Raw genomic sequence first — 288358 nt, 5'->3', positions numbered from 1 at the left:
CCTATGCCCGGCCAGAGTGGAGTTTGAGGCAGTTGTGGGATTTGGATTGCATAGAGCAGAGATGAGGGATCCAGGTGAGGTGATGGTCATTGGTGAGGCCAACGTAGGTGAGGGTAGGGGAGAGGGGTACAGGAAGGGAGCAGATGGTAAGGGAAAATCAAGGAGCATGAAGGAGCGAATGGTACGCCCTATGGTGATTGCCTGGCTCTCTGAAGGATTGATTTTCAGGAGCCACTGGTTACACCAAGCAGCAAAAAGGTCAAGGTGATTCTGGAGAAGACGTTGGGACCGGTGAAGTGTGGGAGCAAGGGCAAGGGAAAGGCAGTGTCAGACGCATACTGCAGGAGGTGTACTGGAAGGGAGATTGGGGCATATCTGCCATGTACAGGAGGTAGAGGAGAGGGGAGAGGATAGAGCACTGGGGCACACCCAAGAGCAGTGTTGCACTTAGTGCGGAGTGTGAGGCTGATGTCCTGTGTAGTGATGGGAGTGTTAAGTTCAAACGGTGGTGTGTGGCCCAAGTATTGGAAGCCAGGAGCAAGGGGAGGAACAGAGGTATTCGTACGGTCCATGGCGTCCGGGAAGAGGGAATAATCAAACTGGGGATAATCTGGGATGGAAAAAACGTCGGAGAGGTGGGAGGCAAAGTGGTTGGCCTTACTGAGGTTGTCAGGAAAGGGACGGTCATCAAGGAGGAGAGGGTACTGGGACGGTTCCCAGTAAGGTGGGGGAAGGCAGACCAATATCCGGAAAAGTTTATTGGGAGCATGGTATTGAGTTGTGTACATGTCTGTCGCCAAGCACGGCGTTTCTTCACAGTAGGCATGTTGCGGATGTGTCGTCGTAATTGCCAGTGGCAGGTGAGTGTGTCCTGGTCACGAGTGCAGAGTAAAGAGGGGTAGAGGGTGGGACTCACAAAGGAGAAGGATGGCCTGTGGGGACAGGGCTGGGTTGTGAGGGTGGATGGCTTTGGTAGGGATGTGGGTGGTGACGGCGTCAGACAAGGTCAGGTGCAGGAAGGCAGCGGTGCAGTAGATGTCATCAGGAGATTGGAGGGTAAGGTCGTGGCGTTCGACTTGAGTGTGTATGGAGTCCCAGTAGGCATCCCAGTTGGCACGGGGGTAATCGTGGACAAGTTTAGGAGGGAAGTCAGAGTGAGGAGTGGTGAGGGGATGGTGACCATCAGAGATGGTGAGGAGGGCGGGAGCATGGTCACTGCCAATGAGGTCAAGGACATCTTCGGTGATGTGCCCAAGGAGTTTGGGAGAGGCTAGATTAACATCAGGAGTGGTACTGGATTCAGGTCGGGTGTGCTGGGGAGGGGAACCGGGACTTCCTGGAGGGTGGTGATAAACCACTGACACTGCTGGAGTTCGGCAGGAGCACGGCTGTGGATATTGAAGTCAGCGGCAATCATGTAGGTGGAGAAGGTGCAGTCAGTGTGGGACAGGAAATCGTATGGGATGGGGGCACATGTGGCGGTAAGGGTGGGGAAGAAGAGGCTGAGAATGAGATGCTCGGCAGCTTGTTGAGGAGAGGTTGGTGCCAAACAGGGAGGTGCTTAAGGTGGTCGATAGCAACTCCGCCATACACCAGATGGTACGGGTTATAGGTCCAGTGAAGGGTGTAAGGAGATGTGGAGACAGAGATACGGGGTTGAAGGTAGGTTTCATTTAAGATGAAGGCATCCACGTGGTGCTCATGTAGTGTGTGGAGGAAGAGGAGTTTGTGGGTGGGCAGGGAGCACATATTGTGGTACAGGATACTGTAATGTTGTCGAACCATGGGAGGGGAGATTTAGATGAGGCTGGTGAGGGGCTGAAGGTGAAGTGGGCCTGGTTGTGGGAGTAGGCGGCATAGATGGAACAGGCAGTGGGGGCGACTTGGGAAAGGGTGTGGGAGTATTGGAATGGGTGGATGTTTTGGAGGACAATGGTGATGAAACGGATGATGTCCTCTGCAGTAGGAGGAGGGTGGAGCGAGTTGTTGGGGTGAATGGCGTCATTGATGGGATGGACAGGGACGGTGAGTTCAGGGGTGACAGGAGGAGGTTTTGCTTTATATTTCTAGGAGTAAGTGGGATGGGGTTCATTACCAGTGTTACAGTAGGAGGGAGAGGTGAGGTTGGGGCAGTGAGAAGTTTTGCAGTAGGTGACAGGTAAGGGGGCTCTTGCAGGTGGTGGTAAACTGGTCATTGTACTTGAGACAGCATTGACAGTGGTAGGATTGGACGGGGAAACGGGAGGAGTCCACTTTATGACAGCAATTGTATATGAGGGCTCCCTCTGTAAGGAGGGAGGAGGAGGATTTGGTGAATATCCGCATTAGGTAAGTCGGCCTGCACCATTAAAGATGCGATGAGCTGAGGGGATTTCAATGTTCGGATGGGAGTTGAGTTCCACCAACACCTCAGCCTCCGTGAAAACGGGGCTAAGCTTTGTGATCACAGCGGTGAAGGTCGGCGGACGCCAGGGGGGTTGCGACTGGCTGAGAGAAGACGGGGTGTGGTAGGGGGTGAGGGTGGCTCATTGACCAAATCGGATACGTGGGATTTTGGAGAGGAGATAGGTATGGAAGGAAGCACTGGAGGATTTAATGAGGACCGAGTCCTTGCGAGGAATGAGAAGGGAGATGGGGGCATTGGGGAGGTATTTACGGATGGCCAGAGTAAGAGTGCGAGTATCAATAAATTGAGGTTCAGGATTGAAGAGGATGAAGGTGTGGGTGGAAGGGTTGGCAGGGGTGGGGGTCGGGGTCGCGTCCATGGGGGTGGGTGAGTCACAGGGATCAGGGGTTTTCTTTGTGGAGAGGGCGGGGGAAGGGTCTACATTAGGGCGTTTGGAAGGTTTCTTGACAGGGTGGAGAGGGAGCTGGGGGATGAGTTGCAGGGGTAGATGGCGGGGGACAGGTCGTCCCTGAGGGGCGGAATTAGAATTTATGGACGGCTTGTATCGTGTGGTACAAGCCTAACGGAATGATTATGTTAGTTTGTGTGGCGTGGGTGACTGCACGCCCATTACTAATCGTGGACTGCTTTTTACAATTCAGTCTGTGTCATTGTAGTTTCTATTCTTGTTTCATCGAATGCAGTAGAGAAATCCTCCATTTCACATGCATTCGCCTTGCTAAATTTCTGGCCACTTACAGTTGATCTCCCTTGCACCCATAATAATGCCTGTCACTATAGCCTGCTTCCTGACCCACTTATGTATTTTGTTGCCTCTACCAGTAATTCCCACACATAACTCCTCATTCCTCTCAGACGAGACTCGTTTACGCTGGGGCAACATCTTGCAACATTGTGGCATGTTACGGAAATGTGGTGTGCGTTGTCCAGTAGTGTGCTACGAAAGGCATCATCTTACAACCTATGTTGCATGCGGCAGGTTAATTTATATCAAAGCAACAGAGTTTGTGCCACTCTAAGTCGGTCTTGGAGGAGAATGATTGTGGCAGCTTCTGACTTGGTCATCACACATGCAGCTAACAATGGAAAGGAAACGATGGTGGAAGAGAAGAATATTTAAAGAAGGCCCACGAACGAGTATACTAGGAGATCTAGCAGCAGAAGATGGTGCATTATTTAGTAATATTACGAGAATGTCCAATAAAGACTTCAGTTATTTGCTACAGTTAACTACACCTCATATTCTAAAGAAAGATACCAATTGCCAAGACAGTATTTCATCAAGAATTCGACTGGCCATCGCATTACGATTTTTAGCTGCTGTGGAAGCGTAAAAGTCACTAATGTACTTATTCGCTGCATCATATACTGCTATTTTCCTCGTAGTGCCAGAAGTGTTGGAGAATTAGACTACATAAATGTAAGTCACCACACTCAATTTCGCTTTATTTAAATGATTTTTTATTATCATTTTAAGTAAGTTATCATTTTTAAGAAAGTTATAATTAAATATTGGTACAAAGTATTTCACTTATTTTTTAAATCGCAAAAACTGATGGAGTCCTTCTGACGTACCTGGTACTTCAACAAATTCTTCACTCTCACCAGCATAATTGTCAACGTTTATAATTTCGCAGTTACCTTCTAGACAGCTTATTTCTGCACTGTTTTTCGGCGATGCGATGCCGGGAGTTCGGTTCTCATACTCCCCAAAAGCTGCTTTGAACAGCACATTTCCCGTGATGTGCTTCACATAATGTTTGTGTTGTTGGGGGAAATTTTCTCATTTGATTGGCGATGAACTCTCCATACACACTCCATTCATCTCTGCTGATAACAGTTCTTAAAATTTGATAAGCTTCCTCAACTCGAGAATCTCTCTACTGCCTTAGCTGTTCTTTTTTTGGATTTAGTAATTCTCTTTCGCTGTGTTTCCTCAGGAGACTTAGTCGGTGTTGGAGGCACATTTTCTTCAGATGGCTGACTTGTGTCTTCATCTTTTGTTTCTGTGTCCTCTGTGTCGTCATTCTGAAAAAAAATAGGGAAAGTAATCATAATGTTTTATTTTTCAGATTCCAAAGGATACTGAAGAATGGAAGAATGTTGCCAGAAATTTCGAAGTGAAGGCAAACTCAGCTCACTGTGTAGGAGCCATAGATGGCAAATATGTGCACATTATATGTCCTGCCAATACTGGAAAAGAATATGTTAACTAGAAAAAAAAATTAGTATCGTCCTTATGACGACTGCAGATGCAAATTACTCCTTTTCAATATGTACATGCCGGTTGTCAGGGCCGCATATCAGATGGAGGAGTTTTTAAGAACACTTCGTTTCAAAAGGCGTTAACGGAAAATAAATTAAACATTCCTCCCCCAGAAACAGAAAAGATTGTAACAACTACAGAGGTATCTCTTTAATCAGCGTTGTGGGTAAAATCTTCTCAGGTATTGTTGAAAGGAAAGTGCGAGTATTAGTTGAGGACCAATTGGAAGAAAATCAGTGTGGGTTTATGCCTCTTAGAGGTTGTCAGGACCAGATCTTTAGCTTACGGCAAATAATGGAGAAGTGTTATGAGTGGAACAGGGAATTGTATCTATGCTTTATACACTCCTGGAAATGGAAAAAAGAACACATTGACACCGGTGTGTCAGACCCACCATACTTGCTCCGGACACTGCGAGAGGGCTGTACAAGCAATGATCACACGCACGGCACAGCGGACACACCAGGAAACGCGGTGTTGGCCGTCGAATGGCGCTAGCTGCGCAGCATTTGTGCACCGCCGCTGTCAGTGTCAGCCAGTTTGCCGTGGCATACGGAGCTCCATCGCAGTCTTTAACACTGGTAGCATGCCGCGACAGCGTGGACGTGAACCGTATGTGCAGTTGACGGACTTTGAGCGAGGGCGTATAGTGGGCATGCGGGAGGCCGGGTGGACGTACCGCCGAATTGCTCAACACGTGGGGCGTGAGGTCTCCACAGTACATCGATGTTGTCGCCAGTGATCGGCGGAAGGTGCACGTGCCCGTCGACCTGGGACCGGACCGCAGCGACGCACGGATGCACGCCAAGACCGTAGGATCCTACGCAGTGGCGTAGGGGACCGCACCGCCACTTCCCAGCAAATTAGGGACACTGTTGCTCCTGGGGTATCGGCGAGGACCATTCGCAACCGTCTCCACGAAGCTGGGCTACGGTCCCGCACACCGTTAGGCCGTCTTCCGCTCACGCCCCAACATCGTGCAGCCCGCCTCCAGTGGTGTCGCGACAGGCGTGAATGGAGGGACGAATGGAGACGTGTCGTCTTCAGCGATGAGAGTCGCTTCTGCCTTGGTACCAATGATGGTCGTATGCGTGTTTGGCGCCGTGCAGGTGAGCGCCACAATCAGGACTGCATACGACCGAGGCACACAGGGCCAACACCCGGCATCATGGTGTGGGGTGCGATCTCCTACACTGGCCGTACACCACTGGTGATCGTCGAGGGGACACTGAATAGTGCACGGTACATCCAAACCGTCATCGAACCCATCGTTCTACCATTCCTAGACCGGCAAGGGAACTTGCTGTTCCAACAGGACAATGCACGTCCGCATGTATCCCGTGCCACCCAACGTGCTCTAGAAGGTGTAAGTCAACTACCCTGGCCAGCAAGATCTCCGGATCTGTCCCCCATTGAGCATGTTTGGGACTGGATGAAGCGTCGTTTCACGCGGTCTGCACGTCCAGCACGAACGCTGGTCCAACTGAGGCGCCAGGTGGAAATGGCATGGCAAGCCGTTCCACAGGACTACATCCAGCATCTCTACGATCGTCTCCATGGGAGAATAGCAGCCTGCATTGCTGCGAAAGGTGGATATACACTGTACTAGTGCCGACATTGTGCATGCTCTGTTGCCTGTGTCTATGTGCCTGTGGTTCTGTCAGTGTGATCATGTGATGTATCTGACCCCAGGAATGTGTCAATAAAGTTTCCCCTTCCTGGGACAATGAATTCACGGTGTTCTTATTTCAATTTCCAGGAGTGTAGATCTAGAAAAGGCATATGACCGGGTTCCTTGGAGGAAGTTATTGTCTGTTCTACGAGATTATGGAATAGGAGGCAAACTTTTGCAAGCAATTAAAGGTCGTTACATGGATAGTCAGGCAGCAGTTAGAGTTGACGGTAAATTGAGTTCATGGTTCAGAGTAGTTTCAGGGGTAGGCAAGGCTGCAACCTGGCTCCACTGTTGTTCATATTATTTATGGATCATATGTTGAAAACAATAGACTGGCTGGGTGAGATTAAGATACGTGAACACAAAATAAGCGGTCTTGCATATGCGGATGACTTAGTTGTGATGGCAGATTCGATTGAAAGTTTGCAAAGTAATATTTCAGAGCTAGATCAGAAATGGTATGAAGATTAGCATCTCCAAAACGAAAGTAATGTCAGTGGGAAAGAAATATAAACGGATTGAGTGCCAAATAGGAGGAACAAAGTTAGAACAGGTGGACAGTTTCAAGTACTTAGGATGCATATTCTTACAGGATGGCAACATAGTGAAAGAACTGGAAGCGAGGTGTAGCAAAGCTAATGCAGTGAGCACTCAGCTTCGATCTACTCTCTTCTGCAAGAAGGAAGTCAGTACCAAGACTAAGTTATCTGTGCACTGTTCAATCTTTCGACCAACTTTGTTGTATGGGAGCGAAAGCTGGGTGTATTCAGGTTACCTTATCAACAAGGTTGAGGTTACGGATATGAAAGTAGCTAGGATGATTGCAGGTACTGGTAGATGGGAACAATGGCAGGAGGGTGTCCACAATGAGGAAATCAAAGAAAAACTGGGAATGAACTCTATAGATGTAGCAGTCAGGGCGAACAGGCTTAGATGGTGGGGTCATGTTACACGCATGGGAGAAGCAAGGTTACCGAAGAGACTCATGGATTCAGCAGTAGAGGGTAGGAGGAGTCGGGGCAGACCGAGGAGAAGGTACCTGGATTCGGTTAAGAATGATTTTGAAGTAATAGGTTTAACGTCAGAAGAGGCACCAATGTTAGCACTGAATAGGGGATCATGGAGGAATTTTATAAGGGGGGCTATGCTCCAGACTGAACGCTGAAAGGCATAATCAGTCTTAAATGATGATGATGATGATCCTCCCCCAGAATCTCTTCCAGGAAGAGAGAATTTGACTCCTTATGTTTTAGTAGTGGACGAGGCATTTCCACAGACCACAAATGTAATGAAGCCAGGGCTGGCGCAAGGCACTTTCCGAGGGGCGGCAAATCTGCTGGCCCCCTCGCCCCTTTGTTTTTTTAGGTCAAACTCAACATTCACGCCGAAGAGGAGAGTCGGAAACAAACCTCGGAGGTAGCGGCTTCGGGAACTGTGGCATGGCGCCTCGGCTACCTGCCTGCTGCCCCTGTTGAACAAGGGGAGGGAGGAGGACTAATTTGTTCCTCGCCACTGTGGCAGCACCGTCGTGCTTACGCCGGAGGAACAGAGAGGGGGAAGCAGTCTGGCGTAGACGCCAGTATTCTGACGAGTTGAGCGCCGCCAGCCTGTTACGCGCCGTGCGTTTACTCACAACTAATTTTGCAGAAGACGAAATCTAATTTGGTAATTCGAATGCAGTGTTCGATACTGCGGTTACACGTTAAGCCTTAAGCAAGTTTGCTAAGACCTTCAATGGCAGTTTCCGAGTGTTTTATTCTTCCCGCATTACGGAAAAAAATGGCCGAACATTACTACAGTCAAACATGTCCGACACCTACAAATGGCTAGAAGTATTCCGAATGGGTAAATACGCTGCGAGTAATTACAAGGGATAAAGATATTTCTAATAAGCCTGGCATAAGTTGGGTTTCGACGTATTTTTGAAAATTTTTGCAATCCGTTTCTGAGTGATAGTCGGACGTTTTGGTTTTTCAGCCACCAAACACCTGTCTCCGCCAGCATGAACAACAATTAAACCCTGACCGGCATTTTTGTTTGACGATACTACTCGCACACTATCACTTTGCCAACATTTATTTACTGTATTATGCATGTGAATTCATGTTTCATCTTGGTCTCTTTGATTCTGATGAAAACCTGACACAGTATGGTCTTTTAGACAAATGCCCTTTCGTCCGCACAAAACAAAACGTTAATTTTGACACCTAAAACCAAAATCCGTAGACAGAACATTGCTTCTAAGGGTTCGTATTTCTTTCTATTGTTCGTAGTGCCATAGAAATTGCAGCCTGATAATACATTTATCCATATCATCAGTCACATACTCGTTGTGCGCTTCTTGCTTCTTCTGCTTGGGAGATAGTTTAACCGTAGCCTCGCTATACCTCATCACATGACCTAGTGCCTGGCACTGCCGCGTCACCACTTCACCTTTCCAGGCAATAGGTATTGTTGCGTTGTGTACAACGAAAACTACAGAATTCGTTTCGGTAGTTGGCCAAGGCAAACCTACGTTTCTAGCATTTGTAGATTTAGACAAAGCTTTTGACAATGTTGACTGGAATACTCTCTTTCAGATTCTGAAGGTGGCAGGGGTAAAATGCAGGGAGCGAAAGACTATTTACAATTTGTACAGAAAGCAGATGGCAGTTATAAGAGTCGAGGGGTATGAAAGGGAAGCAGTGATTGGGAAGGGAGTGAGACAGGGTTGTAGCCTATCCCCAATGTTATTCAATCTGTATATTGAGCAAGCAATAAAGGAAACAAAAGAAAAGTTCGGAGTAGGTATTAAAATTCATGGAGAAGAAATAAAAACTTTGAGGTTCGCCGATGACATTGTAGAGAGGATATAAAATGTAGACTGGCAATGGCAAGGAAAGCGTTTTTGAAGAAGAGAAATTTGTTAACGTCGAGTATAGATTTAAATGTCAGGAAGTCGTTTCTGAAAGTATTTGTATGTAGTGTAGCCATGTATGGAGGTGAAACGTTGACGATAAATAGCTTAGACAAGAAGAGAATAGAAGCTTTCGAAATGTGGTGCTACAGAAGAATGCTGAAGATTAGATGGGTAGATCACATAACTAATGAGGAGGTATTGAATAGGATTGGGGAGAAGAGAAGTTTGTGGCACAACTTGACAAGAAGAAGGGACCGGTTGGTAGGACATGTTATGAGGCATCAAGGGATCACAAATTTAGCATTGGAGGGCAGAGTGGAGGGTAAAAATCGTAGGGGGAGACCAAGAGATGAATACACTAAGCAGATTCAGAAGGATGTAGGTTGCAGTAGTTACTCAGAGATGATAAAGCTTGCACAGGATAGAGTAGCATGGAGAGCTGCATCAAACCAGTCTCAGGACTGAAGGCCACAACAACAACAACAACAACAACAACAACAGTTGGCCAAGGGAGTCAAGATTGGTCAGAAGCACTATCATTGCGTTTCATAAGAACAGAAGAATTGGTGCGTCCGAATTTCTTGCAACTTCGGATGTAATAGGTAAGTGCTTTTCATTTAACATACAATTAGTATTGCGCATACACGTTACTCATAAGTTAGAATTTTTCTCCTTCAAGATTGCAGAATAGAAAAATTTATTTTTCTTGTGATGTGCTACTTCAAAAATTGGCAAGTCGGCAAATGAGCACGCGTCGTCCCAATAGCTAGAATGAAAATAAAGCGAAGGAAAGTGAAGTGATACGGCGATGACTATTATTACTCCTTACTCCATAATAAGACACGAAAGAGGTAACACGTGGAAATTACGAAAGGTGTCGAGTGTGTTGAATGTCAGTTCTTTGACATGAACAACCGCAGTGCAGTGAGTTAATACATTTCGACGAGCGTTAGTACCCATCGATGCCCGGGTGTGTATTTATTGCATTATTATGTTATTCCATCTCCTTATTCTTCCTCTCTCCATTGTCTTCCGCTCCACTCTTTGACCGTTTCACCTGCGTCTGTAGTGAAATTCGGCCTGAAATTCAATTTCACGCGGATCAGTTCTTATGACTTCATCTCCTGAACAGTGTATCCTACAGTAATATAATTTTCCGTTTACGTGCAGTGGAATATCAGGAAACTGTCTGTGAAGTGTGTTGCAAATAAAGTTAGTACACTGACATCAACAGTTAGTTTCACGTAATCGTTCTTTACAGTGTGGATCGAAACATGTCCAACGGTAGAAAAAGACTGTTGGCAGTGAATATAGGAAAAGACGGGCGCTGAAGGAAGATGACGATAAGAAGCAAAAGGATTCACTACAACGATATTCCAAGCCAAAGAGTGAACGACCTAACAGTGGCCAGGGTGGAAAAATACACTCCTGGAAATGGAAAAAAGAACACATTGACACCGGTGTGTCAGACCCACCATACTTGCTCCGGACACTGCGAGAGGGCTGTACAAGCAATGATCACACGCACGGCACAGCGGACACACCAGGAACCGCGGTGTTGGCCGTCGAATGGCGCTAGCTGCGCAGCATTTGTGCACCGCCGCCGTCAGTGTCAGCCAGTTTGCCGTGGCATACGGAGCTCCATCGCAGTCTTTAACACTGGTAGCATGCCGCGACAGCGTGGACGTGAACCGTATGTGCAGTTGACGGACTTTGAGCGAGGGCGTATAGTGGGCATGCCGAAGGCCGGGTGGACGTACCGCCGAATTGCTCAACACGTGGGGCGTGAGGTCTCCACAGTAGATCGATGTTGTCGCCAGTGGTCGGCGGAAGGTGCACGTGCCCGTCGACCTGGCACCGGACCGCAGCGACGCACGGATGCACGCCAAGACCGTAGGATCCTACGCAGTGCCGTAGGGGACCGCACCGCCACTTCCCAGCAAATTAGGGACACTGTTGCTCCTGGGGTATCGGCGAGGACCATTCGCAACCGTCTCCATGACGCTGGGCTACGGTCACGCACACCGTTAGGCCGTCTTCCGCTCACGCCCCAACATCGTGCAGCACGCCTCCAGTGGTGTCGCGACAGGCGTGAATGGAGGGACGTATGGAGACGTGTCGTCTTCAGCGATGAGAGTCGCTTCTGCCTTGGTGCCAATGATGGTCGTATGCGTGTTTGGCGCCGTGCAGGTGAGCGCCACAATCAGGACTGCATACGACCGAGGCACACAGGGCCAACACCCGGCATCGTGGTGTGGGGAGCGATCTCCTACACTGGCCGTACACCACTGGTGATCGTCGAGGGGACACTGAATAGTGCACGGTACATCCAAACTGACATCGAATCCATCGTTCTACCATTCCTAGACCGGCAAGGGAACTTGCTGTTCCAACAGGACAATGCACGTCCGCATGTATCCCGTGCCACCCAACGTGCTCTAGAAGGTGTAAGTCAACTAACCTGGCCAGCAAGATCTCCGGATCTGTCCCCCATTGAGCATGTTTGGGACTGGATGAAGCGTCGTCTCACGCGGTCTGTACGTCCAGCACGAACACTGGTCCAACTGAGGCGCCAGGTGGAAATGGCATGGCAAGCCGTTCCACAGGACTACATCCAGCATCTCTACGATCGTCTTCATGGGAGAATAGCAGCCTGCATTGCTGCGAAAGGTGGATATACACTGTACTAGTGCCGACATTGTGCATGCTCTGTTGCCTGTGTCTATGTGCCTGTGGTTCTGTCAGTGTGATCATGTGATGTATCTGACCCCAGGAATGTGTCAATAAAGTTTCCCCTTCCTGGGACAATGAATTCACGGTGTTCTTATTTCAATTTCCAGGAGTGTAGATCCTGAAAGTACAGAAACTAGTGGAGCTACTGCAGCTACATCTTTATCTTCAGGACATGACCAGAAAGTTGGCGAACACAGTACTGCGACCACCTCATACAGTAGCAATACTGATGGTGGGCCATCCACAACATGTTCAACAGACCTCGTTTGGACTCAAGTCCTGCTTTGTGACGAAAGCTCCGAGATTGAAACACCCGGCAGAACTGAAATTAGGCGACCCAATTCGGAAAATACCGGAGGAACATCAGCCGAGGTACTCACCACCAGCGAAGGGATTGAAGGCGACCCTAAACTGAAGGGCACAATTGACTCACATCCCGGAAGATGGCTGGAAATTATTACCGACTGCATTCGAACGACTTTGGTCATGCGAGGTCCTCCCGGGCGCATTAAGGAAGCTGAAGAATGTCCTAAAAACGTGGACAACCGGCATTTCAGCCCTGTGCACTACAGCTATTCTGTGAAGAATTTAGAAGAAGCAGATTGACATTGGTTGATGTACACAAAGAGCAAGGATGCTGTGTTATGCTTTTTCGTCATCTACAGTAAAAATTGCAAAGAACGTTATAAGTGACTGGCGGCACCTTGCTTCGTATCTTGAAAGTCACGGGAAGTCTACCGAGCATTTTAATTCACATAAAAAGTGGATCGTGTATTCCGAGCGACTGAAAAAGTCGCGAACTGTCGAAGCCCATCATCAAAGGCTTCTGAATACAGAAAGCGAGTATTGGAAAAATGTTCTTGAGCGCTTAATAGCAATAATTCATTTCCTGGGTCGGCAATGTCTACCTTTGAGAGGGAGTACAGATACACTCTTTCAGCCTGACAACGGAAACTTTTTTAATCTCTTTGAATTATTCGGAAAGTTCGACACTGTGATAATGGAGCACCTGCACAGAACAAAGCAAGGTGAAAACAAGGGTCATCATTATCTTGGAAAATAAACACATCATCTATAACCAACAACATTCTATTAATGATGAAACCTGCAAAGTATTACAGTATAATTCTGGACTGCACACCAGATATTTCAAAAGTTGAGCAGATGTCAGTTGTGGTACGTTTCGTCCAGGAGACAAGACTCGACGGGGTATACGATGTCCGAATTCGGGGGCATTTCCTGGGATTTCTTCCAGTGCCCGATTCTTCAAGCTCCACTTTGATGCAGGTCGTACTCAAGTTCTTGGAAGATAAAAAATCCTATTGTGTAATATGAGAGGGCAAGGACACAACAATGGAGCAAACGTGAAAGGAAAGAAGTCTGGTCTCCAGAAAAGAATTTCAGATATGAACAAGAGAGCATTTTATGTGTAGCAGTCACTCATTGAATCTTGTTGTAAACGGTGCCGCTATGTCTTCTAAATATGCTGTTCCCATGTTTCCGACAGTGAAAAGCTTGTACGACTTCTTCTCGTCCTCCGTTCGACGTTGGGATGTCTTGAAGAAGTATCTGCCTAACCTGTCGCTGCAGCCTCTGAGCGTACGAGGTGGGAAAGTTGCATCGATGCACTTACTCCTCTGAGGTTTCAAATTGGAGGCGTTTATGATGCACTGGTTCAGATATCAGAAGAATTCGATGGCATGACCGCTCATGAAGCAACATCTCTTGCTAATCAAATGAAAAGTTACACCTTTCTCACTTCTCCGGTAATCTGGTACGACGTTCTGCCTCACATCAGTGTAGTCAGTAAGACCCTCCAGACCATTGACATAAATGTTTCTGAGGCCGTGGAAATGCTTGAAAAAACGAAAGCATATTTTGAGACCTGCAGAACAAAAGAAAAGTTTGTGTCTTTCTTGACGGATTCCAAAGAACAGGCTACAGAATTACATCCAGGCAATCTAACGTAACCACGGATAATTGTTTCCTGGCGACGAAGTAAGAAGCCAATACACTTTACCTATGAAGGATGAGACAATAGATGACCCAAAAAACGTTACAAGATTGAATTCTTCTATTATCTTTTAGATGTAGTAACCACATCTTTGGATGAGAGATTCAATCAATTTAAATCTCATTGTGATTATTCTGATTTTTTCTACGATATCGGCGAGCTGAAGAACGCACCCCAGAAAGCTTGGACACAAAGTGTAGAAACCTCGCAGCGATTTTGCAAGATCATGAGTCAAATGACACTGATGCACTGTAGTTGAGGAAAGAACTAAAAGTGCTTTCAACATTGTTGAAACGTGGAATAGGTCCAGAAGAGACTCTAAAGTTTATAGGAAGATAATTTTTCCCCTAATCTTAACATTGCTCTGAGAATTCTCCTAACACTCCCAGTGACAGTTGCGAGTGACGAGAGGAGTTTCTCAAAACTGAAATAGATAAAGACTTACCTCCGATCAACGATGAGCCAAACTCGTTTGAATGATCTTGCAACAATATCGATTGAGCAAGAGCATGCAGAGGACTTAAATTACACAGATCGTGTGAAAGAGTTTGCACAAGCAAAATCCAGGAAGGTTCGATTTGCGTAGTATTTTTTAAAATTTTTATACAGGGTGTTACAAAAAGGTACGGCCAAACTTTCAGGAAGCATTCCTCACACACAAAGAAAGAAAATATGTTATGTGGACATGTGTCCGCAAACGCTTACTTTCCATTTTAGAGCTCATTTTATTACTTCTCTTCAAATCACATTAATCATGGAATGGAAACACACAGCAACAGAACGTACCAGAGTGACTTCAAACACTTTGTTACAGGAAATGTTCAAAATGTCCTCCGTTAGCGAGGATACGCGCATCCACCCTTCGGAATCCCTGATGCGCTGATGCAGCCCTGAAGAATGGCGTATTGTATCACAGCCGTCCACAATACGAGCACGAAGAGTCTCTACATTTGGTACCGGGGTTGCGTAGACAAGAGCTTTCAAATGCCCCCGTAAAAGAAAATCAAGAGGGTTGAGGTCAGGGGAGCGTGCAGGCCACGGAACTGGTCCGCCTCTACCAATCCGTCGGTCACCGAATCTGTTGTTGAGAAGCGTACGAACACTTAGACTGAAATGTGCAGGAGCTCCATCGTGCACGAACCACATGTTGTGTCGTATCCCGTATGAAATCGTGATAACGTGCTCCATTGAGCGTAGGTGGAAGAACATGGGGCCCAATCGAGACATCACCGACAATGCCTGCCCAAACGTTCACAGAAAATCTGTGTCGATGACATGATTGCACAATTGCGTGCGGATTCTCATCAGCCCACACATGTCGATTGGGAAAATTTACAATTTGATCGCGTCGGAATGAAGCCTCATCCGTAAAGAGAACATTTGCACTGAAATGAGGATTGACACATTGTCGGATGAACCACTCGCAGAAGTGTGCCCGTGCAGGCCAATCAGCTGCTGATAGTGCCTGCACACGCTATACACACTACGGAAACAACTGGTTCTCCCGTAGCACTCTCCATACAGTGACGTGGACAACGTTACCTTGTACAGCAGCAACTTCTCTGACGCTGACATTAGGGTTATCGTCAACTGCACGAAGAATTGCCTCATCCGTTGCAGGTGTCCTCGTCGTTCTAGGTCTTCCCCAGTCGCGAGTCGTAGGCTGGAATGTTCCGTGCTCCCTAAGACGCCGATTAATTGCTTCGAACGTCTTCCTGTCGGGACACCTCCGTTCTGGAAATCTGTGTCGATACAAACGTACCACGCCACGGCTATTGCCCCGTGATAATCCGTACATCAAATGGGCATCTGCCAACTCTGCATTTGTAAACATTGTTCTGACTGCAGAACCACGTTCGTGATGAACACTAACCTGTCGATGCTACGTACTGATGTGCTTGATGCTAGTACTGTAGAGCAATGAGTCGCGTGTCAACACGAGCACCGAAGTCAAGATTACCTTCCTTCAATTGGGCCAACTGGCGGTGAATCGAGGAAGTGCAGTACATACTGACGAAACTAAAATGAGCTCTAACACGGAAAGTAAGCGTTTCCGGACACATGTCCACATAACATCTTTTCTTTATTTGTGTGTGAGGAATGTTTCCTGAAAGTTTGGCCGTACCTTTTTGTAACACCCTGTATTATGATCAGTGTCTTGGTTATTTACTGTGTTGTTTCTTATTTTGTTCAACATTAAATAGTTATTGTAAATATTACTGTTCAAACAAAATTATCGTTAAATTGTAAATACATTTTGTTTTCCGTTGAATATATTATCTGTTCATAACCATTGAAAAATGTTTATTTACGTTAACTGTAAGTTCATGCCACGCGGGATTAGCCTAGCGGGCTAAGGCACTGCAGTCATGGATTGTGCGGCTGGTCCCGGCGGAGGTTCGAGTCCTCCCTCGGGCATGGGCGTGTGTGTTTGTCCTTAGGATAATTTAGGTTAAGTAGTGTTAGGGACTGATGACCTTAGCAGTTAAGTCCCATAAGATTTCACACACTCTTGAAAATTTTTCTAAATTCACAAGGCTTATTAAAACTAGCTAGATTTCTTCAATCAGGTTTGACTCCATTTTTGAGCTGGTGCCCAGCGACTGTTTTGTACAAATCTGAAGAGAATGTCACCAATCAGTCGAAATTTTTGTTTGTATTTACCAGATCTACATAGATTTCGGACACAGTGTGGCTATTCTCAATGCTTTGAGTTATGTTTACATCTATACTGCCATGCTGAATGTAACTGTCAACATGACGGTTTGGATGTAAGCACATATTAAAAGCTTTGAGACTGGCCACTCAGTGGCCGAAACCTAGGTAGATCTGATAAGTAAAAACAAAAATTGCGATTGATTGCTGACATTTCCGACAGATTTGTTTAAATAAAATTCCGCAAACGTTAAAAGAAAAACGGGAGGGGGGGGGGCGATAATTTAGCAGCTCACACGGGGCGGCACATGGGATTGCGCCGGCCCTGAATGAAACCGTATACTGGGCAGTTACCAAGGTCGGAGGAAAGATTTAATTATCGACTTTCTGTCACACGATGTATTGTCGAAAACGATTTCGGAATAATGTCTTCTGTTTTTAGAATGTTTAGGAAGCCATTATTACTGACAACGCTGAAATAGTTACAAAAGCTTGTACGTGCCTGCATAATTTTTTTATGACAAAGTGCAAGATCCAGAACTATTTATTCACCTCCAAATAGTTTGGATACTGAAGACGTAGATAATGGTGTAATTGCCCTTGGTTAGTGGAGATGACCTCCTCGCAACTACAGAGGCTTTACGAATTTATCAAAGGTACCTCAAAGACCTTCCTGTGATGCGTGGGCAGTTCTAGAGGAATTAAAAGAATATTTTATGACACCACATGGTAAGGTTGAGTGGTAAGAGAGATACCAATAGTATCATGCTGCGCCAATGTACATTAATTATATACGTACAACAATATATATTCATTTATGTAAATAAATAGAATTATATAGATGAACTCAAACTTTTTAATTACTTCTTTGTGTCGTCCACTGTAGTGTAATGTATTTCGAAACTACTGTTTATATCTATCAATTACATACTTATTCGATAGCATTTGGTAGAAGGTACTATATGTAGCCTATTCATTACAACAATTTTAAAAAGAACAGAATAAAATATTCTATTTTACAAATATACTTATTGATAATTTTGTTGCCATGGATTGGTATATTACAATACTCAGTTAAGTAATATAAATAGTTATTGAAATCGAGATTCCTACAATTGACTGTCCATTCCTGCACGTGGATCCGTAACATCTAATATTAATTTTAATGATTCATATGCGAACCATTTTTTCTGTACTGCCCATTGAGCCGCTTTTTTTATTCGTCACGGGTGTGTGTTTACGATGAAATGCACTTCTCAGATTTTTTATCTTCTTCCTCACAGCGTTCTCATCCATTTCAAATTTTGAAGCGAGATTTCGTATAATGTCTCTTTTCACTACATTATTTTTATAATCACTACATGTACAAGCCAAATACTGCTGAGTCTACAGTATACAATATGAATACACATGAACCGAATGGTCGATGGTTCCTATCACTCGGCAATTGCGAATTAATCTAGAAATTTATAAATTAAAGATTGCAATAAAATAAAATCTGCAGGTACTATCTTAACGACTTTAAATGATGAGTACGATAGTAGAAGTACTTTTGAGAATGCGGTATATTTCTGCAAAACACTCATTGGTGTGGTCGAGCAATTAAATTCAAAATGGTTCAAATGGCTCTGAGCACTATGGCTCTTAACAACTGAGGCCATCAGTCCCATAGAACTTAGAAATACTTAAACCTAACTAACCTAAGGACATCACACACATCCATGCCCGAGGCAAGATTCGAACCTGCGACCGTAGCAGTTGCGCGGTTCCGGACTGAAGCGCCTATAACCGCTCGGCACGCCGGCCGGCAATTAAATAAAATATAAGCTGAATAACAGGGAAAAAATAGATACCTACTGCACGTAATTAGTTATGAACAACAACATAGCTCGCGAGATATTCACTTCGAAACGCACACGACGTCTTCACTGCAGAAGCCACGGAAATCACACAAGAGCACAGGTCGGCACTCCGAAATATTTCTCTCTCTCGCGATCACGCGCAAACTGCTCCATTCCAAGTCTTTCCCGTGACTGTGCGTGCGCCGCGCCGCGCCATTCAGCACTTTCCGTGTCCTGTCCCGTTTTTATCAAGAAAAATCGGTGCTGTAATAAGACACTACACAATTTGTTCTACTGTTTATCTTCAAGCATCAATTTCTGCTGCTTTCTTTTCAGTATGTCTAACTGATATAATAGCACCAGCCTATGCAGCTCTGAATTGGACAAATTAACTGTCTCGCCGGTTTCCATAGTCAATGTACGCCGTTTAGACACTCTCATGCCCCAAAACAGGCGATTGAGCAGGTATGACGACTTTGGGGCCCATGAGATCCGCATGGTCAGCTACAACAATTTGTGATAGCTGCAAAATTGATTCTGGTTCGTAGAATGTGAAGTCTGTATCAGTCACCTCCGAACTCCCTGATGAAGCGATGATGTGGAACCACCTACTGCACAAGCTCCTAATAAAAATAAAAAATAAAACAAGTAACAGTAGTGTGTGTCACGATTCAGTTTCTAGTTAGTATATATAGCAAGCAGGTTTACACAGAAATATGGGAGGGGTTTGTCCAATTTCATGCATAGTACTCTGTGATACTTTTACAGAAAAGTGGTCATATATTAGACGAATTTTACCAAACATTGTTTCATTTTCACACGTTAAAAATAAGTATTTTTCTGAATCACAATTTCAAAGCATTAAGCACATAATAAAAATAACCGGAAAGCATGGAACTTACCAGGAACTCTGTGGATAGTTGAGTTTCAGTCATCTCCGTCCTAAAACATCAAAAATATCTGTTCCGAATTTTCAGGGAAATCTTTATGTTTCCCGTCTTATTTATATCCATCTTGGCCTTGATACGGGATTTCATATTGAGCATTTCCTTCATTATCTGCAAGTCTGTAATTTCTTTCGCAAAACTAACCCTGTAACGGTGTTGAATTTCTTTAATACAATCTGCTTCTCTCTTCTTGAGGCCAGAGTTTGCGATTTACTGATGATTGCTGTATAATCTTTTATAATGTTCACGAAGGCTGATTCTGAATCTTCCATTTCGGCACAGAAATAACGTCGAAAATACTTTCGGTATCACAAAACACACACAAACGAAACAAACTGAGAACCACAGATGTTCGAATTTAATCTCTTTGCTCAGAACCTACTCAGTAAGGAGGGGAGGTAGCAAGCCCCTACCACGCCGTAGCGGAGAAGCGAGGCAACTGTCCCCCGATTGAAGCAGCTGATAGCCGCCGTTTGCAGGGATGAATCCTAGTACTGGGGTTGTGATTTGAAGTATATGAGACCCAACAAGAGCAAATTGAAGCACAAATTAAACACATGTTGGTTTAAAAAAAACTGAGTATTCGAGTCTATTTTAAAAGTATACTTAAATGAATGAAGTTTCCTAATTTCCGAAATACACTCCCGGAAATGGAAAAAAGAACACATTGACACCGGTGTGTCAGACCCACCATACTTGCTCCGGACACTGCGAGAGGGCTGTACAAGCAATGATCACACGCACGGCACAGCGGACACACCAGGAACCGCGGTGTTGGCCGTCGAATGGCGCTAGCTGCGCAGCATTAGTGCCCGCCGCCGTCAGTGTCAGCCAGTTTGCCGTGGCATACGGAGCTCCATCGCAGTCTTTAACACTGGTAGCATGCCGCGACAGCGTGGACGTGAACCGTATGTGCAGTTGACGGACTTTGAGCGAGGGCGTATAGTGGGCATGCGGGAGGCCGGGTGGACGTACCGCCGAATTGCTCAACACGTGGGGCGTGAGGTCTCCACAGTACATCGATGTTGTCGCCAGTGGTCGGCGGAAGGTGCACGTGCCCGCCGACCTGGGACCGGACCGCAGCGACGCACGTATGCACGCCAAGACCGTAGGATCCTACGCAGTGCCGTAGGGGACCGCACCGCCACTTCCCAGCAAATTAGGGACACTGTTGCTCCTGGGGTATCGGCGAGGACCATTCGCAACCGTCTCCATGAAGCTGGGCTACGGTCCCGCACATCGTTAGGCCGTCTTCCGCTCACGCCCCAACATCGTGCAGCCCGCCTCCAGTGGTGTCGCGACAGGCGTGAATGGAGGGACGAATGGAGACGTGTCGTCTTCAGTGATGAGAGTCGCTTCTGCCTTGGTGCCAATGATGGTCGTATGAGTGTTTGGCGCCGTGCAGGTGAGCGCCACAATCAGGACTGCATACGACCGAGGCACACAGGGCCAACACCCGGCATCATGGTGTGGGGAGCGATCTCCTACACTGGCCGTACACCACTGGTGATCGTCGAGGGGACACTGAATAGTGCACGGCACTTCCAAACCGTCATCGAACCCATCGTTCTACCATTCCTAGACCGGCAAGGGAACTTGCTGTTCCAACAGGACAATGCACGTCCGCATGTATCCCGTGCCACCCAACGTGCTCTAGAAGGTGTAAGTCAACTACCCTGGCCAGCAAGATCTCCGGATCTGTCCCCCATTGAGCATGTTTGGGACTGGATGAAGCGTCGTCTCACGCGGTCTGCACGTCCAGCACGAACGCTGGTCCAACTGAGGCGCCAGGTGGAAATGGCATGGCAAGCCGTTCCACAGGACTACATCCAGCATCTCTACGATTGTCTCCATGGGAGAATAGCAGCCTGCATTGCTGCGAAAGGTGGATATACACTGTACTAGTGCCGACATTGTGCATGCTCTGTTGCCTGTGTCTATGTGCCTGTGGTTCTGTCAGTGTGATCATGTGATGTATCTGACCCCAGGAATGTGTCAATAAAGTTTCCCCTTCCTGGGACAATGAATTCACGGTGTTCTTATTTCAATTTCCAGGAGTGTACGTCTGCATAGAGAAGCGAAACTTAATAATGTAAGGCTCTTTCCTGACAAGGTGGAGGGAGTTTACATCGAGCTATTTGCATTAGATAATTACATGAAACTTTTTAAAGTAGCACACAGTACGATTATTATTTAATTCACGTAATTTTCCTGCCAGGTCCTGTTCGCTTTTTGCCGACTACTGTGTACATTTTGCACGCTTACTTTTGTTTAGCACAGTATTGTCTACACCCGAATTTCGGTATGATTAATTGTAAGAACCCATATCACTTTAAATACGGTAGGAATTTCATTCGCACATTAGTTTTTAACACTGATAGCACCTCTAAAAGTGGTTGAGTTTGCAACATTTGATCAAATATTTGACCGTTAAGGAAGTATAATCACCGCCTGACAAGACATGTTAAGTAACTAAACGCAATTATTTGACCTACCTCTGATTCATACCTAATATATATTTGATTAAAAATCTAAATACCTATCATGTGCCTAGTTCTTCATTCAGTTAAAGTTAGTACATTAACCCTGTTAGTATTTTTAGTAATTTATATGCAAATACAATATAAGTACTTGACATGCAACAAAGTACCTTTGTCTGTAATCTAACACTGCAACTTTTTCCCTATGTAGCTTGCAATTTTTGTAGCAGAAAGTTTATTAGATACAGCATAAGGTGTAAATATAGACATCAGGTTAGGCTACAGAACAATCTGCTGCCACCTACATTTAGCACTTGCATTAATTGGCTTTGCAAACACTATACCTTTTTCAAATGAGTTGGAAATCCAAATACTGTCGGTACAGCATCGTCCTTCAGTTGACGTCTATTTACATACTCTTCCATGTAACAATTCTCTTCGAAATGAAGAGAGCACAGAAAACGATTTGCTGTCGATTGGAAGTTCTCTCTGTGAGTAGCAACTATCCATTTCCGATTTAGAAAATCGTTTCTAAGGGGAAACCCAAAAAAAAAAAAAAACGCTCATGATGTATTATTTCTCCATGAAAATACTATATACAAGTAATAGAAAGTAACAAACAACCAGAAATGACTGACCTGTGAAATGTAACATTGTTTCCGTCTTCGTTTTTGCTTCCATTCTTAATGTTACAATTAAAAGAAGCACATGAACGAACCATGTTTACGCACTGTTTCCCTGCAAATGGCGGCTTCAATCACGTTCAATGTGGGGACGCGACACTAGCGCCAATGCGCGGTCTAGTTTTTATTTAGTAAGTCTATGGGAGGTAGAGAGAAAGTACTCCCGGGTCAGAGATTTTTTTTTTTTCCTTTATTGTGTTTCAATTCCCCATCGGGGCGGGCTGGCAGCAGCATAGGCGCTGCTCTTCAGCCGAAAGACAGAACAAAACAATAGAAGACATTGAAAAACAGCAAAGGAGAGAATAAGGTGAACATAGATATAAAAAAGGGGGAACAGCATGGAAGACAAAAAAAAAAAAGAAAGAAAAGAAACGGGGTGACTGTAAAATGGAGATAACAAAAAACTGTTTAAAAGTAGCACATATAAAAGCCACACACTGCGACGGTTAAAAGAAGACAAGGCACAGTATGACTGGAGCATAAAAGTAGCGACGGATGGCATAGCACATAACGTAACACTGACGGCGAACCTCAAGGCAGGACACAAGTAAAATCACATCTCTTGATGCACACGAGTAACAGCACTAAACACAACACTGATGTGGCACACTGATGATGAGCAATACAGAGGATCTGCCAGGCGCTAGGAGATGAGGGAGACCTGAAGAAGGGAGGGGGTGGAAGAGATGGGGGAGGTGAGCAGGGGGCGCACGGGAGAGTGCCAGGTAGGGTGGGAAGGAGAGAGGCAATTATGGGGTGCAGGGTCTCAGGGGAGGGGGGACGGAGGGAAATCCGCTCTGGGAGAAGGAGGAAAGAGGAAAGGGGGCCCTGGGGAGGGGGGGGGGAACAAGGCCAGGTTATAGTTGGAAGGAAGGTAGATGTCACGGCGAAGTTCGTCATCCGGGAGGGGGAGGCGTTGGAAATTGCCCTGATGAAGGAGATGGAGGGTGTGGAGGTGGAGAGAGAGAGGGATACAGCGATAGAGGCGTGGCAACGGGCGGGGGGTGGAGAGGAAGGAGGAAACCAGAGGGTGGGGGGGATCAAGCCTGCGAACAATGTAAAGGATGCGGAGATGTTGGAGGAACAGGAGGAGGTGGGGGAAGGGGATCAGTTCATACAGGAGCCGTGTGGGGGAAGGAAGGCAGATACGGAAGGCAAGGCGGAGCGCATGGCGTTCTAGGATTTGGAGGGCCTTGTAAAAGCGGGTGGGGGCGGAGATCCAGGCAACGCTGGCATAACAGAGGATAGGACGGATGAGGGATTTGTAGGTGTGGAGGATGGTAGAAGGATGCAATCCCCAGGTCCGGCCAGACAGGAGTTTCAGAAGGCGGAGGCGGGAATGGGCTTTCTGCTGGATGGTCAGGAGATGAGGGGTCCAGGTGAGGTGTCGGTCTAGGGTGAGGCCAAGGTATTTCAGGGTGGGGGTGAGTTGGATAGGACGACCATAAAGGGTGAGGTAGAAACCGGGTCAGAAATTATGGTTCCTAGTTTTTATTCATATGAAACTGAGAACTTTCTTTGAGAATGTTCTTTTACTCTGAGTATCAACTCTGGAGAATGTTCTCGTTTATTCATACAACCCAAGATCGCGCACGAACTCACTCAGCTCTGGAGCTAACTGCGGCCCAGTACTGCAACTTGCGGCCTGATGCACGGCGTTGTCTGTGCCGCACGAAGCGTGCAACGCGTAGCATGCGGCACTGTTGCATGCCACAATGTTGAAAAATGTTGTCCCTAGCGTAAACGAGGCTTCAGTGTAAGTTAGTGTGGCGTGGGTGACTGCACCTCCTCGAGTTTTCGGTTGTGGGGTGTTAGCGTCTGCTATTACAGTTTCTTTTCTTATTTCGTCGAATGCAGTAGAGAACTCCTCCTTTCCATCCAGCTACCATGCATTCGCCTTGCTACATCTCTTGCTCACTTGCAGTTGACTTCCTTTGCAGTCATAACAACTCCTTCCACTACAGCCTGCTCTCTGACCCACTTATGAATTTTGCTGTCACCCCCAGTAATTCGCAAACTTAACTCCTCATTCCTTTCGGAAAGTTCGGACGTTTTTGCTTAGTTTTCTAAGCCCTGTAGAGTTTGTAACGCCGGAAATGCATAGCCTGCTATTTCCATCTATTGTACTATTTTTTTTCCCTTGCTTTGTTACCTCAAGATATGACATTTCTGTCTCTTTGTATATTGTAATTGTTTTACTGTTTGTATATATATATTTATACATTTATGTCGATGTATAATTGGTTTGCTTCGTAAATATTATTTGTATTTTTACGCTGGGTCTTGCCTAGGGAAGACTGCTATCGAACGATTACGTCGATAGGTCGTGTGAAGAATCAAAGTGTGTAGGATCTTTGGTAGTGTTAACTCCGCCGCGTGGAGCGCGGGCTGAGCGGAGGGAGTCTGGCTGGAGTAGTGCGGTGGAGCAGGTGTGTTGTGTGAAGCTCCCGTGAGTTGCCGCGCTTTCGGGGTTTGGCAGCATGTAATTGCGCTCGACTTGCGATGATAGTTTCTGACATGGCGTCGCGGACGGGAAGCATTAGCTGGCGCACATCAAGAGCCCGTTTCGTCTGGTGACCGTGTCGAGAAGAAGGCGCGCCAACATCCAGCTTCTGCAACAGCGACGGCCGACAATGAGTGACTGTCGCCACCTCCTCGATCGACGGCTTCAAACCTTCAATCAACCAACAAGGAAGACTGGACGCACGTAAAGTTCTAGAACTGTATGGCAGACCTCAGCTTTTCAAACTGTTCCATTTTCGTCACTATAATTACAGCAACTTAGCATGGACGTTTGTTGCTCATTGTCCCAATTGCATTACCAAGCAGAGTCCCTTCCTTTTCCGAAATGAACCCGAGTGTCGTTGAAATTCAAACGCCAGCATTAAAGTAATATAGCTAACTCGTTTTCACTGCTTTAATTTCAAAATTCGGTTAAAGTATTTATAGCTGGCTACACTATTTAGATTACACAAGCACAAATTAAGAGTGCGAGTTTTGTTACCATATTTTAGCTTACCTGTGACTGCAGCTCAGCTTGGTACGTACTAAATTTTACTATTGTTAATTGTTCGGAATCATTTAATTCAAGTTCAAAGTTAAATCTCTTATTTCTAAATTGCGTAGATTCAAGTAGTTTTTGAAATGATTGTTGAGGTAGTCCAAGACTAACCGTATTTTACTGAATTTCGATGTGCTTCAGAAAGAAAGCTCACTATTAACTTCAGTCACTAAATTAACTTTCGATTTCCCGGTTTTATCAATTCTTTTGCTAAATTAAGTCAGGGTGTAGCGAAATTTATTACTTCTGACAAACTTTCAGTTTTCACACTACACGTGTCAACCTTCAGTTGCCACGCTTCTAGTGCTAATTATATGTGTAATAACCTTTCTTTTTCAGTTACTATAGTAATTGTCCTTAGGACTGGCGACCGTGATTTCCCCCAAATCTCAAATACCTAATTACCGCTAGTTAATTGTTAACGTAACGGCTGCACATTTACTTTCTTTATTAACTTTACCCCTTTTCAAAATTAATTTCCACCAGTTTCATTAGCACATTTCCTTTCATTTAGATGTAACCCTTTCCTCCATCTTTACCGACAGGTTAACTTCGGTGACGATTGCTTTTCCAAAACTCCCATTAGGTACACGCGGTTTCATTTTTCACTGTCATTAAGGTCGGTAAGTGAGGTGGAGGTTACACGTGGCGACCTGGTGACAGGACAATCTTCGGATTTGAGGTTGTTCTGGACACGAATTTTGCATTGTGCAAATCTCGTAACAAAGTACTGGTTACGTACAAGCCGTTACGTCAGCGAGAATAAGTAGTGGGAGTAATCCTAATTATATTTGAGATTTGTCATTTATATTGAAAATTATTAAAATGAGTGAAGGCAACAATTACCAAAATTTGGTAGACTTGGATACGGAACAATCGGTCGAACAGTGGGAAACGCGCACGGCGGTTCCCATTGTTCAGGGGCAGGCGGCTAGCATGAAAGACGCAACCGCCCAAACGCAACAAAGAGCAGAAATGGAATTCCAAACTTTAGAAAATGTTTCGGAATCGGAAGCGAAAATCAAATCTGTACCCCTTGATGATGAATACGGGAGAACATATATAGAGGAACCAGCTACGGAAGTAAAACCGGTAGTCTTCGGGAATTTAACTGATTTATTGAATGTTTTGATTAATGAAATCAAGAGTCAATCGGCAGAAATTGTAGCTCTGTCTGCCAAGCAAGAAGCTCAGTCTGCCAAGCAAGAAGCACAGTCTGAAAAAATTGAACAAAAGCTAGACAATCAGAACAAAGCTATTAATGTTGTTAACAACAATGTTGGAGTTGTTAATACATAAGTTGATAAAATCAAAGAAGATATTGTTGTAATTAATACCGAAATCGGTAATCTTAAACAGGAAATGATAGGCGTTCAGGCGGAAATTGCGAGCATAAATACTCGTTTTGATTCCGAAATTAGCAGAATCGAGAAAAGTGTAGGAGAAGCAGTTGCTCCGATCATCGAGAATAAGGTGACGGAACAAATTCAGTTAGTGAAAAAAGAGGATCAACAGAAGGTGGAAACTTTAAAGGCTTTAGTGTCCGAAGTAGACACTAAAGTGAGGGAGCAGGCTAATACCTGCGAAGAGAAAAAGAGGGAAGTGGAAACGCTTGCGACAACCACTTGCCAAGTAATTACGAGAGTGTCGGAATTAGAAAAGAAACTTGACGAAAAACAGAGCTATGTGCCAATCTGTGCACATAGTTCGGAATTGTTGACGAAAGAGGAGCGGTTCGACCCCTTGAAAAAAGGCGGTATACACGCGACGGATTTCGTTAAAAATTGTGAAAGAGTTTTACCCAGATCATGGACTAATGAGAGAAAAATTAATGCGGTTATTGATGTGCTGGCTGGTGATGCCAAGCGTTGGGGCTTAAACCTCAACATTACGAACCTGACTTTTGACGAGTTTAAAAATTTGTTTCTGGCTGAATACTGGTCAGAGCAAAAACAGCAAAGTGTCTGGCGCGAATTTGTCGTATCGAGGCCTTTCGATGCGAATTCGCGCGGTTCGATGAGGGAGTTTTGTGAGGGCTGGATCCGCAAGTTGGAATATTTGCGTGATCGCCGCACGGAATCCGAAATAGTCTGGGAACTCTACAAGAAGCTTGCAGATGATACAAAACGCTACGTAGGAAGCAGTTACAGGACAATCAATGATTTCCTGGAAAGAGTTGAGGACGAGGACAATTGGCGCAATAATCGCGACAGTGGTAGAGGCCGTGGTAACAACAACGGGTACCACCCCAACCATAACAACGATAACCATGGGAATAATGCATACCGCAGCAATAACAATAATGGTTCGGACCGTAATAACAATCGGTACAATGCAAATAATAACAGGAATGACAGAAACCAGTATCATACTAACGTGATACGGGCTTCGCAGAATAGTAATAACGCCAGAGGGTGTGATCAGCCGCCTCAGCAGCATCCGGGGAGCGTATCTGCTGGGACGAGACAGGGAAACCATTAGCCGCGCCGGTGAGGGGCCGACCGGGCGTGGAGAAATTTTGTAGGCCCAATAACAAGAGAAAACCCAGGTGTCGCCGTTATGAAAATTCCGTATGGAATAATCAACGGCGGGAGAGTGTGCCAGTGTTAAGAGAAAAGAGTGCGCCCACAAGTAGTAGATCAGCTGTATACATGGCAGTAGAAAATACATTCGCTGTCAGTGAGAACAATTTAAGTAGTGTTCCGGAAATCGATCATAAAGTGGCAGCTGTAATACCCACAGCGGAACTGGAGATTGAGTTTAATAATGATTCACAAGTGTTGAGAGAAGATCAGATGTCGGATAAAACGTCCGTCATCGAGCGAGGGGATGCAGAGAGGGATGAGGTCTGGTTAAGGCAGTTCGGTCGCTTATACGACGAACTAAGAGATTATAGGAGTCTGTATGGGAGAAGCGTTTATGGGGAGCGCGTGCAGGATTTTGCGCGTCTCGTCCCGCAGGAAGATAGTGTTTGTGAAATGATAGAAAGTTCTGGCCCTAACCGGCAGACTTTACTAGAAATAGTTTACGTTAATGGGGAGCACGAGCAAGATTCGTCGTGTTTCGTCCCGCAGGAGTTGGATGTTGAAGTAGTAACGGAAAGTTCTGGCCCTAACCGGCAGACTTTTCCGAAAGTTATAGTGTTAGAAGTGGCCGACCCATCCGACGCAAAACTCCAGTTTAAACATTGCGAAAGTATTGAGGAGAAAGATTACGAGAATTTTAGTGATAGCCGGACACGATTGGTAGAAAAGCACGTAGATTACAGCGTGTATGAGGTTAGAGCTGACGTTATACGGTCGGACGGTAGCAATGTGGGTTGCGCAGATCTAGAGGAAGTAATTGCAGGTACCACTGGGCACATTTCTCCAGGTAGATTGGCAGATGAGATCAATCTGACCGAAGAGGAATCAACGAAGGTGACAATTAATGAATTGATAGCAAAGCAACACTCACTAGTTGACGAGTTACAGGAAAAGGTTTCGGTATTGGAGGCGAAGCTACAGACTACGCCTCAGGACAAACGTGTTGAAATTAAAACTGTATGTGAACAGAGGCTGAAAAAGCCGCCAGATAAGCCGGATTTAGGATCAAAGCCGGATGGTTTTTTCTGGAATGACCTGGATATGGACGAGGATTTACTGTGGGAAAATAAAGAAACAGTCGGGGACAAGTGTAGACAGATAGTGGTGTCTGTTAATATGCACGGCCTACAACTAAACGTGTTGATTGACACCGGTGCAGAATTGAGTGCTGTATCTGGAAAAATATTTGAGTTACTGAAAGACAGACCTGGCATCGTAGTTATGCCAGTAACAGGAGTGAAAATTATCGGTGCTACTGGGAAGGCCAGTAAACCGGTCACAAAACAGATTTTTGTCAACTTCGAGATATGTGGGGCACGATTTGAACAAGAGTTTGTCGTCGTGCCAGACTTAACTACGGAAGTAATTATTGGGTTAGATTGGCTATTAAAGTATCGTGCAGTGATTAATTGCGAAAGCAAAACTTTGACATGTATGTCACTAGATAAAACAATGGTAGTTGGTTTTGACGAGGCAGGAGACGGTGTGCATAGGCAATACCAGCCTATACACATTGTTAACTGGCCGGATGACATTGACGTAGGAATGAATTTGAACTGCCGTAACGTGAGGAATTTCGGCATTGACAAAAGTGTAGAAAGTGAATTGGAAGAGATAATCAAATTCCCTCCACGGATTGACATTAGTATTGGTGTGAAAAAAGATCGTTTGCGAGAAGTAATGAAGCTAAAAGCCGATGCTCGCATACGTCGTCATGACGCTAAAACGCGTTTTGCTAAGTTTGCAATCGGAGACTTAGTACTTGTAAAAACTCATGAGAAATCGAGCGAGATAGACAATGAAATCTCTAAATTTAAGTTTGTTTATAATGGGCCATATAAAGTCATTGGTATACCTCACACAAATGCTTATTGCTTAGAGTATCCAAGCTCTGGAAAACGATTAGGTATATGGAATATTGTAGACTTGAAATTGTACCAACCTAGGATCGATTAATACCACACAATGGGTAACTTGTACAGTATGTAAATATAGAGTGTAAGATTTAAGGATGTGCCATGTTACGATGCTTTTGCCTGACCTAGAGGTCATTAAAGAAGTTGTAATTAATAAGTAATTAATTTTGACTAAATGATTTAAGAGTAACTGATTAGTAATCATCTGAAAAATCCAAGCTGCTAGTTTAAGTTTTCAGCTGAGTCACAGTAGATTAAGGAATGTAAATATGATATTGTAACTTGCTGTAATATTTCATGAATGTGTGTTTTTATTAGTCATTGCCGATGTACTTAGACGCTGTTTTAAGTTTCAGGCTAGTACATGCGTGTCATGATGGACAGTGTTGAGTTATCCGCTGTGATAGTGTTTATGGACTCCTTGAGATTACTCGGGAGTGAGTTTTTCCGAAAGAATTCAGTGAAACGGACGTTCTGGAAACGCCATTACAAGGGCGAGTGAGATCAAGCGTGCCGCACAGGCGGGCGCAACAATACTTGCGAGGCGAAGCCGCTGTCGGCTCTTGTGCCGCTGTCGGCATCCTTTGTACTTGCGAGTACGGAAGGTGGAGTTGTTTTTCTTCTCGGACAGCTGATGTGAAAGAATTCTGCTGTCAATATTTATGTTTTTTTTCGATCTGCTTTATTTTATTTTCTTGTTTAGCGTTAATTGGACATGACGAGAAAATTAATTATGAAAAGGTTACATAAAAATGTGTATTCTATGTAATTAATCATTAGTTTGCGTATTTTGATATACCTGTTTCTTATGACCATGTACTCTGATTAATTTTGCAAATAGTATTCCATTTCTTATAGTGTTACGAATTTTAATGATTTTGGAATAGCTAAACCATTTTCTATGTTTTTTATGAATTTTGATATGTTGTCAACCTGTTTTACTTTGTGCAAGATGACAGAGTGGAATAAGATTAGGAGTATCTCCACTCAATTATTATTGTATAAAAATTGGTTTATGATTAATTAGACGAATGCTAAATTTTTTTGATGTTTTGAGCGTATGCATTTCCGCTGTTTCTTTTTTGGGACATTTTCTGAGTCTGTTTACGTTACACGAACATCCTCAGACAATGTGGGGCACGTGTAACGCCGGAAATGCATAGCCTCCTATTTCCATCTATTGTACTATTTTTTTTCCTTGCTTTGTTACCTCAAGATATGACATTTCTGTCTCTTTGTATATTGTAATTGTTTTACTGTTTGTATATATATATATATTTATACATTTATGTCGATGTATAATTGGTTTGCTTCGTAAATATTATTTGTATTTTTACGCTGGGTCTTGCCTAGGGAAGACTGCTATCGAACGATTACGTCGATAGGTCGTGTGAAGAATCAAAGTGTGTAGGATCTTTGGTAGTGTTAACTCTGCCGCGTGGAGCGCGGGCTGAGCGGAGGGAGTCTTGCTGGAGTAGTGCGGTGGAGCAGGTGTGTTGTGTGAAGCTCCCGCGAGTTGCCGCGCTTTCGGGGTTTGGCAGCATGTAATTGCGCTCGACTTGCGATGATAGTTTCTGACATGGCGTCGCGGACGGGAAGCATTAGCTGGCGCACATCAAGAGCCCGTTTTGTCTGGTGACCGTGTCGAGAAGAAGGCGCGCCAACATCCAGCTTCTGCAACAGCGACGGCCGACAATGAGTGACTGTCGCCACCTCCTCGATCGACGGCTTCAAACCTTCAATCAACCAACAAGGAAGACTGGACGCACGTAAAGTTCTAGAACTGTATGGCAGACCTCAGCTTTTCAAACTGTTCCATTTTCGTCACTATAATTACAGCAACTTAGCATGGACGTTTGTTGCTCATTGTCCCAATTGCATTACCAAGCAGAGTCCCTTCCTTTTCCGAAATGAACCCGAGTGTCGTTGAAATTCAAACGCCAGCATTAAAGTAATATAGCTAACTCGTTTTCACTGCTTTAATTTCAAAATTCGGTTAAAGTATTTATAGCTGGCTACACTATTTAGATTACACAAGCACAAATTAAGAGTGCGAGTTTTGTTACCATATTTTAGCTTACCTGTGACTGCAGCTCAGCTTGGTACGTACTAAATTTTACTATTGTTAATTGTTCGGAATCATTTAATTCAAGTTCAAAGTTAAATCTCTTATCTCTAAATTGCGTAGATTCAAGTAGTTTTTGAAATGATTGTTGAGGTAGTCCAAGACTAACCGTATTTTACTGAATTTCGATGTGCTTCAGAAAGAAAGCTCACTATTAACTTCAGTCACTAAATTAACTTTTTGTAGCGAAATTTATTACTTCTGACAAACTTTCAGTTTTCACACTACACGTGTCAACCTTCAGTTGCCACGCTTCTAGTGCTAATTATATGTGTAATAACCTTTCTTTTTCAGTTACTATAGTAATTGTCCTTAGGACTGGCGACCGTGATTTCCCCCAAATCTCAAATACCTAATTACCGCTAGTTAATTGTTAACGTAACGGCTGCACATTTACTTTCTTTATTAACTTTACCCCTTTTCAAAATTAATTTCCACCAGTTTCATTAGCACATTTCCTTTCATTTAGATGTAACCCTTTCCTCCATCTTTACCGACAGGTTAACTTCGGTGACGATTGCTTTTCCAAAACTCCCATTAGGTACACGCGGTTTCATTTTTCACTGTCATTAAGGTCGGTAAGTGAGGTGGAGGTTACAAGTTTACAGTACAGCAGGCCGGATAATTTTTACTCTGCTGTTTATTTCTTTCCCTACCAATCTGATCATCAAACTCATTTATCATAAATATCAAAACTGCAGAGCTTTTATGACTGTTGTATTTTGATATCAAGTGCTAGATGAATGCCACGATTTTGTACTTTCGTTCCAAGTGATTTGGGTCTCCAATACTCAGATGATAATAGAAGGAAAAAAAAAAATTCGTTCGTTTATGGCTGGCTGTACGTCTGTCGTTTCCAATTATGAGTGACCAGTTGCGCAGAAAGTGGCGGACAAGCAATGCACACTATTACGTTATGAGAATGAGATTTTCAGTCTGCAGCAGAGTGTGCGCTGATATGAAACTTCCTGGCAGATTAAAACTTGTGTGCCGTACTGAGACTCGAACTCGGGACCTTTGCCTTTCGCGGGCAAGTGCTCTACCATCTGAGCTACCCAAGCACGCCCCGTCCTCACAGCTTTACTTCTGTCAGTACCTCGCGTCCTATCTTCCAATGAAACTTCCTGGCAGATTAAAACTTGTGTGCCGTACTGAGACTCGAACTCGAGACCTTTGCCTTTCGCGGGCAAGTGCTCTACCATCTGAGCTACCCAAGCATGCCCCGTCCTCACAGCTTTACTTCTATCAGTACCTCGCGTCCTATCTTCCAAGGCAAAGGTCCCGAGTTCGTGTCTCAGTCCGGCACACAGTTTTAATCTGCCAGGACGTTTCTTGTTATGTTTTGGTGGTAGGAGAAGTTTTTGTGATTTCAGATAGTGCCGTTCGAAGTTTGTTGGTAAGGGCCCTAAAACTTAAAAGGCGAAAATTCTCGATTCAATTTATATATTATATACGAGGTTCATTCAAGTTCCTTAGGCCTCTGATTTTTTTTCAAATTAACTACTCGCCCGAAATCGATGAAATTGGCGTTACTTCTCGACGTAATCGCCCTGCAGACGTACACATTTTTCACAACGCTGACGCCATGATTCCATGGCAGCGGCGAAGGCTTCTTTACGAGTCTGTTTTGACCACTGGAAAATCGCTGGTGAATGTGCGGCCACGGAGAGTGTCTTTCATTGTTGGAAAAAGCCAAAAGTCACTAGGAGCCAGGTCGGGTGAGTAGGGAGCACGAGGAATCACTTTAAAGTTGTTATCACGAAGAAACTGTTGCGTAACGTTAGCTCGATGTGCGGGTGCATTGTCTCGGTGAAACAGCACACGCGCAGCCCTTCCCGGACGTTATTGTTGCAGTGCAGGAAGGAATTTGTTCTTCAAAACATTTTCGTAGGATGCACCTGTTACCGTAGTGCCCTTTGGAACGCAATGGGTAAGGATTACGCCCTCGCTGTCCCAGAACATGGACACCATCATTTTTTCAGCACTGGTGGTTACCCGAAATTGTTTTGGTGGCGGTGAATCTGTGTGCTTCCATTGAGCTGACTGGCGCTTTGTTTCTGGATTGAAAAATGGTATCCACGTCTCATCCATTGTCACAACCGATGAAAAGAAAGTCCCATTCATGCTGTCGTTGCGCGCCAACATTGCTCGGCAACATGCCACACGGGCAGCCATGTGGTCATCCGTCAGCAATCGTGGCACCCACCTGGATGACACTTTTCGCATTTTCAGGTCGTCATGCAGGTTTGTGTGCACAGAACCCACAGAAATGCCAACTCTGGAGGTGATCTGTTCGACAGTCATTCAGCGATCCCCCAAAACAATTCTCTCCACTTTCTCGATCGTGTCATCAGACCGGTTTGTGCGAGCCCGGGGTTGTTTCGGTTTGTTGTCACACGATGTTCTGCCTTCATTAAACTGTCACACCCACGAACGCACTTTCGACACATCCGTAACTCCATCACCACACGTCTCCTTCAACTGTCGATGAATTTCAATTGGTTTCAGACCACGCAAATTCAGAAAACGAATGATTGCAAGCTGTTTAAGTAAGGAAAACGTCGCCATTTTAAGTATTTAAAACAGTTCTCATTCTCGACGCTGGCAGTAAAATTCCATCTGCCGTACGATGCTGCCATCTCTGGGACGTATTGACAATGAATGCGGCCTCATTTTAAAGCAATGCGCATGTTTCTATCTCTTTCCAGTCCAGAGAAATAAAATCGGAGGCCTTAGAACTTGAATGCACCTCGTAAAATGTCGTTCATGGAGGCCGAGGAGCCCGTAGAGCTTGTGGCCCCCGGGCACTGCCCTGCTTAGCTCTATGGTGTCTATGACACTGGATATTATACAGGGCTACTCATCTGTAAGGGAAAGCCAGATGTAACACAATATGTTAGAAAATGTGCTACAGTCACTAAATCACAGTCGCCGATTTGCTACAAATTGCTCGAAGATTAAGCAAAGGATGACGGCAGCTTCAGAAAATTCTCAAAAACGCACGTTTATTTGCGTTGCTGTACAATGAAGTTCAGGTGTGTGTTATTCTTTGGCAGAACTGTGCACCACAAACACTGCTCTGCTACGACCAGTAGCTTACGAAAATATAGTTTTGTAAGCATCCGAAAATTCTCAGAAATTTTAAATGAGCAGATTTAGGTATAAGCCTACAATTAACGATAGCGAATGTGCGAAGTTTCACAATATGACACTATACAAGCGGGTATTGTTACAATAAGTGCAAGATTACGCAGTAAAATATGCGAATCCAGAACTTTAAACTGAAACACTATCTTGAGTACGAGGGCTCACACGAAGACAAATTCCTAACTCGGCTTTTACAGCTAAATAAACGTGTGTATTGCATGGGTTTCTCACTTAGCTGATTCTGTGCACACTTCTGTTCTGGCGTGTCGAAGAACAGTGCAGCGTAAGTTCATCTGAATCAAAATCGCTAAAGTATACAGCACTGGCAAAGCAAGTCTTCTTCCTGCTGCAGCTAAAAATGCGAACGATTTGAAGCTATTCTCCAGTGTACATTTACTTCATGTTGTTTATTCGTCCATGTCCTAATTATTCTTATTTCTATCGTGAGTATTTTGTCGATGTCTGTTGTATTAGTTGTTTAACAGTTTAGACAAGAAGAGAATAGAAGCTTTCGAAACGTGCTGCTACTGAAGAATGCTGAAGATCAGATGGGTAGATCACGTAACTAATGAGGAGGTATTGAATGGAATTAGGGAGAAGAGGAATTTGTGGCACAACTTGACTAGAAGAAGGGATCGTTTGGTAGGACACGATATGAGGCATCAAGGGGTCACCAATTTAGTACTGGAGGGAAGCTTGAAGGGTAAAATGTAAAAAATCGTAGAGGGAGACCTAGAGATGAATACACTAAGCAGATTCAGAAGGACATAGGGTGCAGTAGTTACTCAGAGATGAAGAAGCTTGCACAGGATAGAGTAACATCGAGAGGAAACCAGTACCTGGACTGAAGACGACAACAACAACAACAACAACAGTTATTTTGGACATGGTTGCTGCTGCATACGTTATTTCTGGTTATGTATCTGTTTTACAATGTTTTAAATTTGCAGCTATAGACAGGCTTTTTTGTTGTATGTGTTTTTGCTAATGTAATTAACTTGTTAGGGTTTTTTAATTCTGTTTTGCCATGTTTAGATTGTGCATTATGATGTCACGTAAATATTTAAATTTATTAACGATTCTGATTTCCGGTTGTTCCACTGTAATTTTGTGGATCAGCTGGCATAATTTTTTTTTTTTCAAATGATATTCTGGGGCTGACTTTCTGTGCTATTTTTTATTGATTTACATAGTTTGTATTGTATTGTATTGTATGTTAACCGGGGACCTAGAAACGACAGAGAGGCTCCGTCCTTACCGCAGCCGCAGTGGTCCACAACCCCATGGCGACTACCGCAGTCCACTTCACCCCTCCGCCGCCCCACACCGAACCCACAGTTATTGTGCGGTGCATCCCCCGGTGGACCCCCCCCCCCCCCAGGGAACGTCTCACAGCAGACGAGTGTAACGCCTATGTTTGCTTGGTAGAGTAATGGTGGTGTATGCGTAAGTGGAGAACTTGTTTGAACAGCAATCGGCGACATAGTATAACTGAGACGGAAAAAGGGAAACGAGCTCGCATTCTCCAAGGCAGATGGAAAACCGCCTAAAATCCATCCACAGACTGGCCGGGTCACCGGACCTCGACACAAATCCGCCAGGCGGACTCGTGCCAGGGACCAGGCACTCCATCCCGTCCGGAAAGCCGTGCGCTAGACCGGCCAGCCTCGCAGGCGCGATTTAAGTAGTTTAGTGGTTCCTTGAACATTCTTGGCTAGAAGAGTGAAATCATCAGCAAATCCCAAACAGTTTAAACTGTTATAATTTTTCCCCACTTCCAATTCTCATGGTCTTTGCGTTATCCCTGTACCATTCTCTCATTACATATTCCAGTGAACAGTCAAACAACAATGGGGATGGGTGGGCCGCGTGTAGATGTCTGGGAGGTGAGTGCGCGAGATATGTTACTGTTTTCAGCTGTCTCTGACGTCTTGCCATGACAGCTCATTGCTACAGATTGGATCACGGTTTAAGTGTGTCGTGTTTAGTGTTTCTCAGTACATTGCAGTGGGCCCTGTCTTATGGGGGTATTTGCAGCTGCATTATCTCTGACAAAAATCAGAGTGAAAATGCTCAAATTTAAGTATGGTGCAGATCTCCACAACGTACCCAAGCATGTCAAAAATGTGTCCTTGAGTTCAGTTAGTGGCAGAGTTACATTTTTTTTTCCAAGCAGATGATATTTCTCCCATTTGTGAACACCTTCAAACTTTTACAAGTCATATCTCAAAAACTACTGAACATTCAGCAATACTTGTGTTTTCCTTTTTTTTAACAAAATCCGTCCCCCAATACTGAATTGGCTCAAAAGCAACTCTCGACATCAACTGGCAAACCACAAATAAAAAAACAACATCAACAACAAACCAATTCACCAGACACTACCGAAACCAAAACCCCAATAACACGAAAACCCAAAAACTCCAATATTCACTAGATCAATTAAAACACAAACGAAACACCACAAATATAAAACAGACAAAACATCAGAAATACTATAGAATAAACCCTAGCTTGTCTGCCAGCCCCCTCCCTCCCCCCTCCCCACATAAAACACGATGACAAACACCAAACTAATCACACCTAACAAAAACGCCACATGCATAAACAAAAGGAAAAAGAGTAACTTACTGAAAACAAAGCAAACACTTCCTAATGCACGTTAAGCACTGACTACCCACACTCAAATAAATACATTTTACCCAGTGATAACCAAGCCTCAAATGAATCCAATACCACACATTAAACTCAACATGTCAGCATCCATCACTAGAGGATGCCTCCAAATACAACACGGCATCTACAAATACGAACCAACTCAAAATCACTGCACCATAGTGACATCACAGACTACAACACTATAACATCACTGATCAAAGCAATCAGGTGGAATTGGGCACCTCCAATGACTCGTTTCTTTATAACTAAAAACGCAATACAAACACATTGTAAATGGGCATCATGTAGCCATCCATTACTACAAACTTGTTATTTGAATGTAAACTGAGTTTCGATATCATTACAGTCTGTCCTACAAGTGATCCATGGAGGATGAAACTAACTCTCTGATGGGGTAAACTCAAAGGTACAAAACTTACTACAACTGTGACAAGGATAAAATTGTACTTTTTTGACCATCATCGTTAATAGGTGTCCAAACTGTTGTGCATCCTAACGATTAAACCACCGAATCTAAACTGTTAATATAGTCTCCACAATGGATGTAGTATGTTAATGTAGTATTTATGACAATCACAATTAAGTGGCGAATTATGGTCAGACTAGGATTTAAAAATCTTTGAACCTGTAAAAGTTGTTTTTCTCTGTTACCTGGTTCCTCATAGCGTGTTTCAAACACATTTGTTCTCAGCAAGCGCCTTGTGTAAACTGTTGGTTTATGATGGCAAAAATGATTGGTTCAGTATCGAGTTTAAATTTTATTGATCCATCATCTCTCTTGGCATCAAAATGGTGTGGAGAAAAATAATTCTGGTAAAAAGTAAAATTAGTCTTAGCTTATCTCATTATGGCTGTTGTCATAAAGGTACAAAAAATTAACTGTCTATTACAATAATATTTAGAAGGAAAAAAATATGTTTATTTGTACAACAAGGAAACGTTGGACACATTACTGATACTGTCAATGATAACACACAATGTGCCATTCCTCACCTGTCACATACTAGTTGGGAATTACTCGAAAGTAAGATTTTACAAACAGACTAACTAATCATTTGTTGGCATTTAATTTTGGTTATGTTTCATATATAACATTTTACACACATACAGTGCCTAGTTTGTAGTTCAGATTGTTTATGGTAGTATAGAAACAACAATGAAATAACACTAAAATAATAATAAGTACATTGGCCTACCACTGCCATTATGGTTCAATTTTTATGTAGCAGTATTGGACTTTCACACACTGTTGCATAAAAAACCGAGAAGAAAAGGAAGTCTCCTGGATAGATGTTTAATGTTGTGTAGCACTGAAACTGCATATTTGTGCTATAAACAAGTATAAATACGAAATCCACCAAATGTGGTACAAGAGATATGTAAACAGAGACCGTGCTGTGCGATGTGCTTTCGTTACGCAATCTAAGCACAGCACACGTGATGTAGTCAGCTAATTACAGTGTAGTGGCAGCTTCTGCCTCTGAATGTATCAGGATGACCAAATGTAGCAGGAAGAGGTAGAAGGCACCATATTAAGACTCGTCTGAGCTTTCCAAGTGATTTATTGTTTCCAACTTGTAATGGTCACCTAGTTGTAGATATTCCTAATTGCTATAATCGCACTATTTCACTCCCATTTACGGAGCTTGTTAGCACTTGATGTTAGGTTGGCACCATTAAAATGCATTGTGGTAATCGCTGTTGCTTGCTGGATCGCTGCTGTGTCTCGATGCTGATGCTGGCTCTAAATCTGGTTGTCTAGGGTTAAAAACATGAGGTCCGGTGTTTTTTATGTGCTTTTGATGATAAAGAACGAGCGAAACCAACAAATATGTAAACTTCAAATATTTATTACTTTGGTGGCCATCTTAATCCCCCTGTCCACCAAAGACCATGACACAACACAAAGTAGTACTTCCTTTACATGTTCTTTGCATTGTTATCCACCTCAAACAATAACACACGAACACACTTTACCAAAGTGACATTCCGACTGCGCCCTCAACCCTTCTTGCTGCTTGTATTTATAACCTTGTCAAAGAACTACTAAAAAGAGATATAGTTTATAAGTCACATGTACATCTGTTATCATAATTTGTGCAGAAAAGTTATTAATTTGCATCTAGTGACATAATTGAACATGTTATTAAAATGACAGACAGATTTGTTGATTTGACAGAATAATTCTCTGTTACAAAAAGGCCGTTTTTTAGAAGTTTGTCAATTGACTTCTCTAATTTGCATAGATCAGTAAATAACATGAATTATTAAGAATTACATTGGTTTTCGTCTAAAATAGGATTGATTACGTGAATACTGAGTGAAAACGCTCCTAGTGAACAAATAGGTTTCTCTGGGTGATTTTTATTTAAGGAGATCCAAAATACCTAAGGTGGCCACTATTTTTCGTACTTCATATTAATTATTTAAGATGAACTTAGTGTTTTTACATGATGACATTTTCTGTATCAGTGGTCAAGTGATATTAACTTTTGTGTGGGTCAGTTATTCAGTATAATTTAATGGGTTGACTGTTTATGGAGACATGTTATACAATCATTGTTAACATACACAATAACTTTTCTATAATCATAAATACTCGTTAAACTGGTTGAATTTGGAGGATATCGCATATTTCGGTAAAGTAAGGCCTTTAATAGGTTCCGTTACAAACTACATCGCCGTGTTCCCCTCGATCTGCGTCACTGGGTCCCGCAATGCTGAGGACACCACTTGCTGTCTGTGAGACGGCTCGGTGTGGAATGGTTTCCTCAGTAGCCCGTGTACACACTCGTACGCCAGCAGAGTTGCAGTGTCGTCAGGATGCCAGCAGTCGACTCGATGGTCTGTGTCCCTGCTGACTCAGTGCTGCTTGGTGTGAGCCGCAAGTGGCCAGCTGCGTGCCTCTCGCCGGCGTGGCTGACATCGCAGCGAGAACAAGCGCCCGCGATCCGCGTCCGAATCGGCGGCCCTCACCTCAGGATACCTCCGGCGTGTGTCGGAAGCCAGGACACCTGCCCGCGATAGCGAGCCGTGGAGTTGCCCGCCACTGGCTGGCTGAGGACCCCGCATCAGCCTCAGAGGTTCGAACCAGGGACCCACTGTGGACTGGAACGCAGGCACCCCATCTGCTGCTGTGTGTAGCTGGTGGTGTGACACGCCCTGCCGCCCAGGATAGCTGCCACACTGGAATGAATCTCTTTAGAAACCCGCTCCTATTTATACATGGCTGTGAGCCTCTGTTTTGCCATACGCGCCACTTTGTGTCACGTACTGATAACACGATAGTTTGACCAGTGGGCCCCTTCTGCCTGTGATCTGCGACATGCAAAACTGCTATATATACTATTTCAGCCGTTTGATGGCCCTGTGGCCTCTACTCTACTTGGCAACTGTTGGTAAGTGTAACTCACTGCGATCTGGCCCACACATAGTTGTAACTTGTGCTCAGAATATTCCACAAAACTAACTTTCCCTATCCTAAACGGTGGTGCCACTACAACAGTGAGCATAACTGCAGTGTTCCGATTTAGCCAATGGCAAAGTGACTATTTCATAGCGCACACACAAATATAAATAAAGGAAAGAAGTAAGTAGCGATATGGCTTGATACATAATTTCCATTGTGCTTTTTCTTCATCGGAGACGTGGTTAGGGGTTTGCGGTATAAAGGGACCAAACTACAGGATCATCAGTCAGTATGGTTAGGCTGGGGTGTAAGACAGTATCTCAAACTAATGTGAATGAAGCAAAGAAATTTCTACTCTTGTTTGCTATAAATAGTCCTATTTGGCTCTTTTTTTCCGGATTTGTCGTGGTTTCCATATCATGATTTCCGTGGGTTTGGAACAGCTTGGACATAACAATAGAACTAAATCGTAGAATATTAAAGGAAAGGGGGCAGGGTGGTATTGTTACTAAACCATCACAAATTTTACTGCTGCATATTTTATTCAAAGGAAGTCATAATTTATAGTTTATGCTTTAGTTAATTACAAGTATAAGGTCTTCAGCAGTATGTCACAGACAAAATAAATACAAAATGTCCCATTTTACACAGTATACTGACAATTCTACTGCTCAAAATGTTGACGGGAACCACGATTTGGTACCAAGTGCAATCGTAAATTATAGGAGGGTTTAGATCCTGTAGTCTGTCCAAAATTACTTTACGGTCGACAGCGCAGATGGAAATGGTAGGTGGAAATCCGACACGGACAGCCCACCAGCCACATCACAGTTACATCATGGTTCACAGCAGATTGGTGTAGCATCAGCACCTGATCCTGTGCGAATAACCTTACGTTAGTCTCATGTATGAAATAGTGATGACACAATGACTGCCAAATGGCAAGGAAACAGGACTAAATAATCTGGAGTGAAGCATAATTACTGTTGGAACATTTGTTCAGAGTGTCTGTCTTTTTGATACAAGCCAAAAAGGTCAGTACTGTCTGCTTTCCACTTAGAAATCTTTCTCAGTGTATGGCCCACAAACAGGACTGGTAGTATACTTTTATTCAATCTGCCTATCGCACTTTCTTATTAAGCAGCGTAGCTAAAACCTAAAAAAATGCACATTCTAACATTGAAATTCTTCTACTTACATCCTTAATGGTACTTAAGATTAATAATAAAGACTAAATTTAGTAGACACTGATTTGATTTACGACTATTCTTAACATAAGCCAAGACATTCATATTAACCCTTTCCTGCTATTTCAGCATTATGTTTTGCAAATGCAATTTTTTTTCATAGTATCTCCGGTTTTGCTGCGTGTCTTCTGCTTTTAATGAGTTTCATAGTTACATACTTCAGTGATCGAAAATGAAGTTACAAAATCTTAACTTTGAAGAAGCCCACCAACAGTCATTTTGTGTTCCAATTTTCGTCTCTTAGTAATCAGGGTAATTTCCAAGAAAAGTTTGCCTATCGAACGCGCGGGCTTCAAACGACAGATATCGAATGTGCGATTCTAAATCGATCACGCGACTGCAGTGGCGGGCGTTATGGGCATGTTTATATTGGCACTACAGCAACGACAAAAGAAGAGTGTTTCTAAAATAGTTGTAATTACAAATGAAGCGACTTGCCTCACTCGTCGTCGACGTTGTCATCATGAGAAAGTCCATTTGATGTGAATGCTACAGGAAGCATTTACTTTTTACTGTAACCTGGGTAGACTCGGCCAGTGTCACGCAAAATTATTGGTAGAGCGTCACATTTCCGACAAAAATTCAAACAATTTTCTGCATTGCATAAGTATGGAATCAGAGTCTTCCACGTGAGGCACTCGGCCAAAGAAACATCTACAATACCAGACATCCCACTAACTACCATCATAAATCGTTTGGGGCTTCCTAGCATCTCACAAATAATTAAGTGATGGGCAGGAAATAGCGTATCTGTTAGAAATCACAATGATTCAGAAGTCACAGATATCACAATAACAACTTTACAAATTCTAACTGCGATTTCAGTCACAGTTAGCAGTCGTAAGTAGCATTTCACATTCAACGCCGTGAGCCATCTGTTGGCCGAATTCCGTACTGCTTTCTGCGATTTCAGTGACAAGTCGCGGCTAGAAGTCGCAAGTAGCAATTAAAAAGCGCAGTTAGCATTGCCATCTGCTGAGCAAAGTTTATACTACGCTATTCGCTACCGAGTCAAACTGCGATTTCTGTGACAAATCGCAACTAAGAGTCGCAAGTAGCAACTAAAATGAGCAGTTAACATTGTTTTCCTAGTGCCATCTGTTGACCGACGTACGTACTTCGTTATGAGAGCCTTGTGCCTCACGAGGTCGATGTGCTGTCTGTGCATATGAAGGGCTTATTTCAATAGTGGTACAAGTCCATTTTTGTTCATTTTGAGATACAGAGTCGTAAAGTTAAATGAGCGCTGAAAAATCTGCAGTTGAGATACCAGAAATATTCAAGCATATGGCTTCTTGCTAGAGATGAACCTTTATTTATGTTTGTTTGGATCATTAAGCCGTCGGCACATGGACCATGCTGTGGAACGTTAACGTTGAGCGTGCCGAGTTCAACGTGCTGCTGAACGTTCAGGAACGATGCGACGTGTGCATACGGTACGTGGGCCCCGATGTGGTATACGCGATCGCAAGGCACTCGAGCGGCAGTTGAGGGATGTTTCTAGTTCGTAAATCACACTGTTACTCAACGGGCGCACGTAAAATTCCCACGTTAGCTCTATTAAAACGCACATTTCCTCCATCGTCCACGAAAAGGAAAGTACCATGTCCAATCAATAAGGACACAGGCTTATAAAAGTTCCATTACAAACAGTGCGGTACAAATTTGGAATACTTCTCCGCATAAGATAAACATTATTTCATCATTCCCACATTTTAGTAAAATCCCAAGATCAGTCTTACTTGATCACCGTACCTACCCAGTAGCAGAATCTTTGCAACATGTGAATTACGAAGCGTAAAAGAAAAACGAGCAAAATATCTTTATACAAATAGCGCAAGCTGTCCTATAATTAAGCCAATCGAACATAGTCACTCCTCAAAAAAAGGTGAACTTATATTTATATAACATCAAATATTATAGCATATACTTATATTAATAATGAAGTATCAGAACTAAATAAAAACGCGAATGTTTAGGAAAAAAATTTTGCAAGTATTGGGTCGCGAACCACCACCTCTAGAGAGGCTTGTTACCAGACAGAGACGCTACTCATTACGCTAAACCAATAACAGGTTAACACATTTTTAAAATATTGTTTTACCTCTTGCTAAAAACGTTAATCGTAGATAATCATGTTGTTAATTGAAATTTAATTATAACAAATTGTACGAAGAACCACTCATTTTGGGTGGATCTACAGTGTGTCGCTGCCTTCAAATAGCCTACTCTCATAATACGCTCGTTACAATAATTCTCATTAATTTGTTGGAACGAATCACACAACTAACAAACGGTTTTCCAGTGATTCTCAATTTGCTGGTGCTCAGAAACGGCATATATACATATAGGCTTGAAATGGATGCTAATATGGCGCCTCACAACTCTATACTGAAGGGAGACGGCGTACGTGTGACGTAGGTGGCGTTCTGCCATCTCATTGGTCAACGCTCAGACGCACGCTCAGAATTTCTGACATGCCAGATATTGCTCTGCACGTTCGGAGAGACTCCCGAGCGTGCTATTCCACGCTATGAAGTCAGAAACTCAGCACGCTCAACGTTCGGATGCACGGTCCGTGTGCCAACGGCTTTAATTTCAGAAGCATTATGGGCAGAAAAGTGGAGGTAATGGACTTGTACCACTATTGAAAAAAGCCCTTCATATTATATGACGACATGCACATTCAGCATCAGTTATGGTTGGTCAAACACAGCTGTGACTCTGAATGTATTATATTAACACGAAGCAACTTTGCCTTTTTCTCCTGAAAACATCAAGTAACCTAAAAAAATGTGTTTGATTCTGCTTCCAATATGACAGTTTTGGTTAATACTCCACATGCCTACAGGACTTTGCAATGTTAACACGGCAGAACTCAGACATCTGTATAAGTGTAGTGAAATAAAAACAGTATTATTGAGTCATATGAATGCCTCACTTTTGTTCCGACACAGTTCAAGACTCTGGAGAAAAGTCTTACACCAGGTGTTCTACATGGCAACTTCACACACAAGAAGTTTTTGCCGACACTACTACCACCCACATAAGTAAGCTTTTCCTGTGTTACTTTCAAGTAATGCTCTTCAGCTATTCCTGATTTAACTGGAAGATCTGTACTTCTCACTTTCATATCAACAGCCTCAAAATGCATATTGTAGACTTTGGGATATGTTACAGGCCAGTGTCACAGCAAGATTGTGGAGAAAGGGGGGGGGGGGCAGCATGTCACTCTCCAACAAGTGTTTACCGATAAATAAGTGGCGGAAAATTACGGGTACAGGATGGCTTAACATGTGGAAAATGAGATTTTCATTATTTACTCACAGTATTTAACATTTATTATTCCTTTAAAATCGCATAACAACTTGAATAAAACACAGTTTAATTACTCGTGGCAATTTCGCCACATGTAGTTCGGGTACCTGTGAACATAACAATATGTTAGAATCCATTTTCTAAACACGAACTATTCCGGTACTGTGTGGCTACTTACATATTAATTACACTATTAATATTTTCACAGTTGTTTCTGTAATACAAAATTAAAGCCAACGGAAAAACAAACGTAAAACATACTTACCAATGACAGATTTGTTGTGATGCAATTTTCTGTGTGGACAGATGTTACTGTTTCATACGGTGGTATGTCACAGAAATCGCAGATGTCACAGAAATCGCGGAAGTAGCAGAAATAGCAGTGGCGGAGGGATACACGACCTAGGTTCCTGAACTGCGACAAATCACAGTTAAGAATAACAGATACTGAAAAGTAGCATTCACAGAAATCACTGATATCGGAAAGTCGCAGTTTAACCCATCACAACAAATAATTTATCATAACGCCCGCCATGACAGACGCGTGATCGATTTAGAATCGCATTTCGATATCTATCGTTTGGAGCCCGCGGCTTCGATAGGCAAACATTCTTGGAAATTACCGAAATCAGAATAGGTGAGTTACTACTACAGTTCAATGCAGCATCTAGAATTTTGACGAACGCAATAACAAACCGACCTTAATGACCGCAAAAAATTTCCTATTCAAAGATAACACTCACAATGCCTTCAACTGGATGTGGTAACTAGTCTTGTGCTATCTATCGCCATCTGCTCTACAGTGACTGTACACTGGAGCAAATACAAGCGAACGATCAGTCCAGATAACAATTCACTAGTAGATCTATCCAAGCGACATCCTTTCTTCCTCGGTTTGTTGTGCTACAATGCCTGAAAATGCAATACCGCAATTAAAAATTATAACCTTTCGAATATCTTCTATGAACTAAATTCTCTCTGTTTATTTTCTCGAGCTATATCTTCTCTCTTTGTTCATCACTCAGGAAACAAAAACATAAATTACACATTAACAACATCTAGGTTTCAGTTACTGCACTATTAACACAGGCCAGCCCGAGTGGCCGAGGATGTGTGTGATGTCCTTAGGTTAGTTAGGTTTAAGTAGTTCTAGGGGACTAATGACCTCAGTCGTTAAGTCTCATAGTGCTCAGATCCATTTTTGAACCATTAACACAGTTCCCATACATCACCATGATGTTTTGCAATATTTTGGAAACGTGCATGAATATTCATACTGTCTTGTGCAAATTTCATATAAAGTGTGATATTGGAGAGAGCGCGCGGCCCCCCTCCCCCTCCCCCCCCTGCCGCATCACGTCTAATATCATGGTTATGCAACAGACTGATCTGTAGCAAAACCCAATGTCTAGGTTAGGTAGAAAGATGGTAATTTGGGTGCAAATTAGCGAAGCCAAGTAATGTGACTGACCAGTAGCGTAGCCAAATGTTTACATTCTCAGCATAAGACTCCTTTCGTCAGAAAAACTAAAAGATAAAACTGCAAGTAAATTCAGTAAACAGGCAGGGTGTATCAAAAAGAATCATCTGATTTGGCACGTCTATATTACTGAAACTAATAAAGATATACAATAAATTTTGTTTTTTGACCTTTTCATAGGTGTTCAATACACCCCCTTGAGGTAAACGGCATATGTCAATATGGCATTCAAATTGTTCCCACACTGTAGCGAGCATGTCTTGAGTTACAGCTTCCACAGCTGTTCTTATGTGATGTCTCAGTTTGTTCATTGTTGCTGGCGATGGAGACACACAAACATAGTCTTTTATAAACCCTCGTAAGAAATAATCACATATAGTCAGGGTCAGTGGTCTTGGAGACCAGTGGTGTAAGGCTGAATCATTTGGTCCAGTGCGACCAATCCATCGTTCAGTAATCCTTCAATTTAAAAATTCTCGCACTTCCACATGCCAGTGTGGTGGTGCCCCATCCTGTTGGTAAATGAAGTCGTTCAAATCAGTCTTCAACTGTGGGAAAAGAAAGTTCTCAAGCATATCGAGATATATGCTTCGTTTAACAGTGTTCTCGGCAAAGAAAAATGGACAATACACCTTTTCCCGTGAAACTGCACAACACACATTAAATTTTGGAAAGTTCCACTTAAGGTGTACAACTTCATGTGGTTGTTCTGTAACCCATATACTCACGTTATAACGGTTCGCCTTTCCATTTAAATCAGGGCTTCACAACATACGTGCTCGCGGAGCAAGCTGTGAGCAACAAGGCGTGAGCACGGAGCAGCGCGAGCACGCTACCCCCACTACCGGACCACAGCGGAGATTGGGAGAGTCACGTGGGGCACACAACAGCTGCCGCCAGTCAATGTAAATCCGCTGCCACCTGCAGGGATATCACTCACGAATTATTACTGCGACAAATGAAACAAATAAAGGAGAATGTACACGTGCCACATAATTTCATTAGCTTAGTGTATGCCTCTACATTCGCATTAATTTGTGAACTGTTACACAATAAAAGGTGTCACTGAAGTGTGGGATTCTCGGTTATCTTGTACTTTTTGCCCTTTACAATTGCGTCTATGTTCGGAGTAATTGTTCTTGTGCATTGTAAGCGCAGCGTGCAGTTTAAATTTCGATCAGACAATGTGTTTCTCAGGCGCTTCTTGTTACATTTCATTGCAGAGAACAGTTGTTCACAAACATACGTGGAACCGAACATCGATATTATTGTAGCCGCCAGTTTGTGCAAACGAGGAAATCTATCCTGAGGGAAGTGTCTGTAGAATTCCAAAACGTTTTCCTTGTTCTGAAATTTGTCTCTGTATTCTCTGTCACACTGCAGGTCAATAATTTCTGGTTGCAGCTCAGGACGAATCTCTTCAATATTCGCTGAATATGGAGAGGAGAACAGATCAAAATCACTGTCTAGTGCTGTTAGATCTTGAAAGCGTTGATCAAATTCTTCCTTAAGGGCAACTAAACTATGTGAATAACGTTCACAGTCTTTGTGAACATCTTGCATGGATGATAATTTAGGAAAATGAGCTACATTTCCTGTTTCCAGCATACTCACCCAAAGCGTCAATTTCATTTTAAAAGCTCATATTCGATCTATGAAATGAGTAATTAGCAGATCTTAAGCTTGTAGTAAAATGTCCAAAGCATTCAGATGGCTAGTTAAATCTCCTAAGAACGCGAGATCACATTTCCATGAAGGCTCTTTCAATTCAGGAACACACGTTATTTATTTCCATGAACATATTTATCTCATCTAATACGAAAAAAAATCGATTTAATAATTCGCCACGACTAAGCCAGCGGACCTCGCTGTAATAAGGCAGGCTACCATACTGGCTTTCTAAATCCTCAAGAAAGCTTTTAAATTGTCTGTGTTCTAGCCCATGCTTCCTTATATAATTGGTTGTACGAACAACAACACTCATCACATTTTCTAGAGCGATACTCTTTGTACATAAGTTTTCCTGGTGGATCACACAGTGAACACATCTTATTTTATTCGGCACGGTCAGTTTTTGCATTTTCTCCTTCAACAGCGCAACAAAACCTGATTTTCTCCCTGTCATCGCTGGTGCACCGTCTGTAGACACTGAAACTAAAGAATTCCACGACAATCCTATATTTTCAACCCTTTCTTCAACACTACTTAAAATATCACCTCGGGTTGTAGTGTGCTTCATGGCTACTATGAGGTGCATTCACGTTCTAAGGCCTCCGATGTTTTTTCTCCGGACTGGAAAGAGATAGAAACATGCACATTGTTTTAAAATGAGGCCGCGTTCATTGTCAATACGTCCTAGAGATGGCAGCACCGTACGGCAGATGGAATTTTACTGCCAGTGGCGAGAATGAGAACTGTTTTAAATACTTAAAATGGCGACGTTTTCCTTACTCAAACAGCGTGCAATCATTCGTTTTCTGAATTTGTGTGGTGTGAAACCAATTGAAATTCAACGACAGTTGAAGGAGACATGTGGTGATGGAGTTATGGATGTGTCGGAAGTGTGTTCGTGGTTGCGACAGTTTAATGAAGGCAGAACATCATGTGACAACAAACCGAAACAACCTCGGGCTTGCACAATCCGGTCTGACAACATGACCGAGAAAGTGGAGAGAATTATTTTGTGGGATCGCTGAATGACTGTCAAACAGATCGCCTCCAGAGTTGGCATTTCTGTGCGCACAATCCTGCATGACGACCTGAAAATGCAAAAAGTGTCATCCAGGTGGGTGCCACGAATGCTGACGGATGACCACATGGCTGCCCGTGTGGCATGTTGCCGAGCAATGTTGATGCGCAACGACAGCACGAATGGGACTTTCTTTTCGTCGGTTGTGACAATGGATGAGATGTGGATGCCATTTTTCAATCCAGAAACAAAGCGCCAGTCAGCTCAATGGAAACACACAGATTCACCACCACCAAAAAAATTTCGGGTAACCGCCATTGCTGAAAAAATGATGGTGTCCATGTTCTGGGACAGCGAGGGCGTAATCCTTACCCATTGCGTTCCAAAGGGTACTACGATAACAGGTGCATCCTACGAAAATGTTTAGAAGAACAAGTTCCTTCCTGCACTGCAAGAAAAACGTCCGGGAAGGGCTGCGTGTGTGCTGTTTCACCAAGATAACGCACCCGCACATCGAGCTAATGTTACACAACAGTTTCTTCGTGATAACAACTTTGAAGTGATTTCTTATGCTCCCTACTCACCTGACCTGGCTCCTAGTGACTTTTGGCTTTTTCGTACAATGAAAGACACTCTCCGTGGCCGCACATTCACCAGCCGTGCTGCTATTGCCTCAGCGATTTTCCAGTGATCAAAACAGACTCGTAAAGAAGCCTTCGCCGCTGCCATGGAGTCATGGCGTCAGCGTTGTGAAAAATGTGTACGTCTGAAGGGCGATTACGTCGAGAAGTAACGCCAGTTTCATCGATTTTGGGTGAGTAGTTAACTCGAAAAAAGAAAAAAAATCGGAGGCCTTAGAACTTGAATGCACCTCGTACATTGAGGAGCTCCTCCCTCACCTGAAGATCTCTATTAACATTTCTAATAAATATGGCAAGCTGCGTTGTTTCAGTGATATCAACACTTTCGTCCAGAGCTAGAGAATACGCCATAAAATCTTTACAGATATTTGCAAGCTGGCTCTGGACGTCGTCTGCCATGTCCTGTATGCGACGCATAATGGTCATGTTAGAAAATGGCACAATTCGAAACTGTTAAACTTGAGATCGATACAAATGTTCCGCTGCAACTAGCAAATATTCTTTTATTAAATCGCCGTCAGTGAAGGGGCGCAGGGATTTTGCTAAAAGCAAAGCAATTTTGTAACTCACTCTGAGAGCTGCCTCAGTTGATTTTTCTTCGTCGTCCAGATCTTCTTCGGATAGCTTCCTTTTAAGTTTAATAACTTCCTGTGCACGATCTGGTCCATCACATTTTCCACTTCCGTAGTCTTTCGCGTGGTACGACATATAATGTCACTGCAAATTAAATTTCCTAAAAGAATTCAGTGTTTTGTGACATACTAAACATTTTGGAACACCAACTTTTTCTGTAAACAGATACAATTCCTCCCAATGGGGGTTGAACTGCGAAAGCATGGTTGGGGTTACACAACGGCGACTTGACATGATTCTTAACCAGCGAAGTGACTGTTAGAGCTGATCGTAGTACTTTAAACGTTTACACAGTCGGCGCGAATTCAATTGGCACGCTGCGGCCCTATTCAAACATGCGCGCGCATTTCCCCTTCCTCCCTACTCCGCGACCTTGCACCTGCTCGTGAGCACGTGCCTGAGCAGACGCGAGTACTCGCGCTCAAAACCGGCCAGTTGTTAAGCCCTGATTTAAATGAAATGTTGCCTCACACTAAACACCAAGCATGGAAAAACACTTATCATCCTCCACCTTGCCAAGAAAGAAATTGCCACCTTCACAAAGAGCTTGCAGTAGCTGAATTTTATATGGCTTCACGTGTAAACGTCGACAACACACGTGCTAGTAAGATTTCGGGGGGCATGTTGAGCTGTCAAGCTGCATGGTAAACAGATTTCTGTGGAGTCCTTTAAGACAGAAAACCTGTTTCTCAGAATTTTTCATGCCATCATCTAATGCTCTGAGCTGTGGGACGATCCACACCATACCTAGTGCAAAAGTTACACTGAACAGTTATTACTGACCCGCGCTGTGCAAAACGTAGAACACAAAACACTTTGTTTTCCCGTCACCATTTCCATTTTTACTACAACTGAAGTCGGCACACACTGCTGCTACCTGGGGAGTGGGGTGGGGGGGGGGGGGGGGAGGGGGGAGGGGGAGGATGTAAACCTCGAGTGTTTGCTCTTCCCAACAGTACGCTGTTCATGAACACACATCAAATAACATAATAGTTGTGATTTTTTAAAAATGGGATGGTTCTTTTTGATACACCCTGTGACCAAGTCTTCGACGAATAATTTGGTGCATCGTGTGCTGTCATATATCGTACACGGACAACATAAAATCCGCGTAAGTTTTATCCAGTTTTCATATGCAGATCAGTGATATTGCCACTTAAGCGTTCCAGAAATATTTTTACTCATTTCGCCACACGTCATAGTGAGAAATCTATTCATATTGGGATCACTCACGTGTTTAGCTGTCAAATTTGCGTGTACTTTAATGTTTATTATGTTGCTTGTTAATTTTCGTGACATATTCCTACGGTGCGTGTATCCTGCCACAAAAGAAACCATATGTCTGAAAGAGTGTCATCATTATTAAATGTTAAGATAAAGGCTACTCTCTTCACAAATACCATAAACAGAAGAAGGGGGAAAAAGTAATTATTCTTAAAAGTGGAAAAGTCAGTGACAATGGATGAAAAAAATGCATACGTTTTTGTTATTTGACAGTCAGAAAGGAAACGCGGTGTACAGCTGTAAAGGATAAAACAAATATCCAATATACAGTGATCAGCCAGAACATTAACCCACCTAGTATCGAAATAAACCGCGTTGATGTAGTCCTTACTGTTTCCAGTATTTTGGTTGGTTTATAATCATGTGATTTTGATTGCCTTACTTAGTAGCTGCCTTGTTAGACCTACATTCTTTGCTTGTTTCATATTCCCTTTCTTGTATGAAGATACTTCCTCATTGTGATGTGAAGTTATTTTATCTGCTGTTCATGTATCTGTACACAGAGAGGCAAAAGTTTCGAAAGAAGCTATCAGTAATGGAGACAGGAGAATTGAGGAGGGGACTTCCTGACACTTAAATCTATACTCGATGTTAACAAATTTCTCTTCTTCAGAAACGCCTTCCTTCCCATTGCCAGTCTACATTTTATATCCTCTCTACTTCGACCATCATCAGTTATTTTGCTCCCCAAATAGCAAAACTCCTTTACTACTTTAAGTTTCTCATTTCCTAAACTAATTCCCTCAGCATCACCCGACTTAATTCGACTACATTCCATTATCCTCGTTTTGCTTTTGTTGATGTTCATCTTATATCCACCTTTCAAGACACTCTCCATTCCGTTCAACTGCTCTTCCAAGTCCTTTGCTGTCTCTGACAGAATTACGTTGTCATCGGCGAACCTCAAAGTTTTTATTTCTTCTCCATGGACTTTAATACCTACTCTGAATTTTTCTTTTGTTTCTTTACTGCTTGCTCAATGTACACATTGAATAACATCAGGGAGAGGCTACAACCCTGTCTCACTCCCTTCCCAACCGCTGCTTCCCTTTCATGCCCCTCGACTCTTATAACTGCCATCTGGTTTCTGTACAAATTATAAATAGCCTTTCGCTCCCTGTATTTTACCCCTGCCACCTTTTGAATTTGAAAGAGAGTATTCCAGTCAACATTGTCAAAAGCTTTCTCCAAGTCTACAAATGCTAGAAATGTAGGGTTGCCTTTCCTTAATCTATTTTCTAAGGTAAGTCGTAGGGTTAGTATTTCCTCACGTGTTCCAACATTTCTGTAGAATCCAAACTGATCTTCGCTGAGGTCGGCTTCTACCAGTTTTTCCACTCGTCTGTAAAGAATTCGGGTTAGTATTTTGCAGTCGTGACTTACTAAACTGATAGTTCAGTAATTTTCACATCTGTCAACACCTGCTGTCTTTGGGATTGGAATTATTATATTCTTCTTGAAGTCTGAGGGTATTTCGCCTGTCTCATACATCTTGCTCACCAGAGGGTAGAGTTTTGTCAGGACTGGCTCTCCCAAGGCCGTCAGTAGTTCTAATGGAATGTTGTCTACTCCCAGGGCCTTGTTTCGGCTCAGGTCTTTCAGTGCTTTGTCAAACTCTTCATGCAGTATCTTATCTCCCATTTCATCTTCATCTACATCCTCTTCCATTTCCATAATATTGTCCTCAAGTACATCGCCCTCGTATAGACCCTCTATATACTCCTACCACCTTTCTGCTTTCCCTTCTTTGCTTAGAACTGGGTTTCCATCTGAGCTTTTGATATTCAGACAAATGGCTCTCTTTTCTCCAAAGGTCTCTTTAATTTTCCTGTAGGCAGTATCTATCTTACCCCTAGTGAGATAAGCCCCAACACCCTTACATTTGTCCTCCAGCCATCCCTGCTTAGCCATTTCGCACTTCCCGTCGATCTCATTTTTGAGACGTTCGTATTCCTTTTTGCCTGCTTCATTTACTACGTTTTTATATTTTCTCCTTTCATCAATTAAATTCAATACTTCTTCTGTTACCCAAGGATTTCTACTAGCCCTCGTCTTTTTACCTACTTGATCCTCTGCTGCCTTCACTACTTCATCCCTCAAAGCTACCCATTCTTCTTCTACTGTATTTCTTTCCCCATTTTTGTCAATCGTTCCCTAATGCTTTCCCTGAAGCTCTCTACAACCTCTGGTTCTTTCAGTTTATCCAGGTCCCATCTCCTCAAATTCCCACCTTTTTGCAGTTTCTTCAGTTTTACGCTACAGTTCATAACCAATAGATTGTGGTCAGAGTCCGCATCTGCCCCTGGAAATATCTTACAATTTAAAACCTGGTTCCTAAATCTCTGTCTTACCATTATATAATCTATCTGATACCTTCTAGTATCTCCAGGATTCTTCCATGTATACAATCTTCTTTTATGATTCTTGAACCAAGTGTTAGCTATGATTAAGTTATGCTCTGTGCAAAATTCTACCAGGCGGCTTCCTCTTTCATTTCTCTCCCCCAATCCATATTCACCCACTATGTTTCCTTTTCTCCCTTTTCCTACTCTCGAATTCCAGTCACCCAAGACTATTAAATTTTCGTCTCCCTTCACTACCTCAATAATTTCTTTTATCTCATAATACATTTCATCAATTTCTTCATCATCTGCAGAGCTAGTTGGCATATAAACTTGTACTACTGTAGTAGGCATGGGCTTCGTGTCTATCTTGGCCATAAATTATGCGTTCACTATGCTGTTTGTAGTAGCTTACCCGCACTCCTATTTTTTTTTATTCATTATTAAACCTACTCCTGCATTACCCCTATTTGATTTTGTATTTATAACCATGTATTCACCTGACCAAAAGTCTTGTTCCTCCTGCCACCGAACTTCACTAATTCCCACTATATCTAACTTCAGCCTATCCATTTCCCTTTTTAAATTTTCTAACCTACCTGCCCGATTAAGGGATCTTACATTCCATGCTCCGATCCGTTGAATGCCAGTTTTCTTTCTCCTGATAACGACATCGTCTTGAGTAGTCCCCGCCCGGAGATCCGAATGGGGGACTCTTTCACCTCCGAAATACTTTACCCAAGAGGATGCCATAATCATATAACCATACAGTAAAGCTGCATGCTCTCGGGAAAAATTGCGGCTGTAGTTTCCCCTTGCTTTCAGCCGTTCGCAGTACCAGCACAGCAAGGCCGTTTTGGTTAGTGTTGCAAGGCCAGATCAGTCAATCGTCCAGACTGTTGCCCCTGCAACTACTGAAAAGGCTGCTGCCCCTCTTCAGGAACCACACGTTTGTCTGGCCTCTCAACAGATACCCCTCCGTTGTGGTTGCACCTATGGTACGGCCATCTGTATCGCTGAGGCACACAAGCCTCCCCACCAACGGCAAGGTCCATGGTTCATGGGGGTAGGTAAATTGTATAGTCCGGGCTAAACAGTTGATAAGGGTAATGTGTTACTCCTGAAACAAAATTGGCTCGCAAAATGATGTAATAAAAAACATTGTGTTGTCAAACTACTAAAATCAAATAGTGAATTCTATAATTTTAATAGGGATTCCCATTAAGACTGTGTTTTGACCTATAAACCATGATAATTGTGCGCGAATCTTAATACTTGACACGCCTTTGTATGTTTACATTGTGATCAAGTACTTATTGTAGAGAATTTTATATATTTACTATGTACAGTGTTTGTGAGGTTTACAATAGAAGTGTAGGAGCATTCATCTCCAGACCAATATACATTATTATTTATTTCGATCCCGTTCTATTGTGAATTTCAGACTTTCCTACAGGTCACAAGCAGTGCCACAGATGTACATCTGCACCTTCATCTACGTCTACGTAGATACTCTGCAAGCCATCTATGGTGCATTGTAGTGCTTCGAGAATTTTGGGGTAAATTCTAGAAACACTTGGCTCTCCACCGTCTCGAACACCCGATATTTTAGTGACGGTGGTGAGAGAACCTTTTTATTGCACCACATGTATCTGTGTGTGCAGGAGGGACAGCTGTCACGAGAAGCCAGGAGCTGCATCAGACGAGCGGCCCCGACAACTTACGGCCACGTACACCTCGGAAGCCGTACGTGCGGTCCGAGGAGTAATCGAGTGACACTCTCTGACAGTGAAATAGCAGTGACTGTTGGGAACAAATGAAATATGTTTTATCTAGAGACCCATATAGACTCTGCTGTTTGACTTGCTAGGAGCAAGAACTGTTTTAACAGGGGTTATTAAAACCAAAAGAGACGGTAACGTTATATGTTAAGTACTAATGTTTTCCTGAAGTGACCGATTTGCGAGACTCGGAAACGCATGTGAAAATTGTGTAAAGAAGAAAATACAGCCAAGCTGATGAAAATATTCTGAGAGTAAGAGATCATTTCCAAAGTAGAGAAGTAGTTCAGTATAATTCCCCTAACTAGTACGATAACTTTGGAGAAGATCAGCAGCGCACAATACGTTAAGTCAACCGCGAGAGACGTGGAGTCTTGCACACCAGTACCACACAGTCTCTGGTCATCAGGAAAATGCTAGAGTAAGGCGGAGGGTACTCTGTACCACTACCAGGCATTTCCTTTCCTGTTACACTTGCAAATAAAGCAACTATCTTTATGCCTCTGTACAAGCCCTAATTAATCGTATCTTATCTTCGTGGTCCTTATGCACAATGTATATTGGTGGCAGCAGAATCAAGTGGCAGTCTGCTTCAAATGCCAGTTCTCTAAATTGTCTCAATAGCGTTTCTCGAAAAGAACGTCGCCTTCCCTGCAGGGATTCCTATTTGATTTCTCGAAGTATCTCCGTAACACTTACATGTTGTTTGAACCTACCGGTAACAAATTTATCAGCCTGCCTCTAAATTCATCTTTGTAATCTATTGGTATATAAAAACAAATCTTTAATTTTATTTCTACTGAAAATAAAGTAACTAAGTGAGGGTTCCAGAATGGAGAAACTACCCAAGTTTCATTTAGAATTGTAGTCCGAAACATGAGTTCAGAAGTAAACTTTTAAACTGGGTGCCACAGTTCTAAAATAACTTGCAGCCAGCCTCGGGTGTATGCAGTATGTACCATCCGATTTATGTTTATATTTGTTATCTGTCACGTATTTATGAGTGTAATCCTATTTCCTTGTTTTTCCAGGAGGGAAAAAGTAAAGTAATACCAGCTGTACAGGGGAATACACATTTCAAAAGATGGCAGACTGATAACGGAACGAGGCACAACAGAATGAGATCATCAAGGATTCTAGGTTTTGGCGCTGACACTGGCGGGTGACAGCAATGCTGTCTGCTAACTTTGTAATCTATTCTTGCTGCACACAATCGTGCTGTAGCTGAGAATTTGTTTGCTTGTGAGCCTTCTTAATCTTTATTTCAGCACTTACTCTGTTCCTGTGACACTCTGCAAGCATTACAGGATGACTTCATATTATTCCTTTAAAAAAACACTGAAATAAAAACAATGGTTTATATTTACAATAACTGGATAAAGTACAAAAATGATTTACATTTACAAGAGTTCAATAAAGTAGGTACAAAAATTATTTACATTTAGAATTGTTGCACAAATTAGGAAAATAATTTACATCGATAATAGTTGAACAAAGTAGAAAAATGATTTACACTGACAATAGTCAGACCAAGTTATTTATTCATATTTTGTAGTGTCACAGACTATTCTGTAGGAAATAGCACAACACATTCGAGGTTTAACTTAGCTGACAAAATCTTCTGGAAGATTTCTTAATGGGTAAGTTAGGTAAACAGACTGGACAGCCCACACTGTGGGAACTTCTGCGTGGAGATGGAGTAACCCGTGGATGGTTGGTTGATTGATTGATTTAGGAAGACGGGACCAAATAGCAAGGTCACCGATCCCATTGGATTAGGAAAGGATGGGGGAAGGGAGTCGGCCACGCCCTTTCGAAGGAATTGTCCCAGCATTTGCCTGAAGTGATTTAGAGAAATCACAGAAAAACTAAATCTGGATGGCCGGACACGGGTTTGAACTGTCATGCTCCCGAGTGCGAGTCCAGTGTGCTAACCACTGCGCCACCTCATTCGGTGGGGGTCGATTGTTGCTCATGTTCGTAGGTATAACCCAAATTACCCTACACGAGACCCCTGGGTGGTGCTGAATGAGCAACAGTGTCATAAGTGATATGCAATATGTCCGGAAACATAAGTAATAAATGTCCTTTTCAGGATCATTCAACTAGAGACGAGAAACACCTAGTTCGTATTATGCAGCTTAATATTGAAGGCATAAGCTCTGCCAAATGTATCTACAGAAACAACTGCATGAACTTAACATTGGTGTTGTCTACATTCAAGAAACACATACCAAAGATGAATAAGATCTTCAACGCAGAGGACAAATACCTGGTTATACACTGGTCGAAGCTATCCACCATCTACGATATGGAATAACCGCTTATGTGAAGTCAAGTCTAAACGGAGTGCATGTAATTGATTTACAGAAGCTAACCACATCTACACAATAGTAATCCAGATAAACGACTTAAAAATTGTCATCCTGTACAAGCCTCCAAGTGTGAATTGGACCTCCACAGTTCTGCCGACTTTCAATCACCCTTGTATATACACTGGAGACTTTAACAGCCATTGCACGGATTGGTGGTACAACACCGTAAATGTCAATGGGGAGTCACTAGCTCAATGGGCAGAAACTACCAGCATGCACTTGGTCTTTGACGTGAAAGACAAGGGAACCTTCCACTCTGCACGCTGGAATACGGATTACAACCCAGACTTGATATTTGTGTACAAAGATCAGCTAGATCGACCACTTAACGCCACTCGTTCTGTTCTGTCTTAACTTCGCAAACTGCCAACATCGTCCTGTTAGGAAAGAAATTGGTTTAAAAATTCCCCTTGTAAACTAAATGCCCCCTACCCAGACGGAATTTTCAACGAGCTAACTGGGACGGATTCTCAAAAGACCTCAACTCCACCTTCGCTGCGAAGAACTTACAGACAAAAGTAAACAACTGTGATGAATTCGTTAGACTAGTTATCAAAGCTGCTAAGTCAAACATTCCTAGTGGTTACAGAAAGGAATATGTGCTTGGCTGGAACCAAGAAAGTGAGGCTTTATATAAAGATACCACAAGTTCTAGAAATCAGAGGGCTCACAGCTACTCTACTCTTTAAACAAGAAGAGACGAGAGCAATGCGAACAACACTCAAATAAATGAACTTTGCCAAGTCAAGTAGGAAAGCACGGAGAGTCTTGAATGGGCTAACTGGCAAGCAACACCTCAAAAAGCCGTATCCCAAATTGAGTCCCGACCTCATTGCCAACTGGAAAGCAGACCTCACAAGGGCAAAGAGAGACAAGAATCGTACCAGAGCAGTAAAATGTAACCCCTCTAACCTCAAGCGCAGTGCCCCAAGAAATGAGCCACTTTCCAGGCCCTTCTCCATAGCGAAAGTAGAAAGTGCTGTCAAACAACTGAAAGTCGGTAAGGCTGCTGGCCCCGACAACATCTATAATGAATTTATTAAGAACATGGGCCAACACTGCATACGCTGGCTCAATTCGCTCTTCACTTACATACTCAAAGAGAACAAACTTCCCAGACAATTCAAACTGTTGAAAGTTATAGCCACTCTCAAACCTGGCAAGCCTGAAGACAGCTCTGAAAGCTACTACCCTATAGCACTGCTCATTTGTACATTCAAACTTTTGGAACGAGTCCTCCTAACCAGAACATCACCATTCGTCGAGGCTGCTACCCCTCTCCAACAAGCTGGCTTCGGACAAGGACGCAGCTGTACCTATCAACTTCTTGCCCTAACTACCCATATTGAAGCAGGTTTTCAAGGCCATCTGAAATACTGGTAGCTGTTACTTCTGTAAAATATCTGGGAGTATGCGTGCGGAACGATTTGAAGTGGAATGATCGTATAAAATTAATTGTTGGTAAGGCGGGTACCAGGTTGAGATTCATTGGGAGAGTCCTTAGAAAATGTAGTCCATCAACAAAGGAGGTGGCTTACAAAACACTCGTTCGACCTATACTCTAGTATTGCTCATCAGTGTGGGATACGTACCAGGTTGGGTTGACAGAGGAGATAGAGAAGATCCAAAGAAGAGCGGCGCGTTTCGTCACAGAGTTATTTGGTAACCGTGATAGCGTTACGGAGATGTTTAGCAAACTCGAGTGGCAGACCCTGCAAGAGAGGTGCTCTGCATCGCGGTGTAGCTTGCTCGCCAGGTTTCGAGAGGGTGCGTTTCTGGATGAGGTACCGAATATATTGCTTCCCCCTACTTATACCTCCCGAGGAGATCACGAATGTAAAATTAGAGAGATTCGAGCGCGCACGGAGGCTTTCAGACAGGAACAGGAAAGGGAGGTAATGACAGTGGCACGTAAAGTGCCCTCCGCCACACACCGTTGGGTGGCTTGCGGAGTATAAATGTAGATGTAGATGTAGAAATCAACAGCTGTCTTCACCGACCTGACAGCCGCGTATGACACTGTCTGGCAACAGGGACAGATCTACAAGCTACTGCAAGTTGTACCGTGTTGAGAAATTGTGGATCTAATATCCGACATGCTCAGTGAAAGGCATTCGAAGTGTTTCTAGGCAGATCTAAAAGCCACAAACGAAAACTAAATAATGGACTACCACAAGGATCTGTTTTGCCCCATCACTATTCAATTTATACATTAATGATTTACCAACCACAACATCAACTAAATTCATCTACTATGATGACGTCACACTGGTAGCACAGAGCAGTAACTTCGAAGATGGTGAATGAATTTTTACGGAGGATCTGGAGAAGATGTCAACTTTCTTTAGGAGCTTGAGATCGACCCCAAGCACATAAAAAACTCAAGTCTCTCGTTTCCACCTAGCGATTCGTGCTGCGAACTACAAACCGAGAGTTCTGCTCAACGGACAAACGTTGAGGTACAATCCTTCCGCAAAATATCTCGGAATCACTCTAGATAGAACCATGAGCTACAAAGAGCACATCACCGAGCTTTCTCGTAAAGTTGCTGCAAGGAACAACATACAACATAATCTCAGTGACACCACCTGGGGAACCTCTGCTGACTGTCTGCGTTTAACTGGCATCAGTCTCGTGTACTCTGTTGCTGAGTACTGTGCACCTGTCTGGTTGGAAAGTGTACATGTGAAGAAGGTAGACACGAAACTGAACGACACAATGCGCTGCATTACTGGTTCCGTCAAATCAACCCCTGTATTGAGTCACATCCCTCCACCTCACTTAAGACAGAAACAAGCTCTACTGAGGTAGGCCAAGAAAATTCCTGCATCACCCTCTCTACCACTGCACCAGGAGTTCTGTCATCTGCCACAGCAACAATTGTGATCAAGAAGACCGGCAAATGTTACTGCAGGACAACTCATCGCAGATGGTTTTGATCTAAATGAAAGCTGGACGCACGAATGGTCAACAAAAGCATTGGGAACAAGAGCCCGTCACCTTGATCCCACAAAGAAGCCAAAAGGTTTTGACCTACTGAGGAACCTCTGGTGCCGCCTCAACAGGTTCGGGACTGGACACGGTTGTTGTAACTACTTCAGGTACAAATGGGATTGTATCAGTTCACCAATGTGTGAATGTAATCAAGAAGAGCAGACAATTGAACATCTGGTCCAATGCTGTCCACTTCATTCGTACCCCGACGACTTGTTCACCCTCACACCCAGCTTAATTAATTGGTTAAAAAACACAGACTTAAAGGTTTAATCTTGTCTTATATGAGGAAAAGAAATGCACACTATTGTTGTAAAAATACAGTTTTCATTCTGCATGTGTGAAAGATTTACAGTGTGTAGATACATCCTTCCCGCTTGTTTTCAAATTTAGTTCAATCTGTTCCCATGAGTGGCGCCGTCACAGCACGTCTTCAAGATGGCTGCTACACTTGACGTTCGTCAGAAGCATACAGTTAGTTGGCGGGAAAGCAGGTTACGTGATGAAAGCGGGCACGGCAATATTGAGGATTGTCCTCGCAGCGGCAGGCCTCGTATTGCACACAAGCCAGACAGTGTGCAGAAAGTTAACGAATTGGTGACTGCTGACAGACGCATCACAGTGAACGAATTGTCACGCTATGTTGGGATATGTGAAGGAAGTGTTTGCAGAATACTGAAAGTGTTGACGTTAAAAAAGGTTTGTGCCAGGTGGGTTCCCAGGATGTTGACAGAGGCTCACAAAGAAACAAGAAAAAACGGTATGCAGTGAACTTTTGGAACAGTACAAGAATGGTGGAAATGAATTTCTTGGAAGAATTGTGACAGGTGATGAAACATGGCTCCATCATTCTTCACCAGAGATGAAGAGGCAATCAATGGAGTCGCATCATGAAAATTCACCCAGGGAGAGGGGGGAGGGGGGGAGGGGGGGGGGGAAATCAAAACCACACCTTCTGCTGGAAAAGTTATGGCTACGGTGTTTTTCGATTCCGAAGGACTCTTGCTTGTGGAGATCATGCCAAGTAGAATCACCATAAATTCTGATGCATATGTGACGACACTGAAGAAACTTCACGCTCGACTGAGTCGTGTTCGACCACATTGGCAAAAGCAGGATGTTTTGCTGTTGCACGACAATGCACGGCCACATGTCAGTCAAAAAATCATGGAAGTGATCACAAAACTTGGATGGACAACACCGAAACACCCGCCTTACAGTCCTAACCTGGCTCCATGTGACTATCATCCGTTTGGGAAACTTAAAGACTCTCTTCATGGAACAAGGTTTGAAGATGATGACTCCCTTGTGCATGCCACCAAACAGTGGCTCCAACTGGTTCTTCCAGAATTTTACCGTGCGGGTATACAGGCGCTGGTTCCAAGATGGCGTAAGGCAGTTGAGAGGGATGGAAATTATGTGGAGAAATGAAAATATTGTTCCTAAAGGAAGTATCTACACACTGTAAATCTTTCAAACATGTAAAATAAAAGACGGATTTAAAAAAAAAGTGTGCATTTCTTTTGGAGTGACCCTCGTATCATATGTATATTGTATAAAATCACTTGTCTTATATCAACTGTATATTGTATAAAATCACCATACAGTTAAATAAACCTTAATCACTAACCCAAGGATGTCATGTCAATGGCGCAGTACAGCTGTTAAAATACTGTCACCTGCTACGATGGGGCACCGCATACTCCATGCTCTGATGCAACGCCAGACATGTTCTCAAACCAGAGAATAGAACCGTGGACAATGCACAATTGGCATTTCTCTGGGCAGGGTATCAAATGGTGTCTATTTGGGCCTCAGGTGAAAATTTGGCACATTGTAAGGTGTTGGATTTTATGGATGGCCTACACAAAGTAATCAGAACAGCATTTGTATTTTAACTGTGGTAAAAGATCGAGTACAAGTTATTTAGAACACTGACATATGAGGGCAGTGAGCGTGCTCGAGGGATAATTGGCAGTCAGAATATGACAACATTTTTTCTGAGAAATCAAAGGAAACGAAGACGGGCATTGTGAACTAGCGAGCCACTTTGCAGTGCGTGGCTCACGGTGGTGTCGTTGGGGGTGGCCACATTCCAGAGTCAATGGCACAGCAGGGGATGCCGGCCTGCCACCTGAAAGCCATCTTTTTGCAGAACGTTTATATGGGCTCTGGCTATTGAGAGTCTGCTGAAAGTGGAGTGGGAAGTAAAGTCTGTTGTGTCGAAATGGCTCCAGCCCTGCCACAGTCCAATGGCCACAGCTTAGATGTGAAAAAACAGATACACACCGGTTCTTCTGAAAAACTAGGCAGGGTTGGGAGTTTTGCTGGAAATTTCCACTCAACTGCTATGTGGGTATTGTGACAGACAGTTCCTGCAGTTAGTTAACAATAAAAATGAAACAGAGAGTTAGAAAATTGACTAACAAAGCAAACTGCACCACTTACATGCGGAAGCAGCGTATTCAATGCTGGAGAAGGATGCAGCAAAAGCTATAGCAAACGAAACGTATGTTGTGATATGCACAGACCTCCAACAAGTGCTCTATTGTCCTACCCTTACCCATTCTGTGGGTTTCTATCAACATCAGCTGTCAACCTACAATCAGGGAATACATAACATTGGTGAGAATAAGGTGTGGATGTGTGCATGGCCTGAAACTGTTGCTAAGTGGGGATCAGTGGAAATTACTTCACGCCTTCTGAAGTACGTAACATCTACATTTTCAGTACTAAACCTGCGTGGAGAAATAACTTTAGTGGTGTGGTCAGATCGATGTACAGGACAGAACAATAACTGGAAAACTATTGTTTTGTATCAATATCTACTGAACATGAAGTATTTCACCTCTGTGGAGCAAAAGTTTCTTATCACAGGACACAGCTTTTTGCCTTGCGACAGGGATTTCGCATTGATTGAGAGAAATAAGAAAAACTACTCTGTGTATGAACCATTTGAATGGGTTCAGGTAATAGCTACTGCATGACCAAACAACTCGTTTCTGGTTTGTTACATGGAGCACGGCGATTTTACTGTTTTAAGCAGTATTGAAAAGCTTGTCCGCAAAGATCCAAAATGCAAAATAACAGATTATGTTTGGATGAAGATATCCTCAGTGCCGCAAGAGCTATAACTACTTACAGCCTCGGTACTCAGAAAACTTTGCAAAACGCTCCAGGGGTAAAAATAGTATTACCGTTCTGCTGGTGGTGTGTAGCTCGAATGACCTACCTAGACTTTATGGTGAGCCATTGCCTGTCCCTGCAGGAAAGAAAGCTAATCTGCTAGACACGTGTAGATATACTCCTGAAAAATACCGAGAGTTTTATGAGAACCTAAAGATAAAGTGAAGTGACAGTGTCACGGTCGGTCACGCGAAACGTACATTTGCAACAATACGTCTCATGTGCCGCGAATAATCGTGTTACACAGTGGGAACTATTAATAATGTTTCGTTTAAACTGCATGTGCAGTATTGATTCTGTTTTGGTTATATTCTTGTGAAATGAAAATGTGAACGTTCATCACTGCAAACCCTTCTTTTGTACCAATATTTCCACCTTCAGACAAACATTCAGAAGTTCCGACATTGTATAATGCAAATTGTATTTATGCCTAATCAGTAATGGACTCATTCCAAGGGATTCTGAACACTTTCTGCCATTTGTAAACCTGTTGCATAGGTAATGGTTTTTCGCACCTCCTGTACAATTTGTATTTTGAGAGTTACAACGTTTTTGCTGGCAGGTATTCATTTGTGATCTGGTGCTGTCAGTCGGAGAACAGCCTCTCTTGCAGCTCCATGCATAACTGCCAGGTGAAGAATGATTTAACACGGCAGAACTGAACCGAGTAGCAGGTCCGGCCCACTGATAGATGGCGACCGAATTATTTATGGAAATCTCGAGTATTCAGAACACCAATTGAGACATTGTACGCACTTGCACGTACTAAATACATAAGTACAAAAACCCACTGAGTCACCAAGGCACCTTAATATTTAACAGCTGGACAATGCACTAGCCGACACTGTGTTTCAACGGGGACGAAAATAATTCCAGAATGAAATTTTCACTCTGTAGCGGAGTGTGTGCTGATGTGAAACTTAGTAGCAGATTAAAACTGTGTGTCGGACCGATATTTGAACTCTAGACCTTTGCCTTTCGCAGGCAAGTTCTCTACCAACTGAGCTACCCGAGCACGACTCACGACTCATTCTCACAGCTTTATTTCTGCCAGTACCTCATCTACTACCTTTTGTGAAGTTTGGTCGGTAGGAGACGATGTGAAGTAAAGCTGTGAGGATGGGTCGTGAGTTGTGCTCGGGTAGCTCGGTCAGCAGAGCACTTTCCCACGCAAGGCAAAGGTCCCGAGTTCGAGTCTTGATCCGGCACACAGTTTTAATCTGGGAGTAAGTTTCAGAAAAACAGTTTTTTGGCATTACTTGGCAATTAGAAAGAGAACAAAATGCAAAATAAAGGGTTAAAGGACCCTAATCACAATCTCCTAAATAATGTTTGATTTGTGTGTGTGTGTGTGTGTGTGTGTGTGTGTGTGTGTGTGTGTGTGTCCACCAAGTAACTGTTTTAAAACTTTGGGAAGACTCTTTCTGTATGTTTCAATTGTTAGCAGTGCAGAAAATTTGTCGTACAACATTTGCCACGAACACCAACTATAAATTTTACTTTAGACTTTGATAAACTCTACTATTATCCAAGTTCCTTAATGCACATTTTACATTCCGACTTTTTGTAAGACGGACAGCACCTAAGCTCACCTTCGCAGTTCAGTACCGAAATGAGTTGTGTGTTTTGTAGATGTTTCATCTAGCACGACCCCCACAATGGTTTGACACTGCTACTCTGTTCCATTCTGTGAGGATCCACTGACAATTAGCGAAAATTGTCGTTAATACTCTTAAACAGAAGGAAACATTAAAATGTTGAAAAATATCTCCAGCCAGCAGAAATGCCACAATGCAAGCAGTTGCCCCATTTGTTAACAGCTCTTCTTTACATAACAACAAAAATGGTGGGTGCAAATTCAGTGTCTACCAACTTAGCAAAACAAAATAATTATCAGAGTGTAAAATGAAACTGTTTAGCACCAAGAAACACAAAACGACAGTATTTTAATTATTAGCTGCCAGTAAACTGACCACTTTATCCACAATGATGCGCCCCGAACCTGTGTTAACTGAGAAGTGTGTGAGGAGGAGACTCGTGTGCAGTCACAATTCTTTATCATTTTTCACTGCTTTTTCTTTCATGCCTCAATACAAGACAATCATTGCAACACTTGTGAACCGCTGCCCCATCACTGTAATGGTTACCACAAGTTCCATTATTCTCATTTCTTCTAACACTGATAATTTTTGTTATAGACTCTACTTTGTGGTAGCATAAACATCAGGCAACTTTTTCTTACACACAGTCCATTTTAATATGATTATCTTTTCCTTCTGCAGTGGATGCGTCATAACTTCACGCACAGTCAGCACAATTTACAAAACAGGATTTTGTCGAAAGTCACAAGTGAACAGTTGTTGCTAATAACTGAGATTCTGTGCCAGAGAAGGAAATTTGCAACTCACCATATAGCGGAGATGCCGAGTTGCAATAGGCACAATAAAAAGATTCACACAATCATAGCTTTCGGCTATTAATGCCTTTGTCAGCAGTAGACACACATACACACACAGACACTCATGCAAGTGCAACTTGCACACAAATCTGCAGTCTCAGAGAGCTGAAACTACACTTCGAGCAGCAGCACCAGTGCATGATGGGAGTGGCGACTGGGTGGGGGTTAGGAGGAGTCTGGGGCGGGGAGGGGGAGGGATAGTATGGTGGGAGTGGCGGACAGTCAAGTGTTGCAGTTTAGACGGAGGGCAGGAGAGAAGGTGCGGAGAGGGGGGGGGGGGGTAAGTACTGTATTTACTCGAATCTAAGCCGCACCTGAAAAATGAGACTCGAAATCAAGGAAAAAAAATTTCCCGAATGTAAGCCGCACCTGAAATTTGAGACTCGAAATTCAAGGGGAGAGAAAAGTTTTAGGCCACACCTCCATATCGAAACAAAGTTGGTCCATTATAATATGAGACACAATTTAGGTCGAATGGATGACGATACAGCTACAGTAGTTTGGTTCGAGTCGTAAGCTTAGCAGTTAAGCTTTACCAGGTAGCCATTGCTATGCGTCAGGCGCTCAGTCAGTATTTATACGGGTACCCTTCCTTTTTCGTGTGTTTCGTTTGGTTTGAATTTATTTATTATTTTTCTTTGATCTGATAAGTGCCGTTCTCTTTGTTATAGGTGTTTACGTCGCTCTAAGCTGAAAATGCATTACTGTACTGTGTCATGTATTGTTTGTCGCATTCTGATAATGTGTTTTTACGGCCGCTCACGGCATGGCTTGCTTTTGTGCACGCTACCGCCGCTTACAATTGAAAAAAAAGGGGAGAGAGAGAGAGAGAGAGAGAGAGAGAGAGAGAGAGAGAGAGAGAGAGAGAGAGAGAGGAATCGTCTCATTAGCGAAACAATGGCAAGAGACTGCTATTTGTTGTTACTTACACTGCTGCTTTCTTTGATAATGATCAACAAGAACCGAGTAACAGACTGCGTATGATAGAAGATGTTCTAAACAAGAGTTTAGCGAAAATTTTTCTCCGATTGAAAATCTTTGCAGATGCCTCTTTAGTACATTACATTCTGCACAGAAATTAGAGTCATATTAGATTTAAAAATCTAGTCAATTGCCGTGCTGCATTTCTGACTGTATCACTATTAGGCATAAGAATAATATGAATATAAACATGACATAATATGTATATTCTTCCGCGTTTGCTGTTCTCTCACTCGAGTTTCGTAGTTTATTAGGCAGACAGGATTTAAATGAGATAGCAGTAAACACGAAAGAATACATGGCAAATGTTTATATTAAAGAATACATAGCAAAATGTTTATATTCGTATTATTCTTATGGTGAAGAGAATACTGCATGTGATTCATAATTCATAAAAGTTCCTATTAGTAACCATCTCTTCTCATAGGTAGGAAAAAATTCAGAACGTAGAGTTGGCTATATTGACAAACATTCCAAACAGTCTTGGCAGTCAGATTTTTGTAGTACATTGAAATGCTGCTACCTTCGAAGATGAACAATACAATAATTGTACTTACTTCGTTGGATAATGTATGAAAATGCAGTGGTCGAAACTCGGGGCGGAGAAAAAAAAATAGTCTTCCACCTTTTTTTTTTTTTTTTTTTTTTTTTTTTTTTTTTTTTTTTTTTTTTTAATTTATTTACAGACGCAGAGGTTTTGGCGCCAGTATTTATCTTTGTGCCTGGAAAGCGTGCCTGTGTAGCGCTACATATATTCGACGGCAGAAGTTAGTTGTGGCAGTGCCTACCAACATTTTTCAGAACTTCCGCTTACTTTGCACTCGATTCTAAGCCGACGACGGTTTTTTGGATTGCAAAAACCGGAAAAAAAGTGCGGCTTAGATTCGAGTAAATACGGTAGTGGAAAGGAGAAAAATAAAAATAAATTAAAAAGACCGGGTGTGGTGGTGAAATGATGGCTGTGTCGTGCTGGAATGTGAACAGGGAGGGGGCTGGATGGGTGAGGACAGTGACTAACGAAGGTCGAGGCCAGGAGGGTTACGGGAACGTAGGATGTATTGCAGGGAAAGTTCCCACCTGCGCAATTCAGAAAAGCTGGTGTCGGTGGGAAGGCTGTGAAGCAGTCATTGAGATGAGGGATATCACATTTGGCTACAGGGTGGTCAACTTGTTTTTTGGCCAGTTTGTCGGTGGCCGTTCGTGCGGACAGAAGGCTTGTCGGTTGTCGTGCCTACGTAGAATGCGGCAAAGAGGTTGCAGCTTAGCTTGTAAATCACATGACTGGTTTCACAGGTAGCCCTGCCTTTGATGGGACAGGTGATGTTAGTGACCGGACTGAAGTAGTTGGTGTTAGGAGGATGTATGGGACATGTCTTGCATCTGTGTCTGTTACAGGGGTGTGAGCCACGAGGTAAGGGATCGGGAGCAGGGGTCGTGTAAGGATGGACGAGTGTATTGTGTAGGGTCGGAGGACGGCGGAATACCACGGTAGGAGGGGTGGGAAGGATAGTGGGCAGGACATTTCTCATTCCAGGGCACGACGAGAGGTAATCGAAACCCTGGCAGAGAATGTAATTCAGTTCCTGCAGTCCCGGAGCAACTTTCCTTCTCTCGTATTGTTACATTCCGTCCTGGATTTTCCACTGTTCGAGATTCTGTGCTGTTTCATATTCTCTTCATCGCTGTTCAAAGACTTTCTACAAGTCTCACTCTCTTACAGTTTTAAATCATTGCGTCAGCACACACTAAAAACTTATTTATCAGACTTGTCACAAATATTTTACACACGGCACTCTCTTACCACTATTTGTGAGAGACGCTACCTGTTTACACAAAGAGAGAACCTGTACACCACTTCAACGGCAAACGAGTAACCTCTGATCTGAATGTTTCATTACAAATAACACAACAAAAATATTTTTTCACAGGAGAACACTATTCTCCATTGTTTGTGCAGCTGAAAGCACGGATCCAGAGATTATTTCTCTACAAAATTTGCACACATATCTGTGGCCAGATTTATCATTGAAAATGGTTCATCGGGCCACTCTTCACGCAGAGAGCTGCTAGCACAAGCTGCCCTCGTAATACTGTTACGTCGTCGTCACCGCCCGGCCATCGTCACAACGCTGCTACCAGTGAGGGTGAGGCCTCGATACTCCCTGCAGTCTTACAGAACTTTTTCACAGGTAAGGCTGGTGCCAATCACAGCCTACAATTCTTCACCCAGTGAGGCAAGGCCACCATTAGTGTAGTGTGCTGTATCAACCTGCAAATATGAAAAGAAGTGTTTCTAATTATGATAAAAAATGAAGCAACCAATAATAAGGAACGAAGATTATATATATATATATATATATATATATATATATATATATATATATATATATATATATATGGTGTTACAAAAAGGTACGGCCAAATTTTCAGGAAACATTCCTCACACACAACGAAAGAAAATATGTTATGTGGACATGTGTGCGGAAACGCTTACTTTACATGTTATAGCTCATTTTATTACTTCTCTTCAAATCACATTAATCGTGGAATGGAAACACACAGCAACAGAACATACCAGCGTGACTTCAAACACTTTGTTACAGGAAACGTTCAAAATGTCCTCCGTTAGCGAGGATACGTGCATCCACCCTCCGTCGCACGGAATCCCTGATGCGCTGATGCAGCCCTGGAGAATGGCGTACTGTATCACAGCCGTCCACAATACGAGCACACTTGGTACCGGGGTTGCGTAGATAAGAGCTATCAAATGCCCCCATAAATCAAAGTCAAGAGGGTTGAGGTCAGGAGAGCGTGGAGGCCACGGAATTGGTCCGCCTCTACCAATCCGTCAGTCACCGAATCTGTTGTTGAGAAGCGTACAAACACTTCGACTGAAATGTGCTGGAGCTCCATCGTGCACGAACCACATGTTGTGTTGTACTTGTAAAGGCACATGTTCTAGCAGCACAGGTAGAGTATCCCATATGAAATCGTGATAACGTGCTCCATTGAGCGTAGGTGGAATAACATACTGACGAAACTGAAATGAGCTCTAACATGGAAATTAAGCATTTACGGACACATGTCCACATAACATCTTTTTTTTGTTTGTGTGTGAGGAATGTTTCCTGAAAGTGTATATATATATATATATATACACACACACACACACACACACACACACACACACACACACTTTCAGGAAACATTCCTCACACACACACACACACACACACACACACACACATATATATATATATATATATATATATATATATATATATATACAAGAAAGGACAGGAAAAGGGCAGATGACATCCGGTCTGTGACGAAGGTTAACGACATCTTAGAGAGAGTAGGTTCCTTGAAATGGCAGTGGGCTGGCCACGTCGCAAGAAGAAAAGACAACAGATGGACGAAGCTAGTACTGGAGTGGAGTCCGAGAGAGCACCGGAGGCCTAGAGGAAGACCACCAGACAGATGGGACAAAGACATCAAGAAGATCGCTGGTAACACCTGGCAGAGAACTGCCCAAGACCGTCCCACTTGGAGAAGACTGCTGAAAGCCTACCTGAATCCACGACTCGAAGAGGCCACATCATCTAATGATTGAATTGGCTGATGATGATGATGATGATGATGATGATATATATATATATATATGTGTGTGTGTGTGTGTGTGTGTGTGTGTGTGTGAGGAATGTTTCCTGAAAGTGTGTGTGTGTGTCTATAATAGAGGGAAACATTCCATTTGGGAAAAATATATCTAAAAACAAAGATGATGTGACTTACCAAACAAAAGCACTGGCAGGTCGATAGACACACAAACAAACAAACACAAACACACACACAAAATTCAAGCTTTTGCAACCAACGGTTGCTTCATCAGGAAAGACGGAAGGAGAGGGAAAGACAAAAGGATGTGGGTTTTAAGGGAGAGGGTAAGAAGTCATTCCAATCCTGGGAGTGGAAAGACTTACCTTAGGGGGAAAAAAGGACAGGTATACTTTGCCTTTACAAATGTCTGCTTGTGACTGTGTATGTGCGGATGGATATGTGTGTGTGTGCGCGAGTGTATACCTGTCCTTTTTCCCCCCTAAGGTAAGTCTTTCTGCTCCCGGAATTGGAATGACTCCTTCCCCTCTCCCTTAAAACCCACATCCTTTCATCTTTCCCTCTCCTTCCCTCTTTCCTGATGAAGCAACCTTTGGATGTGAAAGCTTGAAATTTGTGTGTGTGTTTGCGTTTGTTTGTGTGTCTATCGACTTGCCAGCGCTTTCGTTTGGTAAGTCACATCATCTTTGTTTTTAGATATATATATCATCGCCAGAGTGCAGCATGGTCACATGGAGTGAAAACGGCGACTCCCCAGCAGCGCGCACAAGCACTAGTGTGGTTTGCAGAAACAAAATCGCCGATTACTGCGCAAAGGAAATTATTGCCGTGTGAATGAATGTGGTCCACCTGATGTCAAAACAATTAAGGGGGGACGTTGATGAATTTGATCAAAAATGTCAATTTTTGATTTATTTTTTATTTGTTAATACAACTCACGGACAATAAGTTCCCAAAGTTTCAATATTGAAATCACATCCAAAGTGCCTGAAAATTAATTAAAAGTGTGACGTGGCCACATTAGCTGGTGTAAATATGTACATCTACATCTACATTTATACTCCGCAAGCCACCCAATGGTGTGTGGCAGAGGGCACTTTACGTGCCACTGTCATTACCTCCCTTTCCTGTTCCAGTCGCGTACGGTTCGCGGGAAGAACGACTGCCAAAAAGCCTCCGTGCGTGCTCAAATCTCTCTAATTTTACATTCGTGATCTCCTCGGGAGATATAAGTAGGGGGAAGCAATATATTCGATACCTCATCCAGAAACGCACACTCTCGAAACATGGACAGCAAGCTACACCGCGATGCAGAGCGCCTCTCTTACAGGGTCTGCCACTCGAGTTTGCTAAACATCTCCGTAACGCTATCACACTTACCAAATAACCCTGTGAAGAAATGTGCCACTCTTCTTTGGATCTTCTCCATCTCCTCTGTCAACCTGACCTGGTATGGATCCCACACTGATGAGCAAATTCAAGTATAGGTCAAACGAGTGTTTTGTAAGGCACCTCCTTTGTTGATGGACTACATTTTCTAAGGACTCTCCCAATGAATCTCAACCTGGTACCCGCCTTACCAACAATTAATTTTATATGATCATTCCACTTCAAATCGTTCCACACGCATACTCCCAGATATTTTACATAAGTAACTGCTACCAGTGTTTGTTCCCCTATCATATAATCATACAATAAATGATCCTTCTTTCTATGCATTTGCAATACATTACATTTGTCTATGTTAAGGGTCAGTTGCCACTCCCTGGGCCAAGTGCCTATCCGCTGCAGATCTTCCTGCATTTCGCTGCAATTTTCTAATGCTGCAACTTCTCTGTATACAACAGCATCATCCGCGAAAAGCCGCACGGAACTTCTGGCACTATCTACTAGGTCATTTATTTATATTGTGAAAAGCAATGGTCCCATAACACTCCCCTGTGGCATGCCAGAGGTTACTTTAACGTCTGTAGACGTCTCTCCATTGAGAACAACATGTTGTGTTCGGTTTGCTAAAAACTCTTCAATCCAGCCACACAGCTGGTCTGATATTCTGTAGGCTATTACTTTGTTTATCAGGCGACAGTGCAGAACTGTATCGAACACCTTCCAGAATTCGAGGAAAATTGCATCTACCTGAGAGCCTGTATCTAATATTTTCTGGGTCTCACGAACAAATAAAGCGAGTTGGGTCTCACACGATCGCTGTTTCCGGAATCCATGTTGATTCCTACAGAGTAGATTCTGGGTTTCCAGAAATGACATGATACACAAGCAAAAAACATGTTCTAAAATTCTACAACAGATCAATGTCAGAGATATAGGTCTATAGTTTTGCGCATCTGCTCTACGACCCTTCTTGAAGAATGGGACTACCTGCGCTCTTTTCCAATCATTTGGAACCTTTCGTTCTTCTAGAGGCTGTGTAAGCTGTTAGAAGGGGGCAAGTTCTTTCAGGTACTCTGTGTAGAATCGAAATGGTATCCCGTCCGGTTCAGTGGACTTTCCTCTGTTGAGTGATTTCACTTGCTTTTCTCTTCCTTGGACACTTATTTCGATCTACAAGCTCAGAGGGATAACAACCCCTACATTCACAATGAGAGGCTTCCAAATTCTATCCTGGATTTTGTCAAGCCCACTTACAGGTTTCTGGCCGACCCTGCGCTTCTCAAAAAGTGTGTTCATGACAAAACCCAAAATCCAAATTAGTCTCTAAATTCACTGATATGGAAATGATGCCCAAAAAACACATTTGCATCTGCTACATTTGTCAGAATTGCAACTTAAGATAGACAGCCTACAAAGACCGTGCTCTTAGTAAAACACAAGTGTACGAACAGTTCTCTTGGTTTAAAAAGGCAGAAATGGTGGTCAAAGATCAGCCCCGTTTCAGTTGACCTCCACTGCTCAAAGAGAAGACAACGTCGACAAAATCCGTGATCTCATCAGTGATATTGATGCAGGACAATCGACCAACTCGAGAACTTGTCCGGGTTGTCCTGGAGCTCAATTCAGCATATCTTCACTGTCGATTTGGGGATGCGAAGAGTGGCAGCAAAATTCATGCCGAAGCTTCTTACCGGAAATAAAAGTGATCGTCGCGTTCGAGCCTGTCTCGAAATGAAGGACGCGTTCAAAGATGATCCACATTTTTTTGACAAAATCATTACAGGTGATGAGTCACGGTGCTACGGGTACGATCCAGAAAGTAAACAACAGTCATCACAATGGAAGTCACCTGGCTCACATCAACCAAAAAAAGCTCGACAAGTGAAATCGAATGTGAAAACAATATTGATCTGTTTTTTTGACATCAAAGGGATAGTACACTCTGAATTTGTCCCTGAAAACCAGACAGTAAACCGACAATTCTATTTGGAGTTTATGAAATGGCTTTGCAGAAGTTTGTCGCGAAAACGTCCGGCTCTGTGGGATTCTGGCGTGCGGTTCCCGCATCGCGACAACACTCCCGTGCACACGGCTCTCAGCGTTCGCCAGTTTTTGGCCTCGACGAAGATGACTACCTCGACCCACGCGCCCTATTCACCGGATTTAGCACCCTCGGACTTCTTCCTATTCCCGAGGACGAAAAGAGACTTGAGAGGGAAGCGTTTTGCGGATGTGGAAGACGTAAAACACAATGTCAAGAAAGTGCTAGCAGGTATCAAAGAGGACGAATTTAAAAGGTTCTTCGAGCACTGGAATGAACGTTTGGACAAGTGTGTTAATGCTAACGGAGAGTACTTCGAAGGAGATTAAGGTCGTATTTGAAAACAGTAAAGTATATGCTTTCTAGAAAGGAATTCCGGTTATTTTTGGTTCCCCCCTCACACGTGGTCTGCAACCAGTGTACGATACTCCTTCGCCATTGTGGTGCCTTGCACGAACTTCACTGGACCCACAATGCCTACGTGAATGTCCCCAGAGCATAACAGAGCCATCATCAGCTTTTATCCATTCTGAAGTTCAGGTGTTAAGGAGCTGTTCCCCTGGAAGACGACAGATTTGTGCCCTCCCATTGGCACTATGAAGAAGGTACCAGAATTTGCCAGTCTGTGTAATGCTCTGCCATTGTGTTAATGTGCAGTGCTGACGGTCACATGTCCATTTCAGTCACAGTTGCCGATGTCGTGATGTAAATATCGACACATGTACGTGTGCTGATAGTCACGTGCCCATTTCAGTCATAATTGCCGATGTGTGATGTTAACATCAGCATACGTACAGGTCCTGAGCCGCGGAGTCCCACTGTTAGGAATGTTCAGTCCACCGTATGTTCAGACATACATGTATTGTGGCAGGCATTAAAGTCTGACGTTAGTTCCACCACAGTTCCACCATCTGTCCTGTTTTACCAGTCAGTCCAGCCGACAGTGTCCGACATCTGTAATGAGGGGTGTTTGCCCGACCCCACGATGTCAGGACGTGGTTTCACGATCTGTCAAAGACACTCACCACTGCAATTCTCGAACACCTGACAGGTTGTACAGTTTCAAAAATGCTTGTGACAAGCTTCTGGACTATCACAATCTGCCCTGAATCAAACTGAGAAAGATTACACAGCTTCTCCATTCTACACACAGACAGCATTCTCACTGATACTATGTGAATATTTTGTGTGTGTGTGTGGCATGCATCAGCCTGCTATGGGTTAGTTGTTGTTGTTGTTGTTGTTGTTGTTGTTGTTGTGGTCTTCAGTCCTGAGACTGGTTTGATGCAGCTCTCCATGCTACTCTATCCTGTGCAAGCTTCTTCATCTCCCAGTACCTACTGCAACCTACATCGTTCTGAATTTGCTTAGTGTATTCATCTCTTGGTCTCCCTCTACAAATTTTACCCTCCACGCTGCCCTCCAATGCTAAATTTGTGATCCCTTGATGCCTCAGAACATGTCCTGCCAACCGATCCCTTCTTCTAGTCAAGTTGTGCCACAAACTCCTCTTCTCCCCAATTCTATTCAATACCTCCTCATTAGTTATGTGATCTACCCATCTAATCTTCAGCATTCTTCTGTAGCACCACATTTCGAAAGCTTCTACTCTCTTCTTGTCCAAACTATTTATCGTCCATGTTTCACTTCTATACATGGCTACACTCCATACAAATACTTTCAGAAATGATTTCCTGACACTTAAATCTATACTCGATGTTAACAAATTTGTCTTCTTTAGAAACGATTTCCTTGCCATTGCCAGTCTACATTTTATATCCTCTCTACTTTGACCATCATCAGTTATTTTGCTCCCCAAATAGCAAAATTCCTTTACTACTTTAAGTGTCTCATTTTCTAATCTAATTCCCTCAGCATCACCCAACTTAATTCGACTACATTCCATTATCCTCATTTTGCTTTTGTTGATGTTCATTTCATACCCTCCGTTCAACACACTATCCATTCCATTCAACTGCTCTTCCAAGTCCTTTGCGGTCTCTGACAGAATTACAATGTCATCGGTGAACCTCATAGTTTTTATTTTTTCTCCATGGATTTTAATACCTACTCCAAATTTTTCTTTTGTTTCCTTCACTGCTTGCTCAATATACGGATTGATTAACATCGGGGAGAGGCTACAATCCTGTCTCACTCCCTTCCCAACCACTGCTTCCCTTTGATGTCCCTCAACTCTTATAACTGCCATCTGGTTTCTGTACAAATTGTAAATAGCCTTTGCCTCCCTGTATTTTACCCCTGCCACCTTCAGAATTTGAAAGAGCGTATTCCAGTCAACATTGTCAAAAGCTTTCTCTAAGTCTACAAATGCTAGAAACGTAGGTTTGCCTTTTCTTAATCTTTCTTCTAAGGTAAGTCGTAGGGTCAGTATTGCCTCACATGTTCCAACATTTCTACGGAATCCAAACTGATCTTCCCCGAGGTTGGCTTCTACCAGTTTTTCCATTCGTCTGTAAAGAATTCGCATTAGTATTTTGCAGCTGTGACTTATTAAAATGATAGTTCAGTAATTTTCACATCTGTCGATACCTGCTGTCTTTGGGATTGGAATTATTATATTCTTCTTGAAGTCTGAGGGTATTTCGCCTGTCTCATATATCTTCCTCACCAGATGGTAAAATTTTGTCAGGACTGGCTCTCCCAAGGCTGTCAGTAGTTCTAATGAAATGTTGTCTACTCCCAGGGCCTTGTTTCGGCTCAGGTCTTTCAGTGCTTTGTTAAACTCTTCACGCAGTATCATATCTCCCATTTCATCTTCATCTACATTCTCTTCCATTTCTATAATATTGTCCTCAAGTACATCGCCCTTGTATAGACCCTCTATATACTCCTTCCACCTTTCTGCTTTCCCTTCTCTGCTTAGAACTGGGCTTCCATCTGAGCTCTTGATATTCATACAAGTGGTTCTCTTTTCTCCAAAGGTCTCTTTAATTTTCCTGTAGGCAGTATCTATCTTACCCCTAGTGAGATAAGCCTCTACATCCTTACATTTGTCCTCTAGCCATCCCTGCTTAGCCATTTTGCACTTCCTGTCGATCTCATTTTTGAGACGTTTGTATTCATTTTTGCTTGCTTCATTTACTGCATTTTTATATTTTCTCCTTTCATCAATTAAATTCAATATTTCTTCTGTTATCCAAGGATTTCTACTAGCCCTCGTCTTTTTACCTACTTGATCCTCTGCTGCCTTCACTACTTCATCCCTCAAAGCTACCCATTCTTCTTCTACTGTATTTCTTTCCCCATTTTTGTCAATCGTTCCCTAATGCTTTCCCTGAAGCTCTCTACAACCTCTGGTTCTTTCAGTTTATCCAGGTCCCATCTCCTCAAATTCCCACCTTTTTGCAGTTTCTTCAGTTTTAAGCTACAGTTCATAACCAATAGATTGTGGTCAGAGTCTGCATCTGCCCCTGGAAATGTCTTACAATTTAAAACCTGGTTCCTAAATCTCTGTCTTACCATTATATAACCTATCTGATATCTTTTAGTATCTCCGGGATTCTTCTATGTATACAACCTTCTTTTATGATTCTTGAACCAAGTGTTAGCTATGATTAAGTTATGCTCTGTGCAAAATTCTACCAGACGGCTTCCTCTTCCATTTCTTAGCCCCAATCCATATTCACCTACTACATTTCCTTCTCTCCCTTTTCCTACACTTGAATTCCAGTCACCCATGACTATTAAAATTTTCGTCTCCCTTCACTATCTGAATAATTTCTTTTATCTCATCATACATTTCATCAATTTCTTCATCATCTGCAGAGCTAGTTGGCATATAAACTTGTGCTACTGTAGTAGGCGTGGGCTTCGTGTCTATCTTGGCCACAATAATGTGTTCACTATGCTGTTTGTAGTAGCTTACCCGCACGTCTGTTATTTTATTCATTATTAAACCTACTCCTGCGTTACCCCTATTTGATTTTGTATTTATAACCATGTATTCACCTGACCAAAAGTCTTGTTCCTCCTGCCACCGAACTTCACTAATTCCCACTATATCTAACTTTAACCTATCCATTTCCCTTTTTAAATTTTCTAACCTACCTGCTCGATTAAGGGATCTGACATTCTACACTCCGATACGTAGAACGCTAGTTTTCTTTCTCCTGATAACGACGTCCTCTTGAGTAGTCCCCGCCCGAAGATCCAAACGGGGGACTATTTCACCTCTTGAATATTTTACCCAAGAGGACGCCATCATCATTTAACCATACAGTAAAGCTGCATACCCTCGGGAAAAATTACGGCTGTAGTTTCCCCTTGCTTTCAGCCGTTCGTAGTACCAGCACAGCAAGGCCATTTTGGTTAGTGTTACAAGGTCAGATCAGTCAATCATCCAGACTGTTGCCCCTCCAACTACTGAAAAGGCTGCTGCCCCTCTTCAGAAACCACATGTTTGTCTGGCCTCTCAACAGATACCCCTCCATTGTGGTTGGTTGCACCTATGGTACGGCCATCTGTATCGCTGAGGCACGCAAGGCTCCCCACCAACGGCAAGGTCCATGGTTCATGGGGGGGGGGGGGGGAGATATAAATTATTAATCTTAAAAGAAGAAGCAGGAGGAGAAGAAGAAGAAGAAGAAGAAGAAAGAAGAAAGAAACAAGAAAAGTGAGCTTGAATTACAGCATGTAAAGAAATCTTTTGTTACACGGCACATTCCACATCATTATGAAGTGTCCTGTTCATGATATCTGGAGCAAGTATTAATCTCATCTAATCTACTCGTATTAAGCCAAGGAAGAGCTTTATCCCACAGACAGCACTGCTAGAATGCCAACCTGAGGCTCGCTGCCTAGAGCTTTACAGTTGGGCTCTCTGTGCAATACAAACCTGCGTCCCAAAGAGGGAATCACACGAGGGCAGTAACTACAATACATTGCACGATCACAGAACAGATTAAGAACACGAGTCGCAAAATGCAAAGCATATGTGGTTCAGTGGGGCTACTCTGAGAATGACAGAATGAAAGTGGAGAAACACAGACAACTGAACATTTTCTCATGTGCTCAAGGATGTACTTGAATTTTATTTTATTTACAATCCCTTCTTTCATTTAAATCTTTATCAGGGTTCTTTTGTCAATAGTATGACTAGAAATCTATGTTTCAAATGTTTGTATGAAAATTATCATTCAAAAAATGTAAGTCTTGTAACAAAAAATTCGTTTTTGACGCCACTACACAGTATATACAATTTAATCTTTTGTTTTTTACCCAATTCATTAGCATTTTCAAACATTTAAAGTATTATGGTAGACAGATAAAAATAGTTAAAGTCACACGGGTGAAAATTCAAATAGAAAATACAATGACTGGAAGAAAAAATGAGAGCCAATAAAGTAATGATGAAAATGAGTGATTGACCGATTGATTGACTGAGAGAGTACGGAACCCAACGGCGAAGTCACCAGTCCCGCGATTACAAAGTGGATTACATAAGAAAGAGGGTCTGCTAAAAGTGGAAGGATTCAGGCAGAAGAGTCAAATTATAAAAGAATGAACATTAAACACAGATACAGCAAAATCATAAAAGGTGAGATAAAATAAAAAAACTGGAAGAAAAAGGGGCGGTCATGGGGTCACAGACTGTGAAGGCTGCAAAAGGAGTCCCAACCACAACCACCCCGGCCCTGCTCCAAGACTAAAGGAGAAACTTATATCTGGAAATAAAAACCACTTTCACGGAAGAAACCGAGGACCAGGTCAGCCATCTGTCAGCCACCATTGTGAGATATTGTCAGTCGGGTGCCACAATGACATTGTGGGGGTACGTCATTATGTAGGGAAACAATGAGAGAGTCGGGTACGGCCAATGCGTAAACGGCACGAAACAGTGAACTCCTTCCAAGAGGGGCGGAAAGGAGCACCTAAAACTGCACTAGACTCCTCGATTGTAGGGAGTTTATTACAACGAGCAGTAGTGATCCAGATGGCATTCCACTGTCGGGCAAAGAGACATTTGACGTAGATCTGCATATCTGCAGCTGGAATCAAGAAAGGAAATGGGTGGTAAGTATCTGCTTCTCTAGCCAAGTGGTCAGCCAATTCATTCCCTGGGATTCCCACGTGACTCGGGACCCAGAGAAAGACAATCGAACAGGCGGCACGCTCAAGGGCCGAGAGAACGTCACGGATGGCAGAAACCGAGGGGTGACAAGAGTAGCATCGATCGATAGCCTGCAGGCTGCTCGCGGAGTCCGAACAAAATAAAACAGTATGGAGGGAGACCTGCGAAACAAAAAAGGAGGGCCCTGTGAATGGCTAGAAGCTCTGCTGTAAATACACTACACGACCCTGGCAACAAATGGTGCTCGAAACCAGTAGGCGATGTGAAAGTGTATCCCACCCTATCGGTAGTCTTAGAATAGTCAGTGTAAAAGATGGTGGCACCCTGCAACTCTGCGAGGATGGCACGTACGAGACGCAGGTAAACCGAAGGAGCAACAGAGACCACGATGGAAATCGAGCCACAAACAATCAGAAATTTAATGAAATACACTTACATCAATTAATTCAATACAGATAATGATCAGTCACTTTGACAAAGATTTAAAAATAAAATTCCATAGTGCCCAATTCAAACCCACAACCTTCTGTAGCTCAGAAACATACCTTACTCTCTACGTAACACCACTGCTCTGAGTAGTGCTACTATATTTAAGGCTCTACAGTATCACCGGAAATTTCGAAAAAATTTCCGTCAATTAAATGTAAACGAGGGCCTATTCTGATGAACACCTGCAGGGTATGACGCCTGCGAGCCCATCCTACAGTGCTGTATAGCTGGCTTCAAAAAGCCAGGCCCGCCCCTGGAGCCCTCTTCTTATGGAACGTGGAATCCTGGCTGTCTCACACTCTTCTATGACAAATGTCAGGAGTCGGATGTACCCTGTCAATGATACTGGGTTCATTCTCTTCTGTAAGGATGTAGAGGCTTATCTCACTTGGGGTAAGATAGATACTGCCTACAGGAAAATTAAAGAGACCTTTGGAGAAAGGAGAACCACTTGCATGAATTTCAAGAGCTCAGATGAAAACCCAGTTCTAAGCAAAGAAGGGAAAGCAGAAAGGTGGAAGGAGTGTATAGAGGGTCTATACAAGGGCGATGTACTTGAGGACAATATTATGGAAATGGAAGAGGATGTAGATGAAGATGAAATGGGAGATACAATACTGCGTGAAGAGTTTGACAGAGCACTGAAAGACCTGAGTTGAAACAAGGCTCCGGGAGTAGACATCATTCCATTAGAACTACTGACAGCCTTGGGAGAGCCAGTCCTGACAAAACTCTACCATCTAGTGAGCAAGATGTATGAGACAGGCGAAATACCCTCAGACTTCAAGAAGAATATAATAATTCCAATCCCAAAGAAAGCAGGTGTCGACAGATGTGAAAATTACCGAACTATCAGTTTAATAAGTCACAGCTGCAAAATACTAATGCGAATGCTTTACAGACGAATGGAAAAACTGGTAGAAGCCGACCTCGGGGAAGATCAGTTTGAATTCCGTAGAAATGTTGGAACATGTGAGGCAATACTGACCCTACGACTTATCTTAGAAGAAAGATTAATGAAAGGCAAACCTACATTCTAGCATTTGTAGACTTAGAGAAAGATTTTGACAATATTGACTGGAATACTCTCTTTCGAATTCTGAAGGTGGCAGGGGTAAAATACAGGGAGCAAAAGGCTATTTACAATTTGTACAGAAACCGGATGGCAGTTATAAGAGTCGAGTGGCATGAAAGGGAAGCAGTGGTTGGGAAGGGAGTGAGACAGGGTTGTAGCCTATCCCTGATGTTATTCAATCTGTATATTGAGCAAGCAGTCAAGGAAACAAAAGAAAAGTTCAGAGTAGGTATTAAAATCTGTGGAGAAGAAATAAAAACTTTGAGGTTTGCCGATGACATTGTAATTCTGTCAGAGACAGCAAAGGACTCAGAAAAGCAGTTGAACGGAATGGACAGTGTCTTGAAAGAAGGATATAAGATGAACATCAACAAAAGCAAAACGAGGATAATGGAATGTAGTAGAATTAAGTCGGGTGATGCTGTGAGGATTAGATTAGGAAATGAGACACTTAAAATAGTAAAGGTGTCTTGCTACTTGGGGAACAAAATAACTGATGATGGTCGAAGTAGAGAGGATATAAAATGTAGACTGGCAATGGCAAGGAAAGCGTTTCTAAAGAAGAGAAATTTGTTAACATCGGGTATAGATTTAAATGTCAGGAAGTCGTTTCTGAAAGTATTTGTATGAGTGCAGCCATGTACGGAAGTGAGACGTGGACGATAAATAGTTTAGACAAGAAGAGAATAGAAGCTTTCGAAATGTGGTGCCGCAGAAGAATGCTGAAGATTAGATGGGTAGATCACATAACTAATGAGGAGGTATTGAATAGAATTGGGGAGAAGAGGAGTTTGTGGCACAACTTGACGAGAACAAGGGACTGGTTGGTAGGACATGTTCTGAGGCATCAAGGGATCACAAATTTAGCATTGGAGGGCAGCGTGGAGGGTAAAAATTGTAGAGGGAGACCAAGAGATGAATACACTAAGCAGATTCAGAAGGATGTAGCCTGCAGTAGGTACTGGGAGATGAAGAAGCTTGCACAGGATAGAGTAGCATGGAGAGCTGCATCAAACCGGTCTCAGGACTGAAGACCACAACAACAACAACCTTCTTCACCCACCACAGTGATTACAGGGGGCGGGGAGGAGAGGGACTGTACTGTTGTTCACAGAATATTGTTAACAAGGGGACTGCACTTACTTGTCATCACAGCTTTTGTCCAAATTTATGGTACTTGCAGGGCCTGGCCAGTACTGAAAGTGACAGAAATGGGAGCTCCAGATGGCAAAAAAATAAGAAGCAATTCTGTAGTGGGTCAGGCGTAGCATGACCTTTTATGTTACTGTAGTTTATAAATCGCGCTTCACACAGCAGGAGGTGTGCCAACAGTAATCTGTGGTTCTCAGGGTATGCCCTTCCCAGAAATATCTTTTTATTTTCAATTTTTAAGTTAGTTAAACTAAAAATAAATGAAAACAGTGCTTCATATGGTGTATTTGTAAACATTATCATAAAAGGCATAAAATGGAAAACCATAGGAAAATTTGAGATTGCAAATAAATTTCCAGGAAGAGAGTGTAAAGTGCACACAAGAGCTTTGTGTGTAAAATTAGTTATTTTTATTATTTTACAGTTGACGATTTACCCTGCTCGGGTCCGCAGCTCGTGGTCCAGTGGCTAGCATTGCTATCTCTGAATCACAGGGTCCCGGGTTCGATTCCAGGCGGGGTTGGGGATTTTCTCTCCCCGGGGACTGGATGTTTGTGTTGCCCTCATTATTCGTGGAAGTGGCTAGACTGGAGTGTGTACAGACTGGGAATGTGTACAGGTACTGATGATTGCACTGTTGAGTGCCCCACAAATTAAACACCACCACCACCACCACCACCACCACCATTATCAACATTACCCTGCTCAGCTGACATTCATTGTACAAATGAGGGAAGAAGTAATGTTTGTGGCTACTTACGTGTGTTTTAAACACCACAATTTCACAGTTACACAGTTACTTTAAAGTTTCTATAGAGAGGGAGAAAAAAAACTTTGTTTACAGTCACAAAAGGTTCTCCCTCATCACACAGTTTACAGATAACCACACGTAATGCATCATTTCACCAAATACCGGTAAACAAATGAGCAAGGGCGTAGCTAGCATTGTCCCTGACAACCAATTTTACCAGCAAAGGGAACCTATTGTTAACTTGCAGGTGCCGAGGGCTGTTCAAATATCAAAATGAAACTAAGTCCTGTACACTTCGTACCGTAACGTGGGTTATTCGTGAGAATGACCTACGTTCCACTGAAGATGCACACGCTGGCAAAAGGTGGTTGTGCTTTTTATAAACATATTACATTTTTAGAAAAATTGACTGTGCGTACCCTAATCTGTGATGTCCGGTGCCCGTGCAGTGGCGTAACACCGCAGGGGCAAGGTGCAGCGCGGCCATCACAGCAGCACTTGCCGGACAGCGATATTTATGCCCCGGTGACGCCGCTCGAAGGTGTCGTGAACACCCTAGAGAAAACAGACGTACTACAATGTAAACACACGTGACGAATGAAGACTGTAAATCTTATATCTTAAGTTGAGCTTGCTGTGTTCGGACATATTGAATTACATATTTGAAGTTACGGGTTACTGATAATTGGATCCGACTTCAAAACTGATGTAAATAGTCAAAAAAATACAGCATATTATCACTGAAGATGTGTTCATCATTCGGTAGCTGGAATAATGAGATGTCTTGAGAGCATCGCCCTGCTCAGAGACAAATCGGAGAAGAATAAATTTGCACACGGTCGTGGTACGGAGTAGGCAGACCGAGAGAATGAAACAAAAAAAGACAACCATACTGGAAGAAGAACAGTAAAAGGCAGCTCAGACCAGATCAAACTGACAGATCTGCCTCGCAGTGTTCCCTACTCATTGCGTTACAGTCGAGCCGCCATACACATTCACGAAAGGGAAGTGCCACAACTTCAACTACAACTATTCTTCGAAAGTTATTTGCAGAGCTCTCACGGTTGCTGTCAATACAGACCTTTCTTGGAAATTCACTCACAATCCCAAATTTACCTTTATCTTTCCTTTTGATGACACTTTCAAAAACATTAATAAATACAATACACGGAGTATTATTTTGATTTATCTTCATAAAAAAAACTAAAAATAAATTTTCCACAAAGGGACTTGACAGCACGACCCTCAAATTACCGTTCGGCACTCTTTCTGCCGCATCGACGGCCACCTGGAAACTACAATGACATAAATGACAATCGCCTCACCCGATCCGGGCCAAAAATGCTATTCTTTCTAAATGCTTGACTATCTGGAGCTCCTACTTCTGGCCAAACCCTGCATATACCAGCAATTTGGACGAAACTGGTGGTCAACTGGGGGCCAAACTGGTCACGTGGACACGGTTGCATACACGCCCCTCCCAGTTCCCTCCAAAACCACAAATCGTAGTTCTGTCACATCTCTCTCTCTAAGAACCTAGGAGCCACAGTTTGTAGGTAGTTGTCAGATGGTGACGGCCATGTCGAACCACTACAGGGCATATCTCCAATGTTTCGCAAGTCACAATGGTGCTCAAACCTCCATCATAGTGGCGTACGACAACACATTGGCAACTTTCGGAGACAAATACCCTCCTTGCCCAAAAGGGCCAACACACTCCCAATCTGAGTTTGAAATTGATCGAGGCGTGCTAACAACTCGCCAGCCTACACAAGCACCACTGCCCCATTCACTGTCAGAGACACAGCTCGCTTTACTTGACTGCATTGAGAATGTACGTTTATTGTTACCTCCACTAATCAGGCATCTGTACGTAGCAGTATCCCGTCATCAAATGCGTGCAGAAAATAGGTTTCCAATCACAAAAGCTTTAATGACCCAAGTCGTGAGGATAGTGCAGAAGTGTCTCAGAGTACCTCTCTACTCCCAACAAAACTCTGTAATTGCTTGGAGCAAGTTACACCAAATCTATAACACACTAGCAAACACGGCAATCCTTCGCAATTGCTAAATACGTATGTGAATTGCATATACTTCCTAAACGCCTTGCCCCTCCTCCTTTTTCGCATCTTCTCATCCCCCTCTCCCTCCTTTCATCTCCTCCTCCCCACTCCCTCTGTGCATAACCCCCCCCCCCACCTCCCCTCACAATTTCTTCAAACTTTCTATGTGCATTTCCATCTGGATAGTCAATAGAATATCATGTAAAAATTTGAAGTAACTTGGTCAAGAAACTTTCAAGATTTGTGGTAACTACACTTCCCCACTATATATTACAAAAATACATAGCCTGTGTCCACCCGAATGTTCATTAGACTGTCAAGCTGATCTTTTTGTTACAAAAACATGTGACAGCAGAACTGTCAAACTGAACACAAATTTATTTTTTATTTTCTTTTTCATACAAAAACACCACTACCAAGCGCGCGCACACACACACACACACACACACACACACACACACACACACTATACAGGGTGGTCCATTGATAGTACCGGCCCAAATATCTCATGAAGTAAGTATCAAATGAAAAAACTACAAAGAACAAAACTCGTCTAGCTTGAAGGGGGAAACCAGATGGCGCTATGGTTGACCTGCTAAATGGCACTGCCATAGGTCAAACGGATATCTACTGCGTTTTTTAAAATAGGAACCCCCATTTTTTATTATATATTCGTGTAGTACGTAAAGAAATATGAATGTTTTAGTTGGACCACTTTATTAGCTTTGTGATAGATGGCACTGTAATAGTCACAAACGTGTAAGTACGAGGTATCCCATAACATTCCGCCAGTGCGTACGGTATTTGCTTCGTGATACATTACCCTTGTTAAAATGGAACGTTTACCAATTGCGGAATACGTCGATATCACTTTGATGTATGGCTATTCTGATCAAAATGCCCAACAGGCGTGCACTATGTATGCTGCTCGGTATCCCGGATGACATCATCCAAGTGTCCGGACCGTTCGCCAGATAGATACGTTATTTAAGGAAACAGGAAGTGTTCAGCCACATGTGAAATGTCAACCACGACCTGCAACAAATGATGATGCCCAAGTAGGTGTTTTAGCTGCTGTCGCGGCTAATCCGCACATCAGTAGCAGACAAATTGTGTGAGAATCGGGAATCTCAAAAACGTCGGAGTTGAGAATGCTACATCAACATCGATTGCACCCATACCATATTTCTATGCACCAGGAATTCCATGGCAATGACTCTGAACGTCGTGTGCAGTTCTGCCACTGGGCACAGGAGAAATTACGGGACGATGACAGATTTTTTGCACAATGCGACAGCAGTAATGTAAACCGGCGTAATATGCACTACTGGGCAACGGAAAATCCACGATGGCTGTGACAAGTGGAACATCAGTGACCTTGGCGGGTTAATGTATGGTGCGGCATTATGGGAGGAATGATAATTGGCCCCCTTCTTATCAATGGCAATCTAAATGGTGCAATGTATACTGATTTCCTACGTAATGTTCTACCAATGTTGCTACAAAATGTTTCACTGCATGGCAGAATGGCGATGTACTTCCAACATGATGGATGTCCGGCACATAGCTCGCGTGCGCTTGAAGCGGCATTCAATAGCATATTTCATGGCATGTGGATTGGTTGTCGAAGCACCCCACCGTGTCTCGCACATTCACCGGATCTGACGTCCCCCCGATTTCTTTCTGTGGGGAAAGTTGAAGGATATTTGCTTTCGTGATCCACTGACAACGCCTGACAACATGCGTCAGCGCATTGTCAATGCGTGTGCGAACATTACGGAAGGCAAACTACTCGCTGTTGAGAGGAACGTCCTTACATGTATTGCCAAATGCATTGAGGTTGACGGACATCATTTTGAGCATTTATTGCATTAATGTGGTATTTACAGGTAATCATGCTGCAACAGCATGCATTCTCAGAAATGATAAGTTCACAAAGATACATGTATCACATTGGAACAACCGAAATAAAATGTTCAAAAGTACCTACATTCTGCATTTTAATTTAAAAAACCTACCTGTTACCAACTGTTCGTCTAAAATTATGTTGTATGTTTGTGACTAAATGGTGCTATTCATTCTGTATACTGAGCAAGCAGTAAAGGAAACAAAAGAAAAGTTTGGAGTAGGTATTAAAATCCACGGAGAAGAAATAAAAACTTTGAGGTTCGCCAATGACATTGTAATTCTGTCAGAGACAGCAAAGAACCTAGAAGGGCAGTTGAACAGAATGGACAGTGTCCTGAAAGGAGGATATAAGATGAACATCAACAAAAGCAAAACGAGGATAATGGAATGTAGTCGAATTAAATCAGGTGATGCTGAGGGAATTAGATTAGGAAATGAGACGCTTAAAGTATAAAGGAGTTTTGCTATTTGCAGAGCAAAATAACTGACGATGGTCGAAGCAGAGAGGATATAAAATGTAGACTGGCAATGGCAAGGAAAGCGTTTCTGAAGGAGAGAATTAATTAATAATAAATAATAATAATAAATTAATATCAAGTATAGATTTAAGTGTCAGGAATTCGTTTCTGAAAGGGAGTGTAGCCATGTACGGAAGTGAAATGTGGATGATAAATAGTTTAGACAAGAAGAGAATAGAAGCTTTCAAAATGTGGTGCTACAGAAGAAGGCTGAAGATTAGATGGTTAGATCACATAACTAATGATAACGTATTGAATAGAATTGGAGAGAAGAGGAGTTTGTGGCACAACTTGACAAGAAGAAGGGATCGGTCGGTAGGACATGTTCTGAGACATCAAGGGATCACAAATTTAGCATTGGAGGGCAGCGTGGAGGGTAAAATGGTAGAGGGAGACCAAGAGATGAATACACTAAGCAGATTCAGGAGGATGTAGGTTGCAGTAGGTACTGTGAGATGAAGAAGCTTGCACAGGATAGAGTAGCATGGAGAGCTGCATCAAACCAGTCTGAGGACTGAAGACCACAACAACAACAACAAAAGATGTTTGTGACTATTACAGCACCATCTATCACAATGCAAAAAAAAAGTGGTCCAACTAAATCATTCATATTTCTTTACGTGCTATACGAATATGTTCCTATTTAAAAAAAAACGCAGTTGATATCCGTTTGACCAATGGTAGTGCCATCTAGCGGGCCAACCATAATGCCATCTGGCTTCCCCCTTCAAGCTAGACAAGTTTCGTTCTTTATAGTTTTTTCGTTTGACACTTATTTTGTGAGATATTTGGCCCTATCACGATCAATGGACCACCCTTTATACATACGTATCAGTGATCATCATTCATACATGGGGCAATTGATGAGTTTTACTAAGTATGAAAAATTACACTGTGAATACACACTCCTACCAACATTATGAGTAGGTGCGAAGGTGGAAGAGAGCTACTTGCAAAGAACTATGAGGGCATGCTTTGAAAAGTAATGGTGCCAAAATTTTATGCTGTTCTCAATATCAGTTAAGGTATTACATGTCAAGCATATTACTCAGTTCGACTTTCGCACTTTGCGGATGCATGTTGAAACCTTCTACTCCGAGGGGACTCTGGATTGTAGCCTGTAACATGATGGTGTGAAATGTAACTATGTTGGTGCATGAGGAACTGTGTGCTGTAATCAAGTTTCCAACTGCAGAAGAGTTTGTCCTCACACAAGCACCCTCTCCTACAGCACAAAAATCATACACTATGTGATCAAAAGTAGCCGACACCTGGCTGAAAGTGACTTACAAGTTCGTGGTGCCCTCCGTCGGTAATGCTGGAATTCAGTATGGTGTTGGCCACCCTCAGCCTTGATGACAGCTTTCACACTCGCATGCATACGTTCAGTCAGGTGCTGGAAGGTTTCTTGGGGAATGGCAGACCATTCTTCACAGAGTGCTGCACTGCGGAGAGGTATCGATGCCGGTCTGTGAGGCCCGGCACGAAGTCGGCATTTCGAAACATCCCAAAGGTGTTCTATAGGATTCAGGTCAGGGCTCTGAGCAGGCCAGTCCATTAATGGGATGTTATTGTCGTGTAACTACTCTGCCACAGGCCGTGCATTACGAACAGGTACTCGATCGTGCTGAAAGACGCAATCACCATCCCCAAATTGCTCTTCTACAATGGGAACAAAAAGGTGCATAAAATAGTGTAGGCCTGTGCTTTGATAGTGCCACACAAAATAACAAGGTGTGCAACCCCCATCCATGAGAAACACGACCACACTATAACACTAAGGCCTCCGAATTTTACTGTTAGCACTACAGCCATTGGCAGATGACATTCAACGGGCATTCGCCATACTATCACACTGCCATCGGATTGCCACACGGTGTACCGTGATTCGTCACTCCATACAACATTTTTCCATTATTCAATGGTCCAATGTTTACACCCCTTACACCGAGCGACACATCATTCAGCATTTACCTGCGTGACGTGTTGCTTACGAGCAGCCGCTCGACCACAAAATCCAAGTTTTCTCACCTCCCACCTGACTGTCATAGAACTTGCAGTGGATCCTGATGCAGTTGGGAATTCCTTTGTAATGGTCTGGATAGATTTCTGCCTATTACACATTACATCCCACTTCAACCGTCGGTGGTCGCTGTCAGACAACAGACTAGGTCGGTCTGTACGCTTTTGTGCTGTACGTGTCCCTCACGTTTCCACTTCACTATCTCATTGGAAACAGTGGACTTAGGGATGTTTAGAAGTGTGGAAATCTTACATACAGAAGTATGAGACATGTGACACCCAATCACCTGACCATATTCGAAGGCCGTGAGTTCCGCAGAGCGCCCCATTCTGCTCTCTCACGATGTCTAATGACTGCTGAGGTCACTGATATGGAGTACCTGGCAGTAGGTGGCAGCACAAAGCACCTAATATGAAAAATGTATTTTTTTGCGGGGTGTCCGGATACTTTTGATCCCATAGTGTAGATGACACGCGAGTGCTGTGACATCTGCAACAATCCGACACCTCCGATTCACTGTCATTGATCATCCTCCATACAGTCCCGACTTGGCACCATCTGATTTTCATCTGTTTCCAGAACCTAAAGAACATCTTCACGGACTTCACTCTGATAGTGAAAGCAGAGATGATGTGACTGTCAGCAAAGTCAAACAATCTCTCGAGGGGAAAAACGTGTTCACTGCCAGGGTGACTACATTGAGTAGTAAATATATATACACGAACATTGTTAGTAAAATTTGTTTTTTATAAAATAGATTTAAGAGTTTTTACATAAAAATTTGGAGGCATTATTTTTCAGCACCCCTTAGTATATTGGAGAACACAACTACTGTGTTAATTTATTATTTGTTTTCGTATGGTGGGTCTTGTTAAAGTATGGTGCAGCCAGCAAAACGAGGCAGCCAATCAGTAAGTCTGTGAGAGGAAGTACCTACTCGGGTGCAATGTGTACGCTCCGGGAGTCACTGGTCTGCATTTAGAGTAGCGTATTGTCTCGGGAATAACAGATGGGAATTAACAATCACTGCACTGAGTTTGCAGACAAATGGATATTATAGTGTAGTTTTATTCTGATCTGTCATTGAGAACTGTCAATTTCTCATACTGAAATTCAGAACTCTGAGATCTTATGTAGTTTTCTCACCTTTGACACGAAGAATCGAGTACACTCGTGCTCGAACAGTCCACGGGTATACTGCCGGTTCAGAGTGTTCGACGGGCACAATATTTCGGCGATCAGACGTGTCGCAATCATCAGGTGCGCTGACTGACTTAGCTCCTGAGGGCGGGCGGCCGATTTAAATCCCCTCTCCCCGCGGGCCGTTCTCTCTGCCGTCCGCACCCGCGTGCCGGCGGTCGCAAAGACGCGGGCGTCGGAATCTGTCGTAGCGTCGATGTGCTTCCTATGTCCACCCTGGTCACCAGTTCGTACTTCTTGCTCAGAGTCTTCTTAATTACATTTGATGCTGGGCCCCAAGCCTTGCCGAGATTGTAGCCGCAATCTCGATCGATAAGATCTTCCCTGGTGCGAATTTCGATAGTGTCCCTTATAACGCTGTGGCACTACACAAAACTGGTGCTAATAGCATAGACACATAGGGAACACACACGACACGGAAGTGTAAGTCCACAGTATTGGTGATAAGTTGAGAAAATTGTCCCGAAACACTTGTGCTACAAAACGCCACTGTTTCCTGTGCACGTACCCGACATCCATACGGGATACAATCACTGTGCACACATACACAGGCCGCACAATGGGCTGGCATACTCTGGATCAGGTGGTCGAGCAGCTGCTGGGGTATAGCCTCCCATTCTCGCACCGGTGCCTATCAGAGCTCCTGAAGTATCATAAGTGTTTGAAGACGCGCAGCGATACATCGACCGAGAGCATCCCAGACGTGCTCGATGGGGTTTAGGTCTGGAGAACAGGCAGGCCACTCCATTCGCCTGATATCTTCTGTCTCGAGGTACTCCTCCACGATGGCAGCTCGGTGGGGCCGTGCATTATCATCCGTCAGGAGGAAGGTCTGACCCGCTGCACCCCTGAAAAGGAGGACATTCTGGTGCAAAATGACGTCCCGATACACCTGACCTGTTACAGTTCCTCTGTCAAAGACATGCAGGGGTGTACGTGCACCAATCATAATCCCACCCCACACCATGAAACCACAACCTCCATACAGGTCACTTTCAAGGACATTAAGGGGTCGGTATCTGATCCCTGGTTCACGCCAGATGAAAACCCGGCGAGAATCACTGTTCAGACTATACCTGGACTCGTCCGTGAACGTAACCTGGGACCACTGTTCCGATGACTATGTACTGTGTTCTCGACAGCAGGCTTCACGGGCTCTCCTGAGAGCAGGGGTCAGTGGAATGCACCTTGCAGTACTGCGGGTGAATAAACTGTGTCTGTTCAGTTGTCTGTAGACTGTGTGTCCGGAGACAAGTGTAAGGTCCCGAGCGAGGCTACCTGCAGTACTCCGTGGACGTCTGCGGGCACTGACGGTGAGATATCGGTCTTCTTGTGGTGTCGTACACTGTGGACGTCCCGTACTGTAGCGCCTGAATACGTTTCGTGTCTCCTGGAATCGTTGCCATAATCTCGAGATCACACTCTGTGGCACACAGAGGGCCCATGCTACAACCTGCTGTGTTTGACCAGCCTCCAGTCACCCTAGTATTCTACCCCTCATAACGTCATCAGTATTTGTTCTTTGAGTCATTTTCAGCACACAGTCACCATTAGCACGCCTGAAAACGTCTGCACACTTACTCGCTGATGTAGCAACACACCTCTGTGTATGTGGGCTGCTGCCAGCGCCACCGTGCGACGACCACAGGTCAAATGCACCGCACGGTCATACCCTGAGGTGATTTAAACCCGCAAACCGCCCACCAGAGTGTTGTTTCGCTATGTATCAGCATTATCCTTAATTTATGAGCACGATTGTGTTTACAATATAAGAAAAAGGTGGATTGTTATTCACTGTAAAGATGACACGAGCTGCAGACAGTTAAAATAGAAAGACACTCAGACATTAACTTTCGGCTTCACCAGGAAAGGAAATAAACGTGCATTCATTCGCAAAAGCAAGCACGCATGACCGGCAGCTCGCACCTGAATGCAGCTGTCGTGTACAACAGAAGCAGCAGTTGGAGGGAGAGGAAAGGCTCACAGGCTACACGTGGTGGGAGAGGAGAGTGCTGTCTGGCAGAGTGTTCAGCAACTAGACTGGCAACAGGTGCAGTGACGAGAGGCTGTGGAGCAGCGATGTGGGAAGGGGGACGAACACAGCGAAAAAGGAGAAAGGTGGGCGAGTGCTTTGGCAGAGTGTGGGAGGTACGAGAACAGAAGAGGTGGAGGGTGTGGGGCAGTAGGTTACCGCAGTCGAGGCCAGGATAATTTCTGTAGCGGAGAATGTGTTGTAAGATTAACTCCCTACTGCACAGTTCAGAAAAGCTAATGGTGGGCACTGGGCACAGGAGGGGGGAGGGGGGGGGGGTAAGAATACAGATGGCTCAGGTAGTGAAGCAGCCATTGAAATCAAGTTGCTTGTCGTGCCTCGCAGTGGTCTACGTTGCTCTCGGCCAGAGAGTGGAGGTGGCCGTTTGTCCTCGTGTACAGTTCATTGGTAGTCATACCAATATAAGAAGCTGTGCATTGATTGCAGCATACTGGGTATACGGCATGGCTGCTTAAGTAGCTAGCTCGGCCTCTGATGGGGTAGGATAAACCAGTGACAGGACTGGAAAGGAAAGTGCTGGGGGGGGGAGGGGGAGGGGATGGGCAGAGGGGGGGGGGGGGCGGAGGGGGGGGGAAGCTGGTTGGAGAGGTTTTGCACCTGGCTCCTCCACAGGGATATTATCTATGTGGCAAGTGGTTGGGATTAGGAGAGGGGTAGGAATGGATTGGAATGTTGTGGAGATTGGGTGAGCAACAGAACACCACTTTAGTAGGGGTGGGAAGGATCTCAGGTAGGATTTCCTACGTTTCAGGGCACGATTATAGATAACCGAAGCGCTGGTAAAGGATGTGGTTCACCTGTTCCAGTCCACGGTGATATTGGCCGATGAAGGGGGCACAGCTTTGTGGCTAGTTCTCGGTGGTGGTGGGGGGACTGTGGGTGTCAGGGGAAATGGCACGGGAGATCCCTTACGGACTACGTCTCGAGGACAGTGCCCGTCTCTCGAGGCCTCGGTGAGACCCTCGGCTTAATGAGCGAGTGAGTAATCGTCACTGCAGATCTACATCTACATCCGCATCCACATCAGTACTCCGCAAGCCACCTGACGGTGTGTGGCGGAGGGTGCTTTGAGTACTTCTATCGGTTTTCCCTTATATTCCAGTCTCGTATTGTTCGAGATACGCGTAGGAGGGAGCAATATACTGCTCGACTCCTCGGTGAAGGTACGTTCTCGAAACTTCGACAAAAGCCCGTACCGAGTTACTGAGCGTCTCTCCTGCAGAGTCTTCCACTGGAGTTTATTTATTTATTTACTGTTCCGTGGGACCAAATTAAGGAGAAGTCTCCATGGTCATGGAACGAGTCAATACATGAAATTATAACACGATATTAGAAACAGATAAAATGAAATATAAAGACTTAAAAAGAGTTTGGGCTACTGCTAAGATCTCTGAGTTCTTGTGGTAGCTTATTGAAAATGGATGCAACAGAGTACTGCACTCCTTTCTGCACAAGAGTCAAGGAAGTGCATTCCACATGCAGATTTGATTTCTGCCTAGTATTAACTGAGTGAAAGATGCTAACTTTTGGGAATAAACTAATATTGCTAACAACAAACGACATTAAAGAAAATGTATACTGTGAGGGCAATGTCAGAATTCCCAGACTATTGAATAGGGGTCGACAAGTGGTTCTGTAACTTACACCACACATAGCTCGAACAGCCCATTTTTGAGCCAAAAACACTGTTTTTGAATCAGAAGAATTACCCCAAAAAATAATACCATACGACATAAGTGTATGAAAATATGCGAAGTAGACTAATTTTCGTGTTGAAGTGTCACTTATTTCAGATACTGTTCTAATGGTAAATAAAGCAGCAATTAGTTTCTGAACAAGATCCTGGACATGGGCTTTCCACAACAGCTTACTATCTATCCGAACGCCTAGGAACTTGAACTGTTCCGTCTTGCTTATAATATGCCCATTCTGTCTGATCAAAATATCGGTTCTTGTTGAATTGTGAGTTAGAAACTGTAAAAACTGAGTCTTACTGTGATTTAGCATCAAATTATTTTCCACAAGCCACGTACTTATTTCATGAACTACATTATTTGATACTGTTTCAATATTACACACAAGATGCTTCACTACCAAGCTGGTGTCATCAGCCAAGGAAGGGGGCACTGCTTTGTGGCTAGTTCTCGGTGGTGGTGGGGGGACTGGGGGTGTCAGGGGAAATGGCACGGGAGATCCCTTACGGACGATGTCCCGAGGATAGTACCTGTCTCTCGAGGCCTCGGTGAGACCCTGAGCATAATGAGCAAGTGAGTAATCGTCTCCGTAACGCTTTCGCGATTACTAAATGATCCTGTAACGAAGCGTGCTGCTCTCCGTCGGATCTTCTCTATCACTTCTATCGACCCCATCTGGTACGGATCCTATACCGGTGAGCAATATTCGAGCAGCGGGCGAACGAGTGTATTGTAGCCTACTTCCTTGGCGTCCCCAGGTGGCCAGGCTGTACAGGAGGGATTTTTGGATGTGAAAGGGATGACAGCTGTTGAAATGTACGCACTGTTGACGGATGGTGGGTTTAATGTGGACAGAGAAGTGGATCATCAGAGAGGAAGGAGTCAACGCCCAGGAAGTTGGCACCCTCGGTTGATGAGGACCAGGTGAAGCGGATGGCAGAGAAGGTGTCACGTACCGGCTCTGCTGTGATCACTGCCTACCTTCTCATATTGGTATAACTACCAACCAGGCATCCACTAGTACGAGACCAAACAGTGGCCGAGAGAAAATTGGACCATCCTGTGGCACAATATGCAGCTGAACATCACGCACGATTTCAATGCCTGCTTCCCTACCCGAGCCCTTCGGATCCTTCCGTCCACCACTAGCTTTTCTTAACTGTGCACATGGGAGTTACCCTTATCACACACTCTCTGCTCCCTAAATCACCTGGGCCTCAACCTACAGCAACCTGCTGTTCCCACATCCCCCACCCAACTGTTTCCGCCCCTCTGTTCTACCACCTCCTCCCTATTCTTGTCTCCCACCCTCTGTGTGTGCTGACCTCTGCCAATGCACCCACCCATCTTCCCCTGCTCCTCTTCTCCTTTGCTCCGTTTTCCCCTCCTCCCTGCCCCATCACCTCCCGATGCTGCACCTGTTGACAGTCTAGCCCTGCACGCTCCACCAGACAGCACTCTTCTCTCATGCCACCCAGACAAAACTTGCAAAAAATTAAAAAAAAAAAAAAGGCTGACATCAAAATAAGTGTCCAAGGAATAGAAAAGCAGCTGAAATCACTCAACAGAGGAAAGTCCACTGGACCTGACAGGATACCAATTCGATTCTACACAGAGTACCTGAAAGAACTTGCCCCCTTCTAACAGCCGTGTACCGCAAGTCTCTACAGGAATGGAAGGTTCCAAATGATTGGAAAAGAGCACAGGTAGTCCCAGTCTTCAAATAGGGCAAGTAGGGTCGTCGAGCAGATGCGTAAAACTATAGACCGATATCTCTGACGTCGATCTGTTGTAGAATTTTAGAACATGTTTTTTGCTCGCGTATCATGTCATTTCTGGAAACCCAGAATCTACTCTGTAGGAATCAACACGGATTCCGGAAACAGTGATCGTGTGAGACCCAACTCGCTTTATTTGTTCGTGAGACCCAGAAAATATTAGATACAGGCTCCCAGGTAGATGCTATTTTCCTCGACTTCCGGAAGGCGTTCAATACAGTTCCACACTGTCGCCTGATAAACAAAGTAAGAGCCTACGGAATATCAGACCAGCTGTGTGGCTGGATTGAAGAGTTTTTAGCAAACAGAACACAGCATGTTGTTCTCAATGGAGAGACGTCTACAGACATTAATGTAACCCCTGGCGTGCGACAGGGGAGTGTTATGGGCCCATTGCCTTTCACAATATATATAAATGACCTTGTAGATAGTGTCGGAAGTTCCGTGCGGCTTTTCGCGGATGATGCTGTAGTATGCAGAGAAGTTGCAGCATTAGAAAATTGCAGCGAAATGCAGGAAGATCTGCAGCGGATAGGCACTTAGTGCAGGGAGTGGCAACTGACCCTTAACATAGACAAATGTAATATATTGCAAATACATAGAAAGAAGGATCCCTTATTGTACGATTATATGATAGCGGAACAAACACTGCTGGCAGTTACTTCTGTAAAATATCTGGGAGTATGCGTGCGGAACGATTTGAAGTGGAATGATCATATAAAATTAATTGTTGGTAAGGCGGGTGCCAGGTTGAGATTCATTGGGAGAGTCCTTAGAAAATGTAGTCGATCAGAAAAGGAGGTGGCTTACAAAACACTCGTTCGACCTATACTTGAGTATTGCTCATCAGTGTGGGATCCGTACCAGATCGGGTTGACAGAGGAGATAGAGAAGATCCAAAGAAGAGCGGCGCGTTTCGTCACAGGGTTATTTGGTAAGCGTGATAGCATTACGGAGATGTTTAACAAACTCGAGCGGCAGACTCTGCAAGAGAGGCGCTCTGCATCGCGGTGTAGCTTGATGTCCAGGTTTCGAGAGGGTGCGTTTCTGGATGAGGTATCGAATATATTGCTTTCCCCTACTTATACTTCCCGAGGAGATCACGAATGTAAAATTAGAGAGATTTGAGCGCGCACGGAGGCTTTCCGGCAGTCGTTCTTCCCGCGAACCGTACGCGACTGGAACCGGAAAGGGAGGTAATGACAGTGGGACGTAAAGTGCCCTCCGCCACACACCGTTGGGTGGCTTGTGGAGTATAAATGTAGATGTAGATGTAGACCCTATTATCGCTTCCCCTTCTCCAGCTACTCCTGACTGCTGCTTCTGTTCTATATGACAGCTGTATTCTGGTCAGAACTGCTGGTCACGTGTACACGATGTGTGCTTGCTCGTGTCAATCAATGCGTGTGTGTTTCTTTTTCTGAGAAAGGCTCTGGCCAAAACCTGATGAGTAGGTGTCATTTCTTTGTGCCTCTCTGCAACTCAAAGTGTCATCTTTACTGTGAGTAGCAACCTACCTCCTTATACTATTCATATTCCAATGTGGAGTTTCCGCTGTTTGAGAATCACGTATTTGTTGTACCGAGAGTACTGTGTTGGTTTCTGAGAATACATAGCACATATTTACGAGAAGTGTCAGTATACGTGTTCGAGGGAGATACATTTTAACATTAACGAAAATTCCAGGACAGAACAACATACAAAATAACAGAAAAGCAACCACTCACACAAAGCTGATAGATGTGTGGTGCATAACAGAAAATAGTATGTATGAGGGTGAGTCAAATGAAAACCTTAAATTTGTAATAACAAATCGAAATTTCGCGCCCTTATCCTGTAAGTTGGTAAGCGTGCTACAAACGGCATGCAGAATGGCCTGTAGGTGGCAGCATAGTGCAGATGCACACATACCGTCACAGTACCAGTATAAAGATGGCCGCCCCACTTGCGACTTGCACCAGGGAAGAACAGTGTTCTGTTATTCGGTTTTTGCGTAGTGAAGGTGTGAAACCTATTGAAATTTGTCGACGAATGAAGTGCGGTGATGCACGTTTGTCACAGCAGCAACTCTACGAATGGGGTAGGAAGTTCGCAAATGGTGTGACTTCAGTGGAAGATGCTCCTCGTCCAGGTCAGGCACAACGAGTTGTGACTCCACAGAACATTGCAGCAGTTGAAGCCGTAGTGAAGGAAAACCGCCGAGTGACACAATGACATTGCAATATGTTTACAAATTGGGTGAGCACACCACATTGTGCATGATGTGCCCCAGTTTCACAAAGTGTCTGCAAGATGGGTGCCACGGCAGCTGACTCCTGAAATGAGAGAACGACGTGTCGATGCTCGTGAAGAACTTCTTCGGCGCTTTGAATGAGAAGGTGATGGTTTCCTTGCAAGAATCGTTACTGGGGACGAAACCTGGGTTCACCTCTACCAACCGGAAACGAAGAGAGCGAGCAAAGAACGACGCCATTCCTCATCACCAAAACCAAAGAAGTTTCGAACAGAACCATCAGCAGGGAAGGTTATGCTGACTCTCTTTTGGGACGAAAAAGGTGTCATTTTGGAGCATTATGTGTCTGGAGGGACCACTGTGACCAGTGCATCATACACAGATACCCTAAAAAATCATCTGCAGCCTTCAATCAAATCAAAGCGACATGGATTGCTGTCAGCAGGTGTCCTTTTGCAACATGACAATGCAAGGCCCCACACTGCCCATACAACAGTTGCAACAATCACAGACCTTCATTTTGGGTGTCTTCCTCATCCACCATACTCACCAGACCTTGCCCCAAGTGATTTCCGTATGTTTGGACCACTCAAAGATGCAATGGGAGGAAAGAAGTTCCGCTCTGATGAATTGAGGTACGCCACGCGGTACACGAGTAGTTGCACAGACTATCAAAAGAATTTTTTTCTAGAGGAATTTATGCTCTTTGTAAGCGCTGGAGGACTTGCATTGAGCGTGGGGGATATTATGTTGAGAAAAGTGATACAGCTTTGCACCACTTCTGCACAATAAATAATATTTTAAAAAAATATTTAAGGTTTTCATTTGACTCGCCCATGTATTCATATTAGCTTTCAAACTCCTGCTCTTTCGATTGCAAAAACTCACACATTTACAAACACAATCACAAAGAACAAAATGCACACTCACAGTCCTCTCGTGAGACTAATTATTGACAGAGTTGTCAAGATAGGAGAGGACACACGAAGCAAGGAGTGGTAGTGAGATAATGCTGAACGTACAGCATAAAAAAAGAGATAAACCGCCTGTGTAGGAAAGAAGTGGGATGTACCGCTGAGAGAAAGGAAAAGGTGATGTGTGGCGGTGTGAAAGAGATTCGCGGTGGTTTAGGCCAGGTGGCAAGGGGAGAGCACAGAATGTGTTGGCGAGATTAATTGCCACCTGTGTAATTCAGAGAAGTCAGTGCTGGTAGGAAGTGTCCAAAACATCTGTGCTGAAAGGAGTACAGCATTCTGAAGCAACCATTTTCAATAAGCTACAACAAGAACTTAAAAGTCTTAGTAATAATCTTTGTACTTTCACGTCTATAATGAAGAATTTCTTCAGCGCCCACTCCTTGTAGTCTGTTGTGAAAAAAAAATGTTATGCTGTTGATTACACTAACATATACCCAGCAGCTTGACACCTGCACAACATTCATGTGAATTTAATTTTATTTATTTTTAACTTTTGTGGAAATGGAAGAGGATGTAGATGAAGATGAAATGGGAGATACGATACTGCGTGAAGAGTTTGACAGAGCACTGAAAACCTGAGTTGAAACAAGGCCCAGGAAGTAGACAACATTCCACTGGAACTACTGACGGCCTTGGGAGAGCCAGTCCTGACAAAACTCTACCATCTGGTGAGCAAGATCAAGACCATGTACAATAAATCAGACCTTAAGGCAGATCGATAGTTGACAATATGACGGCAATCGTGGGGGAAACAAACCAGCGTGCTTGTGTTTCCATAACATATGTGTGTAACATTGTATACGTGACGTTCAAGAGAAGCGAAAGCATTTATTACTAGCTGTTATTTATGCTATATGCTGTGAATGTCGTCAAAATGCTATGCTAGTATTTATTTCCTATATTCTGTAGTAAGTTCGGCATAATTTAAAGTGTAAACTGTTCTTGCGATGGGTCGTAGTAGTTGTGTACCAGGATGTAAATCCAATTACGGCAAAACATACGATACCTCAACATTTAAGTTTCCCAAGGAAACAGCATTGAGGAACAAATGGATTAAACTAATTCATAGAGATAATTTTGAAGTGAACGATAAAGCTGTGGTGTGCATTAAGCATTTTGAACCTAAGTTTGTGGTTAGGGAAGACATTTTTCCTGTGGAAAATAATGAAGCAATACGTGTGCCACGAAAAATACCAAAACTAACAAATGATGCATTTCCAACCATCTTTCCTAATCAACCTTCTTATCACACAGTACCAGTTCCTAAGCAAAGGAAGAATCCTGAAGATCGTGTTCAACAGCTACTGGAACGTGATGAATGTAGTTTCAGTAAGTGGTGCGAAAATGACAATATACCAGACTTTCAAGCATTTGAAAAGCGAAGTGCAGAAAAGGAATGTCTGTCCATTTACAATTTTAGTAAAGGATGACTACATATCTTTCATTAAATTAAAGGATGATTCAGTCAGTGATGTGCCATTAGTTTCAGTGTGCTTCAAGATATCAAGTTCCTTGGAAGTAAAAGTGTTTCACAAAAATGTGTGTTTGCCTACGGAAACCTTGAAATGGATACTACAGTCTGGGGAGGAAGAGAACTTGAAATGTGACAAGTGGACGAAATTTGATAATCTGGTGAGTCACCTAAATGGTTTCACAGATAACTTTACTGGCACCATTGACAAGATTATAATTTTAGTCAATGTTCTCAAACAAGCACTAAAAGCTGGTAGTGATTTTAACGCTGAAATAGCACCTAAAATAGAATTTGTTTTGGAGCAATTACAACTCACAATAACAAAGCAAAGTAGATATTCTCCTGAGCTTTTGATACGGGCAGCAACCATTTGATTTTCATTTCCTGGTGCCTACCATCACTTGAGAAAAACAAATGTATTAACATTACCTCATCCTGTCTATTTAAGGCAGTTTCTATGCAAAATGGGTCCAAATAAACCTTGTATTGGTCCATCACAGGTAGCTTTTTTGAGGGAAAAAAAATAAATTTCTTCAGGGAAGTGACAAGGTAATTTCAGTGATGCTAAATGAAGTTTATGTTAATTCAAAATTCTCTTATAAGGCAGGAAAGATACTTGGTGTTGCTGAGAATACTTCAGATACTACAACAGCAGGTACAATGCAGGTTTTCATGGCATCATCTTTACATTCTGATTATAAAGAAGTGATAGCTCTCTTTCCTGTAAAAAATGTTAATACTGACACTCTACTGAAAATGACAATTGATGTATTAAAGTTAATGCATGAGCTTCAGTATGATGTTATATGCCTGGTAACAGATAACCATAGCACTAATAGAAAAATGTATCAGCTTATGTGTGGTGGCACTTTACAGCCGTGTATTACAAATCCAGTCACTCCATCCAAATTTCTCTTTCTTCTGTTTGACAATGTGCACTTGCTTAGGTGTACCAGAAATAACTGGTTGAATGCAAAAAATGAATCCTTCATAATGCCAAATATTGAGGATACATCTGCTTTCATCAATACCTTTCTACACAGTGATGAAGGGAATGCTGCATGTGAATATACTGTCAGTGAAGCAAAGTTTTCAGACTTGAGGAACCTGTTTCATTCTGAGAAAAATAAACTGTTGAAACTTGCCCGAAAGCTAGCGAGAAAGGCAGTATATCCAACTTCTATTGAGAGACAGAATGTTACCCTTGCTCTCAGCGTTTTTGATTCTAAAAATGTGGCAGCACTAGAAATTTTGAAAAGTCAGTGGATTGAGATTTCTGATGGCACTATTCAGTTTTTGAAATTAATCATTAAACGGTGGACAGTTTCTAATGTACAGCATCCCATGAAAGGCAAATACACATCAGATGATAATTCTAGCCCAATCACTGGACCTACTGACTCCAAACTCGTGTTTCTTGAAAATTTGAAAACATTTATTGATATCTGGCATGCATTGCCTACTCATGGAAAATTAACCAATGAAACACACACTGCTTTCTCTCACACACTTGCAACAACAGTTCAGTTATGCAGATACATTTTTAACACTTACAACTGGTCCTATATTCTTACAGCAAAATTACAAACTGATGCTTTGGAAGCAAGATTTGGAGCTTATAGAAGGCTAAGTGGCTGCACATATAATGTTTCAGTTGAGCAAATCTTGTAATCTGAGAGGAAACTGAAAGTAACAAGTCTACTAAAGCTCAGATCTACTAAACATGGTGAATTTACATTAAATGATTTTGCAGCAAAAGTAAATTACAGCATAAAAAACCAAAAGTATGAAAATTTAGACAAATTAGAACCTGATCTAGAGGAACTAGCAAACATTCCCATGATGGATGAAGACTTGAAAGTCTTGGTTTGTATTGCTAGCTACACCAGCAAAACAGTGCTTGAGGAGCTGCAAAAAGGTGGAAAATGTCCAGGCTGTGAAGAAATGTTGCAGACACAGGATGAAATTTTGTTGCAGTGTGAAACCAAAGAACTCCTTTCCTATTTCAACCAACTGAATCGTGGGGGATTGAAGTGTCCTTCTTCTATAATGATTTCCTTGTGTTGTAATATATATAAACTTTTTCAAGTTCTGATTAGCAGCACACATGAACCACAATTCCTAAAACTTGAAAATCAGGGAGATGCAGTACTTGCCTTAGGAACTGAATTGTGTGAAAATGCCGTTAATAACCTCAGTGATGTGTGCAAATGTGGCATTCCTTTAAAGACAATAATCAAGAAAAGTATTAAAGTGCTTTCAAATATTTTTATTAATAATTACACAAAACTGTTGAATGAAAAGTGTGTTTCAAAGGAAATTGCTCGAACACTAGTCAAACAAAATAGAGGAACTCATGAAGACATTGCAGCAAAAATAACAAAACGCAAAGTGGCCAAGCTGAGCAGCAAATAAATCCAGCAGGTACTCAAAATCAAACACTTCTAACATATTACGTAATGACAGTGACTAGAATTAACTGCATATTGTTTAATACAATTTTGTGCTTTAGGTACACGCTTCATTTATTATTGCTATGTAGCTTCTATTGTGCAAATTATTATTAGTGTCCAAATATGCCATTTACATGTGTTTTGTAGTAGTTTTTTGGATTTGATTTTGAGTTGCATCTCATAATTTTACTTCGTCATAGTTCTTATTACGTAATTTGTGGCTTTAGTGACAACTTTTTATTTAAGTTTTAAGATAGAAAAATACATATCTAACGCAATTTAGGAACTAATTTCCATTTATGAAGTTTGTAAATTATTCGTATTAGGGTAGCGCTGAAATACTTGGCCTAAGACAGCCGCCATCTTGGTTTCTGTGTTGTGGTCTAATGTATTGTAGGTGGTCTTGGCGAGACGGGCGAAATGCCCTCAGACTTCAAGAAGAATATAATAATACCAATCCCAAAGAAAGAAGGTGTTGACATATGTGAAAATTATTGAACTATCAGTTTAATAAGTCACAGCTGCAAAATACTAATGCGAATTCTTTACAGACGAATGGAAAAACTGGTAGAAGCTGACCTCAGGAAAGATCAGTTTGGATTCCGTAGAAATATTGGTACCTACCTTTCTAGCAATTGTAGACTTAGAGAAAACTTTTGACAATGTTGACTGGAATACTCTCTTTCAAATTCTAAAGGTGGCAGGGGTAAAATACAGGGAGCGAAAGGCTATTTACAATTTGTACAGAAACCAGATGGCAAATACGAGTCGAGGGGCACGAAAGGGAGGCAGTGGTTGGGAAGGGTGTGAGACAGGGTTGTAGCCTCTCCCCGATGTTATTCAATCTGTATATTGAGCAAGCAGTAAAGGAAACAAGAGAAAAATTCGGAGTAGGTATTAAAATCCGTGGAGAAGAAATAAAAACTTTGAGGTTCGCCGATGACATTGTAATTCTGTCAGAGACAGCAAAAGACTTGGAAGAGCAGTTGAACGGAATGGACAGTGTCTTGAAAGGAGGATATAACATGAACAACAACAAAAGCAAAACGAGGATAATGGAATGTAGTTGAATTAAGTTGGGTGATGCTGAGCGAATTAGATTAGCAAATGAGGCACTTAAAGTAGTAAAGGCGTTTTGCTATTTGGGGAGCAAAATAACTGATGATGGTCGAAGTAGAGAGGATATAAAATGTAGACTGGCAGTGGCAAGGAAAGCGTTTCTGAAGAAGAGAAATTTGTTAACACTGAGTACAGATTTAAGTGTCAGGAAGTCGTTTCTGAAAGTATTTGTAAGGAGTGTAGCCATGTATGGAAGTGAGACATGGACGATAAATAGTTTGAACAAGAAGAGAATAGAAGCTTTCGAAATGTGGTGCTACAGAAGAATGCTGAAGATTAGATGGGTAGATCACATAACTAATGATAAAGTATTGAATAGAATGGGGGAGAAGAGGGGTTTGTGGCACAACTTGACAAAAAGAAGGGACCAGTTAGTAGGACATGTTCTGAGGCATCAAGGGATCACAAATTTAGCATTGGAGGGCAGCGTGGAGGGTAAAAATTGTAGAGGGATGCCAAGAGATGAATACACTAAGCAGATTCAGAAGGATGTAGGTTGCAGTAGGTACTGGGAGATGAAGAAGCTTGCACAGGATAGAGTAGCATGGAGAGCTGCATCAAGCCAGTCTCAGGACTGAAGACGACGACAACAACAACAACTTCTGTGATGTTAATATCAGGTTCCACGACCACAGAGATGTGCTCCACAATCTAGTCCTATACGATCAGACACGTAAAATAAAAGTAAGCAAATCGATACAAATTTAGAACCAGATAGCCGTAAGACTTACGACATCGACAGCTAGAAGGCGCACAATTGTGAAATGCTCCCACTCAGTCGCTCTCGGTCTCGTCGTCTTCCGTGATCGAGTCCTCGCTCTCGTCACCGCTGTCGGGCGCGCCGGGGTTCAGAATGACGTCGTCGACAGCTTCCTCCGCGACACCGTCGCGCCTCCAGTAGTCCTCCTCGACGACCCGCACCTTCCCGCAGTAGCCCTCCCAGTCTGTGGCAGTAACTCTCTGGAAGGCGGCGGTCACGGCCTTCTGCAGCTTGGCGAACGATAGCCCCGGCGCCGTGTGCTGTCGGACGTACTTTACAACTTTTTCCCACGCCAGGTCGGCCGCACTCAGTCCGCGGACGTTCGGCGGCAGTCGGACCACCGAGTGGCCCCGTACGGAAGCCATCTGGTCGACAATGTAGTCCTTCCGAGAGCCGCCATTTGCCCGAATCAACTCCCACAGCACGTACTTCATCACCGTCTCGTCGCACGCGACGCCCCTCCTGCGCAGCCACGTCACCATGTGCGACTTCGGATCGTAGACGCAGGGCGCCGGGTCGGCCCGCCTGCAGTGGTGCGGGGCACCGTCCACCACGACGGCAGACTCCGGCGGGAGGTTCGGGAGCACTCCCGTCTCGAACCACTTCTCGAAGTCGGCGGTGCCGGTCCACTTCTTCGCGGAGGCGACGCGGAACGACAGCTGGGCCTCTCTGACGAACCCCTTCCGAGATCCGACGCTCCGGACGACCAGCGCACCGCCGCCGCCCGCCGCTTTTCCGTCCCTGCACTTGCCGCAGTTCAGACCCGTGTCTATCCACGACTCGTCCAGGTAGAAGATTTCCCTGCCAACTTCCCTCGCGTGCTTCATCCGCACGATGAATCGCGAGCGCCACCGCACCAGACTGAACCGCTCCAGTAAGAAGGTCCGCCCGTCCTCTTCTTCGACCTTCCTCCAGACGAACCCCATCGATTTCAACCTCTTCCTCAGAGCGGCGCTCTCACACTCCAGGCCCGTCTTCTCTCGCAGGGCGGACACGAGCTTCCCCAGCGTGGGCACCGCTTTCCGCACCGTGTAGAACTCCTCGATCGTCTCCCTCAAGACTCCCTCGTCGAAGTCGTCAATTTTCTCGTCATTCAATTTCCTAATTGAAAGAGAAGAGAGAAAGTGTTACAACACTGGGCACTGCACAATGTACTGATTTTTTTAAGTATGAAGAATTATAAAAGTTTTTAGAAAGTGTAGCAGTTCTCATTTAGGAGTACAAGTCAAAAGGTAAGTTGCAATCTTTTACGTTTTTCAGTATGTATGTCAGCACGAGGGCACGCAATTTGTATCATTATCAGTTTTGACTTATTACCAAGTCACCATTAGACATAACAAGCTGGAACCGTCCCAACTGCTACGACTGCACTCATTTTAATATTTGAATCTTTTCTTTCCACTCATTATTCACTTTTCTTACAGATACCTAAGTAATATATACATAACATTATGTAACATACTGATAAATACGCTGTCCAGTGATATTAATGTGACCAATACATATGTTAGATATCAACGTGCATTGAAGTGTAAGATGGCGCCGGGTAAAAGTGTACAAATTGCCGATCCCGCAGTTCCAACGAATTTCGACCGTAATAAGTGCAAAATATGTTCGAAAAGAGTTATACGAGGTATTCTGTGTTTTAACTGTAATTACTGGTATCACGAAAAATGCGTCAAAGTTAACCAGAAATACTTTAACAGTGAAGAACAGTGGACATGCGGCCAGTGCATCATACAAGCAACTGAATCCAAAGTAAACAGTACTCTAAAAACGCAGGATCACATAATTACGTCGTTGAAACAAGAAATAATGGACCTCAACCTGAAGCTTCAAAGCCTACTGGTGAAGTATCATGAACTATTGGTGAAATGTAATGAACTTGAAGTGGCAGTAACCAATAAAACCATGAACAATGAACTTGTTATCTGCACACCGAACGTAAATATCGGTAACAAAAACTGGCATCTGACGGGACAACGTACTACGAGAAATAGTCAAGCCTTAAATCGTGCTCAGAATGCAATGCTCAGAAATCGTGTGTTGCCTAGCGCCACGTGTGATCGTAGCCCTGTAAAATCTGCACGTAAACAAACTGCAACGGAAAACAAAGCTAATGTGGGGTACGCCTACGTGAAATGGATCCAGAAAGTAATTTTAAAAGTGTAACTACTGATAACCGCCGGGTGCGAGATGCTAGCAAGGTCAATTTGCAGTCTAACTTTGCTCAATATCTTACGCAAAAATTAACCCAAAGTGAACAATCTGCCACAAAGTGTACGAATAATCCGCCGTTGAACATAATCTCTCAAGCACCAATATATGTGCAGGACAAAAACGAAAGAAATTCCAGAACGTTACATAGCAAGAAAATCTCGGTAAAAATGAAAGTACTAATATTAAGTGACAGTCACGGAAGAGACTGTGCTCAAATACTGCAAGACAAACTAGGGCCCTCATACCAGGTAAAAAGCATAGTAAAACCTGGCACCCCACTAAAAGAAGTGATAAAAAACGCAGAATATTTGACAAGAAGCTTCGGTACACGTGATACTTTGATTGTAATAGGGGGTTCTAACGACATAGACAAACCTCTCGATCTAATGTTGAAGCATGTGGTAGAACCACTGGAACCAATACTCGTTCTAAGTCACAAAATGAATATCATTATCCATTCTATACCCAGGAGATATGATGTTCAAAATTTAAATAGTAAAATTAATACTGCAAACCTCCACCTGATACAGGCTCTGAATTTAGCTAAACATGCATACAAAAAAAGAATTGCTGTGAACTTTGAAAGAGAGAGACCAGCCAGAAACCACTTCACAACACATGGCTTACACCTAAACAAATGTGGCTAGGAGATTATCTGCAAGAGACTGGCCTTCCTGATAACTGCGGGGGACAATAAGAAACCAAAAGTCAGAAACCGTAAACAGACGCTAATAAGCAATTGGATAAAGACAAACAAAATGGGAAATAAAAAGAGTAATAGTGGTCATACTGTGCTAACTACACTAGACAAATAGGTCACGAAGTCACAGAGACGAAACACAAACCCCCTGATCCCTAAAAAAGGTCAGGAACCTGAAAGGATCAGTAATGTGACGGTGAACATTATCGAGAAATCCCTCCAAAACGTCAATGTGATGCCTCAACAGTGTGAAGTGCATGTGGATACTTTTCAGGCCCACCTGGAAGATGACACAGCTGCCAAGAACGACCAACAGAACCAGCACAACCGCTCAGAAGTCAACATACCTGGAATACAGCACAATTTAAACTAAAGGTCTGTGACACAGTAAATATGACTTCGAGCCCCCTGAGTAAACCCCACTCAGACCTGAAAATCTATTATCACAATGTCCAATCCTTGAGCAACGAAACTGATGACTTAAGCATTTTGCTGACCAGTGAACTTGGTGATATCTCACAAGGGAACCTCCCCATCGCACCCCCCTCAGATTTAGTTATAAGTTGGCACAGTGGATAGGCCTTGAAAAACTGAACACAGATCAATCGAGAAAACAGGAAGAAGTTGTGTGGAACTATGAAAAAAATAAGCAAAATATACAAACTGAGTAGTCCATGTGCAAGATAGGCAACATCAAGGAGAATGTGAGTTCAGGAGCGCCGTGGTACCGTGGTTAGCGTGAGCAGCTGCGGAACGAGAGGTCCTTGGTTCAAGTCTTCCCTCGAGTGAAAAGTTTAATTTTTTTATTTTCAGACAATTATCAAAGTTCAGGCACTCACACACAACTTCAGTCTCCAAAATTCCAGGACATGTTTAGATTTGCTTGGACATATGCAGGGTTTGACGGTCTACACACGGAAAAATTTGAAAACATTAAAAACATATGTTTTGACAGAGCACAGGGAAAAGTGTGCGACTGTGAAACTGTTGCATTCATTTGTTGCAGTTTATGTGACAGACTCTTATGTTTTCATCACTTTTTGGGAGTGATTATCACATCCACAAGAAAACCTAAATCGGGCAAGGTAGAAGAATCTTTTTACCCGTTCGCCAAGTGTACAAGTTAGGTGGGTCGACAACATATTCGTGTCATGTGACACACATGCCGTCACCAGTGTCGTTTAGAATATATCAGACGTGTTTTTCTGTGGAGGAATCGGTTGACCTATGACCTTGCGATCAAATGTTTTCGGTTTCCATTGCAGAGGCACGTCCTTTCGTCTACTAACCGCACGGTTTTGCGGTGCGGTCGCAAAACACAGACACTAAACTTATTACAGCGAACAGAGACGTCAATGAACGAACGGACAGATCTTAACTTTGCGAAAATAAAGTAAGTAAACTTTTAACTCGAGGGAAGACTTGACCCGAGGACCTCTCGTTCCGCAGCTGCTCACGCTAACCACGGCACCACGGCGCTCCTCAGCTTATACTGTCCTTGATGTTGCCTATGTTTTGCATGGACTACTCAGTTTGTATATTTTGCTTATTTTTTTCATAGTTCCACACAACTTCTTCCTGTTTTCTCGACTGACCTGTGTTTAGTTTTTCAAGGCCTATCCACTGTGCCAACTCATAACTAAATCTAAGGGGGGTGCGATGGGGAGGTTCCCTTGTCAGTAGTGTGCCTAGCAGAGCACTGGCTCTGCACTGATGTTGTTAAGCTAATCTCACTACCCAACTTCTTATTGTGTGAACACTACTCCAGATCAAATGATGGACATGGTGGGGTTGCCATCTTCATCAAACATCACATAGAATATAGCCCACTTCCTACCCTAAAGGAAATAGGAACAGATAAGATCTTTGAATGTGCAGCCATAAAGCTTACAGATCTAAATCTAATTGTAGCTACAATTTACCGTCCCTCCTCCAGTAGTATTAATGATTTTCTGTTACAAATGGACTTGTTTCTATCCAAAATAAGTCAGGACTTATTATAGACTTTCTCACCCACAACAGAAACAGGGAAACATCGATTTACATTGCAAAAACTTATAATCTGCACGGCCTTGTAAACGAGCCCACTAGAATAACACCCACATCCAAGACAGCTCTAGATCAAATTTTTGCAAATAGAAATAAACTTAACCCAACTCTAGAAGTATACAATGCAGGATTCAGCGACCACCAAGCTGTCATTCTAAAGGTCGATGTTAGCAAAGATACCTCAAACCGAGTCCCACCTAAAACTTTATGAAGGTTTTTCACCCAAGAGAACTTTAACAAGCTAAATGCCCTCCTTAGTAAAGAAAAGTGGACAGAGATGTACACAGCCAATGATGTCAACATGAAATTCAACATATTTCTTGACAAAATGATCCACCACTTTGAAGAGGCCTTTCTGCAAAAACCAGTAAGAATAAATAATAATAATAATAATAATAATAATAGAAACAAGAGTTGGATTACACCAGCTATAAAAATCTCTTGCAAACATAAAAGAATACTCCACATGTTATGTAAACAAAGTAGTGACTCCCCCCCAACTAACAGAATACTATAAAAACTACACATGTATCCTAAGAAGAGTGATAAGACAAGCAAAAAGGATGCAGAATGATGAGTACATTGACAAATCCAGCAATAAAGTAAAAGCAATGTGGAATATCATAAAAAGGGAAAGAGGGGAAATGAAAGCTTCACACACGAACATAGAAATCAAACTCAACAATAAATCTATATCTAATCCCGAAGTTGTGGTGAACTCATTCAACAATTTCTTTACAAGCATAGCTGAAAAACTGGTCCAAAATAATCCTAACACAAATTACCAACCAGCAAACCAAAAATATCACACACGTGCAGAGTCAATTTTCATTACCAAAGTCACTGAAAATGATGTTGCAAAAGCCCTCAGAGAGTTAAAAAATTCATGTTCAGCTGGAATTGATGGGATCCCAGCAGCTGTAATCAAAAATTGTGAACACACAATTGCTGAACCATTAACTCACCTCTGTGACTGTTCTTTCCAGGCAGGTATCTTCCCTGAAGCTCTGAAACTTTCTAAAGTAATTCCTGTCTTCAAAAAAGGTGATGATAAAGATATGAATAACTACAGGCCTATCTCAATCTCATCCTGCTTTTCTTAAGTTTTTGAAAAAATAATGTCCAAAAAAATGATGGACTTCATTGAAAAAAAAAAAAAAAAAAAAAAGAGATTTACTAAGTTTAGCTCAATAGCTCAACATGGGTTCAGAAGCAACAAATCTACTGAAACTTCAGTATATGATTGCGTAAATACGCTTTTAGAACTGTTAGATAGAAAACAACCCATAACAGGCATATTTCTGGACCTGTCAAAAGCTTTCGACACTGTTGACCACAAAATATTACTGGAAAAATTAGAACACTACGGTATCAGAGGAATTGCAAACAACTGGATTGCTACATTCCTAACCAATCGGATGCAGAGTGTCAGCATGAAATATACTAATAGACAAAGCAACTCAATAACCGAAATACTATCAAGTAATAAAACTGTAAAGCAAGGTGTTCCACAGGGCTCAGTATTGGGACCCCTACTTTTCCTCCTGTATATTAATGACTTGGGCCTGAATGTTGATGCACACAAAACAATAATATTTGCTGATGACACAACTGTATTCCTCAAAGGGGAGAATACAGAGGCTGTGCAAAAAGCTGTGAACTTGGCTACTGATCAACTCAGCAACTGGGCAAAAATCAACAGATTAACTATCAACACCAAAAAGACAGCTTCCATGAACGTCCACACAACACAAAATGCAAATTCCTCTCAGCCATTTGGCACTATAAATAACCAGTCAATAGCTACCGACACTGTTTTCAAATTCCTATGTCTGTGGGTTCAAGATAACCTGAAATGGAATACACATACAGGAAAGGTAAATGCCAGGATTTGTACTGGCTGTTATGCATTGAGTGTACTGAAAACATGTGCTAGCCTGAAAAAATTAACCAGTGCATACTACGCTTACATACAAGCCCACCTAAAATATGGTGTAATATTCTGGGGAAATTCTCCAACTGCTCTGACCACATTCAGAATCCAGAAGAGAGCAATGAGGATTATTACTGGGAGCAAACCCAGAGACTCCTGCAAACCCATCTTCATCTTCAGAAAGTTGGAAATCCTTACACTGCCTTGCCTCTACATTCTTGAGACTCTAAAATTTTTCAGAAAACACATAGTGCCAACTGATTCAAAAATGGCTCTAAGCACTGTGGGACTTAACATCTGAGGTCATCAGTCCCCTAGACTTAGAAACTACTTAAACCTAACTAACCTAAGGACATCACACACATCCATGCCCGAGGCAGGATTTGAACGTGTGACCGTAGCAGTAGCGCGGTTCCAGACTGAAGCGCCTAGAACCGTTCGGCCACAACGGCCGGCAGTGCCAACTGACCCCAGAGTCATAAAAAATAATGAAATACATGAACACAACACCAGGAAAAACGCAAACCTGCATGTTATACGTGCAAACACTCAACTGTGTAAAAAGGGAGTTTTCCACACGGGCCTCCAACTGTTCAACAATCTTCCCACTAGTATTAAGTCCATCGATGACAACATAAAATTTAGCAAAGCCGTGAAGTCATATTTGTTGTGTCACTGTTTTTACTCTGTAAATGAATACTTAGAACAGTAATCTTGCTGTCTGTGTTAAATTGAAAACATTGAGCAATATAATACATTAGGATAGTATAGGCCTACGTTAACAATGTTAAATGATATTTTCCGACATCTGCTACACACTGTGTACCATCAGATCACGTGGAATAAATAAATAAATAAAAACCATTCACAGAAGGCAAGGGGAAGAACTAGCAGTGGAGTGGAGCTCTGAAAACAAACAGTGAAGTCATTATTGTAATGTAGAAATGGAACGATTTATCTGATGTCCAAAAGGACACGATCACTGACACTTTATCCAGGGGAGGGCGGGAAGTATTTCCAAAATGGCTGAGTTTGTCAACTGTTTGTGTGCCACTGAGGTTAAAGTATCCTGTGAACTGATGCTGAGGTAACTGTAGTGCACCACGGGCCACAGATAACACGGGTGTACGATGGGTGTGGAGACGTGTAGACGTGGAACTATTGAGCAACTGACCTCCCCAGATGAACTGAGGAGTTATTGACAGTGTCTCCTCAATGACCACTCAGCAAATGTTGCTGCATACGGGCCTCCAAAGCAGGCACCCAGTTCGTGCACACACGGTGATTGCCGTTCGTCGGCAATGGAGCCCGGAATTTGCACACTCACGCCACAACTGACATCCACTGACTAGCAAGAGATGGAAATTTTGGACGAATCACATTTCGTGCCCCAACAGACAGACGGTCATCAGCACGTGTGACCCTGTAGCAATCGTCGGAAGGGTCCGGGCCGAAAGAGGAAGCGTGATAGTCTGGGAAACGTTTTTTGTGGTATTCCCTAGAGGATCTTGTCATTCTGGAAGGCACAATGCAAGTACGTATCTATCCTCGGGGACCGTGACCACCCCTCTGTGCAGTTTACTTTACCTTGGCTCGATGGCATCTACCAGCAGGAAAACGCGACATGTCACACAGCTTACATATCCAGATGCCACGGGCCAACGTCTTATTTGCAGATGATACAAACATTGCAATAAATAGTAAATCAAATATCAATTTAGAAAGTCCAGCTAATCAAATTTTTACTGACATTAATAAGTGGTTCATAGTCAATTCACTGTCAAACTTTGAAAAGACCCACTATATGCAGTTCAGACCTTCCAAGAGGTGTTCTAGTGTGTGTGTAAAATATGACAACATGGAAATAGGGGAAGCTGAGAGTGTAAAATTCTTGGGATTATAACTTGATAATAAATTCAGTTGAGAGCAACATACTAACGAACTGCTAAAGTGCCTAAACGAGTCTGTGTTTGCAATGCAAATGATGTCAGACATAGGAGATATAAATATATATAAAAAAGGCAGATTTTGCTTATTTTCACTCCATTATGTCATATGGTATCATATTTTGGGGTAACTCCACAAACCGAGAAAAATTTTTTAGAGTACAGAAGCGTATAATAAGAGTAATGTGTAGTGTAAATCCGAGAACATCATGTCAAAACCTATTCAAAGAATTGGGCATACTAACCACAGCTTCTCAGTATATTTATTCCTTAATGAAATTGGTTGTAAATAATACATCTTTTTTCCAACTAACTGCTTAGTACACAGTAGCAATACTAGGAATAAGAACAATATACATAAAGATTTAAAATCACTCTTGCCCACAAAGGAGTCCAGCAACGCATATTTTCAATAAGTTACCAGCAACCATTAATAGTTTAGTTGCAGACAAGGCACAATTTAAACGTAATTTAAAAGAATTTTTGTTGGCCAACTCCTCCTATTCAATCCATGAATTTCCCAACAAATGCAGTAGGCCATTTTATTGAAAATTTATTATACTTGAATTTTTGAGAATACTTTTTGTAACAACTAAGTAAGTACCTACTGTGTCAATGATGGATGTATGGAAAGCAGATGCAAGTCTTAAGTCTGTAAATATTAGAAGTTTAATTTTAAATATTGTACATAACTTGACTGTTCTTAACTGAGGATCATTGAAATGAATAATTTACTTTAATTTTTGACAATACTTGGTAGTAATAGCCAAGTAACTAGCTATTGCGTCAATGATGGATTTAATGAAAGCATATGTAGGTATTACACCTGTAAATATTAGAAGTTTAATTTTAATTCGTGTACATAATTTTACTGTTTATTGGCTGAAAAACTCAAGTTTTTCTAATTACATTTTTGGAATGTGTTTATCTGACATGTTCCACACCCAGGAGGATACCCTCTTTTGTGGGTCTATAGAATGAATAATTAATCTAATCTAATCTCTAATCTCACAGTGTACACGTGCAGTTTGACAAGCTCGAGGATGAGTTTACCGTACTCTGACGACCACAAATCTCCCCCGGTTTAAACCTAATCGCTTAAGTCCCATAGTGCTCAGAGCCATTTAAACCTAATCGCGAATCAGTCTGACTGCCTCGATCGGGCTTTTGCCGTCGTGGATCCTGAACTGACCAACCTAGTGCAGCTGGTCACAGCACTCCAGTAGACACAGCTCCAAATCCCCATCAGTAACTTCCAGATAATCACTGTCTCTCTTCTGTACATCTAACAGCGGTCTGTGCTGCCAAAGGTGGGTGTTCAGCTTTTTGACAGGTGGTCATATTAATGTGACTGGATAGTGTATTTCAAGTCAGCTATTAGGCTGAGTTTTGTTTCAATATATTGTCTAGATGATTATTTTTGAATAATCTGATTCCATTAATGTACACAGTTTTCACAATAACGCTGTTAATTAGAAGGTAAGACTAACTCGTCCCAATTTCCCAGTAATGTACCAAAATTCTCATAAATCTAATTAACTTATGAGATAATTGACACTGGAAGTCCAGACCGTCATAGCTTCTTTTTTTTTTTTTTTCTTTTTTCCTTCAAATTTCACTTTTGCGGTTGTTAGATTCTGACTTACTTGCCACTGTACTTTTGTTGCTTTATTTTTTCCAAATCTGATGACACAACTCACTAATTAATTCAGCTGCTAAGCAACAGGAATTTGCATGAATGATTACAAATCAAAAGATAACTGCCATTCTCCTAATTGAGGTATCCCCGATGCTGGTGCATAATACGGTTCCTTGTGCTTCTTCAATTTACAAGATTGCATCCTACTGCATAAATCAAACTACAGTCAAGATTCATAGTCCTTCAAAATAAGAGACTCTTAAATTTAATCAACTCTTCAAAACACTATGTAGTTTTTGAGACAACATACACATGCCAGTCTTTAAATAATAAAAGAATGACATCCAGCCTGCAATTGGAAAGTAACTGTGTAACATCTATGCAGCTCAATAACGGCACACTGGCAAATGTAATATCTCCACATAATTCTCACGAGTAAAGTTCGTATTCGGAAAGCAAATGTCAAACGTGTAACTGCAACAGTTCCATAAACTTTCAAAGTGGACTTTTCATCGTGCTGTCGACTTTTTATACGACAAAAACATTTGCACTGTGGTTATTATGACATATTGCCACTGTGTCAGACCTTCACTGTATTCACTGACCATAGCATCACTTCACTGTGATGGTGATGTGAAACTGGACCTGGTCATTCAATAATTTACAATGAAAATAAATAATGGAAGATCTAGTTAACTGTAACAACTGTGTTGTGTACATCACATGCACATTCCTAGAAAATTCTTTTTGGCTATGTCACCGGGACATTGAGGTACGAGGCACTCGGATTCTGACAAAATTGAGACTATGCGGCAAAAACAGGTAGAAGACAATTGCAACCTGTTTAAAAGGAAGGAGGAAGGGGGACACTTAAACACCACGGGAAACTAAATTAAAAATCAAACTACCTTCAGCACACAGCAACACATACTTAAATTCATTACACAGCAACTCTTCAACTTACAAGTTCATGGCGTTCTTTATCAGTATTGGTGGATCGCCACACTGTGTACCACGATTCGTCACTCCACACAATGTTTTTCCACTGTTCACTCAATCCAATGTTTACGCTCCTTACACCAGGCGAAGCATCGTTTGGCATTTATGACCAAGAAATCCAAGTTTTCTCACCTCCCGCCCAACTGTCAAATTACTTGCAGTGGATCCTGATGCAGTTTGGAATCCCAATGTCATGGTCTGGATAGATGTCTGCCTGTTACACATTACGATGCTCTTCAACCGTCCCCGGTCTCTGTTAGTGAACAGACGAGGTCGGCCTGTACGCTTTAGTGTTGTACGTGTCCCTTCACGTATCCATTTCACTATCACATCGAAAACAGTGGACCTAGGGATGTTTAGGAGTGTGGAAATCTCGCATACAGACTTATGACACAAGTGACACCCAATCACCTGACCACATTCGAAGGCCGTGAGTTCTGCGCAGTGCCCCATTCTGCTCTCTCACCATGTCTAATGACTACTGAGGTCGCTGATATGGAGTACCTGGCAGTAGGTGGCAGCACAGTGCACCTAATAAGAAAAACGTATGTTTTTGGGGGCGCCTGGATACTTTTGATCACACTGTGTATCTATACATACAGAGGGTTTTCTTTAACGGGGTCAATACAGGGAAATCGGACCCGCATGAGATACAGGAAAACTGTCTTAGGAGCCTTTAGGTGTTTTTCTGTGAAAACTGTTGTGCCATAATAAACTTTCTTATGTGTATTGGATTAGTTCTGTGTAAGAGTCATTTCATTATACACTCCTGGAAATGGAAAAAAGAACACATTGACACCGGTGTGTCAGACCCACCATACTTGCTCCGGACACTGCGAGAGGGCTGTGATGATGATGTTTGGTTTGTGGGGCGCTCAACTGCGTGGTTATCAGCGCCCGTACAATTATCCAATCTTTGCTCAGTCCAATTTCGCCACTTTCCTGGATGATGATGAAATGATGAGGACAACACAAACACCCAGTCATCTCGAGGCAGGTGAAAATCCCTGACCCCGCCGGGAATCGAACCCGGGACCCCGTGCTCGGGAAGCGAGAACGCTACCGCGAGACCACGAGCGGCGGACTCGAGAGGGCTGTACAAGCAAGGATCACACGCACGGCACAGCGGACGCACCAGGAACCGCGGTGTTGGCCGTCGAATGGCGCTAGCTGCGCAGCATTTGTGCACCGCCGCCGTCAGTGTCAGCCAGTTTGCCGTGGCATACGGAGCTCCATCGCAGTCTTTAACACTGGTAGCATGCCGCGACAGCGTGGACGTGAACCGTATGTGCAGTTGACGGACTTTGAGCGAGGGCGTATAGTGGGCATGCGGGAGGCCGGGTGGACGTACCGCCGAATTGCTCAACACGTGGAGCGTGAGGTCTCCACAGTACATCGATGTTGTCGCCAGTTGTCGGCGGAAGGTGCACGTGCCCGTCGACCTGGGACCGGACCGCAGCGACGCACGGATGCACGCCAAGACCGTAGGATCCTACGCAGTGCCGTAGGGGACCGCACCGCCACTTCCCAGCAAATTAGGGACACTGTTGCTCCTGGGGTATCGGCGAGGACCATTCGCAACCGTCTCCATGAAGCTGGGCTACGGTCCCGCACACCGTTAGGCCGTCTTCCGCTCACGCCCCAACATCGTGCAGCCCGCCTCCAGTGGTGTCGCGACAGGCGTGAATGGAGGGACGAATGGAGACGTGTCGTCTTCAGCGATGAGAGTCACTTCTGCCTCGGTGCCAATGATGGTCGTATACGTGTTTGGCGCCGTGCAGGTGAGCGCCACAATCAGGACTGCATACGACCCAGGCACACAGGGCCAACACCCGGCATCATGGTGTGGGGAGCGATCTCCTACACTGGCCGTACACCACTGGTGATTGTCGAGGGGACACTGAATAGTGCACGGTACATCCAAACCGTCGTCGAACCCATCGTTCTACCATTCCTAGACCGGCAAGGGAACTTGCTGTTCCAACAGGACAATGCACGTCCGCAAGTATCCCGTGCCACTCAACGTGCTCTAAAAGGTGTAAGTCAACTACGCTGGCCAGCAAGATCTCCGGATCTGTCCCCCATTGAGCATGTTTGGGACTGGATGAAGCGTCGTCTCACGCGGTCTGCACGTCCAGCACGAACGCTGGTCCAACTGAGGCGCCAGGTGGAAATGGCATGGCAAGCCGTTCCACAGGACTACATCCAGCATCTCTACGATCGTCTCCATGGGAGAATAGCAGCCTGCGTTGCTGCGAAAGGTGGATATACACTGTACTAGTGCCGACATTGTGCATGCTCTGTTGCCTGTGTCTATGTGCCTGTGGTTCTGTCAGTGTGATCATGTGATGTATCTGACCCCAGGAATGTGTCAATAAAGTTTCCCCTTCCTGGGACAATGAATTCACGGTGTTCTTATTTCCATTTCCAGGAGTGTATTAAGAAAAGAATTGGGACAGCAGCAGTTTTATAAAACTTAACCAAATAAACCAGGACAGAAATGATAAAATCCATGAAAAGCAGTGTTTTGGAATGTTTTATCATCTTAATGATAATGTTAACAGTTTAATCGTGTCTTGCACAGACATTCTTGAATCAGTGCAACTATTATTACGGTACATTGGTAATTTTGATAGTATTGTTGATAACTTCGTGGAGCTGATGCTATTATCATCACTGATAAGATTGTTGAGTTGACAATAAAAATCACTTTTGTACATTTCTTCAGAGGTTTTCATTGTGTTGTATCGATATAACTGAAGTGGTACAATTGTTATGATTTCCTTCATTTAATTTCTTTCATTCTTTGATTGGTGTAACTATTATTGAAGTCTGTTAAGTAGTAATAATGCCTTGTCTGCAACTTTGTCCATGTGGATCTTGAACCCACAGAAATTTTGAAAAATCCTAAGCTTATCATCAGTGGGCGAAAAAAACTGAAGGTGAAGGTGACAAAAGGGGTGGGTGGCGGTAAAGTGTCGCTTGTAGGAGCATATACAAATAGGAGCATATACAAATGAGCTGGGAAGAGGTAAGGCAGCTAGGTGCAGTCGGGAGTCAGACAGGGAAGGAGAAAAGGAGGAGGGGGAAGAAAAGGAGGAGGGGGAAGAAAAGGAGAGAACAAGGGCGGGGGGGGGGGGGGGGGGGAAAGTAGATAACTAGACGAGGGGAGAAAAGGAGAGAACTAGATGAGGGGAAAAAAGGAGAGAACTAGACGAGGGGAGAAAAGGAGAGAACTAGAGGCGGGGATAAAAGGAGAGAACTAGACGAGGGGATAAAAGAAGAGAACTTGACGAGGGGATAAAAGGAGAGAACTAGACAAGGGCAGAAAAGGAGAGGACTAGAGGTGTGGAGAAAAGGAGAGAACTAGACGAGGGCAGAAAAGGAGGGAACTAGAGGTGGGGAGAAAAGGAGGGAACTAGACGAGGGGAGAAAAGGAGAGAACTAGACGAGGGGAGAAAAGGAGAGAACTAGACGAGGGGAGAAAAGGAGAGAACTAGACGAGGGGAGAAAAGTAGAGAACTAGATGAGGGGAGAAAAGGAGAGAACTAGAGGTGGGGATAGAAGGAGAGAACTAGTCGAGGGGAGAAAAGGAGAGAACTAGAGGTGGGGATAGAAGGAGAGAACTAGAGGTGGGGATAGAAGGAGAGAACTAGACGAGGGGAGAAAAGGAGAGAACTAGACGAGGGGAGAAAAGGAGAGAACTAGACGAGGGGAGAAAAGGAGAGAACTAGACGAGGGGAGAAAAGGAGAGAACTAGACGAGGGGAGAAAAGGAGAGAACTAGAGGTGGGGGAACAGGGTGGAGAAAAATTGTGTCACGATATTTTAACCCTGGATAGCTGACCAGTAGGGACCAAAATTACTATTGTTGTGTAGGTCGACAACCCACCATTTTTAAACTACGGAAACATTGCGCCACACACTCCGATTGCCCGTAAGATTGCCCTACTGTCGTTCGTCAGTTGATGGGCAGCGCTACGGTTGTCGGTTTACATATATAAACCTCCCTCACCCCATCACTGCCCCAATGTGATACGCACACACGTCGAATAGGTCTTGCCGTCTGTCGCCACCTCACGTCAGAGGCATTCCCACGAAAGTTCGCTGCAGAGCGCACACACGTCACCTGCGACTTAGTCACACAGTAAGCACGGCAGCACAATATTCGTTCGAAGAACAACAAAATATGGTTTTTGTTTACGGACTAGCCAACAGTAATCTGCACGAAGCTCGACGGTTCTACGAGGAACGGTACCCGGCAAGACACCACCCACATCCTCAACGTTTACAGCAATTCACCGGTGACTTGGTGAAACAGGCTTATTAGCAGGATATTGTGGTGATGCTGGAAGACCTCGAACACGACGGTACTGCATTTGATGAGACTGTTCCCGAGTGTTTCGACGAAACACCGACGACAAGTATTTGAGTGGTCGGACACGGCATGGAGGTCACTCTAGGAGGTTTTGAGGGATGACAGCCAGCATCCATTTACTTTCCATCCGGTCCGAGACCTAAATCCTGCGGCGGACTATGAAAACAGGCTAGGGTTTTCCCGGTGGTCTCTGCAACGTGCTGCACGAGAATCCGACTTCCGCGCCATTGTGTTGCTTACTGACGAGTGCACCTTCCATCGGGATGGCCTGTACACCACTCGAAATGTTCATTACTGGGCAAGAGGAAACCGTCACGTAACATACGTCCACAGACGCCAGGAACGATTTTTGCTCAACATTTTGGCAGGCACTTGGGTGACCATCTGACTGGGCTGCTCCCTCTACCTCCTCGACTTACCGGGACAAATTACCTTTACTACTAGCAAGAAACTCTACCCAACCTGCCGGAAGATGATCCCCTGGACATACGGCTACGCACGTGGTTGCAGCACGGTGCGGCATCTACACATAACAGTCGTGCTGTGTGCAAATATTTAAATGAACTCTTCAATGGCCAGATAATTGGCAGAGGTGCTCATAAGACATGGCCACCACGATCACCAGACCTCACCCCACCGGGGACTTTTTCCTGAGGAGATTGGTTGGTTGATTTTGGGGAAAGAGTCCAAACAGCGAGGTCATCGGTCTCATCGGATTAGGGAAGGAAGTCAGCTGTGCCCTTTCAGAGGAACCATCCCGGCATTTGCCTGGAGCGATTTAGGGAAATCACGGAAAACCTAAATCGGGATGGCCGGACGCGGGATTGAACCGTCGTCCTCCCGAATGCCTGAGGAGATTCTTCAACGTTCTATTTCAACCACCCGGACGCGAACAACCTAGAAACAAAGAGGAATTAATGGATCACATTCAGCATGCCACCAATCACATCAGGGCAATGCCAGGAATCTGAAAGAGTGCGTCAAAACACCGTTCGACGTTACCGAGCTTGTGCCGCATCAGAGGGTCGCCACTTCGTGCACCTGCTTTAAGAAACAATGTCCTAGCTACAAAAAAAGCCAACACAATTTGTAAAGGACTTTCTGTACATGAACTAACAGCTGTTGACAGATTTTTTCCCGGTAGGTCTTATCGTGAAACAACAGTGCACGTATCTGCACCCCAGCGGATTTGCCCACAGGCCACCGGAGTGGAAGGCTGGTGCACTACCACCGAGCGTACCAGCCGCCTCGGATACATCGCAATCTCCACCAGGCACAGCATTCGCAGTCATCTGTCAACAGGGCAATCCTGCAGCCAATCAGAGCACGTGGCATCAAGTTTCCATCGTTTAATAATTGTGTGTCGTCGGCCTACACTACATTAGTAATTCTGGTTTCTATTGGCATCAGCTATCCAGGGTTAAATACTTTGTGACACAGTTTGTCTCCACCAGAGAGACGGAGAGAGAGAGAGAGAGAGAGAGAGAGAGAGAGAGAGAGAGAAATGGTTGTGTAGGTGGAATAGAAAGCTGTAAAGTGTTGGAGTGGAGTTTGGTAGGTGACACATAGGGTCTAGCGAAGGTTGAGGCCAGGGAGGGTTGCGGGAATGTAGGATATATTGCAGAAAGAATTAGCACACGCGCATTTCAGAAAAGCTGGTGTCGGTAGGAAGGATCCAGATGGAGCAGGCTGTGATGCAGTCGTTTGACAGGAAGCACATTATGTTGGGTGGCATACTCATCAACTTGGTGGTCCAGTTGTCTATCGGCCACAGTTTGTCGGTGGGCATTTGTGCGGAAAGACGGCATGTCAGTTTCGTGTCCGTGTAATGTAGAACGCAGCACAGTGGTTCACATAGAATACAGCGTAGTGGTTATGTGTTACTTGTAGGGCACATGACTGCTTTCACAGGTAGCCTTGTATCTGATGGGATAGGTGATGCTTATGACCACACTGGAGTGGGTGGTGGTGGTGGTGGTGGTGGTGGTGTTGGTGGTGGTGAAGGTGGTGGTGGAGGTGGAGGTGGAGGTGGAGGTGGTGGTGGTGGTGGTAGGGTGTATGGGACAGGTCTTGCATCTACGTCTATTAGAAGGATATGAGCCATGCGGTAAGGAGTGGAGAAGGTATGGACGAGGATACTGTGTAGGTTCAGTAGGCAGTGGAATACCTATACAATATCTTCGTCAATCCCTAAACAACACCTGCTCCCAAAACCTTGCCTCATGGCACATATCCCTGTACTAGACCTAGATGCAAGACCTGTACTATACATCCACCACCATCTACACTAATCCAGTCACAAACATCACCTACCCCATCAGAGGCAGGGCTACCTGTGAAACCCGTCGTGATCGACATGCTAAGCTGCAACAACTGAGCTACATTCTATGAGGGCATGACAACTGACAAGCTGTCTGTGCACACTGTGGCCGAGAGCGAGCTCAGCCACACAGTTACTGAGCACGCTGCCTGCCAGGACATTCTTCATTTCAATGACTGCTTTGCATGCTGTGCCTCTCAGTGTGTGTGTGTTTGTGTGTGTGTGTGTGTGTGTGTGTGTGTGTGGCGCGGGGGGCGGGGGGGGGGGGGGGGGGGCTAATTTGGAAGAATGCTTTTGCCTGAAAGCTTACTTGTTTAGCAGTCTTCCTGTTGCTGTGCTTATCTGCAACTCATCATTTTTTTTTTCTCCCCAAAAAGGACCTTGATAGTCCAGAACATTTGATAAGCTGGCACTGACAGAGTCCCAAGCATGCCGTATTGTCAAGCACCCCCTGTATTTCAGATGGCCACAATTATTTTGACACCTGCACTTTGGTATATATGCAACTGTTGGGTATAATGATTATTATACCAATAGAACGATTGATAGGTTAGCTGTTAATATTTTTCTGTTTTTCATGCACGTACTTCAGATATGTTACTGAGTCTGTGACAGGAATACTAGGAAACTGGACAGAGGATGGAGTGTATTCTCTACACGGTGATAGTTTATTAAAATAAATTTACTATAGGCTTCAAGAAACTAGAGGAATGAACAGTAAGTTACACAAGCGCAAGCTGCTATAACCAAAGACTGCCTCGTATTACTGCACGCTTTAGTAACGACTGCTATTCACGTACCCCCTTCACTCGTAATTGCCGATGTCGTGGTGTTAACACTGGCACGTGCACAGGTCGTCGGCTACAGAGGCCCACTGTTAGGAGTAGTCTGTGCACTGTGCGTTCAGACACACTTATACTCCGGCCAGCATCGGAGCCCGATGTTAATACCACCACAGTTTGCCGCCTGTCCCGTTTTACCAGTCTGACCAGCCTAAGACATTCGACATCTTTAATGAGGCGCGGACAATCGACCCCACAACAACTGGACGCGGTTTCACCTCGGTTTTGCCACGTGTTGCAGACATTCACAACAGTATTCCTCGAATACCCGACAGGTCGTGCAGTTTCCAAAATGCCCCTGCCGAGCCACCGGACCTTCACAGTTTGGCCTCGGTCAAACTCGGATAAATCACACGCCTTCCCCATTCTACACACAGGCAGCACACTCATTGGGACCTGGAATCACTATACAGTGCGGGGGCCCTGAGGTCACAGCTAAAACAACACAACACAACACAACGAAACCAAGGCAGGCGTACCTGCACTACAGCAAATGTTATGGAATGGACACGGCGTGCTCGATATGGGCACCTGGATAATTTTCTACCACGGTCCACAGATCAACCACGAAATGGGTACAGAGTTCACAGTAAGACAAAAAATACAGGGCTATTACAAATGATTGAAGCGATTTCATAAATTCACTGTAGTTCCATTCATTGACATATGGTCACGACACACTACAGATATGTAGAAAAACTCACAAAGTTTTGTTCGGCTGAAGCCGCACTTCAGGTTTCTGCCGCCAGAGCGCTCGAGAGCGCAGTGAGACAAAATGGCGACAGGAGCCGAGAAAGCGTATGTCGTGCTTGAAATGCACTCACATCAGTCAGTCATAACAGTGCAACGACACTTCGGGACGAAGTTCAACAAAGATCCACCAACTGCTAACTCCATTCGGCGATGGTATGTGCAGTTTAAAGCTTCTGGATGCCTCTGTAAGGGGAAATCGACGGGTCGGCCTGCAGTGAGCGAAGAAACGGTTGAACGCGTGCGGGCAAGTTTCACGCGTAGCCCACGGAAAATTGGCTCATGCCACAACTGGAGACCGACAGCACCGACTTCATCTTTCAACAGGATGGTGCTCCACCGCACTTCCATCATGATGTTTGGCATTTCTTAAACAGGAGATTGGAAAACTGATGGATCGGTCGTGGTGGAGATCATGATCAGCAATTCGTGTCATGGCCTCCACGCTCTGCCGACTTAACCCCATGCAATTTCTTTCTGTGGGGTTACGTGAAAGATTCAGTGTTTAAACCTCCTCTACCAAGAAACGTGCCAGAAGTGCGAGCTCGCATCAACGATGCTTTCGAACTCATTGATGGGGACATGCTGCGCCGAGTGTGGGAGGAACTCGATTATCGGCTCGATGTCTGCCGAATCACTAAAGGGGCACATATCGAACCTTTGTGAACGCCTAAAAAAACTTTTTAAGTTTTTGTATGTGTGTGCAAAGCATTTTGAAAATATCTCAAATAATAAAGTTATTGTAGAGCTGTGAAATCGCTTCAATCATTTGTAATAACCCTGTATATAGTGGGCAACACAAACTATTCATTGATCAATGTACATGCATCCACAGAAGTAGCAGATGACCGGGACAAAGATGCCTTCTACGAGAACCTCGAGGGAGCCTACAACGGATGCCCTGGGCGCGATGTTAACATAATTGTTGGAGATCTCAATGCACAAACTGGGAAAGAAAATCATTACTGTCCAGCAATAGGAAACCATAGCCTCCATGAATACACAAATGATAACGGACACAGAATTGTTCAGTTTGCACTATCACATAACATGGCTGTAGGTAGTACTACATTCTCACATAAAAGGATCCATAAAGCAACATGGTGCAACCCTGATCAGCATACCTTCAACCAAAATGATAATGTAATTATTGACATCAGGCACTTATCAAACTTATGAGTACTAGATGTATGCCTACAGAGGAGCTAATGTGGATTCAGGTCCCCCACCTTGTAATTGTGAAACCAAGAGCTCGAACATCTTATGCATGGGAAGTGGAAGGAACTTCTCATGAGAATCTTGCACTATACACTTCTATGTTAAGTGATACTCTGCTTCAGGAACGGAGTGCTTTCAGGCACGCAGTCATTAAGGCAGCAGAAGAAGATCCAGGGACAGAAGGAAAGTCACCAAGGAATTCCTGATTGGAGAAGACAGAAAGAGAGTAAGTCACGAGAAAAACTTGGCTTATAGGAAAATGCTTGATAAATCGTATACACGTGTAGTGGTAAGAAATTATCAGGATAAAAAGAAAGAAGAGAAGAAATGGCATTGGTAGAAGAAAAGGGAATGGGAAGGAAAGCAGATTGAGGAATCAGAGACAACTGGAAAAACAAATGATGTCAAAAAATTCTATCAGAAAATTAATAGCGAAAGAAGAACATTTAAGCCACCTATTAATTTATGTAAATGTAAAATTGGGGGATTACTAACTCATGACCGAGAGACATTGGAGCATTGGGTAGAATATTTTAGTAAACTGTTGGATGCTCCAGAGGCACCTGAAGAGATTCTAATCCAGCCATAAGCAAATGATTAGCCCCCATAATCCCCCCCCAAAAAAAACCTCTCAAGAATACGTAGACCACGCAATAGCCTGACGAAGAACAATAAAGCACAAGGGACTGATAATATACTATCAGAACTATTGAAAGCCAAAGGATATATACAAGATTTTGTGCCTTACCAGGGAAAAAGAAGAGTTGCCAGAAGAATGGAATGTATGGATAGTGTGTTTGATACACAAGAAAGGAGATAAAGTTAAATGTAGGAAACACAGAGGCATAACAGTTCTAAATATTGCATGTAAAGTATTGTCAAATACCTTGTTTAGTAGGCTCTCATCCATAGCAGAAAACATTATTGGAAGCTGTTGCTGTGGTCTTCAGTACAGAAACAGGTTTGATGCAGCTCTCCATGCTACTCTATCCTGTGCAAGCTTTATCATCTCTGAGTAACTACTGCAACCTACATCCTTCTGAATCTGCTTAGTGTATTCATCTCTAGGTCTCCCTCTACGATTTTTACCCTCCACGCTGCCCTCCAATACTAAATTGGTGATTCCTTGATACCTCAGAACATGTCCTACCAACCGGTCCCTTCTTCTTGTCAAGTTGTGCCACAAACTCCTGTTCTCCCCAATTCTATTCCATACCTCCTCATTAGTTATGTGATCTACACATCCAATCTTCAGTATTCTTCTGTAGCACCACATTTCGAAAGCTTCTATTCTCTTCTTGTCCAAACTATTTATCGTCCATGTTTCACTTCCATACATGGCTACACTCCATACAAATTCTTTGAGAAACGACTTCCTGACACTTAAATCTATACTCGATGTTAACAAATTTCTCTTCTTCAGAAACACTTTCCTTGCCATTGCCATTCTACATTTTATATCCTCTCTACTTCAACAATCATGTTATTTTGCTGCCCAAATAGCAAAACTCATCTATTACTTTAAGTGTCGCATTTCCTAATCTAATTCCCTCAGCATCACCTGATTTTATTCGACTACATTCCATTATCCTCATTTTGCTTTTGTTGATGTTCATCTTATACCTTCCTTTCAAGACACTGTCCATTCCGTTCAACTGTCCTCCCAGGTTGTTTTCTGTCTCTGACAGAATTACAAAGTCATCAGTAAACCTCATGGTTTTTATTTCTTCTCCATGAATTTTAATTCCTACTCCAAAATTTTCTTTTGTTTCCTTTACTGATTGCTCAATATACAGATTGAATAACATCGGGGAGAGGCTCCAGCCCTGTCGCACTCCCTTCTCAATCACTGCTTCCCTTTCGTGCCCCTCAACTCTTGTACCTGCCATCTGGTTTCTGTACAAATTGTAAATAGCCTTTCGCTCCCTGTATTTTACCCCTGCCACCTTCAGAATTCGAAAGAGAGTATTCCAGTCTACATTGTCAAAAGCTTTCTCTTAGCCTACAAATGGAAGAAAGTAGGTGTGCCTTTCCTTAACCTATCTTTTAAGATAAGTCTTAGGGTCAGTACTGCCTCACATGTACCAACTTTTCTACGGAATCTAAACTGATCATCCCTGATGTTGGCTTCTACCAGTTTTTCCATTCATCTGTAAAGAATTTGTGTTAGTATTTTGCAACTGTGACTTACTAAATTGGTAGTTTGATAAGTTTCACATCTGTCGGCACCTGCCTTCTTTGGGATTGGAATTATTATATCGTTCTTGAAGCCTGAGAGTATGTAATTTGCCTGTCTCGTACATCTCTCTCAGCCAAGGGTAGAGTTTTTCTCCAAAGGCTACTAATAGTTCTAATGGAATGTTTTCTACTACTGGAACCTTGTTTCGACTTAGACCTTTCAGTCCTCTGACAAGTTTTTCATGCAGTATCATACTTCCCAATTCATCTCCATCTATGTCCTCTTCCATTACCATATATTCCTTCCACCTTTCTGCTCTCCCTTCTTTGCTTAGAGCTGGTTTTCCATCTGAGCTCCTAATATTCATAAATGTGGTCCAAAGGTCTCTTTAATTTTCCTATAGGCAGTATCTAACATATAGTGGTATATGCTCCTAATCCTTACATTTGCCCTCTAGCCATCCTCCTTAGCCATTTTGCACTTCCTATCGATCTCATTTTTGAGATGTTTGTATTTCTTTTCACCTGCTTCATTTACGGCATTTTTCTATTTTCTCCTTTCATCAATTAAATTTAATCTCTCTTGGGTTACCCAAGGATTTCCATCAGCCCTTGTCTTATTACCTGACCCTCCGCCACACACCGTCAGGTGGCTTGCGGAGTATGGATGTAGATGTAGATCCTCTGCTGCCTTCACTACTTCATCCCTCAAAGCTACCCATTCTTCTTCTACTCTATTTCTTTCCCCCATTCCTGTCAATTGTTCCCTTACACTCTCCCTGAAACTCTGTACAACCTCTGGTTTAGTCAGTTTATCCAGATCCCATCTCCTTAAATTCCCACCTTTTTGCAGTTTCTTCACTTTTAATCTGCAGGTCATAACCAATAGATTGTGGTCAGAGTCCACATCTGCCCCTGGAAATGTCTTACAATTTAAAACTTGGTTCCTAAATCTCTGTCTTACCATTATATAATCTATCTGAAACCTTCCAGTGTCTCCAGGCCTCTTCAACATATACAACCTTCTTTCACGATTCTTAAACCAAGTGTTAGTTATGATTAAGTTATGGACTGTGCAAAATTCTACCAGGCAGCTTCCTCTTTCATTCCTCACCTCCGGTCCATATTCACCTACTACTTTTCCTTCTCTTCCTTTTCCTATTATCGAGTTCGAGTTCCAGTCCCATACGACTATTAAATTTTCATCTCCCTTCACTTTCTGAATAGTTTCTTTTATCACACCATACATTTTTTAAATATCTTTTTCATATGCAGAGCTAGTTAGCATATAAACTTGTACTACTGTGGTAGGTGTGGGCTTCGTATCTATATTGGCTACAACAAGGCATTCACTATACTATTCATAGTAGCTTATCCACGCTTGCGTTTGTTATTCATTATTAAACATACTCCTGCATTACCCCTATTTGATTTTGTATTTATTAGACTGTATTCACCTAACCAGTAATCTTGTTCCTGCTGCCACTTTTCTTTCTTTCGCTTACGCCATAGTCCTGCAGCGATCGCAGGGTCGGTGTGGTTAGAACGGATTTGGCAAGGTTAGTTTTAGGGGCGTCCGGATGCCCTTCCTGCCACCACACTGTACCCCCGAAGATGGAACCAGTGTACCCCAACTGTCTGCATCTAGTGTAAATCGTGAAATAGTGCGAATGTGTTTCAAATGTCTGCGACACGTGTAACTGAGGCAGAACGTGGGGACCAGCATGGTATTCACCTAGTGGGATGTGGAAAACTGCTTAAAAACCACATCCAGGCTGTCCGGCACACCGGCTCTCGTTGTTAATCCGCCGGGCGGATCCGATTCAAGGCTGGCGCGCCTACCCGAGTCCAGGAAGCACGTGTTAGCGCTCACGGCTACCCTGTTGGGTATTGTTCCTCCTGCCACTGAACTTCACTAATTTCTATGACATCTAACTACCTATCCATTTCCACGTTTAAATTTTCTAATCTACCTGCCCGATTAAGCGATCTGACATTCCACATTCCGGACCGTAGAACGCGTTTTCTTTCTCGTGATAACGACGTCCTCCTGAGTAGTCCCCGCCTGGAGATCCAAATGGGTGACTATTTTACCTCCAGAATATTTTATCCAAGAGGACACCATCATCATTTAACTATACAGTAAAGCTTCATGCCCTTAATCAGTGTCAATTCAGACCAGATATTGACTCTCTGGCAAATAGAAGAAAAAACCCACAAATTTAATGTTGGTGTCCACAGTCTTTTGATTGATTTCATATCGGCATATGACACAATAAACTAGGCTAAACTTTAGGAGGCAATGCGGGAATTTTGGGTGCCCGAGAGGTCGGTGCGTTCAATAGAAGTTACCCTAAGGCACCTCCCGTGTAAGGTGTAGTGCGATCTAGGCTATCATTCCAGTTCCCCACACAAATTGGGCTAAGACAAGTGGATGGTATTTCCTGCCTACTCTTCAACTTGGAACTCGAAAAAATGGTGTGTGAATGGGTATCCAGACAAGAGTATTATCTACAACAAGTCCGTACAACTGTTTGGATATGCAGATGATTTGGACCTAAAGAGTAGAACATTTAGAGATCTACAAAATGCCTTCTGAGCTCTAAAACTGAGAGCAAGGAAGATGGGCCTGATAAGCAATGAAGGAAACACCACGTATATGTATAACAGTACAACTCAACCTTTGCATAACACAGTAACCATCGATGGAATGACTTCTGAGCAACTGGAATGTTTCACTTACCTGGGCACAAAGATAGAAGCAAATGGCAGCACTTCCACTGAAATTATGGCCCACATAAGTGTTTCTAATCGATGTTATTTTGGAATGTTTCAACATTTTAAACCCAAGTTTCGATCACGAGAGACTAAGTGCCAACTCTATAAAACGCTGATATGCCCAGTACTGGCATACGGTTCAGAATCGCGAACAATAACAAAGCAGGTTGAAAGTAGACTGAGATCACAACGAAAAGGAAAATGTTTAGACCTGTGCATGAAAATGGGAGTTGGAGAAGGCGAAGGAATGACGAGCTTTATGACTGCTATAAGCAGGATGATGTGGTCAAGTTCATAAAGTTGTGTAGATTGAGATGGGCTGGACACGTAATATGACTTGATGAGTCAGATCCTGCCATGGAAGCCAGATGCAGTGAATCTGGAGGAAGAAGAGCAAGAGGACGACCAAGGTTCAGATGAAGTGATGAGGTTGGAGAAGATGCTCCCCGAGTCAGTTGCCATAACAGGAGGTCTACAGCGAAGTCCAGATAGGAATGGGGGAAAATTAGCACGGAGGTCAAGTCCCATCCTTGGGCATAGTACCAACAGAATAATAATAATAATAATAATAATAATAATAATAATTCAGCAATGATATAAATATGGCTTTCAGAACAGACAAATGTAAGAAAAATAGCATAGTCAAGGGAAAACACACTAAACGAGAAGATTACTTATTGGATAACCACAGCGACTGCATAGAAACGATGCAAAAAACAGATGCCTATAAATATCTAGGATACAGGCAAAAAATAGGAATAGATAATACAAATATTATACAAGAACTAAAAGAAAAATATAGACAAAGACTAACAAAAATACTGAAAACAGAATTGACAGCAAGAAACAAGACAAAAGCTATAAATACTTATGCTATACCAATATTGACCTACTCATTTGGAGTAGTGAAATGGAGTAACACAGACCTAGAAGCACTCAATACACTTACACGATCACAATGCCACAAATATAGAATACATCACATATATTCAGCAACAGAAAGATTCACATTAAGCAGAAAGGACGGAGGAAGGGAATTTATTGACATAAAAAACCTACATTACGGACAGGTAGACAATTTAAGAAAATTCTTTATAGAACGAACAGAAACTAGCAAAATACACAAAGCAATCACTCATATAAATACATCGGCTACACCATTGCAATTTCATAACCACTTCTACAACCCTTTAGATCACACAACATCAACAGATACGAAGAAAGCAAATTGGAAAAAGAAAACACTACACGGCAAGCACCCGTATCATCTAACACAGCCACACATCGATCAAGATGCATCTGACACGTGGCTAAGAAAAGGCAATATATACAGTGAGACAGAAGGATTCACGATTGCAATACAGGATCAAACAACAAACACCAGATATTACAGCAAGCATACTATTAAAGATCCCAATACCACAACAGACAAATACAGACTTTGCAAACAACAAATAGAAACAGTAGATCACATCACAAGCGGATGTACAATACTAGCAAATACAGAATACCCCAGAAGACATGACAATGTAGCAAAAATAATACATCAACAGCTTGCCTTACAACATAAACTTATAAAACAACACATTCCCACGTACAAGTATGCACCACAAAATGTACTGGAGAATGATGAATACAAATTATACTGGAACAGAACCGTTATTACAGATAAAACAACACCACATAACAAACCTGACATCATACTCACCAATAAAAAGAAGAAATTAACACAACTAATTGAAATATCCATACCCAATACAACAAATACACAGAAGAAAACAGGAGAAAAAATTGAAAAATACGTCCAACTGGCTGAGGAAGTCAAGGACATGTGGCATCAGGATAAAGTTGACATTATACCAATTATACTATCAACTACAGGAGTCATACCACACAATATCCACCAGTACATCAACACAATACATCAACGCAATACAGCTACATCCAAACGTATATATACAACTACAGAAATCTGTAATTATTGATACATGTTCAATTCCCCAAAAAGTTCCTAAATGCAATGTAACATATACCATACAGTTAAAAGGAAGTCACACTTGATCAAGGTCCGTGATAAGATAATAATAATAATAATAATAATAATAATAATAATAATAATATGAAGAAGAGGAAGTAATGTGTGTGTCTTGACTATCGGTCATTCCTCACCAGGTAATGTTGCTATTGCCTGGAGGGGTTTATATCAATAGTAGATCTGTGGTCATAATATACTGGTTCATCAGTGTATTTCTCCATGCCTGAGGGTGGACTTTTTGTAGTATTTTAAATGTGCCAGTCTGCTAATAAACACCTTCTATATGTGGTGAATAGCAATTGTGATGATATTTATACAGATGATCACATGCACATTACAATACGTGTTAACTTCAGTTGAAACTTCCGGGCTGAGAGGGCGTGGTCGATGTTTAAAATTTCCACCTGATGTTTCATCTCCATCTGCGGGAGACATCTTCTGAGGTCGTCTGGCTACTGCCACTGAGGCTGCTGGTACTCTCGCATTTATAGAGTGCATAGAGGGCACCACCATTCGTCACGTGATGCCGACAGTATGCCTATCTTTGGAAGGCGTCATCATTCTCGATTAAGAGTAATCGATTGTCATTCTGCTGGCGCAACGTCGTCATCCATATTTTGTCCAACTTTAAAACTTCCTCTTTTCTATTGAAATTGTTGTGGTGCTAGTGAATTTCTATTGCTTCTCTATACATGCGCATATGATAATGGGATGTTCGTGCTAGAACGCTTGTCTTATTAAATTTAATTTCATGATTCCCATCTCGAAAAACATGCTCAGCTACGGCCAATTTTTCGAGGTGTCCTAAGTGACAGTTTCTTTTATGTTCGGCTAAGCAGATGTTTACACTTCTTTTCGTTGTTCCAATATATACTTGTCCACAACTGCATGGAATTTTGTATACCCCTAGGGGATGTGGACTCTGACCACAATCTATTGGTTATGACCTGTAGATTAAAACTGAAGAAACTGCAAAAAGGTGAGAACTTAAGGAGATGGGACCTGGATAAACTGAAAGAACCAGAGGTTGTACAGAGTTTCAGGGAGAGCATAAGGGAAAAATTGACAGGAATGGGGGAAAGAAATTCAGTAGAAGAAGAATGGGTAGCTTTGAGGGATGAAGTAGTGAAGGCAGCAGAGGATCAAGTAGGCAAAAAGACGAGGGGTAGTAGATATCCTTGGGTAACAGAAGAAATATTGAATTTAATTGATGAAAGGAGAAAATATAAAAATGCAGTAAATGAAGCAGGCAAAAAGGAATACAAACGTCTCAAAAATGAGATCGACAGGAAGTGCAAAATGGCTAAGCAGGGATGGCTAGAGGACAAATGTAAGGATGTAGAGGCGTATCTCACTAGGAGTAAGATAGATACTGCCTACAGGAAAATTAAAGAGATTTTTGGAGATAAGAGAACCACTTGTATCAACATCAAGAGCTCAGACGGAAACCCAGTTCTAAGCAAAGAAGGGAAAGTAGAAAAGTGGAAGGAGTATATAGAGGGTCTATACAAGGGCGATGCACTTGAGGACAATATTATGGAAATGGAAGAGGATGTAGATGAAGATGAAATGGGAGATACGATACTGCGTGAAGAGTATGACAGAGCACTGAAAGCCCTGGGTCGAAACAAGGCCCCCGGAGTAGACAACATTCCATTGGAACTACTGACGGCCTTGGGAGAGCCAGTCCTGACAAAACTCTACCATCTGGTGAGCAAGATGTATGAAACAGGCGAAATACCCACAGACTTCAAGAAGAATATAATAATTCCAATCCCAAAGAAAGCAGGTGTTGACAGGTGTGAAAACTACCGAACAATCAGTTTAATAAGTCACAGCTGCAAAATACTAACACGAATTCTTTACAGACGAATGGAAAAACTAGTAGAAGCTGACCTCGGGGAAGATCAGTTTGGATTCCGTAGACATACTGGAACACGTGAGGCAATACTGACCTTACGACTTATCTTAGAAAGAAGATTAAGGAAAGGCAAACCTACGTTTCTAGCATTTGTAGACTTAGAGAAAGCTTTTGACAATGTTGACTGGAATACTCTCTTTCAAATTCTAAAGGTGGCAGGAGTAAAATACAGGGATCGAAAGGCTATTTACAATTTGTACAGAAACCAGATGGCAGTTATAAGAGTTGAGGGACATGAAAGGGAAGCAGTGGCAGTGGTTGGGAAGGGAGTAAGTCAGGGTTGTAGCCTCTCCCCGATGTTATTCAATCTGTATATTGAGCAAGCAGTAAAGGAAACAAAAGAAAAATTCGGGATAGGTATTAATATCCATGGAGAAGAAATAAAAACTTTGAGGTTCGCCGATGACATTGTAATTCTGTCAGAGACAGCAAAGGACTCGGAAGAGCAGTTGAACGGAATGGATGGTGTCTTGAAGGGAGGATATAAGATGAACATCAACAAAAACAAAACGAGAATAATGGAATGTAGTCAAATTAAGTCGGGTGATGTTGAGAGTATTAGATTAGGAAATGAGACACTTAAAGTAGTAAAGGAGTTTTGCTATTTGGGGAGCAAAATAACTGATGATGGTCGAAGTAGAGAGGATATAAAATGTAGACTGGCAATGGCAAGGAAAGCGTTTCTGAAGAAGAGAAATTTGTTAACATCGAGTATAGATTTAAGTGTCAGGAAGTCATTTCTGAAAGTATTTGTATGGAGTGTAGCCATGTATGGAAGTGAAACATGGACAGTAAATAGTTTGGACAAGAACAGAATAGAAGCTTTTGAAATGTGGTGCTACAGAAGAATGCTGAAGATTAGATGGGTAGATCACATAACTAATGAGGAAGTATTGAACAGGATTGGGGAGAAGAGAAGTTTGTGGCACAACTTGACCAGAAGAAGGGATCGGTTGGTAGGACATGTTCTGAGGCATCAAGGGATCACCAATTTAGTATTGGAGGGCAGCATGGAGGGTAAAAATCGTAGGGGGAGACCAAGAGATGAATACACTAAGCAGATTCAGAAGGATGTAGGTTGCAGTAGTTACTGGGAGATGAAGAAGCTTGCACAGGATAGAGTAGCATGGAGAGCTGCATCAAACCAGTCTCAGGACTGAAGACCACCACAACAACAACAACAGGGGATGTCGGGCATCTTTTGCAGTTCTTAAATGTTCCTTAATCTTCTTGGTGGGTCTGAAGATTGTTTCGATCCCATACTTGGCCAGAACTTTCCCGACACGGTCCGTAACCTTATTAATAAACGGTAGGAAAACTTTTCCAGTAGGTGTCCGTTGTTGCTCTGGACTTCTGGCTTATTTTCTTCTTTGATGGAGGGCTCGATCGGTTTCCTTACTTGTATATCCGTTTTTGATGAAGGCTGACCGTAGGTGATTCAGTTCATCTTGTAAGTAAGCCGGCTCGCAGATTTTGTTGGCTCTGTCCACCAAGGTTTTAATGACACCTCTTTTTTGCCTAGGATGATGGTTAGATTCCTTGTGGAGGTATCGATCCGTGTGAGTGTTCTTTCTACATACCTTGTGGTATATAAATGGAGATGTAACAGCTTACTTCTAGTTTCCGCTAGTTCTCGACGCGTATGGTGAATTCGTTCCCGTAGCATCGCTAGTTCCATGTGGTTGTAAATACAGTGCACTTGCACCGAGTGAAACATTCTCCTCGCCTTCAGAAACTTCGGCACTGTCGCGGTGTCCCAGCAGCGTAGCAGGAAAGTAAGCGTACACAGTTGTTGTGCTTTCTTCTTGCGCAGTCCCTCCAGTCACCGAACCAAAAGTGACACTTCCCCCCCGTAGAGGCATTTAATCATACAATGTAGGCTTTCATGGCCAGTGTTGTCTTCAGTTAAAACTTCCGGGCTGAGAGGCCGTGGTCGATGTATAAAAGCCGTTACATCTCCATTTATACATCAGTAACATAATGCAGTGTTATGACTGGAATAAGGTGGACTGTCTAACATTCAGGACCATGGAGCTCAGTGCAGAAATGGCAGCTAATAGGCAAAAGAGGAAATTCGATGGCCTACAGAAAGGCAGAGGTGAAACATCAGTCGCTGGGAACTCTCGAACTGTGATTAACATGTCTGGGAGAGAATTAACAGAAGAGGAACATTCAGTTCTGTCGAAAGGAGGCAACTTTGCAGTCACGCCACTAAAGGTTCCTACGGAGGACATTATAGCGAATGAGGCGGCAGGAATCCGTTTGTTACCATCGCACTCCGCAGATGAAATCAGGACTGAAACAGCCAGAATATTACGCCAAGCGAAACCACCTACCAGCAATTTGTCTCAATCGGAAAGGAGGGCACTGAGGGAGATCAATGTGGATAAGATCATTATTGTACTTGCAGCTGATAAAGGAAATGCTACGGTTTTGCTGAACACCGAAGAATATCACAATAAGATTAGTGACCTTTTGGATCTCACTACCTACAAAAAACTTCAGAAGGATCCTGCAACCAAAATTTTGAGAAAGATCCTGCAACCAAAATTTTGAGAAAGATCCTGCAACCAAAATTTTGAGAAATACCAATCAACCGGTGAAACAATCTTCTCTTTCTTCGGATGATAAAAAACAACTGCAAAACAGAAGCTTATCCACCCAGACTTTATGGACTCCCAAAGGTGCATAAACCACAGGTCCCGTTGAGACCGATTGTGAGTGCCATAGGATCTCCAACACAAGAGGTGGCCAGATATCTTGCCTGCTTGCTGCAACCACACATCAGCAGAACGGACAGTTACATTAAAAACTCGGTGCATTTTATTGAAAAACTGACGGAGATTAACGTCAGCCTAAGTGATATTCTTGTGAGCTTCGATGTAGTGTCATTGTTTATCATGGTGCCTGTAAACGAAGCTATTTCATATATAGCAGATATTTTTACGACTGACATAGTGACTTTATTTAAATACTGCCTGACAACAACTTATTTCCAGTATAACAACGAGTTTTACGAACAGATCGACGGGGTGGCGATGGGAAGCCCTCTCAGCCCAGCTGTTGCCAATTTATTTATGGAGATCTTCGAACAGTGAGCGCTGCAGACTGCCAGTAAACAGCCTGCTAAATGGTACTGCTATTTTGATGACACATTTGTAGTGTGGACTCATGGTGAAGAAGAGTTGGATGTCTTCTTGGTGCACCTGAACAGCATTAACCCGAAGATACAGTTTACGATGGAGAAAGAGAGCAATGGTCAACTCAATTTCCTGGATGTGTCGGTACTTAAACAGGTGGATGGGATGCTGGGCCACAAGGTATATAGAAAGAACACTCACACGGATCGATACCTCCACAAGGAATCTAACCATCATCCTAGGCAAAAAAGAGGTGTCATTAAAACCTTGGTGGACAGAGCCAACAAAATCTGCGAGCCGGCTTACTTACAAGATGAATTGAATCACCTACGGTCAGCCTTCATCAAAAACGGATATACAAGTAAGGAAATTGATCGAGCCCTCCATCAAAGAAGAAAAGAAGCCAGAAGTCCAGAGCAACAACGGACACCTACTGGAAAAGTTTTCCTACCGTTTATTAATAAGGTTACGGACCGTGTCGGGAAAGTTCTGGCCAAGTATGGGATCGAAACAATCTTCAGACCCACCAAGAAGATTAAGGAACATTTAAGAATTGCAAAAGACGCCCGACATCCCCTAGCAACACCTGGGGTATACAAAATTCCATGCAGTTGTGGACAAGTATATATTGGAACAACGAAAAGAAGTGTAAACATCCGCTTAGCCGAACATAAAAGAAAGTGTCATTTAGGACACCTCGAAAAATCGGCCGTAGCTGAGCATGTTTTTCGAGATGGGAATCATGAAATTAAATTTAATGAGACAAGCGTTCCAGCACGAACATCCCATTATCATACGCGCATGTATAGAGAAGCAATAGAAATTCACAAGCACCACAATAATTTCAATAGAAAAGAGGAAGTTTTAAAGTTGGACAAAATATGGATGTCGACGTTGCGCCAGCAGAATGACAATCAATTACTCTTAATCGAGAATGATGACGCCTTCCAAAGATAGGCATACTGTCGGCATCACGTGACGAATGGTGGTGCCCTCTATGCGCTCTATAAATGCGAGAGTACCAGCAGCCTCAGTGGCAGTAGCCAGACGACCTCAGAAGATGTTTCCCGCAGATGGAGACGAAATGTCAGGTGGAAATTTTATACATCGACCACGGTCTCTCAGCCCGGAAGTTTTAACTGAAGACAACACCGGCCGTGAAAGCCTACACTGTATGATTAATACGTGTTAAGTTATGCTAGACAATACAGTATTTTCTGTCACAAAATACTGTGTAGTTAGTTTGTTTCACGGTCAGACGGAAAGCAACAAAATTCCAAATGTGGACGCTGCGAGCTAAGAAGCTCGACTTCATTGTCACTCAACTGACAGCCATGCACTGCAAAAAGAAGCCATCATCATTGTGGCTGTTTATAGTGCCTATTATTAAAATATGAAATTATGTTGTTACTGAAACAAAAAGTCAATGTGAATGTTTAAATATAAGTGGTCTCCTGTTATAGTAGACAACAGTTTCAAAACACTGTGATGGATTTGTTATACGAAAATTGTATGCCTTAATTGTGTATTTCATTTGCAAGTATTCCCTTTGAAGAAGGTACTAACCTGTCCAACTGAAACAAGAGGATTTAAATGGAAGGACTGAGTGATATTTTGACTACATTAAATAACCACGATGTGTCGTATCTTTGAAGTACTACTTATGGCAACTGAAAATTTGTGTTACGAGGGATCTTTGTAAAATGAGAATATTTTGTCTAAGAATTATGATAAAAGGTTAAGTCACGGTACCCTAAAATATTATTAGGGTTAAGAGAGAATGTTATTTACGCAATCTGACACAACGTACAAGCGCGCACACACGGACAGCTGTGGTCTTTACTGATCTTGCTCACAGTGTGTCATCTGTGCGAACCATAGCTATAAAAAAGAACCACTGAATCTAGATTATGTTAATTTAATGAGATTTGGCTTAAGTACTGCTCATTAATAATATGAAAGTTTATGCCCCTGACCCATAGAAATGATGGCCATCAAACTTATAAATTTTTCTGAAGAGATGACAAATATTGTATCCGGGAGTAAAAGGGTTAAACAATCTAACAAGAGTTAATGTCTTACTCTTACAGGTCATATATGCAGAGAAGAAAACGAAATTCCTGGATTTTTCCCACATTTCCCAGTTAAAAATACATTTTTTCCTGGGTGAAATTACTTCTTTCCCAGGCGAAAACACACTTTTCCCAAGGTGAAAGTACATTTTTTGTCCACGTTAAGTGACAATACACCTTTATTCTTATCAATATCTTGAATGGTAAAGGTTTTATGCACCAGTGTAGAACTTAATATCACTCTAACAAACGAAACCCATCAAAACACGTTGTATCTTTGATACAGGACAGCATGTACGCTGCCTATTTTCGAATTATGAAAGTGTAAATACAGCACGCAGTAGGCTACAAAGCACTGGAATCGAGACTGAGATACACTTTTGTCATTCAATCACAGCCCGTGTCACGTGACCTCACCTGTCAGTGAGCATCAGATATTCAGAGCACAGGACACGTGATGTAGTCAGTCAACAGCATAAACACAGAAATATGGAAAGTTAATGGTTTAAATTCATATACATCCAGTATAGCTACAAGAAAAGCTAATCTTTCACATATAATACTGGTCTTTTTTAGTGTGTGTCATCCTTTAATCAATATATTAATATCAATGAAGTCCCATGCTGCTTGACAGAGCATTGGGGAACGATGCGGGAGACCCGCACCACTGACTAGGCAAAGTCTTAATGGAGGTGGTTTGCCGTTGCCTTCCTCCGACCGTGATGGGGATGAATGATGATGACGAAGACGACACAACATCTACATCTACATCTACATCTACATCTATACTCCGCGAGCCACCTTACGGTGTGTGGCGGAAGGTACTTATTATTGTACCACTATCTGATCCCCCCTTCCCTGTTCCATTCACGAATTGTGCGTGGGAAGAACGACTGCTTGTAAGTCTCCGTATTTGCTCTAATTTCTCGGATCTTTTCGTTGTGATCATTACGCGAGATATATGTGGGCGGTAGTAATATGTTGCCCATCTCTTCCCGGAATGTGCTCTCTCGTAATTTCGATAATAAACCTCTCCATATTGCGTAACGCCTTTCTTGAAGTGTCCGCCACTGGAGCTTGTTCAGCATCTCCGTAACGCTCTCGCGCTGACTAAATGTCCCCATGACGAATCGCGCTGCTTTTCGCTGGATCATGTCTATCTCTTCTATTAATCCAACATGGTAAGGGTCCCATACTGATGGGCAATACTCAAGAATCGGACGAACAAGCGTTTTGTAAGCTACTTCTTTCGTCGATGAGTCACATTTTCTTAGAATTCTTCCTATGAATCTCAACCTGGCGCCTGCTTTTCCCACTATTTGTTTTATGTGATCATTCCACTTCAGATCGCTCCGGATAGTAACTCCTAAGTATTTTACGGTCGTTACCGCTTCCAATGATTTACCACCTATGGCATAATCGTACTGGAATGGATTTCTGCCCCTATGTATGCGCATTATATTACATTTATCTATGTTTAGGGAAAGCTGCCAGCTGTCGCACCATGCATTAATCCTCTGCAGGTCTTCCTGGAGTACGTACGAGTCTTCTGATGTTGCTACTTTCTTGTAGACAACCGTGTCATCTGCAAATAGCCTCACGGAGCTACCGATGTTGTCAACTAAGTCATTTATGTATATTGTAAACAATAAAGGTCCTATCACGCTTCCTTGCGGTACTCCCGAAATTACCTCTACATCTGCAGATTTTGAACCGTTAAGAATGACATGTTGTGTTCTTTCTTCTAGGAAATCCTGAATCCAATCACAAACCTGGTCCGATATTCCGTAAGCTCGTATTTTTTTCACTAAACGTAAGTGCGGAACCGTATCAAATGCCTTCCTGAAGTCCAGGAATACGGCATCAATCTGTTCGCCAGTGTCTACGGCACTGTGAATTTCTTGGGCAAATAGGGCGAGCTGAGTTTCACATGATCTCTGTTTGCGGAATCCATGTTGGTTATGATGAAGGAGATTTGTATTATCTAAGAACGTCATAATACGAGAACACAAAACATGTTCCATTATTCTACAACAGATTGATGTAAGCGAAATAGGCCTATAATTATTCGCATCTGATTTATGACCCTTCTTGAAAATGGGAACGACCTGCGCTTTCTTCCAGTCGCTAGGTACTTTACGTTCTTCCAGCGATCTACGATAAATTGCTGATAGAAAGGGGGCAAGTTCTTTAGCATAATCACTGTAGAATCTTAAGGGTATCTCGTCTGGTCCGGATGCTTTTCCGCTACTAAGTGATAGCAGTTGTTTTTCAATTCCGATATCATCTCGAGGCAAGGAAAATCCCTGACCCAGCCGGGAATCGAACCCAGAACCCAGTGCTCGGGAAGCGAGAACGCTATCGCGAGACCCTTTAAGATATATCAAACACAAATATGCCAGTCAAATTTTAAGTAATGGTTGGTATTCAGGGTTCAAAATTTTTCTCTGTGGCTGGTCTTCAAACTGTTGAGCTCTGAATGAGAGTCAAATGCTCTCATTTCGAATGTAATGCTTCTCAAACCACCATTCACAATAATTTCTCACAACCTGTTTCAAATGCGATATGGCCTGTAATTGGTCACTCTTTTTGGAACCTCAAACGTGATTGATATTCCGAGCAACTTCGATCAATATTATGAACATCACTGTGTCTAGAAGTTCTACTATGGAAGATGAACTGCTACGTTTAGCAGCAGTTGCAGCTGATTTCTGTATCCCCAGGAATACTTGCAAAATATAAATTTAAAATAAATGAGAATTCTAATTAATTAAACTTTTTTGCTGGGAATTGTAACTTACTTTACAGAATACATTACACTTTTCCCTGGCACCAAATGAGTTGTGTATGTCCTTCCAGTGGGTTAATACAACTTGATTTATGTTTATTAGTACTTAAATCCTTAATTTAACTACAAGTATTTACACAATTTACTCGATGTGTTTATAGAGATGTTGTCCACAGCAATACTATTGATTACCATAACTCTTGTTAAAAATTGTACGAAGGAGAATTAATTCATATTAAATAACAAGAGATTTGAGTATAAATGTATAATAGATTTACCCCGAACATTTAAATTAAAATGTTCTTTTAACATTACAGTACGTGTGCATGTTATTTTGTTTAGAAGTTAAAAACTTTGATAATGTACATAATTATTTCATAAATAACTCAAAATCATGAGAAGGCACCCACAGTATCATGACTATGAACTCCCCATCAATTCTATTTGTACAGCACAAACTTCAAAAATCGCCGCAAAATCAGAGGGCGGCAACTCCGGCTTCCACTTCACTTTTCAGAGTAGTTCACAGTCTCTGGATAACTCCAAATTCAAATGTAAATTTCTAACTCAATTTGGGGAAAGTGAAACAAAACGAAATGCACAACTGTGCTTAATAAATAGAGAAAGGAGAATAATGCCACACACAGATGCTAACCAGCCAGGCAGCCATATTGCATGCACAAATTCCATGCGATCCATCAGACTGCTCGGGATTTCTGTGTTGTTGGCAACCGATGGCTGCCATTCGCCCACACGCGTGTGGTCTACGAAACGATCGATTGTTTGTGCGACAGATCGCCGAGATCCACCGCTCTTGTGTGGGGACCCTTTAGAAATGTGAACAGCTGAGACATCACACCCATTGACAGCAGTTTACTGCTACAAAATATTTGCACAGTCTTCATCCTAAAACCTTTGACACATTTTGCTGTCGGGAGAGGCTTGTGTGAGCACTGCATTTTGTTGATGTATTAGGTCTACAACTTTGCTTCCGCCGTTTTCCAATAGACGGCAGTAGCAGCAAGTGGGGTTCGTGTGGTTGGTCATAGGTGCAATACAATAAGCTTAGGCATCTGTAAACATAATGCCATAAAATATTTGTCAATTTGTGATTGCATCATAAGGTTATGCTCGATTAAGTACATCAACTTACATACCCATTTCTTGCCATTTTTGCAAAGTTTTAATTTTCTGCTTGAGGAAATCTGCAGCTGTGGCTCTTAAAATGCCAGGTAAGACCAATGGTGATGGAACTATTAGCGGAAGAACGTGCAGAGAATGTTTTCGACACCTTAAGAATGATGATTTTGATGTTGAGGACCGGCACGGCGGTGGAAAACAGAACGTTTTCGTAGCTACTGAAACAGACGAAAACAGAACGTTTTCGTAGCTACTGAAACAGACGAAGACAGTCACAGGACACCATTTTTGAAAGCAATTGATCCGTTCGAGCCCAGCACTGAAACACACACAGCCGTAACACAGCGATAGACACGTAAAGGTTATTTTGCAGCAGGTCAGTGTTCGACCCCATGTCGCAAAACCCGCCAAAATATACACGCAAATGTTGAAATGAGAAGTCCTATCACTCCCGCCATACCGTATTTACTCGAATCTAAACCGCATTCGAATCTAAGCTGCACCTGAAAAATGAGACTCGAAATAAAGGGGAAAAAAAAAATCCCAAATCTAAGCCGCACCTGAAATTTGAGACTCGAACTTGAAGGGGAGAGAAAAGTTTTAGGTCGCACCTCCAAATCGAAACAAAGTTGGTCCATTGTAATATGAGACACAATTTAGGTCGAATGAATGACGATACTGCTACAGTAGTTTGGTTCGAGTCGAAAGCTTAGCAGTTAAGCTTTACCAGGTAGCCATTGCTATGCGTCAGGCGCTCCATCCATATTTATACGGGTACCCTTCCTTTTTCACGTGCTTCGTCTGGTTTGAATCGATTGCTTATTTTGCTTTGATCTGATAAGTGCCGTTTTCTATGTTATAGGTGTTTACGTCAGTCACTCTAAGCTGAAAATGCATTACTATACTGTGTCATGCATTGTTTGTCGCATTCTGATAGTGCGTGTTTACGGCCTGTCGCTGCTCGCGGCATGGCTTGCTTTTGTGCGCGCTACCGCCGCCTACAATTAAAAAAAGAGAGGAAACCATGGCAAGAGACTGCTATTTGTAGTTACTTACACTGCTGCTTTCTTTGATAATGATCAACAAGAACCAAATAATAGACTGCATATGATAGAACATGTTCTGAACGGGAGTTTGGCGAGAATTTTTCTCCGTTTGAAAATCTTTGCGGCCGCTTCTTTAGTACATCAAATTCTGCACAGAAATTAGTCATCTTAGATTTAAAAATCTAGTCAGTTGCCGTGCTTCATTTATGACTGTATCACTATTAGACGTAAGAGTAATACGAATATAAACATGACACGATATGTATATTCTTCCGCGTTTGCTGTTGTCTCACTCTAGTTTCGTAGTTTATTTGGCAGACAGGATTTAAATGAGATAGAAGCAAACACGAAAGAATATATGGCAAAATGTTTATATTGGTACTATTCTTATGGTGAAGAGAATACTGCATGTGATTCACATTTCATCAGGTTCCTATTGGCAACCATCTCTTCTCACAGGTACGAAAAAATTCAGAACGTAGAGTTGGCCATATTGACAAAAATCCCAGTATTACCAGTCGGATTTTCGTAGTACATTGAAATTCGAAGATGAACAATACGGAGTTTGTATTTACTTCGTTGGATAATGTATGAAAATGCAGTGGTCGAAACTCGGGGCGGAGAAAAAAAAGCTCGTCTTCCAATTTTTTTTTTTTTTTTAATTTTATTTACTGACGCAGCGGTTTTGGCGCCAGTATTTATCTTTGTGCCTACAAAGGATGCCTGTGTAGCGCTACATATATTCGATGGCAGAAGTTAGTTGTGGCGGCACCTACCAACATTTTTCAGAACTTCCGCTTGCTTTGCACTCGATTCTAAGCCGCAGGAGGTTTTTTGGATTACAAAAACCGGAAGAAAAGTGCAGCTTAGATTCGAGTAAATACGGTATTCTCCATATGTTGCTCTCTCTCACTACCACCTTTTTCGATCAGTGGCATACAGTCTGGCTGACCAGCACTTCTGATCATACGAACCAGTGCAAAATTGAATCAATTCGTGGATCCCCACAAAAGACACTCAGTTCTTCCGCCACGGGATTTGTACGCTATCCGAAAGATGGGAGAATGTAGTGGCCAGTGATGGGCAATACAACGAATCATATTTTTCTTCTAAGTTTTTCACAATAAAGCCCCGAACTTCGAGAAAAGAACAGCAGAAGCAAAGTTGTAGACACAGTAAATTGTATATTTTCTTTACAACTAAAGTTTTATTTTGGTGTTATTGTCTTATTTATGTTTTACTGCTGCAGTAGAGGGCTAAAGTGGAATTCATTGTTAGAGTATCAGCACTCACCTGTCACAATCACAAAAATTTAACTGAAAAATAAAACAACGAAAAATTCACAGAATTCTAAAAAATTACTGGTTTCTTCCTGGATAGAAAAATTCCTGGGTTTTTCCCAGATTTCCCAGGACGTATAACCCCGTATCCCCGTATTATCCCTCGAGGACGTAATTAATAGAGAAAGATTGTGAGATGTTACTCGAGTTGACTGGATGCCAATGTTGTGGAATGACCTGATCAGTTTAATCGCTGTACATGTATTGTTAATAGGACCAAACCTAATGCGGACATCTATTGAACACCGTGTAATCGAGACAGTGTCAATACTGCCACACAATCTATCCTATTTCACACTGTCATCACTGACATTATAATACAATTTATATCTAGCGAGCAACTACCGTCAAACCGGTGACTCGTCAGTTCCCGACCCTTACCTCTTCTTGTTGGGAACGGGTGTCGGAGAGCTGCCGCCAGCGTCCGCCGCAGGAGACTCCCTCAACTCCAGCAGGCTCTCCACAGTCCTCCCGGTGTAGACGGCGGCTCGCTTCAGCGGCTCGTTCAGTGGGAAGATCAGCTGCTTCTTCTGTTTCTCCAGGTCACAACAGTATGCCACATTTAATATTATTTTTCTGGCCTGGCTGTGGATAATCGCTTTTTGTTTTCGACCGGTAACCGACGGTAGAGCCGGTGACGGGTGTGGAGCTGCTCCGCCACCCGTTCTAGAAGACAGTTTGCAAGCGGCACAGTTAAATACATTGCTGACGTGTACCGTATTTACTCGAATCTAAGCCGCACCTGAAAAATGAGACTCGAAATCAAGGAAAAAAAAATTCCCGAATCTAAGCCACACCTGAAATCTGAGACTCGAAATTCAAAGGGAGAGGGTTGGGTTGGGTTGGGTTGTTTGGAGGAAGAGACCAAACATCGAGGTCATCGGTCTCCTAGGATTAGGGAAGGAAGTCGGCCGTGCCCTTTCAGAGGAACCATCCCGGCATTTGCCTGGAGCGATTTAGGGAAATCACGGAAAACCTAAATCAGGATGACCGGACGCGGGATTGAACCGTCGTCCTCCTGAATGCGAGTCCAGTGAGCTAACCACTGCGCCACCTCGCTCGGTTTCAAAGGGAGAGAAACATTTTAGACCGCACCTGCAAATCGAAACAAAGTTGGTCCATTGTAACACGAGATACAATTGAGGTCGAATGGATGACGATACAGCTACAGTAGTTTGGTTCGAGTTGTAAGCTTAGCAGTTAAGCTTTACCAGGTAGCCATTGCTATGCGTCAGGCACTCCGTCCATATTTATACGGGTACCCTCCCTTTTTCACGTGCTTTGTCTGGTTTGAATCGATTGCTTATTTTGCTTTGATCTGGTAAGTGCCGTTCTCTTTCTTATAGGTATTTACGTCACTGTACGCTGAAAATGCATTATTGTACTGTGTCGTGCATTGTTTGTCGCATTCTAATAATGAGTGTTTACGACCTGCCACTGTTCGCGGCATGGCTTGCTTTTGTGTGCGCTACCGCGGCTTACAATAAAAAAAAAGAGAGGAATTGTCTCATAAGCAAAACAATGGCAAGAGACTGCTATTTGTTGTTACTTACACTGCTGCTTTCTTTGGAGAGTTCTGGACGAGAGTTTAGCGAAAATTTTTCTCTGTTTGAAAATCTTTGCAGACGCCTCTTTAGTACATTCCATTCTGCACAGAAATAAGATTTATCTTAAATTTAAAAATCTAGTCAGTTGCCGTGGTTCATTTCTGACTGTATCACTATCAGCATACGAATAATACGATTATAAACATGACACGATACGTATATTCTTCTGCGTTTACTGTCGTCTCACTCTAGTTTCGTAGTTTATTAGGCAGACAGGATTTAAATGAGATAGCAGCAAACACAAAAGAATACATGGCAAATGTTTACATTCTCCTAGATTTTAATTTACTTACTGACGCAGAGGTTTTGGCACCAGTATTTATCTTTGTGGCTGGAAAGCACGCATGTATAGCGCTACATATATTCGATGGCAGAAGTTAGTTGTGGTGGCACCTACCAACATTTTTCAGAACTTCCGCTTACTTTGCACTTGATCCTAAGCCGCAGGCAGTTGTTTGGACTACAAAAACGGGAAAAAAGTGCGGCTTAGATTTGAGTAAATACGGTATTTGTATTTGGGCTCTGAAGAGCAACACTGCCACCAGTGCTCATTCCTGTGATTACTTCTTACGAGGACAGGTGAGAGGGGTGAGACTGACTTTTTGAAGCCATCTGTACGGTGACGTACGCTAGGGTCCCAGCTCTCACGCCTGGCAGCCGTTCACCCTGGTGGGCCCTCGTTTGCAATTAACTGACGAGAAAATAATTTAGAATTTCACACGATACTCTAGAGCCTTCAAAATGATGACGGTACACAGACCAGTGTCACGGTATAGTGGTTAGATGCAAACTCCTGACAAACAGAAGGTCATAGGTCCGAACATTGGCAGGTGCATTAATTCTTTTTTTTTAAATTTCAAATCTTTATTGAAGTGACTCTGATCATTATTTTTATTCAATTAATTCAAGCAAAGAAGTGAAAGCAGAAAGGTGGAAGGAGTATATAGAGGGTCTATACAAGGGCGATGTACTTGAGGACAATATTATGGAAATGGAATTGGATGTAGATGAAGATGAAATGGGAGATACGATACTGTGTGAAGAGTTTGACAGAGCACTGAAAAACCTGAGTCGAAACAAGACCCCGGGAGTAGATAACATTCCATTGGAACTACTGACGGCCTTGGGAGAGCCAGTACTGACAAAACTCTACCATCTGGTGAGCAAGATGTATGAGACAGGCAAAATACCCTCAGACTTCAAGAAGAATATAATAATTCCAATCCCAAAGAAAGCAGGTGTTGACAGATGTGAAAATTACCGAACTATAGCTGCAAAATACTAACACGAATTCTTTACAGATGAATGGAAAAACTGGTAGAAGCTGACCTCGGCGAAGATCAGTTTGGATTCCGCAGAAATGTTGGAACACGTGATGCAATACTGACCTTATCACTTATCTTAGAAAATAGATTAAGGAAAGGCAAACCTACACTTCTAGCATTTTTAGACTTAGAGAAAGCTTTTGATAATGTTGACTGGAATATTCTCTTTCAAATTCTAAATGTGGCAAAGGTAAAATACAGGGAGCGAAAGGCTATTTAAAATTTGTACAGAAACCAGATGGCAGTTATAAGACTTGAGGGGTATGAAAGGGAAGCAGTGGTTGGGAAGGGAGTGAGACAGGATTGAAGCCTCTCCTCAATGCTATTCGATCTGTATATTGAGCAAGCTGTAAAGGAAGCAAAAGGAAAATTCGGAGTACGTATTAAAGTCCGTGGAGAAGAAATAAAAACTTTGAGGTTTGCTGATGACATTGTAATTCTGTCAGAGACAGCAAAGGACGTGGAAGAGCAGGTGAACAGAATGGATAGTGTCTTGAAAGGAGGATATAAGATGAACAACAACAAAAGCAAAATGAGGATAATGAAATGTAGTCAAATTAAGTCGGGTGATGCTGAGGGAATTAGATTAGGAAATGAGACACTGAAAGCAGTAAAGGAGTTTTGCTATTTGGGGAGCAAAATAACTGATGATGGTCGAAGTAGAGAGGATATAAAATGTAGACTGGCAATGGCAAGGGAAGTGTTTCTGAAGAAGAGAAATTTGTTAACATCGAGTATAGATTTAAGTGTCAGGAAGTCGTTTCTGAAAGTATCATATGGAGTATAGCCATGTATGGAAGTGAAACATGGACGATAAATACACTCCTAGAAATGGAAAAAAGAACACATTGACACCGGTGTGTCAGACCCACCATACTTGCTCCGGACACTGCGAGAGGGCTGTACAAGCAATGATCACACGCACGGCACAGTGGACACACCAGGAACCGCGGTGTTGGCTGTCGAATGGCGCTAGCTGCGCAGCATTTGTGCACCGCCGCCGTCAGTGTCAGCCAGTTTGCCGTGGCATACGGAGCTCCATCGCAGTCTTTAACACTGGTAGCATGCCGCGACAGCGTGGACGTGAACCGTATGTGCAGTTGACGGACTTTGAGCGAGGGCGTATAGTGGGCATGCGGGAGGCCGGGTGGACGTACCGCCGAATTGCTCAACACATGGGGCGTGAGGTCTCCACAGTACATCGATGTTGTCGCCAGTGGTCGGCGGAAGGTGCACGTGTCCGTCGACCTGGGACCGGACCGCAGCGACGCACGGATGCACGCCAAGACCGTAGGATCCTACGCAGTGCCGTAGGGGACCGCACCGCCACTTCCCAGCAAATTAGGGACACTGTTGCTCCTGGGGTATCGGCGAGGACCATTCGCAACCGTCTCCATGAAGCTGGGCTACGGTCCCGCACACCGTTAGGCCGTCTTCCGCTCACGCCCCAACATCGTGCAGCCCGCCTCCAGTGGTGTCGCGACAGGCGTGAATGGAGGGACGAATGGAGACGTGTCGTCTTCAGCGATGAGAGTCGCTTCTGCCTTGGTGCCAATGATGGTCGTATGCGTGTTTGGCGCCGTGCAGGTGAGCGCCACAATCAGGACTGCATACGACCGAGGCACACAGGGCCAACACCCGGCATCATGGTGTGGGGAGCGATCTCCTACACTGGCCGTACACCACTGGTGATCGTCGAGGGGACACTGAATAGTGCACGGTACATCCAAACCGTCATTGAACCCATCGTTCTACCATTCCTAGACCGGCAAGGGAACTTGCTGTTCCAACAGGACAATGCACGTCCGCATGTATCCCGTGCCACCCAACGTGCTCTAGAAGGTGTAAGTCAACTACCCTGGCCAGCAAGATCTCCGGATCTGTCCCCCATTGAGCATGTTTGGGACTGGATGAATCGTCGTCTCACGCGGTCTGCACGTCCAGCACGAATGCTGGTCCAACTGAGGCGCCAGGTGGAAATGGCATGGCAAGCCGTTCCACAGGACTACATCCAGCATCTCTACGATCGTCTCCATGGGAGAATAGCAGCCTGCATTGCTGCGAAAGGTGGATATACACTGTATTAGTGCCGACATTGTGCATGCTCTGTTGCCTGTGTCTATGTGCCTGTGGTTCTGTCAGTGTGATCATGTGATGTATCTGACCCCCGGAATGTGTCAATAAAGTTTCCCCTTCCTGGGACAATGAATTCACGGTGTTCTTATTTCAATTTCCAGGAGTGTAGTTTGGACAAGAAGAGAATAGAAGCTTTCGAAATGTGGAGCTACAGAAGAATGCTGAAGATTAGATGGGTAGATCACATAACTAATGAGGAGGTATTGAATTGAACTGAATTGGGGAGAAGAGGAGTTTGTGGCACAAGAAGTTTGTGGCACCATAAGAAGGGACCGGTTGGTAGGCCATGTTCTGAGGCATCAAGGGATCACAAATTCAGCATTAGAGGGCAGCGTGGAGGGTAAAAATCATAGAGGGAGGCCAAGAGATGAATACACTAAGCAGATTCAGAAGGATGTAGGTTGCAGTAAGCACTGGGAGATGAAGAAGCTTGCACAGGATAGAGTAGCATGGAGAGCTGCATCAAACCAGTCTCAGGACTGAAGACAACAATAACAACAATTACTTTGAATATAATTTTTTAAATTTCTAATCCTTTGGCCTGTCATTTTATCCAGCATATTAACTATTTCATTTACTCTTATTTGGTCTTCCATTCTTTTGTCATTCAAAATCTTTGTGCACGTGATTTTACTTACGATGGTCACTCCAAAAGAAATGCACACTATTTTTGTAAAAATACAGTTTTCATTCTGCATGTGTGAAAGTTTTACAGTGTGTAGATACATCCTTCCCACTTGTTTTCAAATTTAGTCCAACCTGTTCCCGTGGGTGGTGCCGTCACAGCATGTCTTCGAGATGGCTGCTACACTTGACGTTCGTCAGAAGCAACATACTGTTACAGAATTCCTGTGCTGTGAAAACGAGACAGTGGGAAACATCCACAAGAGATTGAAAAAGGTGTACGGAGATGCCGCTGTCGATCGCAGAACAGTTAGTCGGTGGGCAAGCAGGTTACGTGACGAAAGCGGGCACGGCAATATTGAGGAATGTTCTCGTAGCGGCAGGCCTCGTACTGCACACACTCCAGATAGTGTGCAGAGTGTTAACGAATTGGTGACTGCTGACAGACGCATCGCAGTGAACGAATTGGTACGCTACGTTGGGATAGGGGAAGGAAGTGTTGCAAAATACTGAAAGGTTTGACGTTAAAAAAGGTTTGTGCCAGGTGGGTTCCCAGGATGTTGACAGTGGCTCACAAAGAAACAAGAAAAACAGTACGCAGTGAACTTTTGGAACAGTGTGACAATGGTCAAGATGAATTTCTTGGAAGAATTGTGACAGGTGATGAAACGTGGCTCCATCATTTTTCACCAGAGACGAAGAGGCAATCAGTGGAGTGGCATCGTGCAAATTCACCCGAGGAAAAAAAAAATCAGGACCACACCTTCTGCTGGAAAAGTTACGGCTATGGTGTTTTTCCATTCCGATGGACTCTTGCTTGTGGACACCTTGCCTAGTGGAACCACCATAAATTCTGATGCATATGTGACGACACTGAAGAAACTTCGAGCTCGACTGAGTCGTGTTCCGCCGCATCGGCAAAAGCAGGATATTTTGCTATTGCACGACAACGCACGGCCCATGTCAGTCGAAAAACTGTGGAAGTGATCACAAAACTTGGATGGACAACACTGAAACACCCACCTTACAGTCCTGACCTGGCTCCGTGTGACTATCATCTCTTTGGGAAACTGAAAGACTCTCTTCGTGCAACAAGGTTTGAAGAGGACGACTCCCTTGTGCACGCTGCCAAACAGTTGCTCCAACAGGTTGGTCCAGAATTTTACATTGCGGGTATACAGGCACTGGTTCCAAGATGGCGTAAGGCAGTTGAGAGGGATGGAAATTATGTGGAGAAATGAAAATATTGTTCCTAAAGGATGTCTCTACACACTGTAAAACTTTCAAACATGTAGAATAAAAGATGGATTTTTTTTTAAAAAAATGGTGTGCATTTATTTTGGAGTGATCCTCATATTTTTATTTATTACCTCTGATATAATTTCTTCCATTTTTTCATAAAACGAAAATATAAAATATTTTCATCCATGATACATTCATTATTTCTGTTCCTCATGTTGCTCGAACCTTTGTTTGGTTTGTAATAGTTTTCGTTTAAATCTTTCTCTGCATTACTTTGTCCACAGTGCAACAATAACTTTGTTATGAATGTCTGTATGATGATTTCCACGCAACAAAAAATAATTTTTGACACTACCACACAGCCAATACAAACAGATTATTTCCTTTCTTCCTTTCTAGCCACCAGATTGGCATTTTCAAACATTTAAATACTGTGATACATAAAAAAAAATGATTAAAATCACACGAACAAAGATTCCAATTGTCCTTTTTTTTCCCCCAGACAAAATAAAAGCAAACGAAATAGTGGCTACAATGATTAACTTACACGATGGACCAGAAATTTAGATATTTATATTGAAACCAATTAACTGAATAAAAATTATTATGAAAGTAATCTCAATAAAGATTTGAAAATAAAAAGGAAAGTTTGAAGCACATGACAAGATACGAACCCACAACCTTCTGTACATCAGAAATGTCTCAACCAGAACACCACAATGCCTCTGTATAAAGTTGTACTTTCTCATACCCTAGAATATCATAGAAATTCCAAATTTTTTTCTGACTATCATTCGCAATGAAGGGCCCACCAGAGTGAATGGCTGCAGGGTGTGATACCTGGGACCCTCACCTACACCACCATATAGATGGTTTCAAAGTGTCTACCTCACACAGGAGGACTTCTCTGTGTTACAGGTTTTGTTGCTAGTAGCAGTAGTAAACTCAGTTTCAACTGACCTATGTTTTACATAGTCATAATACGTATGTTAACTAAACCTAAACTAACTAAAATCTATGACAATGTCCAAAACCTGACTGTTGTAGGGATGGCAAACAAACGAATTCAGAAATAAATAAAAAATAAATGTTAAAATAAAATAAAATTAGAATACTGAAACTAATAACATATTTTAGCCTTCCTCAATTATGTGACTATATTTTAATTCACTTGACAGCTCCTGCCCACAGCAATCAGTTTTGTTTTCATTTGACACGATAGCTGTAAACGGAAACACGGCTCACGTGGAGACTACCTCCTCCCCACTACTACAACTCAGACTGCTCAGTGCATGAGCAAATCTGGTAGCTTGGGCATGCCAGAGAAATTGCTTGTTGCTGCTCATACAGCTAAACAGCCACTCTTCAAGTACCCAGCAGCAGAAGAAGGTACTGCTCTTAAGTGACTGAACTGCACGTGTGCCCAGTGGCAACTGCTTACCCAACCTAATGCAAACAGTTGTGACGTCGTGCTCATCGGAAGCAGTTTCTTGTCGTCTTCACCCTAAAGCCTTTGACGCATTCTGCTTTTGGCTGACACACACGTGTGCACTGCATTTCATTTCTGTAAATGGTGTGTTTCCTTTGCAACTTAAGTTATATATTGGTTTTATCCCTCTAGTTTATGTTTTATTGCTGTAGTTTTATTCTGCAGTAGTGGGATGCAGTAAAATTCTTTGTTAAGGTATCAATTTTTGCCAGTCAGAATTACAAAAATTTAACTGAAAACAAGAGCAATGAAAAATTTTCAGAATTCTAAAAAATTCCCGGATTTTTGCTGGTTTTCTCCCACATGAACAAATTCCCGGATTTTTCACAGATTTCCCAATTTTCCCGTGGCATATACACCCTGACGAAGTGTATACAGGGTATTTACATAGACAAGGAAAAAAAAATTCCCGGATTCCCAGTTGAAAATACACTTTCTCCCAGATGAAAAAAACACTTTTCCCGTGTTACGTGACACTATACTTTTCCTCGGCACTGTAAAACTCGGTTTTATACACCGACGTAGAATTTCCCCAGCACTTTAGAAAATGAAACTCAGGGGGAAAAAAAAACACGTTTTGGAAAGATCTTTGATGTGCAGCAACATGTACACTGCATATTTTGCGTTACGAAGGTATAAATTCGAATTCAACCAAACACCGCATGTTACTTTCCGAAGCATTGAAATCAAGATTGCGACGTGGTTTTGTAAGCCAGTCACGGCTCCTGTCACATGATCTCACCAGCTGATGACAGCATAGGACACGTGATGTAGTCAGCCAATAGCAAGATCACTCTTAAATAGTGTGAACACACAAATAAGAAAAGCTAATGGTTTAAATTAATATACATATTGTTGCTACAAGAAAAGCAAAGCTTTCACATATAATATTGGTCTCTAAAATTAATAAGTTGCTAGACAAGCTAAGCTTCCACATATAATATTGATATTTTTTGCGTGTGTTACACTTTAAGATACGTAACACAAATGTGCCAGTAAAATTTTTAATAACGACGTAAATGTCTGATCTTCTGGGCTCAAAATTCTTCTAGGTGGTCGCCCCCAAAGAGTTGATTTTTAAATGAGAGTCAAATGCTCTGTGACTTAAGAAATTCGTCTTACATTCTCACATATAGTTCATCTTACATAAAAGGAAAATTAGTTTGAAAGTAACGCTTTTCAAACCACCATCCTCAATTATTTCCCGTCACCTGTTAGAAACAGGTTCGTTTCAGCAGCTGCCAGAGAGTGCCACATAACAGGCGACACCGTGCTTGTGTAGCTACGATGACGCAGGAAGCCCGTATGTTCGTACATGTAAAACATTAAAAGATCTTGCATTAAAACGAATCTAGTGTAAACAGCTGTCATGTCATGCTTATTGGAGGCAATTTGTTGTTACGAAGCATTGTATAGTCTTCCTAAAGCCTATGACACAGTTTTCTGTTGGCAGACGCTTGTATGAGGACTGTGTTTTGTTGTTGTACATGGCGCATTTCCTTTCCGACTTAGGTTTTAATTTCGTCCCCCACCCCTCTTGTTCATGTTTTGTTACTGCAGTATTATTCTGCAGAAGTGGGATACAGTAATATTCTTTGTTAGAGTATTGTTTCTTACCAGTTAAAATCACGAAAATTTAACTGAAAACTAAAACAATGAAAAATTCTCAGAATTCTAAAAAATTCCCAGCTTTATCCCGGTTTTCTCCTGGATGAAGAAATTCCCGGGTTTTTCCCGGATCTCCTGGGTTGTATACACCCTGTGTATAAGATTCCTGAAAACCATGCATGACCTGTATTGATCCATTCTATGTTGATGCCAACAGTTTTCCTACACCATATCAGCAAGGTAATGTTTTGTGTTTTTGTTGCTCCCGTGTTCTTATTCACCCCCTGCAGCTGATTACTTTTTGATCAAATTTTATGAGCAAAACCACTCTGGATACTCATCAAATAATGTTTTGAAACTGGTACTCAGATATCAATAATGTCAATGTGCTTACTTTGTGCTGACAGCTCCTTCGGTTGCTGATGCAGATGCCTGCAACAGTTGAAAATGCCGTTTCAGTAAAACGCAGTGTTTAACAATTGAGCTACATACACGTAAGACCAAATAAACAAAAATGTATTTCACACAATTTAGATAACTGCAAGCATGCAAATGATAAACACTGCAATATACTAAACGACTCTTCAGCACCTACCATCTTGTAGAAAATAATATGACAAGCAAAGGAAGAGAAATTTCATGTTATGCTGCACCTCAAACACATCCAGGCTGGTATTTGCTGTGCTCTCCTGAGAAGGTTCCGTCTTCACCGTCACAAATACGAAGTCCTGCAAAACAAAATATCTAATACCAATTTCAAATTGCTGAGTTAGTTCTAAGATTTCACATGCCATTTGGCTATTTATAAAATTATTCTCAACCTCAGTCACTTTCTCTCTGGTATTTCTTCGCACTACAGATTTTGGCAGCAAGCTGCCACTATCTGGTGCTTTGTAACTGTAAAATAAAAATTTAATTGCAGATACTTTTGGAGTGTGAAGCGATATAACAAGTCAGATTACATACCAATTTTTTTTCCATTTTTTCTGAATTACCCCTGTCTGGTACACGGAGCACAAGAACAAACATACCACTATTGCATCACTATCATATGTGCAGTGTTGCTTCTCTTCCTATACATTATCCTGGGTATTTACTTAAGGAAATGTGATTTTCCACAATACCAGTCTCTCTTGAATTTCCATGAACTCTCTGCCTCCTGTTGTACTCAGCAATAAAAAACCAATGAACAATTATGTCCTTTTTACATTCCTCAATCATTCAAATTTCAATTTCTGTAACTCAGTTTGAGGTGTTATAAAGCATGCACTTTGAACATTGGTTAATTGCGGCTAATTGCTGGGTTGAATGTGAACAGTAAGGGCAGTACCACAACTGTAACAATGGGAAGAGCCCACAGTTGACACCTTTATTGCAAACAATCAAAACAGGAATATGAAGCTCTGAAATCAGGAGGAAAGTGAGCAGTATTGTTCGGTATCAAGTTTACCTGCCTTCAAATGGCTGGATGGGGGTTTGAAACGCTGTCCTTCCGAATGCAAGTCCAGTGTGGTAACCACTGTGTCACCTCACTCAGTACATACATGCCATCAACTATCAATTAAAATTATGTTACAATTTGTAATCAAAAAAAGGACCTACAAAGTTGAGGCAAGCAACAATAAACATGTTGGAAGTTGCAATTGCTATCCCCAAATTGCTGTTCAACAATGTAGGCCTGTGCTGTGATAGTGTCACACAAAACAACAAGGGTGCAAGCCCCTCCATGAAAAACATGACCACACCGTAAGACCACCGCCTCTGAATTTTACTGTCGGCACTACACAGGTTGGCATTTGCCATACCCACAACATCCTGCCATCGAATCACCACACTGTGTACAGTGATTTGTCACTCCACACTATGTTTTTCCACAGTTCAATCGTCCAATGTTTACGCTCCTTTCACCGAGTGAGGTGCCGTTTGGAATTTACCGGCACGATGTGTGGCTCGTGAGCAGCCGCTCGACTGTGAAATCCAAGTTTTCTCACCTCCCACCTAGCTGTGATAGTACTTGCAGTGGATCCTGCTGCATTTTGGAATTCGTGTGTGATGGTCTGGATAGATGTCTGCCTATTACACATTATGACCCTCACCAACTGTCGGCAGTTATCTGTTAGTCAACAGATGAGGTCGGCTTGTAAGCTTTTGTGATGTACATGTCACTTCACATTTCCACTTCACTGTCACATCGGAAACAGTGGACTTAGGGACGTTTAGGAGTGTGGAAATCTTGCATACAGACGTATGACACAAGTGACACCCAATCACCTGACCACGTTCGGTCCACAGAGCGCCCCATTCTGCTCTCCCATGATGTCTAATGACTACTGAGGTTGCTGATACAGATTATTGGGAGTAGGTAGCAGTACAATGAACCTAATATGAAAAACGTATGTTTTTGGAGGTGTCCAGATACTTTTGATCACATAGTGTATGTCGACAGCTGATATTAAGTGAGCAACGACTGAACCGCAACAGACGATTCATTCTGTAACCTTGTATTTAAACTTGTGTCCTAACCTGGCCACAGCCTCGTGATGTGCAATGTATCTGATGCAACAGTGGTCAACTACCTGCTGCATAACTAAAATCACATACAGTTCATGACAGTTAAAGGCAACATCTATGATCAAATTGAGACAGAAAAAAAAATATCAGCACTAGAAACACACTGTAATTTCTCGCTATCATTCATTGGTTACCTGAGACTTTCCTAACACTGGCTACATGAGTTGCCACAATCAAAACCAATGACCAGTTCTGTTTGGCACCTCGATGGAGTTTATTGGCAACACAGGCAGATTCAAATGATAAAAGAATCATAGGAAGAAAAGGAAGTGCAAATAAGAAAGTCAATATGATGATGGAAATGTCACAGCAAAGAATTAGAAATAAAAAATTACATTTGACAAGTGAAGGGTCACTAGATTTGACGAGCTTCAAATATACTATCTTCTACACACCAGGTTTCTACGCTAGCCATTGTGCTATGCCACAACACTGGGTTAGGCAGCTTTATTTACAATTGTAGCACCTCTGTCACAACTACGAATTGCAGCCTTCAAAAATTTGGCTTCGCCCAATGTCGTGTAGCACTTACCTATGTAATATAACAATGGAAAATCCAGGATGGAATGTAACAATACCAGAGAAGGGAAGTCGCTACTCACCACGTAGCGGAGATGCCGAGTCGCGATAGGCACAACAAAAAGATTCACACAATTAAAGCTTTCGGCCATTAAGGCCTTTGCCAGCAGCAGACACAAATATGCACACCCCTCCTACTGTGGTAATCCGCCATCCACCGAACCTACACAATATACTCTTCCATCCTTACACTGCCTTACCTCGTGGCTCGTACCCCTGTAATAGACCTAGATGCACGACCTGTCCCATACATCCTCCTACCACCAACTACTCCAGTCCAGTCACTAACATCACCTATCCCATCAAAGGCAGGGCTACCTGTGAAACCAGTCACGTGATTTACAAGCTAAGCTGCAACCTCTGTGCTGCATTCTACGTAGGCACGACAACCGACAAGCCGTCTGTCCGCACGAACGGCCACCGACAAAGTGTGGCCGAAAAACGAGTGGACCACCCTGTAGCTGAACATGCTGCCAAACATGATACCCCTCATCTCAATTACTGCTGCACAGTGTGTGCCATACAGATCCTTCCCACCGACACCAGCTTTTCTGAATTGCGCAGGTGGGAACTTTCCCTGCAATACATCCTACGTTCCCGTAACCCTCCTGGCCTCGACCTTCGTCAGTTGCTGTCCTCACCCATCCAGCCCCCTCCCTGTTCCCATTCCAGCACTACACAGCCGTCATTTCACCGCCACACCCGGTCTTTTAATTTATTTTTATTTCTCTCCTCTCCGCTACTTACCCACCTCCCCCCTCCGCACCTTCTCTCCTGCCCTCCGTCTAAACTGCAACACTTCACTGTCCTTATAATTTATAAAAAACAGCTACCAGCCACATGTATGGTTTAAAAAGGTTTATTATCTTCAGACCATGACCGGTTTCGGATTTTTCTTTACAAATCCATCTTCAGATGGTAGTTACATGCATTCTAAGTTGGACCTAGTTTTGTTTTTGTTATTCGTTTGCTGCAGAGCTATGTAGTTCTGCCTGACGAAATATTCGTGCGTTTATGTTTTCGAGCACAAGCTTAATACACTTTTCAATATGCACTATGTGAGTGCTATTCCAGTCAATGGACGTCACTTTCAACCTCATCATCTTAATTACACACGCAGCACACACGGATAACATTATTTATTTTCATTTTCATGTTATTTTCTTGCTTATTCTCGCTGCAGTATTATTCCTCAGCAGAGGGCTGAAATAATTTTTTTTTTTGCCAGAGTTTCAATTCTTACCAGTCAAAATTACAGAAATTTAACTGAAAATTAAAGCAATGAAAACTTATTCAAAAAGTTCCCAGGTTTTTCTGAATTTCTCCCAGATGAAAAAATTCCTTGGATTTTCCCCATTTGTCCCAGGGGATATACACCCAATATGTGTTGACTGCTACACAATCCTACAAAAAGCTGTGCCTGTCTTACCAGTAAGGTCTCGTTGCCATTACCTGGCTGGTCCCAACTGCCAGCTACCTCCCAGGAATATATCCGTGCGCTCCTTGCACCAATCTTCTAATCGGGGAGCTTCTCTAACAGTCACGGCCATCTCGGCAACAACAAATAATTACTATTTGAAAGGCGTTATTTTAAAATCAACCTGGCCCAAAATTACCCTGGTACACTGGGAATAATGTTACGATGAGTTAAGTAGCTTTCATCTCATCTTGTGGACACATGGAAAATCTGGAGTCAGGGATTTTTATTGTAATATATAGCTTAATCAAAAAGTAGTACCACAAGTTAACCATTAAAATGTATTTGTCAATATTCTTCACTATGTATCACCAAACAACTGCATTTGCTACATATACAAACTTTACCTGTGTGTGTGTGTGTGTGTGTGTGTGTGTGTGTGTGTGTGTGTGTGTGTCATTTTCATTGTTGACTATCAAGGAATTCATTGCTCTTACATGCCAGGACACTGCAGTCTACAGAGCTTTTATAGATGCACCACAATGAGCAATGTGACGAGGATTGAATGAAAAGTAATGCCTCCACCTTCATTAATTGGGTTTGGATGGGAATATTTTAATAAATCAAACGCAGAAATAATCCTTAGAAGGTGATCTTTTATTAGCAATATTCACTTTTCCACATAACCACCAGCCACTTGGATATGTTTCTGCCAACGATGAACAAGTTTTCTGAAGTAGTCACGGAAGAAGTCGACACTCCTGTTTACGCAACCACAGTCTCACAGTTCTCTCAACGTCTTCATCAGAAGCATAATGATGTCTCATGATTGACTGGAGAAAGGTGTCACCTTCATTCTCGTAACGCGAGAGGAGTTCCGGGCAAATTTCAAGTCTGTGAGCTTTCATTTCAGGAGTCAGCATACGGGGTACCCATCGTGCACAGATCTTCCGATAGCCAAGCTGTTCTTGTGAAATGCCAATTGTGCTTGCAATTTCTCTCTGAGTGATACGACGATCGTCCTGAATCAATCTGTCAACATTTTGCTTGTGAAACTCAGTGGTTGCTGTCACAGGACGTCCGACTCTTTGTTTGTCACGCAGGTCAGATGTTCCCGCCTCAACATCTTTAAACTTACTCGCCCACTGACGCACAGTACTCACATCGACAGTCACCATAAGCTGCTTTTATTCTCTGATGAATCTCCTTTGGGGTGACATCATCTGCTGTCAACAATTCAATAACTGCACGTTGCTTAAATCACGCTGACTGACTGTCTGCGCAGGGTTCCATACTTCACACTGTAACAACACAACCGTTCAATGCTAAGGCTTCCCACCAACTGGAGCTGTAGAGGAGGCTACGGAACAAGCCAGTACCTGCTGCATACCGATGCTACCAGCTGTTGAAGAGTTACGAAGGTGGAGGCATTACTTTTCAGTGAACCTTCGTACTTCGGTTTATGAACAGACGCAACACCTGTGAAGTGTGGAACATCTATATCTTCCTTGCTGCTCTCTGAATCCATAAAACAGAGACAAAGAGAGAGAGAGAGAGAGAGAGAGAGAGAGAGAGAGAGAGAGAGAGAGAGAGAGAATTAATTAGTCATTTCACTTCCTTCAATAAATTTGAATTTGTTGTTTCTTCGTTGGATCTACACTAACTCTCGTTTGGCAGTAAGGGGTCATTAAAGAGACTTGCCACCCACATTCAGGGAGGTGCGGATCACATCACAATTTCACGTACAGGTGTTTACACTGCAAAGGTTCTTAACGGAAAAGAATTTTTAAAATGTAATTAACTGTATGTGAAAACATGACGGTATGTAAGTCGCGAGGATTAAACTCATACGGGGACTTCCAGTAGCAATAACTTGCTTCACTGAAATTTTATTAATCCTCCATCATTTGGCTTTCTTATTGGCTGACTTTTAGCCTTCCATGTACGTTTTCATTTTATAGTTAAAAGAAAATGGTCTCCTACATTTTCATTCTGATCACAACTTCTCATGTGTGTTACACTCTCTGAATTGCTCTGTAATTATGTTGCCAATTATTCTGCTTGAGTTGTTCTCGTACGCGTAATATTGGGGAGGGGGTGGAATGTAAATGATTCCATATTTGTTTCTGTTTTGTATAAAACAGAAGCTTCTTTCGTTGCATTGCATTATGTGGACTTTAGTGTATCTGTTATCGATTACAAATATGTGATTGTGAACTGCTTGATTTATGTGTGTTGTATGTACGAGGTGCACTCAAGTTCTAAGGCCTCCGATTTTTTTTCTAATCAACTACTCACCCGAAATCGATGAAATTGGCGTTACTTCTCGACGTAATCGCCCTGCAGACGTACACATTTTTCACAACGCTGACGCCATGATTCCATGGCAGCGGCGAAGGCTTCTTTACGAGTCTGTTTTGACCACTGGAAAATCGCTGAGGCAATAGCAGCACGGCTGGTGAATGTGCGGCCACGGAGAGTGTCTTTCATTGTTGGAAAAAGACAAAAGTCACTAGGAGCTAGGTCAGGTGAGTAGGGAGCACGAGGAATCACTTCAAAGTTGTTATCACGAAGAAACTGTTGCGTAACGTTAGCTAGATGTGCGGGTGCGTTGTCTTGGTGAAACAGCACACGCGCAGCCCTTCCCGGACGTTTTTGTTGCAGTGCAGGAAGGAATTTGTTCTTCAAAACATTTTCGTAGGATGCACCTGTTACCGTAGTGCCCTTTGGAACGCAATGGGTAAGGATTACGCCCTCGCTATCCCAGAACATGGACACCATCATTTTTTCAGCACTGGCGGTTACCCGAAATTTTTTTGGTGGCGGTGAATCTGTGTGCTTCCATTGAGCTGACTGGCGCTTTGTTTCTGGATTGAAAAATGGCATCCACGTCTCATCCATTGTCACAACCGACGAAAAGAAAGTCCCATTCGTGTTGTCGTTGCGCGTCAACATTGCTCGGCAACATGCCACACGGGCAGCCATGTGGTCGTCCGTCAGCATTCGTGGCACCCACTTGGATGACACTTTTCGCATTTTCAGGTCGTCATGCAGGATTGTGTGCACAGAACCCACAGAAATGCCAACTCTGGAGGCGATCTGTTCAACAGTCATTCGTCGATCCCCCAAAACAATTCTCTCCACTTTCTCGATCGTGTCGTCAGACCGGCTTGTGCGAGCCCGAGGTTGTTTCGATTTGTTGTCACACGATGTTCTGCCTTCATTAGACTGTCGCACCCACGAACGCACTTTCGACACACCCATAACTCCATCACCACATGTCTCCTTCAACTGTCGATGAATTTCAATTTGTTTCACACCACGCAAATTCAGAAAACGACTGATTGCACGCTGTTCAAGTAAGGAAAACGTCGCCATTTTAAGTATTTAAAACAGTTCTCATTCTCGCCGCTGTCTGTAAAATTCCATCTGTCGTACGGTGCTGCCATCTCTGGGACATATTGACAATGAACGCGGTCTCATTTTAAAACAATGCGCATGTTTCTATCTCTTTCCAGTCCGGAGAAAAAAAATTGGAGGCCTTAGAACTTGAATGCACCTCGTATATTGCCTGTATTCTACATTAAGTTCTGTTTGCCTCTGTATTCTGTACTTTGTCACACTTAACGGAGAACTCCATCTTAGCAGGTTTTGACAGTACTGTTATTCAACATTATCACATTATGTTATGGAAGGAGTGTGTAATTTTGCTTCAGATGGTGTTGCTTCTTGGCACTTAATGCCATGCATTTCACAGAGGTTTGCATAGTACGGCTATACAAGTAGGTGAGTATGCTTTCTGTCATAGTGACTACAGCATTCTTCCTTGCAGATGATAAAATGTGGCAGTGGTTAAGCAACTGCTTTCACATGTTATAAGCAGGTACTACAAACAGCACATTTTAACAGATATTAACGAAAATTTCAGTGGCCTCAGTTAAATGCAAGAGTCCAGAAAATGGATGGGAACCAAAGTAATGTAGAATACAAGCAATATACTTGCAGTGCAATTCAAACATGGATTCATAAGCAGTAACAAACTGACACGAGTCCACAGAATACTGTGTGACAAAACCAGTTTCTAACTCACACGAAACAAAACCAAATATCGCATCATTTAATCCACCCAATATTACAGATGAGCACAACATAGTTTCACTGCAATTCAAAGAGTGCAATACATACAAGAATATCATAATCAGGAACATAATTTCCACTTCATGAAAGCTACAGAGGCAAAATTGCAATATTAGATTTTACAAATAAACACATTTCACCACCAAACTATCAGACACACCCACAGAGCATAAATGAAAAATATTATCATCTATAGTCCAATCAGAATTACTTGACAGCTGACATTGTCACTTGCTGCTACAGTGTTGGAACATCGGCTGCCTGCTACCACTCGGTTATGGTGACACACAAATATACCAGCCACTTCAAAAATGCTATAAACGAGAGCAACGTCGGAAGCGGCCGCCGCAATGTAAGATATTACTGGGAGATGCTCTGTCGACAGCTGATTCTAAGTGACCAATGACTGAACTGCAGCAGGAGACAAATTTTATGGCCCTGAATTTAAATTCAAATCCTGACCTAACCACAAACTTGTGATATGCAATATATCCAAGAAAACTGCGGTCAGCTATCTGAGGCACAATTAAAACCAAAATTAGTTTGGTCACCGCTATTACAAATAGCCTCTACAAGCAAACCCCACACAGACATTTTCAGTTTCAGTGCTAATGGCACACTGTAATTTCTTGCTATTATTGGTTACCTGAAACTATCTTCATACCGGCTGCACACACTGCCGCATTACCGACTGATGGTGACACAGGCAGATTACAAATGAAAACAAAATGATAAGAAGAAAAGTAAGAGCAAATAATAATGTCAACAGGATGGTGAAATATTAGAAAGTAAAAAACATGTTACATCTATTAATTGGGAGGGAGGGGGGGGGGGGGGGGGAGGGAGAAAGAATGATCAAAGTCTTCTGAATTTTTAAATAAAAAAAATGTTGTTACATTTCACGAGAATCAAACCTATCACCTTCAACACACAGGGCTTAAACACTAACCACTGAACTGTGCCACAATACTTGTTATATTTAAGACTCTGACGATCCAGTAATGACGAATCGCAGCCTTCTAAAATTCGTCTACAGGCAAAGGTGTGCGAAGTTTTACAATGTAGCCGAACTTCTGATAATAACAACTGCATATGTGTTGCTGATTCTGTCATAAAACACAAAATAAAAGAATCACATCATGAAACGAAGGCAGACAAGGATCTGAAAATGAACTGAATAATTAATGTGGCAGTTTGGAAATGGCAAACGTTTTGGGCATGATGTTGAGTGCACTGACTGGAAGAAGCCAGACCGAACACGTCAAGTGTCAACTGTCCAGTAATTTTAATCAAGACACAGTACTTGTCTTCTGCAAAGCAAGAATACAGACTATTGCACCATATTTTGCCGATTTCAAAGTTCACTGTCAGGTCACTTGGAACACTACTGTCAGTCTCTGTTTCCTTATCGTAACACTGGCTTTGCACTTCTGACAGTCTGGTGTTCTGTGATGTTAGTGTCTCTGTTCTTACACTTGTGGTATTACATACAACTGCAGAAAAGTGATGTGTATGCTTACATATTCTTACCGACAAATGACGCTTTCAAACAAATAAGCTACAAAACAAAATATTATACAGGAGAGCACAACTACAGTGCAGAATTATTGTTTTACTTGCATACGGAGAACTGTACTGAGGGATGACACATATCTACAAGATGAAAGTATGAGGGTTGACTGAAAAGTACTGCCTCCACCTTTGTAACTCTTCAACAGTTGGTACCATCAGTATGCGGCAGGTACTGGCTTGTTCTGTAGCCTCTTCTCTCCAGCTCCAGTTCGTGGGAAGCCTTAGCATCGAACAGTTGTGTCGTTACGGTGTAAAGTATGGAACCCTGGGCAGACGGTCGGTCAATGCGATTTAAGCAATGTGCAGTCATTGAATTCTTGACAGCAGAAGGTGTCACTCAAAAGGAGATTCATCAGAGAATGAAAGCAGTTTATGGTGACTGTGTCGATGTAAGTACTGTGCGTCATTGGGCGAGTAAGTTTAAAGATGTTGAGGCGGGAAGATCTGACCTGTGTGACAAACAAAGAGTTGGACATTCTGTAACAGCAAACACTGAGTTTCACAAGCAGAATGTTGACAGACTGATTCAGGATGATCGTCGCATCACTCGGAGAGAAACTGCAAGCACAATCGGCATTTCACAAGAACACGTGGGTCACATTATTGCTTTGCTTGGCTATCGGAAGATCTGTGCACGATGGGGACGCCGGGTGCCGACTCCTGAAGTGAAAGCACACCGACTTGAAATTTGCCACAAACTCCTCTCGCGTTGCAAGAGTGAAGATAATACCTTTCTCTAATCAGTTGTGACAGGAGACTAGACGTGGGTACACCATTATGACCTGGAGACAAACTGTCAGTCTCTGGAATGTCGACACAAAGACTCGCCCCAAAAAAAGAAATTCAAGAGGCAGCCCTCAGCTGGAAGAATCATGGCCACAGTGTTCCGGGATGCAGATGGTGATATCCATGTTGATTTCTCCAATTGTGGAACAACAATAAATTCAGATCGTTACACCGCAACGCTGCGAAATCTCAAACAACGGCTAACGAGGGCCAAAAAGGAAAAGAGAAATGTTTCACTGCAGCATGACGAAGCCAAACCACACACTTTACGTGCCACCACAGCAGAACTTCAGAGACTGAATCCTACCACCGCACAGCATCCTCCATACAGTCCAGATTTAGCACCGCCTGACTTCCATCTGTTCCCGATAATGAAAGACGATCTGCAGGGACATCATTATGTTTACGATAGAGATGTCGAGAGAACTGTGTGACTGCGGTTGTGGAAACAGTGTCAACTCCTTCCGCGACGGCTTCAGAAAACCTGTTCATCCTTGGCAGAAATGTATCCAATTGGCTGGTGATTACGAGGAAAATTGAATATTGGTAATTAAAGATCACACTCTAAGGAGTATTTCTGTATTTCATTTATTAAGATATTCTCATCCAAACCCAAGCAACGAAGGTGGAGGCATTACTTTTCATTCAACCCTCGTACATGTGGGGCCATCTCATACAGATCAGAGAATTGCCAGGCTACAGCTACATGGGAGAAGTGTGACATCCCTGTAATAAATGCACAAAAAGATGGTGATGAATGTAATCTTATTCCTGCAAAGTAACTATGAATTTATCTGTCATTCTGATGCCTCAGAAAACGTACTACCAACCGCCCCCTTCTTCTAATCAAGTTGTGCCACAAACTCCTCTTCTCCCCAATTCTATTCAATACCTTCTCATTAGTTATGTGATCTACCCATCTAATCTTCAGCATTCTTCTGTAGCACCACATTTTGAAAGCTTCTATTCTCTTCTTGTCCACGTTTCACTTCCATACATGGCTATACTCCATACAAATACATTCAGGAAAGACTTCCTGACTCTTAAATCTATACTCGACGTTAACAAATTTCTCTTCTTCAGAAACGCTTTCCTTGCCATTGCCACAGGGCAGCGTGGAGGGTAAAAATCGTAGAGGGAGACCAAGAGATGAATACACTAAGCAGACTCAGAATGATGTAGGTTGCAGTAGGTACTGGGAGATGAAGAAGCTTGCACAGGATAGAGTAGCATGGAGAGCTGCATCAAACCAGTCTCAGGACTGAAGACCACAACAACAACAACAACAACTACTGTCATTCTGAATCATTAGTTCTAGATGATACTTGTACATAGTGTTTCCAAGTTGAATATTATGACTGAATTTGATATCTGAAGAATATTGTATATGTTTCCTGAAATAATCAATGGAAAATCCAGGATGGGATAATGACAATATTATGAAACGGATAGATTGCTACTCACTGTATAGAGGAAATGCTGAGCTGCAGACAGGCACAACAAAGATACTGCTACAGAAGTACCGTATTTACTCGAATCTAAGCTGCACCTGAAAACTGAGACTCAAAATCAAGGAAAAAAAAAATTTTCCCGAATCTAAGCCGCACCTGAAATCTGACACTCGAAATTCAAGGGGAGAGAAAAGTTTTAGCCGCACTTCCAAATCGAAACAAAGTTGGTCCATTGTAATACGAGACACAATTTAGGTCGAATGAATGACGATACAGCTACAGTAGTTTGGTTTGAGTCATAAGCTTAGCAGTTAAGCTTTACCAGTTAACCTTTGCTATGCGTCAGGCGCTCAGTCAGTATTTATACGGGTACCCTTCCTTTTTCACGTGCTTCGTCTGGTTTGAATCGATTGCTTATTTTTCTTTGATGGCATGGCTTGCTTTTGTGCGTGCTGCCGCGGCTTACAATTTAAATTTAAATAATAAAAAACGGGGGGGGGGGGGGGGGGGGGGGATCGTCTCATTAGCGAAACAATGGCAAAAGACTGATATTTGTTGTCACTTACACTGCTGCTTTCTTTGATAATGATCAACAAGAACCAAATAATAGACTGCGTATGATAGAAGATGTTCTTAACGAGAGTTTAGCGAAAATTTTTCTCCGTTTGAAAATCTTTGCAGACGCCTCTTCAGTACATTACATTCTGCACAGAAATTAGAGTCATCTTAGATTTAAAAATCTAGTCAACTGCCGTGCTTCATTTCTGACAATCACTATTAGGCATAAGAATAATATGAATATAAACATGACATGATATGTATATTCTTCCGCGTTTGCTGTTGTCTCACTCTAGTTTTGTAGTTTATTAGGCAGATGGGATTTAAATGAGATAGCAGCAAACACGAAAGAATACATGGCAAAGTGTTTATATTCGTATTATTGTTATGGTGAAGAGAATACTGTATGTGATTCACAATTTATAAAAGTTCCTATTAGCAACCATCTCTTCTCACAGGTAGGAAAAAATTCAGAACGTAGAGTTGGCCATATTGACAAACATCCCAAACAGTCTTGCAAGTCGGATTTTCGTAGTACATTGAAATGCTGCTACATTCGAAGATGAACAATACGGAATTTGTATTTACTTCGTTGGATAATGTATGAAAATGCAGTGGTCGAAACTCGGGGCGGAGAAAAAAATCTCGTTTTCCACCTTTCTTTAAGGTATGTACTGACGCAGAGGTTTTGGCGCCAATATTTATCTTTGTGCCTGCAAAGCATGCCAGTGTAGCGCAACATATATTCGACGGCAGAAGTTAGTTGTGGCGGCACCTACCAACATTTTTCAGAACTTCCACTTACTTTGACTTCGATTCTAAGCTGCAGGCGGGTTTTTTGATTACAAAAACCAGAAAAAAGTGCGGCTTAGATTTGAGTAAATACGGTAAGTGTTCAGTCAGAAGGCTGCCTCCTGAAATACACAACATACATACACACACACATTCACACAAACGCAGCTCACACACACACACGACCACAGGCTGGCTGCAGAGGCCAGACTGCGAGCATCAGTGCACGGTGGGAGACGCAATCTGGATTGTGGAGATAAGGGGAGAGATAACAAGGTAGGGATGAAAGACGGTAAAAGTCCTGCTTGTGGGAGCATACTAGGACGAGGTGGGGAGAGGGTAGGGCAGCTAGGTGCAGTCAGGAAGTTAGGCGGGGGTGGGGGGCAGGAGGAAGCAGTAATACCAGATGTACCGGTACGAAATGAGCGTTAAGATACAAATGTGTCGACAGGGAACATTTGTTGTGAACGAGCCTCAATTTTCTTTTGTTTGGTTGGTATGACATCTGTCATAGATATTTAGTATACATCAAGTCGTGGAATAAACAACATCATATGTTTTCATCGTGTTAACAATGTCGAATTTTGTACCAGAAAGTGACGATTTGCGGAAAGCATTAATTTTTTGTTTTCATCTGGGGGAAAAAAAGTGCTGCAGAGTCGCATCGAATGCTTGTCGAGGCATACGGTGATCGTGCTCTACCAGAAGCAACGTGCAAAAGATGGTTCAGAAATAATGATTTTGATGTAAGAAATGAAAAACGTGGACGACCACCGATAAAGTTCGAAGACGCCGAACTGCAAGCAATATTGGATGGAGATGATACTTTGAGTCAGAAGCAAATGGCAGCAATGCTAAATGTTGCACAACAAACAATTTCTGGCCGTTTGAAAGCTATGGGAAAGATCCAAAAGTGTGTAAAGTGGGTGCCACATGAATTTAATGAAAGACAGATAGAAAACCGAAAAACCATTTGTCAAATTTTGCTTCAAAGACATGAAAGAAAATCAATTTTGCATCAAATTGTTACTGGCGATGAAAAATGAATTTATTTTAAGAATACTGAATGGGAAAAATTGTGGGTTAATCCGGGACAACAGTCAACATCGACTGCAAAACCAGATCGATTCGGCAAGAAGACAATGCTCTGTGTTTGGTGGGATCAGAAAGGTGTGGTGTATCGTGAGCTTCTAGAACCTTGTGAAACTGTGAATACTAATCGCTACAGACAACAAATGATCAATTTGAACTACACATTGATCAAAAAAAGACCAGAATGGGCCAGAAGACACGGAAAAGTAATTTTTTTTACACGATAATGCACCTGCGCACAAAGCAAAACTGGTTCAAGATAGAATCAAAACACTCGGCTGGAAGCTGCTACCCCACCCGCCGTATTCACCAGACTCGGCCCCTTCCGACTACCATTTGTTTTCACCGATGGGACACGCATCGGCTGAGGAACACTTCGATTCCTACGAAGAAGTCAAAAATTGGGTGTCCGATCGGTTTGCTTCAAAAGACGAACATTTCTATTGGCGTGGTGTCCACAAACTGCCAGAAAGGTGGTCAAAATATATAGAAAACAATGGTCAGTACTTCGAATAAAATGTTTTTACTTTCCAATTCAAAATTAGTGTTCCATTTTCACAAAAAAGGCTCATTTCATACCGGTACACCTGGTAAGACTGTGGGTGTGTGGGTGGAATAGAAGGCTGTGTGATGCTAGAATGGGAACAGGAAAGGGGATAGGTGGATGAAGGACAATGACTAATTAAGCTTGAGGCAAGAGGAGTACAGGAACATAAGATATACTGCAGGGAGAGTTCCCAACTGTGCCGTGCAGAAAAGCTGGCGTCAGTAGGAAGGATACAGATGGTACAAGCTGTGAAGCAGTCATCAAAATGAAGAACGTCGCAGCAGGCAGCGAGTTCGGCAACTGGGTGGTCCAGCTGTCCCTCGGCCACAGTTTGTCAGAGAGCTCGTCACCTGTCATTACCATGCAGAGTGAAGCACAGTGACTGCAGCTTAGCTCGTATATCACACGACTGGTTTCACAAGGAGCGCTGCCTCAGGTGGGATAGGACATGCCTGCGACAGGACTGGTGTAGTGTGAAATATGGCATCCCGGCTGAGATGCTAGTTGAAATATGCTCACTATTTTTATTTACTTAAATTTGGCATATTTCGTGACACTACCTTTTCTGTGAAATGTTTACAAGATGATATTTGTCTTGGCTTCGGTCGTCTAGTGGAAGTACGATTCCACAATGCAGTTTCGTCGGCTGCAGAAATGACCCGGTCCAATGTGTTTGCCTCATTTTTGGTGCTTCAAATACCATTTCTTCGAATGTGGTTTCTTCTTAAAGTTTATATAAAAAAAAGTAGAAACATAATTCATTTTTTCCTGTTCACTAGCAAATATTTGAAATGGCGACCTACACATTGTTCTACCGTCAACACACACCAAGAGTTCGCTGCCGACTGACTACAATCAAAGACGACTCCAGCATCAAAGACATTTTACACAACACACAACCTTCCACTTGTAATCAGTCTCTTTGATATTCTTCGTCACGTCTACTAATAGTAATCAATACGTTGTCACTCTCAAAAAATACAAGTACATCAACATAAAATAAGGCAAATTACAATAAAAAAAATTCTGACAAAAATATAAGAAAACATTTACAATTTGGTATCGACAAATCCGGTAGAAAACAACACATCTCCCAGATCCATTACAAGTGGTTGTGGGACAGACAGGTCTTGCATCTAGGTCTATTAAGCAGCTATTACACAACAATCCGCCGTGAACAGTACCGGTCTAGCACGACAGCCATCTGGCGGAAGAACAAGTGAAACTGTGAAAATTAGCAGACACATTATCCGCGAGCCAGAATAGAGAGCAGTTCTAAACTGACGTCAATCTGCACGGACGTACTAGGTAGTGATAACTCGCACATGCACAGAAGGGGGTACCGCAGTGCTTTCTGCTTGTTATCCACTTATTGAGCAGTGCCTAGTAATAAATTTCAGACTTTCGTGTTGGGGATTTTCCATGTTTTTTTCCCCGTAAATAGGTTTTCATACGTGCAAAAAAATTTGCCAGTAGACTTTCTTTTATACTAGCTGTTTGTGACAGCATTTTTTCGCGTCTAAATTCAGGCGTACAGCAAGTACCTGTTGTATCATAACACAATACACTGGCAATCATTTCTTTCCGAGTAATATGCATATAATGTTACACGGTGATTTTGATTTGTATCTCAATGCCTTAGCTTACAAAAGTTCATGTTTGATTTGACTGTATCTCTTGCTTTATTTCAGCATGCCAGAAAAGAGAAACTGGCAGTGATGGCGAGAAAGTCCGTGCAGTTTCGCCCAGTGCGACAGACGAGGACTGCACAATTGAGTACCATACTCTACACTGCATTTCATTTTCCAAACTTGGAAAAATAACGGAAGTGCACTTTTAAGTTTTGGTCCTTTAAACTGTTGCAAATTGCAGTGCATACACCCACAACTTTTGAAATGGTGGACTGTGCTATTCCGTGGCTCGTAAAATATTCCCCAGTCACCAGAAATCGTAATGTTACAATCAGCCTGCAGCTTAACAGGGTATGTACTGATATTTTATCAGTGATCTAGGCTGGTATGATCACAAAACATATAAACATACGATTTAATTCTTACTTTCGAAAAGGTGAGATAGTCTCCCTGAAGACTGTGTCTCACTAGCTAATTCCACCTTCTAACATAAGCAGCAGCTTCTCGAAACAGGCCACGTCCATCCTCAATAAGTTCCAAAATTCTTGCAGATCTTTGGGCCTAATTTCTTTCATAAGCAATATAATCCTCTGCCTGTATTCCTTGCTTTCAGCCAGGGTCGGACTCAACAACGTCTCGCTTTTCATTTTCGTCCTTGATCTGCCCTAATGCTAAGGTTTATTGTCACTGCCAGGGCAATAGCTCCAAAAACAAGTGGGTCCTCCACGTGCAAAATGTAAAATTAGAGATACATGTATCTGTGTAACCAAGGGTTGTAATACGAAACTAACTGTAGAGTCTGTAATGCAGAACAGTAGTAACCTACATAACAGTATAACAATTACTTCATAAATAGTGATCTACAACACTTTCTTATTAAATAGGAGCCTTGAGCTCATATAAATAATTTGAAGGAATGACATTTCAATACGTCACACGGTCCCCCTTGTGTTTCGTGTGGTAGAATGAACGGCTTTACAAGAGAGCAGACGGTTCTGTAGTGTTGCGGAATAGTAAAGAGTTGGAAACGTGGAGTACTGTCAAAGTTTCGTTGCCTATGCCGAGAGCCAGAGGCAGTAGGTTAGCCGAGAAGTAAGATTGCACATATATCGGAATGTGTCGTCACGCAGGGGCAATGGCCTGGTTACACACAACAGGCGAGAGAGAATTGCTTAGCACGCGGGTTTGTGTCAGACGGAGACTTTCGTAGAGTGTAAGACAGAGGTATAGCGTCAGCTGTACTGCATTTCATAACTTCGCGTAAGTCTGCCGTAACGACACGTAACTCTGTCACGAGAACACCTGAGGGGCGAGTACGACAGATGAATCGGCAGTATAAGTGGAACGAATGCGTTCATCACAAACAAGCACGTCAGGACGTCGCTCGTGCTTCCTTTAAATACGCCAGCTTTGATAGCAAAAAGGCACTCGCAGTTAGACTTGCAGTTAGACGTGTACTGGGTTGCCGCGTAGCACTCAGTTCGGTGATCGACATGTTAATCTTTATTGAGGAGATGTTGCAGTAAGAACGGCCCATCCGGCAGCAGATGTGAGGGGGCAGTACCAGCTCTGGTCCTCTCTGCTACCACTGTCAATCGTCGACCCGGGATTAGCAGACATCGCGGCAGACTCGCTCGCCGCCAATGTTGACCACATCGGTGTGCCGTCGTCGAGATCGTGCGGGGCCTAGTGCTTACATGTTTAGTAGCCTTTCTGTTGTGCCTGTCTGTGACTCAACATCTCCTCTATATGGAGAGCAGCATCAATCCTTTACATAATATTGTCAGCAGAGAAGGTCAGTTGGATAATCAAATGGTTGAGGCAATCTTTCAATGGAAATAAACATCTCACAGACACAAAAGTGTTTTCAAATATGTAAAGTGGGCGAGAAATTCCTTTACAAGTTAATACCGTAGTACAGTTAGACGTGTAGATAAAAACTACTAAAATCCAGTTCCTTAAAGCATCGGACTTCCGTGTATAATACAGCTTCACACAGCTGATTAATTTGCAAATGAGTTAAAGCATCAGATTTTTTACATTAAACTTGTACATGAGGAAAGTCTGGAAAAGATTTGAAATTATGCTTGAAGTTTGTTGGAAGTCAGTAAGTGCTCTCATTATGAAACACAGGATGAATATAAACTGGGTAATTTGTGCTCCATTTTAAGCAAAAGATGGTTTTTCACACATCTCAAAGCTTATGATCTATTTACTTAACTGTGTCATACAAGGACATAATTTCACGGGTACATTTAGTGGTGTATGTGGATACTGTCTGAAAAATGTGTTGCAAACAGAGTTGGTAGTAAAGAAGTACTTAATCAAAATGTCATGTCTGATGCTGAAATTTTACTAAAAGAACAACAAAACTGTAGTAGGAGATGAACTTTTCTTCTTTCGCCATTTTGTGGTGGATGTCAGGGACAAGATGTTTCGTGAAAGTTTTGAAATTATATGTAAAATTTGTTGAAAGTTGCTAAGTTCTCTCATTCTCAAACACTGGAAGAATAGAGTCCACGTATTTGGTGTTGTCAATTGCATTGTTCCAAGACAACCATAGTTTCTCACTGTAATACTCGTATTGTTCTGTTAATCTTTTCACGTAAGATGATACCTCTGAAGGAGTACGGTATGACATTTTAAATTTTTAAATTTGGTCAATAACTACGAGAGATGTTGAAAATCAAACTTTCATCGGCCACAGAAGCCAATTAAATAGGTACTCTAGAATTGGTATAGAATTCCAGGTTTGTCACTTAGTGGGACATTCCGTTTTCGAAATCATTTGGGAATTCAAAACATTTTGAAATCAACAATGTCAAGAGAGTGCCGAGAATACCGTATTTCAGGCATTTACCTCTCACCACAGACAATGCAGTGGCCGACAGCCTTCACTTAATGACTGAGGGTAGTGGCGTTTGCATAGAGTTGTCAGGACTACCAGACAAGCAACACAGTGAAAAATAACTGCAGATATCAAATGTGGGACGTATGACAAACTTGTCCATCAGGACAGGGCTGCAAAATTTGGTGTCAATGGACTACGGCTGCAGATGACCCACGCGAGTGGCTTTTGCGAACAGCACGATGTCCTCTGCAGCGCCTTTCCCGGGCTCGTGACCGCATCGATTCGACCCTAGACAACTGGAAAACTGTCGCCCGGTCGTATGTGACCAGATTTCAGTTGACATGAGCTCGAATGTGGCACAGACACCACAAAATCGTGGACCCAAGTTGTCAAGAAGGTACTGTGCAAGCTCCTGGTGCAGGGTGTATAGGTGGACAAGGAAAAAAAAGTTCCTGGATTTCCCGGTTAAAAATACACTTTTTCCCAGGTGAAAATACACTTTTTCCATGTTAAGTGACAGTATACTCTTCCTCGGCACTGTAAAAGTCGTCAATCCTTTGAATGTTTATGGCTTTACGTACTGGCGTAGAATTTCCTGACACTTTAGAAAACGAAACTCAGAGGGAAAAACACGTTTTGAAAGACCTTTGATGTGCAGCAACATGTACGCTGCATATTTTCGTATTACGAAAGTATAAATTTGAATTCCACCGAATAACGCATGTCACTTTCCGAAGCATTGAAATCGAGATTGTGATGCACTTTTGTAAGCGTCATAGCTCATTCGTGTGATCTCGCCAGCTGATGATAAAATCAAATGGCTCCGAGCACTACGGGACTAAACATCGGAGGTCATCAATCCCCTAGAACTCGGAACTACTTCAACCTAACTAACCTAAGGACATCACACACATCCATGCCTGAGAGTAAAACGCTTTGTGATTTAAGAAATTCATCGTACATTCTCGCTCATAGTTCATCTTGCGTAAAAGGAAATCTGCATTGAATGAAACGCTTTTCAAACCACCATTCGCAATGTTTTCCCGCAACCTGTTAGAAATAGGTTTGTTTCAGCAGTTCCCAGAGAGCGCCAGGTAACTGGCATCACCACGCTTGCGCAGCTATGATGGCGCAGGAAGCCCACATGTTTGTACTCATAAAACATTAAAAGATCTTACATTATGTCATAAAAGAAACAAGACATCAAAGGATACTTCAAGAGCATCAGGATTTCGCGAACCATACTAAAATGCACATCCATATGTAAATTTTCTTGGAGTACCAGTACTTATGTTTGGTTCTTTATTATAGCATAATGCCATATGCGCAATTGAAATGCAGCGAACAACTGAAACTAGCCAATAGTGTGAAGTTAAACACTTCCTTTCAAATAAATTGACTGCATCAGTAGAAAGGATTAATAAAAGCCAAATCTCTTTAGCAAACCGGCAAAAAATAACTTCATTGTTCTGTAAGGCGATTAATGCTTGACTGTCAGAAAGGTGGAAATAAAATCTGAAACTATTAACATATTTTAGCCTGCCGTAATTACGCGAACGTATTTTAATTCATTTGATTGCTGCCGGACACAAAAATCCGTTTTGTTCTCATTTAACATGAGAGCAATAAACGAATAGGAAACAACAAAATCACTGAACGTAAACACAGGCCACGTGGAGACGACCCACTTCCCCACCACAACTCTGACTGTTCTGTGCATCAGCCCCAGATCTACGATATTTCCGAACTGGGGCAATATTAAGTAGTGGCGCCCAGCCACACTTCTGTATCCAGAAGCGGGAGAAGGTACTACTCACACACGACTCAACTGCGCACGCGCAAGAGGCCGCCCGCAACTGCTCAAACAAATATAATTTAAACAGTTGTCACGTCATGCTCATCGGAGGCAATTTGTTGTTATAAAGCACTGCATAGTGTTCCTAAAGCCTTTGACACACTTTACTGTTGGCAGACACTTGTATGAGCACTGTTTTGTTGTTGTATACGACCCATTTCCTTTGCAACTTAAGTTTTATTTCCGTTTTTTCCCCCCTCCCGTTCATGTTTTGTTGCTGCAGTATTATTCTGCAGTAGCGGGATACAATAATATCCTTTGTCAGAGTATCGGATCTTACCAGCCCAAATCACAAAAATTTAACTGAAAACTAAAACAATAAAAAATTCCCGGAATTCTACACAATTCCCTGGTTTTATCCTGGATGAAAAAGTTCCCGGGTTTTTCCTGGTTTTATCCTGGATGAAAAAATTCCCGGGTCATATACACCCTGTGGTGGCACCATAAAGGTGCAGGCTGTGTTTACACGGAATGGACTGTATTCTCCGGTCCAACTGCACCAATCATTGACTGGAAATGGCTATATTTGGCTGCTTGGAAACCATTTGCAAACATTTCCAAAGGAATCTTTGTAAGACAATGTGCCATGTCACTGGGTCACAATTGTTTGCAACTGTTTTGAAGAATATTCTGGACAATCTGAGTGAACAGTTTGACAACCCAAATTGTCCGACATCGATCCCTTCGAACATTTACGGGGCACAATCTAGGTCGGTTCGTGCTCAAAATCCTGCAATGATAACACTTTTGCAGTTGAGGATGGCTATGGAAGCAGCATGGCTCAATATTTCTGCACGGGATTTCAAACAACTTCTTGAATTCGTGCCACATCGAACTGCAGCGCTACACCAGACTAAAGGAGGTCCGACTCGACATCAGGAGAGGAGTATAGATTGCAATCAATATAGGAACATTTTTTTTAAAATGGACTTATGCATAATTACTGCACTATTCCAGACTGACAAGATAAAAATTTCCTGCAATAAGCCAAATCTACCCAATTTGGTCAGGTGAGTTAAATTGTGGCAGATCTACATCTACATCGATACTCTGCAAATCACATTCAAGTGCCTGGCACAAGGTTCATTGAACCACCTTCACAATCTCTATTATTCCAATCTCGTATAGCGCGCTGAAAGAACGAACACCTATATCTTTTCGTACGAGCTCTAATTTCCCTTATTTTATTGTGACGATTGTTTCTCCCTATGTAGGTCAGTGTCAACTAAATATTTTCACATTCAGAGGAGAAAGTTGGTGACCAGAATTTCGTGAGAAGATTCCGTCACGACGAAAAACGCCTTTCTTGTAATGATTTCCAGCCCAAATCCTGTATCATTTCTGTGACACTCTCTCCCATATTTCGGGATAATACAAAATGTGCTGCCTTAATTTGAACGTTTTTGATGTACTCCGTCACACCTATCTGGTAAGGACCCCACACCTCGCAGCAGTACTCTAAAAGAGGACGGACAAGCGTAGTGTAGGCAGTGTCCTTAGTAGGCCTGTTACATTTTCGAAGTGTCATGCCAATAAAACGCAGTCTTTGGTTAGCCTTCCCCACAACATTTTCGCACCATTCAGATATTTTTCCTAATTCGTTTTGCAATTTGTTTCGATCTGCTGATGACTTTATTAGTCGATAAACGACAGCGTCATCTGCAAACAACCAGAGACAGCTGCTCAGATTGTCTCCCAAATTGTTTACATAGATAAGGAACAGCAAAGGGCCTATAACACTACCTTGGGGAACGCCAGAGATCACTTCTATTTTACTCGATGACTTTCCGTCAATTACTACGAACTGTGTCCTCTCTGACAGGAAGTCACAAATCCAGTCACATAACTGAGACGATATTCCACAAGCACGCAATTTCACTACGAGCCGCTTGTGTGGTACAGTGTAAAAAGCCTTCCGGAAAGCCAGAAATATGGAATCGATCTGAAATCCCTTGTCAATAGCACTCAACATTTCATGTGAATAAAGAGCTAGTTGTGTTTCACAGGAACAATGTTTTCTAAATCCTTGTTTACTGTGTGTAAATAGACAATTTTCTCCGAGGTAATTCATAATGTTCAAACACAATATATGTTCCAAAACCCTTCTGCATATCAACGTTAATGATATGGGTCTGTAATTTAGTGGATTACTCCTACTACCTTTCTTGAATATTGGTGTGACCTGTGCAACTTTCCAGTCTTCGGGTACGGATCTTTCGTCGAGCGAATAACTGCTTTCACTGTAGAGGAACATTTAGTGCTTTCTGCTTGGATTCACAAATGTCAGGACACAAAGAAGACGGTGACAGACATTTTGAAGGATTTCACTGACGTGAAATGGCCACGGTTGGGACCGACGTTACCCAGACGGGAGAAGTAAACTTCTGCGAAGAAGTGTCTTCTCAGTGCAGAATATACTGGAAGGCATTCCCCTGAAACTTGTGCTGTTGTGGTGGAATCACGTGAATGATCACCAATGAAGTGAAATTGTAAGTGGTCTGCAGAATTAGGCGACCCACAATCTACTATGCGAGACAACACGTGGAGTCAGTTTGAAGGGGAGCTGAAGTCGTTTACAGGGTCAATTATCTTTTCGTGATCACAGAATACTGTGCTGAGATGCCGTAGCTGTACTCTGATCTTCACCCAGGTTTCCCCTCAAATATTCTGCAATTCTCCGAGTCAACGGCATCTTAATCCGTGAATCGTCTCTCTCGTAATTTGAGTATCAGAACAATATGTTTTTCCATCTAATTTAGCAATACTTATGTCTGTATACAAGTAGTAACATGAAGCATTACAGAAATTTATGTGACGAGCAAGAAAATACCTCCGGTTCAGAAGGTGAGTCAGATCTTGTGTCGTCTTCACGGGGCTCCACTTTACACTCGACTCCTTCAAAAAACTGCAACAAAAAATGTTACACTTTAGCCTTCTTCCTCCAACAATACTCCATACACTACATACATAACAAAGACACAAACTGTTGAATAGATAACAGTTAAGTTTTGAAGGCAGAGAACTGATAACTGCAGAATCTGCTAAATTTCTGGGAGTCACCATAAATAAAAACCTGTCATGGACTGATCATGCGGATTGTTTACTGAAGCAGTTAAATAGTTTTGTTTATGCAATGAAGATTCTGGATAAAGTAACTGACTTAGCTGTTAGGAAAATTGTGCATCATGCATATTTTATATCAGTTGTAAGATTTGGCATAATTTATTGGGGAGTTGAGAAAGGAAGCCACCTCAGTGTGTTCAAGATACAGAAAAAAATTATCAGGGCTACGAATGGAGCAGACAACACACAATCGTGAAAACCTTTATTTGCAAGCCTTGACTTACTGATGATTCCTTCCATGCTTATTTACGAAACACTCCCCATTGAGTTAAAAAACCCACATCTTTTTGAGCAAAATTCATTTACACATGCTTATGAAGCAAGGCACAAACAAGATTACATGTTACCTTGCCACAGACTAACATTATTTGAAAATGCACCATATTACAGGGCTTTGAAGCTTAGCAATAAAATGTGTTCAAAGTTGAAGGACTACGAGCTAGAGCTCACAGGTGCAAACACTGAATAATATTTAAAAAGCAAGTGCTACTACAGTGTAGGTAATTTTATACATGAGGAAGACATGTAGGAGATGTTTTGTTTATCTCTCCCCCCTCCCCCTCCCCCTACATTACGTTCTATGTGTAGGCTTAAGTTCCCTTTTAATGAAGGTAGATGTTTTCTTCATATGTATCTGTACTTATAAACTGTGTGTCGTGTGAACTATGTATCTAAATTTGTAGATGTATATATATAGACTACTTTTATGAAAGTATGTGCTCTTTGAAGTACGTCCATATTCATAAACTAGAGAAACAAACATGAAAAATACTTAAAAAGAACAATTTCAAACCAATGTGGAAATTTTAAGAAAAAGTAAGAAATCCAACCCAATTAATCATCTTTTTATATTGTAATGTGCTTCTGGGAGCATCCATATGCTTTATTTTAATGTATCTTGTTTTAAGGTATACTTAGGTAGGCACAGAATTATTCATTGATGAGTTGCCAATGTTTCAATCAAATGATTGTATATAACATGTCACGTGACAATAAAGATTCTATTCTATTTGATTCTACATCTAGGGAATTAAATTAACAACTATTATCAATACTAGTTGTACCCAGCTATCCATTGCTGTGGCCTGGTCTGTTTAGATAGAAAACTGCTAAACGTGTACGAGAAGTAGATATAATACACCCTAATCTCCTCCTCCACATCCTCTTCATGTCCATCTTCCCCTCCTTCCCCTCCTTCCCCCCCCCCCCCCCCCCCCCCGCTTCCTGTCCATCACCTTCTCCTTCCCTCTATCTTCTCTTGCCCCATCTTTCCCCTTCTCTCTATTTGTCCCCTGCTGTCCCCCCCCCTCCCCCCCTGCCACCGCCTTCCTCTGTCCATCTCTTCCTTTCTGCTCTTTATGCTCACTTAGGTTAGCACCCGTCTGAAAATCATCTCTCTCTGTCCCCCCCCCCCTCCCCCCACTCACCCCCTTGAGCTGAGCCTTGCTTATTGTTATTGCACATTCAGATACTGTAGTCAGTCAGAATGTTTAATAGAGTCATGCAAAATCTGAAGTAAATAGATCAAGCACTTCTTGAGATTTTGGTAACTATGTCTCCCTGTTATTTTTTGCCACATGTGGTGTTTTTCAGTGCCAGATTTGGTATTACATTTTTTGCCAGATTTGGTGTTAACTTTCTTTGCCCAATTCGGCATAATTTCTTACCAAATTCGTTCTATTTTTTGTCAAATGTGATTTTGCCAGTTTTAGTGCGCTTGTCAATGCTCTTTTTTTAATGCTAATTTCACTGTTTTTTTCACATTGGTGCTTTTTATGCCAATTTCTCTGTTTTTTTATAATTTCTGTAGTTTTCTCCTTTTGGATTTATGTTTGCCAAATTCAGGGCCATTTCTTTTTACCTAATTCAGTGTTATTTTTTGTCAAAACAGGTTACATTTACTGCTACTTAATTTTTCCAAAATGTGTGTTTATTTTTGCCCGTTGTTTTTTGGCAAATTCGCTGATATTTTTGCTAGATTCAGTGTTATTTTTTAACAAATTCGGTGTCTTTTGCCAAATTTGGTATTATTTTTTCGTCATATTTGTTGTTTTTATGCCACACTTGGTCTTTGTTTCTTGCCAGTTTTGGGATTTCCTATAGCTTTGGTGTTTTTGTTTTTCCTTTTACTATGTTTTTTTCCAAGTTTCTGTGTATTTTTTTTTTTTGCCCCCTTACAGCATTAGTTTTGACATCACATCATTGTTGCATGGGAAATGATCATTCACTTCGAGACTGTACACGAATCTCTGTCTTGAGGAAATAAGAAGTCACAATGAAATTTCAACATTCAATAATTAGCAGTTACAAAATTTGGCAAACTGCCAGTCTCAGATTTATAACTTTTTTTATAAGCGAAAATGACAAATTTCTCTATAATTTGTAAAACTCTGCGATTTAGTGACAATTTGTTAAAAATCGCCAATTTCACATTATCGTTTTCATGATATTTTCATCTCCCTACACATACATAATATGTTGATGGCAGGGAATGTAAACCTCATGACTCCATTTTGTTAACTTATAAAGTGGCACAGAAAGTTGCTACATGTGTAACTGTATAGTGGAAGCCTAGTTACTGACAGATTAGAGAAATAAACACTTTCAAATCTTCCTTTGATTACGGAGTTATTGTTTACTTTAATTACAAGTTCTCACAGACAGATGGAGCTCTGAGACTTTCATTGCCTACCATCGATATATTAAAAAATATTTATAGCTTATCTCTGTCTGAAACTTCATTAGTATAGTGTAAAATTTTAAGTTAATCAATCGAGAAAGTTTCGAGATTTTTGGTACATATTAATGTTTCTCACTTATATATTACATATATTTTTAAAAAATAGGCATATAGAAAAATGTGCGCATGTGAATGCAACCTCATGCCAAAATTTCTAGTCAGCTGACCAACTACTTTTTGAGTTTTGTGAACACAATCATATCCAGGCTGAATTTTTATATATAGACATACAGACTATGATAACCAGTGAGCTCTGATATGTGGGGCGATGCTTAGTAGTAAAGCACGTGTAAACAGAAATTGCCTGACATGTGAACTTTCCTTTGGAGTCTGTAAGTATCTACAACACACTTATTATTTTCGAACAGTTGCATTCAATAACAAAGGAAGTTCACATGTGATAAACAACAGACTGAATAAGTGAATGCTCCTTGTTCCCTTCATACTGACAGGTACATCAAAAACAGAGAGCAGAAACTTAACACTTTCCTGAAAGGCCGATAACCAGCTCAACAAGATAAATCCCCTGCATACGTGAGTGAAAGCGGCCAAATGCCATTCAGTCGCATTCGGCTACAAGTTACGCTGGAGGAAACACTTATTTGCTCCAGTGTAAGTCAGGCTGTCCTCTATCACGGTTTGAGCTTCCAGGAACAGACAGCCTTTGAAACACAATGTCCTCAGATAGACAACTGTCTTTCTTACTCGTGTGGCCCACAACCAGATTTAAGACTTTCTAATTGAAGACATGACGTCAGCTCAAATGTCAGGTGTGTAAACTGTAAATGTCTTGAATAAGTGACTGATGAGCGGGAGTTCAGTGTAGTATCATGTTACTGTTGTTCACGAATATTGTGATATTTGGTTTTTGGGGCGCTCAACTGTACGGTTATCAGCACCAGAACAAATTCCCAATCTTTTCACTCTCCAGTCTTGCCATTTTTCCCAAATGATGGGGAAATGATGAGGACATGGCAAACACCCAGTTCCCAAGCAGAGAAAATCCCCAACCCGGTGGGAATCAAACCTGGGCCCCCGTGATCCAGAGGCAGCAATGTTATCCACTAGACCGTGAGCTGCAAACTGATGATGACAAGGGAAAGGATGAAACCTTGCACCGATGCATAAACTATGTGCCAATATATGCCATTCCAGAGGAGTAATGTGTACCCCTACACACTCGTATGGAAGCATGACATTTACACAAACATACAAAACAGGATGTCAAATGTAAAGGTACAGATATTAGTTATTAGTTTTATTTTTTATTTATCTTCTGCTCGGGATGCGATCACAGATACGTCCCGAGAGGAAATACCTGTTTGGGCACTGCAATGTATAAAACAGCCATGAACGTCTAATTACTTTACAATTGAAAAATGTACTGAATAACTGCCTTTAAACATTTAAGCAAGAAAAAGTTCAAGAAAGGTTTAAAACCATGCTTAAAGTTTGTCTGAAATTTCTAAGTGGTCTCATTATGAAACACCAGATGAATATAAACTGAGTAATTTGCATGCCATTTTAAGAAAGAACTAGTTTTTCACACATTTAAATAATGGGTGTCTGGGAAGTAAGGGCGAATTTGAATTTTGACCATTTTGTCATAAGACGACTGGCAGTCGTGGTTTTTTCACGTTTCTTGTCTGCGATCCTTCTCATTAGTAGCCTGATAGCTGTTGTGTGGTGAGCATTGTTGTTTGACATTTACTTTCATTGTGGAGCAGATGACAACTGAGCAACATATCCAAAAGATAAGAAGTTATTACAAAAACAGTGAAAGTCCCACAGCAACCGTTTGTGAATCGTGTGAGACACTCGGGCGTAATGCTTCTCTATTCGAATCATCGGTTCAGAAGTTGGTCCAGAAGTCTGAGACCACACGTTCTATTTCAAATGCTGTGAAAATAGGGCAACCACATTATGTTCGAACACGAGTAAACATTGCTGTCTACATCTACATCTACATCTACATCCATACTCCGCAAGCCACCTGACAGTGTGTGGGGGAGGGTACTTTGAATACCTCTATCTGTTCTCCCTTCTATTAGAGTCTCGTATTGTTCGTGGAAAGAAACATTGTCGGTATGCCTCTGTGTGGGCTCTAATCTCTCTGATTTTATCCTCACGGTCTCTTCGCGAGATATACGTAGGAGGGAGCAATATACTGCTTGACTCCTCGGTGAAGGTATGTTCTCTAAACTTCAACAGCCCGTACCGAGCTACTGAGAGTCTCTCTTGCAGAGTCTTCCACTGGAGTTTATCTATCATCTCCGTAACGCTTTCGCGATTACTGAATGACCCTGTAACAAAGCGCGCTGCTCTCCGTTGGATCTTCTCTCTCTCTTCTATCAACCCTACTTGGTACGGATCCCACACTGCTGAGCAATATTCAAGCAGTGGGCGAACAAGCGCACTGCAACCTACTTCCTTTGTTTTCGGATAGCATTTCCTTACGATTCTTCCAATGAATCTCAGTGTGGCATCTGCTTTACTGATGATCAATTTTATATGGTCATTCCATCTTAAATAACTCCCAATGCCTACTCCCAGATAATTTATGGAATTAACTGCTTCCAGTTGCTGACCTACTATATTGTAGCAAAATGATAAGGGATCTATCTTTCTATGTATTCACAGCACATTACACTTGTCTACATTGAGATTCAATTGCCATTCTCTGCACCATGCATCAGTTCGTTGCAGATCCTCCTGCATTTTAGTACAATTCTCTATTGTTACAACCTCTCTATATATTGCACCATCATCAGCAAAAAGCCTCAGTGAACTTCCGATGTTATCCACAAGGTCATTTATATATATTGTGAAAGGCAACGGTCCTACAACACTCCCCCGTGGCACACCTGACACGACTCATACTTCGGAAGGCTTCTCTCCATTGAGAATGACATGCTGCGTTCTGTTATCTAGGAAATTTTCAATCGAATCACACATTTGGTTTGATAGTCCATATGCTCTTACTTCGTTCATTAAACGACTGTAGGGAACTGTATCAAACGCCTTGGGGAAGTCAAGAAACATGGCATCTACTTGGGAACCCGTGTCTATGGCCATCTGAGTCTCGTGGACGAATAGCGCGAGCTGGGTTTCACACAATCATCTTTTTTGAAACCCATGCTGATTGCTACAGAGTAGATTTCTAGTCATTATATTCGAACATAATACGTGTTCCAAAATTCAACAACTGATCGATGTTAGAGAGATAGGTCTATAGTTCTGCACATCTGTTCGACGTCCCTTCTTGAAAACGGGGATGACCTGTGCCCTTTTCCAATCCTTTGGAACACTACGCTCTTCTAGAGAACTACGGTACACCACTGCAAGAAGAGGGGCAAGTTCCTTCACGTACTCTGTGTAAAATTGAACTGGTATCCCATGAGGTCCAGCAGCCTTTCCTCTTTTGAGCAATTTTAATTGTTTCTCTATCCCTCTGTCGTATATTTCGATATCTACCATTTTGTCATCTGTGCGACAATCTAGAGAAGGAACTACAGTGCAGTCTTCGTCTGTGAAACAGCTTTGGAAAAATACATTTAGTATTTGGGCCTTTAGTCTGTCATCCTCTGTTTCAGTACAATTTTGGTCACAGAGTGTCTGGACATTTTGTTTTGATACACCTACCCTTTGACATAAGGCCAAAATTTCTTGTTGTGATGTTGTGCTTGACAATGTGATCGTAAGCCCAAGAAAATCTGTTTGCTGACGAGCTCAACAACTGGATGTTAACAACTTAACAATATAGTTTCACTTGGAGCTGTACAACTAGTCAGTGTTTCAAATGGTGATGGTTTTATATCATGGCACAGAACTTCCAGCATTTTAGGAAACAAAACTCAGCAAAAAAATATGTTTTGCAAAGATTGTTAATGTTCGTTAACATGTACACGGCATATTTTCATATCATTATATAAATACGATTTCCACCAAACTCAGCACAGCAGCTTCCAAAGCACTGAAATCGAGATTGCGATGTGATGATGTTACCCGGTCGTAACTCGTGTCAATTTCGCCAGCCACTGGCAGCAGATGTTCAGAGCATAGGACGTGTGATGTAGTCAGCCGAGTAGCATCAATTAACTAGTGCGCACACACAGACAGGAAAGGTTAATGCATGAAATTAATATACATACCGTTTCGTAACAAGAAAAGATAACCTTTCATATAGAATATTGCTTGTCAAAAATTCTTTGCTGTTTTTTCTGAAGGTGTGGTTAGGCAAAATCCTAAGAGCACAGCTTAAATTGCAACAGCTGAATATTTCTGACAAGCACAATTACAAATTTCACTGCTGCGCAACAAACATTTTGTCGGTTACCTGACCGAATACATGTTCCGTCAAGAACTTCAACTTTTCCAATAGTAAAGCCAGTTATGTGTCAAATTGCTCCAGATCTCACTCTGCACTTTTTTTGAAGAATAATTATACCTTCTACCATGGTTACTGCATGATTTCTAATCTATGAAAGAACTGAAATAAATATGCATAACTAATCTTGAAAATTTTTTAGTGTGTTTTACCTTTTTAGGATGGAAACCACCATTTGTAATATTTTCCATGGACCTGTTAGCAGTGTGGCAGTTGTGATGCCACGCTCACTCAAATGAGGCCCAGGAAAAAGGTGCATCGAAAGCAGTTTGTTGTTATGAAGTATTCCGTGGTCTTTTGATACATTTTACTGATGGCAGACACTTGTGTGTGCACCATGTTTTGTTGTTGTAGATGGCACATTTTCTGTGCATCTCAAGTTTCATTTTGGTATTTTTCTCTCATTTACATTTCATTTCTGCAGTATTATTCTGCAGTTGCAGTGTAAAGTAAAATTTTTTGTTAGAATAATTAGTTCTTTCCAAGCAAAATTACAAAAATTTAACTGAAAACTGAAATAATCAAAATTTTCCAGAATTTTAAAAACTTCCTGGGCTTTTCTTGGATTTGTCCTGGAGGAAAAAATTCCCAGGTTTTTCCTGGATTTCCCTGTTGCACCAGAGAGTATACAGCCTGCTCACTGAATTGAGTGTGGGAAATTACCAAAGGAACCTAAAATTTCTTTTTCCTTTTCTATATGGATGAGTTTTCTGTTGTTGTTGTTGTTGTTGTAGACTTCAGTCCTGATACTGGTTTGATGCAGCTCTCCATGCTACTCTATCCTGTGCAAGCTGCTTCATCTCCCAGTACTTACTGCACCGTACATTCTTCTGAATCTGTTTAGTGTATTCATCTCTTGGTCTCCCTCTACGATTTTTACCCTCCACACTGCCCTCCATTGCTAAATTTGTGATCCCTTGAAGCTTCAGAACATGTCCTACCAACCGATCCCTTCTTCTGGTCAAGTTGTGCCACAAACTCTTCTTCTCCCCAATTCTGTTCAATACCTCTTCATTAGTTATGTGATCTACCCATCTAATCTTCAGCATTCTTCCGTAGCACCACATTTCAAAAGCTTCTATTCTCTTCTTGTCCAAACTATTTATCGTCCACGTTTCACTTCCATACATGGCTACACTCCATACAAATACTTTCAGAAACGACTTCCTGACATTTAAATCTATACTCGATGTTAACAAATTTCTCTTCTTCAGAAACACTTTCCTTGCCATTGCCAGTCTACATTTTATATCCTCTCTACTTCGACCATCATCAGTTATTTTGCTCCCCAAATAGCAAAACTCCTTTACTACTTTAAGTGCCTCATTTCCTAATCTAATTCCCTCAGCATCACCCGACTTAATTCGACTACATTCCATTATCCTCGTTTTGCTTTTGTTGATGTTCATCTTATACCCTCCTTTCAAGACACTGTCCTTTCCATTCAACTGCTCTTCCAAGTCCTTTGCTGTCTCTGACATAATGACAATGTTATCGGCGAACCTCAAAGTTTTTATTTCTTCTCCATGGATTTTAATCCTAGTCCAGATTTTTCTTTTGTTTCCTTCACTGCTTGCTCAATATACAGATTAAATAACATCGGGGAGAGGCTACAACCCTGTCTCACTCCCTTCCCAACCACTGCTTCCCTTTCATGTCCCTCGACTCTTATAACTGCCATCTGGTTTCTGTACAAATTGTAAATAGCTTTTCGCTCCCTGTATTGTACCCCTGCCACCTTCAGAATTTGCAGAAGCAGAAAGGTGGAAGGAGTATATAGAGGGTCTATACAAGGGCGATGTACTTGAGGACAATATTATGGAAATGGAAGAGGAGGTAGATGATGATGAAATGGGAGATACGATACTGTATGAAGAGTTTGACAGAGCACTGAAAGACCTGAGTCGAAACAAGGCCCCGGGAGTAGACAACATTCCATTGAAGCTACTGACAGCCTTGGGAGAGCCAGCCCTGACAAAAGTCTACCATCTGGTGAGCAAGATGTATGAGACAGGCGAAATTCCCTCAGACTTCAAGAAGAATATAATAATTCCAATACCAAAGAAAGCAGGTGCTGACAGTTGTGAAAATTACCGAACTATAGCTGCAAAATACTGACACGAATTCTTTACATATGAATGAAAAAACTGGTAGAAGCCGACCTCGGGGAAGATCAGTTTGGATTCCGTAGAAATGTTGGAACATACGAGGCAATACTGACCCTAGGGCTTATCTTAGAAGAAAGATTAAGGAAAGGAAAACCTATGTTTCTAGCATTTGTAGACTTAGAGAAAGTTTTGACAATGTTGACTAAGTTTTCGGTATGATACACATTATCTTGGGCATGTGAAAACAGAGCTGTTCATTGATGGTGAGGTCACAGAAATATTTCAGCTTCTTTACAGTCTCATTAAGGATCCTGTACTTCCCAGTGTGTCAGCATGTCCTGAAAAATGGGTCCCCATCAATGTGAAAAAAATACGAGATAGAGAATATTGAAAGTGAAAAGGTATATTCCACCAGAGTATGAGGAATTTTATGAACAATCATAAGAATGGCCAATAGCAGGGGGGACAAACAATGACAATGATGCCTCTTCATATTTTCACAGTGCAGTGATTGTTCTATAAAATTTCGGGCTTGGAACTGCATAAATTGCAGCAGCTGTTTTCTTGCCTGTGTCTACATTATATGCCTCTATCTGCTTGTCACCCTTGAAAATGGACAAATTAAAATGAAAGATAAAGAGTTCTCCAACCTCAATTTTGACAGTTTAGCACTGACTACTCAAAATGCCCATATAGTGGTATGATCCTACATTACAACACGATTTCTGAGCAAACCATCCTTGCAACACTTCACACGATTCCGTTTTTGGTCAAGCGTGAGCAATCGCGGAACCCATCTCGTGGATAGCTTTCTCATGTCCAAATGTTTATGCAATATATCATGTACCTCTACAATCTCAAGCACCTTTAACTATTCTGTCATTCATCACCATATCATCGATTTTAAAATGATTGCTGGAGTCGTAACCTCCACAGGGCGTCCAGAACGTTCAGCATCACTTGTGCCCATATGGCCACTCCAAAAATTTTGCAACCACTTATAAACTGTTCTAATCAAAGGTGCAGAGTCACCGTAATGTTTATCAAGCTTCTCTTTAGTCTCCTGAGGCATTTTACCTTTCATAAAGTAATGTTTCATCACCACACGAAATTCTTTTTCATCCATGTTTTGACAATCACTCGACTTCCTCGATTCACACGAATGCCAAACACAAAGAAATAGGCAAATATGGCTGAAACTGGGTGTGCGTACTTTCCAAAGATGCTACTATATAAATATGACCTCGATATGCGCCAGTGATGCCATCTCTCAGACTTTGTAAGAACTTCCCAAACGCTCCTCGTACTAGCAGTAAGCAGTAGTTCAACCACAGTTTTTCAAATATCAATAATCTATATGGAATAACATTAATATAATTAACACAATTTGAAATTTAAATTTCAGTGCTAGGTTAAAAACAAAGGATCACCGGGGATTTTTAGAAATTCTTGAAACTCACAGAGATTTGGCTGAATTTTCTCCCAATTCCAGGTCTACCAGAAGAATCGCCACCCTGATTAAGGCAGACATTCTACAAGACTGATGAGGCACCACATTAGCAAGTTACACACACTCAGCACATTTCATTTCATGAAATGAAAGTGACAGTGTTCATCCCTACCTAAGAGAGCACTGTGTGATGGTACGTCACATAAATATTGACATTTTTAGCGGCTGTAAATCGTAGTTTACGTATTTTATGAATATAATTAGTGTAAAAGGTAGACACACTGTTTTGTTTCGCTATACGGAAGGCAGCCATTGAGCGACTACACATGTAAGTTATTAGTATTTATTGCTAAAATAAACTTGTTATTATTATTACAAAATGAATTTCTTTGTAATAGTTGTCACCTCAAATGCTCGCAGTGGCTAAATATTTTTAATAAGCATTTTTTCAGTAATATGTGCTGCGAGAAGCTCATCTTCCTATGCAGCCTCTGGTCGGCCATTACGCGCCGAAGTATTAATTTATTTTTCAGTGTTAACAGTAACTGTAAATGCGAGAGATTTCGTTATAAGAACCTTTTTAAATTGCAACAGATAATTAATTTAGGTTAAAGTTCACGTTTTTAAACTATACAGATTCCATGAGTTCAGCAAGTTTTATCTTGGCCGCTCCCCGGCAACAATCTTAGTTCTCTCGAGCCTTGCTTTGCAATCAATAAATAGAAATTAACAAAATTACATTCAATTCAGTTAACGGCAACTATATTTTAGTCATCACGTTCAAAATCTAAAGTTGGTACATGAATAACTGAGGCCCTTCAAGAACCCGTTTCATATTTACTTGTACACGTAAATAAAATTGATGAGAAAAGACAACATCCCTGAGAGAAAGAATTGTGCTGATATATATAAAATATATATGTAATTTACTTTGTATGTGACGTAACGAATCCCAAACGGACGTCACAACTGCAATAGTTACACCATAAATTGTTTAAATCTCCCATCTGTTCTCAATAAAAAATTCAGCAACGCTTACATTATCCGATCAAAGGTATCGAGATGATCCTGTGTAATGTGGCACTTACCATCTGATGTCACAAGAGGCAGATAGGAGGAGTTGGGGAGTATAGTGTTGTCAGTAGAGAAGTGTTACTAGAGGAAATGATCACGCACGAGAGCTCAGTGACTTTGAACATGGTGAAATCATTAGATTTTACCCGAGTAACAAATTCACAAAGGAAATTTCAAATCTCCTAAAGCAGTCCAAGTTAACTGTTGGTGATGTGATTGTGAACTGGAAATGCAGAGCAAGAACATACAGCAAAACAAAGACTGGGAAGACCTCATGTACAGACGGGTTGGAACCACTGAGGATTGCAGAGAGTGGTTGTAAAAAATTGCATGAAAGCAACAAAAGGAATCATTAATGTAAGTAAGGTTACAGTATCACTGCTTAAAACATTTATTGTTTATTGCAACAGCCGTTTCAGAAGTTTTCCATTTACAAGTTACTGTGTATACAAAGTTTGACAATTACAACACGCTATAGTTCTGTAGGAATTTTAGACCTAATTTTTTATAAGTGAAGAATTTCTTGAGTTATGGAGTTATAACTGAAAGTGCAGTCATAATTTTCATTATCATGAATTAAACACAAACTATCTTGTAATTAAATATTATGTTTCTAAATTATGTAAGTAAGAGGGAGACTTACGTATATGTTGTGCTGGCGTATATACGAGGGCTATCCACAAAGTACATTACGTTTTGGAATTAAAAATAAATAAAGTATTGGAAATTTTTTTTATTATATACAGATGAAAGCCACACTTAAATACTACTTTCTACATAGTTGCCATTTAAATTGAGGCACTTATCGTAGCGATGGACGAGCTCGGAAATTCCTTCGTCGTAAAATTCGGCCGCCTGCGCTTTCAACCACGTGGTTACCTCTTCTCGAAGCTGTGCGTCGTCATCAAAACGCCGCATAGCCAACCACTTCTTCATTGCTGGGAATAAGGGGAAGTCGCTCGGTGCCAGGTCGGGACTGTACGGCGGATGAGGAAACGACTCCCACTTAAAAGATTCAAGAACTTCACGAGTGGCATTTGCCGTGTGGGCCCGGGCGTTGTCGTGAATCGGCAAGATCTTTGAGCCCAACTTTCCCCTGCACTTGTTTTGTATTGCTCTTCTGAGGTTGTGCAGAGTTTGGCAATACCTTTGAGAGTTTATTGTAGTGCCTCTTTCCAGGAAATCCACAAAAATCACACCTTTTCTGTCCCAAAAGACAGTCATTACGTGGTTGAAGGCACAGGCGACCGAATTTTACGACGAAGGAATTTCCGAGCTCGTCCATCGCTATGATAAGTGCCTTAATTTAAAAGGCAACTATGTAGAAAAGTAGTATTTAAGTGTGGCTTTCATCTGTATATAATAAAAAAAATTTCCAATACTTTATTTATTTTTAATTCCAAAACGTAATGTACTTTGTGGATAGCCCTTGTATATCATCTTGTGTGACTGTATCTGGTGACTGTGCACGTTATATTTCACATGAATTCTAAAATATCGATTTCATATCAATTTTGTTCTGTTTTATAGAGATATTTCAGGATTTCACAAGATATATAACGAGAACAGTCACCAGATACAGTCACACCAGATGTATATACACTATATGATCACAAGAATCTGGACACCACCAAAAACATAAGTTTTCCATATTAGATGCATTCTGCTGCCACATACTGCCAGGTACTCCATATCAGCGACCTCAGTAGTCATTAGACATCATGAGAGAGCAGAATGGGGCACTCAACGGAACTCACGGACTTCGAACGTGACGAGGTGATTGGGTGTCACTTGTGTCATACGTCTGTACGTGAGATTTCCACACTCCTAAACCTCCCTGGGTCCACTGTTTCCAATGTGATAGTGAAGTGGAAAACATACAGAACGAAAGCGTACAGGCCGACCTCATCTGTTGACTGAAAGAGACTGCCGACAGTTGAAGAGGGTCGTAATGTGTAATAGGCAGACATCTATCCAGACCATCACACAGGAATTCCAAACTGCATCAGGATCCACTGCAAGTACTATGACAGTTAGGTGGGAGGCGAGAAAACTTGGACTTCATGGTCGAGCAGCTGCTCATAAGCCACACATCACGCCGGTAAATGCCAAATGACGCCTCGCTTGGTGTAGGGAGTGTAAGCATTGGATGATTCAACAGTGGAGAAACGGTGTTCGGAGTGATGAATCACGGTACACAATGTGGAAATCCGATGGCAGGGTGTGGGTATGGCGAATGCCCGGTGAAAGTCATCTGCAGCGTGTGTAGCGCCAACAGTAAAATTCGAAGGCTGTGGTGTTATGGTGTGGTCGTGTTTTTCATGGAGGCGGCTTGCACCCCTTGTTGTTTCGCATGGCACTATCACAGCACAGGCCTACATTCACGTTTTAAGCACCTTCTTCCTTTCCACTGTTGAAGAGCAAGTCAGGAATGGTGAGTGCACCTTTCAACACGGTCGAGCATCTGTTCATAATGCACGGCCTGTGGCGGAGTGGTTACACGACAATAACATCCATGTAATGGACTGGCCTGCACAGAGTCCTGATCTGAACCCCATAGAACACCTTTGGGATTTTTTGGAAGGCCAAATTTGTGCCAGGCCTCACCGACGGACATCGATACGTCTCCTCAGGGCAGCACTCCACGAAGAATGGGCTGCCGTTCCCCAAGAAACCTTCCAGTACCAGATTGAGTGGATGGCTAAGGGTGGCCCACCACCGTACTGAATTCCAGCATTACCGAAGGAGGGCGCAACGAACTTTTAAGTCATTTTCAGCCAGCTGTCTGGATACTTTTGATCACTTAGTGTTATGTGTCAGGACAATGTAGACTTAAGTCTTCCTCTTACTTACATAATTTAGAAGTATAAAAATTAATTACAACATAGTTGTTTGCATAATTTGTGATAATGAAAATTATGACTGCAGTTTCAGTTATAACTCAATAACTCAAGAAATTCTTGACATATAAAAAAATTAGGTCTAAAATTCCCACAGAATTATGGCATGTTGTAATTCTCAAACTTTGTATACCAACATTCTTGAAAATGGAAATCTTCCAAAACAGCTGTCGTAATAATCAATAAATGTTTTAAGCAATGACAGTGGAAACTTATGTCCTTTGAAGACCTATATGTCACTGCAGCACCAATCGTCATGAATCTTTAATGAGTTCCAAAGTGTTACTAACAGTCAGCTAGGACAATGACTGTAGATAGGGAGTTACAAAGAATGGGTTAGAATGAAATAACAGCTCCTCATATACACTCCTGGAAATTGAAATAAGAACACCGTGAATTCATTGTCCCAGGAAGGGGAAACTTTATTGACACATTCATGGGGTCAGATACATCACATGATCACACTGACAGAACCACAGGCACATAGACACAGGCAACAGAGCATGCACAATGTCGGCACTAGTACAGTGTATATCCACCTTTCGCAGCAATGCAGGCTGCTATTCTCCCATGGAGACGATCGTAGAGATGCTGGATGTAGTCCTGTGGAACGGCTTGCCATGCCATTTCCACCTGGCGCCTCAGTTGGACCAGCGTTCGTGCTGGACGTGCAGACCGCGTGAGACGACGCTTCATCCAGTCCCAAACATGCTCAATGGGGGACAGATCCGGAGATCTTGCTGGCCAGGGTAGTTGACTTACACCTTCTAGAGCACGTTGGGTGGCACGGGATACATGCGGACGTGCATTGTCCTGTTGGAACAGCAAGTTCCCTTGCCGGTCTAGGAATGGTAGAACGATGGGTTCGATGACGGTTTGGATGTACCGTGCACTATTCAGTGTCCCCTCGACGATCACCAGTGGTGTACGGCCAGTGTAGGAGATCGCTCCCCACACCACAATGCCGGGTGTTGGCCCTGTGTGCCTCGGTCGTATGCAGTCCTGATTGTGGCGCTCACCTGCACGGCGCCAAACACGCATACGACCATCATTGGCACCGAGGCAGAAGCGACTCTCATCGCTGAAGACGACACGTCTCCATTCGTCCCTCCATTCACGCCTGTCGCGACACCACTGGAGGCGGGCTGCACGATGTTGGGGCGTGAGCGGAAGACGGCCTAACGGTGTGCGGGACCGTAGCCCAGCTTCACGGAGACGGTTGCGAATGGACCCCGCCGATACCCCAGGAGCAACAGTGTCCCTAATTTGCTGGGAAGTGGCAGTGCGGTCCCCTACGGCACTGCATAGGATCCTACGGTCTCGGCGTGCATCCGTGCGTCGCTGCGGTCCGGTCCCAGGTCGACAGGCACATGCACCTTCCGCCGACCACTGGCGACAACATCGATGTACTGTGGAGACCTCATGCCCCACGTGTTGAGCAATTCGGCGGTACGTCCACCCGGCCTCCCGCATGCCCACTATACGCCCTCGCTCAAAGTCCGTCAACTGCACATACGGTTCACGTCCACGCTGTCGCGGCATGCTACCAGTGTTAAAGACTGCGATGGAGCTCCGTATGCCACGGCAAACTGGCTGACACTGACGGCGGCGGTGCACAAATGCTGCGCAGCTAGCGCCATTCGACGGCCAACACCGCGGTTCCTGGTGTGTCCGCTGTGCCGTGCGTGTGATCATTGCTTGTACAGCCCTCTCGCAGTGTCCGGAGCAAGTATGGTGGGTCTGACACACCGGTGTCAATGTGTTCTTTTTTCCATTTCCAGGAGTGTATTACACATTGCTCTAGTCAGTGGCAATTGCCGCTTGAGGTGGTGTAAAGACTGATGCCACTGCACAGTGGATGACTGGAAATGAGTGATTTGGAGTGAAGAATCCTGCTATACCTGTGGCAATCCGAAGGAAGGGTTTTGGTTTGGTAAATGGTTGGAGAATGTTACCTGTCATCGTGTGTATTACCAGCAGTGAAGTGGGACGGAGGTAGTGTTACGATACAGGGATGTTACTCGTGGTTAAGCCGTCAGCACAAGGATTGCGCATTCGAACGTCAAGTGTGTCGAGTTTCTGACGTCGTAGGGTGGAAAAATATGTCGGGAAGTCTTTCCAAACAAGCACAGCAAGATCTGACAAAACAGATATTCTGAATTGCGCAATCGAACGTCAAGTGTGTCGAGTTTCTGACGTTGTAGGGTGGAAAAATATGTCGGGAAGTCTTTCCGAACGAGCACAGCAAGATCTGACAAAACAGATATTCTGAATGCTCACCATTGAGAGGAAAGTACACCATCTATGTCACGTGCACACCGTCTCTCTTTAGTACGGACTCGTGAGACACCATATTGGCTTTCAACTGAAGCCCATACATATATATGCCGTTTCTAAGCATTAGAAAATTGAGGATCTCCTACAAACTCTTAGTTAATTGTACGATTTGTTGTAATAAAATGTCAGGAAATGTCAGATAGGTGGTTAAACAATTATTGTAACACGTGTGTTACGGAAGTGCGCCATTTCGAGGCAATGGCATGCTGAGGATCCACGAGAAATGCAATGCTGTTGATACAATTTGCTATAATTAAATGTCATTTAATAACATATCTACAATTAAAGCTTTCTGCAATGGAAGATGCAAAGTACAGTCATCCAACAGTCGTAGTCAGTGTAGCGCAATTAGCAGCATCGCTGTACGATAAGGTTACAGTTCTCGTGTTGCTGGTTTGCCCCTCACTAAATTCATATATTTCTATCACTAGCCTTCATGTATTCTAATAGATTCTGATACTTTCTTATTAGATTAATAAAGTATATTCTGTAATACTCAATGGTATGTAAATGTAAGTGCAGTCTTTCTGAGAAATGAATTTGTTCGATTGGCTTAATCTAAAAAACAGCTTCCACTACCTGCGTTAAGATATTTTGCACAGTTTTATTGTTTTATGTTTGTTATTTCACATGTTGTAAAGATATTGCTGCTCAATAGGAACATAGGTCAAATAAGAATTTGTATCGCACTATTTGTAATGGAACATCTGTAAGCCGGTGCCCTTATGACTGGACATGATACTTTTCTTTTTGCCTTATAACATGCCCACGGATATTGCAATTTTTATTTATGTATATTACAGACAGAACAATATAACTAGCATACAGACAAGGGAGCAAATATGCATTTTAATAGAAATAACAGAAATTTTACGCCTGTCCATTTTGTAAACAGTGTGATGTGCAAACAATACACAACCGACAACTGCGGCCGACAAGCCCTGTGATCGTGTACACCACGTCGAACACTTGTACCCTCTGCGAAAGTCTTATTGTTTCCGAGTTTTCAGCAGAACACTCGACGCCGACAGCACGGTCTGTGTGCTGACGGTTTATCGAGTATTGTCCCGTTAACAGGCCTAAGAAAATGCTACATCGGCAAGGATGTGAAAACATTTTACAGCAGTATGTACTCCATACAGTAGAGGAACAGTTTAGAGACGACGATCAATAATATCGGCACAACAAAGTACCTAGTCATAAGAGGGCTTCAATGAAGCAATGGTCTGCAGACAATGACATTCCTGAAAACGATTATCCTGCCCAGGGTTCTGACCTGAATGCAATGGAACACCTTTAAGACGGGTCAGAATGCATATTCCTCTCCAGACTCCAGCATCTAACTTTACCACATTCTCTGGTTCTGTGGACACACTGCAAATTAATTTCCACTAGTGGGTGTGCGGACACTTTTGATTGAAAGTACACATCTGAGGACAAGTATTCACCAAAGGCAATGTAAGCAATGAGCAGGAAAATACCTCTGGCTCAGGAACTCTGTCAGATTCTGTGTTGTCTTCATGTGGCTCTGCCTTACACTGAACTGCCTCGAACATCTGGAACAAAAAATATTACACTTTAATTCTCATTCTCCAGCAGTACACCATACACTGCCTACATATGGAGAATTCTCCAATTCAATACGTATACGATTCAACAATATATTCAGTCAATAATCACCTCTAAGACACGGTATGTAATGGCGTGTACTGGTCTAACACACGTACGAGAGTTAGTATAAAGTTTAAACTATCACCTCAAAAAATACAGTTAACATATTTTATTACTTATTTTGTACGGCATCAAAGATACATTACTTACAAGAAGGGGTCCCCAGGGGTGGGGCTGACTTTCTGAAATAGTTTATATGGTTATGTAGGCAGCTATTCACCGTGGTGGGCCCTTATTGGCAAGTAATTGAAAAAAAAAAATTAATTGGAATTTTGCATTATGCTCAATAATATCAAAAAATTTGTATTACATAGACTGGTTGTGTGGTGTAATGGATAGGGTAAGGGCTTGACAAGCAGGAGGTTGTGGGTTCGCATATTTTCAGGTGCATTAATTTTTTTCATTGCTAAATCTTTATCAAAATGACTTTGGTAATGATTTTTATTAAATGAATTTGTTTAATTGTAATTTTTATTTCTATTCCTTTGTCACATGAGTTTAATCACCGCATGAACTTTTCATTTCCTTCATTTTTTTTTTCCGCTCTGAATTTTTGTGAACGTGAATTTAATTACACAGGGTGTCCATGAAGTCCGGGAACACCTTCAATTATTTATTGCACAAGAACTAAACATTGTACACATGTCATACATATTGCCTTTTGAAGAGAAACCCTGAAAGTTTTTTCCATGTATACCGCCACAGCGTACTTTGGTAATCTGCCGCTAGTCAGTGATAGTCGCAAACATAGCTCCACGTCTGCTTCTCTTTACTGGGCACAAGCAAGCAGTCATAGCGAATTTGTTGTGTCAGTGGTAAATGGCCTTCCTTGTTGGTGGCTTCTTACCATACTTTATTCTGAATATCTGTTGAACAGCTGTAGCATACTTGTTTTTATTGAACTCCAACACACAGAAAGCTCGCTCCGCACCTGAACTCACCATGTTTGCGACTAACGCTGACTATTGGCAAATTACCAAACAACGCTGTGGCAGTATATGTCAAAGAAAACTTTCAGGGTTTCTCTTCAGAATGACATATGTGTGATGCCTGTACAGTGTTTGTTTCTTGTGCAGTGAATGATTGAAAGTGTTCCTGGACTTTATTTACACCCCATATTCATCTATTATAACATTCGATTATTTCAAAATTCCAGTCTATAAATTAAAAAGGAAATAATCTATTTATACTAACTGTGGAATGGTATGAAAGATATATTTTTTATTACACGATGTGCAGCATTTTTGCACAGTAATTGTCATACGAACATTTAAAACATAGCCTAAATTCCTATTGCACTATGCACAAAATAACATATATGAAGATTTAAATAAAACAAGGATTTATAAATAAAACGAAATTCAAGCAAAATGATGAATATGTTCAATGAATGCAATAACCTCGACAAAATAAAAACAGGATGATAAAACGAAATAAATTAAAGCAAAGTTAATAAACTCTATAAATCAAAAACACATGAAAAAAGATTTCAAGTGGAAAAACAATGTTAGGAAGAAAAACAGGGGCAAATAAAGAAGTTGATATTATCATTAAAATTATGTTACAAAGGAATATTAATAAAACATTACATTTAAATCAAGTAACTGAATAAAAATTACAATCAAAGTTTTTTTTGAAAAAACATTTAAAAAAAAAAATTATATGCACATCAAGAGGTTCGAACCTGCAACCTCCTGCATGGGAAATCCTTACCCTCTCCATTACACCGTGAAACCAATCGACACAATGCAATTTCTTAAATGCTATTTAGCGTCGCACAATATTCTGAAACAATCTTTCATCAATTACTCGTAAATGAGGGCCCAGCAGGCTGTGGCACCTGGGACCTAGATCTACATCATTGTGTAGATTGTTTCAAAAGTCGACCCCACCACTGGGGAACTCTTCTTCTTAGATCCAACAGCGATGGCGTTAATGGTAATATAATACACATTAAGTACAGATAAAATAAACTACATTCATTCCTGATTAGAAAAGTCCTAGATTACCTCACAAAGACAATATTATTCATGTGAAAAGAATACATTTAAGAAAACATTTGTATGGATTACACATAAAACAAAAAAAGAGATCATTTTTATAAACAGAATAAATATTCTAAGTTTAAGACTGTAACAGATATGAAAGTTCTGCAGGTAACTGGTTATAGGTGGATATCTAAAGTTTACATCCAGAGATTGCATCCTCAGAGACCTTATGTGTGGCAGACAGAGTTCCAGCATATTTCCGTAAAGGACAGTCTGTGACAACATGTTGTTTACCACCAAAACTCCAAAAACATTGGTCATGTGAAATCCGACTTGCACTTTTCTCATATAACATACTAAAATCTTTGGATCAAAGCAGCCACGTAGATGCAGAATTTCTTGATTTCCAAAAAGCATTTGACTCAATACCACACCTACACTTGTCATCAAAAGTACAATCCTATGGGGTAGCAAGTGAAATTTTTGACTGGATCGAGGACTTTTTGGCAGGGAACACACAGCATGTTATCTTGGATGGAGAGTCATCGTCAGATGTAGAAGTAACTTCAGGTGTGCCTCAGGGAAGTGTGTTGGGACTATTGCTGTTCATGATGTACACTACTGGCCATTAAAATTGCTACACCAAGAAGAAATGCAGATGATAAACGGGTATTCATTGGACAAATATATTACACTAGAACTGACATGTGATTACATTTTCCTGCAATTTAGGTGCATAGATTCTGAGAAATCAGTACCAGAACAACCACCTCAGGCCGTAATAACGTTGGCCACCATTAACCAGACATTTTCAATTGGTGAGAGATCTGGAGAATGTGCTGGCCAGGGCAGCAGTCGAACATTTTCTGTATCCAGAAAGGCCCGTACAAGACCTGCAACATGCGGTCGTGCAGTATCCTGCCGAAATGTAGGGTTTTGCATGGATCGAACAAAGGGTAGAGCCACAGGTCGTAACACATCTGAAATGTAACGTCCACTGTTCAAAGTGCTGTCAATGTGAACAAGAGGTGACCGAGACGTGTAACCAATGGCACCCCATACCATCACGCCGGGTGATATGCCAGTATGGCGATGACGAATACATGCTTCCCATGCGAGTTCACCGCGATGTTGCCACACACGGATGCGACCATCGTGATGCTGTAAACAGAACCTGGATTCATTCAAAAAAATAACGTTTTGCCACTCGTGCACCCAGGTTCTTCGTCGAGTACACCATCACAAGCACTCCTGTCTATGATGCAGCGTCAAGGGTAACCGCAGCCACGGTCTCCGAGCTGATAGTCCGTGCTGCTGCAAAACAATGTCGAACTGTTCGTGCGGATGGTTGTTGTCTTGCATACGTCTCCATCTGTTGACTCAGGGATCGTGACATGGCTGCATGATCTGTTACAGCCGTGTGGATAAGATGCCTGTCATCTCGACTGCTAGTGATACGAGGCCATTGGGATCCAGCACGGCGTTCCGTATTACTCTCCTGAACCCACCAATTCCATATTCTGCTAACAGTCAATGGATCTCGACCAACGCAAGCAGCAATGTCGTGATACGATAAACTGCAATTGCGATAGGCTACAATCCGACCTTTATCAAAGTCGGAAACGTGATGGTACACATTTCTCCTCCTCACACAAGGCATCACAACAACGTTTCACCAGGCAACACTGTTCAACTGCAGTTTGTGTATGAGATATCGGTTGGAAACTATCCTCAGGTCAGCACGTTGTAGGTGTCGCCACCGGCGCCAACCTTGTGTGAATGCTATGAAAAGCTGACCATTTGCATATCACAGCGTCATCTTCCGGTCGGTTAAATTCCGCGTGTGTAGCACGTCATCTTCATGGTGTAGCAATTTTAATGGTCAGTAGTGTATATTAATGACCTTGCAGACAATATTAACAGTAACCTCAGACTTTTTGCAGACGGTGGAGTTACCTATAATGGAATACTGTCTGAAAAAAGCTGCATAAATTTTCAGTAAGAGCTTGATAAGATTTCAAAGTGGTGCAAAGACAGGCAACTAGCTTTAAATGTTCAGAAATGCGCAGTTTCACATTTCACAAAATTAAAAAATGTGGTATCCCTTGACTATAGTATCAATGAGTCACTGCTGGAATTGACCAACTCGTACAAATACCTTGGTGTAATGTTTGGTGGCGATAAGAAAGGCAACGATCACTTAGGCTCACTTGTGGGTAAAGCAGGTATTCAAAGAATCATTCTTCCTACACTCTATATGTGAATGGAACGGGAAGAAACCCTAATAGCTGGTACAGAGGGTCATACCCTCTGCCGGGCACCTCACGGTGGCTTGCAGAGTATAGGTATAGATGTTTATGTATATGCATTGTCATTGGTGTCAGCACAACTAGCGCTCGCGATCAACAATGCTACAGTGAAATATAGTGGCATGAACCACTTGTAAAATTTATCTATCATGTTGTCTGTGTCACAATCCTTCACAGTATTAATTTCCAGAATATCTTTTCAGTACCATATTTTCCCGATTATAAGACGAGATTCTTTCCCAAATTCATCATTCAAAAAATACGGGGCCGTCTTATATTTGCAGATTAACCAATTGCTGGCGAGGTCAATGTTTTTACACTGTTTGAATATAATAGAGGGAAACATTCCACGTGGGAAAAATATATCTAAAAACAAAGATGATGTGATGTACCAAACCAAAGCACTGGCAGGTCGATAGACACACAAACGAACACAAACATACACACAAAATTCAAGCTTTTGCAACCAACGGTTGCTTCTTCAGGAAAGAGGGAAGGAGAGGGAAAGACGGAAGGATGTGGGTTTTAAGGGAGAGGGGAAGGAGTCATTCCAATCCCGGGAGCGGAAAAACTTACCTTAGGGGGAAAAAAGGACAGGTATACACTCGCACACGCACACACATATCCATCTGCACATACACAGACACAAGCAGACATTTGTAAAGGCAAAGAGTTTCGGCAGAGATGTCAGTTGAGCCGGAAGTACAGAGGCAAAGATGTTGTCGAATGACAGGTGAGCTATGAGCGGCGGCAACTTGAAATTAGCGGAGGTTGAGGCCTGGTGGGTAACGGGAAGAGAGGATATACTGAAGGGCAAGTTCCCATCTCCGGAGTTCTGACAGATTGGTGTTAGTGGGAAGTATCCAGATAACCCGGACGATGTAACACTGTGCCAAGATGTGCTGGCCATGCACCAAGGCATGTTTAGCCACAGGGTGATCCTCATTACTGACAAACACTGTCTGCCTGTGTCCATTCATGCGAATAGACAGTTTGTTGCTGGTCATTCCCACACAGAAAGCTTCACAGTGTAGGCAGGTCAGTTGGTAAATCACGTGGGTGCTTTCACACGTGGCTCTGCCTTTGTTCGTGTACACCTTCCGGGTTACAGGACTGGAGTAGGTGATGGTGGGAGGGTGCACGGGACAGGTTTTACACCGGGGGCGGTTACAAGGGTAGGAGCCAGAGGGTAGGGAAGGTGGTTTGGGGATTTCATAGGGATGAACTGAGAGGTTACGAAGGTTAGGTGGACGGCGGAAGGACACTCTTGGTGGAGTGGGGAGGATTTCGTGAAGGATGGATCTCATTTCAGGGCAGGATTTGAGGAAGTTGTATCCCTGCTGGAGAGCCACATTCAGAGTCTGATCCGGTCCCGGAAAGTATCCTGCCACAAGAGGGGCACTTTTGTGGTTCTTCTGTGGGAGGTTCCGGGTTTGAGGGGATGAGGAAGTGGCTCTGGTTATTTGCTTCTGTACCAGGTCGGGAGGGTAGTTGCGGGATGCGAAAGCTGTTTTCAGGTTGTTGGTGTAATGGTTCAGGGATTCCGGACTGGAGCAGATTCGTTTGCCACGAAGACCTAGGCTGTAGGGAAGGGACCGTTTGATGTGGAATGGGTGGCAGCTGTCATAATGGAGGTACTGTTGCTTGTTGGTGGGTTTGATGTGGACGGACGTGTGAAGCTGGCCATTGGACAGGTGGAGGTCAACGTCAAGGAAAGTGGCATGGGATCTGGAGTAGGACCAGGTTAATCTGATGGAACCAAAGGAGTTGAGGTTGGAGAGGAAATTCTGGAGTTGTTCTTCATTGTGAGTCCAGATCATGAAGATGTCATCAATAAATCTGTACCATGGGTAACCAAGAAGGCTTTCTCTAAGCGACCCATGAATAGGTTGGCGTACGAGGGGGCCATCCTGGTACCCATGGCTGTTCCCTTTAATTGTTGGTATGTCTGGCCTTCAAAAGTGAAGTAGTTGTAGGTCAGGATGAAACTGGCTAAGGTAATGAGGAAAGACATAAAAAAATGAAGAAAGAGGTTTTAGGTAGGGTGGCAGGTGATCGGCATGAATGTAAATGTGCACTTCCTTTCACGCCGATCACCTGCCACCCTACCTAAAACCTCTATCGTATACATAAATTCACACTGTTTTTTAAGTGACTGTGACATTCAAAGACAAAAATCTTGCCCTTCAACAAACATTACTTGACTAAAGACCCAAGCCAATATTTTATTTGGTTATGTGAAATTAAAGATTTACCAGATGCCTTGCAAATGAGAAATTCGATCTGTGTACAAGTCTGAATATCGGAGAAAATTGTTACCAGCTTTTAATCAGCTTTAGAACAAGATGATAACATTCAGATGAAACAAGAAGGAACAATCAATCCTGAATGAAATGTCTAACAAATAAAATAAATTGTATTAAACTGACTGTAATTGTTGTTGCAAGACTAAATTATAATGGAAAGGCACGCTATGCGTGAAGCATTCAGTGAATTCGAAAGTAAATTTCTATGTACCAACTTGACAGAAAATCCTAGGAAGTTCTGGGCTTATGTTAAATCAGTAAGTGGATCGAAACAGCATATCCGGACACTCTGGTATGATAATGGCATTGAAACAGATGATGACACGCGTAAAGCTGAAATACTAAATAGCACTGCACTTCCTTCTCTAAATCCTCGCACAAACGAAAAAATGGCTGCCATCGAAATAAGTGTCCAAGGTATAGAAAAGCAACTGAAATCACTCAACAGAGGAAAGTCCACTGGACCTGACTGGACACCAATTTGACTCTACACAGAGTATGCGAAATAACTTGCCCCCCTTCTAACAGCCGTGTAGCACAAGTCTCTAGAGGAACGGAAGGTTCCAAATGATTGGAAAAGACCACAGGTAGTCCCAGTGTTCAAGAAGGGTCATTGAGCAGATGCGCAAAACTATAGACCTATATCTCTGATGTCGATCTGTTGTAGAATTTTAGAACATGTTTTTTGCTCGCTTATCATGTTATTTCTGGAAACCCAGAATCTACTCTGTGGAATCAACACGGATTCCGGAAACAGCAATCGCGTGAGACCCAACTCGCTTTATTTCTTCATGAGATCAAGAAAATATTAGATATAGGCTCCCAGGTAGATGCTATTTTCCTTGACTTCCGGAAGGCATTCGATACAGTTCCGCACTGTCGCCTGATAAACAAAGTAAGAGCCTACGGAATATCAGACCAGCTGTGTGGCTGGATTGAAGAGTTTTTAGCAAACAGAACACAGCATGTTGTTCTCAATGGAGAGATGTCTACAGACGTTAAAGTAACCTCTGGCGTGCCACAGGGGAGTGTTATGGGACCATTGCTTTTCACAATATATATAAATGACCTAGTAGATAGTGTTGGAAGTTCCATGCGGCTTTTCGCGGATGATGCTGTAGTATACAGAGAAGTTGCAGCACTAGAAAATTGTAGCGAAATGCAGGAAGATGTGCAGCGGATAGGCACTTGGTGCAGGGAGTGGCAACTGACCCTTAACATAGACAAACTTAGTGTATTGCGAATACATAGAAAGAAGGATCCTTTATTGTACGATTATATGATAGCGGAACAAACACTGGTAGCAGTTACTTCTGTAAAATATCTGGGAGTATGCGTGCGGAATGATTTGAAATGGAATGATCGTATAAAATTAATTGTTGGTAAGGCGGGTACCAGGTTGAGATTCATTGGGAGAGTCCTTAGGGAATGTAGTCCATCAACAAAGGAGGTGGCTTACAAAACACTCGTTCCATCTATACTCGAGTATTGCTCATCAGTGTGGGATCCGTACCAGGTCAGGTTGACAGAGGAGATAGAGAAGATCCAAAGAAAAGCGGCGCATTTCGTCACAGGGTTATCTGGTAAGCGTGATAGCGTTACGGAGATGTTTAGCAAACTCGAGTGACAGGACTCGGCAAGACAGGCGCTTTGCATCGCGGTGTAGCTCGCTCGCCAGGTTTCGAGAGGGCGCGTTTCTGGATGAGGTATCGAATATATTGCTTCCCCCTACTTATACCTCCCGAGGAGATCACGAATGTAAAATTAGAGAGATTAGAGCGCACACGGAGGCTTTCCGGCAGTCGTTATTCCCGCGAACCGTATGCGACTGGAACAGAAAAGGGAGGTAATGACAGCGGCACGTAAAGTGCCCTCCGCCACACACCGTTGGGTGGCTTGCGAAGTATAGATGTAGAAGTGGGGATTGTACGAACAGACGTCGTTACACTGCAGGACACGCAAAAGACTGACAACTGGACTAAACAGTAATTCGATCTTTTATTTATGTATTAGTTGCTGTTTCTACATACAACCTGCACCCTAGAAGAAATTGCCATCCATGTTTCACTGTGGCTCAAGCACAGCACTACAGAAAGTTGGAGGGGGACAGTGACCCAGCTCGGCTGAGAGCTACGAGTGCAGAGAGGGCAGTGTTGAGCAGGCAGAAATTTAGTCCTGCAGCCTACTGTAGGAATGTATACTGCGTAGTTTGGCTTTTTATGAACATCTCCCATGCTTAAACTGCTGTTTGCCTGAATCCATTTGCACTTGGGATCGAATTCATTTCAGAACTAGACACGTACAAAACAGCAGCATACGTTTATGTAGGACACTCTACAAGTCTAGATTGGTGATGATGTTGATGTTTGGTTTGCGGGACACTCAACTGCGTGGTTATCAGCGCCTATACAAATTCCCAACCTTTGCTCAGCCCAGTCTCAGCATTTTCGTGAATGATGATGAAATGATGAGGACAACACAAACACCCAGTTATCTCTAGGCAGGTGAAAATCCCTGACCAAAGTCTAGATTGGGGCCAGTGGTGTACTTAGCTGTTTGATACAGCAAAAGTTGTCGACACTCACCGTGAGATATGGCGGGAACAACTGAGGGTGTCAGCTGCTGGTTCTACACAGCCAATGAGAGAGCAGTAAGCAGACGATATGTTTGGAAGCAAGAGAAAATGTAACATTCTGATGAAATATCTGAGTGGTGGGGGCAGCTATGTTCTCAGATTCTACAGTAACTACAAGTCCTGTTAGGATGATGATGATGATGATGATGATGATTTTTTGAAGTAACACCACAAACAACAGCCAGATATGAAACATTAAAACAATTTATTTTGGTTTATTTTATTTCTCCTTGTATTATCAAAATATAGACAATAATCAAGCAATGGAAATATAGGATGGAATGAGCCAGTCATGACAAAACTCTGCCATCTGGTGAGCAAAATGTATGAGACAGGTGAAATACCCTCAGACTTCAAGAAGAATAATTCCAATCCCAAAGAAAGCGGGTGTTGACAGATGTGAAAATTACCGAACTATCAGTTTAATACGTCACGGCTGCAAAATACTAATGCGAATTCTTTACAGACGAATGGAAGAACTGGTAGAAGCCGACCTTGGGGAAGATCACTTTGGATTCCGTAGAAATACTGGAACACGTGAGGCAATACTGACCCTACTACTTATCTTAGAAGAAAGATTAAGGAAAGGCTAACCTACGTTTCTAGCATTTGTAGATTTAGAGAAAGCTTTGGCAATGTTGGCTGGAATACTCTCTTTCAAATTCTGAAGGTGGCAGGGGTAAAATACACGGAGCGAAAGGCTATTTACAATTTGTACAGAAAGCAGATGGCAGTTATAAGAGTCAAGGGGCACGAAAAGGAAGCAGTGGTTGGGAAGAGAGTGAAACAGAGTTGTAGCCTATCCCCGATTTTATTCAATCTGTATATTGAGCAAGCAGTGAAGGAAACAAAAGAAAAGTTCGGAGTAGGTATTAAAATCCATGGAGAAGAAATAAAAACTCTGAGGTTTGCCGATGACATTGTAATTCTGTCAGAGACAGCAAAGGACTCGGAAGAGCAGTTGAACGGAATGGACAGTGTCTTGAAAGGAGGATATAAGATGATCAACAAAAGCAAAACGAGGATAATGGAATGTAGTCGAATTAAGTCGGGTGATGCTGGGGGAATTATATTAGTAAATGAGACACTTAAAGTAGTAAAGGAGTTTTGCTATTTGGGGAGCAAAATAACTGACAGTGGTCGAAGTAGGGAGGATATAAAATGTAGACTGGCAATGGCAAGGAAAGCGTTTCTAAAGAAGAGAAATTTGTTAACATCGAGTATAGATTCAAGTGTCAGGAAGTCGGTTCTCAAAGTATTCGTATGGAGTGTAGCCATGTATGGAAGTGAAACATGGACGATAACTAGTTTGGACAAGAAGAGAATAGAAGCTTTCGAAATGTGGTGCTACAGAAGAATGCTGAAGATTAGATGGGTAGATCACATAACTAATGAGGAGGTATTGAATAGAATTGGGGAGGAGTTTGTGGCACAACTTGACTAGAGGAAGGGATCGGTTGGTAGGACATGTCCTGAGGCATCAAGGGATCACCAATTGAGTATTGGAGGGCAGCGTGGGGGGTAAAAATCGTAGAGGGAGACCAAGAGATGAATACACTAAGCAGATTCAGAAGGATGTAGGTTGCAGTAGGTACTGGGAGATGATGAAGCTTGCACAGGATAGAGTAGCATGAACAGCTGCACCAAACCAGTCTCAGGACTGAAGACCACAACAACAACATGTGACAATACTATGGAAATAATAGTTGCTACTCACCATATAGCGGAGATGCCGAGTTGCAGATAGGCACAACATAAGACTGTCAGAAAGGGAGCTTTCAGCCGACAAGGCCTTTGTCGAAAATAGACAAAAAACACACTTGACCACAGTCACCGGAAGCTGAAGCCAGACTACAAACAGCAGTGCACGACGCGAGAGGCAACCGGGTAGTGATGGTAAGGAGGAGGATGGAGCAGGGAATGAGAGGGAAAGTAGAGTAGGGGTGGTGGATGGTGAAGCGCTGCTTGTGGCAGTGAGTAGGGACAAGGTGGAGAGAGAATAGGACAGCAGGGAGATTAAACAGAGGGTGGGGAGAGTGGTGGTTAGCGGAAAAGGATGGAAATAAAAGGACCGGGTGCATTGGTGGAACAGAGGGCTGTGTAGTGCTGGAATGGGAACAGGGAGGGAGTAGATGGGCAAGACCGAGGCCTCGGGGATTACAGGAATGTAGGATGCATTGCAGGGAGAGTTTCCACCTGTGCAATTTAGGAACACAGGTGTCGGTGGGGAGGATCCAGACGGCACAGCTGCGAAGCAGTGTGCTCTGCGACGTGGCGGTCCGGTCGTTTCTGACCACAGTTTGTCGGCGGCTGTACCTGCGGACAGGCAGCTCGTCGGTTGCCGTGCCCACGTAGAATGCGGCAGTGTCGTTGCAGCTCAGCTTGTAGATTGCACGACTGGTTTCACAGGTAACCCTGTCTCTGATGGGACAGGTGACGTTTGTGACAGGACTGGAGTAGGTTGGTATCTTTTATATAGGAGGGTAGGTTGCAGGTAACAGTATATTATAACCCCACCTGCCAACAAAGACTCCGACACTGTCAATTTGGACTGCAATGCTTATCTGGCATAAGGACTCCGCCAGCTGTCAGATTTACCCACCAATAAGGCCTGTCACAGTGACCCCATTCCAGATATCCAGCAGTATCTCCAGCCTCTCCTCAACTCCTTAAGCCATCCCAGAACCTCTCACGTGAGTCCATCTCTCTTCTCACCCCTACCACTCCCTGCACTACATCTACATCCACACTCCGCAAGCCACCTGACGGTGTGTGGCGGAGGGTACCTCGAGTACCTCTGTCGGTTCTCCCTTCTATTCCAGTCTCGTATTGTTCGTGGAAAGAAAGATTGTCGGTATGCCTCTGTGTGGGCTCTAATCTCTCTTATTTTATCCTCGCGGTCTCTTCGCGAGATATACGTAGGAGGGAGCAATATACTGCTCGACTCGTCGGTGAAGTTATGTTCTCGAAACTTTAACAAAAGCCTGTATCGAACTACTGAGCGTCTCTCTTGTAGAGTCTTCCACTGGAGTTTATCTATCATCTCCGTAACGCTTTCGTGATTACTAAATGATCCTGTAATGAAGCGCGCTGCTCTCCGTTGGATCTTCTCTATGTCTTGTATCAACCCTATCTGGTACGGATCCCACACTGCTGAGCAGTATTCGAGCAGTGGGCGAACAAGCGTACTATAACCTACTTCCTTTGTTTTCGGATTACATTTCCTTAGGATTCTTCCAATGAATCTCAGTCTGGCATCTGCTTTACCGACGATCAACTTTATATGATCATTCCATTTTAAATCACTCCTAATGTGTACTCCCAGATAATTTATGGAATTAACTGCTTCCAGTTGCTGACCTGCTATTTTGTAGCTAAATGATAAGGGATCTATCTTTCTATGTATTTGCAGCACATTACACTTGTCTACATTGAGATTCAATTGCCATTCCCAGCACCATGCGTCAATTTGCTGCAGATCCTCCTGAATTTCAGTACAATTTTCCATTGTTACAACCTCTGGATACACCACAGCATCATCTGCAAAAAGCCTCAGTGAACTTCTGATGTCATCCACAAGGACATTTATGTATATTGTGAATAGCAACGGTCCTACGACACTCCCCTGCGGCACACCTGAAATCACTCTTACTTTGGAAGACTTCTCTCCATTGAGAATGACATGCTGCGTTCTGTTATCTAGGAACTCTTCAATCCAATCACACAATTGGTCTGATAGTCAGTATGCTCTTACTTTGTTCATTAAACGTCTGTGGGGAACTGTATCGAATGCCTTGCGGAAGTCAAGAAACGCGGCATCTACCTGGGAACCCGTGTCTATGGCCCTCTGAGTCTCGTGGACAAATAGCACGAGATGGGTTTCACACGACCGTCTTTTTCGATGCTGATTCCTACAGAGGTCATTTCTAGTCTCCAGAAAAGTCATTATAGTCGAACATAATACGTGTTCCAAAATTCTACAACTGATCGACTTTAGAGATATAGGTCTATAGTTCTGCACATCTGTTCGACGTCCCTTCTTGAAAACGGGGATGACCTGTGCCCTTTTCCAATCCTTTGGAACGCTACGCTCTTCTAGAGACCTACGGTACACCGCTGCAAGAAAGGAGGCAAGTTCCTTCGTGTACTCTGTGTAAAACTGAACTGGTATCCCATCAGGTCCAGCAGCCTTTCCTCTTTTGAGCGATTTTAATTGTTTCTCTATCCCTCCGTCGTCTATTTCGATATCTATCATTTTGTCATCTGTGCGACAATCTAGAGAAGGAACTGCAGTGCAGTCTTCCTCCTCGTACACGCTTCCTTAAGTTCATAAACCCAACTGCCCAGGACACCCCCCTGTGGCCAGTTACTGTGCCCCCACTGACAGAATCGCTGCTCTCGTACACTGAGACTTTCGGCCTATTATCCACAATCTACCCTCCCGTATAAAAGATACCTACCATTTCCTCCACCGACTCTCCGCAGTTCCCGTTCCTTTACCACACGGTAACCTGTTAGTCACTATCGTCGGCACCTCCCTTTACGCTAACATCCCTAACGCCCATTGCCTTACCGCCACTGAACACTACCTTTCCCGACACACGACAGACTGCGAACCTACGACCTCCTTCCTAGTCACCACGACCAATTACATCCCCGTCCGCAATTACTCCACCTTTGAAGGCATTACCTGCATACAAATCTGGGGTACAACTTATGGGCACCTGCATGTCACCATCTTGTGGCAACCCATTCGTGGGCCAGTGAGAGGAATCCTTCCTAAACACACACAATACAAAACCCCTTACCGATCCAGATTCACTGATGACATCTCCACGATCTGGATCGAGGTTGAGGACACCCTATCCACATTCTTCCAGAACCTCAACACCTTCTCCCTCATTCACTTCACCTGGTCCCATTCAACCCAAAAAGCCACCTTCCTTGATTCCTTGATGTTGACCTCCAGCTCAAAGATTGCTACATCAGTGCCTCTGTCCATACCAAACATACCAACCACCAGCAATTGCTTCATTTCAATAGCTGCCATGTGTTCCATACCAAGAGTCCATTCCATACAGCCTAGCCAACCAATGCGTCACATCTATAGTACCGAACAGTCCCTCTCAATATACAGACTGGTCCATTCATTGTGAGCGGGCCAAATATCTCACAAAATAATTGTCAAACGAAAAAACTACAAATATGAATTAGTTGGACCACTTTTTTCGCTTTGTTATAGATGGTGCTGTAATAGTCACAAACATATGGCTCACAATTTTAGATGAACTGTTGCCAACAGGTAGGTTTTTTAAATTAAAATTCAGAACGTAGGTATGTTTGAACATTTTATTTTTGTTGTTCCAATGTGATTCATGTCCCTTTGTGACTTATCATTTCTGAGAATGCATGCTGTTACAGCGTGATTACCTGTAAATACCACATTAATGCAACAAATGCTCAAAATGATGTCCGTCAACTTCAATGCATTTGGCAATACGTGTAACGACATTCCTCTCAACAGGGAGTAGTTCGCCTTCCGTAATGTTCGCACATGCATTGACAAGGCGCTGACCCATGTTGTCAGGCGTTGTCGGTGGATCACGATTCAAATATCCTTCAACTTTCCCCACTGAAAGAAATCCGGGGATGTCAGATCCGGCAACCATGCGGGCCATTGTACGAAGCTTCGACGACCAATCCACTTGTCATGAAATATGCTATTCGATACCACTTCAAGCACATGCAAGCTATGTGCCAGACATCCATCATGTTGGAAGTACATCGCCATTCTGCCATGCAGTGAAACATCTTGTAGTAACATCGGTAGAACATTACGTAGGAAATCAGCATACATTGCACCATTTAGTTTGCCATCGATGAAATGGGGGCCAATTATCCTTCCTTCCTCCCATAATGCCACACCATACTTTAACCCGCGAAGGTTGCTGATGTTCCACTTGTCGCAGCCATTGTGGATTTTCCATTGCCCAGTAGTGCATATTAAGCCGGTTTACGTTACCGCTGTTGGTGAATGACGCTTCGTCGCTAAATAGAACGCGTACAAAAAAATCTGTCATCGTTCCTTGATTTCTGTTGTGCCCAGTTGCAGAACTGAACACGATGTTCAAAGTTGTCGCCATGCAATTCCTAGTGCATAGAAATACGGTACAGGTGCAATTGATGTTGATGTAGCATTCTCAACACCGACGTTTTTGAGATTCCCAATTCTCGTTCGATTTGTCTGCTACTGATGTGCGGATTAGCTGTGACAGCAGCTAAAACACCTACTTCGGCATTACCATTTGTTGCAGGTCATGGCTGACGTTTCACATGTGGCTGAACACTTCCCGTTTTCTTAAATAATGTAACTATCCAGCGAACGGTCCAGACACTTAGACGATGTCGTCCAGGATACCGAGCAGCATACATAGCACACGCCCGTTGGGCATTTTGATCACAATAGCCATACATCAACACAATATCGACCTTTTCCGCAATTGGTAAACGGTCCGTTTTATCACGGGTAATGTATCACGTAGCAAATACTGTCCGCACTGGCGGAATGTTAGGTGATACCACGTACTTATACGTTTGTGACTATTACAGTGCCATCTATCAGAAAGCAAAAAAAGTGGTCCAACTAAAACATTCGTATTTCTTTACGTACTATATGAATATGTAATAAAAAATGGAGGTTCCTATTTGAAAAAACGCAGTTGATATCGGTTAGACCTAAGGCAGTGCCATCTAGCGGGCCAACCATAGCGCCATCTGGTTTCCCCCTTCAAGCTAGACGAGTTTCGTTCTTTGTAGTTTTTTCGTTTGATGCTTATTTCATGAGATATTTGGCCCGGTCACTATCAATGGACCACCCTGTATACTGAAGTCTCACCCGACCTTATACAAAATCAGACCTCCCCTGCCTTATCTTTCCAGTCATCCACCATGGAGCATTCCCCTTGTGACTATGTTATCCCCCAGGACTGGAGCAACTGAGTTAGAATCTCCGCCAGGGTTTCCATTACCTCTCGTCGTGCCCTGAAATGAGAAACGTCCTGCCCACTATCCTTCCCACCCCTCCCACAGTGGTATTCTGCTGCACGTCGAACCTACACGATATCCCCATCCGTCCCTACACGAACCTTGCCTCGTGGCCCGTGGCCCTGTAATAGACCCAGACGCAAGACCTGTCCCATACGTCCTCCCACCACAACCTACTCCAGTCTGGTCACAAGCATCAACTACCCCATCAAAGGCAGGACTACCTGTGAAACCGGCTAAGCTGCAATCACTGTGCTGCAGCCTACATAGTCACGACAACCGACAAGCTGTCTGTCCGCATAAACAGCCCCCGACCAACGGTGGCCGAGAAAAACAGCTGGACCAGCCTGTTGCTGAGCACACTGCCCAACACAATGTTCTTCATTTCACAGCTGTGCCATCTCGATCCTTCCCACAGACACCACCTTTCACTCTCCTTCCTACATTCCCATACCCCTCCTGGCCTCAACCTTCGTCAGTCACTGTCCTAATCTATCTGGCCCCTTCAGTGTTTCCATTCCAGCACTACGCAGCCCTCATTTCCACCAACACAACCAGTCTTTTTGCTTCTCTTCCTCTCCCACCTCTACCCTGCTATCCCTCCCACTCCCCCCCCCCCTCCCCCAGCCTCCTCCTTACTCCCACCACCTGGTTGCCTCTCCCATCACGGGCTCTGCTGCTTGCAGTCTAGCTTCAGCTGCCACAGACTGTAGTCGTGTGTGCGAGTCGCATTTGCGCGAGTGTGTGTTTATGTCGTCTATTATTGACAGAGGCCTTATTGTCCAAAATCTCACTTTCCAATAGACTTTGTTGGCCTATCTGTGAATCAGCATCTCTTACCTTTCCATAATATCAAAACACAGACAATTAATAAAAAGACATAAATTTATAATGGGTATAATGTAAATTTTCTGGACAGATTTCTTACATCAATAAAAGTTAGTAATCTTGATCATTCAGAATATGTTAAAAAATAAATGTTTCTAAAAGGGCCTCTTAAAATGGGGAAATTGTCTCATATTCAGGGTCATCTTATACTCAGGCAAATACAGTATATCAAGAGATGAAACTTCAAAATACATAAAACCAAGTGCAACATTGTGTAGCCCCCAGCTTTACATGGCCCCAGTCAGGTTCAAATATCTTCCATTTTTGTTGACACTGGAGGACAACTTTCTGCCTTCTTCTTTCCAGATACGAAGTGAACCACTGTTGAGCTGTATCCCCTAATCCCACAATGTTCTAACTTCTTGTTGTTGTTGTTGTTGTTGTTGTTGTTGTTGTCTTCAGTCCTGAGACTGGTTTGATGCAGCTCTCCATTCTACTCTATCCTGTGCAAGCTTCTTCATCTCTCAGTACCTGCTGCAGCCTACATCCTTCTGAATCTGCTTAGTGTATTCATCTCTTGGTCTCCCTCTACGATTTTTACCCTCCACGCTGCCCTCCAATACTAAATTGGTGATCCCTTGATGCCTCAGGACATGTCCTACCAACCGATCCCTTCCTCTAGTCAAGTTGTGCCACAAACTCCTCTTCTCCCCAATTCTATTCAATACTTCCTCAGTAGTTATGTGAGCTACACATCTAATCTTCAGCATTCTTCTGTAGCACCACATTTCGAAAGCTTCTATTCTCTTCTTGTCCAAAGTATTTATTGTCCACGATTCACTTCCATACATGGCTACACTCCATACAAATACTTTCAGAAACGACTTCCTGAAACTTAAATCTATACTCGATGTTAACAAATTTCTCTTCTTCAGAAACACTTTCCTTGCTATTGACAGTCTACATTTTATATCCTCTCTACTTCGACCATCGTCAGTTATTTTGCTCCCCAAACAGCAAGACACCTTTACTACTTTAAGTGTCTCATTTCCTAATCTAATTCCCTCAGCATCACCCAGCTTAATTCGACTACATTCCATTATCCTCATTTTGCTTTTGTTGATGTTCATCTTATATCCTCCTTTCAAGACACTGTCCATTCCGGTCAACTGCTCATCCAAGTCCTTTGCTGTCTCTGACAGAATTACAATGTCATTGGCGAACCTGAAAGTTTTTATTTCTCCTCCGTGGATTTTAATTCCTACTCCAAATTTTTCTTTTGTTTCCTTTACTGCTTGCTCAATATACAGATTGAATAACATCGGGGAGAGGCTACAACCCTGTCTCACACCCTTCCCAACCACTGCTTCCATTTTGTGTCCTTCAACTCTTATAACTGCCGTCTGGTTTCTGTACAAATTGTAAATAGCCTTTCGCTCCCTGTATTTTACCCCTGCCACCTTCAGAATTTGAAAGAGAGTATTCCAGTCAACATTGTCAAAATCTTTCTCTAAGTCTACAAATGCTAGAAATGTAGGCTTGCCTTTCCTTAATCTACCTTCTAAGATTTATGTGATTAAATTGTGTAACCGTCATTTGAGTCCCACAAACACCACAATTCGTATTCGATAACTGAGGCAGCTTACGTGAAAGTAACAACAGACTGCTAAATATAAAGTGAATGTTATTTGTTCTCTTCACTTTGGCAGGAGGGTCAAAGTGATAGCACGAACTGCCTTTGAGAATTTTCTGACAGCAACAAACAGCGAAAAACGTTTGAGCAGCTGCAAAACTAAGTCGAACACACTCGCTAGTGCCGGGACTCACTACCGCCTGCAGCTGAGAGAATCCTGTTTCACTGATGCTCGGTCATTTGTGTTCACTCCATTGTAAACCAGGCAATATGACACAACCTACTGGCTTCGCAGATCCTCTGAATTATTCTCTGATGAGGCAAGTATTTGCATTGAAATGAACATATCTGTATGAAATTTTGGTTACAGTACTGTTACATACCTCTAAATGTTATGGTGAGTAGTGGTGTTCTGTAAAACTCTAGAAACATACAACTGACATCACTGTAGAAACCAAACAATGCAGATGTGTTAACTATAAATTGAAATGAGAATTTCCAGTAAAATGCTCAAAGCAATATGAAATGAATCTGTCATGCAATTTTGGTTGCATGTTCCTGGAATGTAGCTTAAGGAAGTCTGTTACTCTCTTGGCACATACTTTATATTCCATGAAGAAATAACAGGTCAACAGGTGGCACCTTTTTTTTTTTTTTTTTTTTTATGTGGAGCGATTTTTGTAACTATATCATTTCCTCCACAGGCTTCCAGTAGCACTATTTCATGATTCAAAACTGACAGAAAAAGTCTTCAGACGCTCTTTCGTCATCTTCATTTGCATCTATGTAGACATTTAGAGGGCACCATTTTTCTATTTCTGTTGACACGCAGGGTCAAAACGTTCCGCTTGTGTCTGTATATCTGTGGATGGATATATGTGTGTGTGTGTGTGTGTGTGTGTGTGTGTGTGTGTGTGTGTGTGTGGGCGCGCGCGCGCGCGAGCGAGTGTATACCTGTCCTTTTTTCCCCCTAAGGTAAGTCTTCCCACTCCCGGGATTGGAATGACTCCTTACCCTCTCCCTTAAAACCCACATCCTTTCATCTTTCCCTCTCCTTCCCTCTTTCCTGATGAAGCAACCGTTGGTTGCGAAAGCTTGAAATTTTGTGTGTGTGTTTGTGTGTTTTTTTTATTGTGCCTATCTACCAGTGCTTTCCCGTTTGCTAAGTCATGGAATCTTTGTTTTTAATATATTTAATATATTATATATTAATATAATAGAGGGAAACATATATATAGCTTATATATAAAGCTTCAAGGACTCCTCAGAACCTTAGGCCCCCTACAAAACCTTTCACCTGACTCCATCAACCTCCTGACCCCACCAACACCCCGCACCCCTACCTTCTACCTTCTTCCTAAAATTCACAAACCCAATCACCCCAGCCATCCCATTGTAGCTGGTTACCAAGGCCCCACAGAATGCATCTCTCCCTACGTAGATCAACACCTTCAACCCATTACATGCAGTCTCCCATCCTTCATCAAAGACGCCAACCACTTTCTCGAACACCTGGAATCCCTACCCAGTCTGTTACCCCCGGAAACCATCCTTGTAACCATTGATGCCATTTCCTTATACACAAATATTCCGCACGTCCAGGGCCTCGCTGCGATGGAGCACTTCCTTTCATGCCGATCACCTGACACCCTACCTAAAACCTCTTTCCTCATTACCTTAGCCAGCTTCATCCTGACCCACAACTTCTTCACTTTCGAAGGCCAGACATACCAACAATTAAAGGGAACAGCCATGGGTACCAGGATGGCCTCCTCGTATGCCAACCTATTCATGGGTCGCTTAGAGGAAGCCTTCTTGGTTACCCAGGCCTGCCAACCCAATGTTTGGTACAGATTTATTGATGACATCTTCATGATCTGGACTCACAGTGAAGAATTTCCTCTCCAACCTCAACTCCTTCGGTTCCATCAGATTCACCTGGTCCTACTCCAAATTCAATGCCACTTTTCTTGACGTTGACCTCCACCTGTCCAATGGCCAGCTTCACACGTCCGTCCACATCAAACCCACCCAACAAGCAACAGTACCTCCATTATGACAGCTGCCACCCATTCCTCATCAAACGGTCCCTTCCCTACAGCCTAGGTCTTCGTGGCAAACGAATCTGCTCCAGTCCGAAATCCTTGAACCATTACACCGACAACCTGAAAACAGCTTTCGCATCCCGCAACTACCCTCCCGACCTGGTACAGAAGCAAATAACCAGAGCCAACTCCTCATCTCCTCAAACCCGGAACCTCCCACAGAAGAACCCCAAAAGTGTCCCACTTGTGACAGGACACTTTCCGGGACTGGATCAGACTCTGAATGTGGCTCTCCAGCAGGGATACGACTTCCTCAAATCCTGCCCTGAAATGAGATCCATCCTTCATGAAATCCTCCCCACTCCGCCAAGAGTGTCATCCGCCATCCACCTAACCTTCGTAACCTCTTAGTTCATCCCTATGAAAACCCCAAACCACCTTCCCTACCCTCTGGCTCCTACCCTTGTAACCGCCCCCGGTGTAAAACCTGTCCCGTGCACCCTCCCACCACCACCTACTCCAGTCCTGTAACCCAGAAGGTGTACAGGATCAAAGGCAGAGCCACGTGTGAAAGCACCCACGTGATTTACCAACTGACCTGCCTACACTGCGAAGCCTTCTATGTGGGAATGACCAGCAACAAACTGTCCATTCGCATGAATGGACACAGGCAGACAGTGTTTGTTGGTAATGAGGATCACCCTGTGGCTAAACATGCCTTGGTGCACGGCCAGCACATCTTGGCACAGTGTTACACCGTCCGGGTTATCTGGATACTTCCCACTAACACCAACCTGTCAGAACTCCGGAGATGGGAACTTGCCCTTCAGCATATCCTCTCTTCTTGCTATCCGCCAGGCCTCAATCTCCGCTAATTTCTAATTTCAATTTGCCGCCGCTCATACCTCAGCTGTCTTTCAACAACATCTTTGCCTCTGTACTTCCGCCTCGACCGACATCTCTGCCCAAACTCTTTGTCTTTACAAATGTCTGCTTGTGTCTGTGTAGGTGCAGATGGATGTGTGTGTGTGTGTGTGTGTGTGTGTGTGTGTGTGTGTGTGTGTGGGCGCGCGCGAGTGTATACCCTCCTTTTTTCCCCCTAAGGTAAGTCTTTCCGCTCCTGGGATTGGAATGACTCCTTACTCTCTCCCTTAAAACCTACATCCTTTCGTCTTTCCCTCTCCTTCCCTCTCTCCTGATGAAGCAACCGTTTGTTGCGAAAGCTTGAATTTTGTGTGTGTGTGTGTGTGTGTGTGTGTGTGTGTGTGTGTGTGTGTGTGCGTGTGCGTGTGTGTATGTGTGGTTTTTATTGTGTCTATCTACCATCGCTTTCTTGTTTGGTAAGTCACAGCATCTCTTTTTTTTAATATTTTTCCCATGTGGAATGTTTCCTTCTATTATATTCAATCTTTGTGGAATATTAGACATAGTACATTTCTTACAAAATACGATATCAGTGTTCTTCACACACTCAAAGCATGTATCAAAGTAAGTAGAAGACACAAAGCTGTTAAGTCCGCCACGATATTTCCAATCAAACATTCGGCAACACGAGAGAGGTAGTACCCAAAAGCGGGACAGAAATTTATGCGGTGAGCAGGAAAATACCTGTGGGTCAGGAACTGTGTCAAATCCCGTGTTCTCTTCATGTGGCTCCACCTTACACTCGACCGCCTCAAACATCTGGAACAAAAAATGTTACACTTTAAACATAATCCTCCATACACTGCTTACATCCAGTCATCCACATTAACACAACTATACAACGCGTAAGACTGACCACCTTCCGAGTGTAAAGCAGTCACATACAATAAATATCAGAGTACACCCACAGTGCAATCTAAGGTGGAACAATCACATAACAATGGTAATAGGAAGGCAGAAATTATTTTGCTATAGCTCTCAGGATGTTCAGTCGAACCACATAGGAACTAACTTAGATAATTCTTTTACTCATTCTCGAGTATTGCTCATCAGTGAGGGACCTTAACCAGATAGGAATGATAGGGGATATAGAGAATATCCAAATGTGAACAGCGCATTTCATCACAGGCTCATCTGGTGAATGCAAAATTGTTAAGGACATGCTCACCCAATTACAGTGACAGCTGCTAAAAGAAAGGCACTGTGCATCACTGAGAGGCTAGTCTTCCCCCTCAAATCTGAGGAGTGACCGCAAAGTTTTAAGAATGGGCTTGTAATTGTACAATGGTGGTCCTTACACGCTCCTTCAAAATAGTACCCTTCTGACTGACCACGACTCCAACAGTATTTCCACTTTTGGAAACATTCCTGGAATTTTTACTCTTGAAGTGTGTTATGGATGCTCTCTGTATTTGCCTGTATGTCCTCAATCGAGTCAAATCACTTCCCCTTCAGTAAAAATTTCAGATTAGGAAATAGGTAGAAGTAGTCCACATGGGCCAAAACACAGGAATATGGCGGTTGTGGAAGCACAGGAATTTTGAATTTGGTCAAAAATTCAACGATGGAGACGGCACGATGAGCTGTAGCATTGTCACGGTGTAGCACCCAACTCCTGTCTTTCCACAATGCAGGCCTTTTCTTCTACATCTACATCTACATTTATATTCCGCAAGCCACCCAACGGTGTGTGGCGGAGGGCACTTTACGTGCCACTGTCATTACCTCCCTTTCCTGTTCCAGTCGCGTATGGTTCGCGGGAAGAACGACTGTCTGAAAGCCTCTGTGCGCGCTCTAATCTCTCTAATTTTACATTCGTGATCTCCTCGGGAGGTATAAGTAGGGGGAAGCAATATATTTGATACCTCATCCAGAAACGCACCCTCTCGAAACCTGGCGAGCGAGCTACACCGCGATGCAGAGCGCCTCTCTTGCAGAGTCTGCCACTCGAGTTTGCTAAACATCTCCGTAACGCTATCACGGTTACCAAATAACCCTGTGACGAAACGTGCCGCTCTTCTCTGGATCTTCTCTATCTCCTCTGTCAACCCGATCTGGTACGGATCCCACACTGACGAGCAATACTCAAGTATAGGTTGAACGAGTGTTTTGTAAGCCACCTCCTTTCTTGATGGACTACATTTTCTAAGGACTCTCCCAATGAATCTCAACCTGGTACCCGCCTTACCAACAATTACTTTTATACGATCAGTCAACTTCAAATCGTTCCGCACGCATACTCCCAGATATTTTACAGAAGTAACTGCTACCAGTGTTTGTTCTGCTATCATATAATCGTACAATAAGGGATCCTTCTTTTTATGTATTCGCAATACATTACATTTGTCTATGTTGAGGGTCAGTTACCACTCCCTGCACCAAGTGCCTATCTGCTGCAGATCTTCCTGCATTTCACTACAATTTTCTAATGCTGCAACTTCTCTGTATACTACGGCATCATCCCCGAAAAGCCGCATGGAACTTCCGACACTATCTACTAGGTCATTTATATATATTGTGAAAAGCAATCGTCCCATAACACTCCCCTGTGGTACGCCCGAGGCTACTTTAACGTCTGTAGACGTCTCTCCGTTGATAACAACATGCTGTGTTTTGTTTCCTAAAAACTCTTCAATCCAGACTCACAGCTGGTCTGATATTCCGTAGGCTCTTACTTTGTTTATCAGGCGACAGTGCGGAACTGCATCGAACGCCTTCCGGAAGTTGTGAAAAATAGCATCTACCTGGGAGCCTGTATCTAATATTTTCTGGGTCTCATGAACAAAGAAAGCGAGTTGGGTCTCACACGATCGCTGTTTCCGGAATCCATGTTGATTCCTACATAGTAGATTCTGCGTTTCCAAAAACGACATGATACTCCAGCAAAAAACATGTTCTAAAATTCTACAACAGATCGACGTCAGAGATATAGGTCTATAGTTTTGCGCATCTGCTCGACGACCCTTCTTGAAGACTGGGACTACCTGTGCTCTTTTACAATCATTTGGAACCTTCCGTTCCTCTAGAGACTTGCGGTACACGGCTGTTAGAAGGGGGGGAAGTTCTTTCGCGTACTCTCTGTAGAATCGAACTGGTATCCCGTCAGGTCTTCCGCACCTTTTCATGTAAACTCTCAAGGACACATTTGTAGTGTTCCTGGTTAATTGTCTGTCCTCCAGGGGTAAATTCACGAATACAATTACCGACATCGTCTTCACCTTCGACCGACCTTTCCGTACTTTTTTCGGTCGTGGTGAGACCGGAGTCTTCCACTGCGAAGACTGCACTTTGGTTTTAGGATCGTATCCATATACCCAAGATTTGTCACCTGTACTTACCCTATTTAACAAATCAGGTCATTTTTAGTTCGGATTAATCAGATCCTGGCACACTTCAAGTCGGTATTGTCTCTGGTCACTCGACTACACTTTGGCAACGAATTTTGCGGACACTCGACAAATGTTAAGATCTTCAGTTAAAATTGAGTGAATGGCATTGAAACTTAAATTAAGTTCATCAGCCATCTCCCTAATTGTAAGTCTACGATCAGAGCACACTAACTCACACCATTTTCATTCGTTTTCGAGATGCAGGGACCGCCAGATCGTGGTTCATCTTCACGTGATCCGCGGCCATTTTTAAATCTGTGAACCAGACAAAAACATTTGACTGTCTCATAGAATTATCTCCAAAAGTTTTTTTTAATAGTTCGTAAATCTCAGAAGCTGATTTCCCAGTTTTAAAACAAAATTTCACACAAACTTGTTGCTCCATTTTTACGTCCTTTTTCACGCAGACAAAATCCGGCAACAAGCACTAACAGACCCGCACTCTGCCAGCTGCCACAACAAACTGAATTAAGGAAAAACAGTTCCTCACTCCCCACCCTCCGGGTACCTGCCCACCAAACCAGTAAGCAGCAGCAGATCAATTCTTAGAACTTTCCAATCGCACCTCTTACAATTGTACATTTTTCAAGTTTTTATGGAAGATTTTTTAGTAGCAAATTATGTCATGTATGTCGTTGCTCCTACGACTTCACGTTTTGCCGATAAAATAAATCCGAGATGTTTTATGCTATTTTAAGAGCACGTCACTTTGGAGCACTTGTTGCAAAGCTCGTAAATTGAAACAACTTCTCAAAATTCACGTGCTCCTAAAATAGTGTAAAACATCTCAGATTTATTTGATGAGAATAACACGGAGTCATAGGAGCAATGACATACGTGGCATAATTTACTACTAAAAATCATCCATAAAATACTTGAAAATGGCCTCAGGCCGAAACTGTACATGAAAGAAAGAAATGGCAGCTGAAGGCATCACGTAATCTTTCAAAAAAAAAAAACAAAAAAAAAAAAAAAAACTGTGTTCAGAGATGAATTGCAGTAGAGAGTTTATACTTATGACAAATAGTATTACATGTGCACACGCGTATTATGATTTGAGACAGAGAATGTATAAAAAGTTGTGGTATCAGTATTAGAACTTCAATACATTAAAAATCTCAAAAGGCATACCTCAGACGCACAGCCGCATGCCAGCCTAGAAAATTGACTCGTGCTTAAGGTGGCATCCTACATTATTGGCTAGAATGTATAGTGACCTGTGGAGGTGTCCCATTCTTCCAGTCTTTTGGAAAGGCACAGAGGTGTTTCCTGGCTTCACAGTGCAGGCAGCCAATGGGGACAACCTCAGGTTTTTAATTTGTGTGTCAACTCTTCTTTGAACGATTACACCAAATTTCCCAGATGGTTCTTGTGGACATAAGAGGTTATCTTTCCTGACACAGTCACACTGTACTGTGCTGTGAAGGAATAACTAACCTGGTTCAATTTTTTTTTCTGCACAGGGACGTTTTTCGCTGCTTGACTGCATTTAGCAAGACTGGACATATGGAGGAAAAGGGGGGGAGGAGGGGGGAAGCATGTGGGACGCATGATAATTTGATATCTCTATAGGCCCCCTGGTTCAGCAGCTGTTGTGGCAGAACACCTGAAGGAAAATTTGGAAAATATTTCCCGACCATGTTATAGTTTTGGGTGGAGATTTTAATTAACCGCATATAGACTGGGAGACTCAAACGTTTACAATGGGTGGCAGGGACAAAGAATCCAGTGAAATTTTTTTAAGTGCATTATCTGAAAACTACCTTGAGCAGTTAAATAGAGAACCGGCTCGTGGCGATAACATATTAGACCATCTGGTGACAAACAGACCCGAACTATTTGAAACAGTTAACGCAGAACAGGGGATCAGCGATCATAAAGTTGTTACCGCATCGGTGATTTCAGCCGTAAATATAAATATTAAAAAAGGTAGGAAGATTTTTCTGTTTAGTAAAAGTGACAAAAAGCAGATTTCAGAGTACTTAACGGCTCAACACAAAAGTTTCATCTCAAGTACAGATAGTGTTGAGGATCAGTGGACAAAATTCAAAACCATCGTATAATATGAATTAGACGAGTATGTGCCAAACTAGATGGAGATGGAAAAGATGCACCGTGGTACAACAACAGAGTTAGAAAACTGCTACGGAAGCAAAGGGAACTTCACAGCAAACATAAACATAGCCAAAGCCTTGCACACAAAAAAAATTACACAAAGCGAAATGTAGCGTTCAAGAAGGGACGTCGAACAGATGTGCAGAACTATAGACCTATATCTCTAACGTCGATCAGTTTTAGAATTTTGGAACACGTACTATGTTCAAGTACAATGACTTTTCTGGAGACTAGAAATGTACTCTGTAGGAATCAGCATAGGTTTCAAAAAACACAATCGTGTGAAACCCAGCTCGGGCTACTCGTCCACGAGACTCAGAGGGCCGTAGACACAGGTTCCCAGGTAGATGCCGTGTTTCTTCACTTCTGATACAGTCCCCCACAGTCGTTTAATGAACAAAGTAAGAGCATATGGACTATCAGACCAATTGTGTGATTGGATTGAAGAGTTCCTAGATAACAGAACGCAGCATGTCATTCTCAGGGGAGAAAAGTCTTCCGAAGTAAGAGTGATTTCAGGTGTGCCGCAGGGAAGTGTCGTAGGACCGTTGCTATTCACAATATACATAAATGACCTTGTGGATAACATCGGAAGTTCACTGAGGCTTTTTGTGGATGATGCTGTAGTATATCGAGAGGTTGTAACAATGGAAAATTGTACTGAAATGCAGGAGGATCTGCAGCGAATTGACACATGGTGCAGGGAATGGCAATTGAGTCTCAATATAGACAAGTGTAATGTGCTGCGAATACATAAACAAAGAAAGATCCTTTATCATTTAGCTACAATATAGCAGGTCAGCAACTGGAAGCAGTTAATTCCATAAATTATCTGGGAGTAGGCATTAGGAGTGATTTAAAATGTAATGGCCACATAGCATTGACTGTTGGTAAAGCAGATGCCAGACAGATTCATTGGAAGAATCCTAAGGAAATGCAGTCTGAAAACAAAGGAAGTACGTTACAATACACTTGTTCGCCCACTGCTCGAATGCTGCTCACCGGTGTGGGATCCGTACCAGATAGGGTTGATAGAAGAGATAGCGAAGATCCAACGGAGAGCAGCGCACTTCGTTACAGGATCATTTAGTAATCGCAAAAGCGTTACGGAATGATACATAAACTCCAGTGGAAGACTCTGCAAGAGAGACACTCGGTAATTCGGTACGGGCTTTTGTTGAAGTTTCGAGAACATACCCTCACCGAGGAGTCAAGAAGTATATTGCACCGTCCTATGTATATCTCACAGAGAGACCGTGAGAATAAAAACAGAGAGATTACAGCCCACACGGAGGCATACCGACGATCTTTCTTTCCACGAACAATACGAGACTGGAATAGGAGGGAGAACCGATAGAGGAACTCAAGGTACCTTCCGCCACACACCATCAGGTGGCTTGCAGAGTACGGATGTAGATGTAGATGTAGATTTAGAACAATAATACATGTTGGATTTAAACCTATACCACCACCAAGGAAGCTGTAAACCTTAGCCACTACACTACACTCATTTGGTCAAAACGAGAGTAACGTTACAGGTATACAAGAAATGCTTAAAACTTCAACATCGATTTTCTCGGAAACATGGAGCCACTGCACGGAAAGGTACCTCCTGTGTACTCGCGACATGTCCCTCTACAATATAACTAACACTCATCAAAACCTGTGATTGACAGGTGTGATGGTCCCTTCATCAGGTGTCAACTCCATCCCAGAGGCAGTACCATGGATTTTGAGGACCAGTCAACAGTTGTGGGCCAGCTAAACTAAGGAGCGAATACAATGGCTTTATCGCACTTTTCCCGATGAAGATAGTAAATGTGTTCAGGCCAGAGTGTGTGCAATGTCATACTGCTAAGTGGGCTCATGCTCCAAGTTCTTTGTGAATTTTACTCAATTTTGCAATCACTGAAATAACGTCACATATCCACTGAACACATGAAATTTCTTTTCATTTCCTCCTTCCATTCTTGGTGCCTCATTTTTTTGTCCAACAGTGTATTTCTAATCTAACATCCAGCAACTGTTACATCCACAGACAGTTAGTATCCAAAAGTGAACAAAAAATTAGGCAACGGAAATACCTGTGGGTCAGAGATCACGTCAGAACCCTTGTCATCTTCAGGAGACTGCAAGTTACATTCGACCGTCTCGAACATCTAGAACGAAAAAATGTTACACTTTAATCCTCGTCCTCCAACAATACTATACACACTGCTTAAATTTGGGGAATTACATTAACAACTACACGAGAATCTGAAATCCACTAATTAGAAAAATCTGAGACAGTCACACACAATAAATTTCTGGGAGTAATGTATACGGAGCAACTTACAAAGTGGAATGATCATTCAAAACCAGTCGTAAAAGAGTACACGACAGACTGACATTCATCAGAAGAATCTTACGAGATCTGTCGAATGATTCTCGAGTATTGCTCTTCAGTCTGAGACCCTTGCCAGTTATATACAATAGGGGATATAGATAAAAACCAAAAAAAAGCAGTGCATTTTGCCATAGTTTAATTCGGTAAGTGTTACCGAGATGTTCACCCACGTACACAAGCAGGTGCTAAAATCAAGGCAACGCGAGTGACTCAGATTTACTACCAAAATTGTGAAGGGCACATTCCCAGGACTGTCACTCAATATATCCGTCGTCCTAAATACATCTCACGAGAAAACAGTGAAGGTAAAATTAGATATTAAACAGTGCCAAGTCCAGGATGGAATAACAATGATACGGAAAAGAATCAATAGCTACGGCTCACATAGAGGACGTGCTAAGTTGCAGACAGGGGACAATGAAAAGACTGCTAAACATTAAAGCTTTCAGACACACACACACACACACCCTCTGGCTTCTAGGGCCCTGACTCTGGCAGTACTATCCTAGGGGGGACATTCACCTAGACTCGCACAGGAAGTGTGGTAGTAATCAAAGATATCATGACAATTTTGGACTACTGAAACATTATTGTTGACCACCTGTATCCCATCACACCCTACATCTTCCCCAATCCTGCAGGATAATTATCAGTGTCAGAAGGAAAGAATGGTGTCGAATTTGACCGAGGAGCACAATAATGGCCTCACGTTGACGTCTCTGCCATATCTACAGTTACACACCTACAAGCGGCAGGCAGTCGTAAAGCGGCATCCCACGGATGGCCGAGTATCGAGCACCGTCCTCTGCACCCAGCTTACGTGCTGGCAAGCCCATCGGCAACCGGGACTTGCCTCACTTGTTAGTAACTATACCACACAGCAACCAAAGAGGACAGTATTCTGGGTACAAAAGCCGCCACAAGACGTGCCGTGTTCTCCGAACGGCACAGTGCGCATCCAAAGCCACGGTGCTGCTATCACAGGCACTACGTGGGTCACCATATTATTGTGCCACAACTGTATTTACACTGACGCACAACCCCGGAATGGCAGTTCACATCGAGCTCTCCACAGGCACACACTGCTGTGATCTACGTACCTGTAATGTTGTCGCTAACTTTGGGTGTTACTGACAAGGGAACATCCCCATCGCACCCCCCTCAGATTTAGTTATAAGTTGGCACAGTGGATAGGCCTTGAACAACTGAACACAGATCGATCGAGAAAACAGGAAGAAGTTGTGTGGAACTATGAAAAAATAAGCAAAATATACAAACTGGGTCGTCCATGCGTAAGATAGGGAATATTAAGGGTAATGTGAGGCGAGGAGCTCCGTGGTCCCGTGGTTAGCGTGAACAGCTGCGGAACGAGAGGTCCTTCGTACAAATCTTCCCTCGACCGAAAATTTTAACTTTTTATTTTCAGTTTATGTGAAAAACTCTTATGTTTTCATCACTTTTTTTGGAGTGATTATTACATCCACAAGAAAACCTAAATCGGGCAAGGTAGAAGAATCTTTTCACCCATTCGCCAAGTGTACTAGTTAGGTGGGTCGACAACATATTCCTGTCATGTGACGCACATGCTGTCACCAGTGTCGTATACAAAATATCAGACGTGTTTTCCTGTGGAGGAATCGGTTGACCTATGACCTTGGGATCAAATGTTTTCGGTTCCCATTGGAGAGGCACGTCCTTTCGTCAACTAATCACACTGTTTTGCGGTGCGGTCGCAAAACACAGACACTAAACTTATTACAGTGAACAGAGACGTCAATGAACGAACGGACAGATCATAACTTTGCGAAAATAAAGAAAGCAAAATTTTGAGTGTAGGGTAGATTTGAACCAAGGACCTCTCTCTCCGCAGCTCTTCACGCTAACCACGGGACCACGGCGATCCTCGCCTGACATTGCCCTTAATATTGCCTATCTTACGCATGGACGACCCAGTTTTATATTTTGCTTATTTTTTCATAGTTCCACACAACTTCTTCCTGTTTTCTCGATTGATCTGTGTTCAGTTTTCCAAGGCCTATCCATTGTGCCAACTTATAACTAAATCTGAGGGGGGTGCGATGGGGATGTTCCCTTGTGAGTAGCAAGCAGCTCCACTGCAACCGTACTCGAGGACAACAGGCAGGAACGGAGATGCCGATACGTGATTTCACGAGCGAGCCTCTTCGCACAGCCCGAGGCAGCTGTGTCGAGTCGTGCTATTGTGACGACATTGTAGAAAGGCCGTGCGACACCAAATTGGCTTGCAGCAGAAATCTGGAGTTTACAAAATTCCACGTGAATGTGGCCTTTCTTACATCGGACAAACAACTCTTACTGTCCGAGAAACACGTACAGAACACCGGAGGTACACACGACTTTTACAACCTAATAATTCGGCAGTGGCAGAGCACTGTGTCGATAATGGTCACAGTATGTTGTATGACAACGTCAAAATTTTGGCAACTAATCATCCTTTTGGGACTCGATAGTGAAGGAGGCGACTGAAATTCGCTCGACGACGAATTTAATTGATACAGATAGTGGCGTCAATCTCGATAAATCGTGGAATCCGGCACTTGCTGTAATAAAATCACAAAGACGTCGTCACAGTGCAGCTCACAATGATATATCGATATGCCGACACAGATCGACTGCGGAGTCACAGATACGACTCGCGCATTACGCACGTCTCTGCCGCCGACCGACGTCTCTGGCGCATTTGCATCTGTGGCCGCATGCGCAGTCGCGCGGTACACGAGTATAAAGGGACGAAGCGAGCACTGGAGCGGCAGTCTTGCGGCTCACTCTGAAGATGGCTGAACGTTATACAGCCGAAATATTAGAAGAAGAAGGAGATTTCTTGCGGCTGCACACCCGAAACTTAATGGAACACTGCAGGTAATGTTGTGCTGTGGCAAAGACACTCACATCACTCGGCTGCCACAGTCCATTAACACTGAATTTCACTGCACTGTCGTAACGGATACATTCGTCGTATATCCCACATAGATTTCTTAAGTTATTTCATGCTTGTCTTTTAGCACTAACAACTCTATGCAAATGCTGCTGCTCTCCGTCATTAAGTGAAGGCTGTCAGCCACTGTGTTCTCCGTGGTGAGAGGTACTGCCTGAAATTTGGTATTCACGACACACACTCGGCATCATGGATCTCTGAATATTGAATTTCCTCGTGATTTCCAAAACAGAAGGTCCCAGGCATCTAGCACAAACTTCCATTTCGCGTTTGAAGGCCTTTAATTTCTGTCGTAAGGCCATAATCGTGTCGGGAATCTTTTTGCAAGAATCACCTGAGACAAATGACAGCTTCACCAATGCACTGCCCTTTTATACCTTGGATATGCGATACCATCTGTATACGTGCATATCATTATTCCACAACTTTTGTCACCTCAGCGTACATACTAACATCTTCACTTCAGCGCCCAGCATTCTCGTAGCGAGAAAAAGCGTGCTCAATTGTCGTGTACGCCTCTATTCGTAATATTATAAATACTATAATGTGCGTCATTTAGGACGGCGGACGAGTTTAGGTTCGTTCTGCACATCTGACGTCACAAAACAAAATCAGCCAATGAACAGAGAATGACGTTGCCAGAGCCTGACTGCAGTGCAGAGCACAGATGAGTGTCTTCAGTTTTTGAAACGTTCAGTCATAAATAAAGTAATTGAACAAAAACAATGTCTTGATAGCAGACTTTCTTTTATAGAAAGTTTGGGAAAAGCATTCTTTATACCAATTGCTTCATATTCTATTAGTTAATTAAACCAAACAAGCAATAAGCTTGCTAATTCAGTCAATAGCAAGGAAAGGTGTTTGTATCATTCTCAAGAACCGTTTTTTCGCAATAAAGAACAGAGGTAATTGTTTATTTCCTATTGTACTTCGACGAAATGTGAGAAATTCATAGTCATACCAACAGTGTTTGTCGGTGTTTTACGTGATAATTAGAGTCCTCCATGAATTCTGTTGAATGACAAGTTGCGGTAGCGTAATGGTTAAGGTGTTTGGCTGCCAAGCGAAAGGTTTCGAGTTCAAACCTCGTTCAGCCGGCACGGTAGCTCAGCGTGTTTGGTCAGAGGGTTAGCTGCTCTCTGTAATAAAAAACTGAGTTAATGGATCAATGACGAACTGAAACGGATGTCTTGCAAGGTCCGCCCCGAGAAAATACTAAGAATGAAGACGAACAAAAATGAGAGTAAAAAAAAAAAAAAAAAAAGGAAAGAAAGAAAAAGAAAAGTTGGTAGAGCACAAAAAAAAGAAAGAAAAAAAACCTTGTTCGGAGCGTAATATTTTCATTATTTAAAAACAATATCGAAGTGTCTTACTTCATGAATTTTATTCATCTGAATGTAATTTTTTGAAATTTCTAGTGCTTTGTCTCTTCATTATAATCATAAGTTTTCGGTTTTTCTAATTTTGGGGCCAAACAGTTTTGTGAAATCGAATGATCAAGTGTGTCAAAGCAGTCTGCACATTACGTGTCTGCACAGGCGAGCAGTGCAGTGACGACAAAATCGTGCACAGTGCGGAATGCGGGGAGCACGTCTCTGTAGCAGCGAAAGGGTTAATGTGGCCGTGGTGGCTTTACTTCATAAACTGCGCACTCCCCCTAAACGTAAGTTTTGCGAACTGTACTACGGCGCTGCTTCTCTTGGTGCACGAGTCGTTTGCAAATGGCAACGCAGCAATCTCCCGCGTCTGGGCGGGCATGTGCGAGCCGCCAATATAAAAGAATTTAACTATAGTGGAAGAGGCAGATTATAAATACTAGTGGAAGAGGCACGAACAACCGTTGGAGAACTGTTTGCACCCATTCACTTATTCGTGTTTCCATTCACTCACTCATTCACTTCGCAGTCACACATTTTAGAACACAAAAATAAAATTGTACAGTTTCTGTGCAGGGGTGCAGATACCACACATTACCATTTTGTAAGACAGACAAAATATAGACAGGACCTATTGCTTAGGGCTTTTTAACGAATTCCTAGTCTTAACTGATGTATTCACTCACATGAATTTACAATCCACTTTTGTACCCTTTGTCTGTCACCGAAAGGAAATGTGAACGTATCTCCTACCACAGGAGCCCGGCACGACAGCCATACTTATTAGCGACACTACCTCAAAAATTACTGTTCTTCGCAGACGGCGAAGAGCCACTCCGAGTCGTCTGTATTCGGGTAGGCTGCCACAGAGCCCGCCGAACGCAGTGTCGTCTGGCACAGTCGCCCTGGGTATGTCGACATTTGGCAGTCGTTGCCAGCTGACAGTTGCCTGCCACAGCAAGAGGTCAGTCAATCTCATTTTTGTGATACTAAAGATCACGGGGTGGTGCAAAGGAAGCAGACTTTGTACCTCTCACACAACGTGAAAGAGGTGCATCAGTTTAATGAAAAAATAATACGTGTTGACATTGCTTTACAAGTGACGCCTATATCTACATTCCGCAAAACCCTGAAATGTGAGGCAGAGGTAATTCTCACTGTATCACTTATTACGGCTTCTTCCCGTTTGCATTCGCATAGGGAGAGCAGGGAAGAATGACTACTTAAATATCTGTGTGCACTGGAATTAGTCTGGTCTTATCTTTGCAATCCTCAGTGTCGGTTGGTCGATCGAATTGGGGGGAGGGGAGGGGAAGGGGGGGGGGGGGGGGAGGGTAGAGATCCAAACAGTGAGGCATTAGTCCCTCGATCCAAGAACGGTGCATCTGGAAGTAGAGATGCCTGCCCACTGAAAACGTTTTCTGATCCAGTTGGGAGATTCACAACGGTAAAAGCGAAAAAGCAGAAAAGTAGTGGGCAACTTTTCTATTGCCAATCCTGAGAACAAGATGAAGGAGACATCAGGAGATGGGTGTCTCCCTCCCTCCTTCTCTCATTCCATCACCCCCCCCCCCCCCCCCACCTTTACCTATCCATCTTCTCCTTCCCATCTCTCTCCATAAACTCCCGCACCCCCTCTCTGTCCATCTCCTCCTTCCAAATTTTCTATGTCCATCTCCTCTCTGCCCTCCCCCTCTGACCTTGAGTCTTGTTTATTGTTACTGCAAAATCAGATTCAGCAGTGGTATTTTAATCATAAACCAAAAAGCCATAAATACAACTTTCCTGTTATCTATGTACCACTATGGTGCTTCAGTGATGGGTGTAAAGTGAAGGTCTACTCCAGCTGTCCGACACCTCTACATACAGCATCTGCCATCGAGAACCCGTCCCTGTCATTCTAACAGACCTGCAGCCCCTTGTAAAAAAATTCAGGCCTCTAACAGAGACTAACACCTCAGAACTTCTTACCGTACCCAAACCACGCACCCTACTTTTTACCATCTCTGTAAGATCCACAAACCCAATCATCCTGGATATTAAACAGTTGCTGGCTACAAACACTCACCCAACGTACATCTGTCTCCAACACCTGCAATCGATACTACAAAGGCTTCCCTCCTATACTAAAGACGCCAAATATTTCCTAGCTCATCAGATATCTTTGCCTGCCCCACTCCCACCGTACACCTTCCTTGTCACCGACGATGCCACCCCAGCTCTATACCAACATCCCCCCACATAGATGGTCTGTCTGCTTCTGCTGCTGAATATTTTATCAGTCACTGCCCATCTGATTCCAAACCTATGACATCCTTCCTGCTCACCTTAATCAACTTTATGCTTACCAACAAGTACTTTACCTTTGAGAAGCAGATATACAAACAGCTGAGGGGCAGAGCCATGGGAACCGTGATAGCTCCTTCCTAGGCCAACATTTTCACGGGTCACTTGCAGGCTGCGTTCCTGGGGTCCAGAAGCCCCTGGTTTGGTTTTGATACACTGAGTACATCTTTGCCATATGGACTTACAGTAAGGGTGACCTATTAAAATTCTCGGAATCTCTAAATACGTTCTCCCAATTCAATTTCATACAGTCCTATTCCGAATCCCGTGCCACTTGCCTTAATATTGATCTCGTCCTCACTGCAGATCGGTTACATGCTTCTGTTCACATTAACCTACTAACAAACAAGAGTAGTTAATTTTAATAGCTGCCACCCTTTCCGTGTCAAATGTTTCCTCCCATACAGCCTCGGAATTCGAAGTAAACATATTTGTTCAGATGCAGACTCTTTACAGCAATGCATCACCAGCATTCACTCGACATATTTACTCCACCAGCCTAGTTCAAAAGCAGATTTTCCGGGCCATCACATCCGACCCCGGTAAGGCCGATCCCTCCAAAAAACATCTTCGGAGTACATCACTCATCACTCAGTATCATCCTGGTCCTGAATATATTAACACTATGCCATCCGGCAACACCACAGTGGTGTCGGGAGCATAGTATCGCGCAGTGGCCGGTGGCAGCACTTTAGTATCTTTTGAATTATGTTGGTGTTTTGTTTAGGTAACAATAAGCTACACATGCCAATAAGTTTTTGTTTTTATTTTTATTTCATACTAGTGCCCTTTCATCATGGCAGACGGAAGAGACAAGAGGATTATTTACGATGAATGCGCGGATGTCTTGTCTGACGTTCTGGGTGACTTGGCCGATTGGGAAGAAGACACTGGATATAAAAAAAATGAAAGTGAAGCAGAATCGTAGGAAGATAGTGAAATACGTCCAAGAAGAATTTGGCAAACGCTACAGTTTCCAACTCATTCGGCTGAATCACACGAAGAAGACAGTGCACAGTGGTCAGGCTTTGATTTAGCAAGGACCAATAATAAATTTCAAGGATCCCCGGGTCCAAACATATTTCCCGAAGATACAAAGAGCATCGAGGATATTGTGCAATTATATATTGGGAACGATCTATTCGAATATATTAGCAACGAAACCAAAAAGTACTATAGTCAAAATTGCAATAGAAGGAAACTGGATTTTTAAAAAAGATGCCAAATTTGCCAACGTTATGGGGCCCTAACTTAGAGAATGGTTTCGGCTTGCTATCCTTATGGGAATTGCAAAAAAAGCAAGGATCGGTGATTATTAGTCAACGAATCTGTTGATAGACACACCGATATTTTGCAGAACAATGTCCCGCAACCGATTCAGACAAATATTATCATTTTTACATTTTTCCGACAGCAACAATAAACTGGATAATGCTGACCGGCTTGTCAAAGTGCAATTCGTAATTCATTATTTTTCCAAAAAGTTTAAAGAAACATTTAATCTAAGTCAAAACATCTCAATTGATGAAGGAATGATACTGTGGCACGGACAGTTAAAGTTTACAAAGCGTCGAAAATTACGAAATATGGCATACTCATTTGGATGCTGTCCGATTCGAGTATGGGATACATTTCCTCATTCAAGATATATTCTGCCGCTGGACAGCCTTTAGCAAAAACAGTGATGGAACTATTGACCCTTCTGATAGAAAGTGGCACGACCTCTGCATGGATAATTATTGTAACAGTGTAGAACTTGCAGAGAAGTTACTTGAAAAGAAAATTCAAGTTTGCGAAACAACACGGCAAAATAGAGGATTTCCGGAAAATTAAAGTGCACAAAAGTCAATGTGTTTGAAGCTTATCATCAACGGAAAGGTGACAAGGTAAGTAATCCGAATAAGCGCTCCGGTGCCAAGTGAATAAATTTGTATGAGACCTGCGGACGGCAAAGTTTTAATCAGCTATTTCAACACGGCGACGACTTCCTAAAATCATGCCCTAAAATCAGGTATATTGTCTCAGATTTTTCCCACCACACCTAGAATAGCATTTTGTGACACTTCCAATCTCTGCAGTACCCTTGTCAGACCCTATGCTGTTCCTACACCAATCTCCCTGTCCTGCCCTGCCCTACCCTTAAGCTCCTACCCTGCGGCAACCCCTGCTGCGAGACTTGCCCTATGCACCCTCCTACGACCACCTACACTGGCCCTATAACTGGCAAAAATGTACTATCAAAGGGAGAGCCATCTGTGAAACGATACATCATATACCAGACATTATGTAAATACGATTCAGATTTTTACATTGGCACGACCGACTACCACCAAGTATCAGTTAGAATGAATCTGCATAGGCAGAGGGCATACACTGGCATGCTCTGCAACACGATGGGCTTGACCTCGGTGCCTGTTTCACCACATGTGCCATCTGGATTCTTCCCCCAGACACCCGAGTTTCTCACAACTTTACAGGTGGGAACTAGCGCTACAACATGTCCTCGGTTCTCTCCAATTACCTGGCCTTAATTCGCATTCATTTCTTCAGTCTCAGCATTTCTTCTCAGAAATTATTCCCTTCGTCACTCATTTTTAGTATTTTATATCTTATTTTCTGACTCGTTTATTTTTCCTCACCCTCCACCTCTACCACATAAAATGCACTTAGCTTTCTGCTCTTGTTAACTAGTGCATGATGTTTTGGCAGTAATCTCTGTCTTGCATATTACCCTCTCTTCCATCTGTAAGTTCTCAGGTTTCCAAATCTCGTCCAGTGCAGTCCCCTACAATCAGTTTCCTTCTCATCCAATCCATTCTGGGTGGCTTACCTGAACTCTCCGCTTTCCTTAAACTTCACCAGTGCTTTTCCTTCACCCCCCCACCCCCCCTTCAAACCCTTTTCCCAGGAGAAGGAGCCACTGGCTCCAAAAGCTTGCAAACTTTAATGCCATTAAATGTGTGCTCTCCTGCTGCCACTTGGTGAGTAGATTTTCTATCAATACGATTAAGTTATATTTTCAAAAACAATATTTTGCAGTAAATAGTGAGGAGATCACACATGTCGATAACACAACTTCACTGGTAAGATCCGGAAAAAGAGATCTAGTTAGGACATTCAAATGGTAGAAAGATATTTCTGAGAAAATAATCATTAACAGGAACAAAACAACACGTAAAAAAGTTGAAAGAAGTTGCCAGGACAGAAGATTCTTATTCTGTTCACCGAAGATGAAGAGCTAGAAAAAATGGACTGTGATGGACTTACAGGAATAACTGGTAGAGAAATTGCTGACATAGGCAAAACCACACTAACAAGATGATCTCAAAAATAGGTACGCATTTATTCTTCATGAAGAAAAGTCCTGTACAGATGATACAGAAACCTTACTAACTTTACTAAAAATGTACTACAAATTTACACATATTGTACATTATACCAATACGATGAGGAGCAGCATATGTACATAGTCAAAGACTTTTAAAACTTCAAAAGAAAGCCATCAAATGCGCAGCAGAACTATCACTGCGGGAATCCTACAAAACCAAATTTAAATAATTTAACATATTATTGAGAGCTAGTTTGTACAAATGTGAGAGAATTTTCCTAATGATGATAAAGTGTTCAGCACCACTAAAAAGAAACATGCAATTTTGCACAACACAAGAACTATAGACAATTACCGTACCTGTAGCAAATGCTTAGAAGGACATATGGGAAAGAATCTTAGTTTATTTCACATTCTATGGATCATTCGCATGTTAAATCATTATAATTTGAAACAAGTTATTTTACATTCATATCACATATTAATTTGTACATAATCTCTACATGCTAAACATTTATGACTAGGCAAAGATAAAAATCTCAACTTCTTAATGTATCGAACCGTGGCGTTTTGTAAAATTACAATGTAAATTTGTAAAATTACAATGACCATTTTTTTGACAAATTACATATGAATTACACAATTCAGCAATTACACTAACATGACTATGCATACCTGGGACTAAATTTATGCATCAGCCTAGGACTTTTTACACTACTGGCCATTAAAATTGCTACACCAACAAGAAATGAAGATGATAAAAGGGCATTTATTGGGTAAATATATTATACTAGAACTGACATGTGATTACATTTTCATGCAATTTGGGAGCATAGATCCTGAAATATCAGTACCCAAAACAACCACCTCTGGCCGTAATAATGGTCTTGATACGACTGGGCATTGAGTGAAACAGAGCTCGCATGGCGTGTACAGGTACAGCTGCCCATGCAGCTTCAACATGATACCACAGTTCAACAAGAGTAGTGACTGGTGTATTGTGACGAACCAGTTGCTCAGCCACCACTGACCAGCCGTTTTTAATTGGTGAGAGATCTGGAGAATGTGCTGGCCAGGACAGCAGTCGAACATTTTCTGTATCCAGAAAGGCCCGTGCAGGACCTGCAACATGCGGTCGTGGATTATCCTGCTGAAATGTAGGGTTTTGCAGGGATCGAATGAAGGTTAGAGGCACGGGTCGTAACACTTGTGAAATGTAACGTCCACTGTTCAAAGTGCCATCAATGCGAACAAAAGGTGACCGAGATGTGTAACCAATGGCACCCCAAACCATCACGCCGGGTGATACGCCAGTATGGCGATGACGAATACATGCTTCCAATGTGCGTTCACCGCGATGTCGGCAAACACGGATGCGATCATCCGATGCTGTAAACAGAACCTGGATTCATCCGAAAAAATGACGTTTTGCCATTCGTGCACCCAGGGTCGTCGTCGAGTACACCATCACAGGCACTCCTGTCTGTGATGCAGCGTCAAGGGTATCCGCAGCCACGGTCTCCGAGCTGATAGCCCATGCTGCTGCAAGCATCGTCGAACTGTTCGTGCAGATGGTTATTGTCTTGCAAACGTTCCCATCTGTTGACTCAGGGATCAAGACGCGGCTGCACGATCCATTACAGCCGTGTGGATAAGATGCCTGTCATCTCGACTGCTAGTGATACAAGTCTGTTGGGATCCAGCACGGTGTTCCGTATTACCCTCCTGAACCCACCGATTCCATATTCTGCTAACAGTCATCGGATCTCGACCAATGTGAGCAGCAATGTCACGATATGATAAACCGCAATCGCGATAGGCTACAATCCGACCTTTATCAAAGTCGGAAACGTGATGGTACGCATTTCTCCTCCTCACACGAGGCATCAGAACAACGTCTCACCAGTCAATGCCGGTCAACTGCTGTTTGTGTATGAGAGATTGGTTGGAAACTTTCCTCATGTCAGCACGTTGTAGGTGTCGTCACCGGCGCCAACCATGTGTGAATGCTCTGAAAGGCTAATCATTTGCATATCACAGCATCTTCTTCCTGTCTGTTAAATTTTGCTTCTGTAGCACGTCATCTTCGTGGTGTAGCAATTTTAATGGCCAGTAGTGTACCTACTCATGAATTGTGGCCCAAACTTTTACTCCTATCTAGGAGATGCAATATCATCTGAAATAGGTAAATAATTAAATAGGGTTTGCTCACTTAATAATAGGTGGAGGGCACACACTTTTTTTTATTTCTAGAATTTTTAACTGGCTCAGTTTTGCCCCCTTTTTTCTCTGTGTAGGACTTCGAGATCTATTATGTAGTTGTGGTTTTTGTTAAGGCAATGTTCAGAAAAGGCTGAATCGGGCTTCTTCAATCTTCGGCTTCTATGATGTTCTTTAAGCCCGGTGCAGATTGACCTCCCAGTCTGTCCAATGTAGAAAGGCCTGGCACTCCCAGCATATGATATTCTAGACCCCACATTCCGTAATGGATGGTTGTTTGTCTTTTGCTTTGAACAAGCAACTACCTGACAGTGGAGGAGCGGACAGAGATTCGGGGGAGTCTCTTGTCCTTGAGATGGGAAGCTGCCCCTACAGGTGGAAGAATCAGCAATGATCAATGGCATGAGGATGCAGAAGGCAATGGAAACCACTGCATTAAAGACACAATGTGTATCCACAGGACATGTGGCCTGTAACCGAAAAGTTTCACGACAATCTCTCCACTGGCAAAAGATTCCAGAATAATCCCCACATTCGGATCTCCAGGAGGGGACTGCCAAGGGGGAGGTGACAAAGAGAAAAAGATTGAATGACCGATGAAAAGATAATGTTCTAGGAGTTGGAGTGTGGAATGTCAGAAGCTTGAACTTGGTAGGGAAGCCAGAAAATCTGAAAAGTGGAAATGCAAAGGCTCAATCTAGATATAGTGGAGTCAGTCAAGTGAAATGGAATGGAATGGAATGAAGACAACGATTTCTGATCAGGTGGGCATGGGGTAATATCAACAGCAGCAGAAAATGGTGTAATGGGAGTAGGATTCGTTATGAATAGGAAGGTAGGGCAGAGAGTGTCACTGTGAACAGTTCAGTGATACGGTTGTTCTTGTCAGGATCAACAGCAAAAACACCGACAACGATAGTTCAGGTATACGTGCCAATGTCGCAAGCTGAAGATGAAGAGACATAAAAAGCCTATGAGAATACTGAAAGGGTAATATAGTACGTCAAGGGAGATGAAAATCTTATAGTTGTGAGGAACTGGAATGCATTTGTAGGGGAAGGAGTAGAAGAAAGGGTTACATGAGAATATGGGCTTGGGAGAAGAAAAGAGAGAAGAGAATGATTAGATGAGTTCTGTAATAAATTTCAGAGAGTAATAATGAATACTCTGTTCAAGAATCACATGACGAGGAGGTATACTTGGAAAAGGCCGGATAATACGGTAAGATTTCAGTTAGGTTACATCATGGTGACACAGAGATTGTGAAATCTGATACTAGATTGTAAGATGTATTCAGGAATAGATATAGGCTCAGATCACAATGTCAAGGTGATGAGGATTACACTGAAGTTTAAGTGATTAGTCAGGAAGAATCAACACACAAAGCAATGGGATACGGGAGCAGTAAGGAATCATGTGATAGGCATGAAGTTCTCTAAGATTATAGATACAGCAATAAGGAATAGCTGAGTAGGCAGTACAGTTGAAGAGGAATGGGCATCTCTCAGAAGAGCAATCACAGAAGCTGAAAAGAAAAACATAGGTACAAATACGGTAACTGTGAAGAAACCATGGATTACAGAAGCAATACTTCAGTTGATCTATGAAAGAAAAAAAATATTCAGGGAAATTCAGGAATACAGAAATACAAATCACTGTGGAATGAAATAAACAGGAAGTGCAGGGAAGTTAAGACAAAATGGCTGCAGGAAAAGTGTGAAGAAATTGAAAAAGAAATGATTATCGAAAGAACTGACTCGGCATATAGGAAAGTCAAAATAACATTCAGTGAAATTAACAGCAAGTGTGGTAACATTGAGAGTGCAACAGGAATTCCACTGTTAAATGCAGAGGAGAGTGCGGACAGATGGAAAAAGTACATCGAAGGCCTCTATGAGAGGGAAGATTTGTCTGATGTGATGGGAGAAGAAACAGGAGTCACTTTAGAAGAGATAGGAGATTCAGTATTAGAATCAGAATTTAAAAGCGCTTTGGAAAGATAAAATAAGGCAGAAGGGATAGATAACATACCATCCAAATTTCTAAAACCACTGGGGGAAGTGGCAACAAAACGACTATTCACAGTGGTGCGTAGAGTAAGAGAGTGGCGATATACCGTCAGACTTTTGTAAATACATCATCCAGACAATTCCAAAGACTGCAAGAACTGACAACTGCAAAAATTATCACACCATCGGCTTAACAGTTCACGCATCCAGATTGCTGACAATAATAATATACAAGAATGGAAAAGAAAATTGAGGATGTGTTAGATGACGTTCAGTGTGGCTTTAGGAAAGGTAAAGGCACCAGAGAGGCAATTCTGAAGTTGCAGTTGATAATGGAAGCAAGACTAAAGAAAAATCAAGACACATTCATAGAATTTGTTGACCTTGAAAAAGTGTTAGACAATGTAAAATGGTTTAAGATATTCGAAATTTTGAGAAAAATAGGAGTAAGCTACAGGGAGAGACGTGTAATATACAATATGAACAAGAGCCAAGAGGGAATAATAAGATGGACAACCAAGGTCTAAGTGCTCCAATGAAGAAGGTTGTAGGACAGGGATGTAGCCACTACTGTTCAATCGGTACATCAAAGAAGCAATGATGAAGAGGAAAGAAAGGTTCAGGAGTGGGATTAAAATGGATGGTGAAACATTGTAATTGATACCATTTGGTGCTGACATTGTTATTCTGAGTGAAAGTTGAGAAGAATTACCTGATCTGCTGAACGGAGTGAACAGTCTAATTGGTACAGAATACGGATTGAGAGTTCTAAGCAAAGAGGCGAAATATCCTCAGACTTCAAGAAGAATATAATAATTCCAATCCCAAAGAAAGCAGGTGTTGACAGATGTGAAAATTACCGAACTATCAGTTTAATAAGACACAGCTGCAAAATACTAACACGAATTATTTACAGACGAATGGAAAAACTGGTAGAAGCCGACCTCGGGGAAGATCAGTTTGGATTCCGTAGAAATGTTGGAACACGTGAGGCAATACTGACCTTACGACTTATCTTAGAAGCTAGATTAAGAAAAGGCAAACCTACATTTCTAGCATTTGTAGACTTGGAGAAAGCTTTTGACAATGTTGAGTGGAATACTCTCTTTCAAATTCTGAAAGTGGCAGGGGTAAAATACAGGGAGCGAAAGGCTATTTACAATTTGTACAGAAACCAGATGGCAGTTATAAGAGTCGAGGGACATGAAAGGGAAGCAGTGGTTGGGAAGGGAGTGAGACAGGGTTGTAGCCTCTCCCCGATGTTATTCAATCTGTATATTGAACAAGCAGTAAAGGAAACAATAGAAAAATTCGGAGTAGGTATTAAAATCCATGGAGAAGAAATAAAAACTTTGAGGTTCGCTGATGACATTGTAATTCTGTCAGAGACAGCAAAGGACTCGGAAGAGCAGTTGAACGGAATGGACAGTGTCTTGAAAGTAGGATATAAGAGGAACATCAACAAAAGCAAAATGAGGATAATGGAATGTAGTCGAATTAAGTCGGGTGATGCTGAGGGAATTAGATTAGAAAATGAGACACAAAGTAGTAAAGGAGTTTTGCTATTTGGGGAGCAAAATAACTGATGATGGTCGAAGTAGAGAGGATATAAAATGTAAACTGGCAATGGTAAGGAAAGCGGTTCTGAAGAAGAGAAATTTGCTAACATCGAGTATAGATTTAAGTGTCAGGAAGTTGTTTCTGAAAGTATTTGTATGGAGTGTAGCCATGTATGGAAGTGAAACATGGACAATAAATAGTTTGGAGAAGAAGAGAATAGGCGCCTTCGAAGTGTGGTGTTACAGAAGAATGCTGAAGATTAGATGTGTAGCTCACATAACTACTGAGGAGGTATTGAATAGAACTGGGGAGAAGAGGAGTTTGTGGCACAACTTGACTAGAAGAAGGGATCGGTTGGTAGGACATGTCCTGAGGCATCAAGGGATCACAAATTTAGCATTGGAGGGCAGCGTGGAGGGTACAAATCGTAGAGGTAGACTGAGAGATGAATACACTAAGCAGATTCTGAAGGGTGTAAGTTGCAGTAAGTACTGGGAGATGAAGGAGCTTGCACAGGGTAGATTAGCATGGAGAGCTGCATCAAACCAGTCTCAGGACTGAAGACCACAACAACAACAACAACAGATTGAGAGTAAACTGAAGAAAGATGAAAGTAATGAGAAGCAGCAGAAATGAGAACAGTGAGAAACTTAACGTTATGACTGACGGTCACGATGTAGATGAGATTAATAAATTCTGCTACCTAGGCAGTAAAATAACCAGTGACAGATGAAGCAAGGAGGGCATCAAAAGCAGACTAGCACTGGCAGAAAGGGCATTCCTGGCCAAGAGAAGTCTACTAGTATCAAACATAGGCCTTAGTTTGAGGAACAAATTCCTGAGAATGTACACCTGGAGTATACAATTGTATGGCAGTGAAACATGCACTGTGGGAAAACTGAAACGGAGGAGAATCTAAGCATTTGAGATTTGGTGCTGCACATGAACGTTGAAAATTAGGTGGACTGGTAAGGCAGGGAATGAGACGGTTCTGCGCTGAACTGGAAAGTAATATGTGGAAAAAAATGGCAAGGAGAAGGGATGGGATGATAGGACATCTGTTAAGACATCATGGAATGACTTCGATGGTACTACAGGCAATGTGAGTGAGTTAATAATTCCTACTCATCACTTTTTACACATTACAGCAATAGGAATTCTTCTACAGAATAGAAGTTGTCAAATAGAATTTTTCCAGTTTGACTTCAAATTTTATTTTGTTGTCTGTTGGACATTTTATATCTCTAGGTAAGAGGTCAAAAATTTTAGTTACAGCATTGTGCACCCCTTTCTGTGTCAAAGACAACCTTAATGTGGAGTAATTAATGTCTTGTTTTCTCATGGTGTAATTATATACATCAGTAGTTCTCAACCTTTTTAACTGTGCAAACCACCTATTTTGTAAAAAAATAAAAATAAAAAAATAAGAATCCCTAGAGGCTCATTAATTAAATATACAAATAAAAAATATACAGAGTGCCTTCCATAAGTAATGGAACCAATTTTTTTCTGACGCAACGGAACACCACAGCGTGTTGTAACCGGCCGGGCTAAGTGGAGGGGGGTGTTAATGCTCTTTGTCTCATTCGGCTATGAGCTGCTGGAGGGTCAGGATGTGCATTTCTGTCAACCCCATTTTGAGTTTATGTAACACGGCACAATGAATCTTTCTGTAGAGCAACGGTACACTATCAAATTTTGCGTTAGAATTGGGAAGTTCGCCACAGAAACGTTTCAGTTACTTTAGCATGCCTTTGGGACTTACTGCTTGTCCAAATCACAAGTTTTCCGATGGCACAAGATGTTCATGGAGGACCGAGAGGAGATCACCGACGAACCTCGCTGTGGACGGCCATCAACCGCACGAGTCGACGAAAATGTGATGTGTGAGCGCAACTGTTTGAACTCTGACAGCCGGCTGAGCCTTCAATTGATAGCACAAACTCTAAACATGTCAAAAAAAACTGTTTTCTGCATTGTGACCGAAGATTTGAACATGAGAAAGGTGTGTGCCAAACTCGTCCCAAAAGTGTTGACCAATGAACACAAGCACATGTGAATGCTTCAGAGCCAAGAAATGTTGGAAATGATCCTCATTTTTTAAACTCTGTTATCACTGGTGTTGAGTTGTGGATTTCTGAGTATGACCCTGAGACGAAAAGGCAAAGTTCAGAGTGGCACAAGCCATCATCGCCCCATCCCAAGAAGGCACGCATGAGCAAGTACAGGATCAAAACTATGCTCCTTGTCTTCTTTGACATCAGAGGCATCCCTCCCTGTGGATGGCACATAAATCACTAACCACATTTTTTCTTGTCTCGGGGTATTAAATGAGTAACATTCGAGTAAGTCATTTTTGTGAACAATTATATCTGAGAAACTACTGACTGGACAGATTACGATTGTGTGTTTATGCACCAGAGCAGCCAGTCTAAGGTGTGCACTGCCCCTGTAGTACAGTCCGTTGGGATCAGCTGCCTGGTGGCACCCGATATTAGTAATTTTCTGCATTTAAACAGACAGAAGCAGGACAGGTTTCGATATTACAGAATGGTTCATTCTGTTGTGAGCAATACAGAACAGTGACGAGGCACTTTATCCTGCACTTGCTGCCTTGACAACTGACTACTAAAGCCCCTGAAACTCACGATAATTTTTGTCTCGTCTCTGACTCTCGACCAGCATTCACAGCCCAGTGCCACACTGCCCGCGACCCGGAAGCAGACTGTGGCCCATGGGTCGGAAACCACTGATGTACATTACTGTTTTGAAATTCAGTGGATTATTTACAACAAACTTAATGAGGGAATAAACATACTGTGAAGCAGTAATCGGAATGCCCAGTTGCTTAAAAAGATGCCCACAACATGATCGGGGCTGAACTAAACTGTTTTACGAGCTCCAAAATGTTATAAATGCAGGATGCTTATTTTATAATGGATTGCCACTTAGCATAAAGGGGCCAAGGAGATAAAAAAGAAAGGACGAAATAATATTGAAGGAACATATTATTTGTGGGTGTTGCTATAAAGTGAAGCAAAGCTGGCAGACAAATGCATAGAACAAAGATAAACTTAAAATTGGAAACAGTGGAAAGCATCATTTCTACATGTGCCAACCAAATTCCTGAAAAGGAGAGGATAATTAGAACACTGTGAATAAAGGAAAGAATGAACAGATTACACCTAAATGTACAATTATACTCCGCAAGCCACCTCATCCAGAAACGCACCCCCTCGAAACCTGGACAGCAAGCTACACCGCGATGCAGAGCGCCTCTCTTGCAGAATCTGCCACTTGAGTTTGCTAAACATCTCCGTAACGCTATCACGCTTACCAAATAACCCTGTGACGAAACACGCCACTCTTCTTTGGATCTTCTGTGTCTCCTCTGTCAACCCGACCTGGTATGGATTCCACACTGATGAGCAATACTCAAGTATAGGTCGAATGAGTGTTTTGTAAGCCACCTCCTCTGTTGATGGACTACATTTTCTAAGGACTCTCCCAATGAATCTCAACCTGGCACCCACCTTACCAACAATTAATTTTATATGATCATTCCACTTCAAATCGTTCCGTATGCATACTCCTGGATATTTTACAGATGTTTGTTCCGTTATCAACTAAGTGGGAAAAACTTATTTACGATGCTGTGTATGTGATTTTTTTTAAAAAATGTCTTTCAGTTTGTATGAAGTGCGCCGCTTCATATTTCTTTGCAGTAACACACACACACACACACACACACACACACACACACACACACACACACACACACAGAGAGAGAGAGAGAGAGAGAGAGAGAGAGAGAGAGAGAGAGAGAGAGAGAGAGAGAGAGAGAGAGAGGTGATTATCATTACTTAAAAATTGTTTTCTCTGTTTTTTGCTGGATCTACAGTGTATGGTTACTATTGTTTATCTATCACCACCAGCACTTAAAAATCTAATGTTCCTGTACCAATAGGAAATTTGTAGGTCAAAGTAATTTTGTTCATTCTAATTAAAACTTGCAACATGATGTACCTCACAGCAGCACAAAATATGATCTGCAGACTAAACCAACGCAACTAGTTCATCACCAAGTTTGAGTACAGCTGAAACAACCCCAGTGAAGACCGGTGGTCACTATTATGATGTTGATGGTCTGCTCTTGTAGAAGCACAAAACACAAGTGTAGGTCATTAGTGCTGGGCGAGGAAGGTGGGCTTTTAACATTCACCCACCTCCCCAAACCGTCAAAATCTAGGTTCATGCTGATTGCTACATTAAAAATTTCCGCAGTGTATTTCATTTTGAAATATTTCTGACGGTTTGTTTATAATGGGCAGATTTCAGAGCCAACATTCAAATCTGCGACACTCACTGCATGGTGTACTTGGTAGAGATCAAAAGAGACAGTGCAAGCAGATTAAGTGAAGCATACGATACATTTCACCAACTGACAATAAAATTATCATCTTTTGATGTTATCTCAAGCTTGGACTATGCTATAAATCAATATGTTACCACACTCAAGAATTTGTATTCACATCTGCTAGTTTCAGCTACTCACAAGCAAACTGTCATATTCCAAACTAAGCTGGCCTTCGGGGTGCACTACAACCAACATCCCAAAAAATACAATAAATGTCAGGGATCTGTTCCCATACTGTTTCCACACACATGATGTCACAAGCCACATCATCCTTACATTATGAGGCAAAGCTATGATATAGTATCAGTTTGTTTAGTTGGGCCACCCACACTGTGAGGAAGCAAGCCATAGGCCTAGCAGTTAAGCATATTAACAGCCATATAATATAAAAATTATGTCGTAAACACCAACATGCTAATGGCACCAAATGCTCTGTAGTTTGTGAACAACGTCCTGAACAAGGGCTTCCTAGTTCTTGACCATACAACTCATTCCATTTCAGGCCATCAGCGTTTTGTCTGTGGCCCCTGCCTACATTGGAGGGCCAACAATACAGAACCTGTGTGTACTGTAGCCATTTACGAAATGATTGTCCTTCTGTGCAACAAATCAGTAAGTATGCATGTAGTGCCAGAGGCCTGGTACGGTGTGAGAAAAGCACACAGTTTTCGCTCCACAAGGAAATGTGTTTGGTTTTGGTGGGTGGAGCTGTGAACAACTAAACATCCTATGCCCTCACACTCAGTAAATTAATATGGTTGGAACAGACATCACGTTTAGTTTGCTGTTTACGGGACTTCTGATACACACACATGCACTGCTGTATGTTTTTGAAACTGCTATATATTGTCATGGATACCACATTATTTGAACACATGTCTAATGTAACTACTGATGGAAGGCAAAAACATTTTGGCAAAAAATTGTATGCCCGAGTACTGAACATGATTCATTTGGAGAAAAGAGCTCATATCCATTTTTTCATCTCAACATTTTACCTTCTTGGCAAGAAGCAAAGAGCATCATCAATTACTATAGACTTGTGTTGCTTTTGACGTAGGCTACATTGACCAAAATCAAACTCATTCTTAAAAACACATGTTCTACTCGAATTTAATTTCCCACTCTTCTGAAGATTTTCTGCTGTTGTTACTAGCTTTGAATGTATTACAAATATTATAAAATAATTATCTTGCTGTAGCCTAATTTTGTTCATTAACTACCGTCAATTTATTAATTAGTCCATCAACACAAGAAAAACACAGCCAAAAAGCAGCGTCAATACCAGCTGCTGAACACTCAAATCCAAATTAATCATTTCCACATTTCTTTTCGGCCTTTTACTGCAACGATAGACTTACAACGTCGGTGCGTGGTGTCTTACTATTCTTCAGATTAAATCAAAACACACACACACACACACACAAATCAACAAAGTCTGGAAAATTTTTTTTTAAAAAATTCAGGCACAAGAGAATATTTTCAGCTTTCCATATCGACAAGAAATCTTTCCCTTCGTATATGTCTGGAATCTGGAAGTTTGCGAACTATTTGCTGACAAACACAATAGCTGTTATCAACTGGATTTGGTCATTTCGAGTATTTGCCTAATTTTTCCACATGTGAAATCGTTATGTCCTCTCCGTGGTCTGGGTAGTGATATCCCGCATTTAGCCAGTTAACTTGGGGAAGGCTCATTAACTAACCTTCCGATTCAACTGGCGTGCTAGTTTACAAATTTAAGGTAGTTGTGAAACAAACTACTATAATGTATACGTAAAAAAGGAAACGACGTGGAAAATTAAAAGTACAAAGTTACGCAAAGTTGCACTTACTTTTCTCATGAGTGGATTCGCAGACTTCTTTGCAATAACGAATACTTAGAACTGACAACTCGGCCCTACTGTTTGTATACAAAACAAACCACTCTGAACAACTCACAATGATTGGAACACTATCTCGAACAGAGTAGCCAACTCTTTCCAACCAAATCGACGAAGTAACGCTGCACATTTGTCAGGTTATTGAACAAGTATGGATTAACAAATATCCAACGTCTGAAGGTGTGGTCATACTTATCTGACAACTACGTACTAAACAAACTACACGCTAAGGCGTGATACCGCGATCCAAAAAATATGCCTGTTTTTCTGGACCCGGTCGTCCTAGTACTCCATTTGTTGCGTTACTTCCCTTGCTCCGTAATAATTTTACACAGAATCTAACGTTTTTCGCATTCTAACACTTCACTCGCTTTTTCAAGACACAAATGCTTACCTCATATTCAAAACGAGACTGTATTGAGGATTTTGATGTTTTGGAGGGAGGGGTTACTTTTGTGGCAAAAAACAGTTTTTTTGCTCTCGGCATTGTTTTACGGTGTGTCTGTGGCAGCTTCCTCTCCAGCGGCACTTGCTGCGACTTTTTTGGAACGTCAAATAATGTAGGTACTGCATTCCACACCAGCTGCTTTTTTAATTCATTCATGAACTGGTTTGGCTCGAAATGCTGCGAACAGAACTTCACGTTATGGTACAGGTAAAGGACATCTTTCTGCAAAAGGTCGTCCCTTCCGCAATTCACTGCCCATTTCCTGCTCCTAAAACGTGACGTTAAGCATCACATAAATAATGAACTTATAACCATAACGCAATAGTAAATAAATAATCCATAGATGTAAGATTGTATGTACCTCTCTGGGTCTTTAGGAAACCTAAAGAACGACAAATGTGGTGTCTTCTTCCTATTGTTGGTGCAATTTATTGCACTACATACGCTCCCATTTGTAAAAACCATTTTCCGAATTACTCTAGTCTTCTTCGTATTGTATTTATGCGAATACGAAATCTATCTCTACAGTGCAGCTTCCTGACCGCTTGGCGCGCTGTTGTCGTAGTGCTGCTCCGCACCATGGGAGTAGAAGAAATTCTGCCATCCCAATTGCAACGCTGTAAATCAGTCCATCATCTCGTTTTCTTATTGGCTGATTTTTAGTCGTCCGAGTTTGTTTTTGTTTCATAAATTCATAGCGAAAAAGTTTGGTTTGCCCCAGTGTGCTTCTAATTACGGCTGCTCGTGTCTATTGCACTCTTCGTATTGCGTTGTAAATATGTTATTCATACACCTTTTGAGTTCTGCTCGCATCCGTAATATTTTGAAGAGTAAATGACTTCAAGTTTATTTTGTTTCCTATAAAACGTAACTGCTTCCGTTGCGAGGTGTTCAGCGGATTTAACGTGTATAATATTTATTATAGTTTGCGAATCTGAGTGTGAATTTCTCGATTTAAATCCATTGTAAGTAAACGGTACGTTGTTCATATTCTACATTTTTGTTTTCCGTACTTTCTCACATGGAGAACGCCATGGTAGCAGGTTTTGACAGTATTGGTATTCAGCTTTTATTATGTCTTGTCATGGAATGATACGTAATGCTTTGAATGGTGCTGCTTCTCGCCTCCTAGTGCCATGCAGTTAACAATGTCTTGCAGATTATGGATGTAAATGAGTAGGCCCTATGCTTTGTAGTTTGTAGCCTTGGTGAGTAGAGGATTCTTCATTGCAAATGCAAAAAATGCGACATCAATTACGTATATGTTACCACACCTTATTAACAGGTAAGCAATACATTATAGCAGAAGACAATGAAAATTTCTGTGGCCTTCATTAAAAGAGAGACTATAAAAATCTATGGTAACAAAAATTTCGTAGTATACGAGGCGCATTTAAATCGAGCAGTTCACATGCGGATTCGTAAGCAGTAACAAACAGTCTGCAGAATAACGTGACGAAACCAGTTTCTATTACATATGAAACACAAACAAATAAGGAATCATTTACCCCGCCCATTATTACGGATGAGAGCATAATATTAGTAACATATTTAGGTTGCAATCCAAAGAGTGTCGTACGCACAAGAAGGTCGTATCAGGAACATAATTTCCAGCCACACAGTCGAAACTGCAATATTGAGTTTTACAAATGAATACTCTTTACACTGGACTCGCACTCGGGAGGACGACGGTTCAATCCCGCGTCCGGCGATCTTGATTTAGGTCATCCGTGATTTCCCTAAATCGCTCCAGGCAAATGCCGGGATGGTTCCTTCGAAAGGGCATGGCCGACTTCCTTCCCCGACCTTCCCTAATCTGATGAGACCGATGACCACGCTGTTTGGTCTCTTCCCACAAACAACCCAACCCAATACTCTTTACGTCCAAACTACAAACACCACACACAAAGTATAAATGAAAAATATTATCTAGTAGTTGGATTTCGAAAAGCAATAATACGAGTTTTCAGGCCATATTGGCCACATTCTAAGTTCATTGCCACGCACTTCCAGCGCTTTCATTTTCGTTTCATTTATCATCATCCTTTGAATCATTTACATGATATAGGAATTGGCAAAATACTGTCCAGAATATGCACAGCAGAATATTACAAATTTCTATCAAACACACAAAATTAACATTACGTTGAAAATTAAAACATTGAATTAATGGGTTGTTCTTTTACATGCTCTTATAGCATGTACCGTATGTGATGGATTTATATATATTTAGTACATTTTGGAAAACATGTTACACATAATTTAGAGTTAAAAGTGTGTCGTCGTACGACATGTATTCCACGCGTGAAGTTTTTGTGTTCTGTGTTCCACGGTGGATAACAGAAACGAATAAAATTTTCGTGGATGTGTATAGCAAAACAGTAATAACTTGCTGATGTCAAAATGTCATTTTACGAGCACCAGTCAAATGATGCCACTAAAATTTAAATGTCAATATATTTTGACTTGCAATGCAGTTTATTGTAAGTTTTTAATGTTTCACTAGATTCCACTTACTCTACATCTGTACTGTCAAATGGGGTCGACCGAAGCGTCCGATCCCACCCGTCGGCTTTGACCCGTGACGCAAGGCTGTTGTGGTGTGTGACGTCACGACGGCGCGGAATTTAGTTTGTGAGAGAGGAGTGTTTGTAGGTGTAGTTTTGATGCGATCGGTGGTGCTCTCTGGTGGTGTGTTAGGTGATGTTTTTGGTTTAGTGTGCGAGTGTGGCGTCGTGTGTGAATTTTGGTAAATTGCATTTTTTATGTCTTTGGTAGGTAGGGGTTATGACAGGGTCAACAGTTTTCGGTTGACGGCTATGATGGGGGACAGTGCGTTGTCTCTAATAAAATTTCTTCAACTATTCGGATTTTTGGATGAAGTCGTGAAGTGAAGTGTTCAGTATGTCGTGAAGAAATGAGGCTTGCTTAAAGTTCCGGCGTCTCGGACCAGGGACGGCTGTATGTGGAGATGTCGTAAGGATAACAAGTCAAGGGAAGTGTTAGATCCCAATGTGTGGCTGTGAAGGTTGGTACTGGTATCAGGAGATGTTTTTGAGCTATATAGGTCAAGGGAAGTGTTAGGTCCTAATTCATGGGATCGGGAGCTGCTGTTGAGCTATATAGGTAAGGGCGTACCCAGGACCTGAACTAGGGGGAGGAGGCAGGGGGGGGGGGGAGGTCATCCTAGTCTCAGGAAACAAGGACTCGAGACAACATACAGCACTTCCTATTAAATAAAACAGTAAACCAGTGAAAAACTGCTTTTAATAAACATTTTAAATACAAGAATGCACGTGTACAATCCGAGAAAACATGCAGCATTTCTTATTAAATAAAACAGTAAACTAGTAAAAAACTGCGAATATCATCCTGGGGGGGGGAGGGCAGTTGCCCCCCCCCCCCTCCTTGCACCTCGCTGGGTACGCCCATGTATATAGATCAACGGAAGTGTCCGATTCCAGATGATATTGTGTTTAGGGGTATTTGGGGAGTTTTTTGATGTCGTTTTTTTTTCGTCGTTTTGCGTGGTTTTGTATGGGGGTGGGTGCCTAAATTTGTTTATATTTAATTTCTGCCCACCCTAAAACCCCCTATTTCCCGCGCTTGTCCTGTTAGTGCCATTAGGCTTTTTGTGGAATGTGTGTGTGTGTGTGTGTGTGTGTGTGTGTGTGTGTGTGTGTGTGTGTGTGTGTGTGTGTGTGTGAGTTTTTTTCGATGTACACTCCTGGAAATTGAAATAAGAACACCGTGAATTCATTGTCCCAGGAAGGGGAAACTTTATTGACACATTCCTGGGGTCAGATACATCACATGATCACACTGACAGAACCACAGGCACATAGACACAGGCAACAGAGCATGCACAATGTCGGCACTAGTACAGTGTATATCCACCTTTCGCAGCAATGCTGGCTGCTATTCTCCCATGGAGACGATCATAGAGATGCTGGATGTAGTCCTGTGGAACGGCTTGCCATGCCATTTCCACCTGGCGCCTCAGTTGGACCAGCGTTCATGCTGGACGTGCAGACTGCGTGAGACGATGCTTCATCCAGTCCCAAACATGCTCAATGGGGGACAGATCCGGAGATCTTGCTGGCCAGGGTAGTTGACTTACACCTTCTAGAGCACGTTGGGTGGCACGGGATACATGCGGACGTGCATTGTCCTGTTGGAACAGCAAGTTCCCTTGCCGGTCTAGGAATGGTAGAACGATGGGTTCGATGACGGTTTGGATGTACCATGCATTATTCAGTGTCCCCTCGACGATCACCAGTGGTGTACGGCCAGTGTAGGAGATCGCTCCCCACACCACGATGCCGGGTGTTGGCCCTGTGTGCCTCGGTCGTATGCAGTCCTGATTGTGGCGCTCACCTGCACGGCGCCAAACACGCATACGACCATCATTGGCACCAAGGCAGAAGCGACTCTCATCGCTGAAGACGACACGTCTCCATTCGTCCCTCCATTCACGCCTGTCGCGACACCACTGGAGGCGGGCTGCACGATGTTGGGGCGTGAGCGGAAGACGGCCTAACGGTGTGCGGGACCGTAGCCCAGCTTCATGGAGACGGTTGCGAATGGTCCTCGCCGATACCCCAGGAGCAACAGTGTCCCTAATTTGCTGGGAAGTGGCGGTGCGGTCCCCTACGGCACTGCGTAGGATCCTACGGTCTTGGCGTGCATCCGTGCGTCGCTGCGGTCCGGTCCCAGGTCGACGGGCACGTGCACCTTCCGCCGACCACTGGCGACAACATCGATGTACTGTGGAGACCTCACGCCCCACGTGTTGAGCAATTCGGCGGTACGTCCACCCGGCCTCCCGCATGCCCACTATACGCCCTCGCTCAAAGTCCGTCAACTGCACATACGGTTCACGTCCACGCTGTCGCGGCATGCTACCAGTGTTAAAGACTGTGATGGAGCTCCGTATGCCACGGCAAACTGGCTGACACTGACGGCGGCAGTGCACAAATGCTGCGCAGCTAGCGCCATTCGACGGCCAACACCGCGGTTCCTGGTGTGTCCGCTGTGCTGTGCGTGTGATCATTGCTTGTACAGCCCTCTCGCAGTATCCGGAGCAAGTATGGTGGGTCTGACACACCGGTGTCAATGTGTTCTTTTTTCCATTTCCAGGAGTGTATTTTCGTCCTCATAATGTGTACGTAACGACTTTATATGCGCCATATTGGAATTGTGGTTTATGGTCGTTTCCGCCATGTTTGTGACGTCATGGGCTAAAGCAGACAGGCGGTCTGACAGTCGTGTACCTGTGACACCAGTACCAGAGGTACCACAAGTTCTATCCTTCCCAGTGGATCCTGTCTCCTATGCAGCGTGTGTCATTACTCGTCCTCTTCACTGCAATGTGCATGTCGGTTGCAGATTCAGGGGTCCAGTACAGGATGGTTGGGGAACAGGGAGATTCAGGGTAATATTGTTCACAGAAAATGAAACTGAGCTAGTGGGGATCATTTGACCTGTTTCGGGGAAATCTGCTTTGTCCAGTGTCGAGAGGTGGCAAACGCAAAATGATCGGCGACTATTAATCATCAGCAGTTGAAACGTATGGCAAATGATGTTACCCCTGGGGGAATGGCAGCAAAGGACAGAAAAGGACACCCGGTGCACTCAGTTTGTATGTCTGAGGGCCTCATTCAGCATGCTGAAGATGCTATTCCAGCAGCCATTAAGGGAAGAGGGTGCAACCAACTCCAGATTGTGGTGCACATTGGAACAGATAATGTCTATCATCTGGGCTCGGAGATCATTCTTGGGCCATTCCAGTGATTGGCGGAGAAGGTTGAGGAGACCAGCCTTGCACATGGCGTTTCGACAAAGCTCGCAATTTGCGGGATTGACCCCAGAACTGATCGTGGCCCTGCTGTTAAATTTGGAAGGTAGAAGACTAGATACCGCCGGAATTGAAGCTGTGAGGACGCATTGTGAGTCGTGCTTGGGTAGCTCACCGGTAGAACAGTTGCCTGAGAAAAGCAAAGGCCCCGAATTCGAGTCTCAGTCCGGCACACAATTTTAATCGGGTAGGAAGTTTCATATCAGTACACACTGTGCTGCAGAGTGAAAATTTCATTCTGCATGTGTGATTGTTTGGGCAAGACCATATCAGGGATGGGCATAAGATGGTAGCTGGATCCTTCCATTGCCCACCAGACTCATTTCCTGATGTAACTGAAAACTTTAAAGGAAACCTCGGTTTACTTGTACAGAAGTTCCCCAATCATAATGTAGTCGTAACTGAAGATTTTAATCGTCCAACAATTAATTGCGAAAATTACAGTTTTGTTGGTAGTGGGTGTGATAAGACTTCCTGTGAAATATTACTAAATGCCATCTCTGAAAACTACCTACAACAGTTAGTTACTAACTCCACTCATAATGAAATATATTGGATTTAACGGCAACAAATAGACCTGACCTATTTGAGGATCTCACATCAAAAACTGATATCAGTGACCGTGACGTGGTTGTGGCAATATATGCTCAGTGAAATATATAAAAAAAATCAGTAGTTTCACGTCTCAGTGGGGAACTTGAAACTTTCAGCACAGGGCAAGAGCATGTCGAGGTATTATGCCTCAAATTTAAAAGAACAGTTGACGATGCACTGGATAGATGTGTGCCTTATAGAACAGTTCATCGTAAGAGGGAACCTCCATGTTACACAGTCACTTTAAAGAAACTTCTAAAGAAATAGAGGTTACTGAAAGGCTGTTAGTGGCAGCAAAGTTAGTGTCCAGTCTCTAGCAAAATGGACAGGAAGAAAAATTGAGGGTATCAAAAGCTGAATGCTAAATTCCATTTTAAAATATTTCTTTGCAAAGGAAAATCCAGTTTAATCTTTTTTCCCCAGAAAATATGAATGAAATAAGTATTAGTGTCAGTGGTGTTGAGGAACAGCTGAAATCGTTAAAACTGAATAAAGCTCCTGGGCGTAATAGAATCCCTGTCAGATTGCGTACCACATTTGCAGCTGAGTTAGCCTCTCTTTTAACTATGGTTCATCGTAGATCTCTGGAACAAAAAACTGTGGCCTACTCTTGGAAAAAAAGTAGAGGTCACACCCGTCTACAAGAAGAGTAATAGAAGTGATCCACAAAACTGTCGCCCAATATCCTTGACGTCTGTCATAGAACGTATTCTGAGCTCAGACATAATGAGGTATCTTGAACAGAATGATCTTCTCAATGCCAACCAGTATGGTACCAAATAAGCCAATCCTGTGAAATCCGACTCGTACTTTTCTCACATAATATACTGAAAGTTTTTGATCAAGGCAACCAGGTAGATTCAGTACTTCTCAATTTTCAAAAAGCATTTGACTCAGTACCACACCTATCCTTGCTGTCAAAAGTACAATCGTATGTGGTATCGAGTGAATTTTGTGACTGGATTGACGACTTTCTACTAGGGAGGATGAAGCATGTTATCTTGGATGGAGAGTTATTGTAAAATGTGGAAGTAAGCTTTGGGTGTGTCTCAGGAAAGTACATTGGAACACTTACTGTTTATGTTGTATATTAATGACCTTGCAGATAGTATTACCAGTAACCTCATGCTTTTTTGCAGATATCTGTAACAAAGTACTGTCTGAAAGAAACTGCATAAATATTCAGTCAGATCTAAATAAGATTTCAAAGTAGTGCAAAGATTGGCAAGTTCCTTTAAATGTTCAGAAATGTAAAATTGTGCACTGCACAAAAGACTATAATATCTGTGACTCATTGCTGGATTCAGCCAACTTTCACAAATACCTGGATGTAACATTTTGAATGAAAATGAAATGGAATCATTACTTAGCCTTAGTTGTGGGTAAACCAGTTTATTGGTAGAATGCTGGGGACATACAGTCAGTCTACAAAGGAGATTGCGTACAAATCACTTATGTGACTGGTTCTAGAATATTGCTCAAGTGTGTGGGATCTGTACCAAATAGGACTAATTGGATATGTAAAGTATACAGAGAAGGGCAGCACAAGTGGCCACAGGTTTGTTTGATCTGTAGGAAGTTGTCACAGAGATACTGAAGAAACTAAACTGGCAGACTCTCGAAGATAGACGTAAATTCTCCCGAGAAGGTCTACTAACAAAGTTCCAAGAATTGCCTCTAAATGAAGACTAGGAATATACTACAACCACCTACGCATTGGTCACTTAGGGGTTGTGAGGATTAGATTAGAGTAACTGCTGCAGGCACCGAGTCATTCAATCATACTTTCTGTGCTGTGTATGAATGAAATGAGAAGAAACTCTAGTAACTGGTATGATTGATTGAACCCTCTGCCGTGCTCTTCTAAGTGGTTTGCAGAACGTAGGTGTAGATATACACTCCTGGAAATGGAAAAAAGAACACATTGACACCGGTGTGTCAGACCCACCATACTTGCTTCGGACACTGCGAGAGGGCTGTACAAGCAATGATCACACGCACGGCACAGCGGACACACCAGGAACCGCGGTGTTGGCCGTCAAATGGCGCTAGCTGCGCAGCATTTGTGCACCGCCGCCGTCAGTATCAGCCAGTTTGCCGTGGCATACGGAGCTCCATCGCAGTCTTTAACACTGGTAGCGCGCCGCGACAGCGTGGACGTGAACCGTATGTGCAGTTGACGGACTTTGAGCGAGGGCGTATAGTGGGCATGCGGGAGGCCGGGTGCACGTACCGCCGAATTGCTCAACACGTGGGGCGTGAGGTCTCCACAGTACATCGATGTTGTCGCCAGTGGTCGGCGGAAGGTGCACGTGCCCGTCGACCTGGGACCGGACCGCAGCGATGCACGGATGCACGCCAAGACCGTAGGATCCTACGCAGTGCCGTAGGGGACCGCACCGCCACTTCCCAGCAAATTAGGGACACTGTTGCTCCTGGGGTATCGGCGAGGACCATTCGCAACCATCTCCATGAAGCTGGGCTACGGTCCCGCACACCGTTAGGCCGTGTTCCGCTCATGCCCCAACATCGTGCAGCCCGCCTCCAGTGGTGTCGCGACAGGCGTGAATGGACGGACGAATGGAGACGTGTCGTCTTCAGCGATGAGAGTCGCTTCTGCCTCGGTGCCAATGATGGTCGTATGCGTGTTTGGCACCGTGCAGGTGAGCGCCACAATCAGGACTGCATACGACCGAGGCACACAGGGCCAACACCCGGCATCATGGTGTGGGGAGCGATCTCCTACACTGGCCGTACACCACTGGTGATCGTCGAGGGGACACTGAATAGTGCACGGTACATCCAAACCGTCATCGAACCCATCGTTCTACCATTCCTAGACCGGCAAGGGAACTTGCTGTTCCAACAGGACAATGCACGTCCGCATGTATCCCGTGCCACCCAACGTGCTCTAGAAGGTGTAAGTCAACTACCCTGGTCAGCAAGATCTCCGGATCTGTCTCCCATTGAGTATGTTTGGGACTGGATGAAGCGTCGTCTCATGCGGTCTGCACGTCCAGCACGAACGCTGGTCCAACTGAGGCGCCAGGTGGAAATGGCATGGCAAGCCGTTCCACAGGACTACATCCAGCATTATCTACGATCGTCTCCATGGGAGAATAGCAGCCTGCATTGCTGCGAAAGGTGGATATACACTGTACTAGTGCTGACATTGTGCATGCTCTGTTGCCTGTGTCTATGTGCCTGTGGTTCTGTCAGTGTGATCATGTGATGTATCTGACCCCAGGAATGTGTCAATAAAGTTTCCCCTTCCTGGGACAATGAATTCACGGTGTTCTTATTTCAATTTCCAGGAGTGTACTTCGCGAATCACTGAAGTGCATGACTAGATTATGTCCCACTGTACCAGTTATTAGGGTTTCTTCCCATTTCATTCACGTATGGAGCATGGGAGCAATGATTTTCAAATGCATATGTGGCTACTGTAAATAATTTAATCTTATCCTCACAATTCCAATGAGGGTTACATGTAGGCTCAGAGGTTGTAGCATATTTTTTGAATCATCATTTAAAGCCAGTTCTTGAAACTTTTAAGCTGAATTTCTCTGGATAGTTTTTGTCTGCCTTCAAGAGTCTATCAGTTCAGTTTGTTCAACATCTCAGTAACACTATCCTGTGTATCAAACAAACCTGTGCCCATTTGTGCTGCCATTTCTCTGTATACATTCAATATCCTTTGTTAGCCCTGTTTGGTAGGGGTCCAACATGCCTGAGCAATATTCTAGGGTGGGTCACGAGTTATTTATAAGCAATCTGCTTTGTAGATTGATTGCATTTCTGTAGTGTTCTACCAACAAACAGAAGGAAGCTACCTGCTTCACCCACAAGCCTATGTCATCGTTTCATTTCATGTCCCTACTAAGCGTCACACCCAAATCTTCGTATGAGTTTACAGATTCCATATTGTGACTCACTAATGTTATATTTGTGGTGCCAATGAGATCGACACCAGTATCGATCTGAGCATTGTCTTTGAACTGAGCAAAACATTATTTTTGTGTAGTTCCGCCATCCAGTTTTGTGTAAGCCGTACTTGTGGGAAGAGGTGAATAACTGAACTCCTGATTATAAGGTGTTGTTTGGTGTATTTCACCCCAGCGTCCACCTCACTGGTGACCCTGAGTCTTCTGTTTTCGCCGTTTTAGTGTGTCAGTGGCCTCCGGGTCGGTTATTTTTGCGTGTATTACATCAACACAACATTCGAACAATGGCTTTGGCCCAACGCCTAACGTCGGATTTTGTGATCGACATGCATCGTGTTGCGGGCGATGTACACCCGCCAGGACTGCAACACGATGTCTCTCACTCGTCGATTGCACCAATTCCGCCGGACGTTTTCGTGCCTGCAACAATAAGTGAGGTTAGGAGTGTGCACGACTCCGGCTATCAGGTGCCTTTGTTAATGCCACATGTGCCCTCCCTCGTCAACGGTGCAGTTACCTCTTACGGATCTCCGTGCAGTGCGGGATCGATGCCAATTTCTGCAAATGCATCATCGGATAACCTACCACCGCCAGGACAACGGTTTGCCACGCCACAATCCGTGCAGTACCACGCGGATTCTTGCCACGTGGCCGGAACTGCTTCGTTCACAGCTCAACCTCCTCAGCATCCGACCACGCCCGTGCTTGCCTCGGTTCAGCGTCGGCACATGCCTTCCTGCTTCAATACCTTTGGCCTGCAACAGGAACGATGGCTTGTTATCTGTGCCTGACCGCCATCTCCGTCCTGCTGCTACGCCTCAGTGTTTTGTGCCACGACATTCACCTTATCCGTACACCGTTTTGAGTGAAGTGTCTACGAACAGTGAACATTCACACATTCCGCCCAATGTTTGACATCATTTTCCTCACTGTGCTTCTGGACAGCCCGCACCTCCACAGCCTCCCTGCAACACAGGTGGCTCCGATTCTGATCGCACATCAAGTTTTCCACGGACAGGCACGTGTTTTCAAACTTTGAACTTTTTCTCACCTGTCGCCACCACGCCGGCTCCAGTCGAGCTTCCACTCTCGTTCTCAGCACATCTCGGTGCCTCACCCGCGTCGGCTTTCTGCGTCGCGACGGATCGCACTCGACCACAACGCGTCATCTTCACGATGCCAGCCGTCATCGCCGTATACCCTGGAGACACACACTCGTAGAATACTGCAGCAACAACAGCTCGTTTCAGGCAGTGCCACGACGAATTCAACTCACCCTGTTCTTCCGAACATTCTACACACTCGTGCCTCACAATGCAAATTTACCCTTAACATGTGGGTTGGCACCGTGGGGAGACTGCTTGATTGGGCCGTACATTCTCGCAGACTGACTCGACGGTTGCACGTATCTTGTATTCCTGCGAGAGGTTCTGTTGGACACGACGAATGATGTTGCCGTGCATGTTCATTGACATATTTGATTTCAGCATGATGGTGGCCCAGTACATTTCAGCAGGCAACTGAGGGCGCATCTGAAGACAACCTTTCCTGGCTGCTGGATTTGTCGTGGAAGGCTGGAAATTATTTTGTGCAACTAGTGTGTATAGACATAAATTTTCAGGGCAACGTATAGTCATATTTGGGCTAGTATTATTTTGGGAAGATATTCTTCCCCACAAATCATGGTCCTTGCCATTGGTGGGGAGGCTTGCATGCCTCAGCAATACAGATAACCGTACTGCATGTGCAGCCACCATGGAGGGGTACATGTTGAGAAGCCAGACAAACGAGTGGTTCCTGAAGAGGGGCAGCAGCCTTTTCAGTAGTTGCAGGGGCAACAGTCTGGACGATTGACTGATCTGGCTTTCTAACAATAACGAAAACAGCTTTGCCGTGCTGGTACTGCGAACGGCTAGAAGCGAGGGGAAACTACAGCCATAATTTTTCTCGAGGGTATGCAGCTTTACTGTATGGTTAAATGATGATGACATCCTCTTGGGTAAAATATTCCGGAGGTAAAATAGTCCCCCATTCGAATCTCTGGGCGGGTACTACTCAGGAGAGCGTCGTTATCAGGAGAAACAAAACTGGTGTTCTATGTATCAGAGTGTGGGATGTCAGGTCTCTTAATTGGGCAGGTAGGTTAGAAAATTTAAAAAGGTAAATGGCTAGATTAATGCTAGATATAGTCAAAATTAGTGAAGTTCGATGGCAGGAGGAATAAGACTTTGGGTCACCAGTTTCTAACATAACCATTTTTTTAAATAGAAATAACCGATACCATTTATACTGCCGATTCTTGTATAGGTGAACATTATCTCAGTTGTTTAACTAAAAGAATTTCATATGATTTTGTATACAATGTATTATATTTCAGGCTAAAATGTATAAAAAGAAATTAATTTGGTAGTACTATGTATGTACAGTTAAAAGTACTCTTCTTTTAAAAATATTTGAAATCACAAAATTTCTGGTTTACTCCAAATTCCTGTTATTAACTGCACAATCTGATGGTAATTATAAAATTTATTTCTGGACTCATTTACAAAATAATAATATATTTTAATGAAGATTCTTCTTTTGTCAAGAAAATATGTAAACCCTTTCCCTTTGTAAACTCTTTGGGATACTGAGAGTACCGCAGAATGTTAGTAGTGGTGGGCATGACTCTGATGGAAGCGCATGTTTTTTTTTTTTTTTTCCCCCTACAACACTGTAATTGATGGTTTCATGAAAATGGAGATTGTGAAGTCAGTGTGATATAGAGGAGTGGAATAAAATAAAAGAAAATCACACCGATAGATAGTACTTCATCAGTTATTTAGTCATCAGGAACCCACAATGTTAAGTTAAAATTTCAGGTGCAAGAATGTACCCTAGATGCAAGAATTGGAGCCAACAACAAGTGGAGAGAACTAAGATAAGTAAAAAGTTTTTCTTCTTTGTATCTTATGCCTCTCCAAGGTCTTGAGACTAATGAAGACACTACGAAAAATGTAATAGTGATAAGTGGGAGGGTAAGATTACAAAATGCAGTGAGAGTGACACAGGACTTGCTTTTGCAGTTTCAGTGGGAAATATTCCAACATCCATCATTCAGTCCAGACTCAGCCCCACATGATTATCACTTATTCCAACAAATGAAAGATCTTTGAGTGGACAATGCTAAGGAAGAGATGATGAACTTGAAGCCGTTGATCTGTGGTTCAACAACTTGGGGACAACTGAATATGCAGAAGGCATAGAAAGGCTGGTGAAACAGTACAAGTGCCTAAATTTGAACAATGACGAAGTAGAAAAGTAGCTTGGGTATCAAACTCTATGTAAAATACAGTTTTGGTTAACCCATTGGCTTATACAGCCAGCTCACAGCTGGCTGCAGGTTTTAAATCCATTATTGCATTGCCGGCTGTGAGACGGTCTGAGCAGCTGTAGCCTCTTCTTTGTGTTTCTCCTTATCTGTCGAAATACAGCATGACATTGTGACAGTACAAACCCCCGTTACTAGATGAATAGGTCTAGTATGCAAGGATTGCTTTGTGGAGAGCGAGCGCACTTCCACCGCCGGGTGGCTACGTGGCCCGCAGCTTGGGGCATTGTTTGGATTTTCCCACATTATGCGAAAACTACACTCCTGGAAATTGAAATAAGAACACCATGAATTCACTGTCCCAGGAAGGGGAAACTTTATTGACACATTCCTGGGGTCAGATACATCACATGATCGCACTGACAGAACCACAGGCACATAGACACAGGCAACAGAGCATGCACAATGTCGGCACTAGTACAGTGTATATCCACCTTTCGCAGCAATGCAGGCTGCTATTCTCCCATGGAGACAATCGTAGAGATGCTGGATGTAGTCCTGTGGAACGGCTTGCCATGCCATTTCCACCTGGCGCTTCAGTTGGACCAGCGTTCGTGCTGGAAGTGCAGACCGCGTGAGACAACGCTTCATCCAGTCCCAAACATGCTCAATGGGGGACAGATCCGGAGATCTTGCTGGCCAGGGTAGTTGACTTACACCTTCTAGAGCACGTTGGGTGGCATGGGATACATGCGGACGTGCATTGTCCTGTTGGAACAGCAAGTTCCGTTGCCGGTCTAGGAATGGTAGAACGATGGGTTCGATGACGGTTTGGATGTACCGTGCACTATTCAGTGTCCCCTCGACGATCACCAGTGGTGTACGGCCAGTGTAGGAGATCGCTCCCCACACCGTGATGCCGGGTGTTGGCCCTGTGTGCCTCGGTCATATGCAGTCCTGATTGTGGTGCTCACCTGCACGGCGCCAAACACGCATACGACCATCATTGGCACCGAGGCAGAAGCGACTCTCGTCGCTGAAGACGACACGTCTCCATTCGTCCCTCCATTCACGCCTGTCGCGACACCACTGGAGGCGGGCTGCACGATGTTGGGGCGTGAGCGGAAGACGGCCTAACGGTGTGCGGGACCGTAGCCCAGCTTCATGGAGACGGTTGCGAATGGTCCTCGCCGATACCCCAGGAGCAACAGTGTCCCTAATTTGCTGGGAAGTGGCGGTGCGGTCTCCTACGGCACTGCGTAGGATCCTACGGTCTTGGCGTGCATCCATGCGTCGCTGCGGTCCGGTCCCAGGTCGACGGGCACGTGCACCTTCCGCCGACCACTGGCGACAACATCGATGTACTGTGGAGACCTCACGCCCCACGTGTTGAGCAATTCGGCGGTACGTGCATCCGGCCTTCCGCATGCCCACTATACGCCCTCGCTCAAAGTCCGTCAACTGCACATACGGTTCACGTCCACGCTGTCGCGGCATGCTACCAGTGTTAAAGACTGCGATGGAGCTCCGTATGCCACGGCAAACTGGCTGACACTGACGGCGGCGGTGCACAAATGCTGCGCAGCTAGCGCCATTCGACGGCCAACACCGCGGTTCCTGGTGTGTCCGCTGTGCCGTGCGTGTGATCATTGCTTGTACAGCCCTCTCGCAGTTTCCGGAGCAAGTATGGTGGGTCTGACACACCGGTGTCAATGTGTTCTTTTTTCCATTTCCAGGAGTGTATGTAACTTAGTCGTATGTTAACATTCGCAAATAATTAAACTTGTAAAAAGCAATAAACAAAGTTTGGTGCGAAATTGTTTATAAAATTCAATAGAAAATTCATGACGTAAAGAACGGCACTATAATATTTTGGGTGGGATCACATGTATTTTAAAATAGTGAAGATATACTGTACACTTAACTTGCAATAGTTTTCATTGTTTGCAAATTATTGTTAACATTTATCACCCATAATTAATTAATTATTATAGATATGAAGATATTGAGCAGCGCAATGTGTAGATCACTATAGATTACATCTAACAACAGTGCTATATGCAGTTCTATGTTAAAAAGTTTGCAGCACAGATGTAAACAAAAAAATTTGTGCTAAGTGGCGAAATTTTGAAAAAAAAAACTAAAACTTGATTTATGGGCGATAGTATAATCCTAGCGAATACAGGCTAGCGAAATGAAGTTCCAGAGGAGCAGGTTGGGTGTAACAAGACAAGACAGATTGCGAAATGTGTATGTGAGGGAAAGACTAAAGGAGGAACCAGTACAGGACAGGATAGAAAAATCAAGACTGCAGTGGTATGGACACATGAAGAGAATGGATGAGGGAAGAATTCCAAAGAGGATGTTTGATCTGCAACTGGAGGCGAAGAGGCCCAGAGGAAGACCAAGAGATAGATGGGTGAAGGGAGTGAAGGAATGTGTGACGAGAAGAGGAGAGAACTGGACGAAGGTGGAAGAGGGGGAATGGTGGAAAGACAGAACACGATGGAGAGGCTTGTGTTCCCGACAGACCCAGCCAGTGGCTGGAAACTGTCCAAGATGATGATGATGATGATGATGAGTATAATCCTAGCAATTAATGTAACGTAGTAAATAAGATGTAATTTTTAGCACGGTTATGATGGTGTACTTATTTCTGTTGAGGGATGTATGTGTCAAAATTTGTAACCTTAACTGGTGAGATTGGTACTTGCATAGCCAGGAGGGGTAGATATCCGAGCCTATATAAGCGAGCAGCCATCTTGACCGGGGGTCAGTCGATCAGTAGTCGGTGGGCGTGTGGGTGGCCCATGTAGTCATTTGAGTAAGAATTTTTTTCACACCGATTTATTTCGACAGAGAGTATTGTTTAATAGTGCAAGTGTGCAAGAATATATTTGGTGAACTGGGGGTGCTACGATTATTTGTGTGATTACGAATTACGAGATATACATCGGTGTAAGTGAACACGTGTCAATCTGCAATTTCACGCCAAAACTGCTAGAACAAAGAGGACAGTGGGACTTGTGGTTCTGTTCGAGTTGATTGAGGTTCTGTTCGAGTTGATTGAGTAAATTTCGATTATAGCAGCCTACATTACTGCTATTGGGGGCTCGGAGTCAAATTATTATTAAAGTAAAACTGTAAACCATCTCACCAGTGCTAATTTCATTGTGTGAAAGGAAAGGATGATGCCAATAAATAGTGATGATAAAAACTTAATTGAATTGTGTCATAAAAACTGATTTTGCTATAATAATGATCTAATTTTTGTTCCCTAGCATAAACTGTACTCATGTCTGAGTGAATAATTAATTCAACAACTATAACAAATGTGCGGGTGTGGAACAGTGTACTAATGCACCAAGAGTGGTAATCATCCCCTGAGACTTACGTGAGAGCCAAAATTTCCAATAACATTTTTAACCAACATTCGTATATGCACATTCGTGTGAACACTTCAACCACTTCTTGCTTATTTACCGCCCCGTCGCAATTGGGCTCAGCCGGGATACTAGTGTGCTAGGCAATTAGGCCCAAAGGGTAGTGGAACTATGCGAAGCACGAACCTTTGCGGAAATGTGTGTGTTTCGGTTAATCGCGTGCGGGCCTACTGTCGCCGTTCGACGACGCCACACGGCATGGATCGACTGGAGTGACAGTGACCGGCGGACCTGCAACAAGCGGCCGTGACTACACTTCGCAACGCAGCCTCTTCAGCACCGCTGAAACCTACACTGCTCCTCCACGAAGATAAGTGATTACAGCAGGCACAATTTTTGTTTTTGTTGTTCTTGTTTTCAGTTCTTGTACTAGCCAGGGCACAAAATTAAAAAATATCGCTTAGTGATTGCAGGTAGTGAACCACAAAGTTCTCAGAGACAGGAGGAAATCATTATCCCTGTAATGTCTAAAGAATTAATTGCTCTCCCCAAAATATGAGTAGCCAAATAGGTTCATTTAAAACTGATTGTATAATAAATTAAGTGCTTTAGACACTAATTTTGGAACTAAATTAAGTTCAGTAAATTCCGAATTAAGTTCTCTGAAGACTAATGTGGGCAAAATAAATAGTCAATTGGGGTCAATGAAACAAGAAATTGTGACTGAATTAGATAATAGATTAGAAAAAAAATAGAAGAGAGCTGGCATTCCAAGGTTGAAGCGGTTGAGGCTGAGCTGAGGGGCACTGGTGTCCCCCAAGGGTCAATTTTGGGTCCTTTATTGTTCATACCATATATTAATGATCTGCCCACAGAACACAACCGCAAGATACTTAACTATGCAAATGACACAACCGTTGTTAACTGGAGAACCAATGAGAATGATGGCCCAAAATTGTTCTGATGTCTTATTTGGATTGAAGAACTGCTTCCAAAACAATCACTTAAGCTTAAACATGAATAAAACAAATCTAATTGAATTTCAAACACACCACAAACAAGATGAAATGCAATGGAGTAGTGTGTCTGATGAGGGTTCAGAAATAAAATTGAAAGATAAAACTTCCTTCCTTGGTGTAATGTTAGATCAGCATCTCTCTTGGGAGCATCGTATCGATTTCTCGTGCCAAAAACTTAGCAAATAAGTTTATGCAATGTGGATAATGTGACAATTTCTTAAACATGTGGAAATGAGTATAATCTACTGTGCTTTAGTGCATCCATACCTCACATGTGGAATTGAAGTATGGGGATGTGCTGCTGCCAAGTATGTAAATAGAGTATTCATCGTTCAAAAAAAGGCAGTTAGGATCATGTGTAAGCATAGATATAATGAGTCTTGCAAAGCAATTTTTAAAATTAAGAAACTCCCATCACTATATATTTTTAAAACTGTTCAGGTGATGCTAAAATACAAGCAGTACAATCACCTAAATAGAGAAATGCACATGTATAATACTAGGAGGGACGATGATTATCACCTGGAAAGAAATATTGCAAAAAGTGCAGAGAAGAGCCCGTATTACATGGGGATCAAATTTTATAACAAACTTCCCAAAAAAATAAAAAGCTTAAGTGGAAGCTGCCTTGATGGAGTTCCTCAGCAATAAGTGTTTTTATAGTATTAAGGAATTCCTCTCAGAGGAGTAGAATACTTTCATTTGTATAAATATTATTTACATGTACAAAGAAAAGGCAACATAATTTTTTATCTGTTAGACCTATTTTATATAATTGTTTCCCACAATGTTATAAGGGGAAATGATCAGTATGTAAACTGTCCAAAACAAATCCTTGTATTTGTCCATGGAGAATAAATAAATAAAAATTTGATTCGGGAAGGCAGATGTTTGATGATAGGGAAGAGGCAACAAGGCGATCTTTGGCTGAAGTGAATGCAAAAATAGTGGCTAGCAATGATGAGACAAAATCTGTGCTGATAAATAAATTAGACAGCACAGGTGATGATCTCGGAAAGGAAATGGCAACTGTCGCCTCAAAAGTAAATGACAAAATTACCCAGATAGAATTGTATTATGTTTCAGATCATGCTGGGTATTCAGCAGTGGAGGCACCTAGTGGAAAGACATTTTCAGGCGAAAACGGATATCGTGCCGTGGATTTTTTGGCCGATTGCGAGGACTGTTTTCTGCCTGGGATGTCAGATGAGGCAAAAGTAAAATTTGTAAAGATAATGCTTGGATGTTCAGCTCAGACATGGGCTAACAAATTTAAGAATCAGTTCATTTCCTTTGAAATATTCAAACGAATGTTTCTAGACAAATACTGGAGTAAAAATAAGCAGTGTAGGTTCCAAAATGAGTTTTTGAATGGACCTGTGTACAGGGGGGCAGACAAACTAAGAGGGAATTTTGCCAGGAAGAGTTGAATAAATTAGTACATCTGGATCAGCCTTTAGGTGTGTTAACAGAATTATCTATTTTAAGGAGGAGACTATCTGAGGGATTCATACATTGCCCCACTGATTCTGTGGAGAAGTTTTTAGACTTTGTTGAGAGGATGGAGCAGGCTATGTGCTATAGGCCTGGCTCAAAGGGATAACCATAGGGAGCTGGGGGAGAGAAGAAATATGAATTGGGGTAACAATCATCAAAACGGTCACAGAAATAGGAATTGGGGAAATAATCATCAGAGCGATCATGTGGAGAGAAATATAAATGAACATTGAAGAGGAATGGGGGAAGATATAATGAAGAGAGCCACAGTCAAAGGGATTTTAGGGGCAGTGATGTAAGAAATGAACTAAGGCCAATGCTAGGATATGGACCTGGAAGAGGGGGACAGAACAACAGCACACAACGGGGACACCATCCTTTAAACAAGGAGCTGTCTCAAATGGGGTCCACTTTGGGACAAGGCAAGTTACAAACAGTAGGGCCAAGAGATGGAATGATAATAATTATAATCAGACAAGGGGTGGTTATCCTAAAAGGGGGTATGACAATAATGATAAAAGTAGGAGAGAGGAAAGAATTTGTGGTATGGAGGCCATTTTAAATGATGAAAATGTATTGGGGAGCTGGTGAATGGATCATGGCAAAAGGAAAGGTTTTAAGAGGAAGAATGTTATGGATTTGAAGGCCCAAATGGAAGAAATATATGCTGAGAATGGGTTTTGTAAAGATTTTGGGGATGTGAATTCTGAGAAAGATAGTATTGGTTCGGTGAGCATTATTAACAGGTCAGGGACTAAGGCACTGTCTGAAGGTATAGATGGATGTTGTGATGACCAAAGTGTGTGTGAAAGTAACTGTAAGAAATTTGTTGAGCTGTGTGTAATGGAAGCAGGTGCAGTGGATGATAATGTTAATTCTGAGAGGGCCAAGGTGCCTGAAACTAATGGTTTTGTAGATGATGGTAATAATTTTGGGGCCATAGTGCCTATTGTTGATGTAGTGATAAATGAATATGTTCCAGAGAGTGTATCTGGTGAAATTTATGAGGTTAGCTGTGAGCAGCCAGAAGGGGCTGGTTCTGAGATGTCTGGTGAAAGTGTTTGTAATGTGCAGGATGGTAATGCAAGTGATGTTTTGGTGGGGAAAGCTGTATCTGAATCCATGAAACATGATGAAACAAATTGTGCTAGTGTTTACATGCATGGGGTTAAACAGCAAACTAAGAATGATGAACAGTGGAGAACTATGGGGGAATCTGAATTGAACTTAAATGATTGGGTAGCAAGGGCAAAATGGTTGCAAAAATATACTCCAGAAAATTGGACAGTAGGGGAATATAATTATGTAAAGAGTTTAAAGGAGTTAAATGTTGAGGATGAGGCATATTATGATGTAATCAAGAAAATATTTGATGGGGATAAGGAGTTTGATGGTTTAAGCGGGGATTCTATAAATGAAATGGTAGGATGTGCTGTGGAGAGTAACTGCAGGGTTACAGATTGTGGAAAATTAGTGTGTGATGAGCGAGATGAAGTTGAAAAGGTGCATAATTATGTAGTGTATGAGGATGAGCAGTATGGGGGTATGGAAGAGGCTGAATGGAATACTGGTTGGATGGGGAAGAGTGAATGTGATTTTGATGCAAGTGATTGGATGGATTTTTCTAAGTATATACAGAAGTTGGGACCAAAGGTATGGGACGAGGGGAAGTTTAGAAATTAGGATGGTTGAGCTTAGAAAATAAAGAACACAAATATGCTTTTGAAGAAATGTTTGAAGGGGATAATGAAATGTGTTAAATGTAAACTCTATGGTAAATGGGGGGCAGGTATACACTGTGAAAAGGTACTGTGCTAATCAAGTGGAGGAGGATCTTTTAGTACAAGTAGAGCTCAAGCAGGAAAGTTTTAGGAAGGTGCAGCCAATAGTTAAAGTTCAGGTAAGTAAACTCAGTGACGAAGCCTAGGTGGACACAGGTAGTACAGTCAGTGGGATGGCAGAGGGTTTCTACAATTATATCAGGAATGACAAAATGGTAGAATTCCTGGTCACAGGGATTAGAATAAAAATGCTACTGGCAATTACATCAAACCAGTGAGGAAAGAGGCTGTGTTAGATGTAAACATTGGTGGAGAGTTTTTTAGTCACCCATTCCTGATGATTCAAAATTTAAGTATAAATATGGTTCTGGGTACAGATTTTTTAAATAAATATGGGGCAAATATTAACTGTGGGGGACAGGTATTGGAATTGGAAGTAAGCATTATGTGCTGTGGTATGTGAATAATTGTTGGGCTTATATACTGGGTGATCAAAAAGTCAGTATAAATTTGAAAACTTAATAAACCATGGAATAATGTAGATAGAGAGGTAGAAATTGACACACATGCTTGGAATGAGATGGGGTTTTATTATAACAAAAAAAAAAAAGTTCACAAAATGTCCGACAGATGTCGCTGGTCAGCAAAACGTCAGTGACTGCGCATGACAATCGTGTATAAAAGGAGCTGTAATGAGAGAGAGAATCAGATGCGCCAGCAGTCGTAGCATGTTGACATTACCTGAAAAGGCACTTTTAGTGAAGCTGTATTGTCAGACGCATGAAAGATCTCTTGCGTGCGTCGTTTGGTGATGATCGTGTGCTCAGCTGCCGCTTTCGTCATTCTTGGTCTCCCAGGTCCCCAGACCACAGTCCGTGCAATTATTGGCTTTGGGGTTACCTGAAGACCGACATCTCTAGGGATGCTGAAAGACAACATCCGACGCCAATGCCTCACCATAACTCCGGACATGCTTTACAGTGCTGTTCACAACATTATTCCTCGACTACAGCTATTGTTGAGGAATGATGTGGATATATTGAGCATTTCCTGTAAAGAACATCATCTTTGCTTTGTCTTACTTTGTTATGCTGATTATTGCTATTCTGATCAGATAAAGCGCCATCTGTCGGACATTTTTTAAACTTTTGTATTTTTTCGGTTCTAATAAAACCCCACGTCATTCCAAGCACGTGTATCAATTTGTACCTCTCTATCTGCATTATTCTGTGATTTATTCAGTTTTCAAATTTATACTGACTGTTTTAATCACCCAGTATATAATCTGCTTAATTTTTGGTGCTTGGGGGGGTCCAGCACAAGGTTTTATGTTGTTTGCGAAATTTGGGGGCGTAATTGTTAACTTGAACATATTTTGCACTGGGTTCTGTATGTAGACATACCAAAGTTCCTTTGGTGCGTGGGGGTCAAGTTGGTGGACTGAATATTAGGGTAAGCAACACAGCATGGGGATTGTAAAATTAAAGTTAGTTCATTATGCTGCTTGTAATCTGTCTGGGCTAGATGATATGAATAGAGGATAATTTTAACAAATTTAATTCATTGTCTGTAATAATCAAATAATCACAATGTGATGCAGAAATCCCTTCCGTTTTTGCCTCTGAAGCAACTGCTCACAAACACACAAACGCCGTTCAACGTCTCTTGGTTTCAGCTCACACAGGACCCAAGTTCTTTCTTTCTGAATCATGCCCATAGCCTTGACACGTTTTGAAATGGCTTTCTGTGTGAGTCCCACTAATTGTGCCAATTATTCTTTAGTTTGACACGAGTCTTCACTCAGCAATGTCTCCAATTCTGCACCTTCGAAAACATTCTCTCTTCAACCACTATGCCGGTCTACGACGTTAACGTCGACGACGTTAAAATCACCGTTCTTGAAGTGTTGAAACCACTCACGACACGTTCTTTCACTAACAGCGCCCTTACCATACGTACTTGAGGGCATTCAGTGAGACTCAGCTGCTGTTTTCTTCATATTGAAACAAAACAGTAACACCTCCCACAAAGGATGAGAATTAGGCTCGTAAACTGACATTTCCGATCAAGAACAACTTTATGAGGCAGACACAAATTGACTAATGTTTGAATGAGGTTATGTTGACCGAGGTCCAAGCTAACTGCCTGATGTCTGGGATCTGTTTCTTTCGACAGCTAATTACCGTTATCGCCACCTGTCGGCAAATGGCAGAAGCAAAGTTGTATACCTTGTTATTTTGAGAAAAGTGTGTAAGACAAAATATGCTGATTTTTGTAAATTGAAATAGTAAATATAGGGTCAACTGTGAGAAAAAATATTAGTAAGTCAAAGGGTTAATAACACCAAATAAATATTTCTGTAGAAAAAAAATGTTCTTTACTTTCTGAATGACCCTCATAGATGTGATTAATTTTCTATTATCACAGTGACGGTGGAAAGCACAAAGAAGCATTTATTAAAAAATAAAAGTAGTATATTTACATATACAGGGTGTCCGAAAAGACTTTCCCTGATTACATAAATTGATAACTCAGGCTAGAAGTAAGATAGAAATATATAAACTTGTGTCAAATTGTTTACAACTATCAAAGTTTTTTTTCTGTTTTAGGTTCACAGTACGTAAGTAGTGGATGAGGTGCAGTGCCCAAGAAGCCATGTTAACCAATCAGGAGAAGGCACAGTGTGTCCTGTGGTACCATGAAACACGATCACCGACCACAGTGCAGACACACTTCCAGACAACATTTGGAAGGAATCCACCTGATGTCAAGAGCATTAAACTCTGGTATGAGAAGTTCAAGAACACAGGATCGGTTGCTGACCTTGCGAGGTCTGGTCGACCGAGAATCTCAGCAGACAGGGTGGAAGCTGTAAGGCAGTCTTTTCTGCGAAGTCCGAAGAAATGGGTGCGCAGGGCGTCACGTGAATTACAGATGCCAAAAAGCTCTCTCCATGACATTTTACTCAAATGTTTATTATTTCGTGCATACAAAGTGCAAATTGTTCAGGCCTTCTTGCCCAATGACAGTACATGTCGATATGATTTTGCGGTCGAAATGCTATCACGTATTGAGGAAGATGATGGTTATCTCAGACGAATTGCCTTTTCTGACGAAGCGACCTTTTTTGTCAATGGAGTAGTGAATCGCCAGAATGTGCGCATTTGGGGTTCACAACCCCCTGGCGAGGTCACGGAGTGCACCAGAGGCAGTCCAAAGGTGAATGTTTGGTGCGCGCTATTGCACGATTGAATTATCAGGCCATTCTTCTTCACTGAGGCTACTGTCACATCTGCAGTGTATCTCGATATGTTGCAGCTGTATGCTGTTCCTCAGCTGCCCGAAGTCTTGTTTCAGCAAGGCGGTGCACCGCCTCATTGGGGTTTGGACGTCCATGCCTATCTCGATATGATCTTTCCTGGGCGATGGATTGGTCGTGATGGGCGAACGGTTCGGCCTACACGCTCTCCTGACATAACCACATTAGACTTATTTTTATGGAGTTATGTCAAAGACGAGGTCTACCGAACACGTGTACCAGATCTTGAAACCCTGCGGCAACGGATAACAACAGTCGTTGAATCGATCCCTCCAGTGATATTGGCTAATGTGTGGATGGAAATTGAATATCGCCTAGATGTGCTATGTGCTACCAAGGGTGCTCATGTGGAATTTTATTCATGTTTGCAAAAAAACTTTTATAGTTTGTAAACAATTAGACACCAGTTTCGTATTTGTATCTTACTTCTATCCTGAGTTATCAATTTGTGTAATCAGGGAAAGACTTTTCGGACACCCTGTACTTCTAGTATCAGTGCTGCCTTCCTCACTTGTATGAGATCAGGTTAATTTCTATATTTATACATTTCAGTATGGCTGCAAAGTGCTGGTGGAGTCTAAATAACTGAATCAGTAAAGATGCTGAGCCACAGATAGGCAAACCAAAAAGACTGTCACAACATAAGCTTTCGGCCATCGAGGCATTTGTCAAAACAAACAAACACACACACACACACACACACACACACACACACACACACACACACACACACACACACACACACACACACACGCGCGCGACTGCGGCTTCTGGCAGCTGAAGCCACACTGTGAGTAACAGAAGCAGTGGTGCATGATGGGAGTGGCAACTGGGTGGGGGTTAAGAAGGAGGCTGTGGAGGGGAGGGGGACGGATAGCAGTGTGGGAGACAGAGAACTGCTGCTGGGGAGCGTGCAAGGACAGTGTGGAGAGAGGGTAGGGCAGCTAGGTGTAGTCGGGAGATTAGGCAGAGGGCAGGAGAGAGCTGGAAGTGGTGGCGGAGGGGGGGGGGGGGGGGGGTGCAGAAAAGGAGAGAAGTCACCCAAGCTACTTTTCTACATTCTCATCATTCAAATTTAGGCACTTGTACCATTTCACCATCTTTTCTATCTATGCCTTCTGCATATTCAGTGACTTTTCTGCAACCCATCCACTTCTTCCTAGCCCTTCATTTAAACTCTCTCCACCTCGTCTTTGCACACTCCCCAGCAGCACTTCACTGTCCCCTTACCCCTACCCCGCTATCCATCCCCCTCTCTGCCTCAGCCTCCTCCTTAAGGAGCCAGCTGACTACATTTGCTTATATACACTACTGGCCATTAAAATTGCTACACTACGAAGATAACTTGCCACAGATGAGAAATTTAACCGACAGAAAGAAGATGCTGTGATATGCAAATGATTAGCTTTTCAGAGCATTCACACAAGGTTGGCGCTGGTGGTGACACCAACAACGTGCTCACATGAAAAAAGTTTCCAACCGATTTCTCATACACAAACAGCAGTTGACCAGTGTTGCCTGGTGAAACGTTGTTGTGATGCCCCGTGTAAGGAGGAGAAATGCGTACCATCACATTTCTGACTTTGATAAAGGTCGGATTGTAGCCTATCGCGAGTGCGGTTTATTGTATCGCGACATTGCTGCTCGCACTGGTCGAGATCCAATCACTGGTAGCAGAATATGGAATCGGTGGGTTCAGGAGGGTAATACGGAACTCCGTGCTGGATCCCAACGGCCTCGTATCACTAGCAGTCGAGATGACAGGCATCTTATCCGCACGGCTGTAACGGATCGTGCAGCCACGTCTCGATCCCTGAGCCAACAGATGGGGACATTTGCAAGACGACAACCATCTGCACGAACAGTTCGACGACGTTTGCAGCAGCATGGACTATCAGCTCAGAGACCGTGGCTGCAGTTACCCCTGACGCTGCATCACAGACAGGAGCGCCTGTGATGGTGTACTCGCCGATGAACCTGTGTGCACGAATGGCGAAATGTCATTTTTTCGGATGAATCCAGGTTCTGTTTACAACATCATGATGGTCACATCAGTGTTTGGCAACATCGCGGTAAATGCACATTGTAAGCGCGTATTCGTCATCACCATACTGGTGAACGTTACATTTCAGATGTGTTACGACCTGTGGCTCTACCCTTCATTTGATCCCTGCAAAACCCTACATTTCAGCAGGATAATGCACGACCGCACATTGCAGGTCCTGTACGGGCCTTTCTGGATACAGAATGTGCTGGCCTTTCTGGCCAGCACATTCTCCAGATCTCTCACCAATTGAAAACGTCTGGTAAATGGTCGCTGAGCAACTGGCTCGTCACAATACGCCAGTCACTACTCTTGATTAACTGTGGTATCATGTTGAAGGTGCATGTGCAGCTGTACCTGTACACGCCATCCGAGCTCTGTTTGACTCAATGCCCAGGTGTATCAAGGCCGTTATAATGGCCAGAGGTGGTTGTTCTGGGTACTGATTTCTCAGGATCTATGCACCCAAATTGCATGAAAATGTAATCACATGGCAGTTCTAGTATAATATATTTGTCCAATGAATACCCATTTATCATCTGCATTTCTTCTTAGTGTAGCAATTTTAATGGCCAGTAGTGTACATTTCAATGACTCATCACTTTACTCTCTCTCAAGTTATTTTTATATTTCATTGTATTTGCCTTTGCTGTACAGAGTGTAAAAGGTATAAGCCACCAAAATTATACAGATGGTACACCTCAGTGTGCTTTACAAAAAAGTGTAATGAAACTTTGTTGTATCACAGTCTTTACTTTTGTATTCATAAAAGACAGATATTTGTAGGTTTGATAGTAGAAGGATTTTTGTTTACGTTGTCAGCTGATGGCACACAACCTTGCTTTTGTATTACCGACATTTACACAGCAGTCCAAGAAACATAACAGACGAATGAGAACAATGTAAACATTGGACATGGTGCGGTGGCTAGGAACTACCAAAACAAACAATGTAAACAGTATCCAGAATGAGATTTTCACTCTGCAGTGGAGTGTGCACTGATATGAAACTTCCTGGCAGATTAAAACTGTGTGCCGGACCGAGACTCGAATTTGGGACCTTTGCCTTTCGCGGGCAAGTGCTCTACCGTCTAAGCTACCCGAGCACGACTCACGCCCTGTCCTCACAGCTTTACTTCTGCCAGTACCTTGTCTCCTACCTTCCAAACTTAACAGAAGCTGTCCTGCAAACCTTGCAAAACTAAGTAGCACTCCTGAAAGAAAGGATATTGCGGAGACATGGCTTAGCCACAGCCTGGGGGATGTTTGCCATGTCTCCGCAATATCCTTTCTTTCAGGAGTGCTAGTTCTGCAAGATTCGCAGGAGAGCTTCTGTTAAGTTTGGAAGGTAGGAGACGAGGTACTGGCAGAAATAAAGCTGTGAGGACGGGGCACGAGTCATGCTTGGGTAGCTCAGATGGTAGAGCACTTGCCCGCGAAAGGCAAAGGTCCTTAGTTCGAGTCTCGGTCTGGCACACAGTTTTAATCTGCCTGGAAGTTTCAATGTAAACAGGCACTGGATTATCAAGAACATGTAATTCATTTTACATAAACAATGAATTCAGTACAACCAGACATTTTCTCTTTTACAATATTACCATAACGAAGGCCGAGGTAGTAAAGAAAAGCTAACATCAATTAAAATGTGTTTCCCTTTGTACAAAATCAACAAATTACCACATAATTTGAATGAATCACAATCAACTGTTTCCTCTTTTTATAATAATACCATAATGAAAATTAAATTCAGATTATTTTCCTTTTCTACAACATTACCATAAAAAGAAAAGAAACCAACATTACTTTGTTTACTGTTACACCAAAACTACAATAAGTGTTGAAAATGCCCACCAATTGATTCGAAAGATGCTTCATTATGGTGAATCCAGTTTCATTGGAGTTATTCATACACATGCACATTTGTTTTCTGGTATTGGCATAAGCTCATCCGCATTATTTACTTGCTTAGCATAGATAAATTTCCTTCATATGGCCCCAAAAGAAAAACGACAGTGGATTTAAATATAGGACTGCGTGCTGGCCATTGATGTGGACCAAAATATCCTATCCATCATCTGGGAAATGGTCTATTCAAAAATCTTCTTACTCTGCATTTAATAAAGTTGGTAGCAATGTTTCCTCTAGGAGGGTTTGGTAACTGTTACCAGTCTATCGTGCTTGTAAAACTTAAGGCCCAATACTGTAATCACTGATTATAGTCACCAATACATTTACGGAAAAATGGTGCTGAAAATGTTTTGCTACTACTTGGTGCGGATTGTGTACATTCCATGTGTGCATGTTATGGAAATAGCTTATTCTGTAGCTTGTGAAACATGCTTCATCTGTGACAAGTATTTTGTTTAGAGAATCATTCTGCACACTTTGTAACAAAAACCACTCTGAGAATTCTCACTGCGGAGTGAAATCTTGCTATTCCAGAGCTTGTATGCGTAGAATATGATAAGGCTACAAAACCTCCTCTTGCAAAGTGCGATGAATAACAGTGTGCGATATACCCACTTGCGGGCGATGCTTCTAATACTCTTAGTAGGACCTTTATGGACACGGTTCAAAATTTGTTTGTCAGCTTCCAATGTACGTTCTTCACATTGTGGGCGTCTAGGGTAGTAAAGAGCCAGTATCTCTCAATCTATGCAAATTAAATATGTACTCATATGCTGTACTCTGTCGTGATTTACATAATAATAAAATGAAACCACACCAGAACAGACAATATGTTTGATATAAATTAAAGGGTAAGATAACTACTGCACTTTGTAACAAATGAATCTTAAAATAATCCAGTAACAGTAGAGAATTATGATGATAAAAACCTTTGGTGAACTGCAACAAATGTCGATTGTGCAGGAAGTCTTCATCATGGGAAGCATTCTCGATAAATTCGTACAGCTGCCCTCACAACACCTTTTGACTCGGCATAAATTAAATGAATATCACATAGTTCAGTAATAGCATATCTCCTTTTCGTCCCAACATTTAATGGAGTTGCAACAACATCTGCACAGTTAAATCGATGATTGCTGAGGATGGGCGTATTACAGTGACTCAACCGTGCAGGCTGTTGTTGTCTTAAGTGTTTGCGACTCGTGTTCACGGTGTCAATATGTGCAGTGGTAATGTCTACTTTCCAAAAACATTGTTCTGAGATGAACTGTTTTTTTGCTGGAACATTGTAGGAAATCGACAAACAACTAGATGTTTTAAATTAATTACATTCTACTAACAGGACTATTTTGGGAGCTTATACCATTTACCATTTTATTTCAGTATCTTCACACAAATGTGTATCATTCTGTTTCACGTGTGGTTATCGGGAATTTGAAATGTTAATCACTCAGATGTATTAGTCGATGGGTATTGGGCAAAAGAGGCTGGGAGCCACGGTGTCAACAACCTTGCTAAGCTCTATGGTAATAATTAAGAAACCAACAAAATGTGATATTATGTAACTGAACCATGATTGATAATACTGCAACCTTCATATCATAATATTACACAAGGTGTTATTAGCAAATTAGAATTAAAATAAAGAAAAGTCCATTTGACCACATTAGCTGTAGTCCATTCAAAGACCCAAAACTGTTTTCACATCATAAACGTTCATCCTCAGGTGCATTTCTATGTAAAAGAATTGATATCTTTGTATAGTAGTAAAATCATAAATGAATTTTTTTTTAAACTTTAGAAAACTTTCACCACGAATGTTAATCTGTTCAGGTATTGTTAAAACACCATTGTGTTACATAAACATTTGTTATGAATGCAATATTGTATTCTATTGTTCATTGCAAGTTTTCAAATTCTTACTTACAAGTAATTACTTCATGCAGCAATATGGCAGAATGAAAGAACGTCAAGAACTACGTACATCCTGACAGTAAGTAATAATGCAGGTAATAAGATTAAAACAATGGGAGATATTGTCAAATGGGAGATGGGACAGCCAGTCAGTGCACAAGGCATTGTAACAATAAAACTTAATTGACAATAATTTATCTTAATTGACGTTGACAGTATTCATTACTTACAAGTAATCACCACATAATGCAAGATGGCAGGCACTTTGGCCTCTTCAGATACTTATTAAGAGCCACCAAACCAGCCTATCTTGCACTTCTAAAATATGAATTTGCATAAATGCAAATTAATGTCATTTTGCATCTACACACAAGAGCTAAAGAAATCAGAACACTGGCCTGATATCACGTAGGGCCCCTGTGAGCACGCAGAAGTGCTGCAACACGATGTGGCACGGGCTCGACTAATGTCTGAGGTAATGCTGGAGGGAACTGACACCACGAATCCTGCTGGGCTGTACATAAATCTGTAAGAGTACGAGGGGTGGAAATCTCTTCTCAACAGCAGGTTGCAAGGCATCCTAGATGTGCTCAATAATGTTCATGTCTGGGGTGTGTGGTGGCCAGCAGAAGTGTTTAAACTCAGATTAGTGTTCCTAGAGCCACTCTGTAGCAAATCTGGACATGTGGGGTGTCGCATTGTCCTGCTGGAATTGCCAAAGTCCTTCGGAATGCACAATGGACACAAATGGATCCAGGTGATCAGACAGGATGCTTCTGGATGTGTGACCTGTCAGAGTTGTATCTAGACATATCAGAGGTTCAATATCACTCCAACAGCACACCATTAGAGAGCCTCCACCAGCTTGAATGATCCCCTGCTGACATGCAGGATCCAATGGTCCATGAAGTTGCCTCCACAACCGTACACATCTATCTGCTCCATACGATTTGAAATGAGACTTGTCCGACCACGCAACATGTTCCAGTCATCAACAGTCAAATGTCAGTATCGATCATACCCGGTGAGGCATAAAGATTTGTGCCGTGCAGGCATCAAGGATACACGAGTAGGCCTTCAGCTCAGAAAGCCCATATCGATGATGTTTCGACGAATGGCTCGTACGCTGACCCTTGTCGATGGCCCAGCATTGAAATCTGCAGCAATTTGCGGAATAGTTGCACTTCTGTCACGTTGAACAATTGCCTTCAGTTGTCATTTGTCCTGTTCTTGTAGAATATTTTCCCAGCCGCAGCATTGTTGGAGATTTGATATTTTACCAGATTCCTGATATTCGAGGTACACTCGTGAAATGGTCGTACGAGAAAATCCCCACTTCATCGCTAGCTCAGAGATGCTGTGTCCCAATGTTCGTGCACCAAGTATAAGGCCACGTTCAGAATCACATAAATCCTGATAACCTGCCATTGTAGCAGCAGTAACTGATCTAATAACTGCACCAGATGCTTGCTGTCTTATATAGGCATTGCAGGCCACAGTGCCATCTTCTGCCTGTTTACAGATCTCTGCATTTGAATTCACATCGCTTCAGTGTATATTACGTTATCATCGGAAAGTACATAGTACACTACTGGACATCAGGGTTGCTACACCAAGAAGAAATGCAGATGATAAATGGGTATTCATTAGACAAATATATTATACTAGAACTGACATGTGAGTAAATTTTCACGCAGTTTGGGTGCATAGATCCTGAGAAATCGTACCCAAAACAACCACCTCTGGCCGTAATAATGGCCTTGATATGCCCGGGCATTGAGTCAAACAGAGCTCAAATGGCATGTACAGGTACAGCTGCCCATGCAGCTTAAACACGATACCACAGTTAATCACGAGTAGTGACTGGCGTATTGTGACGAGCCAGTTGCTCGACCACCATTGACCAGACATTTTCAGTTGGTGAGAGATCTGGAGAATGTGCTGGCCAGGGCAGCAGTCGAACATTTTCTGTATCCAGAAAGGCCCGTACAGGACCTGCAACACGTGGTCATGCATTATCCTGCTGAAATGTAGGGTTTCACAGGGATCGAACGAAGGGTAGAGCCATGGGTCGTAACACATCTGAAATGTAACGTCCACTGTGCAAAGTGCCATCAGAGCCAACTGAGACGTTTAACCAGTGGCACTCCGTACCATCACACCGGGTGATACGCCAGTATGGCGATGATGAATACATGCTTCCAATGTGTGTTCACTGCGATGTCGCCAAACATGGATGCGACCATCGTGATGCTGTATACAGAACCTGGAATCGTCCGAAAAAATGACGTTTTGCCATTCGTGCACCCAGGTTGGTCGTCGAGTACACCATCGCAGGTGCTCGCTTCTGTCTGTGATGCAGCGACAAGGGTAACTGCAGCCACGGTCTCCAAGCTGATAGTCTGTGCTGCTGCAAATGTCGTCGAACTGTTGGTGCAGATGGTTGTTGTCGTGCAAACATCCCCATCTGTTGACTCAGGGATCGAGACGTGGTTGCACGATCCATTACAGCCATGCAGATAAGATGCCTGTCATCTTGACTGCTAGTGATACGAGGCCGTTGGGATGCAGCACAGCGTTCCGTACTACCCTCCTTAAACCACCGATTCCATATTCCGCTAACAGTCGTCGGATCTCAACCAACGCGTGCAGCAATGTCGCAATACGATAAACTGCAATCGCGATAGGCTACAATCCGACCTTTATGAAAGTCGGAAACGTGATGCTACGCCTTTCTCCTCCTTACGC

At 42.7% G+C, this 288358-nt stretch overlaps 1 protein-coding gene across 1 annotated transcript; it reads right to left on the bottom strand.

Annotated features, from left to right (window-relative positions):
• Window positions 1-85952: 85952 nt before the first annotated feature.
• LOC126108155 (uncharacterized) lies at window positions 85953-255439 on the bottom strand. The gene is made up of 11 exons (XM_049913399.1): window positions 255403-255439; window positions 254988-255309; window positions 232179-232253; window positions 225275-225349; window positions 202689-202763; window positions 183919-183993; window positions 159903-159977; window positions 159644-159681; window positions 149600-149884; window positions 107759-108888; window positions 85953-86089 (listed from the first exon to the last, which is right to left on the bottom strand). The coding sequence occupies exons 2-10, from the start codon at window positions 255195-255197 to the stop codon at window positions 107802-107804; spliced, it is 1995 nt and encodes a 664-aa protein (XP_049769356.1). The 5' UTR covers window positions 255198-255309; window positions 255403-255439; the 3' UTR covers window positions 85953-86089; window positions 107759-107801.
• Between the last annotated feature and the right edge of the window lie 32919 nt (window positions 255440-288358).

The sequence above is a fragment of the Schistocerca cancellata genome, chromosome 11, assembly GCF_023864275.1.
Source record: "Schistocerca cancellata isolate TAMUIC-IGC-003103 chromosome 11, iqSchCanc2.1, whole genome shotgun sequence".
In the NCBI taxonomy this organism is placed as follows: domain Eukaryota; kingdom Metazoa; phylum Arthropoda; class Insecta; order Orthoptera; family Acrididae; genus Schistocerca; species Schistocerca cancellata.
Note: the sequence above shows the minus strand (reverse complement) of the source record. Positions and strands in the feature narration are given on the sequence as shown.

What these genes read in the sequence shown, in the direction of transcription:
- LOC126108155 (XM_049913399.1), bottom strand. Translation starts at nt 255,197, where the DNA reads ATGAATGAATTAAAAAAGCAGCTGGTGTGGAATGCAGTACCTACATTA. An exon ending in ACAGAGTTCCTGAGCCAGAG is followed by an intron (nt 183,994 to 202,688) that starts GTATTTTCCTGC and finishes TTTTTGTTGCAG; the next exon opens with TTTTTTGAAGGAGTCGAGTG. An exon ending in GAAGGAGCTGTCAGCACAAA is followed by an intron (nt 149,885 to 159,643) that starts GTAAGCACATTG and finishes ACTGTCTTCTAG; the next exon opens with AACGGGTGGCGGAGCAGCTC.